At 42.7% G+C, this 288,358-nt stretch overlaps 3 protein-coding genes across 9 annotated transcripts; all 3 read right to left on the bottom strand.

Moving 5' to 3' along the window:
* Positions 1-43,328: 43,328 nt before the first annotated feature.
* On the bottom strand, positions 43,329-190,614 carry MSRB3 (methionine sulfoxide reductase B3). 5 transcript variants are annotated; one of them, XM_073327879.1, is made up of 8 exons: positions 190,311-190,401; positions 161,931-162,100; positions 151,137-151,263; positions 131,248-131,356; positions 129,486-129,563; positions 112,094-112,122; positions 56,110-56,207; positions 43,329-45,678 (listed from the first exon to the last, which is right to left on the bottom strand). In XM_073327879.1, the coding sequence occupies exons 3-8, from the start codon at positions 151,210-151,212 to the stop codon at positions 45,514-45,516; spliced, it is 555 nt and encodes a 184-aa protein (XP_073183980.1). In that variant the 5' UTR covers positions 151,213-151,263; positions 161,931-162,100; positions 190,311-190,401; the 3' UTR covers positions 43,329-45,513. The 5 variants fall into 5 exon arrangements, with proteins under 5 accessions (XP_073183980.1, XP_073183976.1, XP_073183979.1 ...); XM_073327875.1 differs by lacking the exon at positions 161,931-162,100 and having other exon boundaries at positions 190,311-190,603; XM_073327878.1 differs by lacking the exons at positions 161,931-162,100; positions 190,311-190,401 and adding an exon at positions 152,572-152,662.
* On the bottom strand, positions 81,774-83,634 carry LOC140906804 (myb/SANT-like DNA-binding domain-containing protein 7). The gene is made up of 2 exons (XM_073331471.1): positions 82,783-83,634; positions 81,774-82,202 (listed from the first exon to the last, which is right to left on the bottom strand). The coding sequence occupies exons 1-2, from the start codon at positions 83,336-83,338 to the stop codon at positions 82,147-82,149; spliced, it is 612 nt and encodes a 203-aa protein (XP_073187572.1). The 5' UTR covers positions 83,339-83,634; the 3' UTR covers positions 81,774-82,146.
* A 2,129-nt stretch (positions 190,615-192,743) lies between the features above and the next one.
* Positions 192,744-280,399, bottom strand: LEMD3 (LEM domain containing 3). 3 transcript variants are annotated; one of them, XM_073327867.1, is made up of 13 exons: positions 278,747-280,398; positions 236,561-236,598; positions 232,242-232,305; positions 215,626-215,693; positions 212,608-212,687; positions 212,383-212,528; positions 209,153-209,254; positions 207,693-207,795; positions 201,987-202,165; positions 199,500-199,581; positions 195,403-195,508; positions 195,246-195,324; positions 192,744-194,993 (listed from the first exon to the last, which is right to left on the bottom strand). In XM_073327867.1, the coding sequence occupies exons 1-13, from the start codon at positions 280,251-280,253 to the stop codon at positions 194,830-194,832; spliced, it is 2,718 nt and encodes a 905-aa protein (XP_073183968.1). In that variant the 5' UTR covers positions 280,254-280,398; the 3' UTR covers positions 192,744-194,829. The 3 variants fall into 3 exon arrangements, with proteins under 3 accessions (XP_073183968.1, XP_073183967.1, XP_073183969.1); XM_073327866.1 differs by having other exon boundaries at positions 195,246-195,508; positions 278,747-280,399; XM_073327868.1 differs by lacking the exon at positions 195,246-195,324 and having other exon boundaries at positions 194,884-194,993; positions 278,747-280,399.
* Between the last annotated feature and the right edge of the window lie 7,959 nt (positions 280,400-288,358).

Genomic DNA, 288,358 nt, shown 5'->3' on the forward strand with positions numbered 1-288,358 from the left:
ATATTATATTTAATAGAAAAGTCGAAACAAAATAAATACAAATAAGGTAAAAATGTTTCATTTTGACTTGATTGAAATGACACATTTCAAACAATTTTTTTTAAAATTTCATGTCACAGACAATTGTAGACTTGCATTCTGATTCAGAATGAATTGTTTTAAAATGTTGGTTTTTCCCACAGAATGAAATCTTCTGTTCCTGATCAACTCCAGTTCTGATTCCTTTCAGAGTAAGGGGAGAGAGACTGTCTCCAACGCGTAGCATTGTGCTACCCACCCACACCCATTCTCAGTGTATTATTTCTAGAGTATTATTTCAGATTGACAGAGCCAGAAGAATACCCAGAAGCCACCGACTCCAGGACAGGCCCAAGAAAGAAAGTAACAGAAGGCCACTAGCCGTCACCTTCAGCCCCCAGCTAAAACCTCTCCAGTGCATCATCAAGGATCTACAACCTATCCTGAAGGATGATCCCTCACTGCCCACCCTCATTCCTCACTGCTCCTGGAAGTGGCTGGCATATTCCTGCGGCCCCTGGGGAAGAGGTCTCCATGCGCTGCCCCCGTCCCGAGCACCGACTCTGACGCTCCCATTGGCCAGAAACTGTGGCCAAGGGAGCTGCGGGGACGGTGCCTGCGGGCAGTGGCACACAGAGACCCCCTAGGCCTCCTGCCTAGGAGCCGCTGCCAGAGGGGTGTGCCGGTCGCCTTTGGGAGCCACCCAAGATAAGCGCTGACCCCCTGACTCCCTCCTGCACCCAACCCCCTGCCCCTGCCTAGAGCCTGCCCCCCCACTTCCTCCCAGAGCCCACACCCCACCCTGCACCCAAAATCCCTCCCAGAGCCCACACCCTGCACCCCCTCCCGCACCAGTCTGGTGAAAGCGAGTGAGGGTAGGGGAGAGCAAGCAATGGAGGGAAGGTGGATGGAGTGAGCAGGGGCGGGGCCTCATTGAAGGGGTGGGGCTGAGTCAAGTGTTAGGCTGAAGTGTTCTCCAACTGGTTTTTGAACGTTATGATTCCTGATGTCAGATTTGTGTCCATTTATTCTTTTGCATAGAAACTGTCCGGTTTGGCCAAAGTACATGTCAGAGGGGCATTGCTGGCACATGATGGTATATATCACATTGGTAGATGTGCAGGTGAATGAGCCCTTGATGGTGTGGCTGATGTGGTTAGGTCCTATGATGGTGTCCCTTGAATAGGTATGTGGACAGAGTTGGCACCGGGGTTTGTAGCAGGTTCCTGGGTTGGTGTTTTTGTTGTGTGGTGTGTAGTTGCTGGTGAGTATTTGCTTCAGGCTGGGGGGCTGTCTGTAAGCGAGGACTGGCCTGTCTCCCAAGGTCTGTGAGTGTGAAGGATCGTCCTTCAAGATAGGTTGTAGATCCTTCATGATACACTGGAGAGGTTTCAGTTGGGGGCTGTAGGTGACGCTAGTGGCGTTCTGTTGCTTTCTTTGTTGGGCCTGTCTTGTAGTAGGTGACTTCTCATTACCCTTCTGGCTCTGTCAATATTTCTTCACTTCGCCAGGTGGGTATTGTAGTTGTAAGAATGCTTGATAGAGATTTTGTATGTGTTTGTCTGTGTCTGAGGGATCGGAGCAAATGCAGTTGTATCTTAGAGCTTGGCTGTAGACAATGGATCGTGTGATGTGGTCTGGATGAAACCTGGAGGCATGGAGGTAAGTATAGTGGTCAGTAGGTTTCCGGTATAGGGTGGTGGTTATGTGACCATCACTTATTAGCACTGTAGTGTCTAGGAAGTGGACCTCTTGTGTGGACTGGTCCAGGCTGAGGTTGATGGTGGGGTGGAAATCATTGAAATCTTGGTGGAATTCCTCAAGGGTCTCCTTCCCATAGGTCCAGATGATGAAGATGTCATCAATGTAGCACAAGTAGAGTAGGGGTGTAAGGGGACAAGAGCTGCAGAAGCGTTGTTCTAAGTCAGCCATAAAAATATGGAAAGAGATGAATGAGAGACACAAACAGTGTCTCTGGAATGTCAGGGCAGTTCACAGTCTGTTCCTTGTAAGTCCCAGGCCTCCTTCTCAGGCCCTGGCTGTGCTGCAGGGATGCTGTGGGTTGGACACTTGCTCTGGTGGTGGCCACACACTCTCAGGGTCTAAGTGGTAGGACCCTTCTTCCCAGTGTCGCCCCCACCCTGTCAGGGTTATGATCCAAGCCTGGCCTGCAGAGCCCCTTGGCTGAGGCATCTCCCTGTGCTGGGCCTGCTGCCCAGGGTCCCCCTCGGTGCTCACCGCATTCAGCTCCAGACTGCTCCAGCCCCAGCTGCACCACTCTGTCTCTGCACTGCTGCTGCTCTGCCTCCAGCTCCCTGGGCTGCTTCTTTGGCCCCTCTGGCTCTGGTTGCTGCAGCTCTTCTCCCAGGGCAAGTCTGCTCTCTCTGGGCTGTGCCTCTGGCTTTGGGGTTGCAGCTCTGCTCCCAGGACAGGGTCTGCTCTGTCTGGGCTACTTTTCTGGTCCCTCTGGATCTGGCACAGGTCTGCTCCCCAGCTTAGCTTGGGCCCATGTTTCTCCTTAGCTCAGCCCCACTCTGTCTGACCCAGGCAAATCCACCTCACATGGAGGACGGGACCTCCCTGGCCTCCTGACTCTCTGATTAGCCTGCCTGCCCTGGCATTCAGGCTGACCTGGAGCATTGGCCTCTCTCCATTGTTCCTGGGGACTAACAGTCTCAGGGTCCTGATTTCCCATAGACCCTTGCCCTTTTAATACTGGGAGCTAGCCAACCAAAACACCCCCACTGAACGTTAGTAAGGGGGCAACAGTCCCCTTACATTTTCATGAACTGTGTTGTGTCTCCAGCATTCTTAACAGCCTCATTAAGTACATCTAAAATTGGCTTTGATAGTGAGAGGCTTATAAGGCTTTCTGAATGTTGTGACAAAGTTCCTGCTCTACCTTGTTGGGTCTTGTGCTTATTGGCAGATTTGCTCGCCTTGGAGCTTCACGGCAGCCCTCAGCTTGGCCATTTTTCTGAACCCACAGTCCAGGTCGACTCCTCCTGCGTCTGACCAGGAGTTGGGAGGATTTGGGGGGAACCCAGGCCCATCCTCTACTCTGGGTTCCAGCCCAGGGCCCTGTGGAATGCAGCTGTCTAGAGTGTCTCCTGGAACAGCTGTACGACAGCTACAACTCCCTGGGCTACTTCCCCATGGCCTCCTCCCAACACCTTCTTTATCCTCACCATAGGACCTTCCTCCTGGTGTCTAATAATGCTTTTACACCTCAGTCCTCCAACAGTCTGCGTTCTCACTCTCATCTCCTAGCGCCTCTTGCTCCCAGCTCCTCACACACACACCACGAACTGAAGTGAGCTCTTTTTTAAAACCCAGGTGCCCTGATTAACTTGCCTTAATTGATTCTAGCAGCTTCTTGATTGGCTGCAGGTGTTCTAATCAGCCTGTCTGTCTTAATTGTCTCCAGAAGGTTCCTGATTGTTCTGGAACCTTCCCTGTTACCTTACCCAGGGAAAAGGGACCTATTTAGCCTGGGGCTAATATATCTGCCTTCTATTACTTTCCTATAGCCATCTGGCCCGACCCTGTCACAATGTCAATGCAGTCCAGAGGCTTGGTGCTTTTCAGCCTTTTCATATATGTTGTCAGCACTGCCTTTGCTGATCAGTCTGGCAAACCAAGCTCCTACACTTTTACTATATAAATCCATGGTACGCCCACATTTTGAATACTGCGTGCAGTTCTGGTCACCCCATCTCAAAAATATATATATTGGAATAGGAAAAGATACAGAGAAGAGCAACTAAAATGATTAGGGGCATGGAACACATTCCATATGATTTGTAACCCAACACCAGCCAAAACTGATCACTTGGGCAACACAACTCTGTGTGCTGGATAACTAGGCAGAGTAGGTGATTTTATGTAACTACAGTCTGGTTCTGAAGCCTTCCCACCACCCCAGCTCATCACTAGCTGTCAGGGGAAAGCTCATTCAGACCTTGTTTACAGATCATAATTTGAAATTATAAGGTTGGCCAACATCACCGCAACGAATGTGCTGACATTGTCATAAAAAACCAACAGCTGTGTGGGAACCTAGTCTTTGTTCATACCTTGCAGACCTATTATGCTTTTCAAGGTACAAGTATTTTATCACATACTGTATATGCTTTTAAAATGTGTACTAATGTTTCCATTTCATTCAAATGTCCAACCAACAACTAAACTGGCAACACTGCATGTAACTAGTTGACTACTGGGATTGGGGGGGGGGGGAAGGGTGATGGAGAAATTCAGTGGGGGGTGTAGAGCAATCCCTGCAGTCCAGCTGTGCCATATCTCCATAAGTTCCACAGTCAAATGTGGCTTAGCAAGAGGTCTTACCCTATCTTGTCTTCTGCCTCCCCCGCAAATATTCTAACCTGTCATTCAGGGCCTCTCCCTTGCTTGTGCTACCTAGAAATTTGAAAGCAATTCACCAAGGAGTGCCACTAAACCAGGTCTTTCCAAGCAACTCCATTAGCAAAGACCCTTCAGCTACAAAAATCCTCTTACTGTCCATTTAGTCACATGAAAAATAACACAGAACCAAATGTTCCTGATGAATTTTCCACGCCCTTTTCACATTAGTTTGGGGTCAATGAACTTGTCCGATTCTATTGTTTCTTTTTTAAATACTTGCTCTATAGTAACAATCTCTGTCTTGACTTGTTTCCTTTCTCATGGAGCTTTTTCTATAATTAACAACAGCATTAAATCAAGAGAGTGAGCACTTGTTTAACATTTCAACACATTTTTTACTGAAATGATTCACTCAGCCAGCTCTCCTGGAAAAGGTGCTTTCTGGATCTGTCATCCCCTAGGGATGTGTTTCATCTTCCAATATTGAGCTGGCATCAACACATGGAGAGAAAAATCTTATCTTATACTAACTCCCCCTTCCAGAGAAAACAATGCCTATTTGGCAACCATCTATTAAAGCTTTATGAGGAACTTCTCAATAGATAACAAGAAAAAAAAATCCCAGGCACAAGAGGTAGGAATCTAAGAACTCGCTTGCCAACACTTTATAACAAGTGCCAAATCTTTATTACTTTCTTGGATAGTCATCGTAATAACATGAGTCATGATGCATTCTTGTGGTATTCATATGGATAATTTGTGTAATCTCACAGGAGCCGCTGTTGACCCTACATCTTTTGGATTTTCCCTTCCACTTACAGGTGAGAACCCTGCAAGCAACATGTGGAACATATTCTATGCACAACAATTCCTCATTCACATTTAAGTAGATCCTATAAAAATCACTTATTCATAGCTCTATAATCCAATCGTGATGGATTGTCCTTGTGAATTGGCATATGTGGGAGTAATAGCGTGGATTCTTAAACAGAGAAGGAGTAAACATCCAAGTAAATTTTGGAGGAAAACTATCGTAGGCAAAATTTTCAAATGTGCCTAAAGGACTTAGCAACCTAAAACTCATTTTCAAAAGGGACTTAGGAGCCTGTGACAGGGTGTACTGGGCCTTTTGAGGCCCCCTGCTGGAGGCTATACAGTCCTACCACACCCCACTGCAAAAAAGGAGCAGCAAAGGTGGGGCCTCCAAGCCTTCCTCAACAGGCTGCAGAGAAGCAGCCAACCAGAGCCCAGCAGGCTCAGTTAAAAGGAGCTGCAGGGGTTAAGCATGTCAGTGCCTAGCTGGGACCAGAAGGGAAAACACAGAGACAGACTTTCCAGGCAAGGAGGCCCAGGAGACCCTGTGCAAACAGGGAATAAGACAAATAGAACCCATGGACCTGTAACCTAAGGTAACGGGATGAAGGTGCTGACTCACAGGGTGGCACTGTGTCCCAGGCCTGCACCAGCTGCCCTGCCACTGTGACAGAGAACAACGCTGCCCTACATCAAGAGCGAAGCTGGAGGTACCCCCCTCCCCCTGTACTCCCCTCCTCTGCCCCATTGGCAGTTTCCTCTTTTGAAATATGGCAACCCTAAACTGGGGGGCATATGCCTACAATAATTTTATTTGATGAAATTAAAGTTCATATTCTACGTAAACGCAAATTCAAAAAACTTAAACCAGTTATCTGAAAGTGTTTTGATGCTAATATTTGTATCTATTTGACATTTTATCTGTTTACTTTCTCAAAGTCTCAGATGAAACATCACTTTTTTGGAGCGTTGTTTTAGGTTGTACAGTGGTTTGATTATTTTTCATTTAATTCCCTAAAAATAAAAGCATCAGGCCCTGGGTTTATTATACAGAATACTATGTGTTTGTTGAACAGGGGCATTTGCAGTGTGTAAAATGTTTCTCTGGAGTCTGGACCTTGTCTATGTCTTGACCAAGAAATTTGGATCTTGACCAAAAAATAGACTACCCTTGGTTTAGACCAGTGGTGGACAGCCTGCGGGCCACACACAGCCTGTCAGGATAATCCGCTAGTGGGCCCTGAGATAGTTTATTTACATTGACCATCCACAGGCATGGCCGCCCGCAGCTCGCTGTTCCCAGCCAATGGGAGCTGTGGGAAGCAGCATGAGCCATAGGGATGTGCTGGCTGCCACTTCCCGCAGCTCCCACTGGCCGGGAATGGTGAACCATGGCCACTGGGAGCTGTAGGCGGCCATGCCTGCAGATAGTCAATGTAAACAAACTGTCTTGTAGCCTGCCAGTAAATTACTGTGATGGGCCACATGTGACTCATGGGCCGCAGATTGCCCACCACTGGTTTAGACTGTGTGACTTAGCTGGAAGAGAAGGCCACTGACGACCTACCTGAGAAGGTTAACAGCTGACGGGGTACCGTGAGCAGAGAGAGTGCAGGCTTGCACCCAACCAACAGGAGGTGCTCACGAGAGAGGAGAGGCTCTGTGATGGTGCACAAAGTCTCACTGAAGGTCAAGTAAATGGCATTTAGGCTCCTAAGGGGTAGAACCACAAAGGGACTTGGGCATTGCAATGCCCTGTTTCCTAATCAAATCCATAGTCCCAATAGTCAGTGGGATTTAGACTCAAAATGCCTAAACCACTTCAGAAAAATGAGAAATTTTTTTAGACTCCTAAATCAGTTTGACATTGCAATGCTGAGCACAGCAATGCCTAAATACCTATAAAAATCTGGGCCTTAGGCACCTGACTGAAGGGCGTGAGGGAAGTACCTATCTCTGTGCAGGATTCCTGCTTGTAATCAATCCTTCTCCAGGAATTAGGCATCTTAGCCAGGTCAGCCCTTTTCTTGTGTTTAAAATAAAAAAAGGCCCAATTTACCTGGGGTGCAGGAGATCCTGTTCTGTTCCCCCCTCTGCTTGAGTTGGAGCAAGGCCTTGAACCTAGCATTCCCACTTCTGGAGTGTGCCCCTAACTGCTGGGCTAGAGAGTCAATCAATTTATTTGAGCATAAGCTTTCATGAGCTACAGCTCACTTCATCGGATGCAAACTGTGGAAAGTGTAGAAGATCTTTTTATATACACACAAAGCATGAAAAAATACCTTCTCCCACCCCACTCTCCTGCTGGTAATAGCTTATCTAAAGTGACCACTCTCCTTACAATGTGTATGATAATCAAGGTGGGCCATTTCCAGCTATTACCAGCAGGAGAGTGGGTTTGTGTGTGTGGTGGGGGGGCGGTGAGAAAACCTGGATTTGTGCTGGAAATGGCCCAACTTGATTCTCCTTACAGGTTTTCTCACACACACACACACACCCCCGCACCACCACACACACAAACCCACTCTCCTGCTGGTAATAGCTGGAAATGGCCCACCTTGATTATCATACACATTGTAAGGAGAGTGGTCACTTTAGATAAGCTATTACCAGCAGGAGAGTGGGGTGGGAGAAGGTATTTTTTCATGCTTTGTGTGTATATAAAAAGATCTTCTACACTTTCCACAGTTTGCATCCGATGAAGTGAGCTGTAGCTCACGAAAGCTTATGCTCAAATAAATTGGTTAGTCTCTAAGGTGCCACAAGTAAGGCATTATTTTTCTGCACTCACACCCTTTACCTTGAAGCTTTTCCTAATTATTGGGAGTTACACTACTTTGCTGTCTGGTATTTTTGCGAATACAGACTGACACGGCTGTTACTTTGAAATCTCTCTCTGGCTCACTAAATATTTAATTGTTTATACTAAGTGGCACTGCTTCACCAGGAAAGATTAAGAAAGACCTACGCTAAAATTTTCAGTATGCTGTGTTATTTTTAGCTATTCAAACAATACATTCAATTGGTAGGCCTTGTGACATTAGGAATGAAATCCTTGACCTATTGAAATCAATTGGAATTTTTTCAGTGAGTTAGAGGCCAAAATTTCATCCGAGATCTTTTGAAGTGAATCCTCGACTGACTGCCTGAGCCACTCTTTCTGTAGTGCTCCCCTGTCCTGCTGACCACAGGAATCAGAGCAGGGTTGCTCCTGAGCCTGGTTCCTGCATAACTTGATACATGCTGGCTTGGTGGGTAACAATGAGTACTATAGAAGACCCGGGAGTAAGTCCTAGTGCACTGTTTTCTCATTGAATTCTGTCCCAGGCAGGGATCATTCTGCATGGGTTACTGAATTTTTGTGGAACTTGAACTTTCAAAGCCTTTGTTCTGTGTCTGGTGTGTATTAGAGGTAAGGCATTATTTTTCTGCACTCACACCCTTTACCTTGAAGCTTTTCCTAATTATTGGGAGTTACACTACTTCGCTGTCTGGTATTTCGAGCTAGCTGTGGAATTGTCACAGGAAATAAAATGTAAGTATAGCTGTTTAAAACAGAATGAAATGTAAATTGTAACAAACATGTGACAAATGTGCACACAGCAATAGAAAAGGCCACAGGGGGTGATTTTCAAAGCAATTCAAGGGTATGAGCTATACCTCTTTCAATAATATTTGGTGGAAGAGATGAGACAAAATCTGTCTTGCCCATTCTGAAAGTAGTATGGTTACCCTAGCCTTTGTTATTCAAACTGGGGATAGACCTCTCAGGGATGGCCTAGGCCTCTTGGTCCTGCCTCAGTGTGATGGGAGGGACTAGGTGATCTCACCAAGGTCCCTTCCAGCTCTATATTTCTATGACTTATACTGGTGTAAAGTGGTAGCAAAATGATAACTAATCAGAGTGGCAGCATTTTGTATCCACTGGGCACAGATGTAAATGGCTACACAAGATGCAGAGCAGTGAAGACTTGAGCCTTTTGGTCTTTCCAGAGGAGGAATGGGAAAGAGTTAGGGATGACTGGGGGTTGTGTGGCTTGTGTGTGTATGACAGACTTATTTGAGGAGTTAAGATTTCTTGGTATTATTGAAAATCATCATATAGGACAGCAGAGGATAAAAAAGCATATTGTAAAAACCATAACAGATTACACAATCTTGTTTTATTCACACACTAAATCCTTTCTCCCTGAATACTTCTCAGGCATCTTAGTGCCTTGTCTATCAAGATGTCAAGAGCCCTCAACTTGTGTTGACTTCAGTGGAAGATGAGGATGTCCTGCACTTCACAGGATCAGGCTCTTGAATAATTAAGTACTCAATCCTACACCCTTTGAAATCAATGAGAGTGTTGCCGTTTGTCTTAGATGGGGGCCTGATCCTGCACCCTCTTTCTTCAAAATGATGTAGTGGTTCCTTTTCTGAGGTGATTATATTTTTGATGGATTGTTAACACAACTAGAGACACTGACAATCATGTATATGAACCTCAATAAATCAAATATACTGGATAGCCACTGAGGCTTCAACATTTATTTCTTCTCGACTCAGCAAATAGGGTATTAAAATGAAAGAGATTCATTTTGCTTACTAGTCAGTGGTCGAAAAATAGTAGCACATCTACAAGAACTCATTCAACAGGCCTGAATTCCCAGTCTCCCAATACCTGCAACTGAGCTATTCTGCTTGCACTAAAAAGTAATCTCCCAATAGGACCTAAGAACTTAAAATAAATGCTGTTTTATTTGCACTCATTAGGGCTGTATCTGGATTCCTTTATTGAGCACTTAGGACTTCAAATCTTTTGAGCAGCATTCCTTTACAATTAAATAGGGAAAGGATTTGAGCAGCAGTCTAGCAGACAGACTGGAAGAACACACTGATTTTTAACATACCACGTAACCCTAACAGAAATATACAACATTTGGGATGTATTTGGCCCAGACTATAATGTACACATTTTCAGACCGGGACTCAAGTGACTTTTGTAGTAGATACGGCCATAGCACTTCATTAAACAGTGTAGTTGTCCCAGAATATACAAATGCACAAATATGTAACCACATTCAATAGAGCAGAAACTGCAGCATCTTCTGGTCTAAAGGAAACCAACCTTCTTAGTAGCTACACAACACCGCATGGCAGCAAAAACTAATACATGCCCTAGGGAAGCAGTTCCTATTGGCAGCTTGATATAGAATAATTAGAAAAATGCCCTTTACACCTTTTATAAATGAGTGGTCACAATAATTGTGCTGTTTCGATGAGAGAATTGAACTCTCTTGCTGGTTGTACCAATTTTATTAAGAGATTTAGCCTCCCTTTGTTGAGCATGTAACATTCCTCACTACCCTGTTTGGTTAGCAAAGATATATAGTCATACTATTGTGACTACTTTTTCTTCTGTGTGCACTAGGCATTTTAATCTGTTAGATTAATATATTTTAACAAACTGCTGTTCAGAGCAACCAAAAAGATGAGGTTAAAACACTTATTTCCTTCTGAATGTGAACTGAAGCAGTGCTGCCTTCCTGAGTTCGCAGACAGGCCCGCAGAAGAAACTAGGGAGTATTCCGCACCAAAAGAGAATGGTGTACTGATTGGGGTGGCAAATAAGCAACAGGGGCTGGTGGGGTATGATTGAATGAGGCAGGAGAAGTAGTATTTGTGCAGAAAGATGGCTGATTAAAAGGAGGGGAGTAACGAGAGCATGTGGCCTCTGGATCTTTCCCAGAGACAAACTCTAGCCTTGACTTTGCCATCAGCAAGATTTGCATGTTTTTATAGGCTGTACTGGACCCTTCCAGCAAGAAGGGTTTTATGGTGTTTTTTCGTTTTCTCCCTTTCCAGCAGTTCCTGCTGCTCACACCTGAAACCTACCTAAGCTTTCTGTTTTTATTTATTTAAAGCACCAAAAGACAAAATTAAGTACTCTGCTGGAAGCATTTTCACATCCATGAGCTCAAGAATAATTCTTAAAATTTCCACATTTAAAAAATAAGGGTCTACAAAACACCAAAAGCTAAGTGACAGTCACATGGGAAATAAATTGTCATTCTTTCCTCTTGCCCTCATTGATGGCTACATTGTCCATGTGTGACATCATACTTATGGTCACAGATGGTTGGCACATCTGAATTACCACCATTCCAACCAGATCCCAGGTATGGTACGAGTAATGTGCTTCTAACAGCCACTCTCTACCACCTTGATGGGCTCTAGCAGTAGTGGGGTTGACAGGTCAGCTGCTCCCTGTTTGTTCATCCTCTAATATTAAAAGACAATTTTTATAGGGTTCATATGGATACACCCCTATGAACGAAGCTTACATATGTTTCTTTTTGCATTGAACATCCTCTTCCTTAGACATGAGCCCCTTTTGAAATGTGCTATCTCTGAGAATATTTCTGTATCTCTGCTAACAGGAGTCCGGGATAGGAAGGCTGATACAGTGACCATCTTGAGCAGTGCACTAAAGGGTACATTTAGTTACCTTATAAGTTTGGGGTATGGAATGAAGCAGATATGCCTTCACTTGGTTTGATGGGCCCAGTTCTGCCCCAGTGAACTTGATGGGAAATTTGTCATTAAGCAGTGGGTGTAGGATAAGGCCCTATTTGAGTAGCTAATACTTATTCTTACAGACATTACATAAGAACGGCCATCTTTGGGTCAGACCAAGTGGTCCATCTAGTCCACTTTCCTGTTTGTGACAGTGGCCAGTGCCAGGTGCTTCAGAGGTAATGAACAGAACAGTCATCCATCCCCTGTCACCCATTCCCAGCTTCTGGCAAACAGAGGCTAGGGACAATTCAGAGCATGGTTTTGCATCCCTTCCCATCCTAGCTAATAGCCATTGATGGACCTATCCTCCACAAATTTATCTAGTTCTTTTTTTCTCACTGGGCCCAATCCAACTTCAGCTGAAGTGAATGAAGACTTTCACTGGCTTCAGTGGAAGAGGGATTGGGCCTACTGTTTGTGTAAATAATTGTAAAGGGTCAAACATAGCTTAAAAAGACAACTGCATTAAGAAGCTTAATTCAAAGTACACAACTAGAAGAGAAGAGGTGTTCTCTTAGCTGAAGAGAGCAGTTCAACCTAGTTCTCAAAAAACTCTCCACCTAGACAAACTAGCAAGGATAATAGTGTGTCTTTATGCTGAAAAAAGTGACTGTGAACATGACATTGTGGGGTTCCATATGTCTCAGTGACTTCTATCTACTCATTTTTAAGTGGAAAAAAAAAGTGGAATCTAATTCTGATCTCACTGAAATCAGTTTTTCACTGGGGTAACTGCACTGACTTCAGTGGCTTTATTGCTGATTTACACCAGTGTAAGAGATCAGAGTCAGGTGCTCTGTTTCTAACTGCCAGAGCTGCAAATTCCACTTGGAATCTGAAGGCTTTGCTGGGCTTTTTTCTACACTAGCTCACATATCACCAACAGTAAAGATTCTGCAATTAGCTATTGAATGCAAGAAACCAGAACAGAATTTTTCTCATTCTCCCATAGCTATGTTGGCTCTAATGGGCTCACAGGAGTACAAAGGACTAAAGTTAAGGGCCTGATTTTTAGATGTGCTACAGCTTCTAGTAAGTTTAACTGGAACTTTGGCTACATATCTTCTCTGAAAAGCAGGCCATGATTTGTGTCACTAACAACAGATAACAGTGAATATAACCCTGCTGTGCTGTTGAGTAAGAAGGTGCCATTTTTACAGTGTCACCTTTTCAGAGCATAACATCGTTGTAATTTACAACCATTACCTCTTCGGCACAAAGTCTCATTGGTTGGTGGTCTTGAGAGCAGGACATTATTGCCAATCAACTTCGCAAAGATTCTGTTTACAGATTAACTCCATTCATAGGATATGCATTTCACAGCCATAGGCCTCACAGAGCATAAGGCCCCAACATTTCTGTGGGAGGTTAGCATTTGGGTTGGCTTTTTGGGTATTGTCCTTGGTAGTTTTCTATGCGGTGAGCACAAAGCCCCGTCCTGATACCTGCAGTAGGGAAATTTAAAATTTAAACAATACCCATGTGCTGAAGAAACAGATTGACAGAGCCAGAAGAGTACCCAGAAGTCACCTACTCCAGGACAGGCCCAACAAAGAAAGTAACAGAAGGCCACTAGACGTCACCTTCAGCCCCCAACTAAAACCTCTCCAGTGCATCATCAAGGATCTACAACCTATCCTGAAGGACAACCCACCACTCTCACAGATCTTGGGAGACAGGCCAGTCCTTGCTTACAGACAGCCCCCCAACCTGAAGCAAATACTCACCAGTAACCATACACCACACAACAAAACCACTAACCCAGGAACCTATCCTTGCAACAAAGCCGTTGCCAACTGTGTCCACATATCTATTCAGGGGACACCATCATAGGGCCTAATCACATCAGCCACACTATCAGAGGCTCGTTCACCTGCACATCTACCAATGTGATATGTGCCAGCAATGCCCCTCTGCAATGTACATTGGCCAAACCGGACAGTCTCTACGTAAAAGAATAAATGGACACAAATCAGACATCAAGAATTATAACTTTCAAAAACCAGTCGGAGGACACTTCAATCTCTCTGGTCGCTCGATTGCAGACCTAAAAGTCACAATATTACAAAAAAACCTTCAAACAGACTCCAACGAGAGACTGCTGAATTGGAATTAATTTGTAAACTGGACACCATTAACTTAGGCTTGAATAAAGACTGGGAGTGGATGGGTCATTACACAAAGTAAAACTATTTCCCCATGTTTATTTTTCCCCCCTGCTGTTCCTCACACGTTCTTGTCAACTGCTGAAAATGGCCCATCTTGATTATCACTACAAAAGGTTTTTCTTCTCTCCTGCTGGTAATAGCTCACCTTAACTGATCACTCTTGTTATAGCGTGTATGGTAACACCCATTGTTTCATGTTCTCTGTGTATATAAAATCTTCCTACTATATTTTCCACTGAATGCATCCAATGAAGTGAGCTGTAGCTCATGAAAGCTTATGCTCAAATAAATTTGTGAGTCTCTAAGGTGCCACAAGTCCTCCTGTTCTTTTTGCGGATACAGACTAAGACGGCTGTTACTCTGAAACCAAAATTTATTTTGTTCCTAGACTTAGAGAATATAATTTTATATACAATTTAAAAAAAGAGTATCAAGCTGACATCAATCAAATCTATCTTTCCAGGTGATGGATAGAACTACACAGAGGCTGGCTTTTCTGGCATAATTCAAAGAAGGGAAAAAGCCTTCTAAGCCATTCACTTCCCAGGCAGGTTAACAGGCCTTAGCCCAGCAGGCTCTGACCATCAGTGAACTAACTTTTTCCTAAGACCTACTCTCCCTGCTGGGCAGGAATTCAATACACAATCAGAGGTCAATGTGAATGTCATCATGCTAAAAGCAGCCAGCATTCATTCACAAACCAAGCCACTTAAACAGCTGCATCAAGAAAAGGAAGTAGCACAGAAAAAATGTGTGAAGATTTCATATTAGGTCAGAGCTGATTTGCAGCATAAAAATAGTTGCAAAAGGGCTGGATTGAATATTGGCATAATATAGTCTTAAAGCTGTTACTTAAGTGTGAACCAAGAAATGAAGGAAGATATTTTTGCCTGTTTTGAAGCTTAATGACAAAATATACACAAATAAGATGAGAAACTACAGCTGCAAAGAACACCGGTGCTGCTGCAGCAGTTGCCCATTGCAGTTTACAGAATAAACATTTGGGATCTATCTGGCTAATCATGATATACTTTTCATGTAATCATCTGTTTATGCTTCTTTGGTTTATATTTCTAATAACTGGGCTTTATGCCAAGGGACTGGGGTGTGGAATCCACACACACACACCCAACCCCATGGGATTGCAGGGGGAGCCTCTCTGCAGCTGCTGCTCGACTGGAGTAGAGACTTCAGTTCTTCATGTCCCCTACACCAGGTTTTTTTTAATTCAGCAGCACATCCCGCTCACCCAAGAGTAACCCTCTGGGCTCAGAAAGGAGGAGGCATCCGGATGCCCCCTATGTAACACAGTCACCAACACTTACCCTCTTTCAGAGGAACAATGTGAGGTTTAAGTGATGAGAAAGGCCTTGTATAAGCCTTCAGAATGCGAGTGAATTTCACACAGAGAACTAAGCAGCGTACTGTGCTCAAGACCTTGCTAAGGTAGCAAAATTCAAGGTATACAAAGATACTTTGACTGCAGGGCTCTTGAGAGTGAGGGTGAAGGGGACAGGGACACAGGTGGTGTTCTCATCCATCCTGCTATTTGAAGGTAAGGGCCCACACAGGAACAGGAGGGCTTTGGCTTCCTCAACTATGGGATGCTGCTCCATGAAGGATAACTCACAGGAAGAGATGGGGTCCAGCTGATGAAGATAGGGAAGAGCTTCTTCATACCAACTCACCAACATAGCGAGAAGGACTTTAAATTAGATTCAAAAGGTGATACCTGTGGGCTTGTGTCACCCAAGTATAAAAAAGGTGACCTTGTGAGAAAACAGGAAGGTGGTAAGGGAGGGAATGAAAAATTTCAATAGTTAAGTTTATAGGAACAACAATAAGGAAAACAGCAGGGGGATCTGTGCACAAATGCAAGGAGTATGGGGATTAAACTGGAAAAAATTGAAGTCTTAGTACTCCAGCAAAATTATAATGTAACAGGAATCACAGAGACTTGGTGGGATAAATTTCATGACTGGAATATTGCTAGAGAGAGGTATAGCTTGTTCTGGAAGCACAGACGAGGGAAAAATAATAATAGGTGTCACACAGAACATCAAGGTTGTATGTACTTATTCTGAGGTCCAGAAGGAGGTGAGAGACAAATCAGTTGAAAGTCTCCTGGTGAAGATGAAAAGGGGTGATACCATGGTACGGGTCTACTACAGTCTGCCAAATCCGGAGGCAGAGGTGGATGAGGCATTTCTAGACTAACTAATATCCAAACCAAAAGACCTGGTAGAATGAGGGGACTTTAACTATTGGAAAAATATGGCAAAACACAAAAAGTCCAATAAGCTGTTGGAATGTGTTGGGGAGAACTTCTTGTTTCAGGTGGTAGAGGAAGTAACCAAAGTGGCAGCCATTTTGCCAAGTGGCAGCCATTTTAGACTTGATTCTGGCTAACAGGGAGGAGTTCATTGTAAATCTAAAGGTGGAAGGCAACTTGGGTGATCATGAAATGATGTCATGATTCTAAGGAAAGGGAGAAATGAGAGCAGCAGAATAAGGACAATGAACTTCAAAACACTAGATTTTAACAAACTCAGAACTGGTAAGTCAGGGTCCCATGTGAAGAAAATCTAATGGACAAAGTAGTTCAGGAGAGTTGGCAGTTTCACAAAGAAACAGTTTAAAGGTACAACATCAAACTCTTCTGATGCAAGGGAAGACAGGAAGAACAGTAAGAGGCCAATATGGTTGCATCAGGAGCTCTTTAATGACCTGAAAAATCAAAAAGGAATGCTACTAAAAGTGGAAACACGGACAAATTGCTAAGGATGAGTACAAAAGAATAGTACAAGCATGTAGGGACAAAATCAGAAAGACTAAGGCACAGAATGATTTAGACATAGTAAGGGACATAAAAGGCAGTAAAGGCTCAATAAATAATTAGGAGCAAGAGAAAGAGGAAAGGAAGTGTAGGTCCACTTCTTAGAGGGGAAGGAGGGCTAACAACAAATGACACCAAGGAGCCTGAGGTTTAACGTCTTTTGTGCTTCACCTTTCTTTAAAAAAATTGTGACTGGATGCTTAACACAATATATGTTAATAGCAATGGGAAAGGAACGTAAGCTCAGATAGGGAAAAAAGAGGTTAAAGGCTATTTAGGTAAATTTGATGTATTCAGATCAGCGGGACCTTAAAAAAATTCACCCTAAATTGGATACTTAAGGAACTTTAGTGATTATCTTTGAGAACTCATGGAGGACAGGGGAGGTCCCAGAAGACTGGAAAAGGGCAAACATAGTACCTATCTTTAAAAGGGGGAACAAAGAGGATTCAGGGAATTTTAGACCAATCAACCTAACTTCCATACTTGGAAACATACTGGAACAAATTATTAAACAATCTATTTGTTAGCACCAGAGGCTAATAGGGTGATAAGTAATAGCCAACATTGGATTTGTCAAGAACAAATCATGTCAAACCCACCTAATTTCCTTCTTTGACAGGGTTACTAGCCTAGTGGCTAGGGGGAAAGTGGTAGCTGTGATTTATCTTGATTTTACTAAGGCTTTTGATACAGTCCCATAAGCAAACTAGGGAAATGTGGTCTAGACAAAATTACTATAAAGTGAGTGCACAACTGGTTGAAAAACTGTGTTCAAAGAGTAGTTATCAATGGTTCGCTGTTAAACTGGGGGAACATATTTAGATGGGATCCCACAGCCGTTTGTTGTTGGGCTGATACTATTCAATATTTTCATTAGTGACTTGAATAATGGAATGGAGAGTGTACTTATAAAGTTTGCAAAAAAAGACTAATATCATTCTGGGGTGTATTAAAAGAACTGGTGTATGTAAGACACAGGACATGACCCACTCTACTGAGCAATGATGAGAACTCAGCTAGAGTGTTGTGTCCAGTTTTGGGCATCGTACTTTAGGAAAGATGTGGATAAACTGGAGAAAGTTCAGAGGAGAGCAACAAAAATGATAAAAAGTTTCAAAAACCTGACCTGTGAGGAAAGGTTAAAAAAATTGGTCATGTTTAATCTTGAGAAAAGAAGATGGAGGGGGGACTGATGACAGTCTTCAAATGTGTTAAGAACTGTTATAAGAGGATGGTGCTCAATTGTTCTCAAATGTTGACAGAAGGTAAACAAATAGCAATCAGCTTAATCTCCTGCAAGAGAGATTAAGCTTAGATATTAGGAAACAGTTTCTAATTGTAAGGATAGTTAAATATTGGAATAGGTTACCAAGGGAGGTTTTGGAATCCCTGTCATTGGAGGTTTTTAAGAACACGTTAGACAGACATCTATCAGGGATGGTTTAGTTATACTTGGTCACCAGAATAGCATGTTAAAGGCACACTGCCTTGTCTTCGCCAGCATGTTAGCACAGTAGTTAACACATATTCCAAATCCTAGTCTAGCCAAGCCATTGGAGTGAAGGTTCTATGTTCAGCCTTCACCAGGCATTTCCTGATTGTTAATTCTTTAGTCATACAGTCTCAGCAATCTCATCCATTAACAAAGGGGTACATCAGTGTATCAATCACAGGTGTGTAACCCTTCAGGCAGGTGCCAATGGCAGCAACAAGGACCAAGTTCAATATGTCAAGGGGTCCTTTTCTAAAATAAAATGATGGCTCAAGCCCCCACCCAGAGCAGTATCCCTACTCCTGGCTCTGGGAAATTAAAATATAATATCCTTGGTCACCATACTAGTTGTTCTTGGGCATATGGAATCACAAATATCCTTTTATTTGGGGGACAAAGGGAAGACAAAAACAAAAGAAGCACAATAAACCATGTATATTTACATATAATAAAGTAAGAAAAACCCAATCAGTGTGTTGGGAGTATAGGCAACAACACAGTCGCAAGTATTAATTGCCTGGTTTGTTGAGGTTCAGAGCTCTTAGTCACAAACCAATCCTCACCCACAGGTACAATTATACTCTGGAATGTCAGGGGTTGGCTCTACCCTGCCTGTTTGCTGCAGTTCAGTGAAGGCCACAGCCACAGGTTCTACTCTAATTTGCAGCTACCTGTTCCAGTTCCATGGCTGGTTCAACTGGGCCTCACTATGAATTCAGCTCTGCACCACCACTGTCACTGGTCTGGTCCATTCCAGTCCTGCAAAATCACTCCATACAGCATTCAGAATCTAAACATGGGGCACCCAGAGCACATTAGAAGCCTTGGACAGAGGCCCTGTTCCCCAGGATAGCCCTGCTGGTCTCTAGAACAGGGATGTCTGCCCTCTTTTGTTGAGCCTGAATCCCATTCCCAAACCAGAGTCCACTCCCTTTAAACTCAGGGTGACCCACTTTCTCCAGGGTATATCTTGCACAACTCCTATGCCCTCTCACAAGTACAGTCACAGTAGCAATCCCTTTATATAATCAGAACACAGACAAACACCAAATAAAGCAGCAAAACAGCTATGGAATTGCAAATAACATTATAATTCATGTAAAGAGGCTAGTCACAGCTGGCTCCCCTGCGTGCCTCCATTTCCCCTATAGTGGGAGCAGAGTTCCATCTCTCTACGCCTTCTAGCTCTGGGATTTACAAGTGCAGAGAAGTACACTTATTTCCCAAAAAGAAAAGGAGTACCTGTGGCACCTCAGAGACTAACAAATTTATTTGAGCATAAGCTTTCATGAGCTACATGCATCCGATGAAGTGAGATGTAGCTCACGAAAGCTTAGGCTCAAATAAATTGGTTAGTCTCTAAGGTGCCACAAGTACTCCTTTTCTTTTTGAGGATACAGACTAAAATGGCTGCTACTCAAACTTATTTCCCAAAGTACATAATAAAAGTTAGTTATGTATAAGTCATCATCATGCACTAAAGATCACGTTACGGTAGAAGATTCATATAGTTTGTTAAGCTAGACACTAGTAAGCATTTTAGCTTTATTTTTCTTGTAACCATTTCTGACTTTTGTGCCTCATTGCTTGTACTCATTTAAAATCTCTTTGTAGTTAATAAACTTGTTTAATCTAATCCAGTGTGTTTAAATTGAAATGTCTGGGTAACTCTATTTAAGATAATAAGCTGCTATATTATTCCTTTAAGGAATCATAGACTTGAAATATTTGTACTGTCCAGGAGAGGGCTGGGTAGTAGAGGACATACATTTCCAGGGGAAGATCCAGGACTCGGGGTGTGTTGGGGTCACACTGCAGTATAACCAAGGCTGATGAGAGCCATGTGTAGCTGGCAGGCTGCAGTTACACACAGACACTCAGGGTGTGGCTTGCAAGCTGGAAGCCTGTTTGTGAGTGGCTGTTTGTGTGGGAGCTACTACAGCAAGGTATTGTAAAGGGCACCCAAGGTTGCAAGGCAGGGGTGACACAGCCTCCAACTATTCTGTCTTGTGCCCCACTATGTCACACTTGTCTACAACTAATATGAAGTAATACCTGATAATGGAACTAGACTGAGGAATAAACAAGATTTTGCAATTATTTTTTTCTTTACATGAATTTCAATTTTAAGATACACATTTTTTGTCAGCGAGTTGCTGTAATAGTAACCTTCCCTAATGACAATGTTGCTTTGCTATCTACCTTGAAGCATCAGCTTGTAAATTTACTTTGAAACAATCATGTTTGAAAATGCACAGTAGAGAATCTGAATTAATCTAAGAATGGTAAAAAAGGTGCATTCCAGGAGACTAGAAACCAAGAAAGAGTGGGATGGGAAGCTCGTGTGTCTAATAAGGGAGGGAGTAGCTAAATATCTGAGGTATGACAGTAATTCACCACTAAAATGACTTAATTTATGGAATCGGACATTTCCATCAGCTAAAGTTCTTGGCTTGAAAATGAATGCAGCAAGTTCCGTTTCAGAAAGATCATCATCCAAAAGTGAACCACCAACTAAGAGCGTGATCCAAAGTTGCTGAAGCCAATGAAAAGACTCCCAGTTACTTCAATGGGCATTCGGAGCAGGCCTAAGACAGGCAGCAGCATTAAGCAGGGATAAAATTCCCTTAACTAGTTAGATGGATTAGATAGACTATGAAGGCACAGCACATGGTGCACCCTCCTTTTTAAAAGTTTCAGTTTGCAGCCAGACCATCTCAAGGCATTATCTCATTAACCTAATGTTCTTCTTACTGGATGCAGAGCTTGCCAAGCCAATTAGATCTAATAAAAGTGTTTCTTTTATTAGAGCACATTGGGCTCACTACTTGGGTAAGTGATCTCTAGGGAAAACCTCGCTGCTGCATGACTTAGTGATGACAATTCAGTAGATATCAAGGTCCGCTCTGAGTGAACACTGATTCAGTGCCCCAGCCTGGTGTTCGGGATCACTGTGCTGCTGGAGGTTCCATCTCTCAAATGAAACTTAAAATTAAGATCCTGATCACTTGTAGTTATTAAAAATCCCCTGGCACTTTTTATAACAGTAGGTGTTTGACCCTCAGTGTCCTAGCACATTCTAACTCGGGCAGTACATTCTACCTGTTTGCAAAGAACTTTGAGATCCATCTAGATGAAAGTTACTATGTAGATTTTAAGGCCAGAAGGGAGCACTATGATCATCTCATCTGACCTGCAGAACGCAGGCCATAGCCTTTCACCAAATGGTTCGTGCATCAAGACCATCACTTTTAGTTGAGCTAAAAAAGTATCTTTTAGAAAGACATCCTATCTTGCTATGTAAGATCATGATCATCTAGTGAGCAATATGCTCTTATTTTTAATGCACAGAAGTTAACAAGCTAATTCTTCATAAATGAAAATGAGGTAAGTGCAGAAGAACACTGCAAACATGGACTTTCAAACGTTGTGGAAGGTGGAGTCAGCAAAGCTATCAGCCAAGCTGCTTGTGGCTCTCAACAAGGTGCTAAAGAACAATGGTGGAAGCAGGGATGTCATGCAAAAAGAAGCTATGATAAGGCTGGTTCGAAAGGGCAAGTGAGTCCTCCATCATGGTCTGTCTTCTGCTCCCTTATCTTTATGCTCCATCTTTATTCCCTTCCCCCCCATTTCCTGCATTTCACACCACTAATGCACTATGAACTAGCATGTATGAACTAGCAGGTAAGCTAAAGTGTCTAGAATCTCAGTCTCTGAAGCAGTCTGGGCCAGTACTTCCACAATCCTATAATTTAATAAAATGTTGCTTTGCTGCTAAGGGGAAAGCAGAGAATAACATGGGAAGTGGACAGAAGAATGGAGTACAGAGTGTTTGCCTGGTTGCTAGGTCGAGGAAGGAATTTCAGGGTGGAACAAGCTCTCCATTCCTTAAGTCCCAGTGGTATAATCTTTTGGTCAGGAAGAATATTGTGCATACCTAGTATCTCTACAAGGTGGTAGAATTAGCAATGCAAACTCAGCCATACTGCAGCCAACTGTGACCACAATTACTGGTATGTGTGACCCCATTACTACACACTGTGGCCACAAAGTAAGATGAGGACACAAACTGACAAGTTTAATATTGATAGCCTCACAGAATGGGCTTTCCCAGCTCGTAAGCCACTGTAAGAAAAATTGCTTTCATTATGTTTACAGCTGGATACACAGTGTGAACACTCCCCCTTTAGTGATGCTAATGCACAAGCCCTTCCCTAAAAGTACAGAGTCCTGGTCTCCATTTTGGAAATTTTGAGTCCAGTGAATGGCGAGAGTTATGGTCAAACGCCAGACTGCTGGAGATCAAACCGCTTGCTAGACCTGGTGATCCAACAATAATTTCCAGTAACCCCAACAATGGTACCCACCATTGTCAGGCACTTTGGTGTGGCCTGCCTGTGGTGGGGCTCACTCACCCTAACAGTGCCCCCTTGCATTGGTGCAGCATTTTGTTACTATCTTCAGCTCCAGCAGCTGCTGTAGGCCACCTGCCTCTGGTGCCAGGCCTTCAGCTAAGTCATCTAAGTTCAGACCACAGCCAGAATATCATAAATAAGTCCAAATGAAACTGAACAATTCTTCTGCCCCCTTGGGCTACCAAAACCTTCTTTTACAAATCTTAACTTAGGGCTTCCCTTGCAGGAGCCTACATTGTCCTGCAGTACACTCCCCCCATTGTCTCTGTCTGTTACTCTAGCCCTGAGCTTCTCTCAACCACAGAGACCTGGCTCCTCTCCAGTCTACTTATTATGGCTTAGCTCCACCCCCTGGCCGAGAGCCAATTAGCTACTCACCTCCCCAGATGCAAAGCATGACTAATTAGATGCAGGTGATGGAGGTTAAGGCCAAGAAGTGCTCTTAGCATGAGGAAGGCTTGTCTGTGCCTGCCAGGGGTCTGCTCCCTTACTCTCCCAGCCCTGGGCATCACAAGATTCCCCCCGCCACGGGGCTCTGCTGTCCCTCATACATGTTAGTGACAGGACTCTAACCCCCCAGTCCTCCAAACAGCCACCTGGGAGTATTCAGCCCCTTATCCACTGGATACTCATAGAATTACCACCGCTTGCTAGTTACACCTTAGCCCCCAGCTCCGCTTAACATACAGCACTTAGATGGGTTTGTAATGAAAATGAAAATAAGTTTGTTTACCAAAGAAGAGAGATTAAAATGCTTAGCAACCAGAAATATTGGGAACAAAGAGCTACATATAAAATAAAATCATAACACACATGCTGGAGCTTAAACTTGACTAACAAGATGCCCTCTTGTATAATATGGTACTGTTTACCCAAAGTCCTTCTCACAGCATTTTTCAGCCAAGATGGCTGGGAGTAGGATCCCCCTTTCATGAGAACAATCCCAATGTCAGCTTGTCTGCCCCAGAAGAAGGATGCCAGGGCATACTTCTGCACCCGTAGCTATATTAAAGTAGTCCTTTTTTCTTTACCTGTAAACAGGGCTCCCTCCCCCCCGCATTCACCTCTTCCTGTTAATTTCTTCTTTAGAAGCACCCTTCAATCTCTTCATTAGCATTTGACTCAATATGCAAATTGACTTCCATTGTAAGACATACCATACACAATCGTCAGCTAGGGAGGTAATTGTCTCCCGCCTCCTGCCTGGTGGGACCTGCCTTAGGTCACCCAGCGGCAGTGTGCCTTATCTTTAACTAGACAACCTTAGGAACATAATTTCCAATATATATACAAATCTCCTTCCATATTATCCACACACACTTTTCTCAAAGATTATGATGACAAGCATGACACCGGCGTTCAGTAGAAACCTTCCATGAAGTCTTTGGTGAACTAGATCACATGCAGGGGACCCCTATAGCCCTTACACATCCCCATGCCCTCTGCCAGTTGGCATCAAGAGGTCCTTGGGTCACACAGATCAAACAGCTCCCAGAGGCTGGTGGTCCATCAATATTTCCCAGCATTCATTCATTATAGTGCCAAGACATTTCAGCTCTTTTAAAGCCTGGTTGTAGTGCACAAACACAGGCATACAGTTGCTTCATATTTGGGCTGTACAAGGAAATTCAGGGACCGAAAGTGGAGAATATTTCTAAAAATCCTCTTTCTCTCTCCTGTGGGGGTTTATTTCTCTCTCTCCCTTTTAAATATCACTGTGGAATATAGTCAACCCCTTGAATGTCTGAGGGACGCACAAGAGGATTGGGGTAGATGGGGTTTTTTTTTCCCCTGAGACCAATTTTTCTCAATCAATAGCTACTTTTTCTTCTTTTTTTTTTTATTCCCTTTGTTTTCAGACTCAGAAAGCTCTAAATTCTTCAGCCCAGGATCTGTCTAAACCAGAGTTGAAAATAGAGACTGTTGCCCTTGTGATTAGAACAACATCAGTCTTTCACTCGAAAGAAACAGTTACTGGGAAAATCCAGGCGACAGTTTGGAGCAGTTTTTGGTGGATTTGTCTTTAATGTGTGGGGAAAGGCATGGTCTCATTTATAGAATGGTAACTGGTATTAACTGATGTCTGGAAATGTCAAACCTATTAACATGAAATACTAAACTCATGTGAAATAAGCACTATAATGGCCCATCTAGTTAACTCCTTGAATGTGTTTTGGACCATATTGCACGCTAGGATTTAAACAAAACAAAACAAAAAAAGCGCTTGGTACTCAACAATAGTGCTCGCTTTACAGCTGACCCTTGTGTGTTTTCCAAAGTCCTTAAGCCTGCAGTTTTCAGAGTCGCTGTCTCCATGGATTTATGAGGTGTTTCCAATATTACTGCTTTCCCACCGCCCCCTCCTTTTCTGTACCCCTTACCCCTATATCTGAGGTACTTTAACGGCACATATTTACACATCTGGGTAATGGAATCGAGACACACATAACTTCTGGACTCAAAGAATGTGTCGTGACAATCTCCCCATGGACTTAGTACCCTAGTGGCCTACTAATGTGCCCTGGAGATAGTTGATGTCAAATGGAGAAGGGAGGAAAACAGTGCAAGGAAAGGTTACAGACAACAAGGTGTAAAGGCATCCCTCACCATGTTTTGGTTATGACTGAGTGCTGAGCTTTCAATACATTTTGATAAGAAACAGGGCCTTTTCCTTCCAGGAGGGACTGGCTAGGAGCTGCAGTAGACAAAGCAGGAATTTAAACGCTGTTAACCCACAGCCTGTGATATACTGGTAGCAATGATACTTGATAGCCCACTCCCTGAAGCCCTTGTTAATTTAAGCCACCCACAGTGAATGCATTCACATAAAAAAAACCCCAAACCCTATAGATTCCTTGTCACTAAATACCTTTGTTAATTGTAAAAGCTGTCTGGTGATGACGGTGCCCTTCAGGAAACATTCCATCTAGCCCTTCACAGAAAGGGCAGCTGCACAACATACCCTTTGGATTGTTCTCATGTGCTTGGTTTCTGAAACACCATGACACAGGCAGGCAAAACAAACTAGCCAGCCAAAAAGCACAGGAGAGAAGATGACTAAGGGCAGAGTGCCGCAGACATTTAAGCCCTTAACTTTACTCCCATGAATAATCCCACAGAAGATTGGGGTAACGTTACTTCTGTGCATGTTTGCAGGCCTGGGCCCCAAGAGATCACATTTTACTCATTTATGATCTAACATATGTAACATTTTTTTAAATAGCCTTTATGATGTCACAGAGTGACTGAAATCCTGAGGGGCCATTATTATATGGTACTCTGGAATAGGCAGGTTGTCAAGCTACTCTAGCGATCAAAGCAAAGAGCTGGGAGTCAGGGATTCTGGATTCTCTTTTCATTGATTGACTGTTTGATTGACCTTGGGGATATAGATTTGTATCTGTGACCCTCAAAAGTTTGGGGACCACTGTCCTAGAGCATCTCTTTTAGAACATCCAATCTTGATTTAAAATGCTCAGTAATGGAGAATCTACCACACCTGTTGGTAAATAGTTCCAACAGTTAATTACCCTCACTGTTAAAAATTTACACCTTATATCCTGTCTGAATTTGTCTAACTTCAACTTCCAGCCATTGGATTGTGTTATACCTTTCTCTGCTAGACTGAAGAGCCCATTATCAAATATTTGTTCTCCATGTAGATACTTCTAGACTGTAATAAAGTCTCCCCTTAGACTTCTCTTTATTAAGCTAAATACATAGAGCTCCTTGAGTCTATCACTTTAAGGCATATTTTCTAAACATTCTCGTGGCTCTTCTCTCAATCCTCTCCAATTTATCAACATCCTTCTTGAATGGTGGGCACAAGAACTGGACTGAATATTCCAGGAGCAGTCATACCAGTGCCAAATACAGACGTAAAATAACCTCTCTACTCCTCATCAAGATTCCCATTTATGCAGTCCTTTAGCTCTGTTGGCCACAGCACCACATTAGGAGCTCATATTCAGCTGATTATCCTGGGAACCAGTGCCCCAGAAAAAGATTTGAAGGTCATGACAGAGTCCTCAACCACATAAACATGGCCTACACTCTTTGTTCATAGATATATCATTTACATTTAGCTGTATTAAAATGCATATTGTTGGCTTGTGCCCAGTTTATCAAGAGATCCAGATGGCTCTGTGATAGTGACCTGTCCTGTTCATTATTTACCACTCCCTCAACTTTTGTGCCATTTGCAAATGTTATCAGTGGTGGTTTTATGTTTTCTTCCAGGTCATTTGTAAAAATGTTTAATAGTGTAGTAATCCCTGCAAGACCCCACTAGAACACACCCACTCAATGATGATTCCTTGTCTACAGTTACATTTGGAGACTTATTAGTTAATAAGCCTTTAATCCATTTAACGTGTACCATGTTAATTTTATAGCGTTCTAGTTTTTTCAATTAAAATGTCATGTTAAATGCCTTATGGAAGTCTAAGCATCTTGCATCAACACTATTACCTTTATCAACCAAAGTTATAATCTCATCAAAAAAGTTATCAAGGTAGTGTGACAGGATCAATTTCCAAAAACTTATTTTGATTGGTATTAATTATATTACCATCCTTTAATTCTTTATTAATTAAGTCCCATATTATCCTCTCCATTATTTTGCCCATGCTTGATGTCAGGCCTATAATTTACCCTTTTAAAATATTGGCACAACATTAGCTTTCTTCCAGTCTTCTGGAACTTCCCCAGTATTCTAAGACTTATTGAAAAACAAAATTACAGGTCCAGCAAGCTCCTCAGCCAGCTCTTTTAAAAGTCTTGGATGCAAGTAATCTGAATCTGCTGATTTAAAAATGTCTAATTTTAGTAGCTGCTGTTTAACATCCTCCTGAGACACTAATGGCATGGAAAGAGTGCTGTCACCATATGAGACTACAGCGTCGGTTTTATTCCCCAAATACAGAAGTATTTATTGAACATGTCTGCCTTTTCTGCATTATTATTGATAGCTCTACTTCAGTGCTGCTGGCTAGGGCCCTCATACACCTTTGCAAGGTATTGTACAGTTGGATTAGCTTAAACATCTGCCATCTGGAATAAATATATTAATGGATAAAAAACAGTTCCAACACAGTGCAATGTGTTTTGGTTCTTTGATTCTCTAGCACAAGCCATCCATTACTTAAAAAAAAAAAAAAAAAAAAAGCCCAGATTCCAGAGCTGTAAAGTGACTACAGTGCTGGCATTGGTATAACATTTGGTGATTAATAGTCTTGCTTAGAAAAGTTTACAAATGTGTAGTAGAGTTCTATTCAGCAAGAGTTGCATAAAACTGATCTCTTCAAAACGAGCTTAACAGGAGTCAGCGGGAGCCAAGCATCCCAAAAGTGGTTCTCAGTATCGTGCAGGATCAGGCCCAGAAAAAACCTATGCCACTGGACTTCTCAGGTCCCATCCCAGAACCATGAAAGAACATCTGCATCTATATAATCTCTTGAAATCCTTGGGTCCAATTCACCATTGCCCTGCTGCATTTTGTATAGTAATTTACAAAGTGAATGTAAAAAGATGTCTATGCTGGGTTTGTACCATTCCTATTTAATAACATTTTCCACTCACTTTGCACTGCACAGGGTAAGGTAAATATCGAAGAGTTTCTACCACATATTGGCTGAGTGTTACAAATTTGGGGCAGACACAGCTTGGCTGAGCATCTATACAATAGGCACGTATCTTTTCCGCCAAATCGTGAAAGGGACACTGTTTCTTGGACTTGATACCCCATGTTGGAAAAGAGACAGGACAAAAGGTGCCAAAAAGCTCTGCCTTCTACAAGCTGGACAGGTACGCATCATTGCTATTCATAGTGGTGGCTGGGTCATAGAAAATGCATTTCTGATGTAAATTAGCCTCAATCCTTAGGCTACTCTTTAAGTTTCACTGTCCCTTTGCAATTTCAGGCCAAAACCTACCACTAAACATAGGCCCTTTTGCCATGAGTAACCAGTGACTTCAGTTGTGCTTTTCACCGAAGCAGGCATTATACTCTGTAATAAAGGGCCCTATCTGCGAACCTTTGGCAATAAAAAGGGATCCTTCTTCCAAATGACATTGCCCACTTAACAACAAATGTGCTAGTCAGTATTATTAATACAAATGGATCATACTTCAGCTAAGAACCTATTTCTATAAATCATCAGCTGGTAGGAATCTTTACAGTGAAGTATCTCCACAGAAGCTCCCAGCTGCCCTAAGATAGGGAAATCAAATGTAGGGCTAGTCCACACCAGCACTTAAGTCAATGTAGCTTAGGTCACTGAGAGGTGTGAAAAAGATACTCCCCGGAGTGACATAAGTTACATCCACCTAAGTACTTTCCAGACCAGCGCTACATCCCTGGGCAACACTCTCCCACTGACATAGCTTCCGCCTCTCACGGAGGTGGAGTAATTCAGCTGACAGGAGAGTGCTTTCACGTCAGCATAGTGCGTCGTCTTCAGATGCGCTACAGCTGAACCGGTGCAGCTGCCCTAATGTAGCGCGGTAGCATAGACTCGCCCTTAGATACTACATAGCTGACTCTGTTTAATTGTCCACATGTAGGGTAGTCTGAATGGAACTCTTTGAATCACAAACTTTCATATCTTTGGCAAATGGAAAAGCAGGCATTCAGGACATGATGAATGTAGTGTGAATTGTATTATAATTGGAAATAAGTTGTCTATTGCCCTGTACTGGGTGAAATAACAGGAAGGATTAGAATAGCCGTGCTGAAAAAGCTCACACCCCACTTGCATGATTTTTCCTAACATTTTAAACTCATGCCACAGAATCAGCAATATTCTGCTAACAGAAGTTTACCTATAATAAATTCAAAGAGCCATTAATAAGACTATAACAACAAAAACAAAACTCTTTTTTTTGAGTAGCAAAAGAAAGATCTAAACAACAACAACAAATTAAAAAGAAATGCATGACAAACAACAGCTGTACTATTTCAATTACCTAGGCCTATATGGGTATGTCTACACAGCAGTTAAACACCTGTTGACTTGAGCTCAGGCTGTGGAGCTGTAAAATTGCTTTGTAGACGTTTGGGATCAGACTGGAGCCCAGGTTTTGGGACCCCCCCTTCCCAGACCACCCATTCCAGCACCATCCTGAATGTCTACACAGCAATTTTACAGCCCCGCAGCCCGAGTCAGCTGACCCGGGCTGGCCACAGATGTTTAACTGCTGTGTAGAAACGCCCAAAGAATCCCAAGAAATCATGGCAGTGAAGCCAACATTCATATGAAGATGGGCCTCAGAAGTCCCCATTTACCTTTCAGCCTCTCAGATATAGAGTAGAAGTGTAGAGGTATGCCACAGAGAGAATTTAGCACTAAAGACAAATTAGCAAACAGCAGCATGCTGCAATTAGATAATTAGAGTAACATTTACAAAGCTGGTTATTTGGAGAAAAAAAAAATATTGACGGGGCCCAGGCTAGATCCATCTGAAAGGATAATTTTCCAAATCTGGGTGTTAGTAAGCAGATCCTTTACTAATGGGCCTGTTTGTCCTCAGTCCCCTCCAAAGCAAGGGTTTGTAATTATATGCACAATCAAAGCCTCTGTATCATATTACAAGTAGCATTACTGTCAGACTACGGCCTCTTTTAAAAAACACTATTTTTCCAGAAATGTTTATTTTAAATTTAGAGTTGTTATTGTTATTTCTGCTTGGTGGGTTAAGAAGGATTTTCTTTCCTCTGCACCGAGGTTGAAAATTCCTGGAAAGCCATGACAATATTCGGCATTCATGATTACGCAGACAGACATATTTCATGAAAATTGCATAGGCTTTTAATACAGAATTATGAATGAGCTCTAATGTTGAAATTAAATTGCTTTTCAGAACGTATTTAACATATTTCCATTTGGCAACCTTGGGGTGTCTTTTCAATAACAGCAATTACTAAGAATAGGCTATATTTTTTTTTTTATGAAAACATTTTTCAGAGTGGACAAGACTTCCTGAAAAATGTTGTACATCTTCATGGCTGACATTGCAGTTGTTTTGAATTAGCTTCCACCACCCCACCATGTTTCACCATATAAGTCGCCATGTGCATCTTCAAACAAACCTAGAGACTTTCCTCAGAAGTTTCTGCACGGTAACCTAAGCTCAGATGTGAAAATAATTTGTGAGTTGGGAAGTAAATATATAGTCCAAGTTATCCCATTACTCAGAAAGTATAAATAATCTTAGCTAATGTCAAGCTTTTTTTAAGGCAATGATTTTCTCAGCTGATTCCAAGGGATTCTGTAAGTATTACCTTGTGAACTATCCCAAATTTACTCTTTTCCTGGCCTCATACAACTGACTGCTTGGTCCACTAATCCTGATAAGAACAAGCTGTTTGATTCCTGAATTGAGTGGAATAGAGTTCAGATTTACCTTTGCATAATGCTAAACACATTGTGATTATACATTACACAGTATACACAGGGAAATATGTGCATTTGGTAAACCAATGTCTGAGACTTACCTTTGGGCTTTGCCTGAAACAGCAGCTTGTCTGTGTCTGGGAGATGGGGGGGAGGGGAAAGGAGGGGGGTACATTTAGGTGAGATTCCCTCAGATGGACGGTTTAGTAAACTCTATGGTTTACCCCTTATTTCTGGGGCCCTGTTCTCAAACAAGTGGCCAGGTTTTATATTTCTTTTTCAGAAATGGCTATGGAAAGTTTTAGTTCATTCATTTAGAAATGTATCCAGTAAGCTAGAGATCAAGATGGCTGAGCAGCAGTTTTGCAGACTACATGGTGCTTTCACTTGCTGACGTTGCCTTTTGTTCATGTTGACTGGCAGCCACTTGGACCACTTGGAATGCTGCACTTTGTTGAGTGTGGGCTTCTACTCGCACTCACATGGGTGCAAATCAGAAGTAAGGCCATAGAAATCAAGTGGGTTATGCTAGTATAAAAATGATATAAATGAGAGATGGATGAGTCCCTTAACTGCAGGGTAAGCAAGTTAGATAGTTCTAATCTATCTAATTTCATCACAGGGCAAAAAATATATTTATTTGATGCACTTGGTAGAAATGGATATTTTCAAATGTAAACCAATAGCCCACTAGTAGTATGGATCACTTACTTCTACTGAATAGTAACAGAACTGCTCACCCCATGAGTCACAGGCCAAATGGATTAGCTAAGAAAGGATTGGGTCACCTAAAACTGTTTTGCATGACTGCTCTGGTCATAAACATTTATCTGCTGATTCTTCTTTTTCTTTCAAATGACAAGAGAGGCGATGAGCAATGTTCAAATATCCAGACTCCGTTTAGTGAGGTGTAATCTGCTGATTAAATAGCAATAGAGGAAAATGCTTTTGTCGTCGTCATCTATGGCAATTTTAGCTTCTGGACTGAAGACAGGGAGGAATAAAACAACACAAAGTCACACACACATTTGTACTGCATTATTTACTCACACATTTGTACTGCATTATTTACTCACATTTATTACTGATGGAATTAGCTGGAGATGTACGCTCACCAACTCTGCATCAAGAAGTGGCATAGGCATTGATACCGGAGCCTGTCCGTTCCACTGTAGCAGTGTTCAAATATGGCAATTGCTATATTCTTACAACTCAGCCAGTTGGTAACCCAGACCCAATGCCATGTGACTCACCTGACTAACCTCATTCTGGCAACCTGGCTCGAAACATGAAATAAGAATGAAAACCTGTGTGTGAAAGTGTCTGTCAGCCAATAGTGACTTTTTCTGGGTCACGATATAGCAGCATTTTAACAAATTTGCTTCTTCAGCAGCACAACAAAATTCACAACCGAGAAAGAAAGCCATTTTGAAAAAAATCTCTGCATTCTATTTCACCCATGTCTAGGGTGTAACAAAACCTACTGGTTAGTTTTGAGTTTTATGTGGAGGGAAAAAGATGGCCCCTTTGTGACCAATATGCTTTCAGACGCAGGCATTGTATCCCACTACTGGGCACAGCTTCACCCTTTGGAATCTCTTTCCACTAGAAACGTCAGCTGTAGCCAATACATATTTACCCAGCTCACTTGAGGATAACTCCTGCAGGACCCGTGCACGGATTGAAGTATTTGATGTTCATGGAGGGAGAATACCAAATATTATTCCCCTTGGACGGACGTCATTCAGCTGTTGGACTCGCTCCCTTCATGTCACGGTGTCACTAGGGATGAATGAAGCCGCCTTTTGGCCGGGTCAGTGTTTGGTTTAGAATGTTAGGTTTGGTGTAGCAATTCAGGCACTGCCCACCACCTCTGCCCTCATTTTTCAATGCAAACAGGCACCGGCGTCTTGTGACCTAAACAGCCACAAGAGTCTGCCCTTGAAAAACACAAACAATGTTATTTTAAACGAAAGGGCTCTCTGCTTCTACCTGCATCTTCTGGGGAACCACTGCCCTCCCCCTGCAGGATGTAAGCATTGGCCACCCACTTCAGTGGAAGCTACCAGGACCCTGGGGCTCTAAAGGGGAGAATAGGACCTTTGGTGCCTTCCCACCACCCACTAATCTTATCTATCTCGGGGGGGGGGCAATTGTGCTCTCACTGGGGTCAATGGCAAAACTCCCACTGACTTCAAACTGCACCAGGATCAGTCTCTCAATCAGTAAATTCTCAGCTATCCTTTGTCACTCATTCTGTTGGGTGATGATATTTACTACGTATGCACAGACCTGTTCTTGCACATACCACTCCAAGTAACAATTTATTGGACAATGGGTTTGAACTGGCAAAACACTAAAAGGACACAATGGCAGAGAAAAACTAGCTGATGAACAGAGAGGACACTGAATTCATTCTGCAACTTCTGACCGCTCAGGTCATTGCTAGCCCACAAAACTATATTCAGTGACCTGGAGACAGATGGCTAGAAATTCCTTAGATTAGGATTGGGATAATATGATAGGTTTTTTGATGTCCTGTGCAACATTTGAGTCTGCAAAACATGTGGGAACCTATTGTAACTGTGAAAGCCTGTATTGACATACAAAGGGGCAGGGATGTACAAATGGGGTAACGGTACCTGCAAAAAGATTGCTCAGGCAGTTGTTTGCCTAGAAAAATGCAGAATTTCATGAATAAAGACGGATGGCATGCATTTTGTATGGCACAGGAATTTGTTGAGAACTTGGTCCACTATTTTTAGAATGGTTATGCCCCATAGCTCATACACTGGCTAGATCTCTGAGATGCTGGGCCTACATTTGCTATAGGTGGGATTTTCAAAAGCAATTAAGAATTAGGCACCCGACTCCCATTGAAAGTTTTCAAAAGATTTTCTCTTAGGTGCTTTTGAAAATCTCAATCAATTGGCCTGACTCTCCATTCCATTGTACCAGGTTTACATGAGCTTAACTCCTGGCATAAAACTGATGCAACGGAGTGGAAAAACTAAGACTTGTATTTTTGTAAATTATTTCAGAGGCTTATATTGTTTTATGTTTTGAGTGATTTTAGAGCTCATGGTAAGGTTGGAAATCCTTCTCATGTAAGAATCATAGAAGATCAGGGTTGGAAGGGACCTCAGGAGGTCATCTAGTCCAACCCCCTGCTCAAAGCAGGACCAATCCCCAATTTTTGCCCAAGATCCCTAAATGGCCCTGGGGGAAGGAGACCAAAGCCCTGAGGTAAGTGGGGAAGTGGGATACCGGGAGGAAGCACGAGCAGGAGTGCGTGAGAGGGGAGGGCTCCGGCCTTATACTGAGAAAGAGGGGCGATCAGCAGGTTATCTCAAGTGTCTATACACAAATGCACGAAGCCTGGGAAACAATCAGGGAGAACTGGAAGTCCTGGCACAGTGAAGGAATTTTGATGTGATTGGAATAACAGAGACTTGGTGGGATAACTCACATGACTGGAGTACTGTCATGGATGGATATAAGCTGTTCAGGAAGGACAGGCAGGGAAGAAAAGGTGGGGGAGTTGCACTGTATGTAAGAGAGCAGTATGACTGCTCAGAGCTCAAGTATGAAACTGCAGAAAAACCTGAGAGTCTCTGGATTAAGTTTAGAAGTGTGAGCAACAAGGTGATGTCGTGGTGGGAGTCTACTACAGACCACCGGACCAGGGGGATGAGGCGGATGAGGCTTTCTTCCGGCAACTCGCAGAAGTTACTAGATCGCATGCCCTGGTTCTCATGGGAGACTTCAATCACCCTGATATCTGCTTGGAGAGCAATACAGCGGTGCACAGACAATCCAGGAAGTTTTTGGAAAGGGTAGGGGACAATTTCCTGGTGCAAGTGCTGGAGGAACCAACTAGGGGCAGAGCTCTTCTTGACCTGCTGCTCACAAACCGAGAAGAATTAGTAGGGGAAGCTAAAGTGGATGGAACCTGGGATGCAGTGACCATGAGATGGTCGAGTTCAGGATCCTGACACAAGGAAGAAAGGAAAGCAGCAGAATATGGACCCTGGACTTCAGAAAAGCAGACTTTGACTCCCTCAGGGAACTGATGGGCAAGATCCCTTGGGAGAATAACATGAGGGGGAAAGGAGTCCAGGAGAGCTGGCTGCATTTTAAAGAATCCTTATTGAGGTTACAGGGACAAACCATCCCGATGTGTAGAAAGAATAGTAAATATGGCAGGCAACCAGGTTGGCTTAACAGTGAAATCCTTGCTGATCTTAAATACAGAAAAGAAGCTTATAAGAAGTGGAAGACTGGACAAATGACCAGGGGTGAATATAAAAATATTGCTCGGGCATGCAGGAGTGATATCAGGAAGGCCAATTCACACCTGGAGTTGCAGCTAGCAAGAGATATTAAGAGTAACAAGAAGGGTTTCTTCAGGTATGTTAGCAACAAGAAGAAAGCCAAGGAACGTGTGGGCCCCTTCCTGAAGGAGGGAGGCAACCTAGTGACAGAGGATGTGGAAAAAGCTAATGTACTCAATGCTTTTTTTGCCTCTGTCTTCACGAACAAGGTCAGCTCCCAGACTACTGCACTGGGCAGCACAGCATGGGGAGGAGGTGACCAGCCCTCTGTGGAGAAAGAAGTGGTTCGGGACTATTTAGAAAAGCTGGACGTGCACAAGTCCATGGGACTGGATGCATTGCATCCGAGAGTGCTAAAGGAGTTGGTGGATGTGATTGCAGAGCCATTGGCCATTATCTTTGAAAACTCATGGCAATCAGGGGAAGTCCCGGACGACTGGAAAAAGGCTAATGTAGTGCCCATCTTTAAAAAAGGGAAGAAGGAGGATCCTGGGAACTACAGGCCAGTCAGCCTCACCTCAGTCCCTGGAAAAATCATGGAGCAGGTCCTCAAGGAATCAATTCTGAAGCACTTAGAGGAGAGGAAAGTGATCAGGAACAGTCAGCATGGATTCACCAAGGGCAAGTCATGCCTGACTAATCTAATTGCCTTCTATGACAAGATAACTGGTTCTGTGGCTCAACGGGTAGTGATCAATGGCTCCATGTCTAGTTGGCAGCCGGTATCAAGTGGAGTGCCCCAAGGGTTGGTCCTTGGGCCAGTTTTGTTCAATATCTTCATTAATGATCTGGAGGATGGTGTGGATTGCACCCTCAGCAAGTTTGCAGATGACACTAAACTGGGAGGAGAGGTAGATACGCTGGAGGGTAGGGATAGGATACAAAGGGACCTAGACAAATTGGAGGATTGGGCCAAAAGAAATCTGATGAGGTTCAACAAGGACAAGTGCAGAGTCCTGCACTTAGGACGGAAGAATTCAATGTACCGCTACAGACTAGGGACCGAATGGCTCGGCAGCAGTTCTGCAGAAAAGGACCTAGGGGTTACAGTGGATGAGAAGCTGGATATGAGTCAGCAGTGTGCCCTTGTTGCCAAGAAGGCCAATGGCATTTTGGGATGTATAAGGGGCATTGCCAGCAGATTGAGGGACGTGATCGTTCCCCTCTATTTGACATTGGTGAGGCCTCATCTGGAGAACTGTGTCCAGTTTTGGGCCCCACACTACAAGAAGGATGTGGAAAGAGTCCAGCGGAGGGCAACAAAAATGATTAGGGAACTGGAACACATGACTTATGAGGAGAGGCTGAGGGAACTGGGATTGTTTAGTCTGTGGAAGAGAAGAATGAGGGGGCATTTGATAGCTGCTTTCAACTACCTAAAAGGGGGTTCCAAAGAGGATGGCTCTAGACTGTTCTCAGTGGTAGCAGATGACAGAACAAGGAGTAATGGTCTCAAGTCGCAGTGGGGGAGGTTTAGGTTGGATATTAGGAAAAACTTTTTCACTAGGAGGGTGGTGAAACACTGGAATGCGTTACCTAGGGAGGTGGTGGAATCTCCTTCCTTTAGAAGTTTTTAAGGTCAGGCTTGACAAAGCCCCGGCTGGGATGATTTAATTGGGGATCGGTCCTGCTTTGAGCAGGGGGTTGGACTAGATGACCTCCTGAGGTCCCTTCCAACCCTGATATTCTATGATTCTAAGGCCTGTCTTTAGCCACAAAACAGGCACAGGATGAACAGTGTGAATGCAAATTTCCCCACTCTGCTACCACTGCTAGAGCAAAGGCAGTAGTTCAGTCTCTGTGCTCATTCAGTTCTTGGATTATTGGCTGAGGCTGCCAACGAGCAGGGTTATTGGGGTGGTGGGTTTGTAAAGTGGTGCCAAGACCAACTCATTTCACAAAGGCCAAAGAACAGCTATGAAATCATTGTGGATTTTGGCTATTACAGACACAGGCCAAAATTGAAGTGGTGTTCTAGAGGCGAAAGTGTCTCTTTCCCAATACATACCTCCTCAATTATCCAGCCCCCAGGGGCATACTTTCATGGAAAGCAAAACTTGTTGCAGATAATTACAGATATTTTCCACACTGCCCAAGAGTTACACCTGACGATGTTCTCCAGATGTTCATGTATGTACAAAATGTACAATAATGTTGTTAACTGGATGAGAATGCCCAGACTACAAGAAGAGGGCTGCATGAAAAACAGCCTGGAAAAAACACATTCTGAAAATATACTAGCCCAGGAACAAAATCTACTTGTCTTTCATTATTACTGTAAAAGTGGACATCTCTCACTTGTTTGTCAACAGCTACTTGCTCTAGGCAAGTGGGTTGATGAATTGTGGCATTGCTCTTTTAGGAACATTTAAGACAGACCTGATACAATATTTTGATCGCTAATATTTTTGGGAACAGGTATTTTTCCCCACCTGGGCAGACAGGATGTTTGTAGTTCTGTGCTTGGGATGTAACATGAAGCCACAGTTTTCAGTAGAGTTGCCAATTTCAATTGGACATATATCTGGAGATTTCATCACATGACATAATCTTTAATTAAAATGATTAATCTTTAATTCCTTGAGACTCCAGTACAATCCTGGAGGGTTGGCAACCCTACTTTTCATATTTAAGTGAGAGAAAAAAATCCTTCACATTGGAGCTGCATTGACTTAAATGCTACCAGTCCAAAACCAACCAACCAAACGAAAAAGGAAAGAAAAAATAAAATAAAAGAAAAACTGCCAGTAGCTGAAAATGGAAGTGGAAGAAAACGGATCTGTTGTCTTCAGCCAAAAAGAATTGCTTGTCTAATACAAGAGATTAGATTGCTGGTGTCATTCTCAGTGAAGCATTAAAAAACACCAAATCAGAAAGCCCTGTCTGAGATATCTGCAGACTGACATTTTTCCAAGTGTTTGAAAGCTGTCCAAGATGAACAGAAACAAGGATTTTTGAAACTAGAAGGCTTTTTTTTTTTTCCCCCCCATTTGTGGAACAACTTTTCTTTTACTATTGGCCTGGGTCGGTTAAGCAAAAGAAAGTCTGAAAAGTTTGACCAGAAGTGCTAGAAATTCCGTGGAGCAGGTTTGCAATTAGCCACACCCTAATACATTATTTCTGCTCAATTTGAACGGTTGGGTCCTGAGCCTGAAAACACATACACACGTGTAAGCATGCACAGTATGGGAGCCTTATTGCTTAGGGAGTTAAGCACTTTTTACTGGATTGGTTGCCACTATAAGGACTACAGAAAGACTCACATCTGCACTGTCTGTAAGTTTTCTGTCTAAACATCTTGGGTAGAAATATTACTTTCATTTATTTTAAAAATGTATTGTGAAAATAATACTAGTGTCAATTGTTACCAGATTCTTGATCTGAAAAGACTTACTGAGCATTCCTATAGACCTATTTTCTAATAATGGGGAGAAACAAGGTCAAAATGTCACACACATCATTCCCACTCAGCTACACAAAATGCTGAGTCAGATATTTTGCAGGTTTATTGTGAGCTCTGTAGAAGGCCTCATTTTAATAGTCAATAAACTTAACAAATATTAATTCAACTTTCCCACTGACCTAAGGAGCATTTCAACCTTGTTGTAGTGCATTGGGAAGATAATGCATTTGTTCACGGTGCCAATCTTATCACACAATGATTCAGATTATATTGTATCATGCCTGACTAATCTAATTGCCTTCTATGACGAGATAACTGGCTCTGTGGATGAGGGGAAAGCAGTGGACGTGTTATTCCTTGACTTTAGCAAAACTTTTGACATGGTCTCCCACAGTATGCTTGCCAGTAAGTTAAAGAAGTATGGCTGGATGAATGGACTATAAGGTGGATAGAAAGCTGGCTAGATCATCGGCCTCAACGGGTAGCGATCAATGGCTCCACGTCTAGTTGGCAGCCAGTATCAACTGGAGTGCCCCAAGGCAGTGGGACTGCCAAGAGTGGACGCTCTATAGAACTAGATCCAGTGAATTAAGAACGAGACTCTTTCCTATAGTAAGTAAATAACTATTAAGCAGCGTGACGGGGTGTCCTGAACTCTGGTGAGTGCCTCCTGTTGGTTGGGAGTGGTGCTGCAATTTTCTTTTTCTCCTGGCACCCCTGTAGGGTGTTGACCCCATCAGGTGGGTCTTCAATGGCTCAGTCCTCCAGCTAAGTCACAGAGGCCACAATGCTACCTTCCCAGGTAACAAAGTGTTGGCCCTCTCCAAGGTCTTCAGCCCCATCTCCGGGCCTGTTTAAATTCCAGCCCCTTTCTCAGGCTTTTAGGACAGAGTTTTATCCCCTTCTCAGGGCTTAGGTCACTTGCCCAGTGTCTGGTGGGTGGATCTGGGCACACCCACTGGTCCAGATCCCAACCCATGGACCCTATAGACAGCAGCCACCTTCTCCTTCCCTTTAATAGTGGCTGCTGCTGCATTCCCTGGGGTGCTTCCCACTTGATCCCATCACCTTCAGTGGTTGCCTTAGGGTTACAATCCCTGGGTTCTCCCAGTCTGTTCCTTGTTCGAGCTCTTTATGTGAGCCTGCTGTGCTCTAATTGGCTGCTTCCTTGCAACCTTTCTAGGCAGGTCTGAAGGATCCAGCTTCACTGCTCCTTTCCTGGGGTGGAGTGTGGTATGACTGCGAGGCCTCCAGCAGTGGGCCTCAAAGGGCCTGGTACACTCCATTACAAGGAACTATAGCATCAGCATCCACATTTATGTTTGTACAGCGCACAGCCATAGGCTGCCCCCCCACCCAAAACTGCAAGCCTCAGGCAGGTGTAGAATTCCCCCCCGCCCCAATATAGAAGTCAGACTACGCCTATGATACAGCACTTAGCGTAATGGGCGTGTCCTTCAGGTGCTACTGCGATATACATGTTAATTTATGCAGCAGAAAACCATAATTTGGTGAAAAGAGAGACAGAGACTTGCTGGTGCCATGGGCTAGGAAGCTAGACTTTTATCTGTAGTTCGAGATGGGCATTGTATTCCTCACTCCCTGTCCTAAAGTGGCAAGGAGTCTTGTTGGACTTTATCAAATAGCTTCTCCAAGTCACCGGACTAGTGGCTGCATTTCAGGTGCAGATAAAGTGATTCCTATTATTATCATCATGGTATTATATTAAGTTAAGGGGAGTAGGGCCTTCCATTTATATACTGCCCTTTATCCTGATGGATCACAAAGCTTCTATGAAAACATCACTAACAGATCATTTTACATATGCAGCTGCAAGTACAGATAAAAGTTCAGTTCATTCACCCACCTCATCTCACCCTCTCTTTCTTTTAAATGACTCTGCTATGGAAATACCTGTATAGATACCGATGCTACATCTACTGCATAGTTTCCTGAATGCATACGTTCCTTGCTGTATTAAGGCCCCCCACTGTAAGTGATTTCTCACACACTTTACGTATCTGATCCTATAGTTTAAATATTATATATGAATCTAAAATAAAATCAGATTCTCATATTTGTAAAGAGCTTTGGGAGTCATGAAATTCATAGAAATGTAAGGTCAATGACTCACTTTCCCTGCTACAAAAACAGAGCTACCTCTACACTGAAACCTGGCAGCTGGCTAACAGCTCACAGGAATACCATTTTTGAGCAGGGAGTAAAGAATACTACATCTAACTGAAACTAGAGATAAAAGTCTAGCTCACTAACCCAGAGCACCACCTCGCCCTTCGTTATGTAATATCAGTTAATGGCATGACTAGAGAGGCTTAGGAGTTTCCTGAGTGGAAGGCACTATTATAACCGCAGGTTAATGGTCATTAGCAACCTCTCATAGACTGCAGTGGGACCAGCAGCACATCCATTAGCCTTATCTGTGGAGATCTGGGTTCAGCTCTAGTAAAAAAATAAATGCAACAGTCTCGTTACATTCCTTTGTGGATAATTTTTGTTATTACAAAACGATGACACAATTGGCCATAGTTTGATAGCTGACGCATGAGAGGCCAAGGATCAGAACAACAGGAATATTGCAGGTCCTGACCGATGTTTAGTGGCAGAGTTACACAGGGACACTTGCACCAAGCCTGCCCATGTTATCAGTCACAACCTCATCTACAACCAAATGGCAAACAGCGCAACCTTGTGATTGGGGATGCAAAGTGACTTCAAGATCATCTCTACCCTCTGTGGGTCCAGCATGTGGGGCCCACCCCTCTGGGTCAAGTTAAAGCAATCTAATGGCCCCTAAGGAGCCAAAACTGTAGCTGGGGATTGACATGAAATGAGGGTGCACCCTGGTCATTCCTCCTTTCCTCCGCTATGCCATCAGCAGGGAAGGGTATTGATGTAAAAGCCTCTACACCAGCTCTAAGCCACTAGAGGATCTTCCTTGCACTGCCTGGGATACACTGGTGTTAGGGTCAGATTATACCAGCAGTGCAGTACAAAACAATCAGAGCATGAGAGAGAAGCTGGCCCCGTGTCACATTTTAGTCAGTATTATCAGTCCCTCAGTCCAAGAAGCACCAAATGATCTCAGTTATAAAAGGAGGCAGAAAGGGGAGGGGTTAGAATGGGTTGGTTTAGACTATACTAATGTGGCAAAATGAGTCCTCAGAATGTCACCTGACATTCTAATTGATTGTCACACAGATTGTCCTTAGATGCCCTGCAATACTTGAGAACAATTAACAACTGAATTATTGCACCAATACCACTTAGGTTCCCAGGAATGTAAACATGAAAGCAGGACTGAAAACAACATGAAAGCTCTCCATCTCCACCCCCGCCCCCCCCTAATTTTTGTAAAACTTTTTGTAGAGTTGATTTATCAAACTGAGTTAATCTGTGAACAATGAGGCATTCCAAACCTGTTTCCCTAGAGACGAATCCTTAACAAAATGCAAGTTTTCAGCCAAATTGTTCAGCTGCAGTCTATGCACTCGCATGGTATAACTCTTATAATTTGCAAAGTGTTATCTGCATAGAACTCCCCAAAGTCCTACACTACACACAAAAACATACGGAAGTGGCTGAAGATTTTTGCTAAGGTGAAGGTTGAGCACTCTCCCCTCAATTATATCTGGATCTCTCAAATACTTTCCCAGGGACTGGTGCATGTAGGGAATCAGAGTACACTACACTGCTTAGGCCTCTACTACAGAAAGCTGCTTGTGATAAAAAGTTGGATATATCAAAAAAATACACAAAATGCAGACTGTCATAAGGGGACCCAGATAAAGGAAGCACCTTAGGATTGGCTGAAGTTGAAAGCAGATGAACCCATGGCAAAAACAGATACACTTAGGAAAGAAAACAGAGCAGTGTGTATTCAGAAAGTAATTTTATTGTATATTCATATATGATAAATATATGAAAAGAATTTTAATTGAAAAATTTATATACGATTTCTTAAAAGTATTGAATTGTTCTGAGGAAAGGTTTTAGGTATTAAAAGGTACTGAAGGGTGAAATGATCATTGGATATCTATAATATGTATGTGTACCTTTTAGGTAACATTTAAAAAGTTATCCTGTTCAAACATCCAAGTTGCAATACAGAGAGGATATTATAAAAGACAGCTTTCTATTTCGGCATCATTTGCTTTCAGTATATATAAGCCTCCAGACAGTACAAAGTTTAACCGGATAGAAATGCTCACTTGTTACATTAGACAATGTGCTCAATTCCCAAGATCCATTTGTCATGACCACAGGCTGACTGACCTAAATTTGGACTTTTTAATACCAGCCAATGCTGGCATTTTGTAACAGCACTTACCTTGCACTGTGCGGTGGTGCAGAGAGAACAATGAATTTCCTATGTTAAACGGTGTAACTCCCACAGATCACATACACCTCACCATATTGATTCAGTTCATTGCATTCCATATCCTGCCAAAATAAATCTACTGTAGGACAGCTGACATTATTGCTCACTGAAGATTTAACAATATATTTCTCTAACATAAGACAGAAATACACTGAAACTTGATAACAAATCCAAGAGCAATCTGAAATTAAACCACATGCATGCACCACATTTTTATAATGTTGCATTTTTTACGTTTGTGTCAGAAAATATGGTAGGAGAAAACTTACTTCTCTTCAAACAAAGGTAAGGAATAAGAACAGCCCTTCTCTAAGAAATTGTTAAAGAATCATGGGACCCTGAAAAGCTTGACTGCCTTTATACACTAAGGACTAGCCTGTATAACCTCTACCTACTTCAGTGAGTAATTGTTTACAGGACCATCAGTGGGACTACTCCTCAGTAGTGGCTCATTAATGTTAGGATTGAACAATCCAGCTCTAAATATTTAGCACCTTGATTTGTATTCATTTTACTTTAAAGCATTTTATGCTGCCTCCCTACTTTTGTAGTAGTGCTAATGGGGGCAATTCTCAACTTTCTATACGCTTTTACAGAGGCTGTTTTTAAAATAAAGGGCGACTGTGTCTACACTTCAAGCTGGGGGTGTGATTCCCATTGGCATTGAGCTAGCACGCTAAAAATAGAGCGTAGCCACTGCGATGCAAGCCCTGAGTTTGCACCCGGACGAGGCGCTAAGTGCAGACTTGGGCTGGGTACCCCTCCCTTCACTTGTGCTCCCACAGCTACGCTCTCTTTTTAGCAAGGTAGCTCAAAACAGAGCTACTGCGTGTACGGCTCATGGTGCTGGGAGCCACCCCTAGCTCGGAGTGCAGCCACCCTCTACATTTCAGGTGGTATGTTCAGTTTTATTGATATAATAGGCTCAATCCTGCTTCCATTAAAATCAAGGGGAATTTTGCTCCTAGCGGGAATAGGATTGGACCCGATGTCAATCATAACAGGATACTCACAAAGGGAGCACTTGATCTGGTTGGTCACTGAGCATTTCAAGGCAAAGTGATATTAGATAATACTGTCTCACTAAAGCTTAGAAAACCTCATTACTCGCAATTATATGCTACTAAATTAAACTCTAAGAGCAGTTGTGGACAACTTCTTGCCAGGGGAAATCAGCAACTCACCAAGTGAATAGTCTGGCTTTTTGCCAGCTTTTTTCATGCTCATTTGTTACATCCACCTCCCCACTAACACCCCTCACCATAGCTACCTGTTATAAAGACCTGGCCCTTCGAGGCTTTATGGTTCCAGGCCAGTTTAAATTAAAAATGGAGTATTTCAGAAGGGTGTTACTTTTCATTATGTAGTCCCACAGTTCCGCAGAGCCTGCTGATACCTTGTAGTGATTCCTTGCCTTGGGTAGGGCAAACAGCCCATCTATGTCAACCCACATCCACTTCAATTCCCTACAAGTTCTACTGGCTCCTGGCCAAATAAATAATTCCCTTTATATTTTAATTCAAGTCCAGACCTCTAATTGTTGTAGCGGAAGAAGACAGGGCCTCACAAAAAAGCAAAGGCTATTCAGTGAACCTTGAACAAGTGAAGCTCAATAGTTTTGAGCTTGATTTAATACCCCATTCCAACATCCAACAAGGGGAAAATATTTATTATAATGCAATATATATGTCCCTGCAACTACACCCTTTGTATTTTGGCAGTAATTTAGCCAAAGGAAGGGCTTTACATCTCATCCATCACTTTTAGTTGGAAGGGAATTGCCTAAGTCCAAGTTTTTGCAGGGTGTGGTTGATACAGTGAGATGGTTGAATACACATGACCAAAGGCCACATGCCTCACAAATCAGAACCACCACAGATGTGCTGGGATCTCAATAATTTTATTACACTCAGGAGTTTTCTGTTGTCTGAAGATAACCACAATCCCCTTTTCTTCACAAAAAAAAAAGGAAAAATATTCAGATCTATAGTAACAAATCTCTAAGGTGCCACTAGTACTCCTTTTCTTAAAGCATGAAGAAGAAACTAATAACTAATGGGGCTAAAGTCTCTTGTTTTAAGCCTTCCCCAAAGCAATCTCCAAAAACAAAACCAGGAGAGTCAATCAACAAATATTTAGATCATATTATATAGTAAAATACATTGGCAAGCAAGGCCTCAATTTCAACAAAGAAAAAAACCTGATGGTACAGAATGCCTTTATACATTTTAAAATATGGTATAATATAGCAGGCAAGTTAGAAAAAACGTTCTTCATAAGCTGTGAGTTTTCTGAAGACCGCCCTTTATCCTACAGCTCGGTTTTGTCTGTTTGGGCAGGACTGGTGCTACTGCTGCCTTCTCCAGCATTGTTCTTATCTACAGGCTCGAAAGATAATGAGGCAGAGTTTATGCAATATCTTTTGCCAGTTGGACGAGGCCCATCATCAAAGATATGCCCCAGGTGAGCACCACACTGAAATAAAACAACAGAGTATCATTGTATTTCTATACAACTACATGGCACGGCAAATGCTATTAATACTAACATCTGAAGGTTAGTCTATAGTGGGACAATGTTTACACAGGAAACTAGATTGAAGAATTTCTTAGGTACCTTTCATTAGCCTAACCCCTAGTCGATGTCTCTGTGGGCTGTACTATGCATACGAGGGACACAGAATAGTGGAACTGTACATATCCAGAATCATTCAGAAACAATGATAGTTCAGGTATGTTCAGATTTTTTGGCTAAATAATTAAGCCAGGAATAATTTATAAATCGGATTGATGCTTAATTTGTTACTTGCAAGGAATGTGAAAGTATATGTGCTGTCACCACAGAGAGAAGTATTGTTTTGGATGAGTGGATGTCAGATATGTATAATAGCATGGAAAAAGCCATGCTGCTGACTATAACAGAGGTAACATTCACTTTCCTTTACATAGAGAACATAACCTTTGAAGAAACTGATCCACTGAGCCATTACTGAAGAACTAAGACTGCTGTAGAGGCACATGATGGGGGAGAATTAGGTTAACAAACATCTTGAAACCAACAGCATGCTGTAATTAGCCACTCCGATTCTTTCTTATTTCTCCAGCAGGTCAGGAGGAATAAAAAACAAACCCCTGCACTGTACAAACATTCACCTTGAATAGGGAGTCATGCTGCTTTGCTAGGGCCCCAATGCATCTCCCATTAAAGTGAATGGTTGATTCCAACATGAGTTGAAATCCGTGGAGTTACAGCGGTGTCACAGTTCAGAACATATCCCCTCGTGGGCTAGCAGCCTGACAGACAGACAGACAGTCACCCAGCTGGACATCCAGATAACAGAAATTAAGGCAAAGAATTATTCTTTACACTTAATTCATTTCTAACACAGTATCCAAAGCACATACCAGCAATATTGAGTATTCCTGGCTGTGAATAATTATGCATGTTGGCTAAGTTCCTAACAGCTCAGCATACTGGGGATAATTTTTTGCTCTCTTTGGTCCCTTTTATTGCAGTGTCCTCCTCATGTTATAGTCCTCGATTCACCGAAGCACTTAAGCATGCACTCAGGCCGTCTGTAGGAGCAGGCAGAGATCACTGCTGCAGGTTATACTCTCTTCATGCTTCCAAGAGGTATTTCACAATCGTGATGACTAGAAAAAACTCCCCGTCCCAAATGAAAACTGAATTTCTGACTAGAGCTGGGCAGGAAACTGCTTTCCTATCCATCCCTTAAACATTTTCCAGATTTGAGGGGGAGGGGGAAGAATTTTCACCTCAAATTGGGACAAAAAGTCAAAATCTCAAACATATTCACAAACATATTTGACAAAAAATGTTTTACTGAAAAATTCCCCACCTGCTCTAATTCTGATCGACACAAGACTATAGGAGCAGGGGTCCTAGGCATGTGCATAACGTAGTGCTGGATAAAGAGACAGTCCTTACCATGAAGAGTTTAAAGTTTAAGACTCCAATCCTGCAACCAGAGCTGTGTGGGCGGATCCCTGTGAGTGGCAGGCTCCAGCTGTGGTATTGGGAATGGCACCATAAGGGCTAAACTTCCCAGACAGAGAGTTTTGGAAGGGCTCTGTGAAACTCTTGTTGTTATGCACAACCAGTTGGAATCAGCCATAGAAAAAAAGCAGACCTCTTGCAAGCACCTTAAGCATTGAGTGATCACTGAAAACCACACCAGCTTCCTGAGGGCAGCCCATGATAAAGCCCTTCTGCCCTGGCAAGGCAGCGGAAATGGCAGTGGTAGCTCAGTGGAAACACACCATTAGCCAGTGAGACTGCTTCCACCCTGTGGCATCATCAGGAAGTGCTTTCAGCAGCTGCTGTTATGCAAATGAGCGTTGGGAAGGCACAGGAAGGACTTTTAGGGAGCTGGTTAAGGAAGTGGTTAACAGCACTGGTAAGGCTGGGGACAGTATAACTACCTACAGTTATTTTTTTCAGGAGGGGGAAAAACAAAGGAGGTAATGAGGGTTAAATGAAAAAAATAAAAGCATAATATAAATAAAGATGATGCTTTAAAATAATACAACTAATGAGTCTGATGTTATTCATGACTGATCACTTGCTTGTATCCCTCTTTTCTAGCCCTGATCCCTTTTATCCTTGGAGTTTGTAAGTTTTTTGAAGCAGGAATTGTCCTCATCTTATTGTTTTTTACAGCATGTGGTCTAGCATAATGAGGATCTTATTCCAATTGGGGCCTTTGGACATCAACATAATACAAATCAATCATAATAATTTTGTTTTCCGACGTATTTGTACAAATCAAAAATATGGCAATTAATCTTCTTGACTGAGAAAGTTTTCAAACCTCATGGCTCAATAGCAAAGTCTTTTCCAAATTAACATTTACCAAAAGATTATTTATAGATCACTCATTCTCCAATGTAAAGGAACAGAGAAAGAGAAATTACACAGAGGAGCAGATTTCAGGAAACATTGACATACAAATTTACGGACTACCAAGTCAACCTATCACAACAGAACTTGGCAAAGAATACTAAAGCCTCAACACGGTTAGAGGTGGTTTCATTATATTTTTCTGTGGTAGCAGTCATACCAGGATTGGATTACTGAGAAATCTGTTATATTTTGTGACATTGTCTCTCACTAAAATTTACATATAGATTCCATGTAAACATGTGCTAGTACTCGTGTGCAATGAAAATAACCCAAATTCAATTGTTTGCAGCAGAAAGGAATTGTTTTGGCTGTTATTTGAAAGCATGAAAGACCAACTGTCCCTACACTACATACAACATTTCAACCATCACGGGTGCTGACTATTTTTCTTCGGTGACTGTTAAAGTTGGTAAAGCCTCCCCATGAAAATCATCCTATGCTGGTTTATATATTGGGCAGAACGTGGCAAGATGATGGAATGCCAAGTGTAACTCTGGCCTTTGGCAAATTGGGAGCAGAGCTGACCACAGCCAACTGACAGCATGGTTGGGTCTCTCTGGGCTCCTGGTTCTCGTTGGTTGCCATGAGCTGAAAAAAGCACTGTGCAATCGGCTGTTAATAATTTATTCAAAGCATATCAACTTGCAACCAATCTTTTTGTGATTAAAGAATTTTATTGGTTTTTACAGGCACAACATAATAGCTAGAGAGACCCTAGGGGGAAGGACCCCCTGCACAGGAAAGGAAAAGGAAGGACACAGAATGTGCAACTAATTTAATATTATTCCCTAAATGTGCCTGCAATTAACATTTACCTGTCACAAGTATGACCCTATATGTATTTTCAGGATGATGTGTTTCTAACAGAACTGTAAACATTGTTTCTCAGATAATCCCAGGGATGCTTTTGTTTTATAGTAAGGTAACACCCCCAGCGTTTGATCTCTAAATTGAAGAACATTTTAAATATTGGCATTTACACAGAAGCAAACAGATGGAGGGACATTTACAGAAAAAGCAACTTACTTTTTTCATCTGCAAGAGATTAATACAGTTTGGAGCATGTGTGTGTGTGTGTGTTTGGAGGGATTGTTTACCAAGAACTGCACTGCAGTAAAATTGTGGTCTTTTCTGCTGCTGGGTACATGATTCACATTCTTAGCATCCACGGGAGGAGAGGAAATGGCTGTGTTATAGGTACACTATATGGGAGGGTTTAGTTGTGCCTTGTGCAAGTTGTTCCCCACCCCCAGGCTATCATCCTGTGTGATCTGCTGCATCTGCTGGGCCAAGTACGCGGGTTCTACTGGTGGGAAGTCACTGATGGGAAGCTGCTGTTGAACTTTGCTGTGGGGTTTAGCCTCATATTTTCCTACACTGTTTAGTAAATTTAGGTTTTGGTGTGTTTTAAATTGGTGTGTGCATTGCTAATGCCATTCTGTGAAATCTGCCAGTCCTAGTTTCTCCGAAGCCAGGTAAACGACATTCTCAGACTCCTCCACCCTAACCACATGCTGCTTTGGGCTCCAGTCAGATGAATCCAAAAACTTTGGGTTCTCTGGAAGGGAATCGTCATATTCCAACCCATACGTTGGCCACAGGCTTCATTTGGCTGTACTCACGTCCTGCCAGGTGGCACTGAGTAGGCTGCATTTTCAACGAATGTCAGTAACCACTGAATAAAGGACCCAAATTCTGGTCCCACAGGGACCTTGCTAGTGGCTCACTGAGAGCTGCCTGCCCAGATGACGCTGGCTTGCCTTCTCATTTTCTGCTAAGAGAAACAGAACAGATGAAACGATGATACAAAGCAAGATTTTTTGTAGATCCAGAATAGGGCAATTAGCTCTCTAGGAGGGACACAGGTGAGTTATGCATCATGTGAAAGTATTTTATTTGATCCTGCTTTCAATTTGCAGCCCTGTGTTTGTATTATGAGAGAAGCAGACATTGCTCTCTTTACTATTCATTATTTGATAGATCTCCACTATGTCACCTCTTATTTATTTCTTATCTATACTAAATACAAGTAAGCTCTGATAAGATGAAGATCTCAAAGGAATGCTTCAAAAAGAACAGTTACTATTTTGATATGAACATTAGATACATGGCCCGATATGGATTTCAGATAACCAAGATATTCAGATACTAGGGGCTGGTAAAACACAACCCTAATAATTTTTAGTATCTCCTCATCTGGAATTTTTTCCATGCCTCTAATTTAATTTAATTGATTTTCCTTGGATTTTTTCTATTTGTACTACATCCTGTTTGAGATAGCATGATCCAACATGAACAGTGCTCTATGTGAGGCCATGCCTGTGATTTATAGAATGGCATTATAATATTTGAAGTATTATTCTTTATACCTTAATACTCTCTAACATCTTGGTTGCTTTTCTAACCACCAAAATCTATTGATCAAATCTTTTCACTGAGCTGTCCACAGTAAAGTCCAGGTCTTTTTCCTGAGTGGTTTCAGTTAATTTAGAACCCATGAATGTGTATGAGTACGGACTTGTCTACATGGCGCCAGCAAAGCTCCCTAGAGGGTTGTGATTTGTACAGTGCTGTAACCTGTTATGCACTAGCTGCCCCTTTAGACCCAGTTGCGGCACTCTCTTTCAGGTACCTGGTTCGCACTGACGTAGTCCTGTTTCAGACCTTTAGAGCAGGGTCTACACAGGGCAGTTGGAGAGCATGTTATTGTGCTTTTCAAATCGCACCCCTCTAGCATGCTTTGCTCTGTCGTGTAGACAAGCCTTGTTAAAATAGTTTCTTCCAAAGCACATGTTAATATTCAACTGAAAAAGTGTGAGGTATCTGCAATTATATTGTGGAACTGTTAAATCATTGTTAAATAGCACCAGTTACCAGCTGGACAGGGTCCTAAGCACAGACTGTGACACAAAGTATTCTCAATACTTCTGTACCTCAGTGAGCAGTACTGCCCTAAACTCAGCCAGGGAAGAATTAGTCCTTGTTCCCTCCACACATTGCCCAGCATGCATGGAAGGGGAGGTTACTTACATGTAACTGGAGGTTCTTCAAGATGTGTGGTCCCTATCTGTATTCCACTGAGGGTTATGAGCAAGCAGCCTGTGCCCGGCACTGGAACTTTTCAAAGCAGAAATGTCCGGCTGTCCGTGCATACGCCCTTGCACTGCCTCATGGTTTTTCTCGAGGCAATGAAGGATGGGGCAGACTTCTCTACCACGAATCTACCAGATCCGCAACAGAAGGGAAGGAGGGTGGGATTGGAATACAGTCAGGGACCACACATCTCGAAGAACCTCCAGTTACAGGTAAGTAACCTCCCCTTCTTGTTTGAGTGATAGTCCCTACTGTATTCAACTGAAGGTGAGTAACAAGCTGTACCTAGCTAGGAGAAGGGTGCAAGGAAGATGATGGAACTGTGGAGCGGAGAATCGCTGTGACAAACAAGGTGTCCATTGCAGAATTATACACTAGAGCATAATGAGAAGAAAAGGCATGTACCAAACTCCATGTGGCTACCTTACATACGTCCACAAGTTGGCACATTTTGGAGTGTGGTGGAATTTGATGCTTGCACTCTCATGGAATGGGCCCATATCCCAACTGGTGGGGATCATCTCGATAACTGATAGCAGAGCATAATGCACCCTCAGACCCACTTCGAGATTCTCTGGGTGGAAATGGCCTGCCCTTTTATTTTTTGTCATAGCAGAGAGAATTATCTGGGAGACTTCCAGAATGGCTTCATTCTTTGTAGATAAAAGGCAAGGGCCCTACGTACATCGAGGGAGTGAAGCTGGCATTCCTCAGTTGAGGTGTGGGAAAGAAAGTGGGCAAATGTAGGGTGGGTAAAGGTGAAAGCAAGAAACCACTTCTGGTAGAAATTTGGGATGCAGGTGCAGTGAAACTTTGTCCTTATGGAACACGGTGAGAGGGAGGTTTGCGATCATGGCCCTCAGTTTGCCAATCCTCCTTGCAGCGGTAATAGTAACCAGGAAAGCGACCTTCATGGAAAGAAGAGAAAGGGAGCAGAAGGCAAGAGGTTTGAAGGGAGTGTTCATTAATGATGTAAGCACTAGACTGAGGTCCCATTGCAGAGTGATAGGCAGAATGGGCAGGTATTTATTTACCAGGCTCTTCCAGAATTGGGCAGTCAAAGGAGGGGTAAAAATGGAATGCTTCTCAACGGGAAGGTGGAAAGCATTAAAAGCCACTGCATGCACCCTGATGGAGTTGAGAGCAAGTCCTGAGGCCTTCAGATAGAGGAAATAGTCTAAGAGCATTGGGATGTCCACAGCTTTGGGGGCAAGACCTTGTTCTTGGGCCCAGGAAGCAAAACGCATTCATTTGGCTTGGTAGGATCATCTTGTGGAGTCCTTACTGCTACTGGAAAGGACATTCTCTACTGCCAACGCACACTCCCATGCTAGTGCAGGCATCCATCCAAAAAGCAAGCTGTCAGCATCTGCGGACAGGGGTGCCGGAGTCTGTCATTGTGTTGTGTGAGCAGTTCCAGAAACATCAGGAGCAGGAGTGGAGGATGCTTCGACATGCAGAGAAAAAGAGGAAACCAGAACTAGTGATTGCCAGAACGGAGCAATCAGGATGACAATAACCATCTCCCACTGGAGTCTGTGAAGGATGCACAGCAAGAGTAATAGGGGAGGGAAGGAGTAGCTGATCCAGTCCAACCAGTTGATGACCAGAGCATTGCCCTGTGAATGGGCACCAAGTCCTCCCCTTGAGCAGTACTGAATGCACTGGGTGTTGGCATGAGATGTGAAGAGGTCCCTGATCAGAGTTCCCCAGTGACCAAAAATGTCCACAATTACTGTGTCATTCAACTCCCATTTATGGTCAGCGGCAAAGTTCCTGCTGAGAGCATCGGCAATCACATTCCAGGTTCCTGACAGGCAGGCTACCAACAAATGGATACAATGTGCAATGCAACATTTCCAGAGGCATACTGCTTGTGCACACAGCGTTGGGGACTTTGTGCCTCCTTGCTTGTTTATGTAGTCAACTGTAGTGGTGTTGTCCAACATGACAAGAACACAAAGAGAATGGATAGCTGGTAAAAACTCATGGCATGCCTTGCGTACCACCTGAAGTTCCAGGATGGTGATAGGTATCCTGACTTCCTGAGAGGTCCAAGTGCCTTGTGTCACATGATCTCCCCTGTGGGCACCTCAGCCGTTGAGCGATGCATCTGTTATGATTGTCTCACACGGCGAGGACAGAAGGAAGGGCATTCCGGAGCAAACTTGGAACAGTTCATGAGGCCAAGGAACATTTCTGAGTCTCCCCAGAGGCAGTGGCCTGCAGTCTATGGATGGACCCGGGGCTGGTAAGGGGAGTTGTCTCAGGACCCACGAATCATGAGATGCCAGCGGGGCGTGTTGCGCTGGAACCAGGACCAGCAGATTTGATGAGTGATGCAACTTCTTGTCACTCTTGTGGGCTTTTGAGGCAGCGTTCCTCTGTGGCTGGAACTCGTGGATGGTGTGGTGTCTTTCTTGGATCTAGAGGAAGACTTACTGCCATACTTATGTGCATGCTTCTGAGACTCATGGCTAGGCCCCAGCATGGGTTCCATAGCACTGGTACTGGCAGAGCTGGACTGAGGCTCCAAGGTAGGAGGCGCACTCTTGGATTGTTCAGGCCGATATATGGGGGGGTCCCTGCCAGGATCCGACTGAGGCCCCCTGGCAACCTCCATGAGCTGCTTCTTACAATGGAGGGCTTGGCCGTCCCATGTATGGGCAGGGAAGTTAGAGGCAGATACTTCACCTGGATGCGGCACAGGCTTCCCCCAGGCAGTACAGACAGCATTGGTGCTCATTGCTGAGTGAAAACGAGCAAGGGCAGGAAGCAAAGATTTTGAATCCTGGCATCATTGGCACAATCCAGTACCCCAGACATGGGCTTTAAAATACAAATTGTCAACATCACATTTCAAAATATGCAAACTAAATATCCTTAAATCAAACTCTTAAGTTCTCATGCACACTTTTATTTTTTCCATTTTGGCTATCTGTGCATTTCAATTATTGATGGAAATATATTTTCATTGCTTTGTGTGTACATAAGGAAATTAACTTTTACCAACATTTACTGATACAAATAAAATCCTTCCAAGCCTATTTATAGTTATCATTTAGTTCCACAAAGCAATTCAGTAAAGTGATGATTAGAAGCTCATAAGGTTCCTCAGTCTATTATGAAATAAAAAAGACACAGCCTAAGTTCCTCTAATATTGAGCAATATCTTTTTATGCAGTAAATTTTCCAGCAAGTTGTTAAAATTCTTTAGCAATCAGAGATCATAGTAGAGGTTCTGAGATTCCTAAACCTGTACAGCATAGCTACCAAAAATGTGTTAAATGGCTTTCTTGCAGCATGTTACCTAGATAAGAATAATACAATTTCATAGAATCATAGACTATCAGGGTTGGAAGGGACCTCAGGAGGTCATCTAGTCCAACCCCCTGCTCAAAGCAGGACCAATCCCCAATTTTTGCCCTAGATCCCTAAATGGCCCCCTCAAGGATTGAACTCACAACCCTGGGTTTAGCAGGCCAATGCTCAAACCACTGAGCTATCCCTCCCCCCCTATAAAAAAAACCAGCACTGATGGCCCCACCTCTCCATGGGGCTCCGCTCTGCCAGCTGCTCTGCATCCCACAAACTGCTCTGCTCCACCAGCCGCTCCGCTCACCGTGCTGCCAACGGCTCTACCATATAGCTTCAGGCTCCCCCGCTACCTAACACAACACTCAGTGATTTCAGCTCTTTTGTGATTTCAGCTTGTAGTAGGGGAGCCACAGTGCTGGTGTACCATTGGCCCAAAGTGAATTCAGCTCAGCAGCCTGTAACTAGACTCCTAATGGAATCAAAATTAGCTCTGATATTCCACAGTGGAGAGAGGAGGAAGTGCAATTAGCACGTAAGGCCCTCACCAGGGGGCCCATGCCACCAGGTATTAATACCTGTTCCCAGCCTCTCTCCATTTATATCAGTAGGTATTTCCCTTCAGACTGATTCAGGCACTGGCAATTTGGGCCTCATCCTGCACACACTGAAGTTCACTGAAATTTTGCCATTGACTTTAATGGGAGCAGAAATGGCCCCAGAAGACTACATCATCATTTCAGAGAGCCTCTTTCTTAACATGCTCTAAGCATTCCTGTATGAGCACAGAATAATCAGGATATATTTCAGCAATGCTGAAATCGGTTATCCCAGCCTTGGTCCTGTCTGGAAACACAAAGGCAGATTTATATAGCATGAATGAAGCTGTTGCACCCTCACCAGAAGGAGGTTGAGGATTTAGAACTGGATGGTTGAGAGTTGCTGGGTGTTTTTGTAACATGTCAAGTCAGCAGTTCCCCTCCCTTCTATATAATGATTATGCCATTCACTTCACAGAAAGCTGGGCATCATAATGGATGAAAGCAAGAAGAACAAGACAGATAATGGAAAGTTCGGAGCATCTGGCATTATTATTGAGTTCATTATTATGGCAGATGGGATTACCTGATGTGGCCATTAAGATTGACCTGGGAATGGGTCTTGGATTTCAGTTAGTGCTGCTCTTCAGTAATGCACAGTGATGGTATCAGCACACAAATAGTTGCTACAACGCTTCCAACCTCTATCAAAACCATTTGTACATGGAGGTAGAGAAGCGGAGCTCAGGGATGAGCATTGACGGGATTCCTTTCAACAAGACAATTTCTGTATACTTGGCACCACTGATTCAAGCCAATGATGTATGCTCTGTTAAACAGTGTTTAAGCATACTCTTATTAGCACTTTGTACTTTGCTTGGACCATTTGTCTGTCATACTTGCAATCCACCACGCAATTTTAAGATTATTAGTATTTAATGAACTAAAAGCTTTGTAAATCACAGGGAAAGGGTAGGGTGCTGTAACAATATTTGCAGCCTTTACTATCAGAATGGTCTCAGTGCTATATACTGACCTGACTGCAGCCTGTTTCAATCCTGTGCATCCCATAAGAGAAGTCATCGGTGAACGTAATTGCATCAGGACTGATCACATCATAGAATGAAGGCCAACCTGGAAACGAGGAACAAGAGAAATCAAGAGCTTCAGTATCTTTGTGTCAGATTGCGTTACCAACAATTGAGGGGACCACTGTCAAAAGCACCTACGTGACTTAGGAGCCTAAGTACCATTTTCAGAAACACCCGTTACCTTGCATGTACAATTATAATACATTATTACTCATGTACAATTGTAATACATTATTCACATTTAGACCCTCTCAGAGAACAAGCTGCCAGCACTGCCCTTCTTCTGCACCTGCAGAGCTCCCTGGCATGCACCTCCACAGACAGCAACTGCGGCAGTCTAGCCCAGGTAAAGAGATGGGTGCTCTGGTAACCCGGACACAGATTCAAACCATGCAAGCCTTTAAAGATCAATAAAAAAAATACTTTGAGTTCCACTCAGCTGCCCAGAGGCAACCACACTAGCTCATGGGATGCGCATGTTATGTGCTTCCAGTGGAAAGCCCCACTTACTAAAGGGCTCCTGAATTCTGGAATAGCTCAGCTTCTGCATGGTCTCAGGTGCAGCCCCTACATCCAAAACAAAAGGCCTCACTTCACTTTGCCATGCACAGATGGAAACACGTGCTCTTCAGCACAGCTGCTATCTGAGCCTTCTGTAGCAGCCTCAGGTACAATTAAGAGCACTATATTGTGACCCCTATTTATAAGTCATGGCTGCACATCATCATCTGAAGAATGACCCTTCATTCTTTAACTATTCGCTCCCTAGTCTCCCCCTACTCACCAACACAGGGACTGGGGAACCCAAGCCCCTGCAACTACAGTGTCCCAGCAGATTCCCCTCACACAGCCTGATTAGTTCACCTAAATAGCAATCGAAGGGCTGTGTTGCTTATAGCTGGGCTTCCACATAAGAATCTGCCTGAGAGACTTGAAAGGTCACCTAAAAACCCATACACACCTGATCACCACCAGATACCTGCCCCTCTCATGCAATCCCCTAAGGTCACTCACCCATACATTATACACATACACACACCAGTCTCTCTGTGTGTATATATGCTCGCACATACCAAAGTTCTTTCTCCTAATATCTGTTAAACATTTGTTATTAATGGTTTTATAAAATGCCTTGCAGTAAGTCATTAAAGAATGTAGCTGCAGCTACAAATCACTTTGCACAGCTGAATACAGGATGTACAGAATTTCCCACAAGATTTTTAGTAAAGGGAGGTGTGGAAGCTATCAAATGGTCTCAATATGTGCAGGGAAAGCATGTCAATGCGGAACAATACTGCACATCTTTAGTCATATTTTACTGTGTAAGGTGTAGATGAAAACTTTTGAGGAAGAAACCATGTAAGAGCGAAACAGCCCCTCCCCGAGATGGTTCATTTCTCACCCTTTTGGAAAAACTTGGATAAATACAGTAACATCTTAATTAGAGTTCCAAGTAGGAGCCCACCAGGACCTGCAATGAAGTCCATGGGGTCTACCCACACAAAGCTCATTGGGGGATCAGGGGCTAAAAGTGTTATCCAAGTGTGACCAATGAAAAAATGGACAAAGCTGAAGATCAAATACTCTGAACAAGGCAAACATCCTGCGAGAGAGAAACCCACCTGGAATCCCTCTAGTAATGTCAATCTTTAAAAAGAATGATTACAAAGTCACAAATGTCTTTATAAATTATTCCACACTGTAAACCGTCCCTGCCAAACAATGCACATAGCTTCACAAACAAAACAAGAAGCAGCCTATTACAAAATTCTGCAGAATGGGAACCCGTCAAAAATTGTTATCTTCCAGTTGGTGGATCCTCTCCAACAATGCAAATTATCTCCTGAGAAGGAACTCCACCTAATGATGAGTGAGGTCTTAAGCAGACCTGGCTGAATAATTTTCAACAGAATCTTTTCTATCAAAACCAAAATGTTTTGCGAAGCAGAATTCTTGTTTTCTGGCCAGCCCTAAGTCTTAAGGAAGAGAAGCCCCAAAGAAGAGAGCATTTTCCTCATAATGTGAAAGTATTTGAAGGAGGAACTCTTCACTGTTGTAGAAATCCTCAAAGGTAACCCTCCCTCCCCCTACGCACAACAATAAGGAGAAAGCTTCAAAGGCTGCTCTGCAGAGATTGAAGCAATCTGTGTCTTGCTGAGAAAATTATCTTGTGCAAAGGGGTTGGGGGGATATGTTTATGTCAGTTTTGACATTAAAGGAAGATCATCCATCCTCCTCTCTCCAGACTTTTCCTTTTGGTCTTCCCATCTAGCACAAAAAATTATTTGTTTTGGATGCATGCCATGCACTTTTAAAAAGTGAAGTCAGCTGAAAACCTGTACAAACAGAGTTGAACTCCCTTAAAGCAGCCTTTGTACCCAACTGGAGTGACTAGAATTTAGTTTATTAATTTCCAGTGTACACATTGTTTTTTCAGAATGTCACTTGTTCTATAGATTCTGCCAGTGAGGCATCTGCTCCCGCAAAGTAGTGACTACAACATAGTTCGAAAATCCAAGCAGTGGTTCCTCAGATTTTCAACCACTTAATGCTAAATTGTTGCATTTCCACCTCAATTATATCTCCTCCACCTCGTCGCCTCTTTGGGTCTCTTCTAGTATTACTATGATGAACTAATAACATTAAGAAGGTTGGTAGTATAACTGTGTGAAACCTGCAGGGTACAGTTCATGAAGGGCACCATCATTTGGTTGGCCTGGAGATGGAACCAAACTAACCGCTGCATGTTTGATGGAAAGTTTGAATTCATTGGGCAAACTTACAAGGCATACCAGTACCCTTCCCCCTCACCTCTCTCACTCCCTCTTGCAGGAAACGTAGCATATAGGAATAGAAGGCAAAAAGAAAAGGAGTACTTGTGGCACCTTAGAGACTAACAAATTTATTTGAGCATAAAATTTCGTGAGCTACAGCTCACTTCATTGGATGCATTCAGTGGAATTCCAGTGGATGAACTTTCATGAGCTACAGCTCACTTCAACTGGATGAATTCAGTGGAATTTATGCTCAAATAAATTTGTTATTCCACTGAATGCATCCGATGAAGTGAGCTGTAGCTCACGAAAGTTTATGCTCAAATAAATTTGTTAGTCTCTAAGGTGCCACAAGTCCTCCTTTTCTTTTTGCGAATACAGACTAACACAGCTGCTACTCTGAAACCAGGAATAGAAGGGTATCCTTTGGATAGCTTGTGAGCCTTCTAGTAGTGCTCATTGTGTACTATGTTTCAAAAGCAGCCAGAAACCAGTCAGAGCTGGATTATGTATCTAGCTAGACCTGGCATGTTTGTGTATATTTAGTAAACACACTTATCTGGCACCCAGTTGTACCCATGTGGCTTCTTATTGTCTGTATTGTGTAACTAGCAAAACAATAGGGGCTTTCTTGTTTCTCCTCCTTTCCCAGCAACCTCCAGAAGATCTCTTCTTGCTTTAGGGTACATCTACACTATAATTTAAGGTGTAACTGTAGCTCAAGTAGGCTACGTGTGCTAATTTTAATCTAGCTAGCACAGGTAACAATAGGAGTCAAGATGTGGCAGCATGGGCTTCATTGCAAGCTAGCTGCCACAGTAATGTCTGTCTGGGATGCTGGTTGCTGGGTATGTACTCGGGTTTCAAGCCCATGCTGAAGCCTCTGCTGCCACAGAATCATAGAATATCAGGGTTGGAAGGGACCTCAGGAGGTCATCTAGTCCAACCCCCTGCTCAAAACAGGACCAATCCCCAACTAAAACTTCTAAGGAAGGAGATTCCACCACCTCCCTAGGTAACGCATTCCAGTGTTTCACCACCCCCCTAGTGAAAAAGTTTTTCCTAATATCCAACCTAAACCTCCCCCACTGCAACTTGAGACCTTTACTCCTTGTTCTGTCATCTGCTACCACTGAGAACAGCCTAGATCTTCATTACCATTGTTACTCACACTCACTAGAATAAAGCTAGGATGGGTACACCTACTCTTCCTTTGCTGCATGGCCATACCCTTAGGACTTGTCTTCACTACCGGGATAAGTCGACCTAAGTTACGCTACTCCAGCTATGTGAATAAAGTAGCTGGTCATGGAGCTTAGGTCGACTTACCCTGGTGTCTTCACTGTGCTGCATTGACGGGACACACTCTCTGGTCGATTTCCCTTACTCCTCTCCGAGAGCTGGAGTACCTGGGTCGACTGGAGAGCGCTCTGCCATCGATTTAGCGGGTCTTCACTAGACCCACTAAATTGACCCCTGCTGCATCGATTGCAGCAGTGTGGATCTCCCTGTAGTGAAAATCAGCCCTTGGATGTTATAATCTCCCATCACTGCTCCCTCTTCCTGGGACCGAAGCCCTGCCACCCAGGGTCATCCCTAGCTATTCTGGGGCCCTACACAGCCCCTCTGTGGGGGTGGGGGCCCCAGGCCTCAGTAGGGGTGGGGCTGGCTTGGGGGACAGGGGAGAACCACCCCCCAGCACTCACCAGCTGCGTGGCTGGGGCTGGACCGCTGCATTGCCTGCTGCCGGTGAGTGCTGGCCAGGCCCTGCTTCAGTCCTCAGGTGCGGGAAGAGGTGGGGCTGGGGTAGGGGTGGGAAAATGTGGGGCTGGGGGGGGGAGCAGGGGCAGGGGCCATGGGGAAGAGGTGGGCCAGGGGCTGGAGCAGCACGCAGCTGCACGAGGCACCAGGAAATTTGGTGCCCTACGCAGCTGTGTACTTTGCATATGGGTAAGGACGGCCCTGCCTGCCACCTCCTCCTCCCTCCCAAAGTCTGTAAGTGGTGCAGAGTGGCTGCAGTACCATGGGTTTCAGGTGGCTGCAAGCTATAGACTCATGCTTCATTCAGTTTTTCAAAGGGCATTTTGGGGCTGGATGCTTCCAAAAGGGAAATAGTAACGGGGGAGAAAAAGCTCTCCCATTTCTGCTCTCTGCTGGTTCTACTGAGTTGCGGCTGAGAGGAACTGTAATCCTTTGCATTGTAAAGACTGTGCCCGGGAAGAAACACCTCATTAATGTTCATGCGTGATTTCTTTAGAAGAGTAGCACACTAAAATTGGACGTTTATCAGCTCCAGCTCAGCAGATCTAGCTGGTAGCAATAGCAGGAGTGTTTTCCCTTGAAAAACAGTAAGCTTGGTGGGTAGAACAGGACAGCAGCTGGGGGGAAGGGAAGAAGGGTAATTGCAGGAGACAAGCTGGGAACAGGGAGTTTTGGATTTCCCAGCTAAGTGAACAACTTCAACCAAAGTTTGCAAATTTTTGTGAATACATTGATCCCTGAACTCAAGATGCAGTTTGAGAGGGACTGATGCAAATGTTACACACAGCCTTGTTTGGTAGTCATTTGTATTGTATTATAGACATTTAAAATGGGTCTAATTCTTATCTTTACTAAGGTCATTTTACACCACTCTGACAGTGGAAAGGGGCTTTAAAACAGGAATATATTATATATATGCACTCACTTTAAGGCCCTGGGGCCTTTGTGTAAATGAGAATCAGGCCCATTTATCCTTGGTTCTGTGGGTTTCTGATATATTACATGCCAGATTTAATTGTTTAGATATAGTGAACATCCATTCTGAGCCAAAAGTGCAAACATACAAAACAATGAAACGTTATTCTATCCATTACCTCACTAAAAAGGTGTATAAACCATACATTAGAGACAGGTCATTTGCACTTGGCCCTGAATAACAAAAAGACTCTTAAACCAGTAGGTTTCACATATTTAATCAGTCATTTGCTACACTTCTCTCCACCTCCTCCACCTGGGATTTCTCCCAAATATTTTGTAAAGCTGCATGGCTTTTGCCCTAAAATTGGGATCATTTGTTTTTACTGAGGACCCTTAATTTGCTGAAGAGAAGATGGAGGCTCATACTCCTTCATCAGGGAATGCTTTCTTCAGAACAGAGAACACCTGATGACTGCCCTGGGCAGCCAGGTTAAGAGCAGGAAGGAACAGAAATGTTTCTGCTCATACAGTATGTCTGATGTTGTTAGTGCAACCCACAAAATCTACTCAGTCTCGTGTGTGTGTGTAACAGAGAAATCAAAACTTGTTGCAGCGGATGGCATATGATCTCTATCACATTAAGGTTAAAAGACAGAAGGAAGCTTATTCTCCATGAAGATGAAAATTCTAGAAAATCCTTAACATATGCACTCCCAGGGCATATTTTCATAAGGTGATCCTGACGTCTGGGCATAGTCCTATACAGTACACAACATATTTCCTACTTAAACCATCAAATTACAGCATAAATGTAACACATGATAAATATTTTCAAAACAGTCTACCCCCTGGATTTTGTTATTTATCTTTCAAGGAAAGTCTCAATCCTGCTTCCAATTTTGTGAGTTGGGGCACATTTTGTAGCACTTAGACATCCAACTGCCTGTGTCCACGAATTAGGAAGTTAGAGGTTTAACTGCTAAAATGTGAGCCTGTAATTATTTGCAGAAGCAAAACTGCAGGCTGCTTTAGAAAAGCAGGCCCAGTTAGCGTGGTTTCTTTGTTTTTGGTGGTTTTTTTTTTTGGTCCAGAATATTCCTTTTGATAATTTCCTAAACAGCACAATTGCAATCACAAACCATTTCATGTTTTTGCATTAGTGCCCCATTCAGATACCTGTGAATTGGAGACCTCCTCTCTGTCTTCCATAACAGTGATTTTTACAGTTATGTTTTCCATTTTAGAATCCAGAGACAGTAAAGGGTAGGCTGCACTTCATCATTTTTTTGCTAAATTATTCCAAGCATTTCCTTCAGAAAGCTGTTTGCAGGTGGAAAGGTAGAGAGTGATGGCATATGCTAGGGCTGCAAAATGGCACCAGCTGGTGGGAGGCAGAGCAGGAGGAAAAAGGGCCTTGACCTGAAAAATGCCTGGTTTCTCTGATGGGTTTTGGAACTCTTAAGCTTTTTAAACACAATTTTTGTTATTGTAAACCACAGTATTTAATGTGGAGTCTCATAGTTTGTCTTATTCCACTGAGAAACTACATCTTTGTAAAAACACGAAGCATACAAGGTTTAAATACAGTAATAAATCTTCCACTTTAAAACAGTTGTAGGTCTTTAAGTTACTTCACTCTCTCTCCCCATACACATTTATACTAAGACCGAGTCTGACAGAGATCCATATACCAGCCTCTAACTTCACACACACAACCTAGATGTAAAAACGGTACAACAGATGTAATTTTGTTATATATAATGCCTTTGCAAATACAAGATGTGATTTGGTTAATTTGGTGAGCTTTACACGTTTATTTTCACAGCATTTTCTAGATGATGACTATGCAGTGAACAGTTACAGGAAATAAAATATTTCTTATACTATATCTTGCTTACACTTCAGTAAAAAAGTTGTACCAGATTTGAAATACTGTCCTTGATTCAAAATACTACTTGCTGGGATGGTATTGGATAAAGTAGGCCTGATTATGGTTTCATTTATGCACATTTTACAGTGAAGGAAAATTAATTTCAGTGGAGTCACTCCCGATTTACACCAGCGTATCTATAAGCAGAATCAGGCACAGAAATCTTGTAAGCTTCCAGGATTATAATCAAGTGTTATATACATCCCACTGGAAAGGAAACAATCCCAATTGTCCAATTCCTATGGCATAAGGCTTTCAGCGGGACCATGAGACCATATTGTTAGGAAGGGACATGTAGGGAGCTGGGCTGAGAGCAAGGCTGTGAATGTGGGGGAGCATAAGGAAAAAGTAGGGCCTGGAGTTTGGAAAGAGAAGCGGATGGGCTCTAACAAACTCGCTGTGATCAGCAGAATTGTGCCACCATAACAAGGAAATATCACGCTTAGGAATTGTGTCTGAAGGAAATTTTACAAAATAATTGTTGATGTGAGAGGATCACCATCTTGCTGTTCTGTCTCTCATTTGGGCAGTAAAGGATTGGAAGTCTCAAATAAAGACAATGATTTTTTTCTTTTGATCGCTGTTCTCTGAATGTCAAAACAGGTCTTTACACAACAATGTATCCAATCTGGATTTATTTCTTTTGCTTAGTTTTGGCATGATAAATCTGTTTAAAATGATTGCTGAGAGAAGTCTGAAACTTCACATCTACAATCTTGTTTGACATTTGAATAACTCAGAACAATTGGATTGACAAGAGCAACCCAGATATTCCTGGGTCAATGAAAACATACGGCATCTGTTTGCTTTAGAAAACAACAACAATATTAGCATACAGCTATTGCTATGCCTCCTTCATTAACCCTTCTGCAATATTCTAAAATACCTCAATATATATATATACATAACGGCTGGGAATGGGCTGCATTTCCTCTAGACTACATCAGACATCTCCAACCGTGGACTTTATTAAAATGCAACAGGTAGGCAGGAGCACTGATCTTTTCCCCAGTGTTCTTAGAATGATTTCTTTTTGGTTGAGATTCAGTAAAACTACTGAACCTAATGCACTTCATCCAAAAGGGTTTTTTCCTCCCCTCAGCTGAACAGTGCCTCTTGTAACTTTAAATCATGGTTATTGTTTTTAAACATGTATCTGACACATAAGTCAGTTGTAGATCTGCAGCAGCAATGGATCTGAATAATATCATGTGTAGCAGTGTAACCTATAATTTAAAAATGTGATTAAGAAATGTCTCAGATAGTTTTTTAAATTTACTGTTGACCTGATATCCTCAATCCAAAAGTATTCAGTTTTGGACAATGGATTTATGTTCCTTATAAGAGCCCGAACAGTAAAGCAAATGTATGTCTTGCAAGTGGCTTGTGATTTACATAATTATGTATTAGCGCCATAATTCACTAAATTAACCACAATTTTCATCCAGTATAAATAAGTCAGTATCAAATTGTGACTGCAAGTTGTGTAGTTATTTAAGTGAGTTAGCCTTGACAGCAACCTGATATAATGCATTAATGGGAAGAACCAAATGAATAAAATAAATACAGCCCAGTCATCAACATAATCCAACTAGAAATGAAACTATTATTATGTTATGTTGTGGTAGCACCTACGAGCCCTAGTCAGAGACCAGGACCCTAACCGTGCTAGGTGCTGTACAAACTGAGACCAAAAAAAGACAGATCTTGCCCCAAAGAGCTTAGATCCTTTCATTTATATAGCCCAATCCTTCAAGATTTACTCAAGAAAAGCTCCCACTAAAATCACAAAGATTTTTCCTAAGTAGTATTAATATTTTAACATCACCACCACCTCGCTCTTAGATAGCATTTTTCTTCTACAGATCTGAAAGCAATCTACAAAAGGTAGGCAAGTATCTTTAACCTCTTATCTTCCTGGCCATCCATATTAAAACCAAATTTTAAAAAAAATCCATTTATAAGAGACATTGCAAAATGCCACATTAATTGGGCAATATTTCATAATTTGTTACTTCTTTTAAAAAAGATTTTGCATTGAGGTGGCAAGGAAAAAATAATTTGAGGGCTTTCAAATTTCATGGGCCTGATTCTCTCCTCGTTTTCACCAATTTGGTGCAACATATCAATCTTAGGTACTTAGATGACCCCATTACCACAGTATCTGAACACCTCACAATTTTTCATATATTTATTCTCACAATATCCCTGCACTATTATCCCCATTTTACAGATGGGAAACTGAGGCACAGATAGTGACTTGCCCAAAGTCACTCAGGGCGCCTGTGGCAGAACAGGGACTTGAACCCAGGTCTCCTGAGTTCCAAGCTAGTACCTGTACAAAAGGACCAAGTATCAAACAGCACGATTCATCAGACATAATTATTGATGAGCTTATATCACAAAGTCCCTTTTTACCAGCTGTAATCAAGTATGTAATGCTCTGATTTCTATGTTTACTCAAACAACTGTGCACAGAGCCTACTTCATTGGAATTCAAGCATGTTTTCATCCTTTGAGAGGCCCGCATTTGTGACAACTTTGCTTTGGACTATTTCAAGAACAGAATATCTATAATTGTTTTTTAAAAAGTGCTAAAATATTTTGGCTGTAATATTCTGTAGATCTATGGAATTTATTTTAGAAAGAACAATCACAGTTCAGTTAGAGAGAAAAACTAGAATCACAGTGATGTAATTCTGATAAGAAAATTGCTTTGACCCCCTAGTAGTTTGTAGGATATCATCAGATTAGAGACACTCAGTCAAAATGTGCCTTGTTACTGAGCAACATGTCATAAAACATCATTCCACACAAACACACTCCCGCATACAGTTGAACAAACATGGAGCTTGGTACAAAGACAAGGTTATTAAACAAGGGAAAGAGTTATGTGTAATGATAAAAAAGTAAGGCTCCCTTCCTTCTGTTTACTTTACCTATTAAATGTGATGTCTTTGAAAGAGAATTTATGTGATACTTACATCACAATTAACTTAAAAGGTACAAAATATTCTTACTCATCAAGGACATTTTTTCATAATTTGGAACAAAACTTAGGAAGTCAACCGATGACAATTTCCACCCATGACCTACCAAGAAAACTGCCCTGGGACAAATCAGTTCACAAAGCCCAAGAGGAAGAGAGTGAAAAATGAGGCGCCATTGCTCTGAGGATCCTGTAATCCAAAGTAGTCTCAGCAGAAGGAAAACCACCTACTCTGTTGAATTTGGCTAAAGAATAAATGAATATTAACATGGCTATTCCACAGATCTCTCCAGAACAAGTTCAATTTCCTTGCTCAGGTGGACACTATCTCTCTTATATGAATCCCTACTTGAGAGAACTAGAAGCTGCTGGTTTAGCAGGCCTCTGAGGTGCCAAACACCCACCAGTTCTAAGAGGTTCTGGATCCATTTTAACTTGCTCACACTACAACAAGAAGGTAGTCAGATTCTGAAAGGAATGTATCAAGCAGCACAAACACCTTACATTCTCTATCAAGAAAAAAGTTGAACAACATTTTAATCTAAATTAAAATGAAGTGATATGCCATTATTTGGGCGGTGGGAGAGAATTCAAAGGAAGGAAAAAACAAAGGAAAGGCAACTGTCCTCAAGACCACTCCTCTTGAGGGAGAAAAGTGCATGTTAACATCTAGAGTGAAGATCTTACGTAGCTTCACTTATTTCTTTCTGAGTGGAGCTGAGAATTTTGCCCTCAGATCTGAAAGGTCCTTTTTAAATATTTAACTAACTCCAGGTCACAGTTCTGGAGTGAATGAATTGTGGTAGGGTCTAGGCAGCAAGTTATAATACTTCTTCCAGATTTCCATAATCAGAAGACAAATGAATAATTGCCACAAACAATCTGGAAGCTGCCTGGTGCACTGCCTTCAAAGTTTCTTACTGCAAGCAGTATTTGTCTCTACCCAATCTGGACAAAACATTCTCAGCACGCTGAGTCATACAATCACATCTTCCACAGTGTCAGGAATGAAGAGTCCCCTTCCCTGGCCTTTTCAACCACTGAACATGAGGGGAGCATAGAGAATTGTTGCCCCTTAATAAGATCTTAGCTTTTCCCCCTCTTTAAACAGTGAAGGAGAAGAACAAAGAAAGAACGTCTGCTGAGTTGCCAACTTGACATGTGAGGATGCTATTTGAGAATGACCTGCAATGCTAGACCCAGGCCTATTGAGCTTTCACAATGTAGAACCAGAAGCTGAAGGTGCTCACCTAAAATTGGACACTACTAGCAACATGAACAAGATTGTCTAGAATAGGTCAGAAGCGTGACACACGTAAGAAAATCACTAAATAGCACAGAGCTGGTCCCCCCTGGTAGTGACAGTAAACAACTGGTGAATGAGATCCAGCAAGCAGGCTCCAGAAAGAGTGACATCTAAAGTTTTGTTCCTGTCTCCACCTGCTGATAGGGAAAGTAAACCCACTTGCCCAGGCTAATACAGGACTTGTAGAAAGGCCTACATAGAAATATAAGAGGATTGTTCTAAAACTGTGTTTGTGAAAGCACATCTATAGCAAATCATGCAGTTCTAACACCAAAATGTGGAGGTGGGGTGTGAGTGGATTGTGACAATGGCATAAATTATAAATGACTGTTTTCTTAACTATATTTTTTCACTAATCTTCCTGAAGACGAGAATAATTTTACCCTAGAACTTTCCCAGGCCCTAACATTTTAACATATGGATATAGATTATGCAATGCTAGCATATGTGCTACATTCAGCCATTTAAAACTGTTGTATACATGTATACCGCAATTCATTTATTCATTTGGTTTTCAAAGTAAATATCACAAAAAAGTATTCGCTACATAGGTGCCAACTCTGTGGGTTGCTCCGGGGCTGGAGCACCCACAGGGGAAAAAACGGTGGGTGCATAGCACCCACCAGCGGTCCCCCCATCAGTTCCCCCCCTCAATGCCTCCCACCCACTGGTGGGCCCTGCCAATCAGTACCTCCCCCTCCCTCCCAGTGCCTCCCCCCTGCCATGGATCAGCTGTTTAGTGGTGTGCAGGAGGCTCTGGGGAGGAAGGGGGGAAGGAGTGAGGGTGGGGCATGCTCAGAGTAGGGGGAGGGAAGATGTGGGGGGGGGGGCAGGTCCTGGGGCGGAATGGAGGTTGAGCACCCCTCGGAAAAGGACAAAGTCAGCGTCTGTGATTCACTATATCAATTTTTAATTTCAGACACTATGGCCCTTTATTTAATGTGAAGCTTTTGATGCTGATTAAAACTGCTCTGCTATATTACTGATTTTTAACTATTATAAACAAATGTGAAACTAGATTCTCCATTGGTACAGAGTAACAATTTATACTGAAGTAGCTCTTGTGATTTCAGTGAAATAATGTCAGTGTAAAACTACTGTAAGAGTGGAGGATTAAGACCAAACAATCTGATAAATAAAACTGTACTGTTAATACAGTTTCCACGGTATGCATCCGATGAAGTGAGCTGTAGCTCACGAAAGCTCATGCTCAAATAAATTGGTTAGTCTCTAAGGTGCCACAAGTATTCCTTTTCTTTTTGCGAATACAGACTAACACGGCTGTTACTCTTAAACCTGTTAATATATCTGTGACTCTTTTAAAAATGAAATAATTACACAAGCAAGGAGTCTGTTTGTAAGAACAACATAAGAACGGCCATACTGGGTCAGACCAAAGATCCATCAAGCCCAGTATCCTGTCCTCTGACAGTGGCCAATGGCAGGTGCCCCAAAGGGAATGAATAGACAGGTTATCATCAAGTGATCCATACCCCATCACCCAATCCAAGCTTCTGGCAGACAGAGGCTAGGGACACTTCTTAGAGAGTTTTGGTTTATAGCTACAGTCTTCACTAAAACAAGAATTCCTGTCACAAATTTATATCAGGGTCTAAACAGTCAGCTCAGAATATTTAGATATTTAAATCAGAAATTTGCTGATTACCTCAAAAGACCACTTTCTTTGCTGTTTTGAATCATGCTATGCTATATGCATCTTCCAAAGTACAATGATCTGAGGATCCTTTACAACTGTCATCTTGCCAAATGAAGTTGAATTCATTTTTAAATGGCATTTAGGCTTACACTTCAGTCTTCTCAGCTTAAGGACATTCAAATAGATCACATAACTCTCACAAAAGCATAGTCATTTTACACGTAGAGAGAGACACACAGATGAAACTCCTTGTATAAGCAGGACTCGCTCACACTACAATCGGTCTAAACATTTCTGGAACTCACATGTCAAAAAGTATCATCTTCAATTCACTGAACCTTTCAAAACAAGAACACACAAGATTCTGGTATTCCAACCTCACCTGACTTTCACCCCCTTCAAAAGTAGTAAAAGACTAAAACAAGAAGGGAAAAGGCATTTCTCATCAATCGCTAAACGGTCCGATATACTCGTAACTCTCTCTCTTTCCTTTCCACCATGTGAGTGATGAAAACCTGATGGGAAAGGCCTGCAAGCGACATACTAACATTAAATCACTGGGGTGCATGCTCAGAATTAGACACAAATATTCATAAGCAGACATGGGGAAACTGCAGAGGCAGCAAGTGAAAATCATTGTTGTCATGAAAGGAAGAAGCCAAAAAGATTTAACACATTTCTGAATAAAATGACTACAGGTAAGGTACTGAAGGGGATCAATTTTCTTGAAAAACAGGAGTCAGTCTGTGACCTGGCTCTCCAGGTATTACGTGGAGATATGAAGCACAGTGTAATTTAGAAAGTAACTGCTTCAAGGAGCCCAGCTAAACCTACAGACACGAAATTCCAGTCAGACACAGGAAATTGTTTAGGAAATAAAAGAATTTTATGAGTCAGAAGATGAAAATCCCCGTGAATACCCAATCCAACTAATCTAATGAAGTACTGTCACCAGGAAAGGGGTTTGATGAATTTGTGTGTAGTGCACCACAATCTTAAACAAACCAGGAAACTGAACAAGTTTTCCTTCTTGCATTCCCCCTCTCCCCCCCGCCCCCCCCCACACTTTGTTTTTGGTTTTTAAAGGTGCAAAAACAAATTACCCCAGATTCTCCTGTGCCATGGGATTGTTGCATTTGAGATAAAAGAACAATTCAAAACTACTCAAATATTTGGCAAGATCTCCCCTCTGTGGCCATGGGGAAGTCATTTATTTATTATTTATATTACTGTAGGGCCTGGAGGCCCCAATCAGGTCAAAACTCCATTCATTTAAGCACTGTGCAGAAATATAATAAAAGACAGTCCCTGACCCAAAGAGTTTATAATCTAAAATGTAACCTTTGCCTCAGTTTCCCCATCCACAGCATGTGTTTCTAATATCTTCTTCACACACTATTGTGAGGACAGACACTTTCTGGTAAGTGCTTTGAATATGAAGAGTGCTATGTGGGCTTGATCCTGAATGGTGCTGAGCACTCTGGTCTCGCTCAGCATAGCAGCTGAGCACATACTTACCTTTACGCATGTGAACAGTCCCATTGACGTCAACAGAACTACTCACATGCTGAAAGTGAAGCAAAGACTTAAAGTTAAGCATATGCATAAGTGTTTTGCTGAATCGGGCTATAATGCTCAGCATTTAGCAGGATTGAGCCTTAAATTTATTTACTAGCATTATCAGTATTCTACTTGGATTCAGAAATGCAACAAATCAAGCCCTAGACTCAATAGCTGGCAACATGATTATTTGGGGATACACAGCATGACTGGCCACTTCAGTTCAACATCACATACAGCATTTAAAATAAGGAGCTGGTGGGTTAATAGTGTCCCATTTTGGATGCCTCTGTGTGGGGCAAGGAGAGTTTTCAATGACTTCTTTGGTGAGTTCTCAGTACAATTTTACTAATTCACATAAGCAATGTTTAGTTGTTTGTAATCAGCAGAATGCATTTTAGGACACTTAAACTATTAAAATATTTTTAAAATTGTGCTTGCCCAGAATTCTTGCTGTCTTTCGGCACGAAGTTGTAAAAACTAGAGCTGCTCAGGAACCAGATTTTTCATTTCAGGGGGAGTGTCACTATTTTGAAATCTCATCTATTCACAAACAGAACAAAAACGAAACAAAAAAATGAAATTATCCATGAACCCAAACTGAAAAAAATTGTGTTTTGGGTTGATCGAAACCTTACATTCTGATTTCGATTTTTTTTCCATTTTATATTATATTTAAACTACTTTTACATTCATTTAATCTACTGCTTAGTTTAATCTCTGAACTGTCTGTCTACATCCTTCTATTTGGGTTTGATTATGGACTTAAAATAGTAATTGTTTACATTAAATGGACAAGAGAATGCGTGATGTATTTTACCTGTCAAAAGTGTTGTGAACAGCAGCAGCTGGAAGAAGAATGTCTAATTCACTCTCAGCCTTGTAGATTCAAGCCTCAAGACTTCTATATTCCCTATACCAGCAGCTACATCTTTATTCTTGCGTGCAAAAAGTCCTTTTCTGGTGCAAAGGAATAGCACAGCAAAATAAAACAGTGATATAGACTCCATAGGTGCTGCCATAGTGGGTCAGAACGGTAGTCCATTTAATCGAGTATCTTATCTACAACACTGGCTAGTACCAGCTCCTTCAGAGGTGTAAAAATGTCCATTATGTTTCTTCCTAATTCCCTGTCACTGGTTGGCTGGTTTATGTCAGAGATGCGATACAGTTTCCCCTCCCTTGTAAATGTTATAAACTTTGACTCATATCTTTACACTTGTCAATTGTGGAATTTAATTCTAATCTCTTTAAAAAGATGTCTGTCGTAACAGGATAATAATCACCAAGGGCTGAATCCTGGCCCCAGTGAAATCAACAGGAGTTTTAGCATTGTCTTCAATGGGATTTCTCCTCTGATGTCCCTTTCATGGTCTAGATGTTGATTTATATTTGTTTAAAAGGATTTATGCAAAATAATTTGGTGATTCAGTTCATTTCCTAGTGATCAGGTATCCAAATGACAAAAGACATCCTCATTCTTGGCACTCCCATCTGCGATCCCTGGAGAGAGAACAAATGCTTGAATGGTGATTGACACTACTCTGTCACCTCTGAAGGAGATCCCTCCCGATCAAAAGAACGACGTATCGGCAGAATAGTGCAAGCAACCCTCCACTGCCTGTTCATGACCTCTGCAGAGGATAGAGAGAGAACTATAAATAGATGTCAAATTGACCCAATGGAGTCTGTGTTGTATTTGTCTTAATAATACAAAAACAGAAGTTACAAAAAATGTGATGGATCCAAGGATTCAGATTTATGGTTCAGCTGGGCAGATGTTGTACATAATCTCCTAGTTTATGTATTCCTCACTCTTGAAATAAAGATTAAAATACTATTTCTAATATTGCTCTTGTATGGTTATCTACGTGACCATTACCTACATCCTACGTAGACTGGCACTTCATAAATGCCTAAGATAAACAGATTTTACATTAAATATATAGATTATATATTATACAAACACAGTCGTTTCATGTCACAAGTAATATAAACAATGTTAATTTAAACAAAATGTATGTTAATATCTGCTTTTCTGCTGCCACCTATTAATTTAAATTTACTTTTTAATTGTTGAGAAATTCATATTACTGGTTTAGTTTACTTTCTTATAAATGAAAAATCAAACAATAAACCAGGCTATACAAGAGCATGAAATACAAGAAGACATAACTCAGCTTCTAGGAGATGAAAGTCAAGCTATGATTTTTTTTTTTCGTTTTCAGGCACCACCACCAGTAACTAAAGTTACTGCAGGCCAAATTATGCCTCACTTTTGCCTGTGCAACCCCATTGTCTTCACTAGCCTTGAGTTTAGTAGTTTAAGGTAACCATTTTTATTGTGGTTTATTTACTTGTTTATGAGGGTTTTCTTGAGGAAGATTTTTTTTTGGGTCTATCCCAGAAATGTAAATGAATTTTAAAATATCAAAACAAAGGGTAGCCATTTTTATTTAACAGGTTTGTTAAAATTCAAGCCTCAGTTAACTAATAACAGGGAAGTCTGTTTGAGCATTTTATAAAAACTCTTCAAACTTGGAAAAGAAGAAAAGTTCCCATTACAGAGCTATTTATATGTATTCTTCCTTGAGGTATTTTGAATATAATAGGTTTCAGACGTACAAGAGATTGTTTTAGTGGCTGAGACAGAACAATAGTTTTACTCAACTACAAAATAAGCAGATTCATAAAACTTGTGCAAACAGTCATAGCACTGGTCCTTTTGTCAAATGTCACCATTAAAAATGGATACATTTATTTGGCATGTTCAACCGAGGAACACCTTTTTGTTCACCCCACTGCGTGTTTTACCTGTACAATTGCCACTTATGTACTAGTACAAAAAATAGACTTAATGAAGTGTAAAATCATGCACTGCATTCAAAGACAGTGCTGTACTTCATTTCACTTTAGTATTTATTTGAAAGTAAACTCTGCTGACACGCTACATAAACAGTGCCTAGTGCATTTGTGAAGTGTTTGGAAATCACAGAAACAAAATTAATTCATATATCAGACATACTATGACTTGTTTGGTATCTCACTGGCAAAAATTCTGCCAAAAACTCTGAGTGAAAAACCTGGGGATATGAATCCACTATATGTTTGACTGGAAGAAGAGTCAACAGCAAGATAGACTTTGCCAACAGAATCATGCCTTTGCCAACCATCAATAATTAAGAAAATTAAGGTTTAGGGTGGCACTAGGTAGAGAATTTTTTGACACCTCAAGTCATTAAAGGTCTTTTTAATCTTCAGTCACTCCCCTTATTTGTCCCCTCTTCTTTCTCCTGATTTCCATGAGTCTTTCCTTCCTCTACTGGCAGCCTTGTTCTTCTTCTGTTTTATTCAATGAGGCAGAGAACTTGTCTTCTGAGTGGCCAGCTTTCTCTTCCTGCAGTCTGTGCTTCAGAATGGGAGGCACAGAGCCGAAGGTACAGGATTTCCAAATAGATCACTGGGAATTCTTTAGCATTGGGGGTGAGTTCCATGGCCCATTCTGTGAGGGGACAATAACCTCTATCTATCCCTGCCCCAATGGAAGGAAGGAATGCTGCAAGGAGATCCTCACAGAGACTTTCACCAAATGAGACAATCCAGCCCAATGATTATAACTAATTCAAATGTTGGGGTTGGCTAACTGAACTATAGAAATATTAGGCTAAAATTTCCACCTGATATTCAGAATCGTCACAAATATCTTGAAAGATATGAAATGGCAGGTAGAGATTTTTCTGCACTCACAAACACATGCTCATGTGAAGATTGGGCTGACCAAGCTGGTACAGGATTGAATTATTTTCCTCTTACAGCACGGCAAGCAACTGGAGGTTAGCTTTTACAGCAGTGGTAGAATATTGGCAGTATTATGCTGCTGGAGTTGTCCCAAGTGACTCTCTGGAAGCATTTTGGAAGGTGCAGTAGGATTCTTGAAATTACTTACAATCTATTTTACAGGGTCACAACTGTCAGTGTTTCCAGTCAGCTAAGCCAAAAGCAACTCAGCTGCCATTTAAATGTCCCTTCCCTTTTAGGTCAGCCTCAAAGATGTAGCAACTAGGTAATTGGCTCAAATGGAGATCTACCTTGATATACCTGGATATAATTGAGAAATTAGGATAAGGCAAGCCTTCTGCTCCCAGCAACTCTGCTGCTGAGTCTTTGAAGTTGCAAGATATTCCAGTGATATAAGCTAACCATGTGGAGAATGTGTTCAGCTAAAATATTACTGTTTGTCAGTGTAATTTACTTCTTGATTCATCAGAATTGATAGCTAAAGAAGATCCAAAACTGGAACCTCATATCCAAACCTATCTGGATTTTGGGAGCCTTCAGATTCAGCTCCTTGTATCTAAACACAACCTGATAGTTTGGTTCTCGGTTTGACCATAAGAAACCTATTTTCTGGTTCTGTGGTCCCATGTTAAAGGCCTTCGCTATCTCAACACCATAAAAAGGAAAAGAGCCTGAGACTAGAATTTCAAAAATCTAAGGGTATGTCCACACCGCAATAAAAAAACCTGCAACACCAAGTCTCACAGACCAGGTCAACTTACTCAGGCTTGCGGCGCTCAGGCTGTGGGGCTAAAAATTGCGCTGTAGATGTTTGAGCTCAGGCTTGAGCCTGGGCTTTGAGACCCTCCCCTCTTGTGAGGTTTCAGAGCCTGGGCTCCAGCCCAAGCCTGAACATCTACACTGCAGTTTTTAGCCACACAGCCCAATCCCCACAATCTTGAGTCAGCTGACCTGGTGCAACCGCTGCCATGCCATGGGTCTTTTATTGCAGGGTAGACATACTCTAAGTTACCACCCACCAATGAGCCTAACCTTCTCTCTGTGAGCAGTTTCTAGAGTGTAAGGTTCTCAAGACAAAGACTATGTGTACTGCAAATCACTGAGCATATTTTGGGTCCCTAAGAAATAATAAAAACGCACAAGAACAGCCCATTCTAAATTCTGCCTCTGATTCTACCTCAAACCCCAACCCATAACACCAGCCTACACCTAACCTGGATTCATTTATATTGTACAAACTCAACACACTTTTAAATACTATATGGCTATTTGTATAGCGAAGGTAAGATGTAACTATGTAAGGTATCTGCCGACAATGTCTTTGCTACCAAAATACGGATCATCTCCCAGAGCATTTTCGGTTAATAGGATTACATGAGTTTGGAAATTTCACACAGTGAAAAAATATTTATTTACTTATTTACCCATGTAGTGATAATTAATTTACCCTTTCTGTGCATCAGGAATATAAAACCTGTGGCTTTAACACAGACGCCTTCAGCGAACTGTCTCAAAGACGGAAGTGTTTCTTGTGGATGAGAGGCGCACCCCTAAATACAGGTCTACCTACTCTCTCATTCCAGATTCCACTTCTAACTCAATTCCACTTGAGACATTTTCCACTTTTTGTAACCTTTGCACCATCCTTCATCCTGACCTTCCCCTCTCTCCTGGATCTGCCTGCCTGCAAGTCTTCACCTTGTTGGGAATAATGCCTGTGTAATAATATCAGTTTAGTGTTTAATTGTGGTCGAATTAGAAAATATTTGCTCACATCCTAAAAAAATCTGAGGTCTAAAATGTCATGATATTGTACAAATTATTACTCATTTTCTACAAAGACGTGAAACAAGCTAACCATCCTTTAGATATACACAATTACTATTATTTGAACATTTTGGGTATGCTTTTATAAAGAAAAGTTACAATCATGGCAAATAACCAGTCCAAATATTTAAAATTAGGTTAACAAGATAAATTATGTAGTTTACACCCTCTTTTTCTTTCTGCCCTTGTTTTGACCCACCATCTACTTTACTCTGTCCATCTTACAACATTATTTACCTTATCTTGGCTTTGCATTTTCTTCATCCATCTTTATTAGGGCCTGATTCAAAGCCAGCTGAAGTCAAAGGAAAGACTCACACTTACTGAGGACTGCATCAGCTCATTAGTGCCAGTCCTTTTGTTGTCTCCACTCACTTTCTGAAGGCTTTTAAAAATGAGTGCTATCATTTCTCTAGTCTCCCATCATCCATTAGTTTTACAATAGGCTTACATAAATAAACCATAATACTGAAATAATGTGCTAAGGGCAAAAAGTTTCTGTAAACAGTCTGTATTCGGCAGCGGCAGCTCCTTCTTGATACAAGGATGACGTCTGCCAGGAGAAAAGTCCTTGATGAGACTTAAGATGGCTGAGGATACCAATCCGTGCACTACAGGTTTTTCCACATATGTGACAGGTGGTTGCGTGGAGAGAGCACAACTGCAGATTAGGATGCTGTACACTTTCCTTCCTCCTCCGCCATTTCTCAGCCTGTTTTAGCAAGGTGATTCTCTTCAAAATGGGTTCCAGCTTGATGTATGATGCAACGCCATTGCAGTCTATTGACAATCAGTTCTTCCTAATTCATGGGGTCAATGGCTGTCTTCTTAAGACATACTTTCAGGGAGTCTGCAGTGTTTCCTCTGTCCCCCATGGATCCTCTTCCCATGATTAAGTTGAGAAAAGAGGACTTGCTTCAGAAGACAAGTATTAGCCAGCTGCACGCAACGACATCCCCAGAAAAGGTGATGCTTCATAATCTTCACCTCAACATTCGTGATGTTGGCTGCAGAGAGAACACTGGCATTGGTGTGACACTCTTCCCCTCTGATACAGAGAATCTTCCCAAGGCAGTACTGTTGGTACCACTCCAGACGCTTAAGATGGCTTGGATATGCTACCCAGGTCTCGCACCCAGAAAGGAGAACGGGGATGACTACTACCTTGTAGACCAGGATCTTAATTTCCATTCGCAGATCTCTGTCAAAGACATGATGAAGCAACGTTCTGAAGGATGTGTTGGCACAACAGATCCCATGTTCGATCTCTACATCAAGATGGGCTGACGAGTAGAAGTGGCTACCAAGGTAAGGGAAATGCTCAATGTTTTCCAGGCATTCACCACTGATGACAATTTGTGGGAGAATGGGGGCAACTTGTGCTGGGGCAGGCTGATGGAGGACCTCAGTCTTCTCAATGTTGAGGGAAAGTCCCAGGCTATGATAGGCGCCTGAGAAAAGATCTAGGGTGGATTGCAAGTCAGCCTTGGTGTGTGTGACATATACCAGCCTATTGTTTGGGGATTGACAAAAGCTAATTTTTGTACATTTACAGCACATTTTGGTTTCATTCTCATTACTTCTATTCCATCTCTTCCCCCGCCCCCCCCCCAAACACAAACAATTTCCCTCCAGCCCCAGAGTGGATGCTTATCGGTGAGTAATGTGTTTGCTCAGGTTGAATGGTATCATTAGGTAAAATGCACTTTCTGGACTTTACCACATTTGACAATATTTACTAATAATTCCAAGGCGGAAAAAAGAGGGTTGTAACATGAGTCGCTTTGGGAGTAGAGAATGATTGGGAGTGGATAAACAGACTTTCCTCTTAAAATTAAAAAAATATATAAGTTATTAGCACTGGATATAATTGTTACTATTACATTCATTACTTGTACACATCCACAGCACACAATGGGCCAAATTCTGCCTGCCTAAGTATACAAGTGTGTGGCAGAAAACCAAGCTGGCAGAAGAATTGAGAAGTTTATCAAACTTCACAGAGGTAGTGTTCTAACCATCCTACTCAACAGGAACCATGGAAAGGTGTAACACAATATGGAGACTACACCCACTGATCACCTGTACCTGCATATACGCTCCCGACCCAGCAATGACCTCTAAGGAAGCTCCCACTTATTCACTGTCTCAACAGGAATAGATTGTGTGAAGAGGCCAGGCATAGGACTAACTGGAGAATGACCCAAATAATCAAAGCACTTAGGGTATGTCTACACTACGAAATCAGGTCGAATTTATAGAAGTCGTTTTTTTAGAAATTGGTTTTATATATTCGAGTGTGTGTGTCCCCACAGAAAATGCTCTAAGTGCATTAAGTGCATTAACTCGGCGGAGTGCGTCCACAGTACCGAGGCTAGCGTCGACTTCCGGAGTGTTGCACTGTGGGTAGCTATCCCACAGTTCCTGCAGTCTCCACTGCCCATTGGAATTCTGGGTTGAGATCCCAATGCCTGATGGGGCTAAAACATTGTCGCGGGTGGTTCTGGGTACATATCGTCAGGCCCCCGTTCCCTCCCTCCCTCCGTGAAAGCAAGGGCAGACAATCGTTTTGCGCCTTTTTTCCTGAGTTACCTGTGCAGACGCCATACCACGGCAAGCATGGAGCCCGCTCAGGTAACCGTCACCGTATGTCTCCTGGGTGCTGGCAGACATGGTACTGCATTGCTACACAGTAGCAGCAGACGGTGCAATATGACTGGTAGCCGTCATCGTCATGTCCGAGGTGCTCCTGGCTGCGTCGGCCAGGAGTGCCTGGACCGACATGGGCGCAGGGATTAAGTTTGGAGTGACCTGACCAGGTCATTCTCTTTAGTCCTGCAGTCAGTCCTATTGAACCGTCTTATGCTGAGCAGGCAGGCAATACGGATTGCTAGCAGTCGTACTGTACCATCTTCTGCCGGTCAGGCAAGAGATGGGGATGGCTAGCAGTCATATTGCACCGTCTTCTGCCGAGCAGCCATGAGATGTGGATGGCTTGCAGTCCTTCTGCACCGTCTGCTGCCAGCCAAAGATGTAAAAGATAGATGGAGTGGATCAAAACAAGAAATAGACCAGATTTGTTTTGTACTCATTTGCTTCCCCCCCTCCCCTGTCTAGGGGACTCATTCCTCTAGGTCACACTGCAGTCACTCACAGAGAAGGTGCAGCAAGGTAAATCTAGCCATGTATCGATCAGAGGCCAGACTAACCTCATTGTTCCAATAAGAACAATAACTTAGGTGCACCATTTCTTATTGGAACCCTCCGTGAAGTCCTGCCTGAAATACTCCTTGATGTAAAGCCACCCCCTTTGTTGATTTTAGCTCCCTGAAGCCAACCCTGTAAGCCATGTCGTCAGTCGCCCCTCCCTCCGTCAGAGCAATGGCAGACAATCGTTCCGCACCTTTTTTCTGTGCGGACGCCATACCAAGGCAAACATGGAGGCCGCTCAGCTCACTTTGGCAATTAGGAGCACATTAAACACCACACGCATTATCCAGCAGTATATGCAGCACCGGAACCTGGCAGAGCGATACCGGGCGAGGAGGCGACGTCAGCGCGGTCACGTGAGTGATCAGGACATGGACACATTTCTCTGAAAGCATGGGCCCTGCCAATGCATGCATCATGGTGCTAATGGGGCAGGTTCATGCTGTGGAACGCCGATTCTGGGCTCGGGAAACAAGCACAGACTGGTGGGACAACATAGTGTTGCAGGTCTGGGACGATTCCCAGTGGCTGCGAAACTTTCGCCTGAGTAGGGGCACTTTCATGGAACTTTGTGACTTGCTTTCCCCTGCCCTGAAGCGCATGAATACCAAGATGAGAGCAGCCCTCACAGTTGAGAAGCGAGTGGTGATAGCCCTGTGAAGCTTGCAACGCCAGACAGCTACTGGTCAGTTGGGAATCCATTTGGAGTGGGCAAATCTACTGTGGGGGCTGCTGTGATGCAAGTAGCCCACGCAATCAAAGATCTGCTGATATGAAGGGTAGTGACCCTGGGAAATGTGCAGGTCATAGTGGATGGCTTTGCTGCAATGGGATTCCCTAACCGTGGTGGGGCCATAGACGGAACCCATATCCCTATCTTGGCACCGGAGCACCAAGCCGGCGCAAGGGGTACTTTTCAATAAACTGCAAGGGGTACTTTTCAATAGTGCTGCAAGCTCTGGTGGATCACAAGGGATGTTTCACCAACATCAACGTGGGATAGCCGGGAAAGGTACATGACTCTCGCATCTTCAGGAACTCTGGTCTGTTTCAAAAGCTGCAGGAAGGGACTTTATTCCCAGATCAGAAAATAACTGTTGGGGACGTTGAAATGCCTATATGTATCCTTGGGGACCCAGCCTACCCCTTAATGCCATGGCTCATGAAGCCGTACACAGGCACCCTCGACGGTAGTCAGGAGCTGTTCAACTACAGGCTGAGCAAGTGCAGAATGGTGGTAGAATGTGCGTTTGGACGTTAAAAGGCACGCTGGCGCAGTTTACTGACTCGCTTAGACCTCAGCGAAACCAATATTCCCACTGTTATTACTGCTTGCTGTGTGCTCCACAATATCTGTGAGAGTAAGGGGGAGACGTTTATGGCAGGGTGGGAGGTTGAGGCAAATCGCCTGGCTGCTGGTTACGCGCAGCCAGACACCAGGGCGGTTAGAAGAGCACAGGAGGGCGCGGTACGCATCAGAGAAGCTTTGAAAACCAGTTTTATGACTGGCCAGACTACAGTGTGAAAGTTCTCTTTGTTTCTCCTTGATGAAACCCCCCGCCCCTCGGTTCACTCTACTTCCCTGCAAGCTAACCACCCTCCCTTCCTCCCTTTAATCATTCCTTGCAGAGGCAATAAAGCCATTGTTGCTTCACATTCATGCATTCTTTATTCATTCATCACACAAACAGGGGGGTGACTACCAAGGTAGCCCAGGAAGGGTGGTGGAGGAGGGAAGGAAAATGCCACACAGCACTTTAAAAGTTTACTTTAAAATTTATTGAATGCCAGCCTTCTCTTTTTTGGGCAATCCTCTGTGGCGGAGTGGCTGGTTGGCTGGTGGCCCCCCCACCACGTTCTTGGGCGTCTGGGTGTGGAGGCTATGGAACTTGGGGAGGAGGGTGGTTCGTTACACAGGGGCTGTAGTGGCAGTCTGTGCTCCAGCTGCCTTTGTTGCAGCTCAACCATACACTGGAGCATACTGGTTTGGTCCTCCAGCAGCCTCAGCATTGAATCCTGCCTCCTCTCATCACGCTGCCGCCACATTTGAGCTTCAGCCCTGTCTTCAGCCCGCCACTTACTCTCTTCAGCCCGCCACCTCTCCTCCCGGTCATTTTGTGCTTTTCTGCACTCTGACATTATTTGCCTCCACGCATTCGTCTGTGCTCTGTCAGTGTGGGAGGACAGCATGGGAGAACAGTGTGGGAGTACAGCAGAGAACATTTCATCACGAGTGCGTTTTTTTTTCCTTTCTAATCTTCACTAGCCTCTGGGAAGGAGAAGATCCTGTGATCATTAAAACATGCAGCTGGTGGAGAAAAAAAAGGGACAGAGGTATTTAAAAAGACACAGTTTATAAAACAGTGGCTACACTCTTTCAGGGTAAACCTTGCTGTTAACATTACATACATAGCACATGTGCTTTCGTTACAAGGTCGCATTTTGCCTCCCCCTACCGCATGGCTACCCCCTCAACCCTCCCCGTGGCTAACAGCGGGGAACATTTCTGTTCAGCCACAGGTAAACAGCCCAGCAGGAACGGGCTCCTCTGAGTGTCCCCTGAAGAAAAGCACCCTATTTCAACCAGGTGACCATGAATGATATCTCACTCTCCTGAGGATACCACAGAGAGATAAAGAACGGATGTTGTTTGAACGCCAACGAACATACACTGCAATGCTTTGTTGCACAATGATTCCTGAGTATGTGTTACTGGCCTGGAGTGATAAAGTGTCCTACCATGGAGGACGCAATAAGGCTGCCCTCCCCAGAAACCTTTTGCAAAGGCTTTGGGAGTACATTCAGGAGAGCTGCGAATGCCAGAGCAAAGTAATCCTTTCACATGCTTGCTTTTAAACCACGTATAGTATTTTAAAAGGTACACTCACCGGAGGTCCCTTCTCCGCCTGCCGGGTCCAGGAAGCAGCCTTGGGTGGGTTCGGGGGTTACTGGCTCCAGGTCCAGGGTGAGAAACAGTTCCTGGCTGTCAGGAAAACCGGTTTCTCCGCTTGCTTGCTGTGAGCTATCTACAACCTCCTCCTCCTCCTCATCTTCTTCGTCCCCAAAACCTGCTTCCGTGTTGCCTCCATCTCCATTGAAGGAGTCAAACAACACGGCTGGGGTAGTGGTGGCTGAACCCCCTAAAATGGCATGCAGCTCATCATAGAAGCGGCATGTTTGGGGTTCTGACCCGGAGCGGCCATTCGCCTCTCTGGTTTTCTGGTAGGCTTGCCTCAGCTCCTTAAGTTTCAAGCGGCACTGCTTTGGGTCCCTGTTATGGCCTCTGTCCTTCATGCCCTGGGAGATTTTGACAAAGGTTTTGGCATTTCGAAAACTGGAACGGAGTTCTGATAGCACGGATTCCTCTCCCCATACAGCGATCAGATCCCGTACCTCCCGTTCAGTCCATGCTGGAGCTCTTTTGCGATTCTGGGACTCCATCATGGTCACCTCTGCTGATGAGCTCTGCAAGGTCACCTGCAGCTTGCCGCGCTGGCCAAACAGGAAATGAGATTCAAAAGTTCACGGTTCTTTTCCTGTCTACCTGGCCAGTGCATCTGAGTTGAGAATGCTGTCCAGAGCGGTCACAATGGAGCACTCTGGGATAGCTCCCGGAGGCCAATACCCTCAAATTGTATCCACAGTACCCCAAATTCAACCCGGCAAGGCCGATTTAAGCGCTAATCCACTTGTCAGGGGTGGAGTAAGGAAATCGATTTTAAGAGCCCTTTAAGTCGAAATAAAGGGTTTCATCGTGTGGACGGGTGCAGGTTTACATCGATTTAACGTTGCTAAATTCGACCTGAAGTCCTAGTGTAGACCAGGGCTTAGATAACAGTGATAGAAAAAAGCCAAAATAGATGGTAGATGAGACAGATAGAATGTTTATTCTGATTAGTCATATATTCAGAATATTAATATTTCAGTTTTCATGTAAACCTTGTTCAGAGAAGGGGATGGATAATATGCATCTATTCAGGAGCCTGCCAGAGTTTTATGACTGTTTCAGAAGTGGACATCCTTTTCTAAGCCGTGCTCAGCCAGACACCTGTAAGCATGAGGAGTTACTGGTGAAAAAAGACTGGAACTGCTTAATTTAGAGAGGAGACCAGTAAAGGGGAAATGATAGAGGTATACAAAATAATGAGGCAATAATACCCAGACACAGGGTGGGAAATGAGATTTATGGGCTAATCTGATATTCTTGCCTTGCAGAGCAGAATGACTTGGAAAATGCAGGCTACATGGCAGTGCTTCTGACCATTTTAATTAACTCATTGTCATCTGGTTTCCAGCCTGATCATTTTGTCATTTCGCAGGTAAAACTCAGTGCAAGTTTTGTCTGACAACAGCCTTCAGGGTTAGGACTTTAATGAAGTTGTGACATCTGCCTTTCAACTCAAGCAGATGTGGGTGTGTCTGGATGTGTTTATTTGCCAATCCCACAGTGGCAGTCACAATGCTATGATACAAACCTGACTAAGATTAATGTTTAAACTCTGTGGTTTTGTCATTATATTAATTCAGCAAAAGTAAAACTGTAGTGTTCACTACCTGGTATAGGGATCAATTTAATAAATTACTTGCATATAGTTATTGTAAAGATTTTAAGGGTGACCACTGAACGCTGCAGTTTAATAAAAGCAGGCTGCATTTTTCTTCTTACTCTTGCTGCTATAAAAACTAAATTCAGTTTGTTAATGAAGACTACTATTTGAAGAGGATTAAAAGATGACAGATCTTGCCTATAATTTCTTACTAGTCATAAATTTACAGCACTAATTCAAGATGGTCATTAAAATGAAATGAAAATATTTTAATCTACTTTTGCCATTAATCATGACATTTTTAACCAGACCATTCAGCTACGTTATATGAAACAGATTAATATTCTTTACAATGTCATAGCTTTCCATTTCTGCTCATTCTACATGATATCCTCCTCCTCTTCTTGCTCACAGAAGATTTTATAACTCAACTTCTCTTCTTTTTTCCGCTCTCTCTCTTTTCTTTTTTTAAAAGCCAGATGGCCAAAGCTCTTACCCTTTTGTTATTGAGATCTATGACCTCACAGACCACGCTAGTTGAAATAGAAGACATGAAGGTTTGGAGAACATCCTCTTGGAAAACAAGCTCATGTGTCAATTAAAATCAAGAGAGGAAAACATCTCTATTATGTAACAAGAAATTGATGAGAAGAGTGAACTTTCAGATCCTCCCATCTAGCTGAGTTCAGCATGAGACTGAAGAAGTCAGGGCAAAGTTGCCTTCAAGACACCTTCATACTCCCAGATCCTGGTGTTTGGCTGGGGACCAGTCCACTCTTTCGTATACGTTAGAGAAGCTCAAGGGGCCACTGGCAACCAGAGATTGCTGGGGCTTAGGGATGCTATGGCCTTGCCCCATTCCCATGGGCCATACCCCTACGCCAGAGGCTGGCTGGGCTGGTGGCGTAGTAGCTGCCACAATGGCTTTACAGTATACAAGCTTTCCTCTTTCTAGGGCCAGATTCTCGGCCTTTTTCGGTTGCTTTGTGCCATGGTAGCAGCACACAGCTGCCTGAGCATAGGTAGGATCAGACCATGGTTATTTTGTGGCCCTTGCCTCAAAATGCAGGTTCTTCACAACATGGAGCTCTAAGTGAAGCAACTGGCATGTTCAGTGAGTATTGTATGTGAGAAGCAGTCCCAGTGTGGGCTGCCAGGCTACAGGCCATTTTTGCCTGCTGGTGGTGCCTGTAATCAGACCACTCCAAATAGCAACATATATGTATTAAATAAGCTAGCTGGATGCTTGGAGCTGCTACCTGCTAAATAGGTGGCAAGATCTCAGGCTAAGCAGGATCTGAACAGTACCATCTGCTGGCCAATAGTGCCATGCCATAAATCAGGGCCACAAGCCAGCATGCCACCCTGTTCTAACAGCTCAATCTTTCCCTTTCTCCAACCCAGGCTGCCTGACATCATGAGAAGCACAAGGACAAAAAGGGAACATAAGTAATACGGGGCCACCCCTCCTCAGGATGGTCCTGTAACCGGTGATCCAGCCCAGGAGGCCTGGGGGTTTGGGGCAGGAGCCATTGCTCACCTCTGCTGTGCCTGACATCCCAGTGTAACCTATTGGTGAGTATGTGTTACAAGGCCCCCTCTCTAATGATCACAGAGGATATGAGTTATTACAGCCCACAGTTACACAGGCCTTGCCTCTTTAGCTCAAGCCATGGGAGCTCATGCTTTTAGTTTGCAAAATTTATGCTTTCTACTGCACTCAGTGTATGCTATTGATAACAGAGATTGGCATAAGATGAGCAGGTAACTTCAAAGCAATAATGAAATATTAGATGGGATCAGAACGATAAGATCAGCTTTCTTGAACACATATCACTAATGGGGATGTTTGCTTTGCCATGCCAAATTGACTATTAAGTGTTTATGATTTACCAATATTGCTACTCTGAGTGTCTAAGCCTTGAGACTAACATGCAATGATGACTTGAACTACATCTAAGACCAGATGTAATTATGCATTTTATTTGTACACATTCATGAATGAATCCAGGCCCTTACTCCATAGCCTCAGAGGGCCCTTTGACAGCAGAAAAGGTGTGACTCCTCTGTGAGAGGGGGTGCTCGATCTAGGGAAGAGCTGCCATGCATTGGTTGCAAACCCTTGACACAGCACAAAGATCCACTCCACACCAGCTTGCTACATGGAAGGGACTGGGTAGGGCAGACCTGAAAACTGTTCATTCAGTTATTTCATTTACTAATCTAATAAAAGAAGCTGTCTTTTATACCACATTTCAAAGACTTTTTCTACCAAAACTACATTTGCTCAATCTAATCTAAGATGAAATTCAGTAAGGACAAATGCAAAGTGCTCCACTTGGGAAGGAACAATCAAGTGCACACATACAAAATGGGAAATGACTGCCTAGGAAGGAGTACTGCGGAAAGGGATCTGGGGGTCATAGTGGACCACAAGCTAAATATGAGTTAACAGTGTAACACTGTTGCAAAAAATGCAAACATCATTCTGAAATGTATTAGTAGGAGTATTATAAGCAAGACACGAGAAATAATTCTTCCTTTCTACTTTGCGCTGATTAGGCCTCAACTGCAGTATTGTGTCCAGTTCTGGGCGCCACATTTCAGGAAAGATGTGGACAAATTGGAGAAAGTCCAGAGAAGAGCAACAAAAATGACTAAAGGTCTAGAAGACATGACCTGTGAGGGAAGATTGAAAAAATTGGGTTTGTTTAGTCTGGAGAAGAGAAGACTGAGAGGGAACATGATAACAGTTTTCAAGTATATAAAAGGTTGTTACAAGGAGGAAGGAGAAAAAATATTCTTCTTAACCTCTGAGGATTGAACAAGAAGCAATGGGCTTAAATTGCAGCAAAGGCGGTTTAGGTTGGACACTGGGAAAAACTTCCTAACTGTCAGGATGCTTAAGCATGGAAATAAATTGCCCAGGAAGGTTGTGGAATCTCCATCATAGGAGATTTTTAAGAGCAAATTAGACAAACAGCTGTGATGGATGGTCTAGATCAGGGGCGGGCAAACTTTTTGGCCTGAGGGCCGCATCAGGTTTCTGAAATTGTATGGAGGGCCGGTTAGGGGAGGTTGTGCCTCCCCAGACAGCCAGGCACAGCCTGGCCCCTGCCCCCTATACGACCCCCCCCCCACTTCTCACCCCCTGACGGCCCTCCCAGGACTCCTGCCACATCCAACCCCCCCTGTTCCCTGGGGACCCTTGCCCCATCCACCCCTGCTCCTGGTCCCCTGACTGTTCCTGGACCCCCTACCCCTAACTGCCGCCCCACCACCCCATCCAACCCCCCGCTTCCTGACTGTCCCCCTGGGACCCCTGCCCCATCCAACCACCCCTTCTCCCTGACAACCCCCAGACCCCTCGCCCCTAACTGCCCCCCACCACCCCATTCATAGAATCATAGAATATCAGGGTTGGAAGGGACCCCAGAAGGTCATCTAGTCCAACCCCCTGCTCAAAGCAGGACCAATTCCCAGTTAAATCATCCCAGCCAGGGCTTTGTCAAGCCTGACCTTAAAAACCTCTAAGGAAGGAGATTCTACCACCTCCCTAGGTAACGCATTCCAGTGTTTCACCACCCTCTTAGTGAAAAAGTTTTTCCTAATATCCAATCTAAACCTCCCCCACTGCAACTTGAGACCATTACTCCTCGTTCTGTCATCTGCTACCATTGAGAACAGTCTAGAGCCATCCTCTTTGGAACCCCCTTTCAGGTAGTTGAAAGCAGCTATCAAATCCCCCCTCATTCTTCTCTTCTGCAGGCTAAACAATCCCAGCTCCCTCAGCCTCTCCTCATAACTCATGTGTTCCAGTCCCCTAATCATTTTTGTTGCCCTTCGCTGGACTCTCTCCAATTTATCCACATCCTTCTTGAAGTGTGGGGCCCAAAACTGGACACAGTACTCCAGATGAGGCCTCACCAATGTCGAATAGAGGGGAACGATCACGTCCCTCGATCTGCTCGCTATGCCCCTACTTATACATCCCAAAATGCCATTGGCCTTCTTGGCAACAAGGGCACACTGCTGACTCATATCCAGCTTCTCGTCCACTGTCACCCCTAGGTCCTTTTCTGCAGAACTGCTGCCTAGCCATTCGGTCCCTAGTCTGTAGCTGTGCATTGGGTTCTTCCGTCCTAAGTGCAGGACCCTGCACTTATCCTTATTGAACCTCATCAGATTCCTTTTGGCCCAATCTTCCAATTGGTCTAGGTCCTTCTGTATCCTATCCCTCCCCTCCAGCGTATCTACCACTCCTCCCAGTTTAGTATCATCCGCAAATTTGCTGAGAGTGCAATCCACACCATCCTCCAGATCATTTATGAAGATATTGAATAAAACCGGCCCCAGGACCGACCCCTCTCCTTCCTGACTGCCCCCCTGGGACCTCTGCCCCCATTCAACCCCCGTTCCCTGCCCTCTGACTGCCCCAACCCCTATCCACGCCCCGACCACCCCCCAAACTCCCCAGCCCTCTATCCAACCCCCCCTCTGCTCCCTGCCCCCTTACTGCACTGCCTGGAGTGCCAGTGGCTGGCAGTGCTGCTGCACCAGGACAGGCAGCCGCGCCACACCGCACAGCACAGAGCACCAGGTCAGGCTGGGCTCTGCAGCCCTGCTGCCCAGAGCATTGCGCCACATGGTGGCGTGGCCGTGGGGGACGGAGGACAGTGGGGTAGGGGCTGGTGGCGAGCATCCTGGGCCAGGAGCTCAGGGGCTGGGCAGGACGGTCCCTTGGGCTGGATGTGTTCCACGAGCCATAGTTTTCCCACCTCTGGTCTAGATAATATTTAGTCCTGCCATGAGTGTAGTGGACTGGACTAGATCTCTCAAGATCCCTTCCAATCCTAGGATTCTATGATTCTATAAACTAATGTACTTCAGAAAGGTAACCCATCAATTGTTATTCATCTTCATTATGTATTACTATTATTTGCATTATGGTAGTGTCTCGAGGCTCCAACTGAGATCAGAGTCTCCTCATGCTAGAAGTAGACATACTACACACATAATAAGAGGCAGTCAGTCCCTGTCCTGAAAAACTTCCTGTATAGACAAGTCAGACAATGGCCGGGAGGGGAAATGGAGGCACAGAAAAGGCAAAGAGCTTGCGCATAGTCACACAGCAGGTCAGCGTGGCAGAGCTGGGATCCAATCTGTTGTGTCTTTGCTCTCTACCCATCATTAAGAATATGAGGAAACCATGCAAACACAGTAAGGTTCCAAATAACTGTATTCACTAACTGAGACACACAGACACTGCTGCTCGGGTAGATTCTGGTGGCTTTCGCCTCCCTTCATAAGCTCTACTCTATAAAAATATGTATGAAAGTTACTCAGGGAACTGTATGGTAATATTCCACTTTGGAATGAAGAAGTTACTCACCTTGTGCAGTAACGATGGTTCTTCGAGATGTGTGAGAGAGACGGGTTCCCCTGCTCCTTGGGGTGCCACCTGGAACTGGGGTACCAGTAAGCCTGCCTAACCCACCAGCCTGGGCTCCCTCTCACTCTGTGCTACTGCTGACAAGTTGCTAAGCTCTCCAACCTTGCTCTTTCACCAACAGACTCACAGGCTGGGATACACCCAGCTGCAGCACTACACACACAGGTTCTTTAACCAGCCCCTGCATGGGAAGGCACAGCTAAGGCACCTCCCAGTTGCTAAGACACGCACCCCTCTTTGGAGGGTAAACCCCAAATTATACCGTCTTGCACTGCACGGGGAACTCTACAGCATAAGATCATAAAATTCACCTCCTCCCTCAATGCAGAGAGAGATATGCAACAGCTTTTTGCCCCAAGCTATAATTTCCACACACTGCTTTTAGACAAAATAAAAACAAGTTTATTAACTACAAAAGATAGATTTTAAATGATTATAAGCAATAGCAAACAGATCAAAGTAGATTACCTTAGTAAATAAACAAAACTACACCAAGCTTAAGACACTAGATAGGTAGGATATGAGTTATCATATTCTCACCCTGAGTGATAAACAGGCTGGTAGATTCTTAGGGCACAAGCTGCCTTGGCTTTCCCAAGTTTTCATATACAGGGTAGCAATCTCTCTAGCCCGGGACCATCACTTTCCTCCTGTTCAGTCTTTATGCCTCAGGTGTTTCCAGGTGTGTTGTTGTAGGGATAGTGAGGTACCATCATGATGTCATTGTCCCCCTTTTATATCTTCTTCCCACTTGCTGGAAAGCTCTTTTGCTGGGACCTGGGTCAAACAGTTCCCATTGTGTAGTGCTATCTCGGAGAGGTTTCCATTGTACACAGATCCTGCAGTAATCCCTGTGCTTGTGTGCATTTCCTCAATAAGCTATGAACATTGTTTGGCCTTTTTACTGTTGTGCCCAAAAGGCTGATTGTGGGTGTTTTCAACCTCACAACATGTTTCAGTAACACATACATAACCAAACTTCCTAACTTCACATACAATGATAGCACATACCATCCAACAAGATATTAACATCTAGGAGATCAAGACTTTTAGAATGATACCTCACAAGGCATACTTTGTACAAAACATATCCTAACTACAAGACAGTGGTGAATATTGGGGTACCAGGGTGTCACAGTGTGTTCTTATGGGTGCTCCACTGTAGGTGCTCTTATGTCCTTGCACCGCTGATTGGAGAACTTTGATAGCAGTGTCTGTTCGGCCCTCACATGTGCTGTACCCTCCTCATGCCCTGCCAAGAGGCTAAGCAGTACACGAGGGCAAACCCCCCTCAGTTCCTTTTCTACCATAGAGTCCTTGACAAAAGCTCTGAAATAGATGGGAGGAGGGTGGGTTGTGGAGCACCCAAAGGGACACACATCCCTAAGAATCATCATTACTGCACAAGGTGAGTAACTTCCTCCTCTTCTTCGAGTAGTGCCCCATGGGTGCTCCACTGTAGGTGACTCTCAAGCAGTATCCCGACTGCAGGGCAGGGCTTTGGAGTTGAGTCCATTATGGATGAAAGTACCATGGAGCTGAAGATGGCATCAGAAGTGGAGTCCCTGGTAATCGTGTAATGTTCTGCAAAGGTATGCGCAGATGCCCAGGTTGCTACTCTACAGATTTCTGAAATAGGGAAGGGACATTTTTGAGGAAGGCAACGGAGGACAAAACCAACCTCCTGTAGGGAGTGCAGACTCTGTATGGAGGTGTTCTGTTGTGAACCTGGCAGCACTGTTTGAGACCCATTTGGAGAGACTCTGGGCTGATATCTCTGTGCTCTTAGACCTCTCTGCAATGGAAAGGGAAAGCTTAGGAGACTTCCTAAAAGCCTTCATCCTATCCAGATAAAAGGCCAGGGACGTGAATCAGTTGGTTTATGTGAAAAGGGGAGGTCACTTTGGGGGCAGACAGAGTGACCTTGTCTTGAAAGAATATTGTATAAAGGGGGTGTGCCATTAGTGCTGCTGCTTCCCCTATTCTCCTCCCCACAGTGGTCGCCACCAGCAAGGATGTCTTTATCGACAGGTATATGAGCGAACAAGTAGCCATGGGTTCAAAGGGAGGTCTAGTCAGGTGTTTTAGTACCAGGTTTAGATCCCATGTTGGGGTGGGATGTCTGGATTGGGAAAAAGGTTTACTATTCGCCTGAGAAACTGTTTTGTGGTTGGGCATGAAAACACGGAGTATCCCTCTACTTGTTGATGGAAGGTTGCTGTAGCCACTAGGTGAACTCTGAATTAACTGAAGGATAGCCCTGATTTTTTGAGAGTCAGTATATAGTCTAGAACTATTGGGAGAGTAGCAGATGACAGGAAAATTTGTCTAGAATTACACCAAACCTGAAACCTGGACAACTTTTGCAAGTATGATGTGCGGTAGATATTCTACTGTGTAGTAATACTTCTGTACTTCCTCAGAGCAGGATCTTTCTATGCACTGGAGCCATCAAGGAGCCAGGCTTGAGATGGAGTATCCGCAAATTAGGATGGAAAGTTTGTCCTTCGCTCTGCGATAGCAGGTATGGAGTGGGTTGGAGAGAGATCAGTGGGCACACTGCCAGTTGTGACAGGTAAGGGTACCAGGTCTGTCTCAGCCAGGTGGGAGCAATCAGTATGATGTTTGCTCTCTCTCTCTTTTTATCTTTAATAGGGCTTTTGATGGGGGAAAAGGCATAGAGAAGGTCCCTGTCCCATGGAAAAAGGAGAGCATCCCCCCTGGAGTGTTGCCCTATCCCTGCCCTGGACCAGTAGAGTGGACATTTCTTGTTCAGGTAAGTGGCAAACAGGTCTGTCGATGCTGTCCCTCATCACCTGAATAGGCCATGAAGTATTGCTGCGTTTATCTCCCATTTGTGGTCATGTGGGAACTTGCAACTGAGACCATCCACTATCGAGTTTTGTACTCCTAGAAAGTAGGCCGCTGATAATGTGACGTGGGACATGCACCCAGTTCCATAACTTTAGTGCTTCTGTGCAAAGGGAGGGTGATCTGGCTCCTCCCTGTCAATTTATGTAGTACACGCATGCTGTGTTGCCTGTTAAGATTCTTGCGTGTGTACCCTTGATTAGTGGGAGGAAATGGGCGCAGGCATTCCTGACCACCCTGTGTTTGACTAGGTTGATATGAAGAGACATCTCTATGGATGACCATTTGTCCTGCATCATAAGGTCATTCAGATGCGCACTCCAACCTATGATGGATACATCGGTAGCAAGAAGTAACAACAGGGAAGTTTGTGAGAAAAGGATCCCCATGCAGATATCTGCTGGATTTTTCCACCAATCTGGGGAGCATTTCACCCTGGTGGTTAGTGATAGGGGTTTGTCTAATCTGTCTCTGTTTGGTCTGTAGACTGAGCTGAACCACATCGGAAGGTACCGCATGTAAAGTCTGGCATGAGGTATCACAGATGTGCCTGCCACCACATGCCCCAGAAGTTGAAGGCAGTGTCTGGCTGATGTTTGAGGGCTGTTTTGTACTGTCTCTATGAGCATAGCCAAGGTGTAGAACCTGTATTGCAGCAGGAGTGCCTTCGCCTGTAACGAGTCGAGGCTGGCCCCTATCAACTCTAGGTGCTGTATGGGGTGAAGGTTCTTTTTTGAACGTTGATCTGTTGACCCAGCTCCGTGAACAGGTCTACTGAGGTTTGGGTGACCCAGCAGGCCTCACTGAAGGAGCAGGCTCTGAGGAGACAATTGTCCAGATAGGGAAGTAGTTCATGATCCCCTGAGAGCATAGGTAAGCTGCCACTGTGAAGATGAGAGGCCAAAGGGGAGTACTCTGTATTGGTAATGACACTGGTCAAGGATAAATCTGAGGAATCATCTGTGGGAATAGAATCATAGAAGATTAGGGTTGGAAGAGACCTTACGAGGTCATCTAGTCCAATCCCCTGCTCAAAGCAGGACCAACCCCAACTAAATCATTCCAGCCAGGGCTTTGTCAAGCTGGGCCTTAAAAACCTCCAAGGATGGAGATTCCTTCACCTCCCTAGGTAACCCATCCCAGTGCTTCACCACCCTCCTAGTGAAATAGTGTTTCCTAATATCCAACCTAGACCTCCACCACTGCAACTTGAGACCATTGCTCCTTGTTCTGTCATCTGCCACCACTGCAAACAGCCTAGCTCCATCCTCTTTGGAAACCCCCTTCAGGTAGTTGAAGGCTGCTATCAAATCCCCCCTCACTCTTCTTTTGTGCAGACTAAATAAGCCCAGTTCCCTCAGCCTCTCCACATAAGTCATGTGCCCCAGCCCCCTAATCATTTTTGTTCCCCTTCACTGGGCTCTCTCCAATTTGTCCACATCCTTTTTGTGGTGTGGGACTCAAAACTGGACACAATACTCCAGATATGGCCTCACCAGTGCCGAACAGGGGGGAATAATCACTTCCCTCGATCTCCTGGTAATGTTGCTACTAACGCAGCCCAATATGCCATTAGCCTTCTTGGCAACAAGGGCACACGGATGACTCATATCCAGCTTCTAGTCCACTGTAATCCCCAGGTTCTTTTCTGCAGAACTGCCACTTAGCCAGTAGGTCCCCAGTCTGTAGCAGTGCATGGGATTCTTCCGTCCTAAGTGCAGGACTCTGCACTTGTCCTTGTTGAACCTCATCAGATTTCTTTTTGCCCAATCCTCCAATTTGTCTAGGTCACTCTGTATCCTATCCCTACCTTCCAGTATATCTACCTCTCCCCTAGCTTAGTGTCATCCGCGAACTTGCTGAGGGTGCAATCCATCCCATCATCCCAATCATTAATGACGATGTTGAACAAAACTGGCCCCAGGACCAACCCCTGGCGTACTCCGCTTGATGCCGACTACCATCTAGACATCAAGCCGTTGATCGCTATCCGTTGAGCCTGACAATCTAGCCAGCTTTCTGTCCACCTTATAGTCCATTCATCCAATCCATACTTCTTTAATTTGCTGGCAAGAATACTGTGGGCGACCGTAACAATAGCTTTGCCAAAGTCAAGATATATCACCTCCACTGCTTTCCCCATATCCGCCAAGCCAGTTATCTCATCATAGAAGGCTATCAGGTTGGTCAGGCATGAGTTGCCCTTGGTGAATCCATGTTGACTGTTCCTGATCACCTTCCTCTCCACCAAGTGGTTCAAATTGGATTCCTTGAGGACCTGCTCCGTGATTTTTCCAAGGGCTGAGGTGAGGCTGACTGGTTTGTAGTTCCCCAGATTCTCCTTCTTCCCTTTTTTAAAGATGAGTACTATATTTGCCTTTTTCCAATCATCTGGGACCTCCCCAGATCATCATGAGTTTTCAGAGATAATGGCCAATGGCTCAGCAATCACATTGGCCAACTCCCTCGGGACCCTTGGATGCATTAGATTCGGACTCATGGACTTGTGCATGTCCAGCTTTTCTAAACAGTCCTTAACCTGTTCTTTCATCACTGAGGGCTGCTCACCTCCTCCCCATACTGTGCTGCCCAGTGCAGCAGTCTGGGATCAATATGTGGATAAAAGCATCCTGTAGAGGGTCAAGGACCTGTTCTAGTGATGGAATAATTGCTGCTAGTGTGAACATCTTGAATTCTGAGCTTTGACAAATTTGTTCAGAGCTCTGAGGTCCAGTATGGGTCTTCAACCTCCCTTCTTCTTGGGTATCAGGAAATAAGAGTAAAAGCCTTTGCCTCACAGATGCTAAGGTACAGGTTCTATGGCTCCTAGATGAAGGTGGTGATCTATTTCTTGTTATAATAAACTCTTGTAAGAAGGGTCCCTAAAGAAGTATGGGGAAGGGATTGGGGTGGCGGGGAGGTAAAGTGGATGGAGCACTCATTGCAGATGATTTCCAGGACCCATCGGTCTGATGTTATTGTAACATTCCGTACCTTGGGGGAGCGTAACCCCCATATTCCTCATGTATACATAATTATGATCTTGCACATAAAGCAGGTCATGTGAGGTATCAGGGGTAAGGTTATGATCTGCTGAAAGTCATTTTTCTATCCATATATGTATAACCTTAATGTATATGAAGTTATGAGAATTGTGTTGCATGGTTGTCACTAAAACATGCTGTAAATTGGGGAATCAGCCAGACATTAGCTCCCCAGAGACAACAGCAAGGAAAGTAACCAACACCTGGGCAGAGTGTCAAACAACCCATCAACAGCCATTAACCAGCAAGGGAGCTACAACTCAATGACTCACCTGCATGAGGCCACACCAGGGGAATTGCTCAGCCTTGCCTGGAGACTCAGTAATGCCCACCAGACATGCCTGGACTTGTGTGTTCCCCAAGCACATGGGACTGAGGGTATATAACAGAACAGAGCAGGCCCATGCTTGGCCTTTTCTCCTGCCCCCACCTATGCTGCAAGCAACAAGAATACTGAAGACTTGAGACTCCAACGGAGGAGACTGGCCCAGGTTTCAAGGGTGAAATCTGTATACTATGAACTGCAATATCCAGTGAGGTGAGAAAAACTGCTAGATGTTGCCCAGTCTAATAGGGTTGAGAGTTTAGACTGGATGCTTATATATATTTTATTTTATTTTGGTAACTAATTCTGACTTTTTGCCTATCACTTAAAATCTATCTTTGTAGTCAAATGTATTTTACTGTTTATCTTTACCAGTGAATTTGTATGAAGTGTGGCAAAACTGCCCAGGTTGGAGAAGGCTGGCATATATCCACTTTCCATTGATGAAGTGGTGAACCAATTAATAAATTTGCACTGCTCGTCTTGAGCAGTGCAAGACAATATATTCCTGAGGTACAGTGCTGGGAGCTGAGGGAATCTGGCTGGTGCCTTTCCCTGTGGGATTCATGAGTGGCTCTGGGAGCACTCATGCAATCTAGCTGGGTGTGGGTCTCCACTTGTGGTTGTGCTGTGATCACAGTGCCTACAGGGGTTTGCTGCTGGTCACTAGCCAGGCATTGAGAGAGACTGCCCAGACTGGAGAGAGTTCAGGGGGCACAGCACTCCCACAGTCCCAGGCTGCGCCCCAAGGGTCCTGTCACAGTTATACATTCACAGTTGTGGCAGAATGCGGCATGGTGGTACCCAAATGGGGGTGATGGGTTGGTCTGCTGCAGTTGGCGTTGAGGGGAGTGGTCTGTCAACGCCTCGACCACCACATAAAACCTGATGTTTTGAGGTAGATGGTTGTGATGCAGAAGGCTGTGGGCCAGGTTCAGAAAACCTGGATTTTTTTTCCCTCAGGCTCACAGAAACGTTGAGTTGGAAAATGCAAAGTGCAGGATTTATGTTAAGGTTGTGGATAAAACTTTGACCACGGGTATAAATCTTTAATGAGTGGAGAGTGGCCCTGGAGTTTTTAAGCATATGAAGGGACTAGTCAGTCTTCTTGGCAAACAATTTGATGCCTTCGAAGGGAAGGTCTTCTACAGTAATCTGTGCTTCCCTAGGGAAGTCAGACAGGTGTAACCAGGACGCTCACCACAGACCAACACCACTGTAGAGATAGACTGGGTTGCTGTGTTGGCTGCACCAAGTGCTGACTGGAGCACTGTCTTGGCCACTAGTTGCCCCTCATTGACAATGGCCTGGAACTGGTCACGGATCATGGTGCGAATATGTGAGCTGATCAATAGAAGTGTTCAGCTTTGTGTAGCTGTTGTAGTCATACTTTGCTGTTAAAGTTTGATGGTTTGCAATTCTAAACAGCAATGTGGCAGAGAAATAGGCCCTTCTCCCGAAGAGGTTGAGGCATTTCCAATCCCTATAATCGGAAGTGGATCTCACTTGGTGTCGGCAGCCCCGGAAGTTTACGGCATCCACAACAACAGAATGGGGGAGGCGGGGGGAGGAATGAGAAAAAAGAAATTCCATCTCTCTATCTGGGACATATTTTTTATTGGCACGCAACAGATGGGCGTGACCAATGCTTGGCTTTGCTATATAATCTTGACCAGATCCAGAAGGGCCTCGTTGATGGGGAGGGCTATTCTGGAGGATGAGGAGGAGTGCAAGACATCCAGGAGCTTATGATGGGTACCTTATCTCCTCTAAGGGTATCTGCAGTGTCTGCTACCCTTTTAGCCAAGCCTGAAATCATCAGCTAAGGATGGTGGAGGGGCATTACTGCCTCGTCTGGGGAGAAGGAAGAGTCCTTGGCATGACTTCCTCCTCGATTCTGCCCTCCTGTTCCTCCATGATCTTCTCTGGAGGTTCTGGATGCCATGGCTAATTGACAGCGTCTCAAGGGCTCACAGTGATTCATGTTGGATGCCTGAGAGGCGTGAAGTCTATATACTGCCCAGGAATCCCAGTGCAGCAGGCAAAGGGTATGACTGGGGAGCCCCAGATTGACAGCAGGCACAATAAGGGAGGAGTGGTGAGAGACGACCTCCTCTGCCTCACTATCTGAGTCACCACTAGAGAGTGAAGGTGTGTGATACGGTGCCGGTGAAGATTCCCACGTCCAGAGACGAATACCACAATACTGGAGCCCCAGTACCAAGCAAGGGAGACTCTGGTATACAAGATACCATGAGTTCTCTTGAGTGCTGCAAGTCTTGCAGTGCCAGTGGTGGTTGTCAGGCGGTCGGTGCGGAGGGAATCAGGGATCTTGGCTGTGCTGAGCACTCCGAAGCTGAGTGGCTCACTGGTGATGGTGTTGATGGTACTGCTCGTACCAGCAGCATCTTCTTAGTGGTGGTGTGGCCTCTTTGTCCTTGTCTTATCTACTGGTACCTATGCCCATCAGGTCTTTATGAGCATCAATGGTACCTGCTGTTCCTGACCCTCGTGAGCTATAGGTACCATGTTTAGACTGTCTCAGTATCAATGATACCGAGTGTGTGCTAGTGATCTTTTTCAGCTGGCTCAGGGCTCACAGCTCTCTTTTTAGAAGCCTATGTGAGGGGTCCACGGTTGTTTTCGTAGACCCTTAGCCCCTAGATGCCGAGGGCTGTGGGGAAGATTTGTGTCGTCCGAGTGACTCCTGGCTCGGGTCCAGGGAAGACTGAAGAGCTGCCTCTGTTGGGATAAGTTTTTGTCTCAGTTCCCTGTCCTTCCAAGACCTCAGCTTGAGTTGTTGGCAGAGACCACACTTGTAAGGAATGTGGCCTTCCCCGAGGCAGCAGATACAGCAAGAATATTTATCTGCTACAGCAGTGGTTCCCAAACTGGGGTTCATGAACCCCTGAGGGTTCGCAAAATGTTACAAGGGGTTCCCGGGAAAAAATTCCCTAAGGGTGGACAGAGCTGTCCCTACGGACCCCAGGGCAGCACGGGGCCAGCAGTCCAGAGCCCCTGGACTTCCAAGAGCTAAGCAGATCAAGACAAGTATATCTATCACACTGAGAAGATTTAAACATCAAGACTCCTTATAAGAAATGGAAAGAGAGGTGGGTATTTTTTGCTGTTTTTAAAATTAAATAGGCAGCTAGTATTGTTGTAAAATTATGATGAAGAACAAATTTAATCTGTGTTGTAATGTGCGTTGTTTGCCTGGACTGCTCAAGACCTGAATGCTTGTGGAGGAGTAACTCTTTGAGTGGGCTTCTTAAATACCGTCATGCTGTTTCACATCTGATACTCCCTGATAAAACCTAGGAGCCTTGTCTTACAACAGGCTTATTCAAAGTGATACAAGCTACAAAAGTGAGATCTTAGAAGCATGTTGTCATTTTCATAATGTAATACAAATACTGTAATGATAAATAATAATTAATAATAAATAGTGTGTAATAAGCATGTCATAAAAACAAATTTTATATTTCCAAGATCACTGCTTTTATAATTTATACTTGGGTAAAGGGCGAAAATTGCTGGAAATACTCATTTTTAGGAGGGGGTTCACGAGACTTGACATTTTAGTGAAAAGGGTTCACAGATTGTCAAAGTTTGGGAACCATTGTGCTACAGGGATGGCCTCCTTGCATGAGAGGCACTCCTTGAAGCCCAGTGAGCTAGGCACGCTCTGCGCTTGCGGGGAGGTGGGGCCAGACAAAGGAGAACAAAGTCTTTTTTTTTTTTCTTTTTAAAAAGAATAAAGAGAATCTACAACTTAGAGAAAATGGGGAATAATTAGCTATTGAAATGCTAAAGGAGAGAGACAGACAGAATGATAACCATCCACAATTGAACTGCTAATGTCTGTCTCTCTAGCCAGGGGCGGTTGAGAAGGAACTGAGGGGGCATCACCCCTGTGCGCTGGTTAGCCTTGTGGTGGGGCACGAGGAGGGGACAGCACATGTGCGGGCCGAATGGACATCAAAAGTTCTCTGATCAGTAGCGTAGGGACGCAAGCACACCTACAGTGGAGCACCCATAGGGACACTACTCGAAGAAGAACCATAGTTCAGTTTATATATAAAACAAACAGAATGGCAATATTATTGTACTTCCCATTTTGGATTTTTAGTGAGTATAGTACTGAAAAAAGTGATGGATTAAGAATACTGACTTGAGCTATGTAGGTGGGTGTTGTGCAAGCCTATTCATACAACTCAGCCACTGCACCACAGTTCTGACCCAAACCACTTCTCCTATCCCATTCCTGAGGCGTCTCTTGAGCATATTCCATTCTTGGGGCTTTTCTTGCTAAATAAACCTAACCGTGCCAAACTTAGATAATGTATTCACACTGTTGGTATCAGGATGAGACAACCAGACTCATTTTCACTAGTAAAGCAAGAAATAAAACTTTTCTGTACTCTAACATGGTTGTTAAATACACACTATTTCAGGAGCATAAGCAAAAGTCTCTTCTGATTTGTTCACTGCACAAGACTGCAGCAAGACCAGCTTTTGCAGAATATTTAGGTTGCTTCACTCAATATAAAATTGCACAATGAGTTTCAGTCCTGAGCAGGCTATTTCAGCTTTTCTGTTTTTAAGAAAAACAGCACGCAAGATGTTATGCTGATGAATGATGCTTACTTGAAAGAGCAACTTAATGTCTGACAACGTAATTTCCTCCCAGGCCAAGCAATCTGAATTTAATTACATTTCTGACCAAAAAAATAAAATAAAAAAAAAAATGTAAAACCCTGAGCCAATGTACACTTTGCAGTTTACACTGTAATCTAATTAAGCACCCTGATCTCCAAGTCCACATGTCGCAAAAACTCATGACGTATGTGTGTGGGTGTGCGTGCACGTGTGTGTGTATGTATTTAGGTTTCAGAGTAGCAACCGTGTTAGTCTGAATCAGCAAAAAGAACGAGGAGTACTTGTGGCACCTTCGAGACTAACAAATTTATTTGAGCATAAGCTTTCGTGGGCTAAAACCCACTTCATCGGATGCATGCAGTGGAAAATACAGCAGGAAGATAGATATTATATATATATATACACACACACACACAGAACATGAAAAAATGGGTGTTGCCATACACACTATAAAGAGAGTGATCAATTAAGGTGAGCTATTAGCAGGAGAAAAAGGTTTGAAAAATATATAATCTTCCTGCTGCATTTTCCACTGCATGCATCCGATGAAGTGGGTTTTAGCCCATGAAAGCTTATGCTTAAATAAATTTGTTAGTCTCGAAGGTGCCACAAGTACTCCTCATTCTTTTTATGTGGATTTAGTTCACCTCTTCTAAACCAACATTGACCTACCAAACTGTTTCTAATGTCAACCTTTTTTAACTGTGTAAAATGAACACAAATATTAAAAAAAGTAAATAAAAGGAAAGAAGGGGGCCTCTGATAATTAGCTAGAACAGTACAAATTATTCTTCCAGATACAGTTGGCAGATTTGCTTACATTAATACTATTAAATTGGAAAAGCTTTTTCTTGAAATATTTCCATTACAACAGTAACTTAAGTATATCTGAAAGCTACTGTCTCTGAGCAAGACAGGAGATTTGTAAAAGGAGGAGTGATTGCTAAAATAAGTGGAAGAGAAAGAAAATAAATAATCCTTGCTGACATTAAATTTTTAGTTCCTCGGGCAAAGCCCTTTAACACACACAGATTTTTTAAATGCCACAACACAGTGCTTTCTAATTGCTTGGAACAAAAGTGGCTAATCCAGTGTGTTTTCTAGTTCACTGAGATGGTGAGTTCCTTGGTAACCTTGGAGTTAGGTTACTAAACACATGAGATGGGCAGAAAGAAGGGAATGGCTTGAGGCTTTGAGGATATAATCCAGAGCTAAATTCCCTCTAAATTGCGTGGTCACACAGCAGGCTATAAATGGCCGCACAGCAGCACCCTGGAGAGGAGAGAGGTAGAGGGTGGGTGGGGACTAGGGGATGGGAGCAAGTTAGTTGGGGCATGCAGGGCTGCCACGGGCCCCTCCCCTGTACCTCGATGCTCCTGGTGGGAGGAGAGCATGGCCCCTCCCGCGGAGCTCGCTGCTGCCAGCGAAGGGACAGCTGGGAGAGTCCTCTGGCCCCAGCCCTGGGGCAGCCTGCTGCACCCCAAACTCCTCATCCCTGGCCACACCCCAGAGTCTGCACACCCCAGCCAGAGCCCTCAGCCCCCCACCCCAACACTCTGCCCCAGCCCTGAGCCCCTCATCCCTGGCCCCACCCCAGAGCCTGCAACCACAGCCGGAGCCCTCAACCGAGCCCACCCCCCACACCAACCCTCTGCCCTAGCCCTGAGCCCCCTCCCACATGCCGAACCCCTCACACCCCATTAATTTTGTTATGTGCACTAATATGGAGGTGATTCGTCACACATCACCTCCATATTGGTGCACATAACAAAATTCATTCCTCACAAGTGGGAAAATTAGAGGGAACACTGATCCAGAGTAGTATTATTTATCCACCTTTGATAAAATACAAAAAAGATCACTCCATATTGGTGTAGATAATTGCAATAAGGTCACAAATCCGTTCAAGGCTGCTGTACCCTAGATCCTACTTCCAAGGTTTATGTACTCTTTGGCAGGGTGGTCTAGTGCCAAAATGGGGATATGTATGCCATCTATCGCCCCACCACAATTAGGGAACCTCATCCGCTATGTCCCACACATTTCCCAGATTCACTACCCTTCGTAGTCGAAGTCGATTAATGGCCCTGCACACTTGGAGCACAGCAGCTCCCGCGGTTGATTTACCTACTCCGAATTGATTCCCCACTGACCGGTAACTGTCTGGCATTGCAAGCTTCCAAATAGTGATCACCAGTTGCTTCTCCATTGTCAGAGCAGCTCTCATTTTTGTGTTGCTGAACTGCACGGCAGGGGAAAGCTCTGTACAAAGTTCCTGGAAGGTGGCCTTTCTCATTCGAAAGTTCTGCATCCACTGCTCATCATCCCATACCTGCAAAACGATGCGGTCCCACCAGTCAGTGCTTGTTTCACAGGACCAGAAACAGCACTCAACAGAGTGCAGCTGCTCTGTGACTGCCAGCAACAACTGTGAATTGTTTTTTTCAGTGGCTTGCAGCAGGGCTGCTTGCATGACATGGCTATGTTCCACGCAATGAGCCCTACTTCAGCTCTGGAAATACTGCAGGAAAAGGCACGAGGTGTTTGAGATGCTCACAAGAGTGCACAACTGAACAGGCTCCATGCTTCTGGGGTTATGGCATACGCATGGCGGTTTTAAGGCGCAAAAACCACTGGGTTATTTGCCATTGATATGAGGGAGGGCGGGCAATGCGTCATGGGATGCCAACGCAATGTGCCCATTCTCCCCTGTGACAATGTTTTGAGGCATTGCACAAACTTCCCAAAACACACTGCAGCAAGCTGCACTTTGGGATAGCTACCCACGATGCACCACTTTGAGCATCGATGCAGAAGCTGCTAGTGAGGACATACGCCATCGAGACAATGAGCATGGCGTGGCCACGCACAACAGACTTAATTAATTTGGAGGCTCGAGGTCGAATTAGATAAAGTCAACTTAATTTTGTAATGTAGACAAGCCACCATAAGTCCAGATACTGCGATGTATGGTGAACAATCTGACCAACTTTTCTACTCCTATGTAGCAAAGAGAAAATAGAACAGGCTGCTGATCAATTTTATAGTTATCACAAGTCAGGGCACTATTTAGCTCTTCATTACTTTATGAATTAGACATGTCAAAATGTTTTGTCCCAGTTCGTGAGCATTCCTCAGCATATTGTAGATATTAATCTGAGTTTACTATACCCTCCAGAGGATCCCTTTCCTGTCTTTAAATGAGGTCTAAATCTATTAAACACTCCTAAAATTTTTTAGTAGGTATTGATAAAATGTTTGATTGTTTAGTCCACATTTGAATTTTAGGCTTTTGGGGGAGGGAAGGTCCAATGAAGACTGATGTTTAGTTTTTGCTTGGGACATGCTTTAGTTGGGGGATGAGTTTTGCTGGTGACTCTTGTAGGTTAGCTGCAGACTTTAATGGGATTGTTTTTCAAAATAACTGTCAAGGGAGTGACAGATAAACAAAGGCACTGTATATTTTGCATTTCTAAACAGAAATAAATAAAGGAGTGAGACAGGAGAGAAACGGTCTCTGGAGATGCTGCACTTGCTCAAGAGAAGCACTTTCATTTTTAGAGGAACAAACATCATATCAAGTCAGGTTAACTTGCATAAGCAAATGCAACACAGTGTGCATCCTTGCATGCATTTGTGTATTCAACTGCTGCAAATATCTGTTTCAGAGGCACAGTATTTGCACCTCTCTTATTTTACAAGGTTTCCACATTCCATTCTCTGGTCTGAGTGAGGAAAATATTTACTTGACATTATATTACTGGAGTACAAATGAAGTTATACACATTTTTTTAATTCCTTCCTTTTTCCCCATTTCCCACTACTTTCACCATCACTATAATCTGTGTCTTACAAACAGTATCGCTGAGCAGTGACAAACTGCATCTTCTAAATTTTGTAAAGTTTTCTTTCAAAGCTCCGTCCCTGAACATAAGCCCTGTGGTCCAAACCTACCGTGGTTTCCATAACATAAATTCAGAAGTTGGTGAACAGGGGAAAGACTGTCCAAAAGCTGTTTCTGAAGTTGTTTACTCAGGACTCCAGACCAGACAGAAGTTCCATAAGGAAAGCCCTCTCTGCCACCACCTCCTGGTGAACAAGGGGGAGTATGGCTACAGAGATAGTTCATTTGCATAAACTTTTTACCCAGAAATCCTCCAGTGACACTTTGAAGAATGAACAGAACTGTTCACAAACTCTGAACTGGTAGGGTGGTGGGAATGAACAGAGAAAGAAGGAGGGGTAAGGTGCTCCTACGTTGTGTCAGGGATTCTGCTCTATGGTCCTACATGCAATATTCCACACTGAAGACTTTGCAAAGAGATGACACAGAGGTGACTCCGCAGTGAGAGTCAACAGGCACAGAGATGGGTTTGTGGCAAGACACAGAGGTGGCTCTTTGGTGAAGCTGCAGAAGGCGGCAGCAGCCCTGAGTGAACTCCACTGAAGGCCTCCTGTAAAGCTGAAATCGCCATAAATGTGTTAGGTGTTGGAGATTCAAGGCAGACCAGGCAGCACTCCCCCTAGAAGCTCGAGACAGGCCTGCCTGAATGCACTCTCAGACTCTGGGGACCCAGTTAAAAGACTACTGCCAGAGATACCACAGAGTGGGTGTTTTACTTTATTATTAGTGCTTATATATGTTGTAGCTGCGTTTTCCCAAGTTAATGCCGTGTCCCCTTAAATCCTTGATTTATATACAAACGCCATGCTTGTAAGCAGGGACGTATTGCCTGTTAAGGGTGTCCAGAGAAGCTTTAGCATTTTCCTCAGGTTTCTGGGTGGGGGCTCCAGTAGGTGGTGCTGGTTAGTTTTAATATTTGAACCCAGCCCTCGTTGCTGCCAATGACACATGGCAGAAGGGTTACATGAACAAAAGAGGAAAGTGCTCACTGGCATTTTGCACCAGCACTTCTGCCTCTTCTGTAGTTAAATTAGGGAAGTTCCTGCTAATGCAACACTTGAACTCTGAGTTGCAGTTCCAGGAGAACATATGGAGGAGAGGCAGGTTTCCTGATGGGGGGGAAAAAAATCGACAGAAAAACAACCAGAGGAAAAACTAAGCGGTAGCTGAAGGTTCTACAAGAGAAGTTCTCTTCGGTGATACCATCAAACTAAAGGTTGTTTTTTGGGTACTTTACTATTACCACAAAGTGTGTGCAATGATCACCTGAAATATACACATTATACAGAGTGAAAAAGGGCCGTGTACACAATTCTTATATTTTACAATCCATTCTATACAGCACATTAAAACTCTCCCCATATACCACCAGACATGCATGCCTGTCTCTCTTTTCTGTTAAATCACCTGTTCATGACAGACTCACAATTCAATTTATATGCAAGAGACTCATTGTAAAGCAATGATGCCTGATGCCCTAAGTGAAGAAAGGATTGGCCCCTCCTTCAAACACATGAATGCACTTCTGCCTTTTACTCCCACTCAGTTCAGCTGGTCTCACAATGACCCAGGAGTTCTTATCCAGGGGGGTGGCCTACTTTCTGCTCAGTGACAAAGGAGAACCAGGTGGGTAAAAACCCCACAAGCAGAATGAAGTGGTTATGGATTGGCCAGTTGATCAGGAAAAATGAAATTCCCAGTTCTATTGTGGCATTTCCTTAAGTGTAGCACGCTAGACAATTTGTAAGCTCTTGGGGGAGAGACTACTTTTATGTTTGTGCTGCACCTGTGCAATGGGTCGCTGGGCATGATCAGGACATCTGAGCACTACCATAATAATCATACAACTCTCTACACAGTCTAGGCCATCTGTAAGTATCTGCCAACATAAAGTGACGTTTTTCTCTTGATCAGAACAAATCTGACTTCACAGTGATGTGGCTACTTGTCAGCTACACTGTTTATAAACTGTAGCACAGTTCAACAGATAAGGCCACAAACAGGGAGTAAGGAGACTTGAGATTTATTCTGACTCTGTGGTTCTCACACTGTGTAACACTGGCAACTTACTCCACCTCTCTGTAACTCTGGTTCCCCACTAGTAAAATGGGGATAATGATACTTAGCTATCTGCTTTGAGATCTACAGATTAAGAATGTTATAGTAATAAAATAATAATACTTAGTATTTATAAGATTGACATTTCCCTTGATTTAAAATCCTTCTGTGTCAGATATACCTCTACAAGTCTACACAACATTAATCAGATCTAATTTACTGCCAACAGGATGATATTGATCTACAACAAGAGAATGGTCACATTGGTTGGAAATTCAGGTGGCATTTTGGAACAATCACCTAGCACAATGGGACCTCTATACAATTTATTATTAATTAATTATCATAATCATCTAAATGATACCATACCAAATGCCAAGGACATATTCTCAGCTTTGTTTTTCATGGGTTACTATTATGAATGGCAATTTTGAGAGAACAGGAAGACAAATACTACATTTTTAAAGTATTTCTTATATATATTAAAGCAAAAAATCTATTGTATTAAAATTATTTAAATATTATTTAAATCCATAATACCATGATATAAAAGTAAACCACAGTCATTTTGTCACATGAGAACATTTACGGCATGAAGCTAATTTCATGTTCTTGGAGGCAAAATTTTGCCCTTGATAAAGATACAAAATTAGCACACAAAAAAGTTTCAGACAAATTTTTTAGTCACGAGGATGAAAACTATGTGTTCTGTGCAGATGTTATAGCTATTTACATGATAAATACTAATCATCAATACAGAAATTTTACAGCACACTTTTAAATTAAATGTTCAAGTTCAAATTAATCTTCCTTTGACAATGTTTGCCTAATATTTCAGTGTTGTACAATGCTTCCAAAGTCTGAATTTACAATGAACATATTAGACTTTTTTTTTAAAAAGCTACATTCCAGACTTTATGCCAGCTTCAGAAAAAAAATATAGTCATGTCTTCTTTATTTTTCAGTATTTTCACACATGTTGCTAGGAAAGGAACAGAAGGAAATTTTCCCCTTCTTCCCCTACAGTAGATTTTTGCACTTCAAGAATAGTTTCCATTCTTCCCATCCCACCAAATACATACAACGTACGCACATGAAAGTTACTGCAATCACAGGGTAACAGAGTACCAGGTTCCAACAGCTGGGATTCTTTATTATTCAGTCAAAAGAATTCTACCCATACTGACTTACATCATAGGCATCAAAACAAGTATATTTATCTATTTCACAAGGTAGAATCTCTTTCAAAAGATATTCACCACAAACTCTCACGTGACCATTATTGTGTTTACATTACAAGGGGTAAATATAGGTCATTACAACACCATCAGTACTAGTTCTCAGTCAAAACAGGTCCAGCAGTCAAGTATTTATGAATGGCTCCTTCCCCTTTAAGGCACTGAGGCAATTATAAAAAGAAAAGGAGTACTTGTGGCACCTTAGAGACTCACAAATTTATTTGAGCATAAGCTTCCGTGAGCTACAGCTCACTTCATCAGATGCATTCAGTGGAAAATACAGTGGGGAGATTTATATACACAGAGAACATGAAACAATGGGTGTTACTATACACACTGTAACGAGAGTGATCAGGTAAGGTGAGCTATTACCAACAGGAGAGCCGGTGGAGGGAGGAGGGGGGGAGAGAGAGAAACCTTTTGTAGTGATAATCAAGGTGGGCCATTTCTAGCAGTTGACAAGAACGTCTGAGGAACAGCAGGGGGTAGGGGGAGATAAACATGGGGAAATAGATTTACTTTGTGTAATGACCCATCCACTCCCAGTCTTTATTCAAGCCTAAGTTAATTGTATCCAGTTTGCAAATTAATTCCAATCCAGCAGTCTCTCGTTCGAGTCTGTTTCTGAAGTTTTTTTGTTGAAGTATTGCCACTTTTAGGTCTGTAATAGAGTGACCAGAGAGACTGAAATGTTCTCCAACTGGTTTTTGAGGCAATTATGGAGTTGTCAGTCAGCAAACAAGAATGTCCTGTCTCCAGGGGCAGAAGCATTGTAGGCTGAGGGCTCCTGTCCTCAGCCTCCTTCAAAGACACACCAGCAAGGCCATCTCTCCTCAATACACCACCCCACAAAAAATAATTTTCTGATGTGGCACTACAGTTTTTCTAGCCTGTTTAAATGCCAGAATTTGAACAACTTTATTTTCCCCTTCCTCTGCCACAGTGGGAAATTTTTAACTATAAAGAAAGCAAAGATGGCTTCCTCCTGAAAGGTCAGCCCTGTGCCCAGAGCTGGGAAGCATGGGATCTTTTCTGAGGGTAAGCCATAAGCATCCTTACTCTGGCTCCAACTACCAATCCAGGCAGCTGTCCCTCACGTTGAGTCCAAAGGACACAACCAGACACACTTATCCATCTCAAAACGATGACTGCATAGGGAGCAAGTCAGGACTCCCCCAATCTGTTCTATTTGCTTGACAAGGAAAGAAAATACACTCCCGGTCTGTGACGCTAAGGACAAAACAGAAAAAGGGAAGCTTGGCCACCAAATTAGCCTGATGCAAACAAAAAAGTATTCAAGAAAAGTATGTATCTACGCCCCTACCAAATTTGTGCCCATGAAAAACATGCCACAGACCGTGAAATCTGGTCTTTTGTGTTCTTTTACTCTATCTATACAGATTTCACTGGGGGAGACCAGCGTTTCTCAAATTAGGGGTCCTGATCCAAAAGGGATTTGCAGGAAGGTCACCAGGTTATTTTAGGGGGGTCATGGTATTGCCACCCTTATTTCTGTGCTGCCCTCAGATCTGGGTGTCTGGAGAGCAGCAGCTGTTGGCTGGGCGCCCAGCTCTGAAGGCAGCACCCTGCCAGCAGCAGGGCAGAAGTAAGGGTGGCAATATCATACCATGCCGTCCTTACTTCTGCGCTGCTGCCTTCAGAGCTGGACAGTGGCGGCTGCTGACTGAGGGCCCAGCTCTGCAGGAAGCAGCGCAGAAGGAAGGGCGGCGATACCAGGCCATCCTTACTTCAGCGCTGCTGCTGGTGGTGGGTCTTTACCTTCAGAGCTGGGCTCCCGGCCAGCAGCCACCGCCCTCCAGCTGCCCAGCTCTGAAGGCAGCGCCCTGCCAGCAGCAGCGCAGAAGAAAGGGTAACAGTACCTCAACTCCCCTACAGTAACCTTGCCACCCCCCCCACACAACTCCTTTAGGACCCCTACAATTACAACACTTTGAAATTTCAGATTCCAATAGCTGAAATCATGAAAATTATGATTTTTAAAATCCTATGACCATGAAATTGACCAAAATAGACTGTGAATTTGGTAAGGCCCTATATATATCCCACCACTCATCTCCTCCTCATTTCTCCACAAAACAGGAAGGACTTTGATATGAAAAATGAGATGAAGAAACAAGAATGTTTCCTTCCTGCAAACTTGTTCCAGACCATTGCTTGCTGAGAAATCACAGCAGTTGGACTTCAAATAGAAAAAGAGGATGTCAAAATACTAGCAGACAAATATTTCCCTCAAGCTTCCACGAAGGAACTGAAGGTAGCCCTTAATTTAACAGTTGAAGCCATCATCATTACCACGTAGGAGCAGCCCTTCAAAAGTAGACAGATCGACAGGCAACAGACCAACTTTCCACATTTCAGGATGAAGGCACATACATCATGGTGTTAAAGGTGGGTGCTACCACATCTGTCCATGTTAAAGACACATTCATACCAGAAGTAGGGGATTTCCCAAGCATGGTGACTGACCGAATATTCAAAGCAGCTCTCTGGCATGACTACGAGATGGCATCAGTATTCCACTAAGCTTTCTATGCCTCTACCCTCTTTCTATTCCCAGCGTAGTCACTCTAAAGAAAAAGCATGGTAAATATTGCCCATCAGGAGAGAAAGAACAAAACCATACAGAATGCCAGCATCCTTGTTCATACCTTAAACATATTCATTGCAAAGGGGAATTCTTTAACGAGCATTTTCATTCCAATTAGGCAACAAGGAAGAGCAACAATTGGTAGTTATGTTCCATGCCATCTTTAAGTAGTTTTACAAAAAATACTTCAGAAAACATTTTTAAAACTACCCTGCCCTTCCATTTGGTGCCATGGGCACCAAAATGAGCATTTACCTCCCTTGAGCCATATCTGCAACTAGGAACCCCAAACACAACAATATTAATTAAAACCACAACAATATCACTCAAATACGAATCATGAATTGGGTCTTGTAAGTGCTTCACTCTTCAGATTTCACACCCTATACTGGCTGCTGCAAAGATACAGTCCAGTGTAAAAAGAAAAGGGAAAATAGTACAGGTACCTCACAATTCAAATTGAGATCACTGCTATAAATGGGAAGAAAGGAAATATGTCATTTCTGAGAGACTTCTAGGTCACTAACATTGTAAAGTTTTCATAAGTATAATAATTTCAAACCCTGCATTAAATAAATTCATGGAGTAACTAACTTAATTACAAGACTGCTCTGAAATTATATTAATATTGTTTTTCTATTTAAAATAATATTTTCCTTCTTAACTAAGATGTGTATTTTGGAGTGACTGTTTCAAGTAATAGATATTTCAGCTGCTCTCAGTATAAGAAATTACTTTTACAATTTAAGGGCATACTATTTTATAACTTCAACAAACAAAAACCCGGGTAGAAGTAGCTTAACAAGTAGCAGTCTGCTTTCACCATCCCCATTTAGAGAAAACAGTTCTGTTTGCTGCTTTGTGTGTTTTGTCTTGTTAGATACACATGAATCTGTTATACTGACTTTCGCTTTTTTCCCTGTAACACATTAAAATTCTCGAAAAAGGTAAGTTGAGAGAGATTGCCTGTTGGTAAACCTACTATAGAGAAGTCTGCAGGCTGGTCTGGCATGCATTGTGTACATGCATCTGTCATGAAAATTTCACAACAAATCACCTGCTTCTTGACATACAGGCTGCACAAAATTCAAATTCTCATGAAATGTCTCTGTCCACGAGGAAGAAAAAATTTTTTTTAAAGGTAATGATAATTACCAAGATCTCCCTCCCCCCTCTGCTTGCTTTACTTTTTATCATGATTTTTTTTTTTTAAAAAGATGGATCAGTTAAAACCTATGGCAAAATAATGGCTTCCTGGTGATCACCTCAAAGTAAAAAGAAGAAAGTAAAAGAAGATATGAACCAATGAAGAGAATGAATTAAAGGCATCAGTGATAACAATGCTATTCTTAGGTGGTGAGAAAACTCAGATCCTTTTCAAGATTGGCCTGCCTCAGTCTCATTAAAATTGAAGCCAAACTGATAAATTAGTCTGATGAGTATAACATGAATACAGTGTATTCAGCATGACATTGTAAATCTGAACATACCTGAATTGGAGTCAAACTTTGTTTCTGACCTGCAAAGGGAAGCAAAAAGAATTTACATTATAAGAACTGCTTTTAATCATGGAAACTAGTTGACAAGAGGAAAAAACTACTGTATTTAAGAAGTAGGCATAACTCTGTGTTTTAATAATTCACGCATGCAAATCAATTTTAATCCCAAATGCTGCTTTTCATGTTTAATACTTTTATTGGATTTGCACAATGTACAGATATAAAGAAGAGAAATTTTAAAAGAAAAATAAAACGCACAAGGGAAACCAAACACAGGATGTAAATATAAAAACAGGATTAAGTTATATAACTATGAATTACAGCACATACTTGTAGTTATGAAATACATATTGTTCTAATTCATTTTAATTTTCAAAAAGTCATTAACAGGATTCCATATATTCATGAACGTTTCTAATCTATTTTTGAACCAGATACTATTTCATTAATATCATACGTATTGTATACAACGATCAGTATTTAGTTGGACAACATCTTATGAGGGATTTGTGTGTCTTTAATTTATTCATTCTGCAAATAGAAAAAAATAGTTCTGTTCTCTTTAAACACAAGTTCAATGAATTTTGATGTCTTAGCAAAGATAATGATGTGTGCTAGATGCACAATTATCCTCCTTGTTGTGTACTACAGATTTTCACTCTCTAACAAGGAGTATTGTCTTCTAAGTGCTTAGCACATAGCAAATGAACCTAATAACCTGTACATTTAATAAGAAGGAGAAATAGTCTAGCCCTTGTGGGAACATTATGTTTCAGATATAGGTTAATAATAGTTGTAAATTCAGAAGCCTTTGAAGCTCTCAGTTCAGCTGTGGGAAAACTTAAGTTGGGTAATTATTCTCAAGATGCTGCTGATGTGCTGTCAAGCAGAATTAACCCTACCACTGGGTCTATCTGAACAAGCGGCTATAAGACAGCATTGTCTATATCTATCTCTCAAACCAATTAGCGGGCATGCTCCAGTCAGATGTATATCGTTCAATCAGTTGTATATATGCTCACAGCTGCCACAGCAAGATACAAGAACTGACCAGCAGGAGTCCTGTTAGAGGAAGTTAACTGGCAGAAAGACTTTTTGGGGAAATGCATTTAATCAAGAGAGAAATAAAACATTTGGCTCTTTGAATCTGTGACAGGATGCTGGGATGGCTTTGGAAGTTACAACCTTGCTTTGTGAAAAATAACTAAAGTATAGGAACAAAATATAGATAGACAGACTTTGACATGTCTAAAAACAATGTCAAGATAATCGTAAGGTGAGAACCTATAAGTGTAAATTAATGTTAATCCTCTACGTTCAAGATAATTGGACAAACGTACACAATGTTTATGGAAGTATAGGGGGAAAGCAAGAGAAAGGGAGGGGGTGAGTTAATCAAAAAGGAAACTAGAAATGTACCAGCCTCCCTTTTCCCTTCCCACTTCTCCCCATTTTCTCCCTCTTGCGCAGTTTAAATGAAAACCTCACTCAAAGGATGGAGTGGAGAAGAAAATACAATGATATTTTCTGATACTTACAGCAGAAACACATTCTTATTCATTTTTATCAAGAGCTAACAGAAGCATTAAACAAAGAAAACATGTAATTCATAAACATTCAAAATCAACACAATGGGAAAAGCTGTACAGTTAACACTCTATTTTAGTTCCTTTTTCAAACTGGCGTGGAAGGGCCTGCTCTTGCAAACATTTATGCATGTGACTTACAATGGGTATTCCCACAGAATTTCTTTTCATACAAAAGAAAAAAAATACAGAGCAATTCCAAACAAAGAGATTCAGTATATTTTGCTTAAATACTCTCACCAAGTTGCACTGTATCTATTTATGCAGTTTGGTCATACCCATCACCATGTTATTTGAACACCTCAGATGCCTAGACTTACTGAGCATCAATACAATTAATATGAATATGGGATCCAAGATAATAGCAAGGCTTTTCTATGGCTGGCAGGTGCTAGAATCACTATGTGCCCCATACATGGCATATTTTCCAAATAGAGGTGACAGGGCAACTTCTCTTCTTAAAGAGGGCCAGGATCCCAAAAGGCCATAGTGGGACAGCTTCACTGAAGTTCTCTGGTTTCCCACCAGTTTAATTTGGGCAAATTTTGTAGACTGAGGAAATGCGTTCCAAAACCATTTTTATCAAAAACAGACAATCACTTTTCGCTCTCATCAACACCACCTAGACACAGTATAGATCTCGTCTCTCTTTAGCTCTATTCAGTGGTTAATTTTGTGGCAATAAACATGCTACTTCATCTGTATTTGTTCTTCTCTCGTGATTGGGCTGCTTCAGGTTTTACTTTTTTCCTTTCGTGAAACAGCTTTTACTTCATGACATTACACAGCATGGCCACTCCAGTGCTATCTTGATATGTAGTGTCATAAGCTGGAAACAGGACTAGCTTTTTGATTGGGCTGGAGACCTATTATTCACCTTGTCATGTGAAATGTAACACACCGTGAGTTGCTGCAACAACCACCAAGCCAGAAAGTGGGGGGAGGAGGGGTGTTGCCAGGGGTCACTGGGCAATGTAATGAGTACTAAAGCTCTAAATAGTCGTAAATTACAGGACAGCAAACCAGGAAACCGATCTGGGGTAAGAAATGAATAGAACTTAATGTCTAGCAGTTGCTATGAAAGCAAACAGAACACTGGGATGTTGCCATAGAAATCATTTAATAAGAGAACATTATACCACTGTAGAGAGAGCTACAGGGACCAAATCTTAGAGTACTGGGCAAAATTTAGGACACAATATTACAGAAATGGTATCGATTGAAGAATTGAAAAAGGGAAAAAAGGTCAAGAATAATGAAGTGTCTCTGACACTAAAACTAAGCAATGACTTCGAGGAAAGACTGAAAAAGCAATTCTCCAGGAATGGAAGGATTCAAATGTCAAGAAGGAAGATATTTAAGAAGATGTTTTTGTTTCGAATGGTTGAAAGAGGTACGGCTAGAATTTAGGGGTAAAATGCTGGTCCCACTGAAGGCAATAGCAAAGCTTCCAATGCCTTCAATGGAACCAGGATTTCATCTTACACCTCAAAGTCATTATATTTCTCCCTTTGCAATACAGCAGATTAACATATCAGAAACTAGGTTCATATGGCCATTAAAACTGTGAACAAGGAAACACCAATAACAGAGATGGTATCAAACAAATTCCCGGAAGTAAGTTCCAAGGACAACTTGTTCTATTAAAAATAAAAATATTCCCTATGACTTTATTACGTTAACATTTCTAAATTACATTAACTAGCAGGAAGGACTTTGTGGTTCTGTTATTTGCTCCAATCTGAGTATGCTGAAAAGCAAGATTTATGACATGGACCCACATACTCACTTTGTAAACTACTTTTAATATTGTTTCCATTGTTTGTTTTTCCTTGAGTGTAATAAGTCTATTGCTTAACTAAAACTCTTGTGATTCTCATTCTTCATCTTTTATCCCTCCTGTATATTCCCTTCTCCTTTGCCCTATGGGAATGTTCTGAAAGTAACAGCAGCATTCAGACACACAGGGAGCAGAAGATTATACTGTTGTACACAGGGCCATCCCTAGGGTGGTGCAGGGCTTGGGGTCGAAGTGACGAATCCGTCTCTTCCAAAACTGACCCATCACTTCCTGGACCGACCACGCTGGCCAATTGCACCGGCCTGCTAGGCCCCCAAAAGCGCAAAGCCCGGAGCTGTCGTCCCAATTCGCCATACCCAAGGGATGGCTCCGGTTGTTCATTGATAAAAGTGCCTTTTATCGCAAAGTGCTTTACAATCCATAAACATATAGCATGATGCTGGAATGCAGGGCAAGCAAACAAAACTACTAACACAGAAAAACAAAAAATAGTGAAACTGGAGTATTGGGAAATGTTAGCTAAGGACATTCAGACAAACCCTTTACTCTTACAGAAGGTGCCATGAGATCTATAAATATCCACAGGGAGTGGAGAAAGCCTCTTTTGAGGGTCAAACACAATAAATTGCATGTTAGTCACCTCATCTACTTTGGAAAGATGAAAGGCAAATCAACCTTGAGAGGAACTAAACCTGCGGTTCCAGGACACCTAGGTGATTTAAACCTGATGTTTTGACCCTGAAGCCTCTCTCCCAACAAAACTGAGCAGTGAGAATCACAAAATGATTCTGAAGAAGAGCTCTCTGGAGCTCAAAACCAAGTCTCTCTCACCAACAGAAGTTGGTCCACTAAAAGATATTACCTCACCTACCTCGTCTCTCTCAAAGTGTTTCTATGCTGTTGACTGTCATATATTCTTCCAGTATATAACTGAAATGTAACAACAACTGGCCTGTGGCACATATTGCAGATGGACCAGTAGTGGCACAAATACAACTGTGAATATCTGGCATATGAGCATTGATGTGCCATTTGTCAGTGGAGCAGGTTTTTTTGGGATGCGGGGGGGCATTGCCCACAGGTCTTTAATAGAGAATTCCACTAATCTTCTGCAGCAGCTCAACATTAGCACCATTACTAATTTTTCTTCCTCTGTCCTTCCCTGTCTGAGTCTCTATCAGATTCTTTAGCCTTCTTCACAACTGAGTGAGAGATTTGTTTTACTTGGAATTAAATGAACACAGGGAACAGATACTATAAAGCTCACTGCCTCCTTGAATAGCATCTGCTGCAGCCTCCTTAGTTCCTATCTTTACAACAGCTCTTTTCCTTGTAATAGTTACAAGAGGGAGGGAGAGAGCATTGACCCCTTTCAGTTTGTCAGTACTTTTTCCTCGGACTCATATTTTATATGGATACCAGGCTATCTTTTTGCTTTCCCCAATAATACCAGGTATAGCTTTGGCTGGAGAAATATTAGCAATTTCATACCACTCAAAACGGAGCTTTGGTTGATCAAGAAGTTGGAAGTTTGGAGTTGGAAACATAAATAGTAACTATGGGCCAGCTTTCTTCACTTATTACTTTCTACTTTTTCATAGGGTTGTGTGAATAAACTTTGCTCCAGACTGTCTATGGCCGTGGAGACACAGATGTAAAACATGCATACAAGCAGTCTGACAAATTGTAGTCAAACTGATGTCCTGATCACTGCTGGCAGAATGAAATAAAATCTCTAATCATTCTTCCCATTTTCTCCCAAATACAGATAATACTAAGATAAGTAATATTATCAGCAGCCTCATCCTCTTTCCAAGCATAGACAGTGTCTCAACCAAAAATGCTCACAAAACCCTATTTATGCACCAAGCCCCAACCAACAAGACAAGTTTCCAAAAAGAAAGAAGGAAAAAAAAATCATGGATTGAAAACTAATACCTGGTGTAATTATCCATCAAGGGATTTATACAACCCCATTACTGTGGTATCTAAGCACCTTCCAAGTATTTAAAAAAGAAAAAAAAAATCTCTTCCCTTCTCAGCCTGTAAGAGAAACAGCTTCACTAACTGTATGTAGGATGTTATTGTGTGTGTTTGTGTTCAACTGCTGAACTGAAAAGAACAGTTTTAACTCAACTGTGGTCAACAGAGTGACTCCAGAATGATTTCCCCGCAATGTTTATATTAATGTTATTGTAGACAACATATGTGAATTTTCTGCAGCTTGTTATGTAGTTCAATACCTATTCACTGTGCCCAATTATCTGTCAGGCTAGATACAGTAAATATGACTAAACTTAACATAGAGTAACCAGGACTGACTGAAGAGTCTAGTTCTTCCAGTCAGGGCTGATGTGTAGTCAATCCAAGATGGCATGCATTTTAAAACACAGGAAACAGGATACAAACTTGACATTTCTAAGCATGTAAAGCTAAATTTTGCCCTCAGACACACATGAAACTCCCACTGAAGTCCATGGGTACTACACATGGGTAACTCAGGACAGAATGTGGTCATTAGTATCCATAGAAATCTTGGCATTTATTACACCTTACCCTTAAACATTTTAAATAGGGGCTTGCACCTCAGTAGTGACTGATAATGGTGAAACTAAACAATTTCAGAAGTTTCATTGGATGACTTCTGAAATATTAATCAACTCGTATTGGGGGTGAGGGAGGAGGAAGAGTGTCTCTCTTCTCTTACTTTGTCCTTTATGGTGCTTCGCATTCTTCTACCACCTTCTTCCAGCTCCAGGCATATCCTTCCCATTCTGGAAGTCCTACCCTCTCCAAATTCCTCTACCCAACAGACTATACGATTCCCGAATTCCCTGTATCCTCCCCAGAAAACACTCTACTGTTGGTGATGTTCCATCAAGGGAATGTACAAAGGGAGAAGTCTCAGATTTAGTGCTCTCCTAGATTGTGGCTGACGTTCTAATTATATGTGCTCCTGGACTAGCCGAGGATGTCTTAGCATCCATGAAATTTATAGGCAGCAGCCAGCCTGGTAGAGTTTGCCAGAGTTACAGAAAAACAATTGTTAAAGTTGGTCTTGGTATATGGCTCGTCAGGAATCAGAGAAAAGTGGACATCTACTGTTAGTTTTCTAAACTGGTTCGCCCATCCCTAAGACAGATATGAAAATGTTACAGGAATTGGATATTTGCATGTCTATTAGCAAACATACATATACTTGTTGCTCACATTTTAAAGGTATCTAAACTAATACTTATGAGGTTTGCCAAGAGGTTGGCAAATTAAGAATTTAAAGTTACCCATGCACTTATTACAAAATCTACATATTTGTATTTACTCTAGTTACTGGAGCTCCTATAAGCCACTCTTGTCAAACAAAAACAGTGAATCAAGCCTTTTCCCATTAGCTCTGTAGCTACATCCAAGGGAGACAGTACTCACATGCTAGAGATCAAGGCTGGGAATAGGGGGGCTGAAGCAGCTGCCGGCATCAATAAGATTTGCTCAGCCTGTTCACTAATCAGTAGAGTTGTGTAATTCTTTCATTAAGGCGCTATTGAGGACTTGTAGAATAAACTGTTCTTCCAACTTGCCACAAAAGACATAGATGGCATGTGAAAACTCCAGGAATGGCATGCTGTGCAGCTGCTCACTGACTCCTGTAAACTGGATAAAGCGCAGGCTTATGGCCAGGGCTGGCTCCAGGCACCAGCTTTCCAAGCAGCTGCTTGGGGTGGCAATGAGAATGGGGCAGCAGTCCATGTCCCGGGGCAGCAATTTGGCGGCAGCTCGGCTGCTGTTGCGGTGGCGGCAATTCGGCGGCGACTGCTTGGGGCAGCAAAATAGGTAGAGCCGCCCCTGCTTGTGGCAAAGGGTTCATTTGCTAGTGTCAAGTGCTAGTGAACTGAGTCACAGCACCAACTGTGCGACTGTATTTCAACTGTACCTTTTTTGCACAAATATTCCCATTTGGTACATTTCCTAGAAGCGTTCAGTGCAATACCACTCTATGCTACCAGAAAATTCAAGGCATTCCTCATCTCTTTCGGAACCAAACTCAGTCACTGATGGAATTCACATTGAGTACCACACAGAAAATTGACCTAACACTAATTCCCCATACACACTAAATCCACTATCTAGCAATATAGGTTTTTGGAGTTGGAAAAAAATTCAAATTTAGAGTCTTTTCTTCTCTTTTTTCTGGTCCACACTGTCCTTGCTCCCCTTACTTTTACCTGGAAGCCCATTCAGGGGCTGCACAATTCCTGCTGATGAAAGCACAACTGATTCCACCTGCAGGCTTCTCTGTAACTGAATTCCAACAAGTAGCTCAAAATTCCAAACCAGCTTTCTTGACATTTAGAAAACCTCCTTTAAAATTTTATGATGGTTTTAGAGTTCTTCCCTTTCCTTTCCCAATAAGGTTACACTATCAAATCAAGATATTTTTATAATTTACTGTGGGGTAAATAACTCATTACTTTGTGAAGACCAAGACAGTGGCTATGTTGACTAGTGTCTTTGACGACTCACTAAGACCATTTTCTTTTCTCCAGCAGTCCCTTCATGTATCAGCCTCTTCAGGATTCTTTTATCTTGTTGATAGAGAACATTTCCTTGCACTGTACCTTTTTGTTGTGTTGCTCTACTATACTAGGTATCAATGCTGCCAGAATGAGAAACAGGCTGAAGAAAGCACAAAAGCCAGGGAAGCTCCTAGACCAATGTATGCCTTCGGACTTGCCTTTGATGGTGGGGGAAGTGGGTGACCAGAGGGGCTTCCAATGGAGAGCTATTCAATTGGCAGCTGCTCCATCTCCCTTCTGGATCAGCACAGGATTTCATGGCTGCCATGACAAACCTGGGACTGCCTGAGGTGATTCTGGTTTAACACACATCACATTATGGATCTAGTATTGAGTATGGGACTGGAGATGTAGGAAGTAGAAATTACTCCCATAGACTGATCACCACCTCTGGCAACCAGGGATTGCATTGCTCCTTTCCTGCAGGGACATAAGACTTGCGTTGTGGTTTTCAACCCTCAGGAACTTATTGAACCTGAGTTTCCAGATGGCTCACTGGAAGAATACTATTCAGCCAAAAGACGACTCTTTGCAGAGTTTGGTGGAAATACATGACAACCTGTATCAACTCCATTGATACAACAGCCCCAAAATACACTCTTGGCTGGCTTCACCTTCACAGGTCACCATTGTTTAAAGATGACCCTGCAACTTACGACACAAGAGGCAATCATTGCCTGATGCTGACAGTTATGTTCATAGCATACACAATGAGAAATTAGATGATGCCATAAGTTGATAAATTAGATAAAAACATAAGTTGCTGGAAGGTTGCAACATAACACTACTTTATATCTTACCATTCAGAACAATAGTGCACAAGAACCCAAAACCAGAGAGAAACCACAGGCTGCTCCCTAAGACAGCAAGGCACAACTCACCTACCTTGTTTGGAGCTGGCTTTTTCCAGACTGATTCTGATTGCATGCTTTACTACAAAGTCCCCTAACCTGCAAGTAGTATAAGGAACCACCCATACTCCCCACCCATAATGAGATAGTTTGAAAGATTGTTGTGGTGTATTGAGAACTGTGTTGGAATTGCAAGCTATCAACCTGATCTTCCTTTTTTGGGAAAGGTCACTGATCAGATTGGGGCAGATCAATTCTGGCAATTTTTGGTATCCTCAGATTCCCTGGAGTCTCACCACTCAGGTCATTGAGCTGAGTTTGGAATGGAAACCACATTGGTAACAGTGGCTGCTCATTTTCTTCTCGCAATGGAGAAGGCTAATTTATGGGAGCTGATTTGATTAGATCTGGCAGCTATCTTTGATACAGTTGACTACGAAGATTTGTTGGGATGCTTGTTAGCAACTCCATCCATTCCCATGAAGCGACAAGTGGCTCTGGTTTACTCCTGTCCATTTTGGGGCAATTGCTTGTCCACTCCAACAGCTCTCTCATATAGTGTTACTACTGGAGTGGGTTTTATCACTCCCTCCCATTCAGAGAGGATATGAGACCTTTACAAAACTTGGTGAGGAAATATGAACCAGCTGCTAATGATAGCTCTATTTCCATCACATCAGGCCTGACTGGAAAGTGGAACAAATAATTTAGTACCTTTCCAAAAGCACTAGGAGTGAGCTGGGCGAGGGTTCATCTAGGTAAGACCATTATAAAGTTAGTGCTTTGGAGGAAGTAAGAAGAAGGGTTGTGCTTCCCAAGTCTGGATATGTTAACCTTCTGGATGCATTGCAGAGCATACCTTTCTTTGTAAGCAATTAGGGAGATTATGCACCTATAGATGGCATGATGGAAATTTGGTGATTAAGAGCTGATTTAGATGGGTCTTGTGCTATGGCTATGGCTGGGGGGAATTCGATGGGATTTTTGTGAAAGACTCCACTAAATTACTTGAAATACTGCATTAATGCATTTAGTATTTCTAATGGTTTGCTTTGGAAACGTCGAGAGGTGCCAGAAGTGCCACACAAAAGTCAAATAAATATATAAAATGAATAAATAAATACATTATTATTTCTTTCACCACATGGGAGGGGATTAGCTAACACCCTTGCCAAAGAGAATTCCTTTCAGAAGCCAGCAAAGGTAGCAATGAAGGAGTGGCTAATTTATTAAGACTTGGTGACTTTTCTTGCACCTCAGAACTGGAAGTTTAGACAACAATAATATTAAGGGGGAAAAACTAGTCAATTCCTGGGGCCTCCCAGTGCATCTTGTCTGTACTATGTCTCTCTTGCATAGGCTGTCTGTTCTTTTACTTCTTGTATCAAGCACAATGCTATGTTTAATAAATAATTCACTATAGATTTTCTTCTGTAGAAGTGACTTCAGAGTGCAAATTCCAATTGTGTGTCTCTGAGGAACGACACTGATCATTCTAAACTCCTTCTGCCATGGTTGCTGAGAAAAAGCTATTTTTGCATGGTAAAAGGGAAATTCCTTGAAAAATCAAGGAGTAAAGAGTAAAACACTTAACATTCTTGGTCTTTAGAAAACAAACGGCAGATTGGATTTGTCATTCATCATTTCTAGAGTCATTTAATGGTATAGGTGTTCTAGTTTTCTGTGAACTGCCATGAAGTGACAGATCCCAAAGATCCTGCAAACCAAATAGACATGGCACAGCAAAAGATTTTTCAAGTCTGGCGCAGAAGATATTAGAGGCAGAGGTTTACAAAAGTGAGTTCCTGAGACTTGCTCATTGTGTATCTCACACATCCTTTTCCTTAGCTATATTCCAATGTGGGAGACTGTCTGGAGTGAAGTTCAGTGATGGAACAATTGGAATTAAAGGAACAATATTGTTTTTTAAGTTTGAGACACCTTCTGGCTGTGGAAAAAGTGAAAGCACATTCTCCATAAACCCGTGGTGGTATCAGCAGTTTAAATGAAGAGAGATGTTGAGTTTTAATTGTTTCTTTTGATCTCTTCTATTGATAAAGATAAAATTCTATCTTAAGCATGTAGCAAAAAAATAGGTCTTTCATCTGGGCACAAAATTCATATGTTCCCTGACCTTGCGTGTCACATGGTAATGAAACAGCATAAATCAGACCTGTTAAAAGTTGAAGTTTGTTAATATTATTACTGAAGCTTCAGTCTCCTTCCTGGCTAACTAATGGGTCCATAGTTCAAACATCTATATATTAACAAGCTACACTGATGCAAAGAAAAAATTAATGGGCACCCAGCAGGAGCCAAATGTGGATTTCAGATGAAGATCTGGGGAAAAAAAATTCCTATTTGCCTAAATTTTCAGTTTTCAGCATTATGGAGTTTCTTCTTTCACTAATAATTCTCTCCTAAGAGACTATATTGGCAATTTAGCCTTTGTATGGGGACATTTATTGATTTTGTACTCTCCTGGTTATATACTTTTGCTACCATTGGTATCAATTTTCAACTTTTTTGGGCTTTAACAATCTCTCAGTATCTTTTCCTAGTCATCAATTTTAATTCATTCAACATATAGTATATCTTCTAGTCAAGGAACTCACTATTCCTTGCTATTTTGCCTCTGAAACGGATTATTACAACAGACTAATTACTGAGTTACACTGTAAAATATTTGCTTTTGTATTCCTTAGCATGATGACATTGATGTCTACATAGGTTTTTATACCTGCCCATCACTTATCTGAGCACCTTTCAAGTGCAAATTGATATTGATGATAGGCAAGAATAATCCCATGTTTGTGTGTTTACTTTTAACATCACTTCAAATGTTATAAATAAATATTTTAAAATATACCCTGCCCAATCACTGTATGGTATGCCAGACATCCAGATACCCAGCTGGTATAAATGAGCATAGCTCCATTGAAGTCAATGGCATTACAGTGATTTGCACTAGCTGAGGATCTGTCCTGAAAAGCTTGAATACTAATCATGGCAGGCACACCAAAGATCGTTCTGGTGGAGCTCAAAGAGATAGGCACACCAGGGTTTTTGCAGCTGTGGGCAGGGGTTGCCCACTCCTCCTTCTCCCCATCTTTGGCCAGAGACACTGGATGAGGCTTTGAAAACAGGGCCATTCCCATTTTCAGGGATACATGGTTTCCCTAACCATGAAATGCAAAATATTGAAGCAGGACATGGTTTGCATGAATACCTTCAACACTGCCCCTGGCAATACAGCACGTAAACATACAATTGTCACAATGACCTAATTTGCAGAAATACTGTGTATTACGATATGTGGGGAAGAGAGAAGCCAGGGCTTGTACAATGGTACAAAGTATAGTCAAATTCACACTTGGCTACAGAAACCAAATTCAACTTATTATCTTTACTTCAACTAAAAATACCAAGGCAGTGCCATAAGAGCAGACTTAGTCAACACTTCTCACCGGAGAAAGTCACAAGTAAGTCTTAAAGTGGAATTTGTTCTATCCTGGATCCTGAATACTTCCCCCCAAAGTGGCAATCTGAACATGGGGTTTGAAAGAGTGCACATACACTTCCAAACAATTTTGCTTACTACTGATCTTAGGACACTTTCAAATGCCATTCTTCCTATTTTCTGCTCTTGCTTCCTTCTTGACACAGCCTCCCACCCCCCACCCAACACTTTTAAACAGGTTTTAGGGATGTCTTATGCATATATCATTCTACTGATCTCCTTTCCCCAACCTATTCAGAGATAAGAGCACTGTCTTGACCTGCTGTCTTCCATACGCTCTACAGAGTGAGAATGTAAAAGCAGATGTTGCTATTTAAGGGAAAGATCAGGTTAGACTTGAGACAAAACAGGGCAGGAGAAGAAGTCAGAGTGAAGAAGTCAGAGTGAAGAAATTATAGTCAAAGAGGAAAGTGCCGAAACAAAAGTGAAAAATATTTAAAGAAAAACAAGTAATTGACACTATTTAATCAATCAGTTATGCTTACAGTGACCCATTTTGTAGGATATTTTCCCCTAGGACATTTAAAAGGGGCTTAGTTTTAAGTTAGCAGTCTGCTTTTGAAAAATCTTGGCCTAAATGTCTAATTCAACTCTTAATATGGAATAATAGATATGAAAATTCAGTGAGCATATATAATTTTCCCTTGAATAAGAAAATCAATTATTTTGTCTCTCTGTGAACTACTTGGGTAACCTTTTGGGAAAGGAGGAGCCTATACAGGAAGGACGGGCTCTACCTAAATTAAAATAGAACCGGACTGCTGGCATGTGAAATTAAAAAGGTCAGAGGCGTTTTTAAGCCAACAAGTGCAGAGGAGCACATGATTTGGACAGAGAAAGCCCTCTGGGGAAGATTTATTGAAGGGGACACTGTATAGAGGAGAGGATAGAAATTGATAAAGTACAGATAGTAACTGAAGAGAAACAATCAAATGAAAAAGAGTCCCATTCAATTACATCACATGAAGGCAGACAACTAAATATTATTAGTGTGTGTATACAAATGCTAGAAGTCTAAGTACTAGGATGGGTGAACTTGAGTGTCTGGTATTAAATGAGGATGGTGATATAATATCCATTGCAAAAACTAGGTGGAACGATGATAACCAATGAGACACAGTAATATCAGGGTACAAAATATACAGGAATGACAGAGTGGGTTATGAGGGTGAGGGAGCGGCACTATATGTGAAAGAAAGCAGAGAATTAAATATAGTAAAAATCTTGAATTTAAAAAAAAAAAATGTACCAAAGAATCTCTATGAATAGAAATTCCATGCTTGAAGAAGAAGAATATAGAAATAGGAATGTACTTCTAATCACCTGACCAGGACGGTGATAGGGAGTGTGAAAATATTCAGGGAGATTAGAGAGGCTACAAAAACAGAAAGCCCAATAATAATGGGAGAGAAAACATTTTAGACACCATTAATGACTGATTCTTGGAGCAGCTAGTCCTGGAACCCACCAGGGGGGCAGCAATTCTTGATTTAGTCCTAAGTGGCATACAGGATCTGGTCCAAGAGGTGAATATAGCTGAACCGCTTGGTAAAAGTGACCATAATGTAATTAAATTTAACCTCCTAGGAGAGAGGGAAAATACCAAAAAAATCCCTCCACAGTAGCATTTACCTTCAAAAAGGGGAACTACACAAAAAATGAGGAAGCTAGTTAAATGAAAATTAAAATGAGCAGTCACAAGAGTGAAATGCCTGCAAACAGCATGGAAATTTTAAAAAACCACAATAATAGAGGCTCAAGCTAAACATATACCTCCAATTAAAAAAAAGTAAGAGGACCAAAAAAATGCCACGATGGCTAAACAACACAGTAAAAAAAAAGGCTGTTAGAATGTCATAAATATAAAGGGAAGGGTAAACCCCTTTAAAATCCCTCCTTGCCAAAGGAAAAATCCTCTCACCTGTAAAGGGTTAAGAAGCTAAAGGTAACCTTGCTGGCACCTGACCAAAATGACCAATGAGGAGACAAGATACTTTCAAAAGCTGGGAGGAGGGAGAGAAACAAAGGGTCTGTGTCTGTCTATATGCTGCTTTTGCCGGGGATAGAACAGGAATGGAGTCTTAGAACTTTTAGTAAGTAATCTAGCTAGGTATGTGTTAGATTATGATTTCTTTAAATGGCTGAGAAAAGAACTGTGCTGAATAGAATGACTATTTCTGTCTGTGTGTCTTTTTTGTAATTTAAAGTTTTGCCTAGAGGGATTCTCTATGTTTTTAATCTAATTACCCTGTAAGGTATCTACCATCCTGATTTTACAGAGGTGATTCCTTTACTTCTATCTACTTCTATTTCTATTAAAAGTCTTCTTGTAAGAAAACTGAATGCTTTTTCATTGTTCTCAGATCCAAGGGTTTGGGTCTGTGGTCACCTATGCAAATTGGTGAGGATTTTTACCAAACCTTTCCCAGGAAGTGGGGTGCAAGGGTTGGGAGGATTTTGGGGGGAAAGACGTGTCCAAACTACGTTTCCCAGTAAACCCAGTTAGAGTTTGGTGGTGGCAGTGGATATTCCAAGGACAAAGGATAAAATTAATTTGTACCTTGGGGAAGTTTTAACCTAAGCTGGTAAAAGTAAGCTTAGGAGGTTTTCATGCAGGTCCCCACATCTGTACCCTAGAGTTCAGAGTGGGGGAGGAACCTTGACATAGAAACAAAAAGACATCTTTTAAAATGTTAAAGTCAGATCTACTGAGGAAAACAGAAAGAAGCACAAACTCTGGCAGGTCAAGTGTAAAACCATAATTAGACAGGCCAAAAAAGCATCTGAAGAGAAACTAGCAACAGACACAAAAACTAATGGCAAAATTTTTTTGTAAATACATCAGAAGCTGGAAGCCTAACAAACAATCAGTGGGGCCACTGGATGATTAGGGTGCTAAAGGAGCACTCAATGAAGACATAAAGCCATTGCAGAGAAGCTAAATGGATTCTTTTCATCGGTCTTCACGCCAGAGGATGTGAGGGGGATTCCCACACCTGAGCCATTCTTTTTAGATGGCAAATCTGAGGAACTGTCCCAGATTGAGGCGTCAGTAGTTGTGGTTTTAGAACAAACTGACAAATTAAATAGTAATAAGTCACAAGGAACAGATGGTATTCACCCAAGAGTCCTGAAGGAACTCAAATATGAAATTACAGAACTATTAACTGTAGTATATAATCTATCAGTTAAATTGATCTCTGCACCAGATGACTGGAACATAGCCAATATAATACCAATTTTTAAAAAAGGCTCTAAACACTGGCAATTACACACTTGTAAGCCTAACTTCAGTGCCAGGCAAACTGGTTGAAACTATAGCAAAAAACAGAATTATCAGACACATAGAAGGACACAATATGTTGGGGGAAGAGACCACATTGCTTTTGTAAAGGGAAATCATGCCTCATCAATCTATTAGAATTTTTTGAAGGGGGTCAACAAGCATATGGACAAGGGTGATGCAGTGTATAGGGTGTACTTTGACAAGGTCCCTCACTAAATGTTCTTAAGCAAAGTAGGCAGTCAGGAGATCAGAAGGAAAGTCCTGTTATGTATCAGTAACCAGTTAAAAGACAGGAAACAAAGGGCAGGAATAAATCGTCAGTTTTCACAATGGAAAGACAAAGATCAGGATCCCCCAAGGATCTGCACTGGGACCAGTGCTGTTCAAAATATTCATAAATGATCTGGAAAAAGGAGTAAATAGTGAGGTAGCATCTTTGCAGAAGATACAAAATTACTCACGATAGTTAAGTCCAAAGCAGACTGCAAAGAGTTACAAAGGGATCTCACAAAACTGGGGAACCGGGCAACAAAATGGCAGATGAAATTCAATTTTCATAAATGCAAAGTAATGCACATTGGAAAACATAATCCCAGATATACATAGGAAACTATGGGGTGTAAATTAGCCATTACCACTCAAGAAAGGGATCTTAGAGTCATCGTGGTTAGTTTTCTAAACATCTGCTCATATGTGCAGCAGCTGTCAAAAAAGCTAACGGAATGTTAGGAAACATTATGAAAGAAATTGATAAGAAGACAGAAAATATAATGGCATGTTGAATACTGCATACAATTCTGGTCACCCCATCTCAAAAAAGATATATTGGAATTGAAAAATATACAGAGAAAGGCAACAAAAATGATTAGAGGATATAGAACAGCTTCTGTATGAGGAGAAATTAAAAAGATTGGGACTGTTCAATTTAGAAAAGAGACAACTAAGGGGGATATGACAGAGGTCTATAAAATCATGAATGGTGTGGAGAAAGTGAATAAGGAACTGTTATTTACCCCGTCACATAACACAAGAACCAGAGATCACCCAATGAAATTCATAGGCGGCAGATTTAAAACAACATAAGAAAATACTTCTTCACACAACACAGTTAACCTGTGGAACTCATTGCCAGGGGATGTTGTGAAGGCCAAAAGTAGAACTGGGTTAAAAAGGAATTAGATAAGTTCATGGAGGATAGGTCCATCAATTGCTATTAGCCAAGATGGTTAGGAATGCAACAATCTGGGTGCCCCTAAACTGCTAGAAGCTGGGACTGGACCACTCAATAATTGCCCTGTTCTGTTCACTCCCTCTGAAGCTTCTGGCACTGGTCACTATGGAAAGATGGACCACTGTTCTTGCCCAGCATGGATGTTCTTAATGGTCTAACCGCCCGACTGGAGTATGGATAGACTACCCCCATAGGGCCTACATAAGACTGTAGAATGGGGATCACTGGTTTACACCCACATCTGAATCTCCACTGCTGAAATAATGAACTCAAATAACTCTAAAGTCACCTCACCAGCTAAGTCCATGACACTGTATTATAAAACTCATTTCCCAGTCAAGTTACTTATACTACCAGACTCCAGTTTACTGTATTATGCTATTTAAATTTTTTTATACTATCTTTTGGTTTGAATGACAGTTAATTCTTAAATTTTCTTACAAAGCTACTGTAAAGTCTGGAACACGAGAGATTACAGTGGATCATAACATAATCTAATACAGAAAGAAGTCTTGAAATTATATTTAATACACTCACGTGAATAAAGGAGTTCCACAGACAACACATCTGTACATCCCATGAGCTTTATGATGTGTGTATTCTCCCTCGAAGGCACTGGGAAAAACAACAACGCTATTTTAAAAATCAGTAAGGGAATAGTGTTTTTTAAATACTATATTAGAGTGCAAAAAGCTGAACTCAAGAGGTAGCTGTTATTCTTTATCAAATGAAAAACTGAATATCTTCATAAATTTGCCTTAACAGTTCCATACCATTCAGGAGGAAGCAAAATGTCACACACGTCAAAGATAAGAACACAAAAACCAACTGCTGTTTAAAACTGTTTGTCAACATCCTACAATTAGTAATTTTTAAATAAAGATGGTTTAAAATTCAATTAATCTTGAGCATTTCTCCAGTTTTAGTCTTCAAACAATCTTTTAACAATGATCTCAAATGCTCAACAACGAATAAAGCACTCGTGTAGTGGGTAAATGACACTTGGTTTGTTAGCACAGGATGGGCTGCCCCTGTGTTAGAGTCACAGAAAATGAAACAACTGGTCCATCATTTCAAGCTGAGTGAGCCTTATATTTTTAGTTGAAAAGGAATATTACAGTTTTAAGGGAATATTTTTCTAAGTTAACAAACTTAAGGGCTAGGCAGTCATTCATCTAATACAAATCAGCTGTGCTAGCCCCACAAAAAGCCTGTGTGCTCAGCAGCTTGTTTTTATTATCCTTTCACCCTTTTTATGAGATCCAATTTTTTTTTTTTATAAACAGGATTTTTAAGAATGACCTACTCTCCAGTTGTTTGTGTGCATTAAATCATTGTGCTCATCATGTATACAACAGTAAGTGATTGAGGTGGAAGAAGATCTCACGAGCGGAGGCTCAGGTCCCACTGGCAGCTCATTTGGGGGGTGGGGGGGGAGTGGGGTTTAAGCCAGTGATTCCCATTCATTACATTCAGCAAACAGTATACTCTGATAGGGAGAGTGTTGCCTTTTAACTATGGACCCCATGTGTGGTAAAGAGCCCTTTCAGGTCATGAATGAAAACAAGCAGTTACATCATTAATACATTTGGATCCGAGGTAAGCTAGGGCCTTGTGCCAAGCTCCATGGTATAAATTAGACAACAAAATGGTTAGACCTTGGCAAGTTGCCTTCATGCTGGAATCAGCTGAGAGAGACTATTCACCATGAGCACTTTTTTTTTTCCATCCAGGATTTAGGGCTAGCTTCCAGGGACTAAAACCATGTGAGGGCAGTTATTGAAAATTTTTGACATTCCTACCACAAATGAGCCAATAAATACCTTCTCCACATGTGCTTCAAAAAGAAATTGGAGTGGGGTGGAAAGGAACTAAATTAGGCTACCTTCTTTTTGCAGCCAAAATGTCTATACTTACAATGGCCACCTTCAAAATTTCAGCCTCTGGGCACAGAGCCATTTTCCTCGTGGTTCTGCTCACTGTGATGTCTTCCAAAAAATGTACCTAAACCGCTATTACTTCCACACATTTTGTAGTAAACTAAAAACAGACCTTAAACATAAGCTCAGTGACTTTATAAGACACTTAGTGTTCATTTAAAACACACACACACACACACACACACTTGTGTTGACCACCACACTGCAGATGCCTGTCTTTTCAGTGGTGTGAATTTGTAGGGGTTAGTAAACAAGTGGAGACTTCTTCAAAGTGGTTGGTGGGGAAACAGCAGCAAAGGGAAGGAGAGAAGGAAAGATGGCTATTTCTTCATGAATGGGCTTCCTTCAGCCTGCCTTACCTTTCAGTCCCTTTCTCCTGAGTAACATGGTACTGTAAAGGCGTCAGCCGCTTCCTCAGGTCCAGCTGGGAAAAGACCACCTTGCAGTTCTTTTTATCCCTACATGACCCTGTAAAAGGGAGAGGATATGAGAGAAGGAGTCTTTTTAGCTTAAATCTTGAATAATTGCTTTGGCTGACGGCCACAGCATAGCTTCTGCATTCACTTGTCAATGACCAGACCAGTCCCTAATGCAATAGAATGGCTCAGCTGAACTGCAGCTGATTATTTCTTCAAATCCAAGTTTTAAAAGAATGTGGCTCAAAAGCCAGGTGATTCCACTGGAGCAGTGACAATGTGCTACAGCCAAAGCCTTCTGTGCGCCATCCTAAACCTTTACCCAGTCATTCATGAGACGGTAACATTTTCCTACTACTTAAAAAAAAGTCTGCAAAAAATCATTCAAACTCAATGCTCTTTGCAAGACATCTATATTGTAGACATAAGGTAATGGGCATATGATGTTTCGCCACAATTCAGCATCCAATGATTTCACAACCTTTTAAAGATAAATCATTATACTTCTGATACGGTTGATTTCTCCATAATCCTTACATTTATTTTAACTTCGTTTCAAAAGATGTATTTTTGTCACAATTGAATTAATCTTAGGGACTATGTCTTATAATGCAGGTCAAAATATCAGCCCTAAGAGAAAAGTCATTTCACTATTCTAAAAATTGTGGAGGCGTCCTCAAAAATAAAGTTGTCTTAAAAATTAGAGCTGGGATTTGTTAATTAAGTAAAATTAGAGCTGGCTCATACTCCCTTGAAAATCCCAACCTAGGCTATGCCTCGTTCTACACAGAAAACGAAAATCTAAATGGTCTCAAGGCATTATTGTAAAAACATCATTGTTATAATGCAAAATCTGTAATTACTTTAGAAAAGAATTCAAAAAAATTTGTTTTGAGGAAGGGAATCTGAGATTTATACTTTTCAAGACCCAATACTGGTTGCTCTGGTGAATGAAAACCAAAAAAGTTACACCAGTGTAAGTGTGCTGAATGTGGAAATAGCTTTACTAGCCGTATGTGATACTTCACATAAAATAACTAACTATTCAAGTAATTATAAGATGCACAATTAGAAATAAACAGTCCTGACAAAAATATTTTTGTCAGTAATATATACACTCATAAAAAGTCCAATTGTGTTCCCAAAGTAGAGGGAACAGAGTTACCCATCTGTATGTCATTTAGTACAAGAGAAGCAATAGCAGGTTTAAATTACTTGGTATTGGATTGCAATTTCCTAACATTGGATGCTTTTCTGCTTTTTTACCTTGAGTCATTACTAAGAGTGTTCATAAAAAGTAGCTTAAACACAGATGCTTGCAAATCTTCTCAGCAAAGACATTTCTCCCCCACCCCTTCTCTCTCTCTCTCTCTCTCTCTCTCTCTCTCGTGTTTTGCTTTGGAAGAATAAAACTGTTGGTCACTGACTAACCTTGTCAAGTAGGTCCAAGGAGAAAAAGTAAAATTGAGAACAGCTGATTGAAATAAATAATGCAACCATAAAAAGCTTGGCTACTGAATGAAAGGTATTGAAAAGCAACTTCATTTCATAGATTAGAAATTGCTTTTGATCCAAACATTCTCAAAACCAGATTGTTTTCTGAAACATCTCATTAACTGTGCTGCAGAACCCGCATTTTAATGGCAAGCTTTGAAAGAGCGCTGCTATACTCCTTTGTTAGTTTCAATCTTATTTGGGAGGGGGATAAAGATTTCATTCCAGGTTTCTTTGTTTGTCTTTCAAGAACCACTAAAGAAGTATTCAGACAACTTTTGCAGGAATGTGCCCTGTGCCATGGCTTACAAATTATTTGGTTTTGGTGCACTTAAAGGTCACCTTCCAAATTAGCAAAATTTTCCTACATCCTGGCTTTTCAACCTTAAATGTAAATATTGTTTCCTAACTGTAAGTGAGGTTTGTTCTTTATAACATTTGGTTGCTTATTTAAAGATGTCAGACTTCGGAGATTTTTATTCTTAGGGTGTGCTGTCTTCTTGCTCTAATAAGTCTTTCAAAGTGTGACTAACAGCAAAAAGAAGTACATGCATTACATAAATAACTCAATGTTGCATTATGCAGCTCAATAAGAAATTGTCTGAGTATTATGAATCTTCAATCTTATATTTTAATATTAAAAAGCAGCCCAAATTGGTACAATGAGTTTTACAGACAAACACCCCTTTATTTTTTTAAAAACTTGCTCAAAATTATTTTGGCTTCCAAAACTTCATCTCATTCCTTAACATTAAAAAAACAAAAACAAAAAAACCCCCTAAGTATGTCTCAACTTTGAAAAATCATGGAAAAGTTGAGTGTTTGAAAAGAAAATCTCATTTTAAAAACTCTTACAATGACTCCTTAAGTGGGTACCCTGATTCTATCATTTTAGAATCACCATTCTTTACTGGGTATAGTCACTACTATACAGAAGGAAATTTCCATTTCACCGAATATCATTTAATCCATGACCTTGCAATCAGAAGTAGGAAGCATGTTACAAGAGATTTTTCCCTATCGTTTTTATAGTTACCTGTATGTTTTACAAGACAGACAAGTAGTTATGTGTACAGTGAAATCTTGCTACTCTGCACTGGTGTAAACTGCAAACCTACACTGGAAAGGGATTTTCAAGGTTTGCAGAGCACTGGCCAACAAAATTCTAATTCTGTGCTGCAACCCAGTTGGAGGAACCACATGTCATTGCATGGCCGAACCCTCAGATTTCAGGATCATTCTAAAGCAGAACTTTGACACTTATGGTTTAAATGTTAATGGCAAACCAATGGACCAGTAAATTAACTAAGCCTGTTTCATGTTGCTCTTGAATGCCAGAGACAAGGGGTAATATGGTATATATCCCTTGGCTACCCCACCACTGGCTAATCTGGAATGGGTCTCCCCTGTTAGGGTGAATTAGGGCATGTCTACACTTACCTCCGGAGTGATCGATCCAGTGGGGGTTGATTTATTGTATCTAGTGAAGTCACGATAAATTGACCGCCAAGCGCTCTCCCGTCGACTCCAGTACTCCATCGGAGCGAGAAGTGTAGGCGGAGTTGACGGGGGAGCATCAGCAGTTGACCTACCACAGTGAAGACACCATGGTAAGTAGCTCTAAGTACGTCGTCTTCAGCTACGCTATTTTCATAGCTGAAGTTGTGTAACTTAGACCGACCTAGCTCACCCTCTCTCTTCCCTTCCCTCCCCCACCCCCATATAGTGTAGACCAGGCCTTAGTGCGGTTCTAGTGTTTCAAGTTCTTTATTTAGGCCCTAGTTCAGAATAGCATCCCTTTACAAGGGAGCACTTAAAACACATGCATAACTTTAAGCAGGGGCTTAAGTGTTTTCCTGAATTGGAGCCTTATTTTAGAATACTATGTCATGCCAGATTAGCCATCCCCAGGCAAAACATGCACAGATGCAACATCTTTACTTTGTGGTTTATAGCAACGCTATCACCACCATTGGTTTAAATAGAACGAGGAAGAGGCAGCAAACTAGAGGAGTGAAAACGCTCACTTTGCTCTAAAATAATGCCTGTACTCCACACGGAAAACTTTATATGATCGTCTCTAAAGACGGTTGTTCGTGTGCACTTTCAAAAAATTATCTTTTTTTGCAACCACTGTGGTATTCATACCAATTATGAAAAAATATCAACAGTACAGAGCAAGAGCCCAATCAAATCACTCTACTGTTCATAAAGAACACAGAATGAACCTGTCCATCAGCCCATGCCTGTCTTCCTTGTGTTAGTTCTCTCAACAAGGGATCAATAATGGGGTTGAAACAGGATTCCCATGAAAGTCTCTAAAACTTTAGAAGGCTTCTTAATTTCCTGGCAAATCAGGTCTAAATTTGTGTGCTGCTTATCCACAAACTCTGCAGGCCAATGTGAAAGAGAGAAAAAATCTGCAGGTTTAAAATTAGTATGGCATCCACTTGGGACCAGTCATTTCATGGGACCATGAGGAGGGCGGAACTCTTAAATTTTCACTCCAGTTTTTGCCTCTTTGAAGTAAAAAGCAGGAGACATTTTAAACAGATCCTCAAGAGAGTAAGCATGCAACTGAAAATCCTGTTTTGGTTTCTTACACCTGCCCCTGCTTCTGCAGTGAGCTCCTTGCATGGAGCTCCACTGAAGTGTGTGGCAGGGGCTACCCGCATGGAGCGCAGAGAGATCTGGGCCCCAGTGAAATATTTGTTGTTTATCCTTCCCTCTGCATTCTCATTACTGTTCATTATAAAGGCATTTTGCAGACAGCTCTACTTCAAGGATATGTCAACATTTCCATTTTAGACTTAAAAGTTTTAGTTAGATCCTTTGTGCTGCCAAAAACAGCAGCAGTGTTAACCAAAGTGAAACATGGCTTTCAAGGCTTCAAAACAAGGTAGAGGCTTTTTCAGACTAAACTAATAATAAAACAGGAATATCTATTTTTAGGCTAATAAATATGCATAAAATGTCATTTTTGGATGTTTTATTGATTTCTGCATCTCAAAAATGCAAAGCACATTGGAAATAATTACATCCTCACCGTCACTTCCCTTTGTTTCACTGTTTGTTCCCTCAACTTGGAGCCCAGCACTATAAAACAGAAGTGAGCTGTAAACATTTTCTGGTGTTGAACTGAGCACCTCACCTCATTTCTAAATTCCTATTTTTGTGAAGCTTTTCCAAATCTGGGGTTCATAATGAAGACAAACACCAACATATACACAATTTCTTTTGATTTAATTAATAACAAAATAAAATAAAATACAAAAGAGCAGTAAGGTTTCTTCAGTTAGAGTGGCAAAAGCTGTCAGGTCATTACTCCTGGCCACTATCCTTAATCTGCTCCACTGTGCCTGCGGGACCAGATTGGTGTATGACATACACGTACTGCACATTGCCTACTGATAGCTTTGCTTCTTTAATACTCTTTTGAACTGTTACAATTTTTTTTTTTGCTTCCTTTCTCTTACTGCATTGAAAATAACTCACATTTCAAATTTCATGTAAAGCACTGTGTATATTCTCCTCTTTGTACATGTGCATAAGTCCCATTCACACTAAGGCAACAATAGGCATACAATGAGTATATACTATTAAGACTTCCTGAATTAAATACAGCAATACAAATGTTCCAGCATAGCATCACTGTATAATAAATCAGGCTTCCAATTTTCAATACTATTATTAAACTTTTCAAGCATGCGTCAGTGAGGTTTAATCCTATGTTTTTTATACAGCTCCATAGGTCCCAATTCTGCCATTTGACCGGTATAGAGCCCCCTGAGACTATACAGAGCCCCACTGATTTCAAAGGGATTCCGTGTGGACAGAAGGGTCTACTCACGTGGATCAGACTGCAAGATCTATGTCTAAGTATACATCTCCTTCCTTCTCCAAATCACGTGCCCCTGTCTGTGGGGTGTACCTTCCTCCCTAATGGCGCGTTACCTAGTACTGATGTGAAAGGAATGTTGCCAGCCTAAGAGTTATATTTTTTTTAAATCAAATATCCTTATCCATACTACCAAACTTTCCATTTCATTAAAAATTGGAATATCTAATTTAGTTTCCACCATTTATGCTGTTAGTTGACACTTTGCAATTTCCCCATCTTGAAAGAATGAAAATAGGCAGGTCAGTTTCATTTTTGTTTAGTCTGTTTCTTTTTATGCTTATTTAGCCTTAGCAGAATGCCCCAACATAGGAGAATGTTGGTTTGTTTTTGTTTTTAAAAGAACACTACAGAAGAAACCTTTCATTGGAATTACAAAACAATTGATGGAAAAATTTATGTTGACTGAGTTTGAAAACATTTAGAACCCAAAGTTAGGTATTGTAGTTTGACCTGCCAGCATTTCCTTAAGATGATAACAAAACATGCGCTGTCAGGAACAGTAACAATGGGAAACAAATGAAATCAGATTTTTACTCAGTATAAACCAACTTACCAGTAAACCTGCTCTGCCATTCTCCATGCAAACCATCACTAAAATTTAGGGCAGTTGATTAATTGCAGTTAACTCACGCGATTAACTCAAAAAATTAATCACGATTAAAAAAAAATAATCATAATTAATAGCTGTTTTAATCGCACTGCTACACAATAGAATATCAACTGAAATTTATTAATTTTTTCGATGCTTTTCTACATTTTCAAATATATTGATTTCAATTACAACACAGAATACAGAGTGTACAGTGCTCACTTTATATTATTTTTATTACAAATATTTGTACTGTAAAAAATGATAAATAGTATTTTTCAATTCGCCTCATACAAGTACTGTAGTGCAATCTCCTTATTGTGAAAGTGCAATTTACAAATGTAGAATTTTTTTGTTACTTAACTGCACTCAAAACCAAAACAATGTAAAACTTTATAGCCTACAAGTCCACTCCGTCCTACTTCTTGTTCAGCTAAGACAAACAAGTTTGTTTATATTTACAGGAGCCAGCTTCTTATTTACAATGGCACCTGAAAGTGAGAACAGGTACTTTTCTGGCTAGTATTGCAAGGTATTTATGTGCCAGATATGGTAAACATTCATATGCCCCCTCATGCTTCAGCCATGCTTCCATGCTGATGGCACTCGTTAAAAAAATAGTGTGTTAAATAAATTTGTGATTGAACTCATTGCGGGAGAATTGTGTGTCTCCTGCTCTGTTTTACCCACATTCTGCCATATATTTCATGTTATAGCAGTCTCAGATGATGACCCAGCACATGTTGTTTGTTTTAAGAACACTTTCACTGCAGATTTGACAAAACTCAAAGGTGGTACCAATGTGAGATTTCTAAAGATAGCTATAGCACTCGACCCAAGGTTTAAGAATTTGAAGTGCCTTCCAAAATCTGAGAGGGACGAAATGTGGGCATGTGTTCAGAAGTCTTAAAAGAGCAACACTCCAACGCAGAAACTACAGAACCTGAACCACCAAAAAAGAAAATCAACCTTCTGTTAGTGGCATCTGACTCAGATGATGAAAGTGAACATGCTTCGCTCCGCACTTCTTTGGATCATTATCAGCATGGACGCATGTCCTCTGGAATGGTGGTTGAAGCATGAAGGGCCATATGAATCTTTAACACAACTGGCATGTAAATATCCTGCGACGCCGGCTACAACAGTGCCATGTGAATGCCTGTTCTCACTTTCAGGTGATATTGTAAACAAGAAGTGGGCAACGTTATCTCCTGCAAATGTAAATAAACTTGTTTGTCTGAATGATTGGCTGAACAAGAAGTAGGACTGAGTGGACTTGTAGGCTCTAAAGTTTTACATTGTTTTATTTTTGAACACAATTTGTTTTGCACATAATTCTACATTTGTAAGTTCAACTTTCATGATAAAGACATTGCATTACAATGTATGAGGTGAATTGAAAAATACTATTTCTTTTGTTTTTACAGTGCAAATATTTGTAACAAAAATATAAAGTGAGCACTGTACACTTTGTATTCTGTGTTGTAACTGAAATCAATATATTTGAAAATGTAGCAAACAGCCAAAAATATTTAAAAAAAGGTATTCCATTATTAACAGCACGATTAATTGTGTGATTATTTTTTTTAAATCTCTGGACAGCCCTACTAAAATTACATATTAGAAGTCTTGTGTTAAATTCTAATTTAACTTTCTAGATTTTCCCCCTTTAATCCACAACTTTCGTCTAACTCCATCTTTCGGTTCGTCTCTGTTCTAAGTTTCCTCATAGCTGAATTAAATCATAGACCATCTTTGAGTTATTTAAAGTGTTGTTCAGAAGAGCGGAGCGGCTAACATAGGGAGTTTGCCTGGGATCTGTCCAAGAGGAGGTACGCTAAGTGCTGCATTGGGGCACTGTGTTGGTGAGTATCTAAGTCTGTTGCAGGGACAGTTTGTCAGTTTGCCCGTGGGCTTCATTGTTTGAAAAGTGTGAATTGGGAGTGCTTTGTTCCAGGTGGGCGCTGAGTGGGCCTGACTGTTATAAAAAGCCAGTCAGCTGCGAACCAGCTGAGCGCAGGGCCAGTGCAACCACCAGGCAAACTAGGCAGTCACCTAGGGCGCCAAGTGGTTGGGGGCGGCCAAAAGCACGCTCTGGGGAGGCAGTGGAGCAGAGGTGAGCTGGGGCAGGGGGGCCGCCTGCAGCAAGTAATGGGGGGAGGAAGGGAAGGCACACAGGGGAACCGCTCCCACTCACCTCTGCTCCGCCTCCTCCCCTGAGCACGCCACCCCGCTCTGCTTCTCTCCCTCCCAGGCTTGCGTGCCAAACAGCTGATTGGCGGCACAAGCCTGGGAGGTGGGAGAAGCGGTGGCGTGCTCAGGGAGGAGGTGGAGCAGAGGTGAGCTGGGGTGGGGAGCTACCGCATGGCTCCTGGGGGCGGCAGCGGGGAGTTGCCACACGGCTCCCCGGGCCAAGGGGAGTGGGGGAGAAAGGGGGAGGTGGGGAACTGCCACAGGGCTTCCGGGGGGGAGGGGGGGCACAAGTTGGAAGTTTCGCCAAGGGCGTAAAACATCCTTGCAGCGGCCCTGGCTGAGCGGCGAACAGCAGAGTAGCTAATAGAAGGAGTTTGCCTGGGGAGAGCCCACTGAGGCTTTCATCTTGCAGGCTTCACTGAGTAGTTCCTGCAACAGCTGAGGAAACTCTTAGAAGGAAGGTAATATGGATGGTGAGCGTTCAGTTGTTGTTACCTGCACAGGAATGTGGCATGTTTGTCTTTCTTACAAAGGACAGAAGCAACTTTGTCTGTACAAAGTGCAAGCTGGTTTTCATATTGGAAGAGAAGGTTCAAAGTCTGGAGAAACAAGTATCAACCCTGCGTTGCATAAGAGAAACAGAATATTTCCTGGACAGACATCAGGATATGCTTCTACGGGCACAATGTTCTGAAGAATCAGAGCAGCCCACGCAGCGGGGACAGGAGGACGGTGAAGAAATTTGGCAGCATGTGACCTCCAGAAGAAGAAAGAGGAGCGTCCATGTACCAGCAATGCAGATACAGGTGAGCAACCATTTTCATGTTCTCTCCACAGGTACTAATGCAGAGAGTGGACTAGATGATACATCTGAGGGAAGGGAGCAGAAGGAGACTCCACCGATTGGAAGGCATGAGATGCACTGTCCTAGGGCTGGGGGTTCCATGACCACTGCTCCCAAGAGAAGGAGGCAGGTGTGGTGCTCGGGGACTCCCTCCTCAGTGGGACTGAGTCATCTATCTGCTGCCCTGACTGGGAAAACCAAGAAGTCTGCTGCTTGCCAGGAGTTAGGATTCACGATGTGACAGAGAGACTGCCGAGACTCATGCCCTCAGATCGCTACCCCTTCCTGCTTCTTCACATGGGCACCAATGATACTGCCAAGAATGAACTTGAGTGGAGCACAGCAGACTACATGACTCTGGGAGAACGATAAAGGAGTTTGACGCACAAGTTGTGTTCTCGTCCATCCTCCCCATGGAAGGAAAAGGCCTGGGTAGAGACCGTTGAATTGTGGAAGTCAACAAATGGCTACACAGGTGGTGTCGGAGAGAAGGCTTTGGATTCTTTGACCATGTGATGGTGTTCCAAGAAGGAGGAGTGCTAGGCAGAGATGGGATTCACCTAACGAAGAGAGGGAAGAGCATCTTCGCAAGCAGGCTGACTAACCTAGTGAGGAGGGCTTTAAACTAGGTTCACCGGGAGAAGGAGACCAAAGCCCTGAGGTAAGTGGGGAAGTGGGATACCGGGAGGAAGCACGAACAGGAGAGCTCGAGAGGGGAGGACTCCTCCCTCATACTGAGAAAACAGGACGATCAACGAGTTATCTTAAGTGCCTATACACAAATGCAAGAAGCCTGGGAAACAATCAGGGAGAACTGGAAGTCCTGGCACAGTCAAGGAATTATGATGTGATTGGAGTATCAGAGACTTGGTGGGATAACTCACATGACTGGAGTACTGTGATGGATCATTATAAACTGTTCAGGAAGGACAGGCAGGGCAGAAAAGGTGGGGGAGTTGCATTGTAAGTAAGAGAGCAGTATGACTGCTCAGAGCTCCGGTACGAAACTCCAGAAAAACCTGAGAGTCTCTGGATTAAGTTTAAAAGTGAGAGCAACAAAGGTGATGCCATGGTGGGAGTCTGCTATAGACCACCAGGCCAGGGGGATGAGGTGGACGAGCCTTTCTTCTGGCAACTAATATAAGTTACTAGATCACAGGCCCTGGTTCTCATGAGAGACTTCAATCACCCTGACATCTGCTGGGGGAGCAATACAGCAGTTCACAGACAATCCAGGAAGTTTTTGGAAAGTGTAGGGGACAATTTCCTGGTGCAAGTCCTGGAGGAATCAACTAGGGGCAGAGCTGTTCTTGACCTGCTGCTCACAAACCGAGAAGAATGAGTAGGGGAAACAAAAGTGGATGGGAACGTGGGAGGCAGTGACCATGAGATGGTTGAGTTCAGGATCCTGACACAAGGAAGAAAGGAGAGCAGCAGAATATGGACCCTGGACTTCAGAAAAGCAGACTTTGACTACCTCTGGGAACTGATGGGCAGGATCCCCTGGGAGAATAACATGAGGGGGAAAGGAGTCCAGGAGAGCTGGCTGTATTTTAAAGAATCCTTATTGAGGTTACAGGGACAAACCATCCCGATGAGTAGAAAGAATAGTATATATGGCAGGTGACCAGCTTGGCTTAACAGTGAAATCCTTGCTGATCTTAAACACAAAAAAGAAACTGACAAGAAGTGGAAGCTTGGACAAATGACCAGGAAGGAGTATAAAAATATTGCTCAGGCATGCAGGAGTGAAATCAGGAAGACCAAATCACACCTGGAGTTGCAGCTAGCAAGAGAAGTTAAGAGTAACAAGAAGGGTTTCTTCATGTATGTTAGCAACAAGAAGAAAGCCAAGGAAAGTGTGGGCCCCTTACTGAATGAGGGAGGCAACCTAGAGACAAAGGATGTGGAAAAAGCGAATATACTCAATGCTTTTTTTGCCTCTGTCTTCATGAACAAGATCAGCTCCCAGACTTCTGCACTGGGCAGCACAGCATGGGGAGGTGACCAGACCTCTGTGGAGAAAGAAGTGGTTCGGGACTATTTAGAAAAGCTGGACAAGCACAAGTCCACGGGATCGGATGCACTGCACCCGAGGGTGCTAAAGGAGTTGGCGGATGTGATTGCAGAGCCATTGGCCATTATCTTTGAAAACTCATGGCGACCGGGGGACATCCAAAAAGCCAATATAACACTAAACTTCTAAATTAATGACAAACTGGGAACAGGACAGTTACGGTGGGTTGGTAATAGGATGAAGTTTTTTAAGTTCTTTAAGTTCTGAGTCTGAATTGTTCTATAATTGTTCAGTGGCCTAGGTGATATGAGTTGATACTCAGCATAGCTCCCAACAGTAACATCCACGTAAAAGAAACCATCCTCACCGTAGTAACTGGCACCTCCGCTGGCGGTCACATCAGAAAGGCTAAAACCTGAGGAAGCACGAAGACTGGCCTATTCTCTTCATCCTTACAAGTGAACACCACAAGCCAAGATTGAGACAGGTTGGCTGAGTGGGGAGAAACTTATGCTACGCTATCTTTTTTTCTCCCCAGAGAGGAGACTTCTGAGTCCAATGCTGTCATTTTGGCACCTTTCACCAGACACGACATAAAAATGAAGACATAACATATGGAAATATTTTATTAACATAAGAATTAAGCTAAAATTAAAAATAGCAAATTGCTCAGTCTTTCCAGCTACCTTATGCGTTTAAAAATATTTCAGTAACCCATCAAAATACGTATATTCCAACAGCTTTAATAAAAGTCTAACCTGCAGTAGAAACAATTAAAAAGTCAGCATTTGCCAGCAGTTACCACAGTAGTGTGCAACTTAGAGTTATTCAGGCTGTTGCTAAGTCCTCCTGGTAACTTCCTCGGCAATAGCAACATACCACCTTCTCGCCTGCGGACAGAACACAGTATTTCAAAAGACCAAGGTGCCACAATCAATATTTTGGGGCATATTCTCTGTTCATGTGTCCTTCTGAGCTGCTAAGAGCTGAAACTACCTGCAAGTCCCACAGTGTTCAAGAGTTCCTAGCAGGCACAGCTGACTCCTATGCCTACGACCATCGGCACAGAGAGATGTACTGAGGACAAGAGGACAAGGCTGGAGCATACTGTGCTCCAGCTATCCCCAGCGTAGATTTGCTGCCTAGTGGACTATTGCCAGCTGGCAGCATTTAGCCCCCAAAATACTTTAACCTGCAACAGGCCTAAGCCAGAAAAACAGGGATCCATAAATGATTTAGTTCTCAGTTTCTCTTTTCCCTCTCCCCTACACGGCTATGTGGAGGAGGGAGCCCATCTTTCGCTAGCTATACCCACAGGCTCAGGAAGACCCAGCTGAGCTCCTATCCTGCTGTGCTCTCCTTGGGGCTCCCACAGCTCAGCAGGATACTTGGCAATGGAGTAGCCAGAGCTACTCTGTCTTTCTTGCCTGCAATACAGCAGGTAGCCAGAAGGGATCTATTGAGTAAATGCAGCAGGAAAAGAACAACAGCTACTCAGAGCACTCCTTGGTCACATCAGAGCTGCTCCTGAGGCTGCAGGAGAGGCGATGCCCAGCCACTTCCTTCCCGTAACGATGGACTCAATTCTAACACCTCCTTTATTACATCCCCAGGCATGGCAGGCAAAGCACATTTTCAATTTGTAATCAAAAGCAAATTTTCTGTGTAAGGTGTTTTAACAGTCTCCCTAGAGGGCCACAAGTTAGACAACACTTCTCTACCATTTCTCCTGAATATCTCTTTTCCTCTCCATTCTTAATGCCAAAATCTCCATCCATGCCTTGGCAATGCCACATCTATGCTATAGCAACACTCCCCTTCCTTGCTTATCTGACTCGCACTTTGTACCACTGCAGGTCTAGTTGACAGGCAGACACCCTTCCCCTTTGGAAGTCCCTTGAGTGTATCCAGAACACCTCCTATATCAACTCCAAATGCATCACCACCTTCAAGTGTCTATGCAACTCTTGCCCAGCTAGTATCTCCTCTCTTCTCTCCCACTCTGCTAATTCTGCTTTCCAGTATATCCTTCCCCCTCAACACATTTGGGCTTTAATCCATGCTGCTCACTACCCTGATCCTGTATGTAATGCAACCTCAGTCAAATGCCTCCTCGAAACCTACTGCTCACCACACCCTCTCCAACAGTCTCCTGTTCTCCCTGGTCAACCTAATAAAATCTAGATTTTTTTTTAAAGGGGGAAGTAACATGATATATAAATTTGAAGGAACAAGAAACCTTATTTTGTGTAAGCCTCCCTTCTTCTTGCTCGAGATCATCTCCCTCTGCATGATATCCTCTCTAACCTGGATTAAAAACTCTTTAGATCAGGGAGAGTTTCTTTGTTGCCCTTGAGGAATTACTCAGGCCTATGGGGCTGTTTATATACAAAAGTTGAACAAGAACATGATAATTGCTGGCAAAATATTCATTTTTCATGGCCACAACTGTATAGTCTCTAAAACAATGAAACCCAGAGTTAAGGCTGAAAATCCATCTTTAAATTACCCTAGTGTTTCCTAAGCTCAGAGGAAGGGGCAAGCTACCTCAGCCGAGGTGGTGTGAAGCATAGAAGTGGAACGATGTGTGCGAAGAAAGTTCTGATATCCCAAAACTACCCCATACTTGCCCTGCAAACATGCTACTTCAGCAGTTCCCAAACTGTGGGGTTGTGGCAATCCTGAATGTGTAGAGGATGCCATTTTGCTCCGCACAGTGTGATCTAGCATGTATAGTGATCATGCACCGTGACCTTGCACGCAGGATGCCATTTTGTAGAGCAAAATGGCATCCTCCGCACAGCGTGACCTTATACACACCATATGTATGAGGTCACATTGTGTAGCGAACACCATTTTAAAGAGCAAAATGGCATTGTCCATGCAGCATGGTCTCACACGTATGATGTGTGCAAAGTTACGCTGTGCAGAGGATGTCATTTTGCTCTTCTGGAGTCCCGGCAGAAAATACTTCATTAAAATGGGATTGTGCCGTAAAAAGTTTGGGAACCCCATGCGATTGATTGGGTGGGTCCTTAAAAGTCATCATTGCATTCCCACTCTGCTCCCACTGGGATCTCTAATGCAACAGACTGTGGAAATGGCTCTTTGTCTGCAACGATGGGAGCACAGGCACCTGCCCACCATCCCAAGCAGCTTCTCTTCCCTCACAACATGGTGCTCAGCCACTAAGCATGGGCCACTCAGTACCACCGGGACTTCCCACCAGATGAAGCATTTAACAGGGCCTTCTAGTGAGTCACAGAATGAGGAGAGGACAAAAACCCAAGAAAACAAATGCAGAAAAAGAATGCAAAGGAAAAGGAACAGAGACAAAGAAAGATATAAGAGATGAATACACAGAAAATGGAAGGCCCTGGCAACAATGCCTGGACAGAGCATTGCGGGAATCAAGACTGCCTGTCCATCAATTTCTTGCAAGGGTGCAGGGATCCAACTGAAAAAAGAGGGGTGGACACCAGTGACTTAACATGATATGCCTATATTGTGTAGCTCCAGCGTTCCCTGTTGGTTACTTCTAATATGGGGCAGAGAAGAGGGTGCTAAGGAAGGAATTTCAGCCTTTTATACAAATTCCAATTTTTGCAAGTATAAGACATAATATAAATGTTACTCAAACCAACCAATTTTATGAATAAATTTCATTCTCTTTGATACTAAAGAATGAACAAATAATATTGAACAAAACCTTTTACATTGCACATATACAAATGTACAATATTTAAACAATTGCAGATTTAAATAGTAGTAAACGATACATTAGTTTCCTAAATGATCAAAATATCTGGGTAAATTTCCATTCAGGCACCTTTACAAAGGTGATTTTTTACCTCATATAGGTGTGTCTTCTTCCTTTAGAGCCATTACATAGATATGACAACAACATACCATGTCAGGTTGTAACAGGGTGCTATTATGATGTCACTAGGATAGACACAATAAAAATCTTGAAGAAAGGTACTAAGTCTCTATAAGCGACAACTGAAAGCACCATTTTTACGTTAAGTATATATAAATGCATTAACATATTATTTACTGTGGCACTTACATAGTACTTTTCATCTTCAACACTTAGGTAATTCTCTATATCCTGGCAAACTAATGAACTAGCAACATGAAAAATTGTATTTCAGATAAAAACAATATTTTGATTATAGAAGAATAAATGTATTTAAATCTTCAAAAAACAGTGAATTTTCTTCTCTCTCTCTCGCTCTTTTAAAATACTGTCTGGAGAGGGGACAAAAGCACACATATCTCAGACCTTGTATGACAAATTTAAGCTCAGAGCAAGTAAGTTATAAACCCCACAAAAAAGGAATTTATAACGAAAACACTGACAGGCACTTAACCATAGGCGTATCAGTGGGTGTTTCTAAAGTTAGTATATATTCTCTCTCTCACTAATATTTTTTTTCAAACCACATGAAGAGACATCTGCTATATGACATCCTTGGTAACATACAAAGAGAAACTACGGGAAAGTTACAGCATATATGAAAATCATATGTACACATATACAACAGATACATTTAGACATATTTAAGTTACACAATATATACACATTCTGTATAAAATCTAACAGTGATTACAATTTTGGTGGATGCGCAGGTGAGTGGGGGGGGAGGGGGCATGGTTGACTCAAGGTTTCAGAACTTCCGTTATAAAAGCCAGATTTTGCAAAAACTGTGTGTGAGAGTTAATTTAACTGACATGAGTAGTCCCTGAGTTCACGTGGTTCACACAGGTGAATTACTCATGTTTGCAAGAGCTGCCCCACATGTAATCCTTCATGTTAATGGATTACTGCAAACAGTCCAATTTTGATTATCTATTCAGTATATTTTACTTATATTTCCAATTAATTTTCAAGTAATTGAGATTTAATAAAAGGTGTTATGAAAAAACATACTACATATATTTAATAAAAGAGACTTACACCATATGCCCAGCACCCTTTTCATACAGATGTATTGTAATACAACAACCGTATCCTAGAAAAGTGTGGTTTGCCAGTACTATTTTAATCATTCTAGTAATTAAACACTGCACAACAACTGAATTATAATTTAAGTCTTTATTATTTCATACACCTATGCAAAAATGTGCACATAAGCATACCCAAGCTCTCTAGAATTTTGTATCATTAGTTTTACTTAATTTTTACAAATACTGTAATCTTTCCTGATCTACAGCAGCAGAAAACCAGATTTCTATCTCATGCAAAAAAATGTGATGCAAGCAGCACAACATTCAAAGTGTTAAAAAAAAAAAAAAGAAAGGACACTTTTTAAAAGGAATGAGAGCCCATAATAATTCAAAGACACAGCAAAGCAAAGTAAGATTTTTCTTTATAACTTGGTGCTCTGCTACAGAAAACATATGTATATGGAATATGCATCATTACTGCTTGGACCCGTGACTTGCTGGTATGCATTAAAGTAGCCAAAGGAAAATTTGTTCTTATCTTAAAAGATTTCAAACCAGATCTATTTCCTTATTAACCCAATCTTGAGAGATGCTGACCATCTCCTACATTTCACTGGACGTGGAGTGCACCGGATCAAGGCCAAACAGTGTCAGTTTATTTTAAATCATGTGAAAGTATAATGGAATTGCAACTGTTACTGGAAATGAGGAAACCTCTAACATTATATGAATGAAGTTTGTGTATAAGCCCAAACTTGGGTGGTTTTTCATAATGCTCATGCTTTTCTTATGATAGTTTACACACACTTTAAACTAAATTCTCAGATTGTACTTATATATGAATGATTTCTAAAGTGGAAACTTTTCATTCTGTTCTATTTATGCAAAAGAATATATGATTAGTGCCATCTACTGGAAGTTTGGAGCACTGGGGTACATTTTAGCTATTTCTTCCCTGTTCACTATAAATCAGATTTAATCCTATTATTTTGTATAGTTAGAAGAATGCATTTATACCTCAGGCATTAATATGTGGATATTAAAAATGCAAACAAACCTTCCATCAAATTAACAATAATAATAATAGTGATATGAAAGGTATACAGTTCATAACATAACTCAGTGTGTATCCATAAACTTCAGAATGGTCAGAAGACAAGACAAAAGTTACAATGTACTGAAGATTTTTGGATCGGGAAGAATTACTCAAAATAAAAAGCAGATGTTCTAAAAATTAATGCATGTACTATTCTGAAATTAAATTGAATGTATTTGTTTTGAAAAGCAAAAAAGATTTCATTTGGTCCTAATCTATAAATGACAGTATATATGAACTCCATTTTATAGCACAAGCAAAGGTTAGGGGCAGTATATAGATTACATATTTGGATTGAAGCACTTATTCATAAAAGGCAACAGCTGATTCTGGGTATCATCCAGAAAATTAAAATGGGTATAAAAATTACATTATTGTGCCCAATCCAGCAAATATTATAAGTGTGGAACTTTATTGATGTGAGTAATCCCAGTTTACCAACTACAAGATAGTTTAACAAGGCTAGAGCCTTGGTTTTATGCCTCATTTGAAAGATGGAACCTTTGTCAGCACACCGCTCCCTAAAATTATTTGGTGGCATTGGTTCATTAAGTGATGCATGTGAAATTATGCCTCCTAAACCACTTCTTGTACCACCTGGATTTTCTTTGAAAATTTCTATCCAACTAAAAGTAGATCTAATCCTGCTTACCTTGAGACTTGATGTGGTCACAGCACAAAGTAATAGAGTCTTACATTATACATTTTGTACAGAATATGATTGGGGGGAGCACAAGAAAATAATTTTCATAAAATGCTTGTAATTCTAAAGAAAACAGGGCACTTCTCTGTCTTTGAAGGTAAACTCAAGATCCAGTTGGACTGTTGCATTTATGCAAATATTACTTCTAGGACTTACTCTTGCATTTATATGATGCACCCTTCACCATTTACTTCTGTTCCCCACCTCTACTACACATACACAAATTGAAGACAAAATTAGCCAACATTAATTTATAAAAGTGTCTAGGAAATTTAGTTTCCTCTTAGAACACATGAAATATGCAGTTATACTTTATTCTGCTATCAGTGGATGAATTTTGTTTTATAATATACATCTATAAAGTAGTCACTGTAACTGATCTGTTAAAGTTTGGGTAGCTATGGATCATACAAACAGAAATAATTGCAAAGATATAAAAGTTATAATAAAACATGTGGATATTGGATTATGCCAGTGACGCAGGTGACAAAATGGTTAATGTAATGATTTATGAGCAAGTATGCACCAGAAATACTTCTGTCAGATTCTGTTCCTAACAGACCAGCTTTGAGATCTGCTTGGGATCTGCTTGTTAGAATAGGCACAAAATGAACAGGAAAGCTGTAAATGCCTCATTTTAAGGTCTCACTAGTGTGAGCTCACATCAAAAGTGCACAAAAAGTTAGGAAATTTGCTTGTCCTCTGTTTTTAGGATTTGAAGCTTGAGTCAGCAGCACATATAATTGGAAGCAAAGATCAGGCTAACACAATGGGGTCTATTGTCTCCTTATCAAGATGGACTGTAACTCCTGTTTAGGTTAATGGGAGTTATGGAAAGGAAAATAGACTCCTATGCCACAAAACTGGGGCTCAGTTTTGATAGTTCAAATAAAACAGCTCTAGAAAAATCAATTAAGCTTAACTGTTGTGTCTGATCACCGAAGGCATTTATGACACTTCTTTCATATGCAATATGCTGCTCTGAAATTATATTAGCAAACAGCAATGATGCTTTGGTTGTTGTATTTTGTGCCTATATTCAGTGGCGATGGGTGCATAACAAATGCCCAGATTGGAAGGTTACTTGGGGTTTCAATCAGTGATTATTTACAGCTGCATCTTAGTTTTTATTTTGACTTTTAAAAAAAATAATTCCAGATAGCCTTTGAACTCTAAAAATTAACCCACTAAAGTTGTCATTTCCTGTCAAATAGTCAGATTTGGTATCTTATAAAGATATTACATATGTTACTGTTTAAATGCAGATATTAAACATTTAGACAAAGGTCTTGCAGTCAGATTCACATGGATGGGCCCTCATGCCCCAACAGCTGCCTTTGCAAATCCCAATTCAGGAGCGGGGCATTACACATGAAGTGTAGTTATTCCTCTTTAAATTTTTTTTAAAAGGTGGATGTTTTTTCTAAAAAAAAGCAGCTGTGATGGAGCATTTTGGTTTGTTTGAACTATTGTAACACAACGAAAGTACACATTGTGAGGGAAAGAAAATTACATTACAGCTCACATCACTTTCTGCATGAACCTTTCTGTGCACGATTATTAAAAGTAAATTTACAATAAAAATTTCACACACACAAAGGAATAAATGGTGAAAAAGATTTCAATGCACTTGAACAGTATTTGTAAAACATTTTCCTAAGAGACTTATTAAATTACAATATTTCATATATTAAATGCTGCTAAGCAATTTCTTATTAAAACCGTGTGTAATATGTAATACAACTGTGATTTTCAAGTTAACTGTATAGTCTGTGTCAGGGGACAGGAAGATGCTATCAAATTTGAGATATGGTAATATACTGGGCAAGGAAGCTGGACAATGTTTCCAAAGCATTCTAAAATCTGGGCTATGAACACACTAAAAGCAAAGCAGTGATTTATTACAAACTTCCGGCTTCAACAGAGAACTCTAATAAATTGCAACTAAATTTAGTAAACCATAGTGTATCATTTCCTGCAGCAGAGACACCCATTCCTAAAAGGGCCCTCAATATGCATGACACAACAAGCAGCACCCATTCAACCTGAGGGAAGCCCACAGGCTCGCAGGGCCACTGGCTGGCTCTTTGTCACCAAATGCAGCAGGTTGAATGCAGACATCACTGTGATATCCTCACCAACAAAACCAGAGGCAAAGAACAGGGGCAAGAGCTGAGTAGGGAAAAAAAAAAAAAGATGAAAACATCAAAAATGTTAGATACATTCATAGCAAACCTGATGGGTTATGATTCTATCTGAAAAGAAAACATAGGACTACGGAATTCTGAATGCACATTTATTAGTTCGTTTAGCCCCTTTTTGCCTTCTTCTGTAAGCTTATTTGTTAATTAGAATACATAGCATACAATGCTGCAAGTCTTTGTTAGTTACCAGGCGGGGGGGGAATCTTAATGTCGTGCAATGCAGGGCAACCCAAATTTGCAATTAAAAATTTACTAAAAACACATGTCTACGTGGTGAATGTTGGTAACCAACCATTATGAAAACCTGTTCAGTTGGCTGGCTGGTTAAACAAAGCCAAACTTTATTTTAACAAATAAATTTTCCAGTTACCAGAAAAAATAATGGGACAATCATTTCTTTAAATAAAGATCATTTAGATCTTAAATTCTCCAAGGGATACATTCAAGCAATTTTCCAGCTGGCACCAATACAGAAGAGAGGGATATGGCAGTGGGGATTTTTTAGTTTGTAAGATGCAACATGTGACTATGGTGATTGTTTTGTTTACCTCACAATAGGAAGGATGAAATGCAGCTGCCTCATAGGATAGTCATTCATAGCTGCAGTCTGCTTCAGAAGATTACTGCAGTAACTGGCACCTGGGATTCAAACCCACCCTCACTGAAGTCAATAGTGAAATTCTCGTTGATTTCAGTGGGAGCAGGATTAGGCCCCTCATGGTTAATGATTTGAACAACAATGCACCACTCTCAACCTCTTCCAAGACACGTTTTTTAAAAATGGTTACAGAATGGAAATGCCCAGAAATGTATTCAGGAATGATTTTCTCTTGTACATTTCCTGAACCAGAAGAGAAGTCTGTGCATGATCTCTTCTGACCCCTGAAGAACAAACACATAATAAACAGTAATATATATTATCACATCACTCTGGAGTATATCTGACAGAAATCTGCTTGCATTAACATGCCTGAACTCTGACTTCTCCAAACTAAACTCACTACAAAACCAAAACATTTTTATGTTACTAAATGGAGACAAAAGAGAGAAGGAAGGTAAGTGCCACACCACGAACAGCTCGAAAGAACCATTAAACATAAATAAACATGTCATTTTCACGAGTGACTGCAGAACTGGTTAAAAAAATCCTCCAGAGCAGACTACTGACTAATAAAAGATCAAAGATCTATACATAATAAGCACTACGAATAAAAATGTATTTTTTTCTAGTGACCTTCACTGTGAGAAGTAAAGTGTGCAGTGAAAATGTAATTACCTAGCAAAGCTGCAGTCTTATTGTGCTCCCGCAACTGATCATAAAACGTCTTCCTATTCTGTTTCATCAACTGCAGTACCAGGCAGCCTGTGCGCCTACCAATCGCAGCCATCTGGCTTGTGTCAAAGCCTGTGAGTCAGGCAGCTACAGTGCAACAGGAAGAAAGGCAGTGATGTCACTCTGCAGGTCAGGCAAAGAACAAAGATGTATTCTACAATTAAAAAGCTGGGTGCCCCAAGAGTAGGGGGTCTCCAACATGCTCTTACTGGATGACTTATAGTTAATACTGTTTTTACTATTATCTAAATAGGAGAGCACCATCTAGTGGTTATTGTGGCAAAAAGATCTTTAAGGAAAAAAAATCATTCAGTTAGCAAAGATATAGCTGTGTTGCTAAGGTTAGTTAATGGACTCTGAAAGTGTTAAAAAGAACTTCATACAGCAAGATGGACAAAGGGTATGGCTTGCTTTCCATCAATGATCTTATGCCCCTATACAGCAATTGTATCTACTACATGGCACAGTCACACAAGCAAGGTGAAATGTTTAATATCTGCCAAGTTTTAGCACTAAGGCTGAAATACTTCCTTTGACTCATGAGTGAATTTGGAAGTAGGAGGGAGGGAGTGAAAAGGAGAACAACATCTCTGTATGATTTCAAGTGTAAACAAACAGGATTTTGTTACTTCTCTGAGAGACCACATGTCTTCCCAGGCCACATCACCACAGATGTGGTCAGTGGAGACCCAAGAGCTGGAGCTCCCATTGGTATAAAGGGGGCTGTTGGCAGAGCGTTCTCCATTTAATCACTGATCGGTCTCTTGTTAGAATAATTCATACTGAAAATGTACATCAGTTTAACAGATGCAATCCTTAGGGCGATAAGATACCACTGATTTGCATGCAAAATTTGTCAATGAAGTCAACTGGCTTCTGTAAAAACTGATTACAAAACTAAAAGGCGATGTTATGCAAACTCCTCAGGGCAGAGACTGTGTCCGCCTGCGTGGATGTGGACAGCATCTAGCCAACTGTGGGTGCTACCGCAATACAAGCTGTAATTCAAAGAGTAAGACTCGTATCTAGTTCCTAATATCTGCATTTACATCATTCAAATCCCAGTCCTGCGCTCATTTCTCAGTCAAAACTGCCACTACCTTTAATGGGAACTTTGTTTCCTGTAGATATTATTTTAGGTAGGCTTGGCTCATAAGAAATTCACAAAATAGTACTCCTAGTTTATTAAAAGTAATCTGCTGAGAAAACTCTCAGTTATTTTGGAGACCTTGGTGTCAGACATCAGTTTCTGTAGGCCAAGATGTGATAGCCCATACCAGAAGCTGCCCATATCATGTCTGATATGTAGTTTACCAGAGATTTTCCATTGCAGCCAGTTAGAAATACAATATTCCCGAACATTGTTGCACTGAGAAATAGAAGATAGAAAAATAAAAATACTTAATTTCACACTTTCTAAAAGATCATCGTCATTTGTGTTTCTTTCACACTTTTTATCCTCTGTTCACTATTCTTTACATAGATACCTCGCATTGGATGACAGAGGAGCTGGCACATCTGTTTGCGAGGGGAAAGGAGGGAGAAAAGTTAGTCTCCTCTCTTTATACTTTCCTCATGGTTCATTTTTCCTGTTGTTCCTTCCCTCTGCTTGTTTCATAGATTTGTTTCTTAACAACCTGAGGCTGTTTGCCGCTGCAGCACAAGCTAGGTTTTCCTCTTTTGTTACAAGTAAACAGGACTGCAACTCCCCAAAGTGTAAACTGCTGAAAAACTCTTTAAAAACCCCAAAGATTTCGAACTAGACAGACCCTGATCTCCTGAAAAAGCCAGTGTTCACTAAATTGTTGCTATTGGTCCCAGGTATCTACAAAGGATGTAAGGCTATAATTCTACAAAACCCAATAAAACTGAACTAGCATTCATAAAAAAAACACTGCAGCAGAAGGCTTTCTTCTCTCTTTTGAAGTTTAAGCGCTATTTCTATTACTTGTACTGCAGCAGTTCCTATTAGTTGAAGCCGCACCAGGGCCCCCCTGAGCTAGGTGTTGTGCAGACACACACGAAGCCACAGTCCCTGCCACACAGAATTTACAATGTAAGCTGACAAATGACATGCAAAGGGGGGTGGAGGGAAGAAAGATACAGTCAAGAGAGATAATTTTTAGCATAAGCTAATGCAAGATAAATGTGCCTAAGAAGCTGCTGTACATTCCTGCCCTGTTATTTCCAAGCAAGAGTAAGAGAGTGTGTAGTTTGAAGGGGAACATTGGTCAGTGGTGGATTACCACTGGGCGGACAGGGCCCGTGCCCAGGGGCCCCGGCCAATTGAAGGGCCCTGGAAAAATAGGCACCCCCGTGCCCTGACCTCCTTTCTGTCATGTTTCGGCTCACGGGGAGCAGACGGAGCAGGACTGAACAGCTTTTCCCCTGCACTCTGGATCCTGCCTCAGCAGCTGGACACCGCCTCCTGGGTCCTAGTGTCCACCGGTTGCCTCTACAACCCTGATGCCCGGGGAGGGGGAGAGGGAGCAAAAGAAAGGGGGGGGAGGGGGCAGGAGAAAGGGAGAGGAAGGGGGAGGAGGAGGAGAAGGAGATATGGGAATGGGTGGGGTGGGCGGAAGCAGCAGCCCAGCATGTGGCATTCCCTGGGCAGCAGCAGCCCCAAGAGGAAGGCAACCACAGCAGCAACAGAGCAGGGACATCGCTGCAACAGCTAGTGCCGGAGTGGTCTCCAGCAGCAGCTGGGGCTCCCCCGTTATGCCGTCCTGTCCCTCCCACCCCCCACTGGCAGCCCAGGTACTGCTGTAGATGGGAGGAGAGAGGGGACTGGGCAGTGAACCAAGGGGACTGGCTTCAGCGTGACATGTGCATGGGCACACTTTGCCCCCTCAAACATAGCAGTCAAACTACGCTTATGGCCCCGGGGCTGGAGGAGCTCTGGCTCCCTGCTGTGGCCTCAGGGCTGGGGGAGCTCTTACTCTCCGCTGCAGCACGGGGCCATGTCAGAGGGAGTGGGGACAGAGCTTTCTCCCGTCTTGGGGCTACAGAAAGGAGCAAGGTTACAGAGCCACAATGTGGGGGCGGGCAGAATGGGGCTGACCGTGTGTGGAATGGGGCGGGGCAGCAGGGGAAGGGGCAGAACGGGCAGGGCCGCAGGGGCAGAAAGGGGGGCGGGGCTGCAGACGGAAGGGATGACAATTTGCTCTGGCCCAGGGCCCCATGAAAACTTAATCCACCTCTGATAGTGGTAACGTATCTGGATATCAGTTAAATCTTTGTTTCTACTTTGCCATAGACTTCATAGGTTCAGAATCAGACCTGCAACTTGGATTTCTAAAATAAGTCGTCAGGCCACTATAAGGAACTTAGGAGGAAACCACTGTTCCAGTATCTTCAATGCCAATTACCATTCTTGGGGAGAGATTTTATGCTGTGCCTCTAGAGCAGTGGCTCTCAACCTTTCCAGACTACTGTACCCCTTTCAGGAGTCTGATTTGTCTTGCATAACCCAAGTTTCACCTCACTTAAAAACTACTTACTTACCAAAGCAGACATAAAAATACAAAAAAGTGTCACAGCACACGACTACTGAAAAATTGCGCACATTCTCATTTTGTCTGTATGAAATTTTAGTTTGTATCGACTTCACTAGTGTTTGTTATGTAGCCTGTTGTAAAACTAGACAAATATCTAGATGAGTTGACGTACCCCCTGGAAGACCTCTGCATACCCCCCCCCCCGGGGTATGCGTATCCATGGTTGAGAACCACTTCTCTAAGGGGTGCAGCACAGAATGCTTAGCCCAGGGAGATGGTGAGTAAAATGGTTTTAAGCCACCTTTGCACCCTCCCAGTCTTGGACTGTTCTGGGGACAGAAGAGACCCCTCCAGCATAATACAGGCAGCTCAGGGGGGCCTTTCTAAGTTATAGCAGCCTCCCAGGGCTGCCCGATGGACTGCAGCACTGTGCAGATTCTGCGGTGCTGTGTACAGCTGCACCCCCGACATACCCCTCCTGCCCCAGCTATGCACTCAACAAATCCCTTACACTAAGGCTTCTCTCCCAACTGGAACCAGGGTTTTAGGTAGGGTTGCCAACTTTCTACTCACACAAAACCGAACACCCGTGCCCTGCCCCACCCCTCCTCCGAGGCCACTACCCAGCCCCACCCCCTGCTTACTCCACCCCCCCCTCACTTTCCCCCACCCTCACTCACTCATTTTCACCGGGCTGGCTCAGGGGGTTGGGGTGCGTGAGGTGGTGAGGGCTCTGGTGTGGGGCTGGGCATGAGGAGCTTGGGGTGCAGGAGGGTGCTCCGGACTTGGACGGAGGGATTTGGAGGATGGGAGGGGGATCAGGGCTGGGGCAGGGGCATGGGAGGGGATCGGGGTGTAGGCTCTGGGCGGCGCTTACCTCAGGCGGCTCCCAGAAGCAGCGGCATGTTCCCCCTCTGGTTCCTACGTGGAGGCAGTGCCAGGCAGCTCTGCGCACTGCCCTGTCCACGGGCGCCACCCCCGGGGTTCCTGGCCAATGGGAGCTGTGGAGCTGGTGCTTGTGGCAGAGGCAGCATGTGGAGCCCCCTGGCTGCTCCTACACCTAGGAGCCGGAATGGGGATATGCCGCTGCTTCCAGGAGCCGCGCGGAGCCACAACAGGCAGGGAGCCTGCCTTAGTCCCGCTGTGCCACCAACTGGATTTTTAACGGCCCGGTCAGCGGTGCTGACCAGTGCCACCAGGGTACCTTTTCAATTGGGGGTTCCAGTCAAAAACCAGATGCCTATCAACCCTAGTTTTAGGGCCCCTTTGACCTAGTGCAAAGGGGCCAGAGCAGGGGTGTGTATCTCCCTCTTGGTGTTTAAGCAGTCTTTTGTTAGATTGGCTCTCATCTCCAAACATAGTGCCCATGTTCTATCTTGTTAACCATATAACTACAGTAAATCACAAATTCCACTAGCTCCTGCATTGCCTTACTAAATCATTAGGTGGGATCTGGAAGCCATTTGTTTGTATTATAAACCCAAACAATAGCTTCAGGAAAACCTTACTTTTTGGATTTTGATGCCAAAAGAGGACACTGCAGTGTTGTCAACTCTCACTACTTCAGTATGGTCAATTCCAAATGTTCAAAAATCATGAATCAGGTCCCCAGAACCAGGAGTATGGCTTAAAAATCATGAGAATTGTTTTAAAAAAAATGCAGGGGTTCTGTTTTAATTTGCCTTCTGGATTTTGAGTCTTTAGGGTACAGCTGCGTCACTTGTTTTACAAGGTGTTAGCTCTGCAACTATGATGGCTAGGAACATATGTTTTTAAAAAATGAGAGCTGAGACTCTCATATTAGCCTATGGTTCAGAGAGCTGGAGCTATAGGTAAAATATCAAGAATCTCAAGCCTCACAACAAAATCACATGAGTTGTCAATACTATAATTATCTTGTGAGTCCTGCAATGTTAGGTGTTTTCTTGAAAGCCACAGCTAACTGGAATCCTGTGATTACGCAAGTATCTCAACTCTCTTAAAAAAAAAATTTCTAGCCCTCACGACTGCAGGCAGTTCCTCTCCTTTCATTTTAAAAACTTTATTCTTTAACTGTACAAAGATTAGATTGTAAATTCTTGGGGAAAGGATTATCTTTTCATTGTGTGTGTACAGTACCTAGCATAATGAAGCCCCCATCCTTGAGTGGGGCTTTATATCATGGCTCCTGGCCTTCCCCCTGGTTCAGTCACCTACTCAGCTACCTATGTATCAAGCCTGTTAAAACTAAGCACCTCATAGTATATGAGTGGATGGGAACCTGGGAGGCAGTGACCATGAGATGGTCGAGTTCAGGATCCTGACACAAGGAAGAAAGGAGAGCAGCAGAATACGGACCCTGGACTTCAGAAAAGCAGACTTTGACTCCCTCAGGGAACTGATGGGCAGGATCCCCTGGGAGAATAACATGAGGGGGAAAGGAGTCCAGGAGAGCTGGCTGTATTTTAAAGAATCCTTATTGAGGTTGCAGGAACAAACCATCCCGATGTGTAGAAAGAATAGTAAATATGGCAGACGACCAGCTTGGCTTAACAGTGAAATCTTTGCTGATCTTAAATACAAAAAAGAAACTGATAAGAAGTGGAAGCTTGGACAAATGACCAAGGAGGAGTATAAAAATATGGCTCAGGCATGCAGGAGTGAAATCAAGAAGGCCAAATCACACTTGGAGTTGCAGCTAGCAAGAGATGTTAAGAGTAACAAGAAGGCCTTCTTCAGGTATGTTAGCAACAAGAAGAAAGCCAAGGAAAGTATGGGCCCCTTACTGAATTAGAGAATGTGGAAAAATGTACTCAATGCTTTTTTTGCCTTTGTCTTCACGAGCAAGGTCAGCTCCCAGACTGCTGCACTGGGCAGCACAGCATGGGGAGGAAGTGACCAGACCTCTGTGGAGAAAGAAGTGGTTCGGGACTATTTAGAAAAGCTGGACAAGCACAAGTCCATGGGATCGGATGCACTGCATCCGAGGGTGCTAAAGGAGTTGGTGGATGTGATTGCAGAGTCATTGGCCATTATCTTTGAAAGCTCATGGCGACCGGGGGAGATCCCGAAAGACTGAAAAAAGGCTAATGGAGTGCCCATCTTTAAAAAGGGGAAGGAGGAAGATCCAGGGAACTATAGGCCAGTCAGCCTCACCTCAGTCTCTGGAAAAACCATGGAGCAGGTCCTCAAGGAATCAATTCTGAAGCACTTCGAGGACAGGAAAGTGATTAGGAACAGTCAGCATGGATTCACCAAGGGCAAGTCATGCCTGACTAATCTAATTGCCTTCTATGATGAGATAACTGGCTCTGTGGATGAGGGAAAAGCAGTGGCTGTGTTATTCCTTGCCTTTAGCAAAGCTTTTGACACGGTCTCCCTCAGTATTCTTGCCAGCAAGTTAAAGTAGTATGGGTCGGATGAATGGACTATAAGGTGGATAGAAAGCTGGCTAGATCGTCGGGCTCAACGGGTAGTGATCAATGGCTCTGGTATCAAGGGAAGTTGGCAGTTGGTATCAAGTGAAGTACCACAAGGGTCAGTTCTGGGGCCAGTTTTGTTCAATATCTTCATTAATGATCTGGAGAATGGCATGGATTGCAGCCTCAGCAAGTTTGCAGAGGACACTAAACTGGGAGGAGTGGTAGACAAGTTGGACGATAGGGATAGGATACAGAAGAACCCAGACAAATTAGAGGATTGGGCCAAAAGAAATCTGATGAGGTTCAACAAGGACAAATGCAGAGTCTTCCACTTAGGACGGAAGAATCCTATGCACTGCTACAGGCTGGAGACCGAGTGGCTAGGCAGCAGTTCTGGAGAAAAGGACCTAGAGATTAAAGTAGATGAGAAGCTGGATATAAGTCAATAGTGTGTCCTTGTTGCCAAGGAGGCTAATGGCATTTTGGGCTGTATAAGTTGGGGCATTGCCAGCAGATCGAGGGACGTGATCATTCCCCTCTATTTGACATTGGTGAGGTCCATCTGGAGTACTGTGTCCAGTTTTGGGCCCCACACTACAAGAAGGATGTGGAAAAATTGGAAAGAGTCCAGCGGAGGGCAACAAAAATGATTAGGGGGCCGGAACACATGACTTATGCGGAGACGCTGAGGGAACTGGGATTATTTAGTCTGCAGAAGAGAAGAATGAGAGGGGATTTGATAGCTGCTTTCAACTACCTGAAAGGGGGTTCCAAAGAGGATGGATCTAGACTGTTCTCAGTGGTACCAGATGACAGAACAAGGAGTAATGGTCTCAAGTTGCAGTGGGGGAAGCTTAGGTTAGATATTAGGGAAAACTTTTTCACTAGGAGGGTGGTGAAGCACTGGAATGGGTTACCTAGGGAGGTGGTGGAATCTCCTTCCTTAGAGGTTTTTAAGGCCTGGCTTGACAAAGCCCTGGCTGGGATGATTTAGTTGGGGATTGGTCCTGCTTTGAGCAGGGGGTTGGACTAGATGACCTCCAGAGGTCCCTTCCAATCCCGATATTCTATGATTCTGTGAGCTATATGAAGGAAGCAGATCCTCCTACATGTTCCAGTTTTTGCAACCCTCCCTTTACCTTTCCTGCCCTGTGTTCTTTGTCCCCTTTACCCTCTTCCACCATGCCCCAAAGTGGCCTGATTTATGTCCATATTTACAAAAATTAACTGGTATTGTAGAGTATGAATGCGTCAGGGGCCTTCTGAGACACTGCAACAATTCCAGTGGAATAAGAAGGCTGTCATGTGGGAGAAACCCAAATAACTAGAAGCATTAAGCTGGTACACAAATCAATGAGATGAAAGTGTTATGGTAGAAGCTTAACTGAGCTCAGGGAATCACAGAACTTAGAGATGGAAAAGACGTATTTTTGGAATGTCATCCACTCCACCTCACTGCCAATGTATGACTGTTCCTTAGAGGACATTTACTAGTGCTCGGGCATTTCCAATTTTAAATGTCCCAAACAATGAGGTTTATACCTCTTTCTTAGGTATCTCAAGCACTGTGGCTTCTATCTATTTCCTAGACTTGGAGTTTGTAGGCTGTTCCCATAAAGTTGAACTTCAAAAGCGTTTTGACAAATTTAAGCCCAACAACTATTTCGAAGAGTTTTTGTTTTGCTTCGATTTCTGCCTTAACAACTCTGTACCAAATGCTCCATGACCTGACTGAGAGTGGTATTTAACGTGTACAATTATTCCAGCCTTCCCTCTCGAATAATTTAAAAAGACTTACTAGCTATAGCACAGTTCTGCCAGCCAGCTCCCAATCACACAAGGGCTTAAGTATGTAGAATTCTGAAATGCCACAACTATCAGAAATTTGGAGGGAACATTGGGAATTGTCTATGAAAATCCAGGTAAGTGGACATTTTTAAGTGCATCACATCAATTTGAATTTTTAAATCATTATTTTTAATTTTGGTATAAAAATGGTACTTTTAGACTAATGTATGTTTCAGCTCTTACTCCTACCATACTTGAGGCATTTGGCACATAATAGTGATGTTACATTTCAAAAACCTTTGAAATTCACCTTTATGAGAGGTCTTAGGCACTAGATTTTCATGTGTTTGTAGAATATATCAATTGATAATGTAAATTGCACATGTTCCAGATTTTCTATTAAAATCCCTGGCAAGAGTTGCTACATGATAGGAGTATGGTATTCCAAATCATTAATAGTTAACAGCATGCACCTATATATCATTTGTAAGGTTGGTGTTCATAAAACCAAGGGTCTGCTGTACAATACATTTCAGAAACTTACGTAATCATCTTTACAGTTAAGAAAGTCCTTGAAAATATTAAATACAGGTCAGATTCTAAAACTTTTACTCACATTGAGTAGTTCCTTACTTCTTGTGTAATTCTACTGATTTCAGTGGCTTTGGTAAAGTAAGAAAATATTCACTGTAATCAGAGGTGTCAGACTCCAGTTCTGTGAGGTATCTGTACATTTCCTTTCTAGCTATCAGGATAACAATTCTAGTTTTGATGGAAGTGATTTCTCTGTAAAATAGGAAAATTACTTTACATTTGATTTGAGGAGGTCAGAAAGTGACACAAAATTTGTATTTAATAACTGCATTCAGTTAAAGCTTCTTTCTGGTAACAGCTGTAAGAGATGGGGACTTCATGACCCTTTGCCATCTGATTCTGATATTCTTGTTTGCTAAAGTTGTTCACTTTAATAGCATCTGTCTGCGTATTCCAAAGGTCAGCTTTCTGAATTGTTGGTATGACAAAAGAAATATAAATATATCCCAGGAACAAATAAAAAAAGATGTGGGAAGAGGAAGTTCAAAATAAACTGACTCTCTTGGATTCTAGACCACTAATAAAAATGGAAAATAAAAGCACATTATCATTCCTCTTTTACAACTACTCTTATGTTTCCTGCCTTCAGGGAGATAGCTACAGCATTGATTCCTCATTATTTTGTTACTTAACATTGGTATTCAGCACCATAGCTAAGACACTGCACTCCTCTAAAGAGTTTTACAGTCTAAATTGCCAGTTCCCAAACTGTGGACCACATATCACTCGCTAGTGGTTCAAGGAGGCTTAGATAATGTATTAGGCATGGCCAAACCATAGCTCGTGAGCCGCATGCGGCTCTTTTACAGTTACATTGCGGCTCATGGAACCCCCCCATGTTCCTTCCCATTCTCCACCAAAAGGGGTTGGGGGGCGGCTGGAGGCTTCTGCCCTGCAATGAAGTGGTGGGGCTAGGGGCTTCTGCCCTGTACTGAGGGAGGTCTCAGGGTTTTAGTCCCATGCCCCAGCAGGCACTGCCCTGCGAGGCAGGTTGTGCATGTCTTGTGGCTCTTGAACTTCTGTAGTTTATTGTATGTGGCTCAGAGGCTCAGTAAATTTGGCCACTCCTGCTACACATGTTGGGCTGGCTTCTCCTCCTTGTTTCAACCTATAGTGAAGGCTCTTGCCTGAAGGCCTGAAAAAAGGATGGAAACAAGAAGCAGGAGCTAACCTAGCTGTCTTTAGTAGAGGCCACAGCTAAAAGAGAAGAAGAAACAGACCACTGCACTCTGCAACCAGACTCAATGTAGGACTGGAACAGTAAGGCACCAGCAACAGAGGGTTATCCAGGGAAGAGGGTGTCGGGTCTACTCACCCTAACCCCAGATGGAGCTCTTAACTGCAACAGCTTGAGTGTGATATGTGATGAGTTCGGGGGCTGGGAGTTTGTTTATAAACAGATGCAGGTGATTAATGACAAGCCTTTTTGTTATTAATGACAAGCCTTTTTGTTAATGACAAGCCTTTTGTAAAGTAAATTAAGGATCCTTAGATCAGAGGTTCTCAAACTATGGTCCTGAGCTCCATTCAGGTGGTCCGCAGATAGTTCCCTCTAAGGTGCGCACCTAGATAGCCGCATACAAGAGAATGGGGCCACCCACCTAATTAGTGGAGCCATGCCCGTGCAGGCATGGCTCCCCTAATTAGGTGCCTGGACCCTGGAGAAGACGCACGAGTAAGGTGAGGTGGTGGCCTTGGGGGGGAATAGGAGGTAGGTGGGAGGGGGCAGCGGCCAGAGAAAGAGAAGACTTTCCCCAGCTCCAGGGCTGCGGCTGCTGGGGAGAGACAGCCCTCCTTCCCAGCCTCAGCTCTGTGGCGGGGGAGAGAGAGCACATCTATCGCATTAGAAAGGTAAGACTTACTGATATTAAATATGTGTTGTGTGCTTTTATTTGTAGAACAAAAACCGATTATTAAGTTTTTATCCACAGCGCTTTACAATAATTAGCTAACGGTACGAACAACATTTGGAAACATTATTAATTGATCCACCGAGATCCTCAGCAATTTTCAAGTGGTCCACGCAAAAAAAAGTTTGAGAACCACTGCCTTAGATGATCCTGAAAACACTGCCAGGCACTTCAGTTAAAAGATAGGAAACAAAGGGTAGGAATAAAAGATGAAAGTGGAGAGAGGTAAATAGTAGTGTCCATCAGGGGTCTGAGACCAGTCCTATTCAACATATTCATTAATGAACCGGTTCTAAAAGGGCTTCTAAATTTAACAACCGGTTCTAGTGGACCAGTGGGAACCGGCTCCAGCTCACCACTGTGTCCAATGACGTGGGGGAGATGACAGCCAGGTGACTGTTAGCTTATGCTGGAAGAAAATGGACAAGGCAACAAGGAAGTGTATGAAAGGGGAAGAGGAGGAAAATGGAATTCAGTGTAAGTATGATCAGGTGAGCAAGGGAAGAGAAAAATGAGAGTAGCATGTGAGAAGCAGAGATAAAATGAGACAAAAATAGGACACAGTGTGATTAACTTTTTTTCATAAAAGATAAAACCACACTCCTCGCAATCTCACTATCTCAAACATGGGACTGCTGTAGTTTCTGCAGTTATGTTATGCAACTGCAAATGGGAGGGAGGTGGTCAGTGAGAAGAACATGGGGTATCAGTGACCTGTGAGAATCTCTCTAAGAGGTGGTCTGCACTATGAAAGTTTTAGAATAAGGTTATAGGGCTTCTTGGGTAATTATGATGCATATGACACCAGTTCCTAGCCTTTAAGGATCTATTTAAAAAAAAAAAATTAATTCCTTTTAAACAATAAAAAAGTTAGAGGATCATTGTTTGAGGGACGGTGGGAAAAAGTTGAGCTTTGAGGAGGGACTTGAAGTAGGCGAGGGAGGTTTCACAATACTGAGGAACAGAAAACACATTCCAGGTGATGCTGCTGCTGAGGTAGACACCAAAGGAGCGATTGCAGAGTTTGGAGGAGAACCAGTCAAGTATTGAGTCTCAAAAGCCCAGAGAAAGGATCCATGGTTAAGGAGTACCTAGAGTCTCTGAGCCTTGTCAGTGCATGCAATTGCTTCATTTCCAAATGACTATCGCCCGAGAGTTCAACTGGCAAGACTTCTCCAAAATAAAGTAAAATTGGGTCAGTCTGGATTATCCCTCATTCTATTCCCAGTCTTCTCAAGTCTGATGCACTAAAATAGAGCTCTGTTACATTTTTGTTTTCCCGAACTTGGCAGCGTACCAACTTACTGCACATTCCTTTTATGGCAGTAAGTTTATAACTGCAACAGACTTAAATACACCTTTTTTTAAAAGTTACAATCCTTTCAACATCTTGAAAAATATCCCTAATCTTTTCCATTCCAGGACTGGCCTTAATAGTGCAACAGCAAAGATTAGATGGCTTCTGGTGCTCAAAGGACATGATGCAAATATTCTGAAAGCACACTTTTAATTTAATAATTCCTACTGGCTGGCTTGCTAGCCTGCCATTTTGTTCACTGATTAAGGCTGGAATTTCTATCCCGCTCTTCAGAAATGACTTAATATTTTAACTTCTGAGAAAACAGACCAATTCTGAACTTTCACCCCTTGAGTGAAGGTTAAACAAATGTATTATTTATTTTCTGAGACTCTATTGTGGTTCTATCCTAAACTGCAATGACCCATCTTCTTTGTCCTCCATAAGTATATGCTGTTTGTCTAAAAAGTGGTACACGGTATGTATGTGAAATGGTGATGTGCATCGAGTGAAGCATGTTGTATAATAAATCACAATAAAGAATGTTATGTAATTAAATTCTCAAACTTTAACTACCACTCATAAAAATGTTTTTAAATGGCCTGGTTAGAAGACGAGTGAGGCCCCACTCTTGCCCATTGTCCCATTGTGACAAGGACTGCCACATCCTGTGAAGTAGCATTTTTGTCCCCATTTTACAAGTGGGCAAACAGCCCAGCACAGCGACATTAAGTGATCTGCCAAATCAGAGGCAGAGCTGAGATTAAAACTCAAGGAGTTCATTGTTCCGAGTCCTAAACTCTGTGCACTAGATTATGGCACTGCTGCCTTCTGCTGTACTCAGTGTACTCTGGAAAAAATACTAAACTCTTTAGCAGGTTAATTAATTATTATATCTCATTTGCACTTTGACAGCTCTAAAAGGCCCCAGTTGGGATCTCAGCCCCATTGTGCTAGGCATTATGTGAGCGAGGAATTATTTTCATTAATGACTAGCGCTGGGATTTTCAAAGGAGCCTACAGGAGTAGTCCAACTTTTACCAAACATCACTGGGACCTAAATAGGACTTTTAAGTTCAAGTCTGGAGGAAGTACACTGCTTTGAAAGAATACTCTTGCATGTTTGTGTTGCTTTTGTCTAAAATAAATGAGGATGTGACGGCTTACTGTGGAAGCTAATTTACAGCTTGCTGAGCGTGCACGGTATCCTTAGGTGGCTGATCAATATGCAGAGCTGCCCATGCAGATGCTTTATTTTAATAAATTATGCATCAATACGGCAGTCACTTTTCATGACCCCATTTGTGAGGCACTGCAGGACAAGTGAGAGAAGACAGAATTGAAAGAAGAAACACAGAAAGAAGAAAATGATAGGACCAGCTCCCCAAATGCATCAAAGCATTGCTCAGCAAGGCTGAGAACACAGATGGATTCACACCGTCTTTCCACCCTCAGATCCTGGGGGCTCCCAGAGCCAAACTTGTGCTCGGGGCTAGCATCTCCCAAAGAGCTCCAACCCCAGCCTAGATTGTCCCAACATACCACAGAACACCCTCTATGCAGAATCAGTTGCCACTGCTATATCATGGTGCCTTTGAGAAACATCTAACAAATAATCACTAGGTATATAGCCAGTAGAGACTTGGGATATATTTTTATTAATATTTTATAAATTAAAATAATTGATCTTAAACAAAATGTGATACATCTTAATACATTAAATGAACATGCACTCCAATGGAGAAGCTGATTTTCCTAGAGACACCATGACACACACCTATATATCAGAAATCAGTCCTATGTAATTTCATTCAGTAACTGATTCTTTAATATAATCCCTATTTTTTTAGCTTCATCTTATCTCATTCTTTTGCAGTTTGCTACTTTTTAAAATTTAGAATAAATAAAAGTATATTTAAAATTCTCAGTCACAACCATGAACCAGTGTGACCCAAGCACCCCTGCATTCACACCCCACACATTACTACAATGATATTTGAATAAATTATGCTCTGTGAGGTACCATATGAAAGTTAATAGCATGCTGGTTATTAATATAATTGTAAAATGCATGTGATAATTTTTGATATGAAGTTATGAATTCCCTGTTTATGATGTTACTAAAACATGTTTAAGACCAGGCAGTCTAACCAACGTAAAGGTGATAAACAGGTCTGTCCTAGACAAAGGAATGTGGGCTTACCTCAATTTACGTATTAGCCATAAATAAAGCTGTAGAGCTAAACCAGCAGAGGTTATCCTGAGCCTGAACTTGAGACAGAAAATTAACATGGCTCCTGCTCTGCAGACACACACACGAGACTAAATCCCCAGGATGGACCTAGACAAATTGGAGGATTGGGCCAAAAGAAATCTGATGAGGTTCAATAAGGATAAGTGCAGCGTCCTGCACTTAGGACGGAAGAACCCAATGCACAGCTACAGACTAGGGACCGAATGGCTAGGCAGCAGTTCTGCGGAAAAGGACCTAGGGGTGACAGTGGACGAGAAGCTGGATATGAGTCAGCAGTGTGCCCTTGTTGCCAAGAAGGCCAATGGCATTTTGGATGTATAAGTAGGGGCATAGCGAGCAGATCGAGGGACATGATCGTTCCCCTCTATTCGACATTGGTGAGGCCTCATCCGGAGTAGTGTGTCCAGTTTTGGGCCCCACACTACAAGAAGGATGTGGAAAAATTGGAGAGAGTCCAGCGAAGGGCAACAAAAATGATTAGGGGTCTGGAACACATGATTTATGAGGAGAGGCTGAGGGAACTGGGATTGTTTAGTCTGCAGAAGAGAAGAATGAGGGGGGATTTGATAGCTGCTTTCAACTACCTGAGAGGTGGTTCCAGAGAGGATGGTTCTAGACTATTCTCAGTGGTAGAAGAGGACAGGACAAGGAGTAATGGTCTCAAGTTGCAATTGGGGAGGTTTAGGCTGCATATTAGAAAAACTTTTTCACTAGGAGGGTGGTGAAACACTGGAATGTGTTACCTAGGGAGGTGGTAGAATCTCCTTCCTTAGAAGTTTTTAAGGTCAGGCTTGACAAAGCCCTGGCTGGGATGATTTAATTGGGGATTGGTCCTGCTTTGAGCAGGGGGTTGGACTAGATGACCTCCTGAGGTCCCTTCCAACCCTGATATTCTATGATTCTATGATGCCTTCCTAACTTGTAACACTAAGACATCCCTTTGGGGATATAAGGACATAGGTGATGGAACTAGGGGTGCTGAGGGTGCTGCCACGTCTCCTGACTTGAAGTAGTAATAACAACCCAAAAACATGGGTTCCGCCGTCAGCACCCCCACTGTAAAAAATTGTTCTACCACCACTGTATAAGGAACAGGACAGACTCCATCTTTATCTTTCATCTGAGGAGACAAAGAAACCATCCAATTTGATCTCTCTGATGGGTCCTGTCCAAGCTGGCCAGCAAAAAGCTGGAAAGGAGACTAGGGGTGAGAAAAGCCATCTTGAATGAACACTAACTTGCTAAACTACATTTTAGATTTTTAGATATGTGTTTTCACTTTTATTTGCTTGTAACCATCTCTACCTTTATTTCTTTTATTTGGTATCACTTCATCTATGCTCTTTTGTTAATAAACTTGTTTTACTTTTACTATAAACAAATTCAGTGCTGTTTTTGAGAGAAAGGATGTATCTACCCCATTTAAACTAACAAACTGTGATGTACTGACTCCTTAACAGAGCAACAAACGGTATCTTCTGTGAATGCACAGTGGTAGGGGCTGTGCATTGCAGAGAAACATCTCTGAGGAACTCAGGGGATGGAGTTTACTGGCTGTTACTTGCTAGGTGAGGTTTGGGCAAGGAGAGCCTTGAGGAATTTGCTGATGAGGAAGACAGACTGGTGTGGCAGGAAGCTGTCACACAGTCTGCCAGCAAAACTCACACTTGCTGAGGCAGAGGGGTAACACAATAGCTCATAGCTTGGGTTCCCCTGCAGCATGTTATAACCAGAAATCAGCACCATTTCAAATTTAGCAAAAAAGATTATCTGAATATAGTTTTTGGTAAAATACTGTAATGACTTCTCCATTAGTTCATCAATTACTTTAGTACAGAGTATCATTTGAGAATCATTAGGTTCCTTTTTTAATTTCTTTTTTTTAAACACCTCAGGTATTCCAAAGCATTTCAGCTTAAAAGGATCATAGTCACCAAATTCTCTCTCAGGCATTCTCCTTACATGGAAATTTTCCCAAGAAGCTTTTTTTTTAAACTATCAATAGTACTTCCACCACAATCTTTTAGTAAACTTATGTAATTAATAGTGTTCTGACTTATCTTTAAAACAATGTTTAAAAATGTTAAGCATACAAAAAAAGCCTATGCATCCAGCAACTGAAGCAAAATATTTCTTTAAAAATGCAACGATTACCATCCTATTGTGCTGTGCCTACACCTAAAGTAATCTTGTGAGTGTGCAAGTTAAATGCGGGCATACAAAAACTAATTATCTTTATTTTTTTTAAATAGTCTAAAGAAGATATACCAAATACTGCACCCACAACGTGAAAAGTACTGTTAACGTGCCATAACTCTAGAATTAATCTTTTTAAAAAAGCCACTTAATAAGTGTAACAAAGCTATTAAGCCGCTGATATATTTTTATATACAGAACAAAACATTCTATAAAGTGCAACATATGCTAGTTGGTGTCATCTGATTTACAGATTTTTTTTCCTTTTAAGTAAGAGAACTGTTGAAAACATACTAAAATGTCCAGTAATATATAAAAACTGTGTTAATCCTCAATGTTCATACCTTTTTTGAAGCTACATTTGTTACAGTGTGTTCATACTGAGTGCTAGTGACTGAATAATATGAGAGCGGGGAAAAACCTAGTTCAAATACTATAAACTTGATTGATACACAATATTTAGCTGGTAAACTACCATCCCTAAATGACAGGTTTTTCAAAACTGAAGCTTTCCAAATCTTAGACGTATTCAAGAGAATGATTTATGACGAACCTAATCTTAGAACATATGCCAATACAGTGAAACCTCAGGGTTACAAACACCTTAGGAATGGAGGTTGTTCGTAACTCTGAATAAAACATTATGGTTGTTCTTTCAAACTTTTACAACTGAACATTGATTTAATACAGCTTTGAAACTTAACTATGCAGAAGAAAAATGCTGCTTTTAACCATCTTAATTTAAATGAAACAAGCACAGAAACAGTTTCCCCATACCTTGTCAAATCTTTTTTTTTTTAAACTGTCCCTTAATTTTTTAGCAGTTTACATTTAACACAGTACTGTACTGTTACTTGCTTTTTCTCTCTCTCTGCTGCTGCTGCCTGATTGCATACTTCCAGTTCCAAATGAGGTGTGTGGTTGACCGGTCAGTTCATAAATCTGGTGTTCATAACTCTGAGGTTCTATTGTATACAGTATTATGAGTAAAAAGTACATGCAATCAGGAGACAAAGTATTTAAGTTAGATTGCAAATTTTAAGGTATGACTTAAAAAAAGTAAGTCATACCTTTCTCCTCCTTAAAATATCTTACTCTTTAACAAAAGTGTAGGTAAAATTAATGCTTATGAAAGCATTAATGATTTTTTAGCAGCATTGGCTAAAGCTAAGTACCACCTCCATGTAGTAAGCAAGCAGTTTTAACAATGTATCTCAAACCCGACTTGTAACAGGCCATCAGTCATGGAAAACCTGTTTTGTTTTGTTGGCCTTGGCGAGTAGTAACTTTTTGCTTTTGCAGTCAGATGGGAGTTACAAAGAGCTGCTTTCACATGTACATAGAACAAAGTTTAATATAATTTATAAACATAAATTGATTTTCTGCTGATTTAAGGCTGTGCTAATACAGCCAGTAGGCATTGATCCAGAAGTGGTGGACCATGGACAGGATGTGTAGAAGACCAGAGGTGAAAGGACCAGGAGTGTCACTGAAGGTATGAACACTGAACGGAGGGCAGAGGGAAGGGGTCTGGGAGGGACATGGAAGGGTGCCATGGGGCCACAATTCTTGGTCTCAAAACAAGGTCAGTAAAAGAGGCAGAAAGAAGAGTTGCATGGACTGGGGCAGGTGATTGGCACGGTACAGAGGTGAGGAAAGACTTTTCAATATAGGTGGTAGTGAGGTTGTGGGGGGGAGGGTGTTTATTTTTTAAACATGTAGAATTTTTGTAAAGAAAGCAATTTTGGGAGTGTTATTTAGAGTCAGCTGAAACACACTTTTAGCCTTAGCTTTTTTTAAACTAAGGTTTTTCTTTGTTTATCTATATACATACAGGTTTCAGAGTGGCAGCCGTGTTAGTCTGTATTTGCTAAAAGAAAAAGGAGTACTTGTGGCACCTTAGAGACTAACAAATTTATTTGAGCATAAGCTTTAGTGAGCTACAGCTGAAGTGAGCTATAGCTCACAAAAGCTTATGCTCAAATAAATTTGTTAGTCTCTAAGGTGCCACAAGTACTCCTTTTCTATATACATACAGAGTATATGCACATCTTATCAACATACTGCAAATGAGGAAAAATCTAAACAGAAGCCTGTCAGAAGGATAACATTAGTGTTTATTCATGCTCTGTGACCAAGCCATCAGCCATAACAATCACATTTCAGCATGCTGAGTTCTTGTATGATTTCTGATATCCACAGCTTAGACAAAGCAACTCTGCAACAGAGTTAGAGTCCTTTAAGACAGAGGTGCTCAACCTTTCCAGGCTACTGTACCCCTTTCAGAGGCCGATTTGTCTCTTGCATACCCCAAGCGTTACCTCACTTAAAATCTATCTGCTTACAAAATCAGACACAAAAATACAAGTGTCACTGCACACTATTACTGAGAAATTGTTCACTTTCTCATTTTTACCCTATAATTATAAAAATAAATCAATTCAAATATAAATATTGTACTTATATTTCAGCATATAGTATATAGAGCAGTATAAAACAAGTCATCTGTATGAAATTAGTACTGACTTTGCTTGTGCTTTTTATGCAGCCTGTTGTAAAACGAGGCAACTAGCTAGATGAGTTGATGCACCCCCTGGAACAGGTGTTCTCAATCTTTTTCTTTCTGTGCCCCCGCACCTCCAACATGCTATAAAAACTCCATGGCCCACCTGTGCCACAACTGGTTTTCTGCATATAAAATCCAGGGCCTATGTTAGGGGTCAGCAAGCAGGGTAATTGCCCAGGGTCCCATGCCACAGGGGCCCTCATAAAGCTAAGATGCTCAGGCTTTGGCTTCAGCCCCAGGTGGTGCAGCTCAGAGCTTCGGGCTTCAGCCCCATGAAGTGGGGCTTCAGCTTTCTGCAGAGGGCTCCAGGGAGTCTAATGCTGACCCCGCTTGGCAAACCCCCTGAAACCTGCTGGTTGAGAACCACTGCCCTGGAAGAACTCTGCGCACCCTCAGTTGAGAACCACTGCAAAAGATTTACATCAACAGGGTAACTATCCTCTCTAGAACTACAGAGTCCATATAATCAGCAGTCTGCTAACAGGGCAAGCATGCTAGCACTCTTAGACAATGACACCAGCTATTAAATGTGTACGCAGAATTCTCCCCTGACAGTTAGCTGGGAGGGAGAGAGACTTCAGGAGCAAACTGTATTTACATGCACACACCTACTCTGCTTAGATATCCAGCAGATAGAGTGCTGTTGCTCAAAGTAATCAGCTATGGCTGGTGTTGGGTTACAAATCGCTTTGGTACTGAATTCAGGGGTAGTGAATTGCTGTTACCAACGTTGTCATTATTGTATGAATAAAGAGGAGCAGAATTGTGCTTAACCTGTCCCAAATGGGGGGGTCACCCTCAGCTGAAAGACCCGCGTTAAGCCAGGGGCTGAAATGTCAGAGCCCTGTGAAAGTAAGCGGGGTGGAGACAGGTGTCCCAGTCAGGAGGTGTGGACTCTCCCCAAGGATCCCCTGTCTGGTTTAACCTGTCCCCTCCACCGTTCAAAGAAAGAGCTAAATAGGCTTCATTAGGAGCCTCTTTGTTATATTAAGTTTCAGAGTAACAGCCGTGTTAGTGTGTATTCGCAAAAAGAAAAGGAGTACTTGTGGCACCTTAGAGACTAACCAATTTATTTGAGCATAAGCTTTCATGAGCTACAGCTCACTTCATCGGATGCACTTCAGAGACTGCAGAGACTGATGTGCAGAGATCACAGCAGAGAGGCACGTGGCAGCAGAAGGTGACTGACAGCGAGTGAACAAGCGGCTGGTGAGGCGGTGAGCAGAACAAGAGGCTGGCGGGGTGGCCAGCCAAAGCAAGTGCTCAGATGGCAGAGAAAGCAAGGTGCCTTTTTCCCCGGGTGGGAGGTGAACTCACATAGATGCACATCTGGACCTTGGGTCCTCACTGACCAAGGACCCCCACTGTGAGTGGGGTATGGTGAGGAAGCAGAGAGGGGCACAGAAAAGGAACTTTTAGTTGTAGGACACAAGAACATGAGGCAGAAGGCACTGCCCCACCCACTCTGGGATGAGTGTCCTGCTCAGTTTTATAAGTATGAATCCCACCTGTGGCATTTTCCCTAATTAATGTCAGGTGACTTCCCTCCTTTCATTAAAAGTTTATTTTCTATACTCAGACTCTGTGCTAGAGAGTGGGCAAATATTGCCTCTCAGAGGTGTCCAGGGGTAGTGTGTAATTTTCTCATGTTATTGGGTGGGGGCTCGAGCTGGTTCTGTGTTGTACTGTTGAAAACGATATTGAACCCGGCCCTGGTTGCTACCGGCTCCAGCTGGCAGAAGGGTTACAAATATATTTTTTCTTTGGGGCTCATTGAGAATGCAAGTAAAACAGCCATATTTGATAGACAAAGTGGGTTAGGTAATATTTTTTATAGGACTAACTCTGTTGGTGAAAGAGGCAAGTTTTTGAGTTACACAGAGCTCTTCTGATGTACTCCAACTCTGGTAACCTGTTGCTGAGCAGTAGGTTTCAGGGTTTAGCAGGTCAGTTTCCCACTTGGAGCAGAACTCTAACACAGAACTAGGTATTTCCTTAGTGTAATATGTTTATTTACAAAATGTACATGAGTCCTGTTTCCTTGAATGGGGTAGCAACAGACTGCACATAGGCAACTCTCTCTTACAGCAACCTAATATAAGGCACCTCTTTCCTGTCCCAAGATTAGAAGCAACTGCCTTTGACTCTGTCTCTCTCAGACTTGAACTCCAATTTCAAACCACCCCAACAATTTAAACACATCTGAGCCCCATTTCTTCCCTCACTCCCTTCACTTTACACCCAGGAAACCCCTAGTCCAAGAATCTACTGGGACTAAGTGATCTGTAAAGATAGCTGGGCCATTAATCTTCCTTTTGTGCCACTGCTCTGCAACACAAAGGAAACTCAGAGAAGTCTAAAGGCCCAAACAGAGAGGAGTGTTTTAACTCACAAAATATCTAACAGTTTTCTGGATGTGACTACTGCAGGACATTTCTCAGGTCTTCTATGGAGAGTTTCATACTGGGTGGGGTGTTTATGCCTCAGTAACCCCTAATGCACAAGCCACCAGTACCTTCTGCCATAACAGTAACTTACTAGCAGTGTTTACTCCCTTCCATTTTCGTAGTATTTTTTAAAAATATACGTGTTTTTATTATTTATATTACTGTAGCACGTAGGAGCCCCATGATGTTAGGCATTTTACAAACAGAACAAAAACAGTCCCTGCTCCAAGGAGCTTACAATCAAAGCCTGAGACAAGAGACAACAGCTGGACACAGACAGATGGGGATTACTAGGAAACAATGAGGCGAAGGTAGTCAGCATGCTAGGCAATGGTCTGAGCACACAAACAGCCTCACTTTTGTCAATTTTTCTGTATGCATCAGAGCAAAGGAGAGTCTTGAGAAGGGATCTGAAGGTAAATAATGAGACAGCTCTGCAGATGTTTATGGAGTGCTCCTTCCAAACATGAGGGGCAGCATAGGAGAAAGCATGAAAGTGTTGGTTTGAAAATGTAACAAGTGGGCAGTGGAAATTGGTATCACAGGTTGATCAGAGGTGAGCTTTGACATTCAGTAGTGACTGAGAGATGATAGGTAGGGTGGGGACTGCCTGTGAAGGGCTTTAAAAGTAAATACAAACAGCTTATGTTTGATGCAACAGAGAAGGAAGAACCAGTGGAGGCTTCAAAATGAGGCTATCCTGCATGCATATTTATATATTTTCTAATGTTGATGTGTATATATTTAGAGGTTCAGACTGAAGCAGATATCATTTAGACACTTATGTGGCATTTTTAAGCAGCTGGTTGAATAAACAAATAAGACAATGACTGGATAAGCCATATAGACAGATGGCTATTAAGTCAATTTGCAGAGCTTGACATTTGTGAATTTAAAAAGATGTACACAGTAGACTTTGTTTGGAATTAGCCACTACCCACCAGATTTGCTATCTATATAATCTGACATGTTGTCAATGCATATTCTGGGGCTTTTAAAAGAAAAAGCTGAGAAAATTGTCTCAAGAAACAGTAAGGGCTAATTCTAAACTGTTCAACATCTACTGAGTAGATAGATCTCTTTGGTCACAAATCATTAGCACAGTAGAGCCCGACAGTCACTTAGAGTGGCAATGAACTATCATGTGAATTAAACTGCTGAAGTTGCATATTATGGCCCAACAGTCTATATACGTTCCATTGAAAGAAAACATGGAGTACTCATAAAAGTTCTACAAGCCCAAAATTGCCTGGAATCACAAACTTTTTTTTAAAAAAAATGTATTATATACAAAGTGGTGGGAGCATGCAAATAAAAACTTGGTTTTTGGCTAAGACTTTTATAGCAACTATCAGCCCTGGTCTAATTTTTTATTAATAAATTTTATACACCTCTGACCTGGTCTCTTTCTATCTTTCCCACCCTCACTGCTCTGCCGACAGAAGGTTCCATAAGGGTGGCACTTTCTCCAACATGTCTCCCTCCCTTTTTCCATGCTGTTCCAGTGTTTGGAATGCCTTATTGAAATCCACTCATCAAGTTTCCATGATCACTCTTCATATCACTCCTAAGAACTCACTTCTGTAGCATTACTTAGCTACAATATGAGAGAATCCACATTTTAAATGAAATACAAAAGTGTAGATGGTTCAAGGTGGTTGTATGCCTAAACTGAGAAACCTCAATTTTTTTCTTTAACCTGTGTCCTTGCCCACCCCTCTTTCCTGACATATGTTATTTCTCCAGTTTTCCCTCAGTTTGATCATTCAGATTTTAAGATCATTCAATTTCAGCCCAGAAAGCTGGGCACTGCATGAAGCCAATTCCTGGGACAAACCACTAGATCGTCTCACACTTTCTAAACATTGATTTTCTCTTACCTGGTTTCTAGCAGGAATTTCAGGAAGCCTGGACTTAAAATGAATTAGCTTCCTTATTGTTCCCTTTTGATTTTTCTCACCTAGCCATGCTCTTCAATAGCTCCTTAGCTTCCTCCACAGTTCTCGTATGTTCTTCCTTCCCTGACAGAAAACAGCTTGCTGAACATGGCTAGACAGGTGACAAGCTGTGCCTCTCTCTCTCTCTTTCCCTGTTCCCTTCCTTCCACCCTTTAGACCAGGAGTGGGCAAACTACGCCCCGTGGGGCCACACCCAGCCCTTCAGACATTTTATTCCGGCCCTTGAGCTCCCGCTGGGGAGCGGGGTCCAGGGCTTGCCCTGCTCCAGCACTCCAGCTGGGGAGCGGGATCAGAGGCTTGCCCCGCTCTGCACGTCTCATGGCTCCATGCGGCTCCCAGAAGCAGCAGCAGCATGTCCAGTGTTTTCCCCAAGAATTGAAATGGGGGTGGGGGGAAAGACTGATGAGGGGTGAGACCATTAGGGTGAAGGTGGGCTGTATGGCACCATAGTAAAAACTGAAAAATATTTCATGACCATTTTATTTGATTTAACTCATGTTTTAAAATCATCACACAAATTAAAGTTGGCTACTCAAGCCTTCTATGAAGCACTACGTCTACATCCTTCTTGGTTTGTTGTTATAATTTTGCACAACTCTGTTAATGAGCTTCTTGAATGCAATGCGTTCATCTTTGGTGGCTTCTCGTGTGTCCGGTACTTCCATTCCTTCAATTGATATGCTCATTAGTTCATTCACATGATCAGGCAGAAGGCGACTTCTTTCAGAACACAAAATTCTATTCAATGATGAAAAGGAAAGCTCAGCTGTAGCTGTTGTGACTGGGAGTAGCAAGAGATGAATTCCTACTTCTTTCATCCCAGGAAACATAGAATAAAGATTGGGTCAAACCACTACTGACGATAAAAAAGAAGTTGAAGTCAAATCTTCATTCATCCGTCGTATGATATTCCACTCTGTGTTCAAATTCTCTAGTCTGTCCTGAGCACCTGGCAGCCCCATTGCTGGTAGTGCCTCACTCCACTCAACTGTCAGCGTTTTATAGGACAGGGATCTGTAAAAGTTGCGTAGAGGTTGAGTAGAATGCAGAAGTTGCTGTTGTAGATCTTTAAGAATCAAGTCTGTGTACTTTTTCAGGTGGCTTAACAAACACTTCTTGTCCTCTTCACTTAAGGATTCGGTATAAATGCTTTCATTAGTCAACTTCTAGACTGAAGTAAGAGACTGCTTCTTCCTGTACTTTTTCAATGGATAGCTCTCTGATCCAAATGTAGCTTCTATTGCTGGACAAAGATCTACTACTGTTGTAGCAGATGCCTGGATGGCATTGTTTAATAACCCAAGTGGTTTCAACAGTAGACTTACAAGACAGAGAATGGCAATAGTCTTTTCTGAATGTAGTAGCAAAAGTAATCCACCAGCCTCACTACTTAGATCCATCCCATCTTGGAAGATACTTTCCAAAGCCACTAATAACAGCTGGAATAATTTTAAAACAGCCAAGGCGTGCTCATGAGAAAGCCAAAGGGCTTTCCCAGATTGGACTAATTTGAACTTCAGTCCCAGTGTATCTTCTATATTTTCCAAGATATTCAGTCTTTTTGGACTCTTGCTGAAAAAAATATAAATGAAGACATTAATTTTATAGCTTTTTAAAAGTCTTTTGAAGAGTCTGCAGCTTGTACTAGTGCTAGTTGGAGTAGATGGCCTCTGCAGTGTGTATAGGAGAGATTAGGGCTACACTTTTCTCTGAGCAAAGCTTATACTCCCCACGGGGGGCGGGATAGGTCAGTGGTTTGAGCATTGGCCTGCTAAACCCACGGTTGAAAGTTCAATCCTTGAGGGGGCCATTTAGGGATCTGGGACAAAAATTGGGGATTGGTCCTGCTTTGAGCAGATTAGATGACCTCCTGAGGTCCCTTCCAACCCTGATAGTCTATGATTCTATGTCTTCCAGAGAAACTTGCAGCTCCATCAAATGTACAAGCAGCCATCTGTTTTGGGTCCAATCGACAAACATTTAACTATTTTAAGATGTGGGTTGTCACAGATGCAGCCGATGGGTCTTCTATAACTTGAACATCTAGAAATGCATCTACTGGCCTACCACTGACATCAAGATAATGTACACAATGACTTAATACTTGATGTCCATTTGCATCAGTGCATTCATCCAGCCACATATGCAAATTTTTTGAATGTGGTGAGAGAGTTCTTCACTTTTTCAACTGTTGAGTCTTTCACTGTTGCACTCCATGCTTCCAGCCAGTCAGCTGAGCTTCTTGCAGGAAGATAGTGAGCATTTGCTGGTCTTGTTCGGAACCAGTGTTCAGCTTCAGGATGAACAAGTCACAATGTACTTAACATTGGCCTCCAGTTTGTAGTGTGTGGTATCTCTTGCTTAAATAGAAAGTATGATGCCACAGCCATGTTTGTTTGCATGAACTGTGTTGTGTCTTCAACTTTCTTAACAGCCTCATTAACACTCACCAGTGTTGTCCTTGGTCAGTGGAGACTCAGAGTTCAGAGGTGCTTTCACCTGAGTTCACTCCCCAGGTGGGGGGTAAGAAGGCACCTGGCTCGTTCCTCCAGCTGCTCACTGTTCGCTCTGACCACTGTTGTTCGTTGTGCCACCATTCACTCCATTGCTCTGTTGCCAATGGCCCTGCACCGTGACCCTTGCAAGTTGGTCTCTTGAGGTTCCACACAGCTCTCAGTGCTTTCAGCTGAGCTGTCAGTTGGGGGGACCTCGCAGCTAGTGCAGACTGGGCTGTCTCTTCCACAGAAACACTGTCCCACAGCAGGTCATTATCAGTGATTTCAGCTGTAGTGGTCACTTACCAAAACAAAAGACTATCTATGGAGCCTAATCAGCTCTGTCTTTAAACAGTGGAGAGGGGCAGGTCAAATAGTACTTGTGACTCAGATAGGCCATCAAGCAAAACACCTTTCCCCTCCCTCACTCTTGATGCGCTCAATCAGCACAGGCTAAGTACACTTCTACTGCCCTTTACTCATACAATAAAAATAACATTTCATTAGCTCCCCCCACCCCCATATTCAAGTGATTTATAACCCAAACCCAACCAAAATCTATCACTTGGGCAACACAGCTCTGTTTGCTGGATACCTAGGTAGATTAGGTGTGAATGTAAATACAATCTGGTCATGAAGCCTTTCCCCCCAGCTCATCACTAGCTGTCAGGGAGAGCTCATTTAGACTTTGCTTACAAATCATAGTTTAAAATTATTAGGTTGGCCAACATCACCGACATGAATGCACTGACATTGTCAACAACTGAAAAACCAACAGCTGTATAAGGAAGCTAGTCTATGTTCATACTTTTCAAACCTATTATACTTTTTCAGATACATGTATTTTATCATACACATTATATGCTTTTAAAGTGTGTATTAATGTTTCAATTCAAATTTCCAAACAATCATTAAATTGGCAACACTGCATGTAACCAGTTCACAGAACTGTGTGTGTGTGTGGGGGGGGGAAATGCAGGGGGGGTGTAGGAAAATCCTTAAGCATGTCCCCCCTCTGGCTCCTACACATAGGGGCAACCAGGGGGCTCCACACGCTGCCCCTGCCCCAAGAGCCAAACCCGTAGCTCCCATTTCCTGGAACAGCAGCCAAAGGGAGCTGCAGGGGTGGCATCTATGGACGGGGCAGCGCACAGACCTGCCTGGCTGCACCTCTGTGTAGGAGCTGGAGAGGGGACATGCCGCTGCTTCCAGGAGCTGCTTGAGGTAAGTGCCACCTGGAGCCTGCTCCTCTGCCCCACTCCTGTGCCACTGCCCCAGCCTTGATCCCATCCTGCCCTCCAAACCCCTCAGTCGCAACCAAAAGCACCCTCCTGAACCCCCAGCCCCTCATCCCCAACCCCACCCCAGAGCCTGCACCCCAGCCAGAGCCCTCACCCCACCTCACATCCCAACCCCCTGTCCCAGCCGGGAGCCCCCTCCTACACCCTGAACTCCTCTTTTTTGGCCCTACCCCAGAGCCCGCACCCCCAGCCAGAGCTCTCCCGCCCTCCTGCACCCCAACCTCCAATTTTGTGAGCATTCATGGCCAGCCATACAATTTCCATACCCAGATGTGGCCCTCAGGCCAAAAAGTTTGCCCACCCCTGCTCTACACCCAATTATTTAAATAAAAAAGAAAAGGAGAGAGAGAGAAAAGAGAACGAGAATTCCAATACCATTGGCACTGACAGAGTTGTACCACTTCTTCACTAAACTCATTTGCTTATAGTGTTGTATCTACATCCTCCACTCCACATCCTCCATCTGTTTGTGTTTTCAGGACAGGGATTATTTCTTTTCTGTTTTTGTAAAGAACCAAGAACAATGGGGCCCTACAACAGCATAATATAAATATTTACTCCTCCTACTACTACTAATAAAGCTCTCTTCTATGTGTCCCCTGTGAAGCGTCTAACATATTTGTTCTAAGTGCTTGAAATAATATATAAAATAAAACAAAAACAAAGGACAGCACCAGAAATGGTACAAGGATGACACTTGCAAAGTCAAATTAAACTTGCAGTTTTTCAGACAAAAAAACCCCTGCAGCTCTTAGCTGGGACAGTAATCAATACAGAATCAGTTTTTCAGGATTTCAGAAGAATGCACTGAACTATAAAATGGATTATAAGAGTATAAGACCTCTATTTATAGCAAAGCAGTCTACTACAAAGGATCTTGTCACCCACTGTTACAGGATTTTAGTTCTTCGACTTCCATGAATGCTAATGAGAGTTTAGTGTAAAACATCCTGGTATAGGGACAGCAAAATAGATCATTTTCCAACTGTCTCCCCAACTTTAGCGTAACTGACCTACTTCAAACTACGGCCTTTCCACACATACACACAGTACCAATTTTAGTTAAATTGGTCTAGAACAGTCATTCTCAACCCACGGCCCAATCAGCACACAGCTGCAGCCTATGTGACATCCTCAGGGCCATACAGATAGTACATATATTGTGTGGATGCGACCCACACAACACAGAGAGAGCTGCATATGCAGCCCATAATGGTAAATAGGTTGAGAACCAATGGTTTAGAAACTGATTGGTGCAACCCCTGTCTGGACACCCTTACATTGGTTTAAGCAGGTCTACACATGCACTGATGTAACTGGATCAGTTTCTCAAGTGATTTAATTTAATTGGTACAAACTGTGTTTAGACAAGCCCTGAGTTAATAGGTGGATTTTACATATACACAACATTATGTCTATACATCCATTTGTTATAGCAGGTATGCAATACCAATGACAACACCTTTTGAAAATATTACTGCTCAATAAGCTCCCTGCATGTTCACACCATGACAAGACACAACAGGTAGTACGTTTGATATTTGAAAAATGGCAGTTTTATTGCATCTGCTAAAAATATGGAGAAGGTTTAAACTCCTGGTGAAGGATGAATGGAATGATAGGATCTGGTATATCCTGACTATGGATAAACTGATCAATATCTGTTTAATGGACAGGGGAAAAAAAGAGTAGGATTAAATGGTCAGTTTTCACAGTCGAGAGAGATAAATAGTGGTGTCCCCCAGGGATCTGTTCTGTTCAACATATTCATAAATGATCTGGAAAAAAGAATCAACACTGAGGTGGCAAAATTTGCAGATGATACAAAATTATTTGAGAGAGTTAAGTCCAAAGAAGACAGCGAAGAGTTAGAAAGGGATCTCGGAAAATTAGGGGACTAGGCAACAAAATGGCAGATGAAATTTAATGTTGATAAATGCAAAGCAATGCACATTGGAAAACATAATCCCAACTATACATAATAAATGATGGAGTTTAAATTAGCGGTTACCACTCTAGAAAGAGGCCTTGGAATCATTGTCGATAGTTCTCTGAAATCATCTGCTCAATGTGCAGCGTCAGTCAAAAAAGCCAACAGAACATTAGGAACAGTTAGGAAAGATGACAGAAAATATAATGCCACTAGATAAATCCATGGTATGCCCTCAGTTTGAATACTGATGCAGTTCTGGTCACTCCATCTCAAAAAAGATATATTAGAATTGGGAAAGGTACAGAGAAGGGCAACAAAAATTATTAAGGGTATGGAACAGCTTTCATATGATGCGAGATTAGAAAGAATGGCACTTTCTTGGAAAAGAGACAGCTAAGAGGGTGTAGCAGGGTGGCTACCCTGCTCCTAAAATAGAAGGGGTCAAAAGCAGCCCTGGAGAGGGCTGTGGCTGGGGATGCAGCCACAGCTGGGCCACGCCCCAATCAGGCCCCAGCTGGCTTGTATAAAAAGGCTGTGAGCCAGAGGCCCAGGGAGTCTCTCTCCAGGCTGGGAGGCAGAACCTGGCTGTCTACCTGACAGAGTACTGGGAGTGAAGTAGGGCTGGGGAATGAGCAGGATGCTCCAGGCTGGCAACTCCCCAGGCTGTAGGGCCTGGTCCAAGGCCCATAGAGGTACTGGGAGGCAGAGGAAGGCAACAGGTCCGAACCCCCTTGCCTATGATGAGTGGCCTTTACACTGCAGTCTGCCCCAGGGAGCGGAGGCTTGGGGATGACTGGCAGTAGCCCAGACTGAGGCAAGGTGGGGATAGTGGGTTGGGGGTTCCCCAGGAAGGGAAGACTCAGAGGCAGTGTGTGGAGGTACTGCCAGGGGGCAGAACCCCAGAGGAAGGGGTACTGGGGTCTGTGAGGGACAAGGGGGCCAGAGCTGTGCGGATCACCAGCCTGCAGATGGTGCTCCAGGCTGGAAAAGAGCTAATTCCCAATGACCAGTAGGAGGCACTGCACGGGTGAGTCCGCTCCATTACAGAGGGGATATGATAGAAGTCTACAAAATTGTGAAGAGACTGTGGAAAAAGTGAATCAGGAACTGTTTACTCTTCAACATAAAACAAGAACCAAAGGTCACCCAACACCAAGAAAACTAAAGTGCTCCTCCAGCAGGCTCTGAACCTTCAGGATCCTGCTCCTGCAATCAAGTTCAACATAAGGACTCTGAGGGACGCTGAGCACGTCCCCTACCTCAGTAATTATCTGTCGCAGAAAGCCGACTTTGAGGAGATTCAACACCATCTCCTATACATCACTGCAGCTATCAAACGTATTTGAAAATTGTGACATCAAGAACCAAACCAAGCTTCTCATGTACCAGGCCATCATTATTCCTGCTCTCCTATAGGGTGCCGAAACCTGGATCATGTACAGTAGACACCTCAAGGCTCTTGAATGATACCATCAATGGTGTCTCTGCAAAAGCTTCCAAATTAAGTGGGATGCCTGATGCACCAACATCAGTGTCCTGGACCAAAACAAAACTTCTAGCACTGAAGCTATGATCACCCGCCACCAACTCTATTGGGCTGGTCACATCCTTCGAATGCCAGACAATCGATTCCTGAAGAAGTCATATTCTCACACCTGAGCCAAGGCAAACAGATGAGGGGAGAGCAACAAAAGCACTTCAAGGACACCCTCAAAGCCAACATGAAGAAGTGCAACATCAACAGATGCAATGAAGACAATAGGAAATGGAGAAATGAAAAAGGAGGAAGGAATATGCTGCATCCAACTCAATAATCCAGATCTGCCCCTTCCATCGGGAAACATCTACCCCCAACTGTGATAATATCTACGGATCCCCAACTGGTCTTATTAGCCACCTGCAGATCCACCAGCGATAACTGGTTATCATTTCACGGAATATGATCATCCTCAAACTCCAAGGGATTGCCACCTATTATATTGCAAATAGTGTTGCACTGGAAAAAATGTTACACTGAACTGCTACGTGTTTTGGATGAAAATGCATCATTCTATATTTTATGTAACAACTGAACAACAATAAAAAAATACTGCATTTATTCAGACAAGTGCTCAAAATTAAAAAGGACTAAGTAGACAGATTTTGAGGAAACTACAGAGTATCCACTGCAATCCTATACACATAGCAATTCAACAACTGCTAAAATAGTTTGATTCAATTCATCTCTCAACTCCACAAGTCAAATGGCAAAGCTGTTCACAATTTATGACCAGGAATGATAAATAGAGCAGAAGACTACAAGCCAGGTGGTTCTAGTGTTCTATTTCAGATTAAGGTACTAACTCACTGTGTGATCACAGGAAAATCACTTAACTTCTTTGTGCTTCAGTCAGTAAAAGCAGGTGTGCATGCTGACGCACAAAGAGCATGCAGGGCATTACATTTTTCTCAAATGTTTTTTTTAGAAGTACTATTGCAGTAAAGAATATCTTGCTACTGTTACTACTGTTTCATTATCTTTTTCTGAATACATATTAAGGTTAAGATTTTAATCCCACAAGAATTAGCTACATTTAAAATTATGGTTCCCACAGCGAACATACTTGTTTATATTGCACACATTCACACTAACAGTGCTGAAATCTGTCTCACTCCTGACAGTTGAAAGAAGGGGAATCACTTCCTCATAACTGTGAATTTCTTGACTTGTATTTAAAATTTTAGTTATACATACTGTATATACACCAGAATGTAACCTGATGAGAGATTAAAGCAGTTACATAGACAAAATGATTAACTGGCACCATGTGTGCTTCTTACTGGGAGAGTGTATGAAATGCTACCACTTCTATCAAGTGGCTTTCTGGTGAGGGGTTAAAACTGACTGGTGGTAGAAGGCCTGAAACAGATTTTTTTTTTGTCCAGGGAACCCTGGCAGAAGAAGGGAGATGCTGCACCTGTTAATCATGGCATAGTGCTATCATCCGAGAAACTGGACAGGTCTCTAATTTAATTTCTGTCACCACAGAGGGATCCCACAATCCATCTGTGATAGAATACTTCCCTGTATTCACACTACTGTAATAATCTTTGTACAAAGTGTGCCTTGTAAGATATCATTTGAAAGCTCATAATTGGCTAGTCAGTTTTGTCCCAGTAAAGTTTGTGACAACGCATAATGTGAAGTTTGAAGATTCCCCTGCATGATGTTATTACCACATGTTCCAAACCCCACAGCCCTTCCCAGGCAGAAATGAGGTCTGCCCTAAACAAAGGAAGGGATATATGCTTGCCTTAATTTACATTTAAGCAGTAAACAGAGTCATCAAGCAGGGAGGGAAAACAAACAGGTGAAAAAAGCCAGCAGGGAATATCCTTCCACATAAATTCTTTGTCCCATAGGTCTCAGCTAAAATGTTTTTCAAGAGGGGGACTGAAACTATAAAAAGGAGGGACATGCAGCCCAAAGCACCCCCTTTTACCTCCTCCCCCATTACATTCACTACACCTGAAGCAGCCATAGGATTCTGAGGGAGGAGTCCTGACCTAAAGAGTTTGATCAGTAAGACTGCCAAGAGCAGGTGGTGAGAATAAAACTTTGCTTTGAATTTAATATAGTTTTTATGTTAGGCTCCAGGAAGTGTTAGATCTTTATTTTTCTCGTAATCATTTCTGACTTTCATGCCTCATTACTCTCCTCACTTAAGAGCTCTCTTTGTAGTTAATACATTTGTTTCATTGTTTTTAGCTAATCCAGTGTGTTCAAGTTGAAGTGTCTGGGTAACTCCATTTGGGGTAACAAGTTCTGACCATATTATTCCCTTAAAGGAATAATGTACTCAATATATTTGTGCTGTCCAGGACAGGGCTGGGAAGTACAGGATATACATTTCTGGGGAGAAATCTGGACTAGGAGTTGTTGGGGTCACCCTGTGGAAATCTTAAGGCTGCTAAGAGCCAAAGTGTGGCTGGCTGCAACAACAACATCACCACAGAGAGAGAGAGAGAGAGCTGGGAGTGACTTACATGCTGAAGGCTGTTTTGTGAGCAGTCCAGGCTGAAGGCTACAGCAGCAAGGCATTGTAAAGGGCACCCCAGATTACAGGGTGGAGTGACACAGCTACTCATTAGTCTGGATTGTACCCTGGTATGTCACACCATCCCATGCTTAAATTTTATTTCAGAGCCTCTTTTGGCTACTGGTACGATTATATCTAGAACACTAACAGCTAAAAGATTCAAATACAGAATTTTCATTCTAAAATTAATATTTTTTGTATTTTCTCTCTGTACCTTCTTTCTCCTTTCCCAATTTTTTTTTTAAATTAATTTCTCTCCTCTTCTAGAAATCTTTTGGGTCTCTTTCTCAGCCTGGGATTTTTACTCAATATTCCCTCTCTACTTTAGGGGTTGTTGTTTCTCTTATCTTGGTATTTTTGGGGCACCTTACCCTTTCGGTTGGTTTGAGGCAGGGGGATTCATGCATTTCACCTCTCCTTAAAATCCCTTCTGGATTTTTGTATGGTCATCCTCCTACTGTGGTCCCTTCAGAGAGTGTGCTTCTTCTCACTTACTCCATTCCCCATACTCACAGGAGGGGGCTGCCAACTCCCCTAGTGTTGAAACTGGTGAAAGCCTAGCCAATTTCACCCTCAGGAGCTTCAAAGACCACTGTAAATCCAACCCAAGATAAATCAATTTCACTCTTCCCCTACACAATTGCTTAAAGTGCTGTACGTGAAACGGCCTAGACTGCCTGAACTACCCTGGGTTTCATTCTGGCACAGCAGCAGCATCCTTGCCTGTACACTGGCCTAATATGGAATTTTCAAGATGCACAGGAAAAGGGGCATAGGAAAGCCTTTCAACCAAAACTGAACATTTGTTGGGATGTTCTCTTTTGGCTACAACTGGCATAGATCGCTTCCTCATGAAGTTTTTAGGTGTCCTGCATTGAAGATTTCTTTTTCATTGTGCAGTCCGAGTGAAGTTAATGTTATTTAGCAGCCAGTCTTCATCTGTTTTATTGTCACTTTCTGGTACTAGTGAGGTGTGTTCTGTCAGGTGAAACTTATAGTCATTTACTCTCCCTGGAAGGAGCAGTGAATCAGAGAGTCCTTCAGGAGAAACTTCCAGACTCAATGTGTAAAGTTACTCATTTATCCTTTGGATGGGGCGGCGCTTCTTAACAATGCAATTACATTATTATCATGTATATATTTTGCTAGACTGCTACTTAAGGTTTAAAGAGATCACTATCTACTATGGATAACACAAAATAACTAATCCACATGGTTGGGTGTTTGGGATAGTCAGGTGGGAAACTGCATAGTAGTCCGCTCTTAGGCCTGTCTTGCCTATACTACAGTTACAAATTGAATCGTGTTTAAACACAGAACTTACTGAGAAGGCCACTTCCCCTGTCCAGTGTGAACAAGGATGAACCATGCCTTTCAGCATATTACAAAATTTTGCTATACTAGGACTTAAGTCTGCACAGCTAGGGAAACTATTAGCAATTTGCTAATAAGAACTGTCTTTGAACATGTTTCTGGCTAATCTGGTTTCAATTTTCAGGCCTTAAACTGTGTAATTGAGAAAAAGATGCTTTCCTCCTAATAACAGTTCCAATATTGTGTCTTCTCAGTCCTAAGTCGCAGTTGTGAGGGATACTGAATCCTTAACTGAGAGATCTTTTCTTCCAAGTTTTAAACAATCTCCATAAAAATCAGTTCCCTCCTCAATTTATCAAGCTTCACTTCCTTGGAGTTTCTGCTATAACACACCTACTAACTGCCCAGTCACCAAGAGAGTCCTGTAGCATAGATGGGGTTTTATCCTGTAGAATCTGCTTGGGGTTTTATCTATTCTACAGGACAGCTCCCAGTGCTCGGAGCCTGTCTACACTAGTGCTTTAAAACGCTCAGACTTGCTGCGCTCAGGGGGGTGATTTTTCATACCCCTGAGCCAGCAAGTTAGAGCACTATAAAATGTAAGTGTAGACAAGCCCTTTGTAGCCAAAGCCAAAAACCTAAGCCAATATGGTTGACAAAAGGTGACATGTTTAAAGCTGATGGCTTGCTCTTTGTGCAGACAAATATATGATTACACTTTTCTTCCTAAAGGATCCATCTGAGGTGACTTCTGAAGAACCAAAGACATATTGAGAAAGGAAAGTAAACCAAGAACCCAAATTCCAGATTGATATATATAGTATGACTCCTTTGACTTAAATGACTTTGTGAAAGTCACAGCAGAACGTTACACAGAGATCTCTCTCAAGTGGACACTTTATTCTCTAAAAATAAAAGGAGTACTTGTGGCACCTTAGTACACCTTTTCTTTTTGCGAATACAGACTAACACGGCTGTTACTCTGAAACTTTATTCACTGTCATCCACACATTGTGATTTACAGAAAATAAAGACTCCACCTATAACATTTTTTTCCAATCCCAAAGCAGAGATTCTCTGTTTAATTTATTGAATATTTCTTTTTCTGTAACCCAGATTTTTGCTAGGACAGACACTTACCTTCCTGGGTTATTTAGCAATGTGATTAGTTGTTCACCATATTTAATTCCCTATACAGATTAAATATCTTTTTGTAGTCTGTTAAATACTGTTTTTCTAGAGTGAGAAATCTCTAAAATAGCGCAGGCCATTACTGTATCTTAAAAACTAGGAACAAATGCCTGATTAGGATTAAAAGCCACATGAAATTTATATCCTGAATCAAACCTCAAAAAGCAATGCAACTAACAAGACTTGCCAGACAAGCAGCCCATGCACCATGACAAAACTGCAAAGGCATGCAGCAGGGAAATCAAAAGGAAGGAAGGAAGAAAGAAATAATAAAAAAAAAATGAGACTGTAAGCACTGGTAACAAGTCAGCAAGGACAAAAATATAAACAAGAAAGATTCTTAGCATTAAACACTGGATTCAAAATAACTGGCATTAGGCCACAGTGTGGGTGGATTCCAAGCTACCATTTATGGACTGCAAGCCATCAACTGAGCCCCATATCACTAAGGCAAACCATCCGTATTCTGTAGATATTTTGCTTGGTTATCTTTCAAAGCAGTGTACTTTTAGAACCATCTTGATTATAAAAAAGGGGAAAGTTAAGGGAACTGACAAACCATGACATATGCAATATAAGGCTCAAACTGTTCCTAAAGTAAGGGCATAGGCAGCTCATCAGTCTCTAAAAAAATATTGTACGTCCATCTGAAGTCTAACACTTATTTTACAGAGGCACTAATTCCAAAATACAATATTCCTTTATAATTATTGTGCCTGGTTATTAACATTCACTAAATATGGTAAACGTTGACTGGAGCATCCCACTATTATTGTAGGATGCCAACGTGTGCTAGGCTCTCAGCTCCAAAGGGCTCTGCAGTAAGCAGTAACAGAGCCTTACCTATCAAAGGCTGAGTGACTGGATCCACTCTCAGTTTCTCTATTTTGTGTGTTTACCTTTGGAAGACTTAGTTAGTTTGCTGTACTACAAAGAAAGGCAGCAAAGGCCATCTCCCTCTTTCCCCCAAGAAAGCATGTGGGGTTGATACAAACCCTGCAGAGACCTGCACCCCCTGGTGAGCTCAGGCTGGGCCTAGCCCCAACTTCCAAAGGGTCCCACCTTTCTGGTGCTGCTCCTGTCATTCTGCCCCGCCCCGCCCCCCACTGCCTCCCAGGGCCCGGTCCCCTCCTGCTGAATATGAACAGCTTGTCCAAGCCACTTGGGGCTATTCGTTTCCCCCCTCCCGCACTGCAGGTGTTGCTTTTGCATCCCCCCCGGGGCTGCTCCTGCCGCCCCTCTCCCCGCCAAGCCCCAGCCCTGCACCACCCCCGCGCTCTCAGCCTCCTGCCCCCTCGGGGTCTTCCCCGCACCCGCGCGCAGAGACATCACCTCCTGCGCACCGCGCTGGGCAGCCGCAGCCTCAGCGCCGCCGGGCCGGGCCGGCTCTGGAAGCGAGGCCGGCAAGTGGCTCCCTACCCCGGGGAGGGGGCGGCTCGGGCAGGGCCGCGGGCCTCTTACCTGCGACCAGTGCCACGGCGGCCGCCAGGCAGAGCGAGAGGAGCGGCGGGGGCGGCCGAGCGCGCATGGGGCGGCCCCGCCAGCAGCTCCCTGCCCACCCCCGGGAGCAGAATGACGGGCCCGGCCGCCCCGGGAGGCATGACGGGAAATTCCTGGGCACCGGCCTCTAATGCCAAATATGAGCATGGAGCCGCGGAGAGTGCAAGGGCCAGCTCCGGCCTGCCCCGCCCGGCCGGGGGCCAACCCAGCCGCAGGGCCGGGCTGCCGCGGCTCCCCCTGGAGCAAACAGCACCCGCGTGTTATTTGCGGGGAGACCCCCCCCGCCCAGGACGGCGCCCTTGCCAGCTTGCGTCAGGCGCGGAGGTCTCTCCGCCTGAGGGTGGGGAATTACTCCATGGGCTTTAGCACAGCCATGCCGTGATTTCAGCCGGCAGCCCGGCAAGGTCTCACGCAGCCCCGCCTCACCGGGCGAGGATGGTGCGGCGAAAATGGAGCAGGCTGTTAATACCACCGACTCCAAGGCAGCTCCCCTGCGGGCTGCAGGGAGACTGCAAAGTGCTAATTTCAACAGTAGTTTTTGTAACGTGAACAACCCGTTACCAAGGGAAAAGAAAAACCACCAACTCCTATAGCAGGGTAAACACCCGCCAGTGAAAGTGACTTTCACTCCCAAGGGCAGGGTCCAAATTACTAGTATAGAGATACGACTATCGTCAGCGTCTCTCGATTTATTATTTTCCCCTTTTAGCATTAAAGTAAATCCAGATTATATATTGGAAAAAGCTTAATATAAACAGGAAAGGATGTGGTAGAGTGATCAGCTTCATTAATGTATTTGCTGTAAAAACTATGGTGTTGGCTTCCTAGTCTGAAAGCGACCACTACCACTCCGCTAGAATGGCGTTTTGGTCAAGAGAGCGATTAAGGGTGACTTGGTCTTTATTTCTCTTTTTGCTGTAGCAAGATTAAGCCTACATTAAATGGAGCAACTGGTCTCAGAAAGCATAGACCTCTGAGGGCAGAAGAGAGGGAAGGTGGGTATTATTTAGTTATGTAGTTTACTAGTTTAACCACTATTGTGCCAAGTGTCTTAAGCCTTGAGTACAGCTTTATGAACATCTGAAGATTAGTAGCCCAGGTGTGCTAGCTTTAACAGCTACCCCCATACCCAGCCACAGAAAAAAATGGTAGCTATTTAAGAATTTTATCACAAAGTAAAGTGGTGTCATTACCCAGCATAGAAACAAGAGCAGAGGGTTCATCATGGTCTTTTAAGTCAAATACTGTGTACAATATTTAGCAGCAAGGATCAGACAGCAGATGTGCTTCTGGAATTAACTTTTTTCTTTACTGTTCTCCAGCCCATAAAGACAAGATGTATTTGCTCCTTTTGTAATGCTAACTTGCTAAATGTAGAAACCAGAATTACAACGTAGCTAAAGAAACTGTTCTGGAAAACCAGAGGATTTAACAAAAGATAGATGTTTCCAAAGAAATCTGTGCCCATGTTTCCAAAATAGAAAAAACTTAATAGCAGCATAGAAGAAACCAGGAAATATTAAAAATATTTCCAACTTTTAACTGTTTTTAAGACTTTTCTGATTGACCTGTTTGTCACCTTCTCCTGCTCATACTCACTCTTGTATTTTAACCCAAAATCTTTAGGGAATTTCTTCATCGCACTAGTGGGTTCACCTTTTGATATTTCAATATATGCAGGTTACAATTTCCCTAGTACAGTAACACAGCTTTTAGACTTTCAGGCACCTATGAAACATTCTAGTCTCCAGGAATAGGCATTTATTGCAGTCTAACGTTTGTGGAAAACATACAATACTTTAATCAAATAAACGATTAAGAGGTGACTTGGTCACAGTCCACAAGAAATGGCATGGGAAAAATTTGTCACAGTAGAGATATCTACCAGAAAAAGAATAATGAGATCTAATGGTTGGAAGCTGAAGCTAGACCAATTCACAGTAGAAATAAAAGGTGCAGTTTAAGAGTGACTAATCAATCATGGAAATCTACCTAGAGATATGATGGAGTCTAAAAATTTGCTATATTTCAAAACAGAAGTTATGAGCTTGATGCTGCTGACATTTGTGGGTGAGATTCTTGGATCTGTGTTATGCAGGTCAGATTAGGTAATCATAAAGTTCCCTTCTGGCCTTAAAATATATTACAAAAATAAAATACACTCCCATGCTCAATGTCAGTGATCTCTCAGCTCAAGATTGGTCTTCAGTGGAATTAAAGTATGTATTAAATCAGCTCTAGAGCATACCCTAAAACTTGTATCTTGAGAACATGAGCTTTTGTTAAAACTTTAAATAGCTGTAGTACAAAGCTCTTCTCTCTCACCCATTCACCAAATGCAGACAAATATACAAATCAAAGAGACTTCTGAAGATCGAAAAGTTGAGACACATATAAAAACCCCTAATAAACCTTTAATTAGAGTTTTGTTTGTGTGTGTGTTTGTTTGTTTTTACAGGACAGGTGACAAATTACATCAAATATCTGATTTTTCTCAAACGTCCAGATATTATACACATTCTCCTCTGTCTTGCAGGGAGGGATATTGGTCAACTTAACAGTTTTAGGTAAAATAAGATGCATAATAGTACATATTACAATAATAAAATGTACAGTGTTTACAAGAAATATATTTTAGAAGCAAGAAAATGATGCATCTGCATCAAAAGGTGACCTTTTAAAATGCCACAACTATTTTTACATTCACTCTTGCAACAGGTCACAAGATGGGGTCACTAAGATCAGGTCAACAAATCACTATGATGCACATCAAATACAGCAAAATCAGTTTATATACATATATTATACATATACATGTATATTATACATATACATATATGTATATGTACATATAGTAAAACTCACGAAAATCTATCAGACCTGACATAAAAATCTACTCACTCATCAAAAATATGTACTTGTCCCTCATGAGTAGAAATTTGCATGGCAGATTATATATATTATATATACTAATTCATTAGCATCTGAGACGTAAAACTGAGAATTAAAAAATTTTCAGATAACAAACCCTCCAATAATAAACATGGTGCCCTCAAAAGCACAAGGTAAGGCACAAAAGGATTTTCTGTTGCAGAATAGTGTGCATCATGTTTAATGAACCATAAGAAAAACATGCATTATTTGTGCAAGTTCATGCTGCAAATCCACCATATCTACAAAAGAATTAAAGTGAGTTTTATTAAATTTATTTTAACTGGTACACTTCCAGTCTCACCACCTATGCAATATTTAGCTGGATAATTATAGACAAAATTATATGGTGTAAACAAGGGATCAGTGCAGCCAATAGTCTTAGATATGCAATGAAACTTCTCAGCAACAATTCTGTAGTTACTAAGAGTGAATAAATGTTAATACATAAATTTAACATTGAAATAAAGTAACTCACTTGTACATTTATATTTCTAGCTGTCATGAACCAAAATTTTGTTGCAAAAAATATGCACCTTTGTTAATTTTACATGTAACTGGTTAATTAAAACTTATTTAAAGTTATAAATATATTAGGAAAGTTACTTAATCCCAATAGTACTTTGTCACAGTCCTGGTATTTGTAATAAATACAGCTTTTCACAAAATATTTTTTCAGTATCTGCCAATTGCTTCTTTATTGCTCACATAAATTTGAATCCACTACAATTGGTATCAGATCTTTCACACAAAATCATAGTCAGATATTTCAATATAAAAACTATAAAAGATATTTAACTTGTATCTAATATTTTAAGGTGTGCGGCTGTTTGACGTTTATGTGATGGTACAGCCAACATTATAAAAAACATTAGGTTATGAATAAAATAGGAAGCTTATTCACTGCTTTAATGCAGACATCCTCACAGAACATGACTACTTTTGCCACCACCAGCATTTACACTTATGTACAAAAACCAGTATATCTGCATTCAGTTTCTGTTTCCCTCACACTTATATGCAACCACTAAAGCCAAATTAATTTTCCCATACCCCAGCTGGAGCAAATGAATCCTTTAGAGCAACAGAAACCTAAGATTAGACTGAAAAATTAACTTCTTTACTTATTTGCCATCAGGAACTGTAGGTGTGTGTTACAAAATATCCACAAGATTATTTCACAGGAAACTATGGAAATACAGGAAGTCGTCTTTTCTCCATGCTTCTGGATTGTTATCAAAACACTTCTTGGTGCAAAAAAATTACAGCCACCACATCTGAAAATGTTTAATAAATTCAGTGTTCTTCATGCAAAAATTAAATGCATTGGTTTACTCAAGCTCCAAAACTTCCTGAAGCAACTGTTTTTGTCCACTTAGCATTACTGCCTCATTGCTAAGTCCCTTTGGAAACAAGATTTCTGGAACGTTCAGACTTTTATTTAATCAATGAAAATATTACATACAAAAAGCACTAAAAAAGGAAGACGGCAGCCAAACAGGAATTTTCCTGCTGCAAGTAACAGTCCTAGTAGTTGTAGAAAGTCTTCTCAGGAGCTTCCCTGAGAGTTAGTTGTGCCTGTCCGTAGACGAAGATGTGACATTGAGTTCATGTGTTTGTTTGATGGCTTCAAGGGTGTGTTGCAAGTAAGAGCCTGGGGAAAGCGATGATGATATCGATCCAGCCGCAGGTATTTTACCGTTACCAGCTTTCCTGCAGTAAAATACAACCAATTACTAGTTTAGACCATTACATTTAGTTTAACAGATAAATATACTTCAAGTTAGATAAATACTTCAATGCACTGATGTAATCAACAAATTGCCAGATAATTCATACCTACGAAAAAAGTCAAAAATGTATTTTGCTATTGCTTAATATTTTAGTTAGAAGTCATCTTACAGTGCTAGCTAAAAATGACAGTAGCTGCATTTCTCCTCAATTTATAACCCCTAAACTTCTTACCATCAAACCAAGAGCCATGTAATGCTTTAAAAGCCTTCCCAGCATATTCCGGAGACAGACACTTGACATATACACAACCCTGTGGTGAGAAAAAAAAAATTAAGCTGTAAGACCAACAAGCCAAAACATATAACGGGAATACAGGAAATGCATTTACCTCACGTGAATTTTTGTCCACAGCTATATGAACAATTCCATCATTATCACTGCATTTTTCCAAGATTGCTTCTTGAATTGCCAAATGCCAGTGGTCACCAATTTCCCTAAGTAAAACAATTAAGAGAAGATATAATGAAAGTCTGCATGAACATTTTTTTACATTTCTATTAAGAAGTCTGATTCTGGTTAATTTTTTTTTTTTAAACAAAGCAATGTTTAAAGGAACATGCAAAGTATGTTAATATGATATTAATATGTAGTAACATTAACCCTTGGAATGTGCACCTTGGATGGCCAATTAAAGTAGCTAATAAAATGTTAAGGTCCCAACATGGCAATGCATTCTTTACCAGGGGAAAGAGTAAAACAATCCCTTTTAAAAATCTAGAAAACGATCAGATTTTTAAAAAAATGGATGTTTCCTGAACTGGAGGGAGAATTGCCAAGATTGCTACTAAGTAAACTCTCAGGGAGCTTAGGGAAAGGCCCAAAGATCTGAGGTGTAATGGGTACTCCAAAATGTCTTGAATCCTAGTTTCTGATAGAAGTATGCCCTGGAGTGTGGAACAGATTGAAAGCTGCTTCCACTTGTCTAAATAAGCAGGTGTAGTGGATTACTTTCTGCTATTAAGCAATACCTCCTGAATTGCCATTGAGCAGTCTTCCTCCACCTGAATTAACCTTTACACCATAAGGTGCAGGCTGTTCATGTCTGCATGCAATATCTGCCTGTGCTTCTGGGACAACAGGTCTGAAGAAAAGGCAGAGAGCTGATGGAGGTTGAATCAGGAGGCTGTGAAGGTCCAAGAACCAGCATTGTCTCAACCATGCTGGAGCTTTAAGCATTATCTGGCATGGTCTTCTGTCAACTTGAGGATCACCTGTGGTATGAACAGAATGCAGGGGGCTGAAATGAAGAATGTGTACAGGAAACTCTGCCTCCACTGTAGGAGAGAAGTGTCAGTAAATGAGCCTGGGCTGTCACCCACTTGCAAACAGAATGATGGCATTTCGTCTTTTATTGCACAGAGGTTAACGAATGAAATATTCCAGACCTGAAAGAGTTCTGAGCACACTGTTCTTCAGAGACCACTCATGATTTTTGGAAAGTTTCCTGCTGAGATGACTGGCCAACAGGTTCTGGGAACAATGTGTTCCTTTTCATGCAAAAGTCTGTTTCACTGGTTTTGACAAAGCTGAGTGGATAGTATCTAGACCAACAAGCCCTTGATGTAAGGGGGGAGGGGGGGAGTGCAGCAAGCCTTGAAAATTGTTTGAGGATATTGATTATGAATTGACCCTTCATTGTCTGTCCATAATTATTGGGTTCACAAACCTTCTAGCTGAGCACCCCCATCCTATCAGGGATGCATTATGCATTGTAATGAATGTCTTGGATGAAAGGGGATGAGAATATGACATATCCCTACATACGCTGTTCTGATCCACTCACTGCTCTAAAGACACTAGGAACATAGGAAGTACATGGACCCACTTGTCAAAGGGATTTCTGTTTCATCGATAGTTTTGCTGTAGCCCCCCCGAGAGAACATGTTTGGTCACATAACATGTTGGGTCACGTAAGTACATGTGGCCGTGTGGCAAGCTCAGACTGTGGTGGTGGGGCATGACATGAGAGACTTATACAGCTGGACAATAGTCTGCGTTTCTCCCTTAGGAGAGATTTCAGTCAACTTCATTGACTCAAGTAGGGTCCCAATGAACTTGATTTTCTACGTTGGAACGAACGCGGATATCCCCTTGTTCAGTGTAAGTCTCAGACTGTCAAAGAAACGAAGGATGAAATGGATGTCATGAAGAACATGATGTTCAGATCTGCTTTGAAGTAACCAATCATACAGGTAAGGGAAGACATGAATTCCTTTCCTCCTTAGGTATGACACAGCCATACTCCAGCTGAATACTTGTGGCACCAATGACAGACCAAAGGGGAATAACATATTCTGATAATGTTGTTGAGCTACCACAGAACTTAGAAGTTTCCTGTGACTTGGCAAGATTGCCACATGGAAGCAAACTTCCTTGAGATTAAGGGCAGCAAACACTGTTGCAATCTTGGGAAAAAATAATCGATGTTAGGAAGGCCAAGGGAACTCTTACATACTTGATGGACTTGTTGAGATTTCAAAGAACTAGAATGGGTCTCAGACAACCCCCCTCCACAGACTTGGGAATCAAAGTATTGTAAATAATACCCCTTTCCCCAATGCTGAAAGAGAATTTCTCCTATGACTCCTAGGATGAAGTGTCTGAACTTTTTGAACAAGCACTGACTTGTGAGATGGGTCCCTGAGAAAGGATGGAATAGCTAGGTGGAGAAGGAGGTGGACAGAAACTAGAGAGAATACCCCAGTCTCTCAGTGCTTAGGATCCATTTGTCTGTCGTTATAGATTCGCAAGCACTGAGGAAATGTGATCATCTGTTTTCAACCTGGGGTTGGGGTGGGAGGAAGGAGGACTGGCTGTTGCTGGCAACTGTAGAGTTATCCTCAAAGGAGGAATCAAATGGCATGCCTCCCAACAGCCAACTGAGAATGAGATGCCTGTGTTGTGCTACAGTTAGCGGTCTGTACAGGCACCTCTTGGGGGCTGGAGTATCAAACACTAATAAGCAAAAACTGTTGCTTTGAAAGTCTTTAAAAGAATGTAAGGTCTCATCAGTTTATATCTGAAAACAAAGACAAAACTGCCAAATAGAATATCTTATATCATTTGTTGACAGTTCATAGCTATTCCCGAGTTCTGTAACCAGGAAACTCTCTTCAGAGTTACTGCAGAGGCACTCACTCTACAAGAAGCATCAGCCACATGAAGTGCAGACTGGAATGACATCTTAGTCACCATGCAATCTTCTGCAAAGAAAGCCTTAAATTCTTCCTTTGCATCCTCTGGTAGTTTCTCGGAAAACGTGGACATTGCGTCTCAGGTTACAGTCAAGTTTAGCTAACAGTGCCTGCTAATTTACTATATACATCTTCAGAGAGGAGGCAGAATAAAAAATTTTCTCCCATTTAAGTCAAGTCTTTTGGGCTCTTTTTCTTTGGGAGTTGATTTAAGTCTCCCCGACGTGATCTCTCATTCGTAGTGACAGTTACCAAAGAGTTCAGGGTGGCATGGGAATAAAAACACTTGAATGTTTGTCGGTGTGCCTAGCTGTAGGAGCTAAGGAGGCTGGCATATGCCATAAGGTCTTTACTGGCTCTAGAAGAGCCTTGTTAATAGGGAGGGGCTATCCTCACAGGGGCAGAAGAGCATGTCCAAAAACTTGTGGTGTTTTCCTGTACAAGCTCAGCTTTTATGTCCAAAGCTGCAACCATTCTTCTCAGAAGTTCCTAATGAGACAATCATCTGCAACTGAAGAGGAAGTGTCCAGGATCATGAAGTCATTGAGCGAGGAGGAAAAGATGTTAACAGGAGCAGATGGATCCTCCTGTGTTAAAAATTGGTTCCCTGGGCAAAGGTTCCTACTGACGCACTAAGTGCTCTGTGGGAACAGCATTTTGTACTTCCAACCAAGGTGGCTTTGTCATCATATGCTCTGATGAGATTCCCCCGACTGGGCTGGTGATCAAGACCCAAGGGAATGCAAAACACCCCAATGTTTAACATTCTAAATCCAAATTGTGCAACTTTAAGACTGTATTCTTAATTTTACAGCCAATGCAGTCTGTTGCATGTAAGCCACAGAAGCTCCAGTGTCTTTTTTGGTGCTTCAGAAAATCAAACATTTTTACAGCCAAACAGGAGAGGGCCAGAGTGACAGTGTATTTGGACAGCAGATGACTGACGACCACACTATTGTTGAGGAAGTGGTCTGCAGAATACTAACACCGAAAAGCAAGAGGAAAGGGAGGGTGAGGTAAAAAAGCAAAAAGAGTCACTTTGGCTGGTAATGCACACATCCTGAATGTTAATTTTTTGCTTATATACGATACTATTTCTCTGACGAAAGTATTGGGGTTGAAGTTTTTGAGATATCATGCGTTTTCAGGAGGGATTTGAAGAATGAAAGTTTTCCACCCTGTCCTAAGGCACATTAGAAATAGCACCTGGGGTACGACCACATTTACTTACATGACGGGATCAAACATATTGCGAATCTTTAGACATGGTGTCAAACTGTTTGGTGGCGAATTTCTTCTATCTAGATGAAATGCTACAAGGAAAAAAACAGATTTAATAGTTTACTAAGTAATGAATACAATACTATCCAGTTTACAAGCATCTTATCTTTACATTTAATCCTTTTGTTGCCTTGAACTTAAGAGTAAGAATATCTTCCTTCCATAATATGAAGGAAAAAAATTTCAACAAATTACAATGTTCCCATAAAGACACTAATAATATTGAGAAAAACAGATACTTTTATTTTTTCAGATTAATAATTGCTAGGTTTAAAGATATTAGTTTTGATATTCCGGCCAGTACACTGGATGGTAAACAAATTCCAGATAGCTAAAAAGTTGTATGCTATAACTAATGCAGAAATTGCATGCACTATCTGTAAGTAAAAACAGAAATCTAAGTTCTTGCTAACTAGTTTAAATTTGACAAGGATTTATGCAGTAATTATTCAGTTATAATTATGACCTGCCAATATGTTTATAAGGATGTAATTTTATGATGAACTTAACATTTATACTGTCCTTTGGGTATTCTATAATTCATAAGAATCTATTAAGAAATAGGGACAGATGATGTTTCAGTATAAAAATATTCCCATTATTAATTCTTTATATTGGAGTGACATATGAAGGTCCACAATCAGGATGGGGACACTATGTATTAGGAACTGGTAGAAATGGTCCTTAAGCCAGAAAATTTACAATCTAATTTTAAAAACAAAAACCACACCAAGTTTACAAAGAAGAGAAGGATGAGAACAGTGAAAATAAGAATGTGGTTACATAGCTACTGCACAACTTGATGGTTCTATATCTGAAAGGGTTTCTGAAGAAAGACAAACTATCCCATTTCTACACAATCTGTCAATGGTTAACTCTTTCTTGAAGGTGTTACAGTCATAGAATCATAGAATATCAGGGTTGGAAGGGACCTCAGGAGGTCATCTAGTCCAACCCCCTGCTCAAAGCAGGACCAATCCCCAATTTTTGCCCCAGATCCCTAAATGGCCCCCTCAAGGATTGAACTCACAACCCTGGGTTTAGCAGGCCAATGCTCAAACCACTGAGCTATCCCTCCCCCCCAGAGTGTTTTAAGTAAAAATCTGGAGGATTTGTTAGTAGCCTCACAAATTAATTCAAAGAGGGCATTCCATTTAGGGCTGCCGGGTATCTGGTTTTCTACCAGGAAGTCTGCTCGAAAAGGGAACCTGGCAGTGTCCCGTTAGCAATGCTAACCGGACATTAAAAGTCCGGTTACCTGCAAAAAGAAAAGGAGTACTTGTGGCACCTTAGAGACTAACCAATTTATTTGAGCATGAGCTTTCGTGAGCTACAGCTCACTTCATCGGATGCTAACTAACAAATAAATTGGTTAGTCTCTAAGGTGCCACAAGTACTCCTTTTCTTTTTGCGAACACAGACTAACATGGCTGTTACTCTGAAACCGGTTACCTGCAGTAATCTGCCTCCACCACCAGGAGGTGGAAAGAGCAGCAGCTGGAGCCTGCAAGAGCATTCGGGAAAGGCTCCAGAAGAGAGAAGTACTGGTGGTTTCCCCATCCTGCCCCGAGCACGGCTCCCCCTTCCCCCACCCTGCCCCAGTCACCCTCCCACCCCCAGCGCACAGCTCCCCTTTCCCCTCTCAGGCAAGGTGTGCCTGAAGTGACATCCCTATCAAGTTTCAGGGGAACAAAACCATGGGAAGTTTAATTTCTGACTTCCCCTTCTACATTAAAGCAAACGGTTGGTTGTGCCAGACAGAACTAGGAGACGTGGTGGCAAAAACATCCTATATATTTTCTAAGAAGAGCAGTTCCCCTCTGAAATGCTAAAAACAACTTATCATGGATACATATTTTTGTATGTGACTTCCCCACTATAGAGTTTACAAATAAGAGGATTTATTTATTTGAATGCCACTCTTTCAGGCTCCACCTGAAACGGAAGTCATGCTTCTTTTTCCTGACCTGTGCACAATGACAGCAATAAGTGTTCTAGAGGCCCAACCCTGCCCTTGCACCTGTATACCACTGTTTCCAATAAGCTAGCACAAGGGTAATGAAAGTCAGAATCTGACCCCGTAAATGACACGCAGTTATTTTTGTTGATAATACACGAGCCAGAAAATAGCTCACTTTCTGTCTGACTACTCTGCGGGCTCTGCTGTATGGCCATTGGAGCACTAACAGAAAAGTTTATACCTGGCACTGAAGTAAACAGATGAGATGCTAAGTATAGAGGAGCTAGTCTATTGAATAGGAAAGTGCTATTTTTATATTGTCACTTTTTCAGACAATAACTGCAATTTACATTTAAATAGATTAGAAAAATCAAATTCTTCCTTTTCAAATGACAGATTAGCCTCATTAGGAGATGCAAGAATAAATGTTAAGTGTAGAATGCAAAATATAAGTTACATTTAATAATATAACTATACCTTGGCCTTGCCATACTTTAGATGGTATAACTAAAATTTTGTCACATGCTGCAGATGGCTGTATCCATCTCCAAACCAAGTCGTCAGCGCCACCTATTCGTCGTGTCTCTGTGCGAACTCTAGATTCATTTGCAGCAAGGAAGTCAACAGCTCTATTCCAGACCTTCTTCATTTTTTTCCTTCAATTTAGAGCAAGAACAAGAATTATAATTTTAATATTATAACAAAAATACATTATGCATCCAAATACTAGTAATTTCTAATTAAAAGAAATATGGAGGTTACTTATTTGTAACTGGAGGTTCTTTGGGATGTGTGGTCCCTATCTGTATTCCACACATGGATAAGCATGTGCACCAGGCACCTATGATCAAAGATTTCTAGCAAGTAGTGTCCGTTGGCCCACACATGCGCATTTTTTCTCATGCTCTGCACAGAGGAGGGCGGTGCAGACCGATGCCTCCCCAGTTCCTTCTTACTGAGAATCCAGTGATGATCTGCAGCAGGAGGGTAAGCAGGGCAGGTAGTGGAATACAGATAGGAACACAACTCTCGAAGAACCTCTAGTAAAAGGTAAGTAATCTCCATTTCTTCTTCGAGTGCTGGTCCCTATGTGTATTCCACAAATATGTGATTGGTAAGCAATTAAACAGCAGTGGAGGGAGTGCAAGGATGCAGTTGTTATAGATGCCTGTAATATTGCTGTCCCCACAGCTGCATCTGCAGAAGATGTCTGGACCAATGCCTGTTTCACGAAAGTATGGAGAGAGCTCTTGCCCTACATAGGTCCAGTATAAATATGTCTTGAAGAGATGCTGTAGAAGTCACTTGTGTTCTAGTGGAGCAGGCACTCACCGCTCTAGGGAGGCACATGCACCAGTTGATAATGAATGATGCAGCCAGAGATCCACTCAGAGTCTCTGAGCAAATAATGCTTGTCCTTTTAATCACTTTGCTAAAGGAACAAGTTATCTAGGTATTTTCCTAATTGATTTTGTTCTCCAATGGCAGAACACTAAAGCCCATTGTCCGTCAAGAGAGTGAAATCTTTTCTCATCAGAAGCATGAGGTTTGGAAAAAAAAATACCAGTAAGTAAGCTGATTCATGTGAAACTCAGAAATTACCTTAGGGATAAATTTTCGGTGAAGGCAAAGAAAAAGCTCATTATGAAAACTAGTATACTGCCATAAGCACTCCCAGTTCACTTGCTCTTTTGGCTGACGTGACTGTGGCTAGGAAGACAACTTTTTCATAGAGAGGTAGGACATGGAGCAGGTAGCAAAATGATTAAAAGGGAAGTCTGGTAAGTTCTGAAAGAACAAGATTAAGATCCAAGTGCAGGGTTGGTTTTACCACCAGTGGAAAGGTCCTGATGAGGCCTTTTAGGAATCTGATTGTAGTTGGATGAGTGAAAACAGGATAGCTCTTAACTGGAGGATGAAAAGCAATGATTGCTTCAAGGTAGACCAGCAGCAAACTAACAGTCTCAAAGTCCATGAGTAGGTAGTCTAGAGTAACAACAATTCCCATGATTTCTGTGGATAGTTGGCTCTGTTGTGTCCAGGAGGAGAAACATCTCCACAGGTCAGCCAGCATTTTCTGGTGCAATCCTTTCTGCTTTGAGAATAGATTGAATAGTCTCCAAACATGAATGTTCTATGTCTAATGCCCATCCAAATACGAGGCTATGAAATGAGAAGGGCCTGGGTTGGGATATCTGGCCCCACTGTTCTCGAGACAGGAGATCCATAAAGGGTTGGATGTTGATGGGAGGTCAGGTTGACGTTTTCAGAAGTTATCTGAGCCAGTTGGACACAATGAGAATAACCCGAGCTTTGTCATGGTGAATCTTTTGTAGAATTTGTAGTATCATTCGGATGGAAGGAAAGGCATACTTGAGGTGGTCCATCCATGGTAGATGAAAGACATCGCCCCTGCGGCCTTGGCCCAGAGCTGTTGCTTCCACCACCTATGAGGGATGTGGCCATGAAAATGGTCGCACCAGGCGGATGGATAAGGAAAGGACTCCCACACATACTTGTTCTGGGTTTGTCCAACAAGACAAGCTGTGACCTTGGCAGGAATCATACTCTAGTATTCATGTTGTGTCTGTAGGGTTAGTAAGCAGACCACAGCCAAGCCAGGACTTTTCTATATTAACACAGATTCCCTAGGAAGATAACAGACAATGTAGGAATAGGGACACCAACTGAACATCCATTCTGGATCTGCCAGTCAAGAGCCAATCATCCAGATACGGACAGATGGTGTAGTCATCCAGGCCAACCTCACTGAGAAGACCTCTGTGAAGATCCTGGGTGCTGTAGCTAGGCTGAACGGAAGCACTTTGAATTGGTAGTGCTCTTGGTTTACCAGGAAACTTCTGTGGGACAGGCAAATGTCCACATAAAAGTATACATCTTTCACATCAAGAGCCACAATCCATGTGCCCTCTTCAACAAAGGGGATTATGAATGCCAATGTGACCATACAAAATTCTGATTTTTGAATAAAGTCATTCAGTTGGCATAGACCGAGAATTGATCTCCAACCTCCGTTTTCCTTGGGCGGGAAGAAATATGGGGAGTAGAACACTGTCTCTCAATCCTGAGGTGGCATGTATTCTATAGCTTCTCACTGAAGAAGAGTCCACCTCTGAATGGAGGATCTCCTTGTGAGAGTGGTCCTTGAAAAAAGGGGTCAGGAAGGGGTTTCTGGTGGTGAGGTGACAAACTTGATTGCAAAGCCAGATTGAATCCTCTCCAGCACCCACTTGGCCACTCTTGTTGCCCTCCAGTTGTGAGTGAAATGAGCAAGGTAGCCACCAAAAGTTGTTTTTTTGTTTGTTTGTTTTTTTGGGGGGGGAAGGGGGGAATGAAGGGTGGCATCAATAGAGGAATGCAGTTCTCAAGTATCCTGTCAAAAGTAACCTATGGATGGTGAGTGGGGTTGAGTGGTGGCAGCTGAGGTGGAGAAAGCCACAAATTTGAGTTTTTGTACCCTCTGGCACTTACATAGTAGTTTGTAAGAGCACTGGTTTAAGGCTTATAAACCTGCTTGTGATGCTCTCTCTTTGGGGCTAGGATGTAAATGCTCAGGGAGCGTTAAGGACTCTAGAACAACTTGAGTGAGTAAATCAACTCATCTCCTTTCAATGAAGGCATTGGACTCACTAAAGGGGAGGTTCTCAGGGGTATTCTGGACCTCCCTGGGGAACCTTGAAGCATGAAGCCAGGACTCTTGTCTCATGACTATAGTGTGGCAACAGCTAGAGCCCTGTGTGGATACAAGAATTTGTATCCGTATCCAATCCAAAATAGTGGATATTCACAGATTTGCAGGACTATAGCAGTAGCTCTGGACCTAGTATCAGCTGCATCCACTGCTGTTTGGAGCAGTCTTAGCCACCAGTTTGCTTCATTGATGAAGGCTTAGAACCGAGACCTGTCCTCCTGGAGAAGTCTGTCCTGAATTCCACACATTCGGAATAATTTGTGAAATCATATTTTGCTAACAGAGCCTCTTAAGTTAGCAGTTCTGAACTGAAAGCTGCTAGATGAAAATGCCTTCCTCTCTAGAAGGTCAAGGCATTTAGTGACCTTGTATCAGAGTTGTCATGCAGTGATGCAGCCTGAATCTTTCTGTGGCTCCCTGCACCACCAAGCAACTGGACGGGTAAACAGAACTCTGCTCCTTCAGCTGGTAAAAAGTAACAATTTTCAGCCCTTTCTGGTGTGGGGGCACAGAAGACTGAGATGTGTCATATTGCCCTAGCAGGTACTATAATGGCCTTGTTTACTGAGAAGGCCACCCTGCTAGGGCCAAAAGGTTGTAGAACGTCCAGGAGTCTACGCTGCATGTCACTGATCTCCTCAAGACAGATCTTGAGCTCAGCTGCCACCCTCTGCAAGAGCTCCTGGTATTGCCTGTGGTCATCAGGCAGAGATGGGGATGATGTAGAGACTGCCTCATCTAGTCAGGAGGATGACATGCCCAATGGAACTGTCAGCACCAGCGATCCAGCTCAATTTCCTCCTTTGCTTACTCCAATGGGGCCAGTGGCACTAGCCAGGGGAAGAGGGCCAAGTTTGATTCTTGTCCAGATCTGGGATGTCTAGTGTACAGACCCCAGAAGGGCCAAAATGAAGGCTGATTGAATGGGGAGTGCTTCAAGGCACTGGGTGTCAACAGTCCCCTGGGTCATAATACCTGGGAGGAGGGTGGCTCCAAGACCTTGAAGAAGTTGTGTGTGGACTGGTCTCCCTCCGAGGGAGTGAAGGTTCATCCAGAACATCAGACTCATCTGATGAAAAGACAGGTTCAAGTTCCACCTGTCGTGCCGTTGGTATGTTCCAGCTTGTGGACAGGGTACAGGAAAGACCCTTTCTCCTCAAGGTGGTTTCTTCTGGTATTGAAATATCCCGTGGAGGATGGGACAAGAAAGAGAAGAGAAGATTATGGGTAGGATAAGTCAAACATATCCTCCGGTGACGTAAAGATCTCAGTCCATCCTGGAGTTCAGAGTTCTGGAGGCCAGATTGACAGATCCAGTGCATCTCAGGAGATGGGCTCAGCAGATCCTTCCTGGAGTATGTTGAATGGGAATCCAACATGGAATTTCTAGTTGAAGCTGGCAGGTGCTGATTTTTGACCTTTGAAAGTTGGAGTCGGAACCAGAGCTGGAAGCAATGGATCCTTCTTCCATTGCACCTTCCCTTCTTGATTGGAAGATTTAAGCAGACTTAATTCTTTAAGACTCACCCATGAGCACTCAACCAACTTGGACAGGGACAGAGAGGTGTCCTGTCTCTCAGAGGAAGATCTAGATAGAGATACGTCCTTATGCTTATGTTCATATCCCATACTCTTATGAGAGGCTTAATGGTTTTGCCCTCTGCTCCAGAATTCATGCTCAGAGGGTTGCTACTCACCATCTGAGGCACAGCACTTGGGGGGTGGGGAGGGTCTCCCCAGTCTGGGTCAGACTGAGGTCTCATGGCTTTCTCCATGAGATGTTTCCACAAACAGCTCTCATCCCTCATGGGTTCAGGGAGCGAAAGAGCAACAAATGTTGCACTTGGTGGTGATATGAGCCTCCCCAAAGCAGTAAAGGCAGTGCAGGTGTCCACCGCTGATGGAGAAAAAAGAACTGCATTTCCTGCCCCTGCTCTAACCCTGGGATGCTGGGCATAGTACTTTTCTGTGGGCAGGAACTCCTTGAGGTGGAGAGAACTAAACTAACTATAAAGTCTAAAAATTCTAAGAATACTAAATACTAAACTATATACAATATATACATATTTACAAATTAGAAGACCGACAAAGATAGTTTTAGATAAAGAGGATTCTGACTCTGGCCATGCGGTGGTAAGAAGGAATTGAAGAGGCATTGATCTGCACCACCCCTCATGCCCTCACTTCAGAGCATGATGAAAACAACTGAGATGTGCAGACCAATGGACACTACTTGCTAGATATCTCTGATCTCAGGTGTATGATGCACATGTGTACCCATGTGTAAAATACACATAGGGACCAGCGCTTGAACTAAGGTTTTCATCGCTTATGCCTGCAATTTAATCTAGATGGTTTCATTTACTCATTTGAAATATTCAGTAGCTTAGTTTATTGACTAAGGCACTTATGTATGTGTAAGCTCAACATACTGCCCTTTAAAGCAATTCAACAGAATAATTTGAACATACCTGTCCTGAGGTGGTATTAAGGAATCACACACGTGGGGAATAGGCATATATGGCTGCAAGTCTTTGTTCTCCTGACATGCCTCATTGTGACTTCTTAGAACATCTGAGAACACCACAACCAACAATTAGCTACACTGTTACGAGTCAACTTCAAATTTAGTCACCTTTAAAAAAAAATAAAGAATCAGAAGCAGTTCTGGGTACAAACAGCTGTTTCAAGTCCCCTGCCAATATCAGTAGTTTTCAGGTTTCAGAGTAGCAGCCGTGTTAGTCTGTATTCGCAAAAAGAAAAGGAGTACTTGTGGCACCTTAGAGACTAACAAATGTATTTGAGCATAAGCTTTCGTGCCTTTTTGGTTTTTAAAAAGCTCTAAGGAAGACAAATCAGGGAAACTGAATATACAGGGAAAACAGCAAAACTGACTGTATACAAAGTGCTGTCAAATGTAAAAAAAATAAGCCTGGAATAAAGGGGAGGGGGTATTCTCTATAAATCAGTTCTGAGTTTTAATAATCTTGAGTGTTACTTTTAACTATATGTAAAAAAAGTTTTAGACAGAAGTGGGGTTTTTTGTTTTTTTTGGTTTTTTTTTTAAAGAATGGAACGTTACTCTATCCCCTCCCCAACAAAGTTATTTTTAAAACAAATGATTGTGGTAGAGTTATATGGACATTAATATTGTATATCATATATAATTATGTTTACCCTTCAACCCCATTAAAATTTGGATCACCCACTGTAGTTAACAGGAAGTCCTAAATCAAGACAGTTTTAAAAGTGAAGCTACTGTCCTAAACAAGTAACAACACTGCGTGTATATACTGTCCCTCAAAAGTAGTAAATTAATATTTAGGGGTTAATCTGGATATTCAACTTCAGTAAATAAAATTTGGTCTGGTTTTGGAATGATCTGTTAAAAGGCTTCTTTCACTGGTATACAGCCACTGAAGATTACTTTAGTACTGAATTTATCAGTTTTAAAAGGAAAGTTGGCCAGATCTAGCTTAATTACAAGAATAAATTGGATGTGGAGAGCATTGTGTCACCATTATATAACCCATCCACTACCCTTCCCTATGTCCATTTTTAAGAATAGATTGTTCAGTTAGCATAACTTTGACTATGCTATATTTAAGGTAATACCACAAATCTTCAGGATTGCAAGAATGTATAGTATTCATAAATCGAACACCTTATGCCAATGGTTTGCTTGGGTTTAAAGCGCAGGCTAAAGTGGTTTAGCACTTCTGGGTACAGAATAGGCATTATGCCTAAACTACTGAGCTCATAATGAAACATGGGAAGGAAATGCACTCGCAACAGAAGATGGGGGAGAGAGTAAACACAAAAGCAGAAGATGAGCATTTGACTTGCCACTTGATACAGAAAGGATCCGTATTTTGAAAATGTGTACAGGTTTTCTAAACCAGTGTTTGTTGTATATTTTAAAAATTCATACCTATAATCTTTACAACCATATCATACATCTGCCTGGTCTCCTCTTCCTCTTTTGTCCAGCGATATTTCATGTAGTTCAAGACTCCCCAAACCATCCCTATACCTGCATTAAAATTCATAATATTCTTTTAGATATACTTAGAACTTTAACTATTCTTAAACGTGCACCACATACTAGCTGGTGTGTTAAATTCAGCAAAAGCCTTGATGTATCAGAAGTACATACTACATGTTACTGTTAATGTTTTGCATTTTTGCAACAAAGCAGCATAGAAGCTAGTTTGGGGCTGAATAGGAAATGGGTTATTAGATTTTTTTAAAAAATACTTCATTGATATCACTAAAAGGACAGTTTCCCCCTGCTGAGCATCACATTTTGCTATTATTATTGGTAAACTAAAGACCATTTAATTTTCCCTGAGATGAAGTACAATACAATTTGGATTATCTTGACAGATGAAAATAGTGAGGTTTCACATAAGCCAATATCCCTCTAAACCTTCAGTTTGACAGCCTGTGGAACTTTAAAAAGCACACGCTTTGCAGCTTTTGGACTCTACCCTGTTGGCTACAGGCAAGCGTTTGGGAGTAGAGGCAGGATGTTTGAAAATGGGAAAGTCTCATTTCTCATAAACTTGGACTGCTTCAACTCAGTAGTGTTCCTTGCTGTGAAGTACTGCATGTATTTCTACAGCTGAAAATCATTCTGATCCTAACTTTGTATCTCCAAAGAGGTGACAAATCTTTAGGCTTAGCAGGAGTGCAGCCTCCACAGTTTGTGCCTATATGGATCAGGTGTCCCTGGTACTGCAGCAGAGCAGGGAGCCCTCTGTAGCCCCACTGTCACAGGCCACCTCCCTCACTCCCATGACAGTGGAGCTGCAGTGGGCCGGTAACAGCCTATCCCTGCAGGCACAAAGCGTGGGGAAGTCTGAGGGCCTGATGGGGCAGAGCAGAGACTCCTGGCCAGGATGACGAGTTCCAGGCAGCAAGGGAGGCCATCTCACTGCTGAATGGCTCCATCCCCAGGCACTAGCCATTCAGCAGTGGGATGGCCTCCCCTGCAGCTGGGACTCCTCCTCCCAGTCCTGGCCAGTGGTCTGTTCTGCCATGCCAGGACCACAGCCTTGCCCATACCTTACACTTGCAGGGAACAGGCATCACTGGCTCTGCAGCCGTGCAGGCAGCCCTCTGCAGCTCTGCTGTCATGGCCCCGCTAACTCACTCACCAGGTAAGGAGTGTGGGAGCTATCCCCAGACAAGGAACTGTTCAGCAGTACCCAGCAACCAAGATATCCTCCTTGCGGTCCCAGCCAGGGGTGTCTGCTCAACCAGGACTGAAGCCTCCCTCACACCTTGCGCTCTGGCGTCTTGGGACCCTCAACTATTCAAAGAATCCCCTGCAGGCTTGCTGCCATTGCTGGGAGCCCCCTGAAGCCCCACTGCCCTACACCTAACCCCAACCGTACTACCCCCTTTATTTCCAGCGACTGTAAAAATAAAAAATTGTTAAAAATAAACAAACATTGACAAATATCGAAAGCGGGGGGGGGGGGTATCAAATTCTGCCAAGCCTACAAGTCCTTCTCTGCTTCAGTTCCAGACAGAAATGTCTGGTATTCTAGTTATTGTAAATAACATGTTCAACTCAGAATTTGACCCAGGTTCTTCCCCACTGGACTTCACCAGTCAGGAAATTAAGCTTACTGTTCATTAACAATCTTGTCAAACATTCCCATGTGCATAAAGGAGCTAAGGGGCAGGAGAGAAAGAAAGGAAAACAAGGTGCCACACTATTCTCAATGATGAAATTGTGAATTCTCTGCTCAAGAAGTCATCTCCTGAAGTGGACAATCTTCTTATTGATCTGTATCAAATTTTGGGGGGAATGTTTAGTGAGAAGGTCATGGATGGTAATTTCTGATGGTTTCTGGAGTTTTGATTCCTCTTCCCCTTAACCCTAGTATGGGACAGGCATTGCACTGGTTGATGATCTCTTAGCAATGAAGAAACAGTGCTGAAGGAAATTCTTTTGGTTCTTCCAGCCATTTTTGATAAACTGACCATGAGATCTTTTTTGATTCATGTGCAGTCCACACAGGAACCAGTCTATGGCTCTTGAGTAGTTCCATCCCTTTTCAGCAAAGGATCTGAGAGGCTATTTATTATTAGCAATACCATCCAAAGTTCAATACAGTCAAGTCAGAGAATGTTAGGGGCTGCTCATTCAGCAGGATTTCACAGTAAAAATGTTAAAATTGTGCCTAGTAGTCTGCATCCGAGTTCAAGGCTCTGATTTTGGCTTATTGAATCACATATAGTCTGGGATTCAGTTACTTAAGAAAATCTCTTTTCCATGCAAAATTACTCCTGATGAGATCAGCAGTGACAACTGAGCAAGAGCCCTGTCAGTTTAAACAGGAGGGCATCAGACTGGCATTTTCTATTAATGATTCATTACACTAACCCATGTTCTGCATCAGTCTGTCATAGCCCAGATTTGTTGATAAGGAGCATGCAACGGGTTGATAAGTGAGCTCGTAGTTATTCTATTGTGGGATATATTTAATTAGGATGACCTTGACTAGGCAGTGAATTTGTTTGTACAGGGGATTGTATTATTTATGCATTAATCATTGCATCGCACCTTGAGTCAGTGACTGGTGCGCCATACAGAAAAATAAAAGTTAAAGACCTAATTTTCTACCCCTAAGTCAAACCTGGTTGCGATTGGGGCGTTGATTGAAGAATATCTGATCTACAGGTAACAGCTTTAATTAACCAAGCTTCACACAAGTGCTACTGTACAGGATAGGTTTTATTTTCAGTGCTTTCTACAGAAATAATATACAGGTTCTCTGGAATTTCTACTCTATCCTCTCCGTGTAGACAGTCTCATCTCCTCTCCTCCATCAACACCTACACAGAATGTTTTGTAAAGGTTATATTATTTTTGTTAGTTTAAAGAAATCAGTGCCCCAAGGATAAAAAAAAATTTTCCCCTTCCTATAAACGTTTATAAAAGTAATTGTATATGACTTGTACCAAAAACTTCAGATATTACAATCAAGTCATATCAATTTATTACTTCAATTAAACTGTGAGCCGACTCACTCCAGACAAAGAAATATGACAGACAGAATTAGAAGGCAAACATTGCTAGACCCTGTCCCCACCCACACACTTAACTGCAAATTACAACCACTAATAGGATGAATTTAAATAACTTACCCAAAAGCAATATTGATAATCTGTGAGTTACAGTAATAAATGCACGGCGAAAACGACATCTGAAAGACATCTGTGGTCTAGTAGATTCCAGGTATTTCACATCAGTTACATTATTTAATTCCTCACTGGGGTCATTACCAATACACCTATTTAAAAACATTTAACAGTTTTAGGGCTAAATTAACTTATTGTGAAAATAAAAGCCTATGAAATAAAATCACTTACTTTATGCCAACATCTTCCCCCCTACTCATGATCCATTGTAGCACTGTGTTAAGTACTTTTTCATACTCTGGACCTAAACTCTGTCAAAAACAAGTAGTAGACGTAAAAGATTGATTTATTCTGGTATATTAAAGAATGTAACACTAACACATAGGTTTATGTAATACCATATAAGAAGGATCAGTAGACAATACTGATTATTTTTCATATAAAGTTTCAACAACGCACACAAAGGGACACCAAATATATGCAGATTATATGTAACTTTGGGACTAAAAATGAATGACATCCATTGAATTGAGAGATACTTGAGAAGTGTGCCATTCTCAATTTTAAAGGAGTCATGAATCACAACATTCAGCAACAGTCTACCATTTAGTCACTAGGGGGAGCTCAGCATTCTGCAAAATTAAAACCAAAACTAGATATGAACCTATATATAGAATTTATCCTAGAAGATAAACTGCAACAAAAGATTAATTAAATTTTAAATGCATAATATACTATCAAAATTTTAATTAATCCTTCCTTTCCTAGCATACTAATGTTTCTACTGTAAATCATTTCACATCATCTGTTGTAGGAGAAAGCCTTCATTACTTTTTGGCAGGTAAGCTCCACAATTCACCTTTAAATATCCTTTGCACAACCAGACTGAAGCTGAAATACAGTTTAAGGACTACTTTCCTGAAAAATGTAAATTGAAAAAAGATTTTACAGTAAGTCTTATTCTATCACCTAAGGATCAGACTGATATAAACTGTCCTAAAATTAGGAGGACAAAAGTTAATGTGTGAACTTATTTTCGCACCAAGAATGAAAGCACTGAGTAGATTCTAATTTGCTGAACGTGTTGCATTGCTTTAAAATTCTGTCACTGCACACAATTAATGAAGTGCTGCACATCAGATGTTATATTTATATTCCAGTTACAGGCTGGAAGAGTTAAGAGTAAATGAAACTTGTATTTAAAAATGACAAATTTGTATACCAATTTACAGCCTCTCACATTTACAGATTTGAAATCTTATCACCATAACAAATGCCTTTACTTCCTCTCTGCTAAAATCCTTTACTGTGCATTTTATCTCTTACCTTTACTGTTAACACTTTTTTCTATAGCCCCCTCAAAAGGTTACGCCCAGCTCTGCATACCAATAGATACAGAACGTTGCTATCCGTCTTCACCCATCATTCAGAAGTGCAACCAGCAACACCTCCACTCCTTCCCATTAATGTTTGGGATGCTGTTCAAATTGTCCCTTTGTTCACAGTACAAGTAATTTTTGCCAAGTAAACAACATTTAGTTTAGCTGTTAAAATGAGAATACAAAAAAAACCTCCAAATACCATATTGTTTGGTTTTAAAAAAGAGATTAAAATGAGTAGCAACTTAATCGTATTTTTGCCCCAATTGGGAGCAAAAGGAAGAGTGAGACAAAACTCTCCTTTCAGAAGGTTCCAAATGCATCACTTTGATATGAACTCTCTCTCATGGAGGTGGTTGAAAAATACAGATTTGACACTTCAAAAGAAAGAGGGTTGGATTTTTTTGCAAAAATGTTCACAAAATTATTCCATTTCTCAACCAGCTCTACTCTTATGCTCTTCCCCTTATCTATTAGGGAATGCATATATAGGTGGGGTTTCCTAAGAGACTACTGCCTCTAAGTCCTGTCAAAGGGCCTCATGCTGTTACTGATGTTGGCTAGTACATACCTGGTAAACTTAGGGCTTGGCTACACTTGCGAGTTAGAGCGCATTAAAGCAGCCCCAGGCGCCCTAGCTCACTCCCTGTCCACACTGGCAAGGCACGTAGAGTGCTCTGATTCCACCACAAGTGCGCTCCTGGTACTCCACCTCAGCAAGAAGATTAAAGCTTGTTGCGTAGTGGCTGAAATGCCTGGGGGGTGTCAGTGTGAATGAGGTGTTGCATTACTGCACTCTGATCAGCCTCTGGAAACATCCCATAATCCCCTTAAATCAAGTGGCCACTCCTCTCATTGTTTTGAACTCGCCTAGGAATACGGATATGCCCTTCTGACAGCCGGCTCCGAGACAAAGCAAGCCATTACTGTGAAATGCTGTGTGTGAGAAAGAGAGGTGGGGAGGAGTGGGAGGTCTGCTGCTGTCTGAACTTACAAGACAGCACGCTGACATGCTTTCAGCCCCCAAAAACCCACTCTCTCTCCCCCCACATACACACAACACACTCCCTATCACACTCCACCCCACCCCCCATTTGAAAAGCATGTTGCAGTCAACTGCATGCTCGGATAGCTGCCCATAATGCACCGCTCCCAATGCTGCTACAAATGCCACAAATGTGGCCATGCCAGTGCACTTGAAGCTGTCAGAGTGGACAGACTGCAGCGCTTTCCCTACTGCACGCTACGAAGGCTGGTTTAACTCAAAGTGCTCTACATCTGCAAGTGTAGCCATATCCTTAGAGACCATCCTCTCTCACTGAAAAGAGGATCATTCTTGCTTCTTCTCTGCATCCACGCAGCTGAAAACAGCATGAAGACACAGAATAGCAAAATGCTACTGTCTACTGAATTCTGACCTGTCCTTTTACACTTTTGTAATTCACAAGCTTACAGCAAAATTTGTGCTTATAAAGCAACGTCTCCATTCAGTTTTAAAATCTATGTTCTCTTAAGATTCTACATACGACATCTAGGGTTTTCTGGCTCATTTCATGAAACAGGAAAAGGTTAAAGGATGTAACAAGCACCTTTACTTTCTACATTTACACTCACATTCACAGAAGAAATTTTGCAGTTTAATAAAACAGTCTTTTCCCTTTCCCCCAAAAATAAAAACCATAAGGGCTGTGTGTGAAAGATATGTTCATTTCCAGTGAAATACAAAAAAAGATATGCAATAAGTAGTTAAATTTTAATTATACTGCTACACTGCATGTGAAAGCACCTTTTTAAATACAAATGGTAATGTTAATTTGTGCAAACCTTAACAGATAAAACTAATGAAAAAATACTTTTTCCGATCGCTTACTTTTAAATATGCAGCTGTCTCCTGGACGGAAAGGTTTCTCTGAATAGAGTTGCCACAGTCATGATCTCCTGGTAAAATTAAATTTTTAAAAATTTTTTAATCTATTTATTACTTTGTTATATAAACTAAAAAGCCCACAAGTGCAAACTTACACAGTTAATGCAATCTACACAAGCAGAGAATAGTTGGAGGCGCTAAGTATTTAAAATAAGAACGTGGGAGAGAGACTTCTGGATGCTTTCCCCCCCCCAAACATCTGATTGCCACAACTATCAACTGTGATGCTACAAATATGATTAGAACTTCAGGTACGAAACAAAAAACAAGAGCAGAAGCACGTTCTTAAAAACCTTTAAAAACTAGAAGTGAAATAAAAGGTAGTTTACAGAACTTTATTAAAAGAAACATTAAGACTGAGGCAAAACAAAAGAATTACTGATTCAGTTAAGGGTTAACACTTGGTCCACTTCCAAACCCTACCCCAAAAGGATGCCTTAAATAATTGGATAATCCTCCATTTCGTGCCTAATTACTGGGAAACTTCTTGCATGTATGAATTAATTTTTCCTGGCTTTTTCTTTCAAAATCGTGAGAGTCATAAGTTTCTATAAATTTCCCTTCATAAAATGAATCTAGTACATGAAGTAAATTCAGTGCACTGAAAAAGGCTAGAAAGTATACACATACATACCATACAGTTTTATATTTTAAAGATAAAAAATGGTTACTTTACATGCAAACCAATGTAAAGTAAAAGCAGATTTGCCATTTACTCTGAACACATTTTTGTGTAATAACTTATTACCACATTGGTCTTACAAATTTCTTATATAAGCGCACCTTAAAAAAATATTAGTAAACAGAAGTATCTAGAACCCCCAGAAATGCAGAGTGCGTTTGACACACATGCCCCTGTCATCATAAAATGAATGCGAGTCAAACTTAAGTGAGGGGGGGGGAGGGTAGAAAATCAATGTGTGAAGGCACACTAGCTTCTTGAACAGACCTAATGGTATTTGAAACTTTCTATTTTATCTCCTTATAATAGACGTGTGCAAACAGAAAGTCGTAAGACCTTGCAGACCCGAGTCAGTCTGAAAAGCTTCAAGAATTACATCACCATCATTCTATTAGTAGGCTTGACCAGAACTAGACTTCTAGATTAAATGCACCTCCTTGATCATCCAGAGAAACTGTAGTTTATTGACAGGTTTCAGAGTAGCAGCCGTGTTAGTCTGTATCCACAAAAAGAACAGGAGTACTTGTGGCACCTTAGAGATAAACAAATTTATTAGAGCATAAAGCTTTCGTGGGATACAGCCCACTTCATCAGATGCATAGAATGGAACATATAGTAAGAAGATATATATATACATACAGAGAAGGTGGAAGTTGCCATACAAAATGTAAGAGGCTAATTAATGAAGATGAGCTATTATCATCAGAAGAAAAAAACTTTTGTGGTGATGATCAAGATGGCCCATTTAGACAGTTGACAAGAAGGTGTGAGGATACTTAACTTAGGGAAACAGATTCAATAAATGTAATGACCCAGCCACTCCCAGTCTCTATTCAAAATCAAGTTAATGGTATCTAGTTTGCATATTAATTCAAGCTCAGCAGTTTCTCGTTGGAGTCTTTGGAAGCATTTCTGTTGCAAAATTGCCACTCTTAAATCCTTTATTGAGTGGCCAGAGAGGTTGAAGTGTTCTCCTACTGGTTTTTGAATATTATGATATCTGATGTCAGATTTGTTTTGTATTCTTTTGCATAGAGACTGTCCGGTTTGGCCAATGTACATGGCAGAGGGGCATTGCTGGCACATGATGGCATATATCACATTGGTAGATGTGCAGGTGAACGAGCCCCTGATGGCATGGCTAATGTGATTAGGTCCTATGATGGTGTCACTTGAATAAATATGTGGACAGAGTTGGCATCGGGCTTTGTTGCAAGGATAGGTTTCTGGGTTAGTGTTTTTGTTGTGTGGTTGCTGGAGAGTATTTGCTTCAGGTTTGGGGGTTGTCTGTAAGCGAGAACTGATCTGTTTCCCAAGATCTATGAGAGATCGTTCTTCAGGATAGGTTGTAAATCTGATGACGCGCTGGAGAGGTTTTAGTTGAGGGCTGAAGGTGACAACTAGTGGCGTTCTGTTATTTTCTTTGTTGGGCCTGTCCTGTAGTAGGTGACTTCTGGGTACTCTTCTGGCTCTGTTAATCTGTTTTTTCACTTTAGCAGGTGGTTACTGTAGTTTTAAGAATGCTTGATAGAGATCTTGTAGATGTTTGTCTCCGTCGGAGGGATTGGAGCAAATGCGGTTGTATCTTAGAGCTTGGCTGTAGACAATGGATAGTGTGGTGTGTCCTGGATGGAAGTTGGAGGCATGTAGGTAAGTATAGCAGTCAGTAGGTTTCTGGTATAGGGTGGTGTTTATGTGACCGTCGCTTATTAGCACAGTAGTGTCCAGAAAATGGACCATTTGTGTGGATTGGTCTAGGCTGAGATTGATGGTGGGATGGAAAGATACAACCGCATTTGCTCCAATCCCTCAGACTGAGACAAACACCTACAAGATCTTTATCAAAGCATTCTTTAAACTACAATAATCACCTGCTGAAGTGAAAAAACAGATTGACAGAGCCAGAAGAGTACCCAGAAGTCAACTATGCAAACTAGATACTATTAACTTGGGTTTGAATAGAGACTGGGAGTGGCTGGGTCATTACACATATTGAATCTATTTCCCTAAGTTAAGTATCCTCACACCTTCTTGTCAACTGTCTAAGTGGGCCATCTTGATCATCACTACAAAAGTTTTTTTCTCCTGCTGATAATAGCTCATCTTCATTAATTAAACTCTTACAGTTTGTATGGCAACTTCCACCTTCTCTCTCTCTCTCTGTGTGTGTGTTTTCTTACTATATGTTCCATTCTATGCATCCGATGAAGTGGGCTGTAGGCTTATGCGCTAATAAAATTGCTAGTCTCTAAGGTGCCACAAGTATTCCTATTCTTTTTGTAGTTTATTGACATACACATACCAGTATGGGGTCACACGGGAAGAGAAGAAAAGACTATCTCTGACCTCCATCCGTCCTTGAATTCATCTTTGCAGAGAACTGCTGGGCAACTGCAACCCCATGAAAGCATTTTTCCCCCTTCACCTTACCTAATAAAATTATTTTTTTCTGCTAGTATTCATGTCTGCAAGTTTACTCTCTCCAGATAAGGAAGACAACCCAAAACACTCACTGACCCAAGAACAGACTCCACCCCCTAAAATCCTTTCCAGAATGGAAAACCCCAAAGTGGTAACAAAGCTAAGAAATGTTAGCTATTTAATTTTTTACACACACACACACACACACAGACACACACCATTTAAGGTAAAACTAGAATTTAAATTTAAATGGAGTAGCTGAATACAATTGTTGTTTGAACGAATAGTGCTCAAACAATTTCTCAGTGGGTCAAGTTAGCAGCCAAATACTACAAGCAAATAATTCCAGAAAGGCATAGCACCATGTCTGCCAACTCTGTTGTGGATTTTAAACAGCAGTGATGTCCCAGAGCACAATCATGATTTGAATAAGAAATATTTATGTGAAGCAAGATCTTTTTCAGACTAATGTAGCCAATGATTTGATTGAATACACTTTTATAGATTTAGAAGTTGCATCTCTGATTTTGTAAGCCTTTGCAATTTGTGTTTTAAGCACTAAGCTATCAATGTCTTACAGGCTTCTTCTCTTTTGACTGGTGGCTGGCGGAGAAGAAGTGGGGATATGGTTTTTAAGAAAGATACTTCTTGTATAGTGTCTGATACCACACCACCTGAAATCAAATGGAGTTTTTCTATCAAGTTGAACTGAAGTAGGATGAAACTACTGAAAGTTTTGATTCAGTATTCTTTATCAACGAACAATGGGATGTGCAGTACCTGTATAGAAAGATGGTAGTTAACTTATAACAGATGATTTACACCAGGGGTGGGCAAACTTTTTGGCCCGAGGGCCACATGGGGGTTGTGAAACGGTATGGAGGGCCGGGTAGGGAAGGCTATACCTCCACAAACAGCCTGGCCCCCGCCCCCTCCTACTTCCCGCCCCTTGACTGTCCCCCTCAGAACCCCCCACCCCATCCAACCCCCCCCACTCTTTGTCCCGACTGCCCCCTCCCAGGACCCCCATTCCTAACTGCCCCCCGGGATCCCCCCTGCTCCCTGTCTCCTTACTGTGTCCCCGCCCCAAACCTCCACCCCATCCAACCGCCCCCTGTTCCCCAACTGCCCCCCGGGACCTCCTGCCCTTTACCCAACCCTCCCCCTGCCCCCCGTCCCCTTACCATGCCAGTGGCAGGACAGGCTTATTGGAAAGCCTGGGAGGTTGGCAGGCGCAAGCCACACTGCCCAAGCAGCAGCATAGCTGCGGGGGGGGGGGGGGGGGAGGGAAGAGGAGGTGGGTGAAGGGCCTAGCCTCCCCATCCGGGAGCTCAGGGGCTGGGCAGGACGGTCCCACAGGCTGGATGTGGCCCGTGGGCCATAGTTTGCCCACCTCTGATTTACACTATGAATAAAAGACGTTACTCACCCTGTGCAGTTCTTTGAGATGTGTGACTCTATGGGAGCACTTCACACACCTTTGATCGTAGATTTTCATTAGCAGTTTGAGTTCAGCCTGCGCATGTGCTGCTGACATCCTTGTGCCCTGCACCATGGCTATATCAGGCTCTGTGGGTGAATCATACTCCGTTTCTTCTCCAATGCCAAGGAGAAGGAGAGTGGGTATTGGAGCACCCATAGGCACAGACATCTTGAACTACCATTATTGCACAGGGTGAATAACTTCTACTTCAAATAGCATCCCTGTGGGTACTTCACTTCAGTTGACTCCCCCTCCTTATGGGGATACTGCTTGGGAGCTTCAAAATCAAATCTGGCACAGTGGAAAGAACTGCATTGCCAATTGCCACATCAGATCTAGAGGCATCAACTAAGGCATGATGCCTGGAAATGTACGTGCCGAAGACCATGTAGCAGCTCTGCAGATCTCAGATACCAGGACAGCTTTAAGTAGAGCCACAGATGTAGACTGATCTAATCGAGTGAGCTGACATGCCAGCAGTAGGTGGAATGTAGCACTGTAACAAGCTATAACACACCCCAAAATCCATTTGGATCATCTTTGGGTAGAAATAGAACCTTTAGATCTGTCTGCAAACAAAATGAGCAGGCTATGAGATTTACCAAATGATTTAGTCCTATCTACACAGAAGGCTAGCACAGTTCTGACACCTAGAGTATGGAAGGCAGTCTCCAGGTTGGAATTATGTGGTTTTGGAAAGAAAACTGGTAGGTAAATGACCTCATTCGGATGAAATTCAGAAGATACTTTAGAAAGAAACCTGGGGTGTGGTCATAAGGGAACTCTGTCCTTGTAGAATACTGTGAAAGGGGGTGTGACACTATGTCCCATATGCTTCATAAGAGATATGATTATGATAGGATTATGGCATAACTAAGATGTATTTTATGCAAGATGGGTCATGTGAGATATCATTGGAAAGGTTATGATTTACTGATTATATTTGTATGCATGCATCATTTTTGTATCTTAAGTTAGGAATATTGTCTATGCACCTATTACAAATGTGTTTATACCTGGGGAATGCCCACTAGACAGAATGTAATCAGTCTAGATTGCTGGCTGGAAAGGGTCATTGGGAAAAACAATGGGTCTTTGAAGGTGCTAATCTCCCACTTTCATGGAAAGCCTTCCTGTGGACACCGCAAACAGACTGAGTTGTGGCTGCAGTGTCATGTGATCAAGTCACCTGGACTCCATAATAAAATTAGTACTTTTCCACTGACTGGGGGTGGGAATCACACTGGAAGACAAAAGATTCCCACCATATGTAAAACCGATTTAAGGCAGGGGAGTGACATAATCGTGGTCAGTTCCTCACTGAATCCCCACCCAGTGAAAACATCTAACAAACAAAGATAAGGACGGGAGAAGGACTGAGCCCAGGCTGGAAGGTTGTCTAGCCTGTAAATGAAATATCTGAAGTTTTAAGCTGCAGGCAAGTGCAGCTGGTCTTCAAAAATCTCTGCAATCTGCCTAAACCAACATTTAGGGTGAGAGAGTGCTACTTGTAACCAGTTTCTTTAGTATTTTAAGCTTAGATTGAGTGTTTGTTTTATTTGCTAAGTAATCTGCTTTAATATGTTTGCTATCCCTTACAATCACTTAAAATCTACCTTTTGTTATTAATAAACTTGCTTTTTTTTCTCTAAAACCAGTCTGTGGAATTCATAACGGGGGGGGGGGGGGGTAGAGCTGTGCATATCTTCCTCCACATTGAGAGAGGGGGTGAATTTCAATGAGCTTACACTGTATAGTTCTCTGTGCAGCGCAAGATGATACAATTATGGATTTACACTCCAGAGGGGGTGTGCACTCAAGTTCTGGGCAATTCCTTAGCTGAGATTTCCCATGCAAAGCTGATCTCTGCATCTGTGTGAAACTGCAGCTGGACGTGTCCCTACCTGGGTGTGTGCTAGTAAAATGCAGTCTGAAGCCTGAGAGAGGGCTTGGGTGACTTGCCTCGGCAGTACAATGTAAAAGGAACCCAGGCTAGTGGGACAGGCAGGCTCAGTGGTACCCCAGTTCCAAGTGGCACACTGGGGTGGGGGGGACGGACCCATCACAGGGGGATCTGCCATTAAAGCTCCAAACTCTCAGATTCTGCAGGCTGATGAAATAGCCACTAAGAAGGCTGTTTTCATGGACAAATTCAGTAAGGTGCAGTTTGCCATTGGTCAAAAGGTGACTTCATGGAGACTTAAGAACCAAATCAAGGTCCCAAACGGGGGGGGGGGGGGGGGGACGACCAGTGGGCGAGATTACCCAGACCTTTTGTGAACCTTACAGTTGTAGGGTTAGCAAACAGCGAGAACCCCTCAATAGTGCTATGAAAAGCTGTTAAGGCAGCCAAATGAACCTTGAAAGTACTGATAGTCCCATTTTCTTTAATTGAAGCAGATATTCCAGAACAAGCAGAATCAAGGCAGATCTGGCGACAGCATTCGGGAATTCAGACCAGCGACTAAAAGCTTCTCCACTTTTGAAGGTATTTCTGGAAGAATCTTTCCTACTATTTAATAATACCTATTGTACTTCTGCAGAACAGACTGACTCTACCCCACGAAACATCAAGGAGCCATGCCTGGAGGTGGAGAATGCTGGGATGAAGCAGTCGACCAGTGCTCTGAGAGAGCAGCTAAGGAGCGATTGGAAGATTTATTGCTGGACAAAGAGCTAGGTGAAACAGGTAAGGAAACTATGCCAACCTTGATAACGTTGGGGCTACTAGAATAACTGCGGTCACTGGTTTGACCCATTATGGCTGTCCTTATGTTTTTATGAAAATCACCTGCTAAAAGCGACAGCTGAGACATTTTGCCTGCCAGGGAAATATATTGCAGAAATTCTACTGTGATGTTCTATTTGACAGTTCCATGATGTTATTGCTTTGCACAGAGGAAAAGGGTTCTCACTCCTCCCCACCAACTGATATTGAACACGCAGGCAACATTATCTGTGATGACTTTCGTAGGCCTGTGTCTGATGAGAGGCAGAAAATGAAGAGAGGCATTTCTGATCACTCTGGTTGAAATGGAGGCTGGATTCTTGCCATCTGACCTGTACCATTAGGGCAGCGATAATAATTAGATCTACCCATGGGCCAATCAGATAATTTTATGACAAGAGGCAGGCCATTTGTGCAGAAGGCTGACTTAAACTTAAAAATCCCACAACTTCAGCTGCCAATAAATAAAGACCTTGATTGCAACATTAAGTATTAGTGTCTATCTTTTAACAAAGTTTATAAATCAACATTACCACCTGTGTCTGTGGTAATCTCTAATGGGAGAGGACATAAATGATCTCTGGCAAGCTTTCTGAAGAATGGTTTGTAGGAGGCCAGTGCAAGGTGCATGAACTGGTGAAGATCCCAGTCTGTCAGGCGACTGCCGTGTTGGTTTTTTATAATGTTCATGGTAGAAAACCCTGATTTGCAGAGGTACATTAATCCAAACATTGTTAAAAGATAGATGGTTTAGATGCTGATTATTCTGAAACCGGTAAGCATATCAAGTCCAGAAATCACAAAGTCTCACTTTACTGAATTTTGCCTTCAAGACATCTGAGCTCTGGAGACTTAAAATTTGTAATTGAAAGGCACCTTCATCAATTGAATCAAGAAAGTTATTTGCTTCAGAAAGGCAAGGTCTATTGGCAGAGACAACAAACTGAACACAAACAAATTAAAGCAAATCTTTCGGAATTTTAAAATTCTCAAAATCACATTTTAAGATTTTTGATCGGATTGTTTAGGAATTCTTGCATCATTTTCATCAACGTTTCATCTGTAGCAGCACGCCATGAGGGAAAATGCAACATCTCTCCTGTTAAGTCTGTCTCACAGATTACGAGATTCCTCTGAAAGAAGCACACTTTTTCAAACAGATCCCCAACACTGCTCGCAAGGCCTTGGAGTTGCAAGTTGAGTGACCAATAATATTGCACAGATAAGCTATCATTCATAAATTCCAGGAACTCACAAGCCTTGTTGGTCTTGTGGTTTGAACAAAATTCTATTTCTTTTTGAAGCACACACAATCTAATACATGCTCCCTATTAAGCAGTGAATGTCGTCGTGCTCAGAGGCAGATTAAGCTTTTGTGGGGCCCTGAGCCAGAGCAAGTAGGGGCCCCACCCCATCCCTTCCGCCTGCAATCCCCTCTGCCCATGCTCCTACCAGGGAAATGGGGTCGGGGGAGCGCCGGGCAGGCGGAGCGGGTCCAGGCATGGGAATGCCCATTTTTCCAGGGTCCCCCAATTGGCCAGGACCCCTGGCCAATCCACCACTGGCTCTGCTGAAAAGGTCATTTATAAAAGAGCTTTAAAAAGACACGGTGGCAAGCTAGAAATTGAGCATATGTAGTTCACTAATCTCATCACAATACCCATTTTTTTCATGTCCCCAGACAACTTACCACAGAGGACAGTCTGGGGAATGATGTAGTGAAGTGTGTTTAACGAAGGGCATATCACTGCCAAATGTGAAGCAATGCCCTTCTGTCTCCCTGTCATGTTCTCAGTCTGTAACAAGCAAGTTTACTTCCCGCAGATCTAAACCTTTTTTTCGAATGAGCCTTTTACCCTTTCAGAAATGATCTCTCATGTGGTATAGGTTTCTAATGGTGTTAAACACAAAAATTCTTCCTTGAAAATTTCACTATCATAAAAGCTAATGAATAGCAATAACCGGGCAGTGTCACTTAAATCACTTGATTAGTCCCTGCGCTGCAGAGAACACGTGGCACTTCCTTTTTTGTCTGGACATGAACAGGTCCACCTGGGGAGTCCCCCACCTGAGGCCATGCAGAAGATCAGGCTGATCATCTCCGGATGGAGCTACCATTCGTGGCAAGACGAGAAAATCCTGCTGAGGTGATCTGCCAGGACGTTCTTGGCTCCGGGCAGGTGGGTGGCTACCAGATGAATGGCATGCCGCACACAAGAGTCCCAGAGGCTGAGCACTTCCTGACAAAGGCCAAAGACCTGATTCTGCCCTGCTTGTTGATGTAGTACATCGCGGCTGTATTGTCCGTCAGGACCTGCACCACCCTGTCCATCAGGTGGGGCAAGAATGCTTGGCAGGTCAGGAGAACCGTGTTGAGCTCCCTGACGTTAATATGAAGGCCCAGATCGCTGTGAAGCCAGCAGCCCTGGTTGTTGAGCTCACCCAGATGGGCTCCCCAGCCCAGGTCTTACACATCCAAAACCAGGGTAAGCAACGGAGACTGGGTCACAAAAGTAACCCTCCACAGCACCAACTCGGATCCAGCCACCAGTCTGAGGATGAAAAAAGCGGTTCAGCACCATGACCAGTCAATCCAGGGCGTGCCTGCTGGGAATATAGACCGAGGCCAGCCATGCCTGCAGAGGTCATAGATGAAGATGGGTATAGTGGACCACATACGCGCATGCAGCCATGTGGCCCATCAGTTGCAGGCATGTGTGGGCTGTGGTAAGTAGATGCTCTTTAAGTGGGCAATCAAGTCCAACATGGCCTGGAAGCATGCCTTTGGAAGGAAGGCCCTGCCTCGCGTGGAGTTGGGAACTGCTCCGATAAACTCTATTCATTGGACCAGCGTTAACATGGACTTTTCTGTGTTTAACAACAGGTTTATTGCAGATGGATCGCACCAGGTTGAGGCTCTGTTGGACCTGCCCCAGAGACGTGCCCTTGATGAGCTAGTCTTTGAGATACGGGAAGAGCTGGACACCTTGATGTCTCAGGTAAGCCACTACCGGTGCCATGAATTTCGTGAACACCCTGGGGGCCGAGGATAGGCCAAAGGGTAACACTAAACTGGAAGTGATGTGCTACCACTATGAAGCGCAGGAACGCCTGTGACCCAAGAACACGGAGACATGAAAGTAAGCGACTTAAGTTGAGAGCGGCATACCAGTGCCCCAAATCCAGGGAAGGAATGATGGAGGTCAGGGAAACCACGCGAAACTTCAACTTCTTGAGGCCATGCAGGTCCAGGATGGGCCTGAGGCCCCCCTTTGGGCTTCGGGATTAGGATGTAGCAGGAGTGCAGACCCGGCACCGCTCCTTAACGTGTGACTCCCCCAGGCACTTAAGGCAGCTGCTGTGGGGGTCGTTCACAGGCATAGGCCTGCTGCAGTCTGAACAGGGCTCGAACCCGAGAGATCAGGGCATGCCTTGCCTGGGGCAAAGTCCCACTGGGACCCCAACTACTAACCAACTCACACTTAACTACTTAAGAACTACTTAAGACTAACAAAGTGAACTATATACAATGGCCTTACGGCATGAAGTTCAAAATGGTAGACAATCGCTAGCTCTTGCCAAGCAAGAGAGGCGTTCCGACTGACCACCACAGGCGGTAAAAAGGAACTGAGGGGGCGTAGGGTCGGTGGCATAGGTGCTGGAACTAGGAGTGCAGGGGGTGCTGCAGCACTTGCAGGCTTGAAGTGGTTTCCAGTATATACAGGGTTTACAGTTCGGTTCAATGGCTCTCAGCACCGCACTTTAAAAACTGTTCCAGCACCCCTGGCCGTCAGCACCTGATATACATGGCATGAGTGCGACATTCCAGAGGGCGCCACAGTCGGCACTACGGGTACCACAAACACAAAAATCTCTGATGGCTGTGCACGTGGGTTTGTGCACACCTAGAATGGAATCAACATGAACAAGCACTCAAAGAAGAATGATCCTGGCCTATGACAAAACACAGGAACCTTTTGTGTATCAGGTGTATTGCTATATCGAAGTATATGTTTGAAGGTCAAGGGCTGAAAAACAATTCCCTGAATCTAGAAAAGGAACTACAGATACCAGATGTCACTATCTTGAACTTTTGAGACCTCACAAATTTGCTTAGGAGTTTTTCTCCACCTTCCACTCTTCTTTGGCATGAGAAAGTACCTCACGTAGAAGCTCCATCTCCTGTGCTGAACAGGGACCAGCTCTATTTCTCCTAAACGAAGAAGGGGGTTTATTTCCTGTCTTAGGAACAACTGAGGAACAGCAATGGGGAATAAGAAGGGAGGGAGGGAAAATGGATTGTAGCCCAATGGTGGCATATCCAGGACTCATTTGTCTGAGGTGATAGGCTCCCCATACTTGCTGGAATTGGGAGAGTTTGTCCCCAAATGGGGGGAGGAGGTAGGCAAATCATTGCAGCTGACAGACTAAAGACAAGGGAGTGGCTAGTATATCTTGTGATAGGCTACTATATCTTGTAAAAATTCAAGATCAGGAACTAGCAGCAAATTGAGGTGAACAAAGAGGAATCAAGATTACTCTGTCCTTCACTAGAGAGGAAAGAAAGAGTAATCTTGATTCCAGAGAATTGCATCAGGTAGAAACTTTGAGCTGTTTGCAATCTACGAAATTTTCTTTTGTTCGCAGGAGTATAGATACCTAACAAATGTAATGTGGCCCTAGAGTCTTAAGAGCATGCAACAACTCATCGATATTCTCTGTGAACAACTTTGGACCATTAAACGGGAGATCCTCCACCATATTCTGGACTTCTCTGGGGGAAACTAGACAACCATAGCGAGGATGCCCTGCACATCACCACTGCTATGGAAATGGAATAGGCTGCAGTATCTGCAGCATCAAGTGCCGCCTAAAGAGATGTCCTGGCCAATAACTGTCCCTCAGATATAGGAGCCTGAAATTGTTCCCTTTGGTCTGGAGAAAGATGTTGAATAAAGGAGCCAAATTTTGCATGATTTGTAAAGTTGTATTTGGGCCATCAGCGCCTAATAATTTGCAGTGCAGAACTGTAGGGTTGCCGATGAGTAAGATTTTCTCCCCAGAAAGTCCAAGCGCTTCTGGTCTACAAGAGGAATCAAGATTACTCTGTACTTCACTAGAGAGGAAAGATAAACCAAGTTAAATTTGCTTTTCAGCACTGACTAAACATTTGAAATTGCTATTGACTCTTCTGGCTTTTATTTAGCCATTGCCCATTAATCTCAAAGCCTGCTTCAAGCACCAAAAATAAAAGGAGCATAAAATGAATCCTAAAAGGAAAATATTTAGGGTTTGGGGGTTTGTTTGTTTTTTGCTTTCTCTTTCAGTTGTTCACCAAGCTGAAGTGTCCAGTATATTTCTCTCCCTCTCCTCCATCAAGGGATGGTAAATGGATTGTTCTGTCATATCTCAAAATCTTCAGTAGGGACATAATCACATACTTCAAAGTCAACTTTATAGCTCAGGTTCAGAAAGTTCTCCTTACTCAAAATGACGAGCTGATACATTTTCCTTTTAAAAAAAATAAATTTGGAAACTGCTTTCTGATTACTAGTAGAGCTTTATGTACAAGGCCTTTGATTCTCTATTAATACCAGGGCCTTAGCATAGTCTTCTGTTGAAGTAAAGGCTGAAGGCCTGTGCTTCAATTTTATTTTTGGTTTCTTGTTTGTATTAAGATTAACTTAATATTTAAATAGAGCTTTATCTGAACAAAAAGTTCCACCTACGAGGCTCAAATGCTCATCCAAATCTTTGAGGAAAATTTGGATTTTGTGATCAACTGCTGATTCACATCTGGGTGTGATGTACTGACCCAATGCAATAAGGCAATGGCATTACTAGGCACTAATAAGCTTAAATAAATCTCATGCTTACAGAGTGCACCAAACAGGGCATTAGAGTGGGCAGCTGTTCTGTGTCCTGTGTTTTGGAGAGGGGAGGTGCAAGAGTGGAATGAAGGTAAGGGAACAGGAAAGGATATCTCCAATAGCATAAACTCTTCTTGATTCGCCACAGAAAAGTTCAGCAGTTTAACACCTGGAATGGTTTATAACGTATCAGTCATGCAAAAGCTATTCAAGGTAGAGCGATCAAATAATCCTTGAGATGTGGCTCCTGCCAGAGAATAGTCTAATAAAAAGAAGGGCCGTGTAGAGAAAAATTATGTTTTCAGAAAACAAGTCTCAAAAAGTCACTGGGGTGAGGGACGACTAAATAGGGATACAGTAGGTCTTTTTGGGTTCTACATAAGGAGAGAAGATCTGCTGCAAGATTATTTATGACTGAAGTCCTTTCCATACATGGAGAGATAAACATGCAAACAATTGTAATAATATATGTATACATTTGGGGGAGGGTGTGTGTAATTACACAAACAAATGGAGGAGCCATGTCTTCCTCCATATGATATAGAATCCAACCTTCTGGTTAACAGTACAGAACCTTCTACTACTGTCTTTTAAATAGTTGAAAATGGAATCTTATATAAAAAGAACGTAGGAAACTTAGGAAACTATTAAAAGCTAAAGAGATCAATGAGGCTGCAGCATGAAGCATTCAGTTCAGGAAATGACAAATTTAAGGCTGTGCATGAATGTATGCATTATGATAGCGTAATACCTAATAAGACTTTCTTCATTATGTTGATAAAAGAATGATGCAAACTGAATAGCGAATTGTTCTAAAATCCAGTCACTGGCGATGTTGTACGTGTACAGTGAGCAAGACAGGACCTGCCGCAAGAGGAAGAATGCTCTTGTGAGGAAAGCACTGGACTGGAATCCAAGAGAACTTGTTTTTTTGCTGCTTCTGTCAGATTTCCCATGTGACCCTGTACAAATCATGCTGTTTTTCAGTCTCATCTATAACATACAGCTATCTGCAAAGTTTGTTTTTTAACGTTTGTGAGGCACTTATGCTATGTTGGGTGCCACAGATGTGTCAACAAAAAATTCTGTATTCGTTTTAAAGTTTGGATGGTGTGCAGTAAATAAGGCATGGGGCCACAAAATGAACAATGAGGATAAAAAAAAATTCAAAAGCAATCTCTTTCACTATGCACCATCCAGTTTATGCACTGAAACAGGCAAGGGTCCTATGGAGAAAACAGTATATAATCAAGCAATGAGATACTGTATTGTAATGCAGTCTCACAAGATGCCAGAGTTGTTCAGACAACTTCACCTTTGCCATTTTCTGATTTTTTAGAGCTTCACTTTGTAACTTTAAGCTTCTTCTAGATTGCTCTAGACAAAAAACACACATTGTTTCTTCATGTGTCATTATGGTTAACTATTTTAACAGTAATTGAAATAATTGTTCCTTTACAGTTTGTCACAAAATATGTATATAAAGGGTTTTACATTAGCACACAGCGTTCTTAATTCAGACTTCTTGTTAATGAACTTGTCTATTTCTCTATGTACATTACAAATAATGCTAACAGAGTGTTTCTAAACATCAGCATGAAAAATATAGCACAGTATACCAGATAAAACAGGTAATTTCTTTTCCAAATGAAGTGGCATATGTTTGTTTAGCTTTTAACAAATATGCCATCTTCCCTACATTACAGCATATTTAGGCATTGAAATAGAACTGGACTGCTTTATTTCCGCAAGGGCCAATAGATGGAACAGTTCCAGAGCTCTTACCAACACAAAAAAGTTCAAACACTTGTCGTAGGAGACAATTAAGGGGTGATTTGATTACCATCTATAAGTATCTACATGGAGAACAAATATTAGATAATGGGCTCTTCAATCTAGCAGAGAAAGGTATAACACAATCCAATGACTAGAAGTTGAAACTAGACAAATTCAGACGCAGAGTGGATATGATTTAAATCACTAGTCAGGAAGATTCAATTTAATCATGGATTTCTACATAAAAGTGCATTCTTGTTGGTTATTATAAACTTAATACATGTTCCTCTACCTGTGAAGAATTTCATTAAAATATTCCCAAACTGAGTCTCTTTTATGGCCTGCTACCATTACAGGTTTTCCCTTCTAGTGAAAGAATGGTATGGCAGATCTCAAATCAATGAAGGCTACACTCAGAAAGACCTCAAGACTTCTGGAATACGCTGCTCAAACAGTTTTACTTTTGTTACTACTGCCTGTCCCTCCCTTCTCACATTTATCTCCAGACTTCTTCTCCTTGTCCAGATCTATTCCGCCCCCAACAATTTCATTGAACTTTCTGAAACTTTGCACTTTTAGAGAGAGGTAAGGGATTGACTCTGTGTACACAAACTTGCAGAGGGACAATAGGGTTGAGGTTATTTCTCACCTTTATATATTCTTTATTTTAAAGCATTTTTGCTGTTAACAAGCATGTTATCTCTGGAGACACAAATACAGAGTTGGAGAACTGCAAAACTAAGCATCTCGGATGGTATCTTCTAGACTGAGCACTGAGTCCCACTGGGTAGACAGAAAGATTAACCTAAATAATCTATACAGATGCCCCTGGAACCCCATAAGATTGGGTCCCCCTAATCCATGAACTATTGGAACTCATTTACAAAAGTTTTCTTAAACATTACATGACTATATTGTCTCATACTACAGAATTAGAATTTATCATCCCTATTCTATGATGAGATATCTAAAGATAGATATATTATAGCTCAAAGATTGCTTTGAGGGAAAAAATCTTCTAAAAAAATCTGATTTAAATAAAAATCCAATATTTTTTATTTAAAAAAAAATCATTGATTTTTATCCCCCTGTAATCAGACCAAAAATAAGGTGTATATTTCTAACAGTGAGCGTAATTAATCATTGGGAAAAAAAATCTACCAAGAATTCTCTATCACTGACTATTTTAAATCAAGATTGGATATTTCTTCTGAAATATATGGTCTATGAATTAGTTTGGATGAAGTTCTACAGCCTATGCTATCTATGCCAGAGTTAAGACTAGATGATCAAAATGGTCCCTTCTGGCCTCAGAATCTTTGAATCCTGCTGAACTAAACCTTAGAGAATGTCAAGATAAAAAAGGTTACATGCTTGAAAAGGCAGCTTATGTGATTTAGAACTGGGACTCCTAATCTCCCTATTCACAGTATATGAATAACACCTAGTGATTTCAACAGAGTTAAATCATTTGTATCTTGCAACCAAGAATCTGGGCCCCGGGATTTTATCTATTGCCACAAACACTGCCTGCATATATATTAAGTTGCATTTATAATTATTATTCTCTTATAGTCAATATTAATTTTAAAAACATACCTGCTACTTGTGCCAATCTATCATGAAGTTTATATAAGCTGTTCATCAGACTTCTTTCGTTTGTCTGGAATTAAAAAAGCTGGTTAACATTAAGAATTTACAACTTCACAAGAAAAATTCATTTTTCATCTACTGAGAACCTAAAGCTATTTACAGTAAAATAGTATTTTATCTACAGAATTAGATAAGACAGCCAAATGGTGTTTTGTGCATCAAAAAGACAGTATCAACTGATTTTGCATTTATCTGTATCCATTCAAGGTATAATCTTTTATTGAGCTATTTTAAACTAGTTCTTGGAATTAGAGAGGAAAATTATAGAAAACAGATTGACAATTTAGGTGGTTGCACTGTTCTCTCTAACATAGTACTAAAACAATACCCCAGAATGGTCTTAATAGGTATTAAAAACTTGGAGGTGCTAACTTTCACAAAAAAATTAAACAAAGCCCCTGGATATTTATTCTCATTAAAGGTCCTATGACACTTTAGGCAAAACAAGGTACATTAACCATCCCAGATGAATTTCTATTCAACTAACTATGTTCTATTCATGGGAAATTCAGGCCAAAATTAGACTTTTAGAAAGGCCAGAACAAAAACTCATTACACTGGCGACCCTCAAACTTGACTGACTTATTTTGCATGAAAGAAAAGCTGTGGCATCTAAATTGTAAAGGTGGGAGGAAAGACAATTCTAGAGGCAGAATGATCTTGTGGACAAAGGAGAAGAATAGGAGTCAGGAATAGAGAATGATGTAAATTGAGTAGTGAATTATTCTAATATCTCCTGTTACTGCAGGTATGCCCAATTTGTGTGTGACCTTAGGCAAATCATTTAACACTTGACTCAATTTTTCTAACTGTACAATAGTTTTAATACCTCCTTTGCAGGAATTTTATAAGACTGAGTTATTATTAGTGCTCGTAAAGTGCTTTGCAATTCTCAGATAGCAGGCACTCTTTAAAGTGCAAAATGTTTAAGTGTATGTGGTAACTAAACACTTTTCAAAAACACTATTCTCGAGCATATAACTTGTGTTTTCTACTTCACCACCACAATATTTTCAATTTAACAATTAGCTCAGGCATATGAGGTTTAGAGTAGAATCTCTTATTTTTGTATATCGCAACATGAAGACTAGTTTTTGTACTCTTCATTCTCAGTTTCTCAAATCTGAATTAGTTTAATGAAGGAAAAATACATTCAGATACTTATATTCCTTTCTCCTACTTCAGACACAAAGCTCTGCACCTAGGTGATTACACAGTAACTTCCACCAATTCAAAAGATTTAATTTAATTTTTTTTTTTTAAAGTCAGTAGTGCACAGACATGCCCACACAAGTTTCAATCTCACCCCTAACATAGATGAACTGATAGATCCTTCATGTCAGACCAGTAGTTACCATCTCTCCACGAGTAAAATTTTGCAAGAGTAGTAGTGTTTATCCTTCAGTCCAGGCCAGATTCAAGTATATGCAGAAAGTCTACTTAAGTTTCTGCAGTTTACAGTGAAATCATCATTTGTATCCAAAATTAAAAAAAAGTATGTAACTTTCTGGAATTTTGCCACAGAAGTGGCTGCACTTCAACAGTGTGTGTTGTGTAGCATCTCACCACAGAAATGGATGAATTTGAGCAGTTTGGACTACATAGTCTTTTGATCCCTCAGAATTAAAGATGTTCTATTAGGATGAGTTACTTGTCAGTAGCTGCATATATTATGTCTGTACATCTCCATTTGCAGCATGTAAGCTGTGCTATTAGCGCTGAACTATTTAGAAAAAAAAGCATCTAAACTATTTAGAAAAAAAAGCATCTAGAGAATATTTTCTGGAAAGCCAGTTTTGTAAGTCTTCAGGGCATGATGCAATGTACACCGTTTCTTTGATGGATCATGAAGACACTGGCATTGTTGGGTAGGGCAGGGTGTAGGACTTCGGAGATTGTGCATGTGGTTAATTTCAGTTACATTTATGTTGTTGCTGTACATGATGGATTTATTTTAACTTATTTCTTAAAAAAACTGTTAAGTGCACCCAGAACAATGGATTGGGGTTCTTTTATTATACTCTGTATACATCTAAATAATATCTCATGAATATTTTATCAGTAAGCCACTAGGAGAACGAGTGAAGAGTAATTAAACGAAGACTGAAGATCTATTTCCCTAAATACGCATGACAGTGAGATGCCAAATAAGATACGGAAGGCCTACCATTGTCAGTTGTAATGGAGATTTTGTTCAGTATCTTGTTAAAGAAGTCCATTTTCACTGCAGCATACATTAAGCAGCACTCCTTACCAAAGAAAGTTTATCAATGCTTGAAATAATGAAGGTACGAACAGAAAAGTTGAGAATTTCATTGTTACTGGAGCTCTTAAATGTAGTCACAGTGCAAGATTCCTACAGACAGAAGCATCAGATGTCTAAACTGAAATCACATTCTTATTTCAGAAAAGAGAAGACGGATTAGTTTTACATAATCTGCAATGGTTGAATGACTTGTTGGCTTTATTCAACAACCACAAACTAAATGTAAAACTTCAAGGGTCAAGGAATGATTGTTATCAAACACAGTGGCTACTAAGATTATGAAGAGAAAATGGAACTACTCAAGATGACTGATACTAGAAAAAGAAAAGAAGTACTTGTGGCACCTTAGAGACTAACCAATTTATTTGAGCATAAGCTTTCGTGAGCTACAGCTCCCTCCACTGAATGCATCCGATGAAGTGAGTTGTAGCTCACGAAAGCTTATGCTCAAATAAATTGGTTAGTCTCTAAGGTGCCACAAGTACTCCTTTTCTTTTTGCCAATACAGACTAACATGGCTGCTACTCTGAAACCTGATACTGGAAAGTTAAAATACTTCTCTTCATTGACTAAACATCTGAACAATTCAGCATTCATGGGCCGTGCTGGCAACATAATAATGCACTAGACGTTCAGATGTAACTGGGAATCTTACCGGGAGTTTAGGATCTGACAGCTAGAAAACATGTAATGACCCAAGAGCCACACAGGATCAAATACCTCCAAATACCAGATTTCAAAAAGTTTAATTTCAACAACCTGGAGATGGAGATTGTCAACTTCCTAGAGAATATTTTATAGAAAACCAAGTTTGTTTATTTCATTTCCCAGATGGAAAATAGCGAACATAAAACAAAAATCAACTTACGAACAAAGTTTGGCACTTAGAACACACTGTTCAATTCTTTTGTTTCTATGAGAAAAAGAAGCCACCTATAGCTTTGTAGATAATCTCTTGTTCAAAGTACTTGTGAGAACTGTTTTCATGAATCAATTTAATGTCTGACAATAAAAATCAATCAACAAATGATGTGGATTAGAAGGAGGGGAATTGGAGAGCATAACCCTTCTGGCTAATGAACAATCCATAGTAATTCTACTCTATACTAGAAGGAAACTGACAAGATTCCCAGAAGGAAAGGGAAAAGCCTAAGGGACAGGATGAGAAACTGAAAACAAGTTCTTGGGTTGTCAGTCAAATCTGGTGCCCAAGAGACTATAATGTCAAAAGGATCGTGTCTCTTCCTGCAGTGTTTATGGGCCTTTCTACTGGACTGCTTGGAAGAAGGCATTCTGAGGTGAAAGACAGTATCCTGCAACATCAGGCCAGTATTTCCAAGAAGATTGCATCAGTCAGAGATCTGGTTGCCAACTTCATATTACAACATACAGACACCTCAGAGTAGGTCCACCTCAGAAATTGTTGTCCCAGTTCTCTAGCTGAAAAAGTCAATATCATGATGGAAGAGAACCAATGTGGAATAGAGGGACAAATTCTCTTCAGTGAAATCCACCTTCTGAAACCCTTCCTCGTGAACCAAGATCAAGGAGCTTTTTCAGAAGTAGAAAGAGCTTAATCTCCTGATATTTCACACAGGTTATTTTTTTCTAACTTTAAAACACTATCCAAGTCAGATTTGGGTTTTGTAGAATTAAGCTTAACAACCTGAAGACTAATACAATTCTTTCCAGGATTTTACAATACAAGCACTGCAGGATTTTTTTTACACTCTTTCAATCCTATTTGTTTTAGGTGTAATGTAACTAGCATTTTTAAGCTAATAATGGTTTTAGTTCCTAGGTCTTGCAGTAGCCATTTGTGTAACATAACAGTAGCTTACTTAATTGTCTCACTGTCCTGTATGACACAGTGACCTCTGCTAAAAGCATGCAATACATTCCAAAATCTCATACACCTTAATTCTTGGTGTTTGCACTGACTTCATACAAATATCTAACAAAACATAAATCACAATGTATTATAATCATATTTACTTACTTTTATTTCTTCAAGCTGCTCACTGAAGGGATTTTTAACTATTAAGGGTAAAAAAAGAACTTCATTAGTTCACTCATTGTCTGGCTTGTAGATGGTAATAAAATATATCACTATTATAGTCTCTTAGCACATAAAATTTCATAGTGTATAAAGGTAATTACATAGATATTTTTAGGGACAATCCTATCTTTAAATTTATGCTAAATGAGAATCAGCTACAGCAGCAGTTTATTGGACTAGGATGCAAATTCTGTCATCTCAGCAGCTAGGAGCTATAATTAGCCATATAGCTATTTAAACTGTTTTCAACAACCACCTCAATATGAATATAAAAATAAAGAGTGGTTTAGCAAACCCAAAACAAACTTCAAAAGTGATTCAACTATTACACTTAAATAACGGAATTTTGCGGAGCTAGACATTTTCACAGTATATAGTGTAAACAATGCAAACGTATTTCAACATGCATTCTTATTCAATGAAAACCCCTGCATGACAACATCATACCCCTCTCAAAAGCATTTCTTTAAGAGACACTACTTTGAGAGATTCTCAAATGAATAGGGAAATATAGGTCTGCTTACAACAGGAAGTAACGTATTTTTGACAGGACAATTTCCACAGTTCATTTAAGCTGCAGTTAATCTGCTTTCCCCAGCTACAGTGAATGCCTTTGGAGCCAGAAGAAGCGGATTTTAGACAAATTATAACCAGAAATAAAGTACAAATTTTGAATATGGAACATTCAAGGGATGTGGTGAATTCCCCATCACTTGAAATCTTTAAAGAATCCAAAGTATAAAACAGGATTACTCAGGTGTGTAAACTGCAACATTTGTGGTTTTTTAAAATGCATCATCACTTTGCTACAAAATCTAAATTTTCATTTAAAAGGTGAAATCTCTAGACCTTCTGTTTACAAAGAACTTCAGAAACATTAGCCAAACATTAATTGGTGCAGCCCTTTCCACCCGCATCTGTAGACACCTTGAACCTTTTCTGGGATATGTAAACTGCCCCCATTCATACCTGAAGTCCAATGGTAATTTCAAGTGTGAAAGTTAGCTATTTCACTACTGATCATTTTGGTAAAAACAGAGTGTTAATGTTCTCTGTCACTGTTTAATGTTGTGGCAAATATTTAGAGTATAGTGGGGCATCATCTAGCTCCAGTCAAGGGTTTCTGGACCAAGGAACAAGAAATTCAAACCCCTTATGACTGAAACTTAAAGTGACTGCTGCTTCTGCCCAAGAAAGGAAGGATGGGTGAAAGAAAAAAAAAGAAAAAATGCATCACAGTATAAAACTGAACTTAATATTAAAGTGAACACAACCAAAGAATATTTTGGTGATTGAACTAGGGTTTGGGTCAATAAGGGGGGAAAAGGACAAGTGCTACAGAATTCTATGCACTTCCCATAATTTAGGCCCAATTTGCTAGATGGGACATGAGTATTTTCCCTTAGCCAAAGTAGGTGAATCTTACTGTTTGTGAAATAGAGATTTCAGCACTGGCAGGAGCCTGTGAAAAAAAATGCAAGATTCTCCATACTACAGTCTTCAATATTTCCATGCTTTCTAAGCCCCTCTTGCACAAAAACTATCAATTGTTCCAATGCATGAAATGATCAAAGTGGAGGAATTTAAATTAAGGTAATTTCATTATCTCCTCCAAATCTGTCTGTAACCTGGAATACAGTGACACAGAGAATCATGCAAGTATGACCCATCTTAATTCCTAGATGTATGACCTTGCATTTGGCTATATTAAAATGCTCAACTTACCAAGCAATTCAGATCAGTCTGTATAACTGATCTGTCCCCATCATATTTACCACTTCTCTAATATGTCCTCTGCAAGTTTACCAGCAGTGATTTTTACATTTTCTTTCAGATCATTCATGAGGATACTGAATTGGGCCAAGCAGAGACTACAACATGCCATTAGCAACACCCTAAAGGATGATGATTCTCCTTTTACAATTACTTTTTGCAATCTATCAGTTAACCAGTAACCAGGTTTTAATTAATTTAATACGGACTACATGGATATTATATAGGGCTAATTTTTATTAGAATGCCATACAGGACAAGTCATATACCTTACAGAAGTTGAAACATTATGCTAACAGTCAATTTATCAACCAAACTTGTAATCTCATAAAAAGACCTATTTTCCTTATAGCCTTGTTGACTGGCGTTACACTACCATCCCTTTAATTTTTTTTTTTTTTTTTTTTTTTTTTTTTTTTTTTACTGATTACAACCAAATCAGCCTTTTTCATGGTTTTGCGCAGGATCTACATCAGGATAATCGACTTAGTCAGCCGTCTCACTCTGTTTACCCTTTTTAAAAAAATGGCCTAACACTAGCTTTGTCCCAGTCCTCTGAATTTTCTCAGTGTTCCAATAATTGTTAAAAAACAACACTAATGGTTCAAAAAGCTCCTTGATGCTTTTTTTTTTTTTTTTTTTTAAAAGATTTTGGAGTGCAAGTTATCTTGTCCTGACTACGTTAATAAGTTTAACCTTATAACTACTGCTTAGCGTCCTCCTAGTTACTAACAGAAGATAAATTATTTCCTTATCACTCCAAAATATGAATCCTTCATTCTGTTTCTCTCCAAATACAGAACAGAAATATTTAATACTTCTGTATCTTGTATCCTCCCCTTAATCTCTGTACAAACCTCCCAGAGAGATCAGTGGGGAGCTGTTGTGGATTGAAGAAAGTATGAAATCCTTAATTTATATCCTGACCCCCAGACCATCAACATAGTATCTGCCCTCTCCTCTCGAGGAATTTGACAGCTCTTCGAGACTGATCCACTGGAGCAGGGATTGTCCATCAATCTTTCTCCACACTAAGCTTATTGTTGGTGCTTAATTATCAGTTTCTGCAGGATTACAAGATTCCATCTTAATTATGTTTCTAATTTTACAGCTGTGGAGATAACTTTCCAGGGTGTGAACACAATGGAAATTACTGCAAGTGTCATCTTCCTAAATCAGCTGACAGACCCAATGCCTCTGATTATGACAGCTATACCCAACTGCAGCAGAGTATGGTATCAAGACAGTTTCACTGTTGTTTGGAACCCTATGGGTACTACTTAAACTAATCAGAATCATGCCAATTTTATTCTGCTACTGGGGGAAACAATCACCTGGAGCAAACAGACATACAGGAGTTGTGTGTGTGAGAGGAACTCCCCGAGACAGACTGGGGAAACGGATGAGGAAGCAGCATTTACCCCAATACACATAATATTAGCCAGCAGGTTCTGAGCAAAAGGGAAGGAGGAAAACCTCTCTCCTTCCCAGCAGCCAGGGGATGGGGCCTATGGATATATCAAACATTCAGCCAAATAAATTAAAGTCTCTGAGCAGATCCAAGGACAACATTCTCATAGGAAATTCTATTTAGGATGGCAGGGTCACTGCCCCTAAACTTTACTGGAGTCACCACACACATCCTCTCTAGTTTATTTCTCTAACTAGTAGGTATCCAGTAAGCCTTGGCTGGGAACCCAAGAAGGAACTGGGAGGCAGGGCCAGCCAGCAGACTACTGGTAAAGTTTTCAAAAAAGCAACTTAAGCACTTTTGAAAATTTTACCCAATGGCAATTAAAGTAAAGGAGGAAAATGAGATTGGGGGATAGGGGGGGGAGGGAGGGGAAAAGGCCTGTAAAAGAGAGACTCTAGTCTAGACAGCTGTTATCAGAGGAATACAGCTCAACAAGAATGTCAAGAACCCTTACATCAGAGAATTTGCATGCCTTACTGGAGGACTAGGCTGAAAACATGAATTGCATTTCACTAGAAGTCCCTAAAAGGTTTAGAACCTAAAAGAGACTGCCTCACTCCCTGTGAAGCAGAGATCAGCAGAAGCACCTGGCCCAGAGCCCCCTCGATATAAAGCAGGGTTATTTTCTGCGGCCCGCCAGCTCCTGGCAGCCCCCCCAGCATTTACCTAGAGCAGCTCTGACCCGGCATACACCGGGGGCAGGGCAGGCTCCCTCCCTCCCTGCCCCCGCGCCACTCCGGGAAGCCGCCAGGGGGAGGTTCCTCGTTCCCAGCCAATGGGAGCTTCGGGGGAGGTATCTGGAGGAGCGCCCAGGGCAACACACGGACCCCTGTGCCCTCCCCCAGCCCCCACAGGTCCCAGCTGCTTCCCGGAGCGGCGCAGGGGCAGGGCGGGCAGGCAGGCAGGGAGCCTGTCCTGCTCCCAGTGCGCACTGGGCCGGACCCGCCCCCCGAACCTCTCCTGCAGCTGAATCCCCTGCTCTGAGCCCCCTGCTGCACCCCACACCCCTCCTACACCCCAACCCACCCTGCACCCTAACCCCCTGCCCTGAGCCCCCTGACGCACCACGCACTCCTCCTGCACCCCCTGGGGGCAGGGAAGGGGCAGAATTGGGGTGGGGATTTCAGGGAAGAGCTAGAGGGAGATTTGATGAATATCTATAAGCAATCTTTGTGTGTGTTTTTAACTTATGGGATAGATATCTAAAGCCTAAGATAATCATAAAAAGTGTAAGTGCTTAATAAAAAGATGAAACTGTAGGCAAATTGCAGAGGTTTATGAACATGAAATGGAAGTCATAACGTTTCAGGTGATGAACCTCAATTATGGAGCTCACTCCTGCCAGACACACATTACAGGTCCTTCCACATTCAGACGAAATGCAAAAAACTCATCTGACTTGGCTTTTCACCCAAGATCTTCAGACACATGCACACAAACAAAATTATCTGTAAAGGATATATTGAATGAGTGCTCCACAGTGTACATTTTCTTCCTCTCTGCATAGTAGTAAGAACACTGCTGATGCTCAAATAAAGTAAGATTCTTTCTTACCAGGAACACCCTTATCACCAGCCTGGCACTAGAATCACTGGGTTTAGCTAAGTACCTATCCTTGAATTAGAAGGCAACAGAAAGAGAACTGGCTCTCTTACAGCAATTCGCACCAGATCGCTATACCACATCCTGCAGATCAAACTGAGGTGACCATTACTGGCTAGGCAGACACAATATTACAGCCCCGCTAAACTCCTCACCTACAGTAAACACTTATTTTAAAGATTTTTTTAAAAAAAATCAAAATCTGTCATGGTAAATGGCAGGCAAATATTCAGAACAGTTTTGCAGAGCAATTCTTGCAGTTGCAGTTAGGATTTTCAGATTCTTGGGTAAGTTTGTCTTTGGGCCCAGAATACACTGAATTTGACACATTTTCCTCTGCATTTTCCATCCATTTCTGAAAAGGGAACACCTGAGAGCAGAACCTCCATTTCCATGCATGAAATCTTGACCTGCTAAAATCATCTGCTGAACAATTATTTCCTCTTACCAAACTACTGTAATGTAAGCAAATTTCTTTCTGTTCATGATAAAAGTAGGAGCTTCTCTCACAAAGATACTGGCTGTTCAGAGACAACACCATAAATTATTACTATTAGATTATCACCTTTGCATATTGCGACATTAAGAACAGCACAAGTGCAGAAGGCGAGTGGCACCCGGATAACAGCTAATGAATTTCAGATGGCTTAACCAGTTCTACTTTACCCCAACCCTTTTTAATGCCATGAAATGTATCTGATAAGCGGCATGCAAGGTATCAATGAAAAGCTCATTACTCACTAGTTATTAATATCATCATATAACATAGGTGCAAGCAACTGATGCAAACAGCTTGATGTAAACTGAAATAATAATTCTTAAAATATCTTTGCCAGCCAAGCAGGAGTTACCCCACCCTAGACAACGGAATGCGGTTTCCCCACCTCGGTATTAATTCCAAAGTACTTCGAAAGGCAATGAGAATGCATTTACATATTGCATAAACATCAACCTAACAAGGGATGGAGGCAAACCTAACACTATCACAGAGGGGGAGGGGACTAACAATCATATTTCTAATGTTCATTTAGTTGCATGAAGGGGCAAGAACTAAATTATTTGCATTTTAGCAGACAATCCCAGTGGAAGCAGCAGCAGTAGAAGCTCCCTAAAAGTGGGGCGGCCACCAGCACTGGAACCATGGCTCTGCCCCCTGCGCCACCCCTTCCCCCAAACCTCCACTCCTGCCCTCCCCACACTTTTAAAAGTGATGGGGCCATAGCCCCCAGCACCCTTGAGCAGCCGCAGGACACTTCCTTCAAAGCAAAGTCCAAGTAGCCTAACTCACAGTTGTATTTATTATCTGAAGGTATCCTTCAGAAGAATCCATTTCAAAGATTCAATGTAAAAAGAGTGGTACAGAATCTTAAATTATCTGTCTTTCATCTAAGACTACAAAAGGTGCCAGCCCTTTGACTTTCGGGGATAAGTCCTGACCCAGCAGTTCCATCAACCATCTTGGTGGAAACATCTGGTGAGGATTTTACCTTGACCCAAGTCTAGTTTGTTAAGTTTTAGATACTAGAGGCATTTTATCTTTATTTCTCTTGGAACCATTTCTGGCTTTAATCCTTATACTAGTACTCATTTAAAACCTAATTTCTTTTATTTTTAATCTAAACCAACCCAGTACTGTGTTTGAACTGAACTGTTTGGTAACTCCAGTTAAAGTAACAAAACTGTTGATACTGACTCTTTAAAGGAGCAATGAACTTTAAAACATTCCTCTAATTGTTCCAGACCAGGGCTGGACATTTCAGAACACATTTTGGGGGAAATCCGGGGTTGGGGAGACAGAGTCACCTTGCCAGTTGTTAACCAAGGCTAGTGAAACCAGTGGAAATCTATGGTATTGCAGGCCCTCAAAAACAAAACAATGTAAAACTTTAGAACCTACTAATCCACTCAGTCCTACTTCTTGTTCAGCCAATCACTAAGACAAACAAGTCAGTTTACATTTACAAGAGATAATGCTGCCCACTTCTTATTTACGTCACCTGAAAGTGAGAACAGGCATTTGCATGGCACTTTTGTAGCCGGTATTGCAAAGTATTTACATACCAGATATGCTAAACATTTGTATGCTCCTTCATGCTTCAGCCACTATTCCAGAGGACATGCTTCCATTGTGATGACGCTCGTTAGAAAATAACGTGTTAATTAAATTTGTGACTGAACTCCTTTGGAGGGGGGAGAATTGTATGTCTCGTCCTCTGTTTTACCCACATTCTGCCATATATTTCATGTTACAGCGCTCTCGGATGATGACCCAGCATATGTTTGTTTTAAGAACACTTTCACTGCAGATTTGACAAAATGCAAAGAAGGTACCAATGTGACATTTCTAAAGATAGCTACAGATCTCAACCCACAGTTTAAAAATCTGAAGTGCCTTCCAAAATCTGAGACGGATGAGGTGTGGAGTATCTTTTATAAGTTTTAAAGGAGCAATACTCTGATGCCAAAACTACAGAATCCGAACCACCAAAAAAGAAAATCGACCTTCTGCTAGTGGCATCTCACTCAGATGATGAAAATGAACATGTGTCAGTCTGAACTGCTTGGATCGTTATCAAGTAGAACCTGTCAGCAGCATGGATGCGTGTCCTTTGGAATGGTGGTCGAAGCATAAAGGGACATATGAATCTTGTGACATGGGCTACAACAGTCCATGCAAACGCTTGTTCTCATTTTCATGTGACATTGTAAAAACAGGAAACCAGCAGCATTATCTCCTGCAAACATAAACAAACCTGTTTGTCTGAGCGACTGGCTGAACAAGAAGTGGACATGACGAAAATGAACCTGCTCTAAAGTTTTACATTGTTTTGTGTTTGAATGCAGTTTTTTTTGTACTTAATTCTACATTTGTAAGATCAACTTTCATGATAAAAAGAGATTGCACTACAGTACTTGTATGAGGTGAATTGAAAAATACTATTTCTTTTGTTTTTTACAGTGCAAATATTTATCAAAAATAAATATGAAGTGAGCACTGTGCATTGTGTTGTAATTGAAATATATTTGAAAATTTAGAAAACATGCAAAAAATATTTAAATAAATGGTATTCCATTATTGCTTAATAGTGCAATTAATCGCGATTAATTTTTTTAATCACTTGGCAGCCCTAATTTTTGTGTCTTATCTTGGAAAAAAGGTTCAGAGTAACAGGGAGGCTGAAGCATAGGACACAATATTTGAAATAGTGGCATCACAGACAAACCATTGGTGCAGTCTTCTCATTGCCAGAGGTTGGAAACAAAGCCAAACAAAAAAAAAAAATCTTTAGAATTTAGGCATTTTATTTTTTAAGAGGGAAACTGCTGCTACCAAATATTCCTATTTTGTTTGTATACAGTAGTCAGGATCAAGTACTGTCTCCTTCTGATGTTATTGTGTTTAAAGAGCAGTCATGTTAATTTCCTTTATTCCTGATTAACTATCCTTAGACTTGTAAAAAGGAGAGAAAGAGTTGCAAGACAAGTTTAAAATTAACAAAGTATTACAGGTTATATAAAACAAGAGTGAACACATACAGGAGGACAAACTTTCTATATATAGGAAGAATATGAATTGAAATGGCTAGATACACAAAACAAACTGAAGAAAGATTCTCTCTGATCTCAGTTATAGCTATTTTGAAAGTCATTTGTAACATTAGTAGGAACAAAAAGGAGTACTTGTGGCACCTTAGCGACTAACCAATTTATTTGCGCATAAGCTTTCGTGAGCTACAGCTCACTTCATCGGATGCATGTAGCTCACGAAAGCTTATGCGCAAATAAATTGGTTAGTCGCTAAGGTGCCACAAGTACTCCTTTTCTTTTTGCGAATACAGACTAACACGGCTGTTACTCTGAAACCTGTCATTAGTAGGAACAGTTTTCAGAGATAGCTATGTCCCACTAAGCAGAGAAAAGAAGTAGTAGAAAAGAGTTTTGTTAACTCCCTTTAAGAAGTTTCAGAGTGATAGCTGTGTTAGTCTGTATCAGCAAAAACAATGAGGAGTACTTGTGGCACCTTAGAGACTAACAAATTTATTTGGGCATAAGCTTTTGTGGGCTAAAACCCACTTCATCAGATGCATGCAGTGGAAAATACAGTAGGAAGATATATATACAGAATACATGAAAAGATGGGGCTTGCCTTACCAATTCTAACGAGACAATTCAATTAAAGTGGGCTATTACCAGCAGGAGGAAAAAAAAATCACTTTTGTAGTGGTAATCAGGGTGGCCCATTTCAAACAGTTAACAAGAAGGTGTGAGTAACAGTAGAGGGGAAATTAGCATGGGGAAATAGTTTTGAGTTTGTGTAATGACCCATCCACTCCCAGTCTTTATTCAGGCCTAATTTGATGGTGTCCAGTTTGCAAATTAACTCCAGTTCTGCAGTTTCTCATTGGAGTCTGTTTTTGAAGTTTTTCTGTTGAAGAATTGCCACTTTTAAGTCTGTAATTGAGTGTCCAGGAAGGTTGAAGTCTTCTCCGACTGGTTTTTGAATGTTATAATTCTTGACATCGGATTTGTGTCCATTTATTCTTTTGCATAGAGACTGTTTTTTCCCTTTAATAGGTTCTGTTTAACACTTTCCTTGACTCCAATTCTCCCCCCTCCCCCCACTTAAGTAGCTACCTCAGTCAAGCATTAAACAAACAGCTTTTTTTCTTTCTGGTCACTACATCTAAACCCTTTGGGTTGAAGAGCAGCTGCATCAACATTTTAGCAAACTGACCTGGAAATGATAACTTGGAGCAAAAATATTCTTCGCATTTACGTAATTTGTTACTTTCTAGACTAAGTGTTAGAATAGATATTGCATTGATTTGTTTAAAAAAAGAGTAAACTGGTCTTGCATAGTCTATCACACTTCTATCATTGGATAAGGTCGTATGTCCCCATGGATACACTGCAAATAGATCACGCCTCTGGATTTTCCTCCTGGCACCAACCACCACTTCCTGACTCTGGCTGAAGCCAGACTTTAGTCAGCCAGGTCCTTGTACTTCTTCTCCATTCATATGTTCAGGGACTAATTTTCCCTTGGCCCCTTTTCCAAGCCCAGTTATCTGCTGTCCACGACGGCCCATAATCACAATCTGTGAACAGGTAGTCCCATCTGAAATGGCCTGGTTGCCTACATACAAAACAGTCCCTTCTGAAAGAAGGAGGTTCTGCCATTTATTCTCCTGAGTGAAATGGCTCCTTCTGATAAGACCTCTCCACTGGAACCAAATCTCTCCTGGGTACCTAAGGATGGGCTTCCAGGCTCCTCTCTTGGCCTTTGTAGCCCTCTCTGGTGAAGTTGGATCAATACACTCAGCAGGATAGGGGCCTCAGTAATACACGGGCGCCAAGGGCACACCAAACTGACTTTAGCATTTCTGCTTCAGGCCCAATGGACATCAGGTAGTTCTCTGCCAAGACAATGGCCTTTGCCAAGGGCTCCAGTTGGTGTCTCACCATCCATTTATGCCCCTCTGTGCAAAGGATTCGAGTGAACTGCTCCACGACTATCTTCTCTGCCAACTGAATCGTACATCCTTCAGGCTAGAGTCAATGCCAGCAATGCTTTTTTCAGCTTCTGGGCAATGGGCCGGGGCCAGACTCCAAGCAGCAATTTCTCACGGTGGAACCACTGACAGCAGGTTTCAGGTAAGATGTTCAGGATGTCTGTGATGGCTGCCTTGACAAGGGTGTAGTTCTGTGCAGCCGCCACATGAAAGTCCCAGTACGTCATGTAGATCAGGACTGTCAAGTAGGCGACCTACAGGGTGCGGCCCAGCCTTCCATGGGCCATCAGGCCTTGGCAGCAACTCTCTCGAACACGATGAGAAACACCTCTGCGTCATCCACAGGAACCATTTTAATTTCATTTCAGATTCATTTCAAGTAGGTTCTAAAGTCAGCGCGTAAGGCGAAAATCACGTATAGTCAAATTACCCTTGAAAATCCCTTAAATCGCCCATAAAGTACAGTATACACTTCATCACATTAAGACTGGGATCAGTATCCATAGCGCCACATATCCGTGAGAACGTAAGCATCATGTACATGGCCTTGAAACAGCGAAGCACGCATTGGTCGAGAGGTTGGAGGTGGTATTGGGGGGAGAAAGACGACTTCAACATCATTATGCGCAAACCGGAGTGCCACAGGGTGGCCGGAGCATCGTCTATGATCAGCAACACTTTAAAGTCAAGTCCTTTCTCTTCGAGGTACTGCTTGATCCCCAGAATGAAACGCTCGTGGAACCAATCCAGAAATAAGGCTGCTGTCACCCAAGTCTTTTTATTGGATTGCCAGAACACAGGCAGGAGATTTTTATTCTTGCCTTTTAGGGCACGGGGCTTTGAAGCCCTGTAGAGCAAGCCCGGCTTTATTAAATGTCCAGCCGCATTGCCACAAAACAACATAGTCACATGGTCTTTAGCTGCTTTTAAGCCAGGGGCTTGTCTTTCTGATTTTGAAGCGTAAGTGCAGTTGGGCTTTTTTTTTTTCTTCTTCCCAGAAGAGCCCAGTCTCGTCAGCATTAAAAACTTGTTCCGGAAGATAGCCCTTTTCTTCTATGATTTTAATTGTTTGGGGTAGGCTTTTGTTGCCTCTTCATTGGCAGATGCAGCTAAACCAGTAGTCTGCACGTTTTTGAGGTTGAAGCGGTTCCTAAAACTGTTAAGCCAACCTTTGGCTGGCTTTGAATTCCTTCTCATCAGAAGGCTGTCCCTCTTTGGTGGGAGGTTTGAACAGCGCATAGAGGCTAAGAGTCTTTTCATGCACTAGAATCACACTCAGCGCAGCGAGATGCTCACACTATGAGAGGCACTCGGGAACTCAGACCGACTGAGGGAACAGCAGATTCACGTATCCCATCTCATGCTCACTCCAGGGTATATGCTCATTGAGTGGAATGGTGGGCTACATCACCCACACTATTTACAGATACCTTGTTATTTTTCTTTTTTTTTTTTGCTGAGCACGTATAGTTGAATTCAGGTAAGTTAAATGCGCATATGATGCGACTCACCTGCATACTAGTTCTAAAATCCTAACGCACATGGTAACCAGAAACATTCTGTTAAATTTGTTAACTACAAATCATACCTCTTTTTTAATAAAATCAGTTTTAAATGTAAAACAGGTGTTGACAAACTTGTTACCATATGTATCCAGAACATTTAAAGTAGTTTTATTTAATACAAAATTAAGTGATGTTTTTGTGCTTTTAAGCTGAATTTCCATTCAAATCACACAAAGATTAAATACATAAGAAATGCTTCATTCACCATTCTCTAACAAAAAATAATCTGAATAAATGTAAGATAAGCTATATAATTGCTTAAATAAATGTCATATAGAGAGCATTCTGGTTAGCAAAAAGAAGCACCAGATTAAGCACAAAAGCTATATTTAGTTGCACATCAACATGTTTTAATGGTTACCAACCAATGAGACTCAACTTTTAGGAAAATAACTACAGAGTACAAATACAACACACAAAGTCTATTTAAAATCAAGGTTTCCTGTTTGCAGATTTAAATAATGATTTATATCAGCAATTTAAGTAGCACTGCGGTGCACTGATTTAAATCAAAGCATCCAGAGTGCAAACCTCAGGGGATATCAGTGTAATAATTTGAACCCCAAGTGTCTGCAAAAAAAAGTTTTTTCAAGAGGCCTTTGCACATGGCCACTCTTGAGACGTGCTAACACTGCAGCTTGGACTGAGGAAGTCCTCTAGTAGCAGTACCCATCAGAGTGCTCATATGGCCCCTCCTCTTCCCTCCAATAGTTTGGAGGACAAAGCTATAAACTGTGTGGCATGCTGACTACTGTTCCTTTCAACTATGATACAAAACTGACCAGAAACTATGCGGGGACTTTGGACCCAGATTAGTTGGAAAAGATCCCCAGTGCCACCCTTTTAAATTAAGTTAGTTCTTTATTTTGCTTTTATTTTCTTCTTTTTCAACTAAACACAGGCACACGTCCTTGATTCCAATATGCTAGAATTAAAGACAAAAAAACAGGGATCAAGAAGCATGCCTCTTGCCCTAACTTTTTTCCTGCTTTGGGTGCACACATGCATTGTTTGGCCTGCTTGGGAGAAGGCATTTGTCCTCTTATTGCTCTAAGTGCAGCACTTTCACCTTTAGGACCAAAAAGAAGAATCAGAATTGCCTCCAACTATGCTATTGCATGAAGCATTAGAGGCTAAACCTTCCTGTGCTGAAGCACCAGGATCCATAAGTGCTGGGAGACCAGCCTTAGTTTGACCCTTAAAGGGGTTAAAAGCCCAGGAAAGTTCTAGCACAGACTACTGCCTTCTTGACTGGAGCCAAATCTAAGGTGCTGGTTAAGATAACTGTACAGAGATTGGATCCAACTAAGCATAACCAGTTGGCCTCACAGGTGTCTAATGAAAAAGCCAATCCTCAAGAACATACCACTAAGGACCCACTACTTCTGGTTCTGCACACAGAAGTGCGAAGCGTAATAGTTATGGTCCGGTCTCAGACATCCAAGCCAAAGAAAGCAAAGGTTGATAATGAGGACCAAACCATATTACAGAAAGGAGCATAAATTCTGGCAAGTGTAAACGTATAAATAGGCAGGCCAAAAAAGAATTTGAAGAGCAACTAGGAAGACACAAAAATCAGCAAAAAAATTTAAGTGCATCAGAAACAAGAAGCCTGCGAAACAATCAGTGGGGCCCCTGGACGATTAAGCACTCAAGAAAGACAAGGCAGTTGCAGAGAAATTAAATGAAATCTTTGCATCTGTCTTCACTGCAGAGGATGTGAAGGACATTCCTACGTCTGAGCCATTCTTTTTAGGTGACAAATCTGAGGAACTGTCCCAGATTGAGGTGTCAGTAGAGATGGTTTTGGAACAAATTGATAAATTTTACAGTAATAAGTCATCAGGACCAGAAAGCCTAGAGACACTTCATACTGTTTTCATCTCAGCTCACCACAACTTAAATCAAACAAAAGGCTATTTATCTGTGTTATAGTAAAGAGATCCCTGAAGTAGATAATGAATGTCCATCCTCCAGTTACACTGCCCACACCTCTATGGGATCTCAATCTAGAATAGTCTGCTCATGAAACCTTTCTTTGTACCCATGGGAGAATGTTCCCTGTTTCATCACCCAAGACAGCCTTTACTTCCTCCCTTTTATAACTTCATCCTCCAAATGTCAGGAACCACAAGGGGCACAAGAGTGCTCCAACAGGCACTGCTATTAAAAAGGTTCCAGGGGATATGCTTAAGTCATCCTGAAAAGCTCTGTTTTCAGGTGACTAACCTAAATTTACTGACAAGTCCCTTTTCCTCATAGCCCTATGCCTTGGCAACCTCTTGACCAAATGATTCCAAATCTGTACCACTATTCCTGTTCCAAACCCTGATAAGGTACAACCAATTTTCCACAACAATGTGAATATATGTATGGATTTTAGAGTACCAAGGGAAAAAAATCACCTTCTCAGCCGTAACTATGGTGGATCTAGAGCAGTGGTTTTCAAACTTTTCTGGCAACTCAGTTGAAAAAAACTGTTGATGCCCGCAACCCAATGGAGCTGGGGTGTGGGAGGGGCTCAGGGCTGGGGCAGAGGGTTGGGGTGCGGGACGCGGTCACGTCTCTGGGCTGGGGGTACAGGCTCTGGGGTGGGGCCAGGGATGAGGAGTTTGGGATTCAGGAGGGGGCTCCAGGTTTGGGGGTTAGGGTGCGGGAGTGGGTTGAGGTGTGGGAGGGGGTCAGGGCTCTGGGCTGAGGCCGGGAACGAGGGGTTTGGGGTGCAGGAAGGGGCTCTGGGCTTGGGGGGGCTCAGGGCTGGGGCAGGGGATTGGAGCTCAGGGTTGGGGCATTGGATTAATCTCAGGCGGCTCCTGGTCAGCAACACAGCGGGGGTGCAGAGGCAGGCTTCCTGCCTCTCCTGGCACTACGGACCATGCTGCACCCCGAAAGCTGCCAGCAGCAGGTCCGGCTCTTATGCAGAGGCGTGCGCAAGCGGCTCTGCACAGCTCTCGCTCACATGCACCACCCCTCCCCGGCCCAGCTCCCATTGGCCGGGAACTAGTAAACAGGCACTGCCCAATAGGAGTGCACAGCCAGTGCTTGGGGCGGGGGCAGCACACAGAGCCTCGGGGGTCCCCTACCTAGGAGCCGGACCTGTTGCTGGCTGCTTCCAGGGCGCAGCGCAGTGTAGGAAAAGGCAGGGACTAGCCTGCTTTAGCTGGGCAGCACTGCTGACAGGACTTTTAACGACCCAGTTAACTGTGTCGACCAGAGCTGCCACAACCCAGTGCCTTCCATTCCACAACCCAGTTCTGGGTCGCGACCCACAGTTTGAAAAAACCACTGATCTAGAGCTCTCATACCCAACAGCATCAATAAAACAGCTACTAACCTGTAACTCACTGAAACATTTTATTAGCAAAAAATGAATTCTTACCTAGTTTCCCAACCTACCTTTAGATTTTTACAGTAATTTTTGAACACTTTACTATTAACAAAAAGCCATACACATTTTCCTCAAATTAGGAAAACAAAGTAATCATGTTTTTATTTCAGTCAGCAATATCTATTGTAAAAGTTGTAAAGTTGTAAAAGTTGTCCCAGCTCCTAAGCAAAAGATCCCACAGATTACTAAAGCCAATTCAGCATTATTCCAGCAAAAGGCAGCACCAACTTCCAGCCAACTCCTACAACTTATGCTTCAAAATAAGATATCTACCAGAATAAAGAGCACTTCGGTCTCAGAGCCACAACAGCAGTGGTTTTGAGCTTTTTGAGGAGAAAGGCTGTCAATTTTCCCATCTTCCCCTCCCCCGCACCATCAAAAAAGAGAAAAATATCCACCATTAATAAGCATCCCATCTGGCAGAGATGGCATTTGGAAAAAAAACAGGGAGGAAAATCCCATTTTCTTTTTAGAGATTTGTTTTTCATTAACTATCCCCAATAAATTGATAGCCAAAACAGGTAAATGGCAACCTTTATACTAAAATTAATATATTTCCCCCCCCCCGCCATGATTTCTTGTTTCTGTGCATCTTTTGTCCCTCTGAGGAGGTCTTCACATCTCCTTCCACAGCCTATCAACGCTGCTTTGCAAATGCGGCTCAGGCATCACCTAATGACAACACGGGAGTTCTTTCCCTCAAGAAACAAATATGCTAAATTACTGTTGCCAGCACTTGTTAACGAAGGGACAAAGGAACTACATTTAATTCCAAACTTCGCCTACATATACAGTGCCTTCTTCTCTCATGTCCAACAGGATCATGAAAGTGCAACTGTCAGTTTTACAGTTATTCCTAATAACAATGGCATGTACAACAGCCAGCAACAGTCATCTGTGGCTACAAGGGGTAAGAACAACTTTTTAAAGTGTCTCACCAGATTTTTACAGCATTCTCAAACATTAACCAAGGACTGTACCTGAGACTTTGCTATTCCTGTACAAGAAGCATGAAACTGAAATTATTCCTATCTTTTATTAACCACCAGGCTCCTGCCAACTCAGCTGGGCAAGCACTATCAGCCAAAATTTGCCATCGAGTACTCCCACACAGTTCCTACTGATCAGTGGAAATTGTACACAAGTTTTTGGAGGGTATAACTCTCCTACAGAAGAAGAAACAGGCCAACATGAATTTCATGATTCTGCACTAAATTTATCTCCTCATAAAAATAACAGTATGTATACAACTATCCCTCTATGTTGCGCGCACATTATACACACACACACGCTCAATACGAAAAATATGCTTACATTACACACAAAGAAGAACAGCAATAAGAATACTACTAAAGTCTATGCAGAGTCACTCTTTCACACTCCTGTCTCCTTCCTATAATGCTCTGCATAAGGAACAGCTCCTTTAAAAATATTTGCTTTCGGATATGGTAGCATCCTTAACTCTACCTCCAGACCAGGAATCAGAATCTCAGCCTATTCTGTTGAGAGCAGAATGTACATTGAACACAATTGAGCACGCAATGCAGAAAAGACAAATGGAAGATGAGACTATGGGAAACATGGAGGAAGAATACGATTGAGGAAGAGGACAAAGGAGACTGACAGATGACAGAATGGAAGCTCCCCCACCTCAGGGATTAGGAGAGGCCCTTCCAAGCCACCAACATAGAAGTTGTGAAACCTGCCTGTAATATTTCATTATATGTTCCATTTGTTTGTTTTGTGTTTACCACAGAATTATAAAGGGATCATTCAAGTAGGCATTACCTGCACATATGCAGGAAAGGGGCAATAGCTTCAGATAATCCTACCCATTTACCAGTACTTAAAGAACAATGCAGGTGTCAAAGAACTTTGGAGTGAATAAAAAGACAGCCCCTTAAGGACAGGAGAGGGAGACAGAGGCTTCTGGGGAGCAGACTAAACCCCTATCTCCAGGTGTTGGGGTGTATAGGAAAACTAGGCCTACCTAAACCCTTAGGTAAACATATGTGTGTAGATCTTTTATTGTGTTAAAAAAACCTCACTCTTGTTATATCTGTTCCCACTGTTGAGATTAAACACTATGTGCTGACAAGGCTGTTTTGTGTCACTGTATTCACCACTGATCACAGGTGCCTTAGGAAAGAGCTGCAGGTAACTGAACCCAATCAGATCTGCTGAGCAATCATGGTTGGTAAACAGGCACTGTAGCCTTCGACCCAGAGTGAGAGAATCATGAGATTCCACACACAGAGAGGTGAACACCTGAAGGGAAGCATTCAGAGACCAGAAGAGGATCAAAGGCACAGCTAGTCCTGCAAACCATGGCAGACACTCATTGCGCATTTTAAGTTGAATTTTGAAGTTGTAATAATCATACACAAATAGGGAGTGGGCTACTTCCTAATAACAGCTCAAAAAGTCAGAAGCCCTACAAAAGGGAGGGGTTTTTTGTTTTTAAATCTCATGATTTGGGGAGGTCTGATGCATGATTTTTGAATGTTTGTATTTGGCAATACTGCTTCTATTGCCCTCTCATTCCCCAAACACAATCCTTAATTTTCTTTTCTCCCCTCTATCCCAGCTCCTAAAAGGCTGCAGGAAAAGGGAAACTAACACTCGTACTCCCCAAACAAGCAAAGCTCCAAATTCCCCTAGTGAGTCAGCCACAGTCTGACAAACTTCCCAGGCTCACCACCACAAAGGACCCCCTAAGGAAAACCATGGGAAGTTCACTGATCCAAGACTGCCACCAACCACCATTCTGAAGTAGGGGGAACCAGGAAAAGAGAAGCAGAGATTGTGAGAATTTGTAGGTAAGGGTGACATCTAATGCTTAAACATTAGGAGTAGAATTTTCAACCATTCATTGACTTCACTGGACACACTTAGGCCCACATCAGCGTTGCTGAAAAATTCCACCCTGTAATCTTGTTAGGAAATTAATACACAGAAAACTGATTTATGAAACAGTTAAGGTTCATACATAACATTTTTTCAATATCAAGGAAGTGAAGAGTTAAGCCACCCAACAGCATAATTGCTCTATCCTCACCCAGGCACACATCTCGCCACTAACACAACTACCAGCCATCACAGTCGCATACTAATCTAATTTTGCTCTCCTCCCACAACTCAGGGATGTCAAATTTCCACAACCCTGTCTTCCTGCAAACTCCCTTTTACTAAACTACCTCTCTGTACAACAAAGTGTTGGGAAAAAAATAATCTACTGAAGAGATATGTGCAGAAGAGTGAAATAAGGAGTTGCGGGGGAGGGGGGGGCGTGATGGAGTTAAAGGACACCACTGGACCCAGGTAGCCCCGCCCCTCCAGAGCACACTCCAAGTGGAGAAAGGGTATAAAAGGGAGCAACTCAGCTCAGAAAGGAGAGGAGAACAAACCTACCTGGCTCCTGACAAGGGTGCCAGAGAAGCCTCCCCGAGGAACTAAGACTGTATGCCAACGATACTCAATAGGTGGCCCACAGGCCAGATATGGCCCGCCAAGGCTTCCTCTGTGGTCTGCCAGCTCTCCTTAAAAAAAGTTTATAATTACATTCATGAACACTGATGCCCTCTGCTTATCATTTGCCTATGACTTCTTTAGTAAGTAACCTACTGGCAATGCTTAATTTGTAATGAAAGAGGAGCTATAGCTCAAACCCTGGCACAAATTAATCAATGACTGGTCAACTGGAGAGTGGCAGCTGCTGGCCAGACGCCCAGCTCTGCAGGTGGCACTGCTGCCAGCAGCAGCGCAGAACTAAGGTGGCACTACTATACTTCTACAGCACTGCTGCTGGTGGCGGTGCTACCTTCAGAGCTGGGTGGCTGGAAAACATTAGCTGTTGGCCAGGAGCCCAGAGATGCCGAGGCTATAAACTGTCAAAGGCTTCAAATGTCATTCTCAGCAGCTGCTTCTCTCTGGATAACGTTGATACTAGCTAGAGAGAAAAAGCCTTTCCTGGATGCTGAGCTTGTGAAAGAGTACATCTGGAAAATGCTGGAGGAGCTATTTGCCAGAGATAAAAACTAAGATGACATTGTGAACCGTGTGAAGCAGTGAACCTGTCTGATTCCACATCAGTGTGAAGACTGGAGGTAGTTTAAGAGGACTGTTTGTCAGCACTGCTTTCCGATTTTAAAAAAATGCCAAATACAACTCTCTTGCAGTGGACGAATCAAGAGATTTAAGTAACATTGCCCAGCTATTGCTGTTTCTTAGATTTTATGATGGTGACATTTTCAAGGAAGAATTTTTGTGCGTAATGCCATTAGAAACTACACCACATGAGAGATCATGTCTGAAAAGGTAAAAGTCCCTTTTGGAAAAAAAAAAAAATGGTTTAGAACTGCAGAAAGTAAACTTGCTTGTTCGAGATGGAGGTACCTCCATCACAGGGAAAGAGAAGGGCATTGCTTCACGTTTAGCAGCAATACACCCATCATTAAACGCACTTCACTGCACTATTCACCAGACTTTCCTCTGCAGTAAGTTGTCTGGGGACTTGAAAAAAAGAATGGATATTATGATGAAATTAGTGAACTACATACACTCAACTTCTAGCTTGCAACAGTCTTTTTAGAGCTTTTACAAGATGTTTCAGCTGAATACAGTGACCTGTTGCAGCACAATGACCTTCGCTTGTTAATAGGGGGCATGTGTCAGTGTGTGCTTCAAAAAGAAATAATAAAATTTCTTTCAAACCACAAGACCGATCAGGCTTGCGAGTTCCTGGAATTTATTAATAATGTCCCTTTTGTCACAGATAGCTTTTCTGTGCAATATTACTGCTCACCTGAATTCCCTCAACTTGCAGCTCCAAGGCCTTGTGAGCAGAGTTGGGGATCTGTTTGAAAAAGCGTGTGCCTTTTAGAGTAATCTTGAAATCTTTCAGACAGACTTAATAGTAGAGATGTTGCACTTTCCCACATCGCCTGTTGCTGCTACAGATGAAACCTCAATGAAAACACCACACTAATTCCTAAACAGTCTGATCGAAAATTTGAAAATGTGATTTGAAAATTCCAAAGGATTTGCTTTTATTTGTTCATGATCTGATGGACCTTGCCCTTCTGAAGCAAAGAACATTCTTGATTCACTGGATTAGAAATTGTAAGGCTCCAGAGAAGTGGGACTTTGTGATTTCTAGACTCAGTATGCTGACCAGTTTCAGAATAGGCAAAATCTAGCCATCTATCTTTTAAATGATGTTCGGATCAACATACCGCTGTGAAACTGGGTTTTCTACCATGAACATTATAAAAAACCAGCATGGCAATCACCGGACAGATGAGCATCTTCACCAGTGCATGCACCTTGCCCTGACCTACAAACCACTCTTCACAAAGCTTCCCAGAGATCGTCAGTGTCACCTCTCCCATTACCAATTGCCAGGGACACATGTAATGTTGATTTATAAACTTTGTTAAAAAATAGAAACACTAATACTTATGTTGCAATCAAGGTCTCTATTTATTGGCAGCTGAAGGGGTTGTTTTTTGAAAGCCTTCTGCACAAATTGTCAGACTCTTATCATAAAATTCTCAGATCAACCCACAGGTAGATCTAATTAGTATCACTGATGTACATTGAGCCTGGCTGGGGCTGATGGTTTGGTTTACTGTTCTTTCTTTTCACACTGGATGGGAAGCTAGGGAAGAACAGCAGAGAGTAGGAAGAGACCCAGGGAAAGTAACTCGGAGGGCACCTTTGGGGATCAAACACTGCTGACCCTCTTAAGGCCCTGGTTCAAAGCCAGACAGAGTGGGCAGGCTCCCCTACCACTGCCCACATCTTATTAAAAGAGGGTCTGGACTGCAAGGCAAGAAGGTGGCATTAAGTGCACTGACCACTTGGCCACCTAACCCATCAAGGACTTTAGTACAGGGTGCAAAATTACAATGTATGGTCTGATGTATGATAGGTGTGGTAATGACAAGGTGTTTGCCTGTGGAAAAGATTTATGTTAAGTGGATTAACTTTTTACTTTCCTGTTTTTTGAGAGTTTGTGTTAACTATAGTACGTGTGCAACCACATTAACTACTTCACAACGAAGTTTCTTGCATGTTAAATTTCATGGGATATTTTAAAGCACAAACAAGGGTGAAACTGGGAGAGAGGGGAAGACCACCAAGCACAGAGGTACTGATTTGCTAAAAGATTTTATGTGCACCCATCCCCAAACAGGCTTGCATACAGAGCAGAAACTTTAAAATATAACACGGTAATTTTTGGCAATTATTCATAAATCAATTTTTTTTAAAACCACTGCATCAATCTGCCTAACAGTTTTTGCGTAGACAGTTTAATAGAAGATCATCAAAAAGAGAAGTAGGAATGCCAAGAAAAATTAAACGAAAGCCTAATTTCAACTATTCCTATTAAAAATTGAAAGAAACCAAATAAGAGCTACCTAGAAAATTAAAAATAGCATAAAAACTAACACTGACATTTTAGATCAACTGACCCCTCTTTAGAGGAAAAACAGGAACTCATGCCTGACTTATAACTTGAGCCCTACCAAATTCACAGTCCATTTTGGTCAATTTCACAGTCACAGGAATTTAAAAATCGTAAATTATATAATTTCAGTTATTTAAATCTAAAATGTCACAGTGCTGTAATTGTAGGGGTCCTGACCCAAAAAGGGAGGTTGAGGGGGTGGAGGGGGGGAAGTTGTCGCAAGGTTATTGTAGGTGGTGTTGCAGTACTGCTACCCTTACTTCTCCATGGCTGCTGGCAGTGGTGCTGCCTTCGGAGCTGGGCAGCTGGCCAGGAGCCCAGCTCTGAAGGCAGAGCTGCCCCCAGCAGCAGCATAGAATTAAGGACGGCATGGTATGATATTGCCACCCTTACTTCTGCACTGCTGCTGGAGAGGCTCTGCCTTCAGAGCTGGGCGCCCAGCCAACAACTGCCACTCTCCAGCCACCCAGCTCTGAAGGCAGCGCCGAAGTAAGGGTGGCAATACCATGACCCATTCCCTAAAATAACCTTGCGACCCCCTGAAACTCCCTCACTGGTCTCCCACATGAAATCTGTATAGTATAGGGTAAAAGCACACGAGACACCATATTTCACAGTGGGAGATCAGATTTCATGGTTTGTGACACATTTTTCATGGCTGTGAATTTGGAAGGGCTCTACTTACAATCCATTTTAAAATGCAATTCTAACTATGGACTCACTACAAGGCACTCCATAACAATAACTCTTTGGAAGATGCAAATAATTTATCTCTACCAAGTGATCTGAAAAGGAAATGGAAAATTAAAAGAAGAGAATAATGAGAGTTTTAGAACAGAGGTTCAACTCATCCCAACAGAGCACATCACAGCCTGTTTCTTTGACAACAGCTCAAGGTGATTTTCCAGCTGAAAAATCAAGTGGAAAATATTGTGTTCCAGAATTCATACACAGGTACAGCTGGTCTCTCCCTTGTGATGTTAAAGTGCTGACATTAAATCTTAAGAGATTTAGAGGGATATTTTCAAAAGTCCAGAGGACAGTTAGTCACCTAACTCTTTAGGACTTAAAATAGGAGTGATAATTCTGAAGAACAGGCTGCATAAGTGATTTAAGTCAAATTTATTTTTTCCCTGTCCCAATGAGTTAGCTAGGTAATAAAGTCATATTTTTAAAAATATTTTGTCACCTAAAGAAGCAAATGAAAAATCTGCATCTTCAGCCACCTAAATACCTTTCAAACTAATCTGGCCCAAAGTGACTGAGTAGATGTCTGACCCAGTTTATAAAGTTAAGTTATTTAAGCACTAGCCAGAATGTTACCTATCTCCCTAGCACATGAACACATGCAGCCAAAATTAATTTAGAAACAGCATGAAGAAGAAGAAATTATTTTAAGACTATAGGAATTTGTCACTCACTTTGCACCTTCTGATCAGCTTTCTTGGTTTACTATTTCGGTTTTTATCCATACCATTTTCACCTCATCCAAGTCTCAAACCTCCTTTAATACTAGTCTTTTCATCTCTTCCGTTGTCAGGTATCTTTTAACTAGACTATGTATACCAATATTTGAAGAGGGATATTCAGTGTCAGAAATCCCAAAAACTGGAATTTATCAGTCACCAGACATATCACTATGCTGTATGCCATGCTTAGACTACAGGAGGGAACCTTCCTTTAATTTTATTTTCTGTATTCTTTAAAAGATAAATACTGGAACTGTCCAACATTCTGTTTTCTTTGACAAACACAGAACGGTGGCTAAAACAACACGTTAACCTAAAGGCACAACAATTTGGTTTGCATGGTAACTGACAGATGTATAAAATAAAGAATTCTCACCCAACCCACCACGCCCAAATACACAAAGTTAAAATTAAGATAGTCCAATATACTGCACACATAAACAGGCGATATCTAATTCTTGCTGCGTCTTCCTGCACAACAACTTCCGAGATATAGAAAAAGATGTGTCCACACAACTAAAACTCTTGTCCAGGCCCTCCCCATCTCACTTCTTGACTTCTGCAGCCTCCTCCTCCCTTCTAGTCTTGAAGAATGCGTTTGGCCCACTTAATTCAATTCAACATGTTGCTGCAAAGTCATTCCAACCAGGTACATCATTTCAGAAAAACTTGGGTGGGAGGGAGGAACCAACACATTGGGGGCAATTGCTCACCTTGCCCCACAGCAAGCGACATCCTCGATTCCAACCACATCATCCCCTTTCGTCACACCCCTCTGACTACCCTTTTTCCATTGTAAAAATAAAAGCTACTGGTCTTCATTTTTAAAGCCCTTCATAGCACAGGTTTCCCGGTTTTAGATCACACATTTTCAAACCTTCAATCCCAATGACTCTACTCCACCAAGGCTGCCACCCTTAATTGCCTTTTAGTCCTATTTTCCCCTTCAACACCTTCACATGCACGTTATGCATAGAAGGAGCTCTCTGCAAAAAATCCACAAAGCCCCTACACTGTTGTTCACATACCGCCTTAAAATTCACCTCTATTGTAATACCTACAAACACTTGAAAGCAGTTAAACCACTAGTGTGCTGGGACCACTGTCCACTGCTAACAGTGTAATGAGTCTCACCACTTCCTTGTGCTCCTCTAGTCTGAGTTGTACCATCCTTTTCCTCTGACCCCAGACCCTGACTGTATTCTTGTCATAGCTAGGCTGTAAGTGTTGGGGCAGAAGCGGTCTTAATATTGCATGTACAATGCCTAGAACAACAGAGCCCTATTGTTCTTACTGCCCGCCCCTAGGCACACCACAATACAAATAATAATTGCGGCAATACCTTCTGGTTTTTTCCTTTTCAAAAAACTTCAATGGGTTGTTGTAGAATGGACTTGTTAAATTAGGGAAAAAAGACATCTCAGCATTTGTGGTTATGCTTACATGCTTAGAACTGAAGAATGCTGGTGAAGGACTAGAGTTGGTATTTGACATTATTTGAACTGTCAAAAGATTGATCATATATTTAAGAGCACTAATTTATTAGCTGCAACAAAAGTAACAAAAAAGTAAGACTTCATGGTCTGCAGTAGGCATAGCCTTAGATATATACTTAAGCCTAATTTTAAAAAATTACTTTTTTTAAACTCAGAATAATGTAGAAGTTAAATGATGTTCTAAAATATGAAAGAATTACCTTTCTAGAAGTGTTAGGTTAACATTTAAATGTGAATATTATTCAAGACTGGACAGTTACAAAAAAGAAATGAAATTAAACAGAAATAAAACACATTGCAACTATAAAAGTTTTTAAATGAAAATATGCAGGCTAACTCTTCAGTCAGCTTGATTGCGTGCACCTTTTCTCTGTATGTTGGGGGAAGTTTAATGACAGAACCTTCCTCTCCCTCCCCTATCCCTTCTGAGTTCTTTATGTATGTTTGCGTAGTCAGTTTAGACTGCAGGCTCTTTCAGGGCAGGGAGCAAGTCTTCTAAAACTTGATTAATATGCTTTGTGAACTGTCAGGTCTATTGATGGTCTGGTATTCAAATAAAGATATACATACATTTGTTCTAGAAGAGTCCAGCCAATCAAGATGCTCAACTCTCAAGCAGTACACATTTTCCCCCCAAAAGTTTGCTACATGCTAATGCCAAATGAGTGATCAAGACATTTAAGTAGACTTGATAACACATGGCATCATGACGCAATAATAAAAACCTGCAGACTACATCAAGGTATGTTCCCTAGAATATTTGACAATACCTGCCCATGGACAAATAAGCAGTCAATTGAACAGCTTGCCAAGCCAAGGAGAAACTTGTCAGTTTTAATCTTCTAAGGTTTGTTTTTTTAGGAGAGTTACTCATTTGTACATTATGAATAATAGGACACTATCCTTTCAGTTCCTCTTAATTTCCACCTGCACCAACAGGTTTTTGGTTAAAAGGGAACTTGCAACTGAAATGTGAAGAAGATCCTAGATTTTGCTAAACTAAATAATCAATGTAAAAGAAAGCATTCAGTAATTAAAGGAGTACACTTTTCTTAAAGTGTGCAGTCTATTATGGAATAAACCCTCACTTCTACCCCAGTTATTAGGTAATTTTCACATATAACTGAAGTACCACAAGCAGTATTTTAAAATTTGTAACTCCTTCTAAAACCATGGTGTTTTGCACCTGCATTCTTTGTGCTTACACAAGAATCCAGGTGTAAAATACCATGGCAAAGACAGAAGACTGCCATGGTAGATCCACCGCCAGTTCCCATATTTCTTAAATTTCTAAGTACACCCATACGTACAACCCTGAATAACCTCGTTAATTTACAACTTGAAGAATAACAGAATATCATCTTTTAGAAGAAAGCGGTCTCTTATTAGTCTATCAGGGCATAAAACAGATTATTTGTATTCCAAGCAAAAATACCTCAAACTGGTACAGCCTCTTAATTCTGCATCTCATTCAAAACAGCTTGTCTAATTTTTCTAAAAATATTTTTTAAAGCTTTTTCTTTTACACTTTAGATTTCAAGGCCAGAAGAGACCATTGTGATCATTAGTCTGACCTCCTGTAAAACAGGTCATATAATTTCCCCAAAATAATTCCCAGAACATATCTTTCTTTTAAAATCTTGATTTAAAAATAAAAGGAGGACTTGTGGCACCTTAGAGACTAAATAAATATAGTCTCTAAGGTGCCACAGGTCCTCCTTTTCTTTTTGCAGATACAGACTAACATGGCTGCTACTCTGAAACCTGATTTTAAAATGATCACCATAACCCATGGTAAATTGTTCCAATTGTTAATTACACTCACTGTCAAAAATTTTATTGCCAGTCTCAATTTGTCTAACTTCAACTTCTAACCACTGGAGAGTGTTATACCTTTCTTTGCTAGACTGAGGAGCCCAAATATCTGAACATTCCCCATATAGATACTTATAGACTGGAATCAAGTCACCCCTTAACCTTCTCTCTGTTAAGCTAAACACATTAAGTCCTTGAATCAATCACTAAGACCATAAGGCATGTTTTCTAATTCTTTCTAATTCTTTATCTTCTCTGAACCCTCTCCAATTTATCAACATCCTTTCTGAATCAGGGGCATCGGAAGTTGACACAGCCCTGGTGTACAATACAGAATTAGGTCGATGTAAGTCAGCTTATGTCAACCCAACTCTGTAAGCATCTTCACTAAAAGATAGCTTCCACCAATGTAACTCACCCACTACATCGATTTAACTCCATCACCACGAGATGCACAGCACTTAGGCCGATGTAATTAGGTCGATACAGTGTCAGTGTAGACACTGCGTTGCTTACATCCACTCATGAGCAGCAGGTATGGGAAGCTAAACCTTCCCAAATGGGCAAGAAATGCCAGATGCAGTGCACCTCCCTTTGGAGGCATGCCAGCCCAACACCTTTGATGCGCCACCGCTGGAAGCTCCCAAGAAGTGGGGGAGCCACCAGCACGCAGACAGTGGCCACTCTCTGAGGCCCCATCTAATACTCCACTTCTTCCCCTCAAGGCCTTGCCCCTGCTCCGCCTCTTCCCTTCCCCACCCCCCACCCCCGCTCCGCCTCTTCCCCCCCCGACCGCTCCTCTCCTGAGGAGGGGGTGAAGTGCGAGGAGGGGGGCCTCAGGGGAGGAGAGGCACGGGTGAAAAGGCAGAGCTGGGGCAATGCTTCAGTATGGAGTGCAGTCGGAGCCTATGGGGGAGCAAGGAGTGGGGCACAGTCCGGGCACCAGTGCCTCCCCCACGCTTCTAGGGAGCTTCCAGTGCTCAAGCACAGCCACCCCAAACACAACAGTCACACGCCACCTATACATCCACTGTTGCTGCCTTTCAGAAATTGTCCCACAACGTCCCAAATTGACAGTTAAATCAGTCCAAGAGTTCCTGGTGAGGATGCACACCTCCAACACAAGGAGTGTAGTGTGGACATGTAAAACCTATTTAATTACTGCAGTGGCTATACGGCCACATAACTTAGGTCGACTTAATTCTGTAGCATAGACTTGCCCACTGTATTCCAACAGCGGACACACCAGTGCCAAATATAGAGGTAAAATAATCTCTCTGCTTCTACTCAAGATTTCCATTTATGCATCCCAGGATTGCATTACCTATTTTGGCAACAGAGTCGCACCATGACCCCCAAATCTTTTTCAGAGTCGTTGCTTCCTAGGATAGAGTCTCCCACCCTGTAAATATGGCCTACATTTTTTCCTCGATGTATACGTTTAGCCATATTAAAATGCATATTGTTTGCTAGTGCCCAGCTTACCAGGCAATCCAGATTGCTTGGAATTGGTCACCTGTTGAGCTGTTCTCTTCATTATTTACTGCTCCAACAATTTTGGGGTCAAGTGCAATCAGTGATGGTTTTGTTTTCTTCCAGGTCACTGATAATAAGTGTTAAATAGTGTAAGGGGTCAAGAGAATTTCATCCTCTTTAGGCCTATGTGTTCATTTTCCGATTCAATATTGGATCTTTGTTTGCTTACACCACACACATTTTGTTAACCAACAACAATTAGTTTTTATTACTGTAAGCACTGCATTCAGACCTAAATCGCCAGGTAGCTCCAGTTTCAAAATCATCTCATGGTAGAAAGTAGTCATGTACAAAGCAAGAGATAATAGCATTATTTTCAGATAACAAAATGAGCTTAGAGATAGTGATTAGTGAAAGGAATTTACTATAACCGAGTTCCTTCACAGCCCTGTTCTCCACCAATAAGTAGCACTACACTCTACCTCTTAAAAATCCAGTTTGCTCCCAAGAGTTCCAAAATGGCCACAAACCTGGAGCGTTTAATCAAGGATTCAGGTTCCTGGTGTGGAAGTAAGTATAAGATTGTATAAGGGGACATGCTGAATACATTGTATAAGAGAGGGCATGCCAAAACATGTTACAAAGTATCTGAGGGAGCACACGTAGGGACAGTTAGCTTTTGAATGGAGAAGCAATTAAGATAGAGCCAGCACGTCTAAGAAGCAGGCATCAGAATGAAAGGTGTGAAGGGCAATTAGTTAAGTAAACTGGAAGCTGTTAAAGGAGATTGTTAAGGGTGGCAAGTAATTGAAGATACGTGACTGGTCTCAGGGATCTCGAAGGGTGGTGACTAAAATGTTTTTCTTCTTTTGTCTGTAACTTCTCTGTAACTTGTTCTCCAAAAAACTGTATAAATTAAGAGACACAAGCCCCACTTGGGGGGCTCACTTCTAAATGTATTAGCAGAGCAGCTTTGCTAATAAAACAGAGTGGTCTGATAAATTGTGAGTCTGAGTCAAACTTTGACAATTTGGAGGTTCCACCGAGATGGCAAGCGGCTTCACTGAGGCTGTGTGATCCCTGACTGCCTTGCAGGACGATCGTGGCAGCCAGCGCCTGGACGCTTAGTCCAAGCGATCCTCCACAAGACAGAAAGGTACACAGCAGCAGCGCAGTCTACGCCATTGAACTTGTTGGTTCCCACTCTGTTCGGGTAGGGGTCTTTGGATCCAGCTTCTGGAATCAGACGTCTCACGTAATTATTATTTTTGTGCTTTAACCGGTTTGAGGACTGTCTTGTCTTTGTGTCTATCCGTCTTCCCCGTGGTGTGTGTGTGAATCTGGGAGCCATCTCTGTCCGGAGACTGGCTGACCAAGGGGTCCCCGTCCCCACGGTCTGAATAAGTGGAATCTGCACAGCTGCAGCCGCACCACGCCTTGGGTATAACCCCTGGTGTGAAAGCAAGGGCAGTTGAGGCAGTAGCCTGTGGGCTCCTTTCTGTGTGTTGCACCGGGTACCGCTCTGCTGAGCCCGAATTTCCTTCTTGTGTGAGTGCTGTGTGAAGTCCTCCTGGATGGGTAATCAGAAATCGAAGGTAGAACAGTTCCCTAAGGGAACTCCAGCTTATTTTATGTATTTTAGGAGGGGTCCGGACTCTTGTAGGTTTCTTGAAAAATGGTCCAAATTAGCTCTAGAGAACCCCAAATTACAGTGGCCACTGTTAGGTTCTTGGGACAAGGATCGAGTGGATGCTTTAAAAAGCAAACTCGTCCTCCCAAAAACCAAATTGGAGAGAGGAGAAGTAGACTGCTTCATGCAGTGGTGGGAAGAGGCAAATCATAGATGGACTGAGTCAAAACTCACCTCTCTTAAAAATTCTATCAAAAAACTAACAGTTCAATTGGATGCAGTTTCTCCCACCACTAGTCCGAGCGCTCCCCTTTGCCCAGTCCTGTGCAATGATCCGGATCAAATCCGACCCCCACCATACTCCTGCGCAAATAAGAAATCAGAAAAGGAAAAATCTTCAGTGACTACAGATAATGAAAGTGAAGAAGATACCCTCATTGGCCTCGCAGCTCTGCAAAATATTACGAAGAAGAAATCCAAAGCAGACTGCAAAGATTCTCTTGACATCTCTTCTTGGAAAAGAGAACCTGATGGGAGGTTAATGAGAGAGACCGATCAAACTGTTGTGGCACCCTTACGAGTCCTTAAGATGGGAGAAAGTGAGTCCATATGGGATTATAAGCCCTGGACTCGTACGGAACTTTTATCTATAGTTAAAAGTTTTCCCAAACCACAGGAAAACTCTGTCAAATTTGCTGAGGAGTTTCTGTTAATCTGTGAAACCTATGAACCCTCTGAGACAGATCTCCTCCAGCTGTGTAAATTGTTAGCTCCTGGCAGTTATTATGAAAAATGGTTGGCTGCCGCAGACTGGCCAGCTGAGGCACGCCACTCAACCATAAAAAGTACTGGCCCAGATTCGGCATACAGAGACCGGTGTATGGCTCTTTGGAAGCGCCTGCATCAAGCCATTCCCAAAGTGTGGTCTCCTAAAACAAACTGGGCAGCAATACGTTGCTGTAAGCAAGGGAAAGGAGAAAGCCCAGGCGACTATAGGTCCCGGCTAACTGATATTTTCCTACAACATTCAGGAATACAAGAGCCTGATGTAAATGGGCAGGGGGCCTTGGCACATGCATTTGTTGATGGTCTTCTCCCTGCCACAGGCAGCATGTTAAAACGAATAAGTGTGGGATGAGAGACTGAAACCATGGACAAATTGCTGGCAGTAGCAGAGCATTGCCACCGCACTTTAAAAGGAAAGGAGGAACAGTCCTCCCAAAAGTTAATGGCTCTGCAGATACAGCATTATTCAGGACTAAGCAGACCACACCGGGGACAGGGACGGGGTTGCAGAAGGGGGCGGGGGGCTGGATTAACTGGGGTTTGTAACTACTGTAAACAGCCTGGACACTTGAACACTCTTTTTTCCAGACGACCTAATAATTGTATGGGAAATCAAGCGAACCCCCCGCTAGTTCCTCCAGCTGATCCCCAACCCTATTTTTCACCCCAACAATGATGGGATGCTGGGGAACCTCACAAAGTTTTAGCTCCCTTATTACCTCTGTCCCCTACTGGAGAATGTGTCCTGACTGTAAATGATCGCTCTCTCCCTTTCCTTGTTGATACTGGAGCTTCTCTTTTTACAATCCGCACCACTGACTTGCCTGAGGTTCCCCGATCTGGAAAATCTGTGTCTGCTGTTGGCATTACAGGGATCCCTACCTCTTTTCCCCTCTCAAAACCTTTGTCTGTTCAGGTCGGTCCCCTCTCTGAGGAGCATGCATTCCTCCTCTCTGATTCCACCCCTGCAAACCTTCTGGGACGGGACTTGCTATGCAAACTTGGCTGTTCTATTTACTGCTCCCCAGATGGTGTCTATCTGCAAATCCCTCAGTCTTCCTTATGTGATTTTGTAGCCTCCCTGCTGTCTGAAACTTCCCTCTCCACTCCGATCCCTTGCTGTCCCTTAACTCCGTCCCTAGAGCACCTAATCTCTCAGGTTCCTTCCTCCCTATGGCCATCTCACCCATCTGAAGTGGGCCGATTAAATACTGACCCAGTTCGGATTACTGTAGACAATTCCAAACCTCTGCCTCGCCTGTCTCAGTATCCTTTGAATCCTGAGGCAGAGGCTGGGATTGCTCCAGTTATATCTGCATTAAAAAACCAAGGAAATATTGTCCCTTGTTCCAGCCCCTGTAACACCCCTATCCTCCCAGTTCAAAAGGCTGATGGCAAATCGTGGCGATTTTTTCAAGACCTTCGAGCTATTAACCATATTGTCATACCTTCTTTTCCAGTGGTTCCTAACCCTGCTACAATACTAGCATCTATTCCTCCAAATGCAACCCACTTTACTGTTGTAGATTTGTGCTCCGCTTTCTTCTCTGTCCCAGTTCACTCTGAATCCCAGTATCTCTTTGCCTTCTCCTACAAGGGTCAGCAATATACATGGACTACCCTTCCCCAGGGATATACAGAGAGTCCATCCTATTTTTCTCAAGCCCTAGCCAGGGATCTCGCTGATCTGGTTTTCCCATCAGGATCCACACTGATCCAATATGTGGACGACTTACTCCTGTGCTCCCCCTCTCTGTCTGCCTCAGAAACTGATTCACTAACACTTCTCACAGCCTTAGCAAACAAGGGTCATAAGGCTTCTCGCACAAAATTGCGGCTCTGCCAAACCTCTGTCACATACCTAGGCTTCCTTCTCTCCCAGGGCTCCCGTACACTCTATCTAGCCCGGGTACAAGCCATCCTTAGCTTTCCCCAGCCTTGGTCTCCACTCCAGTTCAGAAAATTCTTAGGCATGCCAGGGTTCTGTAGGCAATGGATTCCCCAATATGCTTCTCTGGCTAAACCACTCCAAGAACTCACTCAATCCTCTGTACCTAACCCCATGCCATGGCCACTTGAAGCAAATGCTGCTTTCATCTCCCGTAAGCAGAATTTAGCCTCTGCCCCCTCCTTAGAGTTACCTAACTATGACAAGCCTTTTACCCTTTTCTGTCACGAACAATCTGCTTGTGCCCTCAGGGTTCTTACTCAGGAGCACGGTGACAGAAATCGCCCGGTGGCTTATTTTTCTGCAACCTTGGACCCTGTAGCCCAGTGTTTACCCCCTTGTCTACGCGCTGTAGCTGCTGCAGCACGCCTGGTCGAGATGTCTGAGTCCCTTGTCGTCCGCTCTCCTCTCACTCTCATGGTTCCCCATTCTGTGGAAACTCTCCTTCTGCAACGCAACACTGCTTACCTCTCCTCTGCTCACCTCACTAGGTATGAACTTTTGCTGCTTTCAGCCTCACATATCACTATTAAGCGCTGCTCCCGGTTAAACTCTGCTACCCTCCTTCCTTTACCTAGTGATGGTGAACCCCATGACTGCCTTGCAACTGTCTCCGCTATCACTGACCCGCGCCCCGACCATTCAGATGTACCTCTCCCTAACTCTGACCTGGTATTATTCACTGATGGGTCCTGTTATAGAAATGACCAAGGCCACCTTCTTGCAGGGTACGCTGTGGTCTCTCTCTCTCTGAAACCATAGAAGCTGCGCCCTTACCCTCTGTGACCTCTGCCCAGGTGGCTGAACTGATTGCTCTAACCCGTGCCTGCTTTCTAGCCGAGGGGCTCTCTGCCACTGTTTTTACTGATTCTCGGTATGCCTTTGGGGTTGTGCATGACTTTGGCACCCTCTGGCAGGCTCGAGGTTCTCTTACCTCTACTGGTACCCCTATCAAGAATGGCCCCTACACTGCCGCCCTCCTGTATGCAGTTTTACTACCATCTGCCTTGGCAATTGTTAAGTGTACTGGCCACTCAGCGGCAGACACCGAGGTGGCAAAACGTAATGCACTTGCTGATGCTGCTGCAAAACATGCCGCCACTATAAAACCTTCACCAGAAGCGTTTCTTGGTCCCCTCTCTGTCTCTGTAACACCACCATCCCTGTCTCATCTCGCTCATCTCCAGGATTCTACCCCAGAAACAGAGAAAGACTCCTGGAGTGCTTTGGGTTGCTCTTTGCATTCTGATTCCCTTTGGCGATCGCCCACCGGTACCTTTGTAGCCTCCCTCTCACTCTACCCGTCTCTAGCCGCCCTACTACATGGTGTTTCGCATGTCGGCAAGGAGGGGATGGTCTCTGCTATGAGTAAGGCGGGATGGTGGGCTCCCCATTTCAGCTCCTTTGCAACCTGCCACTGTGCCGCTTGTGTTACTTGTCAAAGCCACAATGTAGGCAAATCTGTAAAAGGAACACAAGGATTCCGGGGTTTGCCTCAAGCACCTTTCCTACACTGGCAACTTGATTTTGTACAAATGCCAAAGTGTCAGAAATATGAATTCATTTTAGTTATAATATGTCTGTTTTTGGGTTGGACTGAAGCCTTTCCCTGTCACAAAGCTGATTCATTGTCCGTTGCAAAATGTCTGTTAAACCACATTATCCCTACCAAGGGAATTCTTGCCACTTTGTTTGTCTAGTGACCGGGGAACACATTTTACTGGAAAAATAGTTCAACATCTAAACCAGGTATTACATGTCACCCACCTGTTGCACTGCCCTTACCATCCACAGAGTGCAGGGGCAGCTGAAAGGCGAAATGGTGTGCTTAAAAATAAGCTGGCAAAAATCTGTAGTTCCACAAGGTTAAACTGGCCAGCTGCTTTACCACTGGCCCTTTTGGAAATTCGGTCATCCCCATCCCAGAGACACAAATTGAGTCCATTTGAAATCATCATGGGACGCTCTATGCGAACAATGGCTACTATTACCCCAGCCCCAGACCTAAACCTAACTCACAGCACGCTCCTCCAGTACTGCAAAGGGTTAATGCAAGCTGTGAGCTCCTTCCATTCGCAGGTGCGAGCAGCTTGGCCAACGGAACCCACCTCTGCTGCCTGTCACACTCTTGAGCCTGGTGATGGGGTCTACCTGCGGCACCACCTTCGGAAGCACGCCTTGGAACCCCGGTGGAAGGGTCCATACCATGTACTGCTCACCACCCAGACAGCAGTGAAATTATCCGGCATCGCTGCATGGATCCACGCCTCACAGTGTAAGCCAACGCCACCTCAAGGGGACCAAGCACCTCTGCAAGACCACGCAGAACCAGCTTCAACCCCAGAAGACAAAGAGGAACAGCCTGCAATACCTTACAATCTGCGCTCTCGTAAGGGTTGCCAGAAGCAGAGGGTAAGCAAACAGCAGGACCCAACAAACAAGAAGCAGTAGTGAGCCTAACGCCTGCGGGACGTAAAACCGTGACTGCGGTTCCCTCGAAAGGGGTTGTCGGAACCAGAAAGGGTCCTGCTTCCAACATGTGTCCTTTGAAAAGCTTAATCCTCAGCTACTGTGTCCTGAGGGTCTTGGGAATCCAGAGTGACAGTGACAATTCTTTCATCCAACAACAGGTGCAGATAGCCCAGATCCTGAATATTTCTAATTGCTGGGTCTGCAGCCACATCCCAGCTCACTCACAAGCTAGTATCCCCACCATGGCAATCCCTTTGAATTCCTCAGAGCTTGCTGGAGAACCCTATCCACTTAAAAGGACATGGAAGGAAAATGACACTTGGGGGCTGGGAAAAACATATGTTCCTAAACTTATAAGTGTGGTGAAAGGAAAGGGCCACTGGTGCTGGGTGTGTAATGGGACAGGGCTGAATCTAGGGAGGAGCAGCTGTCTCCAATACATCGTGTCCCATGGTGTATGGGACTATTCAAACAAGGTTGGAGAATGGCGAACCGGGTATGGAAAGATAAACTTCCTCTCAACCTGGGATCAAACCAAAGATTCAATCTCTTGCTTGCCCTACAGCCTCCCTGAGAAAAACAGCACCATCTACAAATGTCATGTGAATACTACCTCTTCTCTCAGTGAAAATCATCCTGTGCCCTTTGGGGGATACTATTCCTCCTTCGTAAATTCTTACATGTCAAAGGGTTGCAGTCAACCCTTCCCAGCTTTAATGGGACATCATTGGGTTTGTGGGGAAAATGCTTACACTGTGTTACCAGCAAATTGGTCAGATATCTGTTATCCTGCTCAGCTTTTCCCATAATCCCAGGTGCTTCAATCCCTCCCACGAAATCGCCTCCGTAATTTCAGGCGAAAAAGGAGGGACTTGCCAGATGCTAAATGGTATGTGGATAACATAAACCCCCTAACTTGGGAAGAAGCTGTTGGCATTTCTTTAGTCCCAGAAGGGGGGGTAATCCACAATGCAAAAAGGCTTTTAAGGTTACAAGCGGTGGTTGAGATCATGGCCAATGAAACAGGAGAGAGCTTAAAAGCTCTAGCCAAAGAAGCAGGAGCGGTCCGACAAGTGGCCCTCCAAAACCGTCGGGCATTAGATATAATACTGGCAGCCAAAGGAGGAACTTGTGCTCTAACTGGAACAGAATGATGTGTATACATACCTGATAATACTAACGAGGTAATAAATCGTGCTAGCCATCTGGAGCAAACTGCATACCTTCCCCATGAAGAACCAAGTTCCTTGTGGAAATGGATAAGTAACTTATTCAATTTCTCTAGTCTGGGAAACTGGTTGTTTCAAGGAACCCTGACTATCCTATTTGGAATTCTAATAATCTTTGTGTGTTTTCAATTGATTTCTTGTTGTATCCAAAACTGCACAAGACACACCATCCATCAGGTTACCCCTAACCAGGGTGCTAATCTAATGTTGTTAAATGTCACCAGTGAAAGTAATGAAAAAGAACGACTGATGTATGGAATCCAGTAAGTCATCGGTCATGGGCGTAGCCTTGACCAAAAGGGGGGATTATGGAAGTATAACATTGTATAAGTATAACGTTGTATAAGGGGACATGCTGGATACATTGTATAAGAGAGGGCATGCCAAAACATGTTACAAAGTATCTGAGGGAGCACAGGTAGGGACAGTTAGCTTTTGAATGGAGAAGCAATTAAGATAGAGCCAGCATGTCTAAGAAGCAGGCATCAAAATGGAAGGTGTGAAGGGCAATTAGTTAAGTTAACTGGAAGCTGTTAAAGGAGATTGTTAAGGGTGGCAAGTAATTGAAGATACATGACTGGTCTCAGGGATCTCGAAGGGTGGTGACTAAAATCTTTTTCTTCTTCTGTCTGTAACTTCTTCTCCAAAAAAACTGTATAAATTAAGAGACACGAGCCCCACTCGGAGGGCTCACTTCTAAATGTATTAGCAGAGCAGCTTTGCTAATAAAACAATGTGGTCTGATAAATTGTGAGTCTGAGTCAAACTTTGACACTGGCCAACGGACCCAAAACATGGCCCCAGTATGAAGACATTCATTCTTAGCTCTGCTTTCCAGTTCTTTGATTCATAACTTTAGATTACCTCTAAACAAGTCAATGACCCCAACAAGGAGCTAGACCACTGAGTCTCCAGCATTTCTAATGAGTTTGTCTGCATCACATATCTTCTACCCTGCCACTTGTGAAACAAACTACACAAAGTACTGACTGCATATAGAATGTATATACTGTTGTAGCTGTGTTGGTCCCAAGCAATTATAGAGACAAGGGGGGTATAATAGTTTATTTTATTGGACCAACTTCTTTTGGTAAGAAACAAGCTTTTGGGCTTACACAGAGCTCTTCTTTAGGACAAGAACAGCTACATGTAAGCTTGAAAGCCTGTTTCCCAACAACAGAAGTTGGACACACCTTGTCTCTCTTATATACAACCTACCATATAAAGTCTCCAAACATATACTACTTTTCTTTTAAGGTCTCTTGTCCTCACTGCTTTTAGAGTGATGTGCCAGAAAGGTTATTTTCCAGCATGTATTGAACCAGTTTAACAATTTCACTTTGCACTATACAATACTCTTCTTTTTCTTATTTTGCCAACAGAAACCTTACTATGCACTCAAGACTTATTTGCTGGAGTGGAGGTAACATCTCTAGAATCCTTATCTGAATTTCCCATTCTTTTACTGTGAAAAAACACAAGAAGTTAACTCAAGATGAGCAGTCACTCGAAGTGCTTGGCAGATCATGCAGAGACACTTAACAGCTATCTGTATTCAAGTGAGCTGTAGCTCACGAAAGCTCATGCTCAAATAAATTGGTTAGTCGCTAAGGTGCCACAAGTACTCCTTTTCTTTTTGCGAATACAGACTAACATGGCTGCTACTCTGAAAAGTATCACAGCTGGATCACTAACATCCCACTGGGTCCAAAGAGTAAACGCTGTCATGGGCTAAAAGTTTTATAGAGTTCAGCAAAAAATGGATTTCACCTTTACTGGCTTACATATTTTGGAGTGAGTTAGATTTTACTGAGGCTAAGAAACAAAAACTTTTATGTAAGTGAAAGATGTGTGTGCATTGTAAAAAGTGAATTTGAGAGTTTTTAAGGTATAAACCACACAGCACTTTACTCATTCCTTGAGGATTCCCAGTTGTGGGAAACAACTGAATACAAGCAAAAAAAAAAAAAAAAAAAGTTATGCCAAAAATGCTCCAGTCTGAAATTAAACCCTCTTATTGCTGTGCAACATGAGTGTTTCTTGACACAATGATGGTGAACTATAAGAAGAGGTAGGGCCAGTTTCGAGGGAGAGATCAAAAATAACATTTAAAATAACATTTCTTTACGCTGTAATTCTGGTGCAAAGTGACAGACATAAGCTGAAATGTAGTTTACAAGTTTATGGAATATTCCAACTATGAATTTTTTTTTAATAGTTTGGAGTAGGAATAGAAAGCTGCTAAGGCTTTTTGAAAAAATTAGAACTGAAAGATAACAGTCAGATAGTGATTGAACTTCAATCACTCAATGCCCGGTCATATGCTAGAGACTAATTTAATGTGCACACACTTACACAGGAAATGAGAACGTATGCACTGACGTTTACAAGTCACTTACTTCATGAAAGAGTTAGTGCTTGCCACTTTTCTAATCGAAGTGTTGAATGGGGTTTAAAAAAAGACTAGCCACCTCTTACCATGTCTTACACTCAACAGAAAAAGTTTCAGAGTGACAGCCATGTTAGTCTGTAACAGCAAAAAGAATGAGGAGTATTTGTGGCACCTTAGAGACTAACAAATTTATTTGGGCATAAGTTTTCTTGGGCTAAATCCACTTCATCAGGTGCATGCAGTGGAAAATACAATAGGAAGATGAGAGAGAGAGAGAGGTAGAATGAAAAAAATGGGGGCTGCCATACCAAACTGACTAATCAATTAATAGCCCACCTATTGGCTAGTAGTTAGAACCCTGCAAATCTGCAGATGTCCACTTTATATCTGCAGATGCAGATATCCATGGACCATTTTTGCCGATTGCAGATGGATGCGGATCCAAATTTTACATCTAAAGCCCTGCAAATCTGCAGATATCCGCAGATCATTTTTGTGGATACAAATTTTGTATCCACACTGCCTCTATTTATAGCCCTCTAGGGGGTCCCGCTCATTAGAGAAGTCTCCAGCAGGGAACATACAGGTGGTTTTTGCTGCCTTTCTACCACCTAGACAATGGAAAGGAAGCAGAACAGGACCAAGCATTGATTGTGACCCCTTTACCTTTTGACATATTTGCTCAGTGTGAGGGCTGAACATATATCTGCAGGATAGGTCCATCAACGGCATCCCTAGCCTCTGTCTGCCAGAAGCTGGAAATGAGCAACAGGGAATGGATCACTTGATGATTACCTGTTCATTCCCCCGGGGTACCTGACCCTGACCACTGTCAGAAGACAGGATACTGGGCTAGATGGACCTTTGGTCTGACTCAGTATGGCCATTCTTACATTCTTATGACACCACTGCTCTAAACTCTGATTCAAAAGAGAAGTAGCTTTCTTCCAAATACAAAGAGTTCAAGATACATTTACATACAAAGTACTTTTTGTACAGTGACTGAGAAATCCAGCTTATGGAATATCCACACTCCGGAGACTATACAGGTATAGCTAGGTCACCATAGCTACGCCAGCATACGTCTAATGTAGCCACAGCCTACACTGATGAAAAGGTTCCCCCCCACCCCTTCTCCCCATTCATGGAGGACCACCACCCTCCCAAGCAACAGTAGCTACATCCATGAAAATTTTCTATGGACCTAGCTGCGTCTACACTAGGGGTTAGGTTGGCACAGCTATAGCACACCTCTGATTAATGTAGCTATGTCAACCTAACTTTGTAGACTAGACCTTAGTCTTCAGGAGGGCTTATAAAATCCATTTGACTGTTCACCAGTGGAAAACCTGCCCATCAAAATCTTCAGAATTTAATACTTTTGTCTTTTATTAAAAACTTCACTGGGAGTTGTGATGCTCAGTACCACTTAATAAAAAGAGGCAAGTTTCTAGCCCTTGTGGTTATACATTACAGGAATATCTTCCTGAGTATTCAGTCTATTCCTTTTGCCTTATGTTCACATTGCCTTATGTTCACAGCTTTCCCAAAGAGCAGAAGACTGCCCAGTTTCACTGCAGCTCTTCTCAGCCACGTGGGTAGCAATAAAACTGACAATTACATACCTATTACTCTGCTACTGCTTGAGAAGGCTACTGTCAGCGGTAGACCACAAAAATGGCCCAGTAACTGCTTCATCCCTTTCCACAGGCAAAAGGATAGTGTTCAGAGAGGGGGGGAGGAGGGGGGATTCTTTCCCATTCCCAGAATAGCAGAAAGATTCAAAATGTATCAGACAACTATATGCTGTTGCAAGAGACCCAGTAGGTTCCAGGGATACATTAATAGTTTGTATTGCAGTAGCACCTAGAGGCATCAATCAGGAATTAGGGCCCCATTGTGCTAGGGCACTGCACACACAAGGAAATACACATTTGCTATATTCCAATATATTCATCTACCTACATCTATTGTATGTGTGTCTTGAATTAGTTTGTCTATCTAGTCTGCAAGCAATTGATGGCAGTGACTGCACCTTCCTCTGTTTATTTTGCATGTTACACACTTACTTCAACTAAAGATATATGCAGCCTTTCATATCAGTCACTGTTCCAAGATCAGACTACACATTACCATCTAACTGTTGCTCACTCTCTTTAAGACAAGATTCTGTCATCTTTTTAATTTCTAATGAACAGCTGTCTAGATAAAGAAAATACCACTACAGTTAATAGACAGTTTTGATGCCCATTTCAGGGAGGCCAAGAGTTGAATTAGTATGATTCACCACCCTGAGATGATAGATACAAAAATGGAAATGTGTTTTGTGGTTACAAAATGGCAATTTCTAAATTCATTTTAAGTCATTTTTAAAAGTTAATTTCACATATTTAAGAAGTCCAAACAGGTACTATGTGAAGATTTAAAAGACTGCTATGATGTTCAAACTAAGGCCTCAACCTTTATTTTATACAGGATAGTCAATCTTAACAAATTTAGATTAAGGTCACTGCTAGAAAGCACTACATCACATCAACCTAGAGCAGTGGTTCTCAAACTTATTTGATCAGTACCCCTCTGTAATTGTTTACCACCCCCAGGCCCCACACACACACACAGGCACCCAGCTCTGAAAGCAGTGCCATGCCAGCAGCAGCACAAAAGTAGAGGTGGCAATGTGGGGAAAAAATTATATTTGTCAATATCACTTTTCACAGAAGTAGCAGCGCCCCACTGCCACCCTTACTTCTGTACCACTGCTGCCACCCCAGGGCTAACAGCTGGAGTCTGCCACCTCCAGGTGAGGGACTGTGGAGGGGAAATGAGATGAGATCCTGAGCCACCTCCTGGTGATGGCAGGGGGCAGAGGAATCTGAGCCTATGTGGCGGTGCAGCAGCTGTCAGCCCCAGGGCAGCAGAGCTGTGGCTGTACCCTTTATCCCTACCTCCCGGGTGTGCATGGCCCTTCTGCAGGAGCCCCAGCATCCCAGGTTTAACAGCCAGAGTTCTTAAAAAAAAAAAAAAAAAAAAAAAAGCACACAGCTCACACCTCCCTTAACACATTCCTGCACTTCCCTTGGGAGGCCTGAGAACCACTGTCCTAGAGCAAAACCAAACCTTTTGCAGTATAACCTCATTTGTGAAAATATCATCCAAACCTGGGTTATGCTTTATTGATTGCACAGCTTCACTTATGTATTAAAACTTAATCTGCTTTACCATTTGGCAGCTACAGGTGAATTCCAGCCCTGTTTGGCCCAAAGACATCCGAATGCAGATGAATCTTACTGAGATCATACCAATACATAAAACAAATATCAAAGTGCTTAGTGAAACAGAAAAGTCATGCTAGATAGACAGCTGTCAACAGGTTAGAACAGGAGATCAAGTCAGGTTCTACACACAGTTGTCAAATAGACTCATGGGACACCTCGAGCAATTCATCCTTCTGTGCCTCAATTTATACATCAGTAAGTGGGAACACTACTTACCTATACTACAGATGCATTGGGAAGATTATGCTGTCAAGACCCTGAAGTGGAAAGTGTTAGAGTGCAAAATAGCATTGAGTAAGTGTATGCCTCATTACAGTAAGAGACCCCTCTTACCATTGACCTAATACTTACTGTTGACTTCCCCACGCTCAGCTACTCCCGAACCTCTCATTCTCACGTACATTAGTCCCAGTATCAGAAAAAACAAGCATGCAGCAGTTAAGAGAAACATGGACAGGTAATGTGCACTGAAGCCTCCAGTGGTGGATACCTCCTCTCTCTTGAACTGTTGGAGAAGCTCCTCCTCAGGCTCAGAAAGCTTTTGCTTATAGGTGTTTTTCAGGTAGGTGTGATTAGAGCCCGTGTGGTTGGAGTGATTGATTCTAAGGGAAGAAGGGGTTGCAGCACCCAGAGAGAGGCTGTTAGTAGCTGAATAAATCCTGGGTTCAATATTAAAGCCACCAGTAGCACCGCTGAGAACATGATTATTGGCTGCTTTCCTAACAGTGCCCAGAGGGTCACTGATTTTGCTGCTGTCCATGTCTGTGGGCTGCGGCAGTACCAAGAGTGGAGGGGAATTCTTGGAGGAAGTGCTGCGGTATCTGGGGATGGAAGGGCTGGTGTCCAAGTTTTTACAGTCTCCCCCCCTCGTCACCGCTGCCTCCTCCTCCTGATTTCTGCCCCTGTCTAGACTTCCAGCAGCAGCCGCCTCCGCCCTGTCATTCATTGCGATTACAGCAGCACCGCCGCCTCCTCCAGCCCTTTGCTGGCCCGTCTCCATCATGCCAGCGCCGGCTGCAGCACATTTGCTGGCCGTGAATGGGGCAGCAGATTTGCTCAGGCTCCGTCTGGCCCGGTGCTGGCGGGCTGCAGTCTCCTCCTTCAATACCTGCTGCTTGGCTCTCTCCCCCTCCTCCTCCGAGTCGGAATACTCGGCCCTGCAACCAAGGGAGGGGTGCCTGCTGCCATTCACAGTCCGGTTCTTCCACTGCCGCTCCTCCTCGTCCTCTTCCTCCTCCCCTTCCCCAGGCTCCCGCATGCCCTGCGTCTGAGCCCCCGCCGTGGCCGTCGGTCTCCTGGCCACCGCCCCCCACCAGGCACTGGGCTTCCTCCGAGCCGCCTCCGGGGGGGAACTGTTCCTCTCGCTGCAGGCTCCATGGGAGGCTGCGGGCCTCAAGCCGCGGACTGGGGGTGACGCCCGCTCCCTCCGGCTGCTGCCGCCGCCGCCGCCCCCGGCGCCGGCCTGGCTCCTGGGACTGGCCTCCACATCCGACTCGTCCGAGCTGAAGCCCAGCAGCACTTTGCCGCCCCCGACAGGGGGTGCTGCGCGGCTCCGGCCGCCCCCGCCTGCGCCGCCCGGCAAGGAGGGCTGGCCGGGGCTGGCCAGCCGGGCCCCCATGCCCGGGGCCGCTCTGCCGCCGCCGCCGCCCGGCGCTGCCGCGGCCCCCGTGTTATTGTTGTTGCTGTTCCGGGTCTTGTTGGCGCCGCCGCGGGCTCCGGCCCGCTCGTCCTCCCGCAGTTTCTTCAGCTTCTTCAGGTAGACGGGCCGAGTGCTCTCGGTGACCGGCCCCGGGGAGAAGCCGAAGCGCCTAAGCTCCGAGAACAGCTCCTCGTCCGTGAGCTGCGCGGCCGCCGCCATGTTCCTCTGCCCCGCCGCCGCGGCGTTGCCTACCCACGCGCCGCGCCGCTCTCCCGTCCCCGCCGGAACTGACGCGTGCGCACTAGACTGTGGCCTAGACCCGTCTGTCACCCTGGAAGCGCCACCCTCCCCCCCCCGCCGGAGGCGCGAGCCAGACTGGAGAGGCAGGGGACGTTTCCCCCGGGGGCCGAGCTTACCCTTATGCGTGAGCATGGCCTGCGCTGCGCTGCGCTCCACGGCCGTACGCTGGTGCTGGGCACAGGGGGGCTGAACGGCACCCACGTGCACGCCCGTCTGCGAGCAGCGCGGCCCTCCCCTGCGAGAAGAGCGCGTTGCAATGCGCCAAGCGGGGCGACGCCGGAGGGGACGGAGCCGTGAGAGCTACGCGGTAGCGAAGGGTGCGCTGATTGCTGCCATTCTCCGGCGTCCCAGGAAGGCGGCTGGTGGGCCGCAGGAGGGAATGGTGTAGGAGGCTGGGCTCCACCCAGCAAAGTTGAGTCCCCCTCCTGCAGCCAAAAATCTGTGTGAAGTGGCATGGGGTAAATGGTGGACTTATAAAGTCATCCCCTCTGCCACATGCATGAAAATAGAGCCATGGATACAAGAATGAGGCAAGCTTAGATTTAGTACTAATTGCTCCATTAAAGCTGCAGCAGAACATGTCTGAAATAGGTGTGGATAAGATATGCTATCAAGATGGGGGGGGGGGGGTACAGTCAGCATAGGCAATTTGCTTCCACAAGCCTTTCCTCAACCTAGTCATGTCTACACTGCAGGCTTGGCTACTTTAATTATGGTCCAGACCTCGAGGTTATGAATTTTTCACACCCCTCAGTGACAGATCTAGGTTGTTCTAAATTTTGTGTGTAGACTAGGGCTGAGGCAGAGGGCATGGCAATAGGGAGCTGTCCTCAGCATCTGTACCCACCCCTGTAGCCTCATTTCAACGCAGAAGACTATTAGTTCTGAGGCTGTTCAACTTATGCTGGAGGCAGGGCCAGACTGTGCAGGTGCTTAGAAGGCCTTTTAGAATGGTGAGGATGATTAATCACTTTTGCCTCTCTTTCCATTCCTTGCTAAGTAGAGCTCACCTGGAGCACAAAAATCAGCCCTATTGCTCTTTCAGGAGGAGCCCTTTCAAATAGCTCTGAAAAGCACTCTGTAAATGTTAGGTATTATCTTTATCTACAGCAGTAGCCAGGAATTGCCAGTTGTCATTTGCAACTGCCACAGGATCTTCTGTTTCCAACATTCCATCCCTATTCCTGCTGAATGAGGCAGCGGTGCTGGAACCATTTGTGTAGTGGGGGTGCTGAGAGCCATTGAATCAGGCTGTAAACCCTGGATATAATGGAAACCACTTCAAGCCGGGGGGTGCTGCCACACCCCCTGCACCCATGGAATGAGAACCACCCTCAACAACATTTCCCTTTGCTACAGTCTGAAATGCAGTAAAGAGGAACAGGAGTGCTGCAAGCTCAGTACTTGTCTCAGGCTACTAGTAGCCCTGGCCAGCCTAGTAGTCATCAGTGCCTCAGAGATCACTAGGGCCTGTAATTGGGCATTGCACTGCACTTTTGGCTGTCAGTTTAATACTGATATATGTTGAGTTAAACCACACTGAAGCTGGTGAGGTTAACAGCTGCTTTTCATGCAGATTAAATGAAAAACAATAGGGGGCCAAACCCAACAAAGAACACTGCCTAAAACAGGCAGATGTAAGTCTGTATGTCCCCTGAACAAAGTACTGTGTGTTGGCCCTGGAAGAAGCCTAGAGAGAGGTTTTGGGCTAGGTGTGGTCTGAAAGGGTTTGTCTACACAGCAATAGAACACCCATCACTGGCCTATGTCAGTTGACTCAGGCTCTTGGGGGTCAGGCTGTGGGGCTACAAAATTGCCGTGTACATGTCCAGTTTTGGAATTGAGCCTGAGTCAGCTGACATAAGACAGTTGTGGCTGTTTTACTGTAGTGTAGATATACCCAAAGAGGCTGGATGCTGTGAGCAAGGAAACTCACTTATGTTCTTTGTAAAGAAAAAATACCTGACTCCATCACCAATTTCTCCTCCCACCAGGAACAACGTGGTGACTCCAAACTCTTCCCTCCTGCACCCTGTGCTCCTCTCTTCAAGTTCCATGCCGATTGTTACATCTTTAAACAATTTTTGTTGTTATGGGTGGTAGAGCTGGACAACATTTTTCACACAATTTTTTCCTTTGAAAAATGCAGATTCTGCTCAATCAACACATTTTGTGAATTTAACAAATTTGTTTTAGTCAAGGCTCTGTGTCCTCTTGGCCCTGGGCTTGGCCCTGTTTGTCTAAGCATGCCAGCTCTCCGCTGCTATTATACAGTTGTATTTGATTTAATTTCCACCACTGACCTGAGACTAACTACTTCATATGACCTGTGTCCCACTGAATAGTCAATTGTTCGCTTTTCCCATTTCTTTAGGTGGCTATTTAATGGTTAAGCCAGATCTGCTCCCCTGTGCAAAGTAGCCTCAAGTCTTTGCTCCTTTGTTGTAAAGGGCTGCCTGCTTAGCTTGGCATTCTCTTAACTGCTTCTGTGTAGTGTTCATCATTCCTCTGCTGGACTGAAACACACTGCCCCTCTTAGGAAGCAGAATCTTGGTTCTCCGGTCCAGTCAGTCATTGTGCTGGGCTACTATCTAGTCCAGGGGTCTCAAACTCCCCACTCATGGGCCATCTGCGGCTTGTGAACCTCCCCAACATGGCCCGCAGGGCTCCAGCAGTTTTGGGCCTGGGTGTCTTCCTTGGCCCCACCTGCTGCCCCTGGGCACTCCACCCCAGGGGCCCTGGCAGCACAGTGGAGCTCAGCGGCAAATGCCCGCTCACTCCAGTGGCTGCTGGCTCCGGCACGGGGCGGGGCTGGGCAGGGCTGTGCCTTTGCACACTGCCCCCACGCCAAGCGCCCCTGCAGCCAATGGGAAGCTGCAGGGGCAGTGCCTGGTGGCAGCAGCAGCACACGGAGGCCCCCCAGCCTGCCCCGCCTTGGAGCCCCAGGTAAGCGCCGCACCCCCAACTCCCTCCCAGAGCCTTCACCCCCACCCCCTCCCCATATACCCTCTCCTTCCCCCAAACTCCCTCCCAGAGCCTGCACCCCCAGCCCAGAGCCTTAGGCAGGTGGGGGGTTGGAGTATTGGGGGGCAGGTTCTGGGTGGCATGAGTGACATTATTGGCCCACTGGGAGGATTTGAGGATTGGCACTGGCCCAAAGGTAAATTGAGTTTGAGACCCCTAATCTAGTCCCTGGGAGGGTGTATTTCAATGGTTCAAAGCTGCCAGGTAAGGATCCCTTCATGTCTGATTTGCCTTTGCTGTCAGCTTCTTGGCTGTCTTTACTGCAGACTTTGCCTTTCCATTGCTTTGTGATACCCAAGGGAAGTTGTCTTGTGCTTAAATTCCCATTTGGCACTGAATCATTTGAATTCTGTTGCAGGGTACAGCACATTGTCTGAAGAAAGAAAAGGAGTACTTGTGGCACCTTAGAGACTAACAAATTTATTTGAGCATAAGCTCTCATGAGCTACAGCTCACTTCATGCTGTAGCTTACGAAAGCTTATACTCAAATAAATTTGTTAGTCTCTAAGGTGCCACAAGTACTCCTTTTCTTTTTGCGAATACAGGCTAACACGGCTGCTACTCTGAAACCTGTCACATTGTCTGAGCATAGCATGTTAGATATACTGTACCTTGCAAAATGTGCCTTCAGTTTCCTGATCACAGTTCTTGTCTGAGTGTCCTCCAAATACTCTACCTTTGAGAAATATAGTGATAGATTCTGTAAATGAATTGACTGTCCCATGCACCCCCATACCACCAGCAGTGTCTTTGCATTGCCCCCTGCTCTTGATTCTCCCTTTTCCAGACCCTTTTACACAGATTCCACACACTTACTAAACCAGTCACTACCCTTGTTAGGCATCTGGATTAATTCAGACAGTCAACTCAAAAGTAAAACTCAAAGTTCCAAATATCTGTCCTGGGCATGGCTCTTACCTAAGAGCCTGGTTGAGCAAAAGGGTTCCTTCAAGTGGGGTTCCCCCCCAGTTCTTAAGATCCACTCTGGGAATTGGCTTGCCACTGTCCTACTCACAGCTGACTCCATTGCAGACTTCCCAGGCTCAGCTCTTCCACAAGAGCTCTCTTACAAGGAGCCAGATGCTTGAGGTTCCCTCCTTGCGCCAGGTGCCTCTGGTTGGCTCTTTTAGCAAGTCTGTTCCAGGCCTCAAGGGTCCTGCAGGCAGCTTCCTCTATTCCTCTCACAGACTCAATCTACTTAGCTAAACAAACAGAAGGTTAAGGGGTGACTTGATTACAGATTATAAGTATCTACATGGAGAAAAAAAATAATAGGCTCTGTAATCAAGCAGAGAAAGATATAACAGAATCCAGTGGCTGGAAGTTGAAGCTTGACAAATTCAGACTGGAAATACATATTTAATCCCCAGAGTAATTAATATTGGAACAGTTCCACTAGGGTCATGGTGGATTCGCTAACACTGACAATTTTAAAATCCACATTGGATGTTTTTCTGAAAAATATGCTCTAGGAATTATCTTGGGGAAGTTCTATAGCCTGTGCTACACAGGATGATATAACACAGATGATCACAATGGTCCCTTCTGGTCTAGGAATCCCTGGCTCTTCTTGGGCAGGCCTCAGTCCCCAGGTATGAAGCATGTGTCAGCCTCATGATGTCCGTGCTTAAGTCTGCTGGGCTTACTTCTCAGTCCCCTTTAAATAAAATCCTATCTTGCACTCGCTGATCTTCCTTCAGCTGGAAGCAGGAGGGTAACCTCCTGCAGAACTTGCTTCTTGCCATCTGGCCAGTTCTGGAGTCCGAGTTGTTTTACTGCCTGTAGCAAATTGCCAGCACTACTATGATGGGTCTCATGCTTTCTCTTCTTTGGGGGGGGCGGGGGTTCAGGGCACTGTTTCTTGCCCCTGAACTGGGGTATTAACTGCCCCACTAGTGTCCTAGAGGAGGGGAATGGAGAGGGAGGGACTCAGGCCCACCCTCTACTCCAGGTCCCAGCCCAGGGCCCTAGGGATAGCAGTAAACCACTAGAACTAGCAGTTCCTTCCTCTGGGCTATTTCCCTCTCCTGCCCTTCAGTTTGTGGGGCTTCCTGCCCTCCCGCTGCACAAACCAGGTGTTCCTTTACCTAGGGTCTTGGTCTTCATAGTCCACCATAGCACTTCTCCAAACTCTCCTCTGCTTCCCTCCAAACTGCTCTCTGCTCCAACACCAATGCACTCTGCTTCAACTCCTCCTCTTGTCTGATTGAAGCAGGGAGTTTTTATCATGTGACTGGCTTCAGGTGCTTTAATTGGCTTCAGGTTCTTTAATTAATTTATAGCAAACTTTCTGTTCTCTACAGGGAACAAGGCTCCCTTCTGGCACTCTCCTGCTGCCCCCTGGCCTGGGCTTTCCTTGCTTTTTGTCCCTGCTTTTGGCTTCCCCCCCTGACTAGGCCAGACACTCTTCCCCCTTCTCCCCCCCCCTTTTTTTTTGCTTCTTTGCTGTTGCTTGAGTGCTGGTCAGCTGCTGGCTGTCAGCCCCCCCGCCTGCCCTCGGATGCTGCTACCACTCCAGCTGAAACCCCCTGGGGGGGGGGGCTACTGACCCGCTCCCCGGAGGGGGGGAGTGGAGGGACCCAGACCCAGCTGCTTGCTGTTTGTTTGTGGACCTGTATCTGGCCAAGAGAGACTCTTATCATCTGTTCCGGCATCCCTGGAATGCTACAGCTGCAAAGAAAGCCCGGAAAAGAAAAGGAAAAAGCTGTCTACTGGAGGAACACTGCCCAGGGAATCTACAAATTGCCGTGGAGGGGGCCTTAAGACTGAGTAACTTTCGAACTGTGCTCTTGTGGGGGGGGAGGCCTTGACTGTGTTTGTAGGGACACAGGGGGTGTGGCACAGAGCTGTGCCCTGATCCATCTGTGTCCTCCCAACCCCCACACTACTGTCTTCACCACTGCCCCCCTCCACCATCTTTGCTGACTGTTTAACATCTGCCTCTGGACTCAGCTGCTCGCCCTGGTTCCACCGTGTGGGCCAGAAGCACCAGCCAACCAAACAGGACTCTCCGTACAAGCGTACGGTGGTTCATATGCCCCCCCCCGTGTGAACTGTCCACCCCACAGCTTGTCCCTTTTTACCTGACCCCAACTCCTGTTAACCACCTGCCACCGCCCCCACTGGGGCATTGGCAATGGAGGGCACCGGGATCACCTCTGCCGCTGCCATGCCTATCGTCTCCCCAGACTCTAGGGGAGCCCCCCCAGCCAGCGGGAAAGGCCAGGGCAAGAAGAAGGGGAAGGGCCCTGCCAAAACCACCAGGCCCCCCAGTGGCAGGGGCCGCCCCCACTGCTGCAGCTCTGCCACCGACCACTGTGTCCTTCACTGCTGCCTCTTCCACCAGCTCTGTGGGTGTCCCCTCCTCAGCCCCCAGGACGTATGCCCGGGCGGCGGCAGCCCTCTCGCCTGCCGCCTCGTCATCTCTCCCGCCCACCGCCTCCGCCACCATCAATAGTGGCTGGGGCCCCTTTCCCACCATGACAAGGAAGCACGGTGTCCGATGCCTCCTGGTGCCCACCTTGCCCCAGGTGGAGACCTACGTGCGGGTGTCGGCAAGGGTGGTGGGGCCCTCGGCCATTGTGGCGGCCTCCAAAATATACAGGAAGGTCGTCGTCCTCTTAGCATCAGAGGCTGCCACCCAGGAAGCAGTGGAGAGGGACCTGGCGGTGGGAGGGGTGTTTGTCCCCCTAGAGCGGCTAGAGGACCTGGGCGTCCACCTGATCCTGACCTCTATCCCTCCTTTTCTCCCCAATGCTGCCCTGTTACCCACTCTTTCCACCCTGGGGAAACCTGTTTCTGTTATCAGCCCTCTCCCATTGGGCTGCAAGGACCCCACCCTCCAGCACATCTTTTCCTTCAGCTGGCAAGTGCAGCTTCTGCTGCCGTCGAGCGCCTCTCCGTCGTGCAGCGCCGAGGGGTCCTTCCTAGTCCCCCACCAGGGAGCCCGTTACCGGGTGTACTTCTCCACGGGGGAAGCCCGGTGCTACCTCTGCCAGGCGTTGGGGCATGTCCGGAGGGACTGCCTCTTAGCCTGGAAAGGAGGGGCACCTGGGATCCCCGAGACCCGGCAGGACATCGGCCCCGTCATTGCCGACACCCCTGGCCCCCCGGTACCTGAACCCGCCCCCCCTCCTCTTCAGACCACCACTACTCCCGCTCAGGCCCAAGGGGCACCTCCCCTACAATGCCCAGACGAGCGGGAGAGCCCCGGCCTCGCTGCTGACAATCTGGCGGGGCCCATGGAGGAGGGTGTGGCAGAGATACCAATAGGCATGGGAGAGAGCCTGCCCCAGGGAGAATCCTCCCTCCCTTATGCTGCCCCACCATTCCCCCCCCCCCAAGTCCCTGAGCCATCGCCTCTACCCCCTGACACGACCCCTGCTAATCAGCCCCCAGATGGAGGGCCGGGCCATAGTCCAGGGGAAGCGAGGCAAGCAGAAGGCTCGAGTTCTGCCTCATCTACCCGAAGCGGAGGCCCCCCGGAAGACCAGGAAGGGGGACACCGATGCCGAGCCTTCCGCTTTGCCCACGAGTGCGTCCCATCCACCGGTGTCAGCTGGGAAAGACGTGGCAGCACCGGAAGGTAGCGTCTCCCCTCCACAGGAGACCCTCCCCTCCGAGACCCTCAAGGAAACCCCTTCTGTCCTGACACTACCCGAAGCCCCCGTGAACCCCGAGGCAACTGCTGTGGTGGGTGCCAGCAGGGAGAACCCCCGGGTGGCGGAAAGTGTCCTCCTCCATGTTCGAGGAGATCGAGGCCCTAGATCTGACCCCGGTTGCCCCGGGGAAGGACGACCTTTTGCTAGCAAACCTTGATCTGGGCGACCTCCCTCCCCCTAACTGCTGCTTCTACTCCCACATCCGAGGAGCCCCTGGACTCCTCCGTCGACCCGGCCGCTGATTGCACCCCGCTGATGACCACCGAGCCTGCTCAGGTGGCAGCCAGCGCCACGCAGCCGGGACACGAGTTGCCGGGGCACCCCCCATTGGTGCGGAG

This window comes from Lepidochelys kempii, chromosome 1 (genome assembly GCF_965140265.1).
Source record: "Lepidochelys kempii isolate rLepKem1 chromosome 1, rLepKem1.hap2, whole genome shotgun sequence".
NCBI lineage: Eukaryota > Metazoa > Chordata > Testudines > Cheloniidae > Lepidochelys > Lepidochelys kempii.

Coding starts and splice junctions, on each gene's coding strand:
- LEMD3 (XM_073327866.1), bottom strand. CDS start 280,253: ATGGCGGCGGCCGCGCAGCTCACGGACGAGGAGCTGTTCTCGGAGCTT. Junction 212,688..215,625: donor AGACAGCTGCATATTTAAAA/GTAAGCGATCGG, acceptor TGTTTTTGACAG/AGTTTAGGTCCAGAGTATGA. Junction 207,796..209,152: donor TATGGTTGTAAAGATTATAG/GTATGAATTTTT, acceptor TGGTGTTCTCAG/ATGTTCTAAGAAGTCACAAT.
- LOC140906804 (XM_073331471.1), bottom strand. CDS start 83,338: ATGATGGAGTCCCAGAATCGCAAAAGAGCTCCAGCATGGACTGAACGG. Junction 82,203..82,782: donor AGGCGGAGAAGGGACCTCCG/GTGAGTGTACCT, acceptor TTTCTCCACCAG/CTGCATGTTTTAATGATCAC.
- MSRB3 (XM_073327875.1), bottom strand. CDS start 190,496: ATGCTCATATTTGGCATTAGAGGCCGGTGCCCAGGAATTTCCCGTCAT. Junction 129,564..131,247: donor CAGGAGAAAGGGACTGAAAG/GTAAGGCAGGCT, acceptor TGTTTTTCCCAG/TGCCTTCGAGGGAGAATACA. Junction 45,679..56,109: donor TTGAAACAGGCTGCAGTCAG/GTCAGTATATAG, acceptor GTTTTATTTCAG/TGTGGTGCTCACCTGGGGCA.